Source organism: Podarcis raffonei, chromosome 7 (assembly GCF_027172205.1).
Source record: "Podarcis raffonei isolate rPodRaf1 chromosome 7, rPodRaf1.pri, whole genome shotgun sequence".
NCBI lineage: Eukaryota > Metazoa > Chordata > Lepidosauria > Squamata > Lacertidae > Podarcis > Podarcis raffonei.
In genome coordinates this window covers 90,911,652-91,152,084 of record NC_070608.1, presented here as the reverse complement: position 1 = coordinate 91,152,084, position 240,433 = coordinate 90,911,652, and the positions used below count along the sequence as shown (strand labels likewise).

The 240,433-nt window shown below is 44.2% G+C and overlaps 4 protein-coding genes, 1 long non-coding RNA gene and 1 pseudogene across 14 annotated transcripts; 4 read left to right on the top strand and 2 right to left on the bottom strand.

The window, feature by feature from the left end:
- Nucleotides 1–3,449: 3,449 nt before the first annotated feature.
- Nucleotides 3,450–6,570, top strand: CFAP90 (cilia and flagella associated protein 90). Its single transcript, XM_053397540.1, has 3 exons — nt 3,450–3,726; nt 5,007–5,123; nt 5,940–6,570. Exons 1-3 carry the CDS (start codon nt 3,541–3,543, stop codon nt 6,117–6,119), a joined length of 483 nt encoding a protein of 160 aa, XP_053253515.1. The 5' UTR covers nt 3,450–3,540; the 3' UTR covers nt 6,120–6,570.
- A 1,652-nt stretch (nt 6,571–8,222) lies between these two features.
- Nucleotides 8,223–14,189, bottom strand: FASTKD3 (FAST kinase domains 3). 2 transcript variants are annotated; one of them, XM_053397538.1, is made up of 6 exons: nt 12,690–14,189; nt 12,198–12,283; nt 11,658–11,832; nt 10,661–10,730; nt 10,124–10,238; nt 8,223–8,876 (listed from the first exon to the last, which is right to left on the bottom strand). In XM_053397538.1, the coding sequence occupies exons 1-6, from the start codon at nt 14,128–14,130 to the stop codon at nt 8,778–8,780; spliced, it is 1,986 nt and encodes a 661-aa protein (XP_053253513.1). In that variant the 5' UTR covers nt 14,131–14,189; the 3' UTR covers nt 8,223–8,777. The 2 variants fall into 2 exon arrangements, with proteins under 2 accessions (XP_053253513.1, XP_053253514.1); XM_053397539.1 differs by lacking the exon at nt 8,223–8,876 and having other exon boundaries at nt 10,126–10,233.
- A 2,364-nt stretch (nt 14,190–16,553) lies between these two features.
- On the top strand, nt 16,554–50,698 carry MTRR (5-methyltetrahydrofolate-homocysteine methyltransferase reductase). Of its 4 annotated transcripts, none has more exons than XM_053397525.1 (15): nt 16,555–16,670; nt 17,688–17,845; nt 19,160–19,313; nt 20,974–21,091; nt 22,595–22,940; nt 23,370–23,489; nt 24,463–24,616; nt 25,810–25,898; nt 28,881–29,061; nt 30,088–30,130; nt 40,502–40,667; nt 42,067–42,185; nt 48,279–48,371; nt 48,475–48,657; nt 50,511–50,698. In XM_053397525.1, exons 2-15 carry the CDS (start codon nt 17,702–17,704, stop codon nt 50,653–50,655), a joined length of 2,055 nt encoding a protein of 684 aa, XP_053253500.1. In that variant the 5' UTR covers nt 16,555–16,670; nt 17,688–17,701; the 3' UTR covers nt 50,656–50,698. The 4 variants fall into 4 exon arrangements, with proteins under 4 accessions (XP_053253503.1, XP_053253500.1, XP_053253501.1 ...); XM_053397526.1 differs by lacking the exon at nt 16,555–16,670 and adding an exon at nt 16,780–17,000; XM_053397527.1 differs by lacking the exon at nt 16,555–16,670 and adding an exon at nt 17,065–17,088.
- LOC128418089 (uncharacterized) lies at nt 44,712–46,484 on the top strand. The gene is made up of 2 exons (XR_008331659.1): nt 44,712–44,790; nt 45,284–46,484. It is a non-coding gene; the product is annotated as an uncharacterized LOC128418089 (long non-coding RNA).
- A 4,958-nt stretch (nt 50,699–55,656) lies between the features above and the next one.
- SEMA5A (semaphorin 5A) lies at nt 55,657–219,099 on the bottom strand. Of its 6 annotated transcripts, none has more exons than XM_053397505.1 (23): nt 218,775–219,096; nt 151,218–151,415; nt 142,412–142,511; nt 139,042–139,087; nt 126,289–126,351; nt 123,426–123,524; nt 120,420–120,633; nt 119,100–119,385; nt 116,780–116,915; nt 113,381–113,467; nt 112,256–112,460; nt 86,084–86,291; nt 84,728–84,845; nt 82,650–82,831; nt 82,192–82,335; nt 78,268–78,415; nt 76,278–76,503; nt 70,633–70,842; nt 69,215–69,385; nt 68,049–68,204; nt 67,578–67,625; nt 60,070–60,281; nt 55,657–59,435 (listed from the first exon to the last, which is right to left on the bottom strand). In XM_053397505.1, the coding sequence occupies exons 2-23, from the start codon at nt 151,345–151,347 to the stop codon at nt 59,316–59,318; spliced, it is 3,309 nt and encodes a 1,102-aa protein (XP_053253480.1). In that variant the 5' UTR covers nt 151,348–151,415; nt 218,775–219,096; the 3' UTR covers nt 55,657–59,315. The 6 variants fall into 6 exon arrangements, with proteins under 6 accessions (XP_053253480.1, XP_053253482.1, XP_053253481.1 ...); XM_053397507.1 differs by having other exon boundaries at nt 70,633–70,812; XM_053397506.1 differs by lacking the exon at nt 218,775–219,096 and adding an exon at nt 203,776–203,866.
- LOC128417221 (histone H3.3A-like) lies at nt 126,685–129,636 on the top strand (annotated as a pseudogene).
- Nucleotides 219,100–240,433: the final 21,334 nt, after the last annotated feature.

Genomic DNA, 240,433 nt, shown 5'->3' with positions numbered 1-240,433 from the left:
AAGCAATTCAAGTAGCATCTGAAGAAGTATCTGAAGAAGTGTGCATGCACACGAAAGCTCATACCAAGAACTAACTTAGTTGGTCTTTAAGGTGCTACTGGAAGGGAATTTTTTTTTTTTTGTTTCAAGTAGCAACTAACAGTGTTCCTCTCCTCCTCACTAATCTCCCAGTTGGGTTCAACAGGAAGCAGTAACAACAGATGACCTGCGAAAAATAAGTGTTTAATTTCAAAGGTACAAGAACCCTGAAAAGCTTTTAAGTACAGTGGTACCTTGGTTTTCGAACAGCTTAGTTCACGAACAACTTGAACCTGAACGCTACAAAACTGGAAGTATGTGTTCTGGTTTTTGAACTTTTTTTCGGAAGCCGAACATGCTCCGTTTTGAGTCCTAAGCTTCTGTTTTTACTGTTGCGCTACTAATTTGCGTCCCCTATTGTAATTCAAGCCTTCTGTTTCTGTGTTTCCTGTTGTACTGCTAATTTCCATCCCCCCATTGTAATTCAAGGCTTCCATTTCCGATTGCAGTGTTCTGAGGTGGTATTTGGAGCTTATATTTTGGTGCCTTTGTTTTTGCTATTTATTTTGCATTTTTTGTTTTTGAGGCTTTTTCGGTTAATTTGTTTTTGTGACTATGTGGAACCCAGTTCAGCTACCGATTGATTGTGACTCCAGAAATGAATAAAAGCCCCCCATCCAAACAATGATTATCATCAGTGCAAGTAAGAATTTTTTTAAAATTTTATCATCTGCAATACTGTTTTATTTTATAGTATAGTGCATTGTTTTTTGCTTTCATTTTATGGATCAATGGTCTCCTTAAATGTTCACGTTAAATTGCTGTTTTAAGGGTTGTTTTTAAAAGTCTGGAACGGATTAATCCGTTTTGCATTACTTTCTATGGGAAAGTGTGCCTTGGTTTTGGAACGCTTTGGCTTTGGAACAGACTTCCGGAACGGATTAAGTTTGAGAACCAAGGGACCACTGTAGTACTTTATACCTAGACAGGCTGGTGCTGCAGCTGAATTTAATTACAAACCTGTTGTTATAAATCACTATAAATCAGCTCTCACAGAAAACTGTGGACTGAAGGAGTTTGATAATGACTCTGTAAAACAGGAGTGGATACAGGGTGTTAATTCTAGGGCATGGAGAGGAACAATATGGAAGCAACTGCGGTTTGACTCTCTGTAACAAAGTTGCTGATATTATGTGCCAGCATCCACGCTTGCAAATTCTGCTCCAGGAAAATACCGGGTGTGAGAGCTGAGTTGTATGTTATGCAACTTATTTGTTGTTTGTTGTTATTTAGTCGTTAGTTGTGTCCGACTCTTCGTGACCCCATGGACCAGCGCACACCAGGCAGTGTCTTCCACTGCTTCCCGCAGTTTGGTCAAACTCATGCTGGTAGCTTCAAGAACATTGTCAAACCATCTCGTCCTCTGTCATCCCCTTCTCCTTGTGCCCTCCTAGCATCTTTCCCAGTATCAGTGTCTTTTCCAGGGAGTCTTCTCTTCTCATGAGGTGGCCAAAGTATTGGAGCCTCAGCTTCAGGATCCGCCCTTCCAGTGAGCACTCAGGGCTGATTTCCTTAAGAATGGATAGGTTTGATCTTCTTGCAGTCCATGGGACTCTCAAGAGTCTCCTCCAGCACCATAATTCAAAAGCATAAATTCTTCAGCGATCAGCCTTCTTTATGGTCCAGCTCTCACTTCCATACATCACTACTGGGAAAACCATAGCTTTAACTATACGGACCTTTGTCGGCAAGGTGATGTCTCTGCTTTTTAAGATGGAACCTGGAATGTAAGAACCATGGACCTTGGTAAGCTGGATGTGGTCAAAAATGAGATGGCAAGAATAAATATTGACATCCTGGGCATCAGTGAACTAAAATGGACAGGAATGGGCGAATATAGTTTGGATGACCATCATATCTACTACTGTGGGCAAGAATCCTGTAAAAGAAATGGAGTGGCCCTCATAGTCAACAAAAGAGTGGTGAAAGCTGTACTGGGATGTAATCTCAAAAATGACAGAATGATCTTGATATAAATCCAAGGCAGACCTTTTAACATCACTGTAAAGTTTATGCACCAACTACTGGTGCTGAAGAAACTGAAATTGACCAGTTCTATGAAGACTTACAACACCTTCCAGAAATGACACCAAAGAAGGATGTTCTTCTCATTATAGGAGATTGAAATGCTAAAGTAGGAGTCAAGAGATAACAGGAACTGGCAAGTTTGGCCTTGGAGTTCAAAACGAAGCAGGGCAAAGGCTGGTAGAGCTGGTCATCACAAACACGCTTTTCCAACAACACAAGAGACGACGCTACACATGAACATCACCAGATGGGCAGCATCGAAATCAGATTGATTATATTCTCTGCAGCCAAAGATGGAGAAGTTCTATACAGTCAGCAAAAACAAGACCTGGAGCTGACTGTGGCTCAGATCATCAGCTTCTTATAGCAAAATTCAAGCTTAAACTGAAGAAAGTAGGAAAAACCACTGGGCCGGTAAGATACAATCTAAATCAAATCCCGTATGAATACACAGTGGAAGTGAGGAACAGGTTTAAGGATTTAGATTTGGTGGACAGAGTGCCTGAAGAACTATGGATGGAGGCTCGTAACATTATACAGGAGGCAGCAATGAAAACCATCCCAATGAAAAGGAAATGCAAGAAAGCAAAGTGGCTGTCCAACGAGGCCTTACAAATAGCGGGGGAGAGAAGGCAAGCAAAATGCGAGGGAGATAGTGAAAGATACAGGAAATTGAATGCAGATTTCCAAAAAGTAGCAAGGAGAGACAAGAGGGCCTTCTTAAATGAGCAATGCAAAGAAATAAGAGAAAACAAGGCAGCCCAAAAGGCTAGAAGGACATGTGTGCTGCAAGCTAAACTCCATCTTGGCACAGTGTCACCATCTGGGGCAGAGAGACTGCACATGGAACTGCTGTAATGCTCTATGGTTCCGGGTGCTCTTCAATAGCAGCTGCTGCTGCTGAGGAACATCTGAGCCTCCCAGCAGCCTCTTTGTAAGCACAAATCAATAATGTCCAGTTTCTCCGCTTATTCAATCTTTAATGCCTTCCCCATTGCTTATGACCTTTGGCCCCTCTTCCAGATGGATGCATCTCCACCTCCTGGAGCCTGGCCGGCCTATCCATCATTGATGTGGGTGTCTCACATTTCGGAAGCTATACAACATCATACGGAAGACCCTGTCCAGTGAATTCATTCTTAAGCCCAGCTTTAGTAATCCTTGTCAGATCCAGGAATACTTGTGGCCTTTTGCTGCAATCTCCTCTAGACAAATTGGTTTTAAGCTCCTTTGTTCACGCAGAAGCAGCTTTTCTCAGCCTTCCAGTCTCCTTTATATGTTGTCTGACATCACAGTTAACACAGACCGTCTCTTAGTAACCAAAGAACTCAGCAGACCGGGGGGGGGGGGGCGCTGGCTGGAGAAAAAGCGGCCACTGGAGCCCTGAAGGCAGCCAGCCTGCCTCCCAGCAAAGCTTTTAGGCTTCAGTAGGGAATGCAAGTAGCCCAAAATGGGGAAGAACTGGGAACAGAAGAGGAAGAGTTGGAGGAACTGGGAGGCATCAATGAACAACTAATAAGGAAACACCAGCTGCCACTCTCAGCACAGTCAGCCTTCAGCTATGTTCCCCCCCGACGCAAAGATCCCCCTGAACTCAGCTATTTTCACCAAGAGAGCAAGGTGCGTAGAGCAGAGGGGAAGGAGCAGTCCAGTTTTGGGACTCATGAGGAAGGAATCCAGTTTTGAACTGCTGTTTCACTGAAGGAACGAAGTGGGAAGGAGGGGGAGAGAGTGAAAGGCAACTCAAAACTTTAAGCAGCTAAAAGCAGCTAATAGGGAGCCGGTGTGTGTAGTGGTTGAGAGCGGAGGACTCCACATGCAGTGCTGGATGAACTTGGGCCTGTCACACTTCTCTGAAGTCTGTCAGCCTCACTCTCCTCACAGAGTGTTTGTTGTGGGGGAGGAAGGGAAAGGAGATTGTGAGCCCCTTTGAGACTCCTTAGGGTAGTGATAAAGCGGGGTATCAAATCCAAACTCCTCCTCCTCTTCTTCTTCTTCTAGCAAATTCTCTATTAGCAGTTGTATCTGTGCTACAGGTAATTTCTCAATATTTGCACACACACAACCTTCCATTGGTGCCAGCTCTGGACTGGCCCATTTGGAAAACGACTTGTCCAGACTTCCACTTGTCCTGTGCCAAGAAAGCATGGGTCCAAGCGGTTTTCTGTTTGTCCTGCCACTTTCCCTGGGAAAACCCACCCTTTACTGTTCAATCCCTGGAACATCAATCCCTGGAAAACCTGACTGCCGTTTGTTCCGATTCAGTGGTAAAGTTCAGCTTTCCCTGGGGAAAAGTGGTGGGAGAAGTGGAAGTCTGCATGAGCCCTAAGTGAGGGTCATGTGTCTGCTTTTTCTCCCTCACAAGCAATAGTCTGTATTTGTCCTTGGAGTCATTCTGCTGGTTCTTGTTTCCTTAGACTCTTGTTTCTTCTTACTCCTTTCCTAGATCCTTCTGTTTACAGTCCCCCCTCTGGGATCTGAGCTTTTCTGTCCCTTAGGAGAGTTCTGTGTCCTGCCTCTTTGTGACAGAAGGGCAGCTCAGGAGATCACTATCGAGAGGCTTCAGTGGCCTCCATCTTCACAAAAGCTCTTTAACCTATTACATGACACATTAATTGGGAAGAAGCGTGTTGCCCCGACCTGTGTGGGACAGTTGTAGCAAAGCCAAAGGCAGTGCTCCAATCTATGCGCAGTTCTCGGCTCCAGATCGATTTTCAACATCAGGGCTGAACGTTAAAGCTATGTGGTGCTGCCGTCATGAAAAGCGCATGTGGGCATTGTGCTCACAGCAGACTCAACCAAACCTCATTATATCTGTCAGTTTTATTGGTATGATTCTTTGTAACCTGTGTCGTCTTGTCAGTTAACGGCATGGCATTTCTTCCCCCCTTTATTTTAAGCCAGGAATTGTTTCCCTGTACGACTGCATCTTTAAAAGACCCATGGGCTATGACGAAAAACTCCACCGCTGTGACAGAGAACACGCCAAAAGCAGAGGACTTCATATTAATGATGAGGTGACCAAATTGATGATCTGGGCTGCAGTTTGACGGCAATCACTATTTGCTCATCTTTCTGTTCTCCCAGTCATGAGAACTGCAGCTCCCCTCCTCCTTGGCCACTGGCCATGCCGGCTGGAGCTGGTGGGAGTGGCAGTTCATCAATAGCCAGGGAGCCACAGGCTGCCACACCTGCTGCAAAGTGCTTTACAAATGCTAAGTATCGTGTAGGTTTGAGGAGGCGACAAGAACAGCTAGTGGTCACTCTGAACCCACTTCATGGACCATAGCTGTGTCAATTTTATGAATGCTCCTCTATCCCACCAACAACAGTAATGATACTAAAGACTATAGACAGTAAAGGACACTGACAATGAAGTGCACCTAGAGGAGGGCGACCAGGAGCACCAAGAACACAAATGCAAACCCAAAGCACAGTCCCATGAAACACCCACCACCATTTATAGAACCAAAGAGTTGGAAGGGCCTCCCGGGGTCATCTAGTTCAGCCCTCTGCAATGCAGAAATCTTGGCAGTTTCCCCCATCCAAATTTAAACCAGACCAGACCCTGCTTAGCTTTGCAAATGTGCTAGCAATTTCATTGCTGCACCACTAGGAGGACACAGGCCTGTCCCTCCACCCCCACCCTGTCCCCCTCCACCCTGTTCCACCTTTGCTCTGGATGTGGATCAAAAGTGGGAAGGCACCTGACAGAATGATACCACAAGATGGGCAGGGAGCGGAGGAAAGAACATTTTGGCAGCAGCCCTGCACTAAGCACCAGTTTCACCCTCTTGCCATACTCAGAAATAACATCTAACATTTCTTAACAGGAAAAAGCAAGGCCTATGGCAGTCTTGTCCTCCTCTGAATATGGGCGACGCATAGACAAGCCCGTGGAGCAGTTGGTCCGAGACCATGTGCGCATTAAACACGTTCAGGCGGAATTCTACAGGAAAAACGGAATAGCTTGCTTGATAGAAAAATCATCCAGAAACATTGAAGCAACCTAAGGCTACTTGTTGTGATTGATAGCAGGGAAGAATTAATGTGCCTGGGTTTTGTTTCTGTATTATTTCCTGTACTGTGCTACTGGGATTTTGGGGAAATTCCAATATTGCATCATATCATCTGATGAATTCTTTGCAGGGTTGCTAAATTAAGTGAGACATGTTTTACTTGAATGTGCCTGTAACATGGCAACATTTATGCAACGAGCAGCTCACAACAGCATTCTACAAGGAGCATTAGCTCATAATACAATATTCGGGGAAGAGGGCGCAGTTGCTCCCATGACAAGGGGGTTTTCACTTTTTTCAGTGCATCCTGCTTGCTAAAGCAGCCATGTGCTTGTCTGTGAGTACTAGACTCAACCATTTCTTATGACATGCTAATAATATGCAGGTTAGAGCTTTGATTCACAAATCAATGGATGTTAGATCACAAATGAAGGCGCTGACAACATGCTTTTGCTTAATGTGTCTTTTCTCCCCTCATTCTTGGAAACAAAACCTTGTTGCATATCTCATCGTTACCATGTCTTATAGTGTTAACAGCTTAGTATAGTTCTAAAGCAAAATTCTTCATCCATGCATTCAGAATGCTCAGATAATGATAAATCTGCAAAATAAAAAAGCTTAGGAAAAGATATGCATTTATTTGACAGTACAGTATGCACATCATGATTCACAGAGCCAAAGGCAGCCCACCAAACTTGGGCTGGAGCTGTGTCCAAGTTCAGGGGTCACCAACCTCACATTCAGAGGTGTTATGGCACCTGCAAAGGCCTTCTTTGCTGCATCTGGGATGAACCATAATCCCCAGATTCATTTTTAAGCAAAGCTTATAGTATTTTAGAATCTGAGATATGAAGCAAAATATATAAGCAGCATTAATTTTTTTGTGAGAAACTAACCTGCTCCAACCCCTCTCACTTACTTCCCCACTCTGGTCTGGGGAAAAATCCTGTGGGTGCCCAGAGGAAGAGCTGCCTGAGTAGTGAGAAGGGGAGGGGGAGCATAAGTGCTTTTTGAGAGAAGGAACACAGGCATTTGTGGTCTGTGTGAGAGGCAGACAAATGGCTGTGTGCCTGCGGTCTGTATGTGTCTGCTTTGTTGAGATTCCTACATTGCAGGGGGTAGGACCAGATGACTCTACAGTTCTATCACCTGGTGGTTCTATGTGCACCTGAGTGTGAATGTGGTGTGGGCACCATGTAACTTGCCTGGTACTGGGGAATGCTCCCTGTTGCAATTAGGCAGCAACATCCTCTGTGTGTTTGTTTGAGAGAGAATCAATATTGTGCAGTCTCCACACTCAGGATCAGCAGGACATAGCAGACTTCCCATTGTAAGCCGAAGGTTATCCAGGTGTGGGAATGATGGCAATTACTAAAGTCTCCCCAATTTTCTATTATGCCACTCCTCCATGACAGCCATTTTTTGAAGGGTGTCCATGGCACTTTCTCAGAATTCAAAATGTGCCAGGCCATCCCTGCCCTAGTGCTTGAAGAAGGGAATTATTCAAATCAAGATTTACAGCCCCAAATATATATTTAAATCTCTATTTCCATACAGTATTGTTATTGTTACAGCTCTTGGCCTGTAGCTGTAAAAAGCAAGCAGACACAACCATGGCTTGAGGTGAGAAGCAATTTGGAAGAAACTTACGAGCCACTTGGACTGGCAGTGATGTTTCTTTTAGTGCCATCACAGGTATTATTGTAACTTTAAGGGGCCAGAAGCCAAAGGGCAATGTCTTAGGGGTCCAAGCAAATGTCTGGAAGTTGTGTCTGGGATGGGTTTTCCTTTAACTGCTTTAAAATGGTTCTGGAGCTCTGTCTTATAAGATGTTGCAACAAGACGGGGAAGGACTTCTTAGAGCTGAAACTAACAAGGTTGGAGCACTTTCACTGCAAATGTGGGTGTTTTTTCAGTGAATGAATTTAATCCTTTCCCCCCTGTATAGTCCAAATGGTGGAATTAGCCCTAGAAGGGGAGTTTCCATTAGCACCAATATAGCAGCTTGTGTTAGTCTTCATCAGAATTGCAGTGGGGAAGAAATAACTAACACACCTCCCTGTGATCCCTTAGTAAAACAGCCTCTCCTGCTAGCTATTAACATTAAACATCACTTTAATGTCACTGCTAGTTCAGCTCACAAATTCAGGCATCCGTGAAGAGTCAATAGCCTGAAAATAACGAATCTCTTGGCATTTCCTGTGGCAATTTGTTTTGGGCCGGGGGGGGGGGAGTGTAACAAAATATTTTTTCCCAGTTTTATTTGGGATGAATACAGTCACACTAAAAATAAATTTAGTTGTATTTTACCAGCCTTTTGGCACATTCTCTTTATGTATTGTTAGAGGACTGAGCTGTTCCACAGTGGAACGGTCTCCCTCAGGAGGTGGTGGACTCTACTTTCTTGAAGGTTTTTAAGCAGAGGTTGGATCTGTCATGGATGCTTTAGCTGAGATTCCGGTATTGCAGGGGGAAGGCCTAGATGACCCTTGGGGTTTCTTCCAGCTCTACAATTCGATAACTCAATGACTGGCCCAGAAAACAAGATTCAGTTTTTTTTAAATCACAGTAGCTTACCAAGTCCCAAATTTAAAATAATAATAATAAACCAATCTTCATAGATCTGTCAGCATCATTTGGATTCTATTTCAATCACCAGCTCAGCCTATAAGAGTTAGAAAAAATTTTCTTGTGCAGGTATTCCACTATATCACTTCTGGTCTTCAGTGACTCAAATTCAAAAAATGGAATCTGAAAGTTAAAAGGAAGGAAGAATGTATTACTGAAAGCATTTTTCAGGAAGCAAACTCAGATAATTTTTTTTCTGTGAAATTAGAGGAATTGGTCTGTTGCTTATTTTTTCTTATGTATTGTATCCTATAGTTTTTGATATAAGAAATAAAAAGAGCAATAACAATTTAATTAAAAATCAGTCCACAGCCACTATAGCACAACACAACTGATACAACAGGCAGAAAAAACATTGAGTGGTCTGCTGAGTGATCTTCAAGTGGTTCATGGGGGGCAGGAGAAGTTTGGAAACTACTTTTATAGATCTATTCCATCTTTGGGAAGAATTATATACACCTAGGGTAGAATTCTCCTAGCAATCCCATTCACCTGTGGGGAGTGAACCACCCAATAACAGTACCTCTGCCTCATCTGGAATGAGTTTCCATTTATTAACCCCAATCTAGTCCATTACTGTGACCATGAATTGTTTCAGGATGCCCATAGCCTTGCCTCAAGTCAGCGACAAAGAGAAAAAGTTGGGTGTCACCTGTATATTGGTGACACTTGACGCCAAATCTCTGGATGACCTCTTCCATCTGCTTCATGTAGATGTTCCACAGCCTGGAGCAGAGTGTGGAACCTTGTGGGGACCCCAAGCAAAGCTGCCATAGTGTCAAGCGGTGCTCCAACAGCCCCACCCTCTGGAACTGCTCCTCCAAATAAAAGCAGGACCAGTCCTAAGCAGTGCCTTCAACACTCAGCTCAGTCAGACTGTTAAGAAGGATGCCATTGTCAACAGTACTGAAAGCCGCTGAGAGGTCTGAGGAATCCAACAGAACCACGCTCCCCTGCCCTTCTCTTTCTTGGGAAAGGTCATCTCGTTATGACCAAGGCAGTTTCTCTGTGCCAAAGCCAGTTCTGAAGCCAAATCAAAATGGTTAAAAAAACCCCAAAAACAAAACAAAACCCCCAGCTTCCTCCAGAAGTATCCTAGCATTTGCCAGCTGCCACTCTCTTCAGCAACTTGCCCAGGAATAGGATATTAACCCCTGGCCTGCAATTGTTGACATTTTCCAGGCCCAGATTAAGCATTCAATGGGGGTAGGTATCAGCTCTTAAGAGCCCAAGCTTCAAGAGAGAGTCTGAGGCAGCAATATGGATTTCCAGTGCTACCTGCTGTTCACACTACCTTGCCCCGGCTACAATTTTCCATTCCACTTTGAACAGCAACCATTTGATTCACCCCAACTGCTTCAAGTATTTACCTGCACAACTTCGTAACCAGCTAGCTGTAGGTGCCTTTGCTTAATGGCCTCTTTTCCAAGAAGATTGTGACTGTTTGTGCAAAATCTTCTTTGATCATCAATGCAGAGAGCTATTCTGCCAATCAAACACAAAATAAGATTAAATATTTATCGCATTTGAATCAAACTTTTATGACATCCTGCATAGTTGTTGTTTTTTAGGATATTACACGTCTTGGGTAATACAAATACCTGACAAAACCTCCATGGTGCAATGTGGCTGCCATTTCCCTGCAGTGGGATGTCATATTGCTCTTAGCATTTGAACCACAGAATCTTGTGAAGTACCTCGACCCCAGGGGAAGATCCCACAGGAGGAGCACACCTTGCCAAGTTCTTTGAAAGTGGTCTGTCTCTCAGTGCAATTGTTTAACTGAAATGTTTCTGGAGTCTCGTGGGATGCAGCCCCAGGGAAGCAACAAGCAAAGACACAAATTGAAAGAACAGAAAATTGTACACCACTTGCACTACTCTGTTTATGTTTAGCATCTTGCTTACCTTTGGTATGCCTCTTCATGTCTATTAGCTGGTAGTACAAATCCTTCATCATTGAGTTTAATCTCGATATCTGGTGCGAGGAAGGAGCAAGAAAAAAGTTACTATGTTTCTATAGCAGGGATGGTCAACTGGTAGATTGCGAGGGCTCTGTGGTAGATTGCTGCCCTGCCCCCCCCCCCGACTCAAAAAAAGAAAAAGGAAAGGGAAAAAAGGCCCAACAATTTTGACTTCCTAAAAAAAGCTCTACAATTTTGGTAGATCACTGCCAGTTGTTTTAATAGTGGGAGTAGATCTCAGTCTCTTGAAAGTTGGACATGCCTGTTCTATAGCATATACTATATATGTTGTGCCTCTTTTTGTTTGGGCAAAACCACCCAAAATACTTGAGCATTATTCTTCTTTACCATCTGGAATGTGGAAAGCATATGTGGGCCTTTCTGCTTCTTATCTACACTTGATATGAATGCAAAGTATGAGATCTGTTAAAAGAAAACCATCTCTCATAATAGAAAAACATTAAGTATTAAAGGTAGCAAGAGGTTAAAAGTATCGTCTACATCCTATTTCCAACTCATTTAGTCTGCATGTGAATGGCGGGTGGGGGGTGGATGGGTCAAAAGAGGATTTCTATGATGGTAAGGACCGCTTTTCCTTCTGCAGAATAGTATAGTATCTGGCAGTCAACCGGATACTGACACACACAACCATGGGAATTTCCTGCAATAATATGCTGAGCAAGGAGGCATTTGGCAAGTAACTCTACTATTTAGGAGAAGCAATCATGTCAGGGATCATCTATAACTTTGTGAAGGGTTTTTTTGTTTTGTTTTGTTTTGTTTTGTTTGTTTGTTACTGCATTCATTCATGCAAAGTACAGGTCTGTTGAAGATGAATGCAGCATTACTTTACACACTGAAACAGAAATTTTCATAATTATGGGGCTGTGACCATTAACATTTGCATTCAGCAAGACACGCATTAGCAACAGCTTCCCTACCCAGAGTATAGCAGTATGGTGTCAACACGTGAGAGGCAAAATATATCCGGGCCCCCAAGAGGTCAGTGAGGCCAGCCTTTACTCTGCTGTAGAGGTGACTGTCTACCAAGGACTCCATTGAACGATCTGGCGTGAGAAAGGACTTGACAATGTACTTGGGACGGAGTTGGGGACCCTATTAAGACAGGAGAGGAAAATAAGCAGTTTCTTCCTGCAGGTAGAAATACTAATAAATATGCAAGCAGTTTGGTACAAGGACAGGAATGGGTTGCAAGGGAACACTTGGTGGCACAGAACAAGTTATTTGCAGTCTTTTTTTGGAAGGTCCTTATATAGGTACTCTGCTGAACTGAAAGCCCAACGGGCTACGCACGGAACACTAAGCTACCAGCAAAATTCAGTATGACTGCTGCTATTGACAGTTACTAATTAGCATCATTACTTAAGGCTGCTCATTTTATTATGCAACACTGTTGCCTATTCTGAATAAACATGTGCAGGATCAAAACATGCACAAAAAGGAATAGCATATTCTCATACCTCGTAGGAAGGACACTCCAGTGTAACTGTTAGAAATAGCTGGGTCAACTGAGAAAGAACAGACTTCTTCAAACCAGGTCCTTCAGCTGGGATAAAAGAATCAGAGGCATCGAGAAAGATGGTTACACAATTTATTTTCCTTTTTTTAAAAAAAGGGGGGGCTAAGAAACAGCTGCTTAAAGCTATTTCCTAAGCTTTCATTTCACAGGAAAGCTACTAGAGTCACCAAGGGGAGTGTAAAGTAAGATTTGCTACCAACTCTGCTGTACAATTAACAAAATACTGGGAGGCTGCCCCCGAGCTCCTGCCCCACTTCAATCCTACTGCAGATGTAATTTCCCAAGGTCTCTCCAAGACCCACTCCTGTTCTCCAATGCGAATTCACAACTTCCATTACTAGCCCATGTGAGTTAACAATGTTACCAGGGGCATGTCATTTATTTGAGGTGACATTTCTGAACATCCACATCCCTAGACAAGCTATATACTTACCTTGCAACTGCTGCAGAAAATAGGGACTAAAGACTTTTGCCAGGAAATTCAGGGGATAGCGTTCAACTAGGGTGCATGCATGAAGAAGGCTCAAGAATACATGGGGCTGAAACTGGGCCGATCGAGTGCTGAGTATCCTTTCAAGCTTTTGGAAAAGAGAAGGAGCACACGGAGGCAAATAGTTGAGTTTCCCAAATGGAATAATCTGCTCAGCGATTTGAGCAGTGGTGAAGTTGTCAGCATTGTAGATGAAACTTTCTGCCACTGCATTGAAGATGCTTTTAGAAAGGATGCGCTTCCTGCTGCAGAACTGCATGACTTTGGAAACTGCACAGGGATGCATGGTGAAGGCGTATTTGGCAACATGTCTTTCTAGAGCTTCAGTGAAGAACTGGTCGTTGTGTCCAAAATGAATGAAAGCCTCCAGTACCTTTTCTAGCTCATTGTCAGTCAAATATGGGACGTGCCGTACTGAATGCTTGCAAAGCTTTATCACTAGAGGAATGGCTTGGGTTTGATCAAGAACCACCAGAGCATTTAACACTGTACTTGTCATTTCGGGGCTGAACTGAGGAACCCGAGTTACAGTTAAATTGCTCATTTTGTTTAATAGGGCTTGGTACTTTCCTCTCTCCCCGACACCCAGCTGCAGCATTTTGTAGACCATAGCCATTTCATCAGCCTTCCAGTCCTCCAGGTTTGTACTTTGAACTTGGTCCATAATTTGTTCCAGAATAGCACAACTTGGACCCTCTAGATTGAACAAGGATTCTCCAAGAACACACAGATTTCTAATAGTCATCTGGCCTTTATCAAGGCGTTCTTGGCTCTCTGACACCAAACGAACCATCAAAGTACTCCAGGGATCCACACGTAATTTTATCAAAGCATTTAGTGAATTTACAAGACCAGATTCAGACAGGCTTCGTGATTCTTGTTCCAGTTGGAAGCAAAGTGACCTGAAGACTTCATCCTCCATCACCTCTTCTGGATTATTCAGCATACTGTCCTCCAGTTGAACATCACACAACCGCTGAAGGACAGCTGCCACCATGGTGTCAGATAAACTTTCCAATGTGCTTACAAATCTGAAAATGTCTTTGTATGAACAGAAACAGTTCAACTTCTTCAAAAACACCTGTTCATCTGTCCACGTGCTGCCAGATTTTACACTGTTACCAGCTTCTCCATGGAGTTGCACCATTCCCGTAACATAGCCGGGGTGATTTCCCAGTTCCATATGGTAGTTTCTACAAGCCATGCACTGAAAACCACAGACTGAACACACTGTTCGCAATGTTGAAGAACCATGGGGACATAACCTGAACTGCCTAATTTGCTGGCCAAAATGGTTCAAGGCTGTGCCTCGAGTTAGTAGCTGCCTACATGCTTGCATTCTAGAAATAGATGCCTGGATACATCTAAAATTCATGGAAGCCATTTCAGGTCTGCTTTGAACATTTCTCCCTGAAAGAAAAACAACAACTAAAAGTCAGTGTCACTATAGAGATATCCTGGTTAGCCTTCGAGAGCTTTTATTATTATTATTTATTTTTTAAAAAACAGCATGAAAAGAAAGGTCAAGAGATGGCACAATGAGGACTGTGTCCATCCCATAGCTCTACAGAAGGGGAGACTAAGTACATAACACGGTACTGTCCAATGAATCAAGTGTCTTAATAACCTCAAATTTCCATATTCATGGAGAATCACATTTCTAGCCATTATAGATGCAAAGCTATGCTTCAAAGTGTGATGGGCAGTGGCTGTTGAAATTCCAGAAGCCTAGAGTAAGGGTTGGCTTTTCTTAGTATGGAATCTGGATTTCCGCGGCATGGAATTTACATTATTAAGCATGGAATACTAACTTCTTTACAGTGAACAAGAAGTGAATAAATAAATGCACTGAGCTGAAATTACAGGCAGACTGATGATCCACTGGCCCATGGCCTAAGTATTAATCCTTTACTGGCATACACAGGTTACAAGTATAAGTCAAAGTGTAAAATTGGCATCTGTTCATGAAAGCAGATACTTTAAGATAAAACAGATAGACGTCATAAGGTTAAAAGGTGCCTCTCAAGTCTTACAGTGACATCATTTCATGGCATCTCTCAGAAATTTTGCTACATTCACCATAATGTCAGTAGAAAGGAAACCTTGGATAAATCAGGGCAATTAAACTTTTCTTTCAGCATGAGATTTAAATATTTCTTGCCGATTTCAGCATAAAAATGGACAGTAAAATAAAACATGTGCAATGGTTTCAACCTGTTTTATACCACAAGGACAATGCCTTTCTGAATATGGGATTTTCAAGAAGCTTCCTTGCAGAAGCAAGATGGAGTGAAGTTACATCTTGCAATGGGAAAAGCTCTATGTTGGTGGGGATTGTATAGGTGATGTAAATATGGAGTGATCTGGCCAAAGAAAGGTAAGATCCCTAACCCCAATCGAGAGCAAGATTTATGGGCTGTAAGGCTGAGATTTTGCAATTCAATCTCTAGAAATCTGTGCTTGTTTGAAATGCTTCTGACAGTGATCTAAGCAAATGGTACCAGTATGGGCAGCCAAGGAAATCAGTGCATGCAATTGGTCCTAAAGAATTGGAATGTTAAATCCTTGTGCACTCTCAGTCCTTGGAGGACTGCTGGCCTGTGGGGGTCATGCACCACTGCTTGCCATATCTTCCTTTGTTTATTTAAACAGATGCACATTGGTTTGCCTGCTACTGAAGGACAGCATAGAACTGGGAGAGCTGGTTAGGAGGGCAAATTTCCTTGCCCACCCCACAAGCATTTGTTAGACTTAAGAGCCTCAGTAAAAAGAAGCCATAAGACATCCAAACAAACATCAAATCAAACTGTACCACATTCTGGTACAAACATTGCAAGGTATATCTCTTGTGCTGAGCTGTGGCGAGAAGGGACTTCAGTTATGTTCTCAAGAGGACCCCTCCCCACAACACAACACCAGCTGGGTTCTACCAGAAAATGTACTCAGGCGAAATCTATCTAAACTTCAGATAGACAGGTCACTTTTAGCTAAAAGCATGGGGGGTCATTAAAGGACAAACATATGTGTGTGTTTAAAACATACAGATAATTATAACAAAAACAGCAAGGCAGCAAAGAGGGAGCCAGTTTGGCTTCCCTATGCAGGGAGGAGCCACCCCCGAGAAGGCTCTCTCCTGCGGGAGGGGCGGGCCTGAGGGAAGGGAGCTGGACCCGCAAGCGGCCCTTCGAGCGGGGCCCGGAAAGGGAGTCCTTGCCGGGAGGCGCTTCATCCCCGCCTCGCGGGGCCGGGCCTGGGGAGGCCTCCCGGCTCTGCCCTGCTTCGGAGCCGCGCCTTCTGGGGCGGAGGCAGCGCTCTGCACATGCTCAGGCGCGCGGCGTCCTGAGCCCTGAAATCCCGCGCGCCAAGGTCGGAGGCGAGGCTTCGCTTGCCCTCTTCTCCGGGCTGTGAGGGAGCCTTACCCGGAAAGAGCGGCGCTTCCCCTCCACTACCCGCCTTCCGGTTGGGGCTCGGCCTAGTTTTCCGGCAACAGGAAGCGGGGGTTCAAATGCACGACCCCGGAAGTGAAAGGGCGGGGCTTGGCCGGAGCAGGGCCTTCGAGCCGCCTGATGGAGCCGGACCACAACTCCCATCACCCCTCGCGAGGGCCCGGCGCGCAAACTCAAGACCGGAATGCTTGGCTCCCTTGGGCGGGTCAAGCTTCGCCCTCCAGCAACAACGGGAGGTCGCCCCGCGAGACACTCCGGCCTCGGCGCGTGCGCACGGGGGAGTCGCAGCGGGGAGAGGAGAGAGAGAGCGAGAGAGAGAGAGAGGAGCCCCGAAGCACCGCCTTCCCGTCCCTTCTCCAGCCTATGGTTCGAGTGCCGAGCGCCCAATCGGGCGCCTTGTCCCGCCCCCTTTTTGCTCTGACTGGCAGCTCTCCTCTTCCGCGGCTTCTTCCCAGGCGGGCGAGCGGCGGGCGAGCAGGTCTGGGCCTGGCGAGGCGCGGGGGGGGGGCGAAGCCCAAGGGGGAGGGAGGCCCCGGAGGCCATTTCGGCGGGGCGGGAGCCAAGCCTGGTCGGGGGCGTCGTCTCCTCCTCCACATGGTCCTTTCCGCGCACCTTTTTCAGGCTTTCCTAATACAGCTTCTCTTTTCTGTTGCGGGCAAGAAAATGGAACGCAGGGAAGCATTTTGCTCCGTTCACTTGTACAGAATGAGGGGGATCTGACTGCAGTCAGGAAAATAGGGCCTACTCAGTTGCTGCCCCCACTGCTGTGATTATGTTTTCCTAAGCAAGAATCAGGATGATGATCATGGTGATAATAATAATATAATAATAATTTATTACTTATACCCTGCTCATTTGGCTGGGCCTTCCCAGCCACTCTGGCCATCTTCCAACAGGTGATTAAAAACACAATAAAAGATCAAACATTTAAAACTTCCCTGAACAGGGCTGCCTTCAGATGTCTTCTGAAAGTCATATAGTTGTTTCTTTCCTTGCCATCTAATGGGAGGGCGTTCCACAGGGCGGGTGCCACCACCGAGAAGGCCCTCTTCCTGGTTCCCTGTAGCTTTGCTTCCCACAGGGAGGGAAATGCCAGAAGGCCCTCGGCGCTGGATCTCAGTGTCTGGGCTGAACAATGGGGTGGATAGAGAGGTTTTTCCTAGAGGGGTTTTCCAATTAGCCTTGAGCTCCAGGATTTCTGCTGCCCCAAGCAGTAGCCTGTACTGCCTATTTTGGTTGGGCCACCTCACTTGGGGTGGGTAAAGTATGTCCAACCTGATCCTGCACATATATTCTTGGAGGCAAGTCCCACTTTGTTCAGTAATGTGTATAGAATTTTGGCCCTGAACTTGCTTTCTGAAGGGTAATATATTTGGAAGGCTGGGGGGAGAAGAGAAGCAGGAACTGCCGTTTCTGGAAAGGATTACAGTCTCATTGTTGCATATGAAGTAACCCCTTTGCTTTTCTCTCTTTTTTCTTTTCCCATGTACTGTAGTTGATCTTTGAAAGATGTGCTGTAAAACAAACCGTAGGTTTTTGCTCCTATATGCGAGCCAGAAGGGTCAGGCAAAAGCTATAGCTGAGGAAATATACCATCAGGCCAAGGACAGTGGGCTTGAAGCAGATCTTCACTGCATCAGTGAGTCAGACAAGGTAAGATTCTTTGAACACCCGATTCAAATATACAGGAGTGGCATATTTGCAAATGACTTCCCACAACATTTCTTTGGATCATTCAGAGCTTTCCTTAGAAATCTTTCCCCTCAAAAGGTACATCTTGATTTTGTTCTCTTTTTGTTGAAGTCTTTGGGTAAAAAGGGTAATCAACGTAGATGGTAGTGACGTGTTAAAGACTGCACCTTGTACCAGGTTGCTCACACTGCAGATTTTGTCCAAGGGAAAAGAAATTGGAGAGTGGGAAAGGGAGGGTCATGGAATCATAGAAATGTAGAGTTTCAAGGGATCCCGAGGGTATAAGAAGGCAGAAATGTGAGCAAATGCACTTATGCATACTTGGGTTTCATCTTGATTACATTTGCATTTCTTCTTATGCCCCCTCATGGAAGTTATCCTGTTTTATCCTTAGGACAACCCTATGAGGTAGGTTAGGTTGAGAGAGTGATTGGTCAAAGTTACCTAGTGACGTTCATGGCTGAGCTAGGATTTGAATACAGGACTATCTTATCTAAGTTCAGTACTGCAGGAAATCTACTACACTATGCTTATATATTGCATAGATTTGTTCGTGGAGAATTAGGATGCAAGAGGTTAAATTGTGGACTGAGTACCGTATTTTTCGCTCTATAACACGCACCTGACCATAACATGCACGTAGTTTTTAGAGGAGGAAAATCCGTAGGCATGCCACCCGTAGGCATTCCCTCCATAACACGCACAGACATTTCCCCTTCCTTTTTAGGAGGAAAAAAGTGAGTGTTATGGTGCAAAAAATACGGTATATATAATTTGTGAGAGTGTGTGATTTTTGATTCCAAGCTCAACTATTGCATCTAACTTTGGATCCTTGCAACATGTAAAGACCTACCTACTGTAGAAGCTGAGGCAAGACTTGGAATTAGAACCATTATTCTGTTTCTTTCACTGGTTGTAAAACTTCCTCCCTTCTGCTGCCCCCATGCACCCCCTCCTGAAATTGGCTCAGGGGTCTGTGTCAAGAGAACTCCTGGGACAGCCCATGTGGGGGGGGGGGATTCTTCTATCTGGAAACCAAAATGCTTGCGCAGATGGAATAATCACCTTAGTGTGATACTAAATTCCTCCCCATAGCAGGCTCAGAGCTATCAAAATAGATTATAAAAAGCTAATTGAAAAACCTGATGAATTGAAACATCACAATGGCTTAACCTCACATTACTGGATGTTCAGCTCTGATTGTGTGCGTCCAAATACCACCCAGTTTTGAACGTTTCTGCATTATGCTCCGACTTTGTTTCTTTCAATTTACAGTATAACTTGAATAGTGAAAAAGACCCTGTGGTTATTGTTACTTCTACTACGGGTACAGGAGAGCCACCAGACACAGCAGTCAAGTTTGTTAAGGAAATTAACGATAAATCTCTGCCGTCGGACCACTTTTCCCATTTACGATACGGATTGCTAGGTAATTTGCTTGTAAGCTGCTATTCATATAAAGCAGGGGAGAAACCTTGTTGCAAAAAACTGCAGGCTGGATCCAATATATTTTTGATCAAATTGCTTAACTATGATCACAGTTAGTATAGCTGTGCGGCCCTCATTACGAGTATTGATGAGGCACCACACAGAATCAGGGTACAATTCAAGCCTCTCTGAAATAAGGATTTAGCTGTATTTTCTTCATTGGGAAATATGAGCTATATATTCTTAAATTTTACAATTTAATATCCTTTGTATTTTTAGACTGTGTTTTTGCTGTATCTTTCCATATTTTACAATTATGATCCACGAAATAACTCTGATCCAACAAATGTGATTCCAAAGTCGATGGCAAATTGGTATGAATTTCAATTGTATAACCAAAGGGGATTATTTCATTTATGATAATGAAATAAAAAATAGCACTATACATTTTTTTTTACTTCATGTGTGCTGTTGAATAGGAAACCAGTAAAAAAACCAGCATGACTTGGTGTCCTAACTTTACTTATTGAATTTGAACATGCCTTTCTGCTTTTAAGGTGCCATCCGCCATATATAGCCAGCTAGTCTGCTAATTAATTAATTTTGGATTTTAAAATTTGGAAGTCTGAAGAATAGGATGATGACTTAAATACAGGCATCCAAAACTTAATTGTGGAAGAGGCTTTGCCTATTGCACTTTGGAGATCATGAAAATTGCCCATAATTCATTGACTTTTTCACTGATAATTCTGGTGCCTGGCTACTTACCTTTATCAATGAGCAATTTTTATTTATTTATTTATTTATTTTTGTAATAGCGGTTGATTCCCGACCAGATTGCAGGGAGGTAATGGTTTCCTCTAGATGGCTGCTTGGAGGGATGGGTGGGAGCAGCAGACTAAGCCTCCAGTTTGCTAAAATGGTGCATGGCCCCACTTTCTGCTTTTGTGGCCCCCCTTTCTTTCTCCTTTCTGTTTCCCCTGCTGCACTGGGGAAGTGGCTGTTCCTAGAGCAGGTCTGTGTGCTTCGCAGTTACTTCCAGATAGCCTGAGAGCACTACGACACCATGTGGGGCCGCTGCCCAGCAATTGTGCCACACGTCATCCGTTTCCAGCATCACCTGGGGCAGGCAGGGAGGGCTGAAGAGTGAGAATGAGAACCATTCTCTCTGTTCCAGTCCTTATGCCAAACATTTCAAGCTGCGTAGAAGAGAAGTGCTTCTTTCTGAGTTAGTATCTTAGGGCCAGTCCAGATTGGACTGATGGTGGCGGCGGTGGCAGCAGCAAGGAGGTGCCAGTTCCCAGTTCAGAAGAAACTTACATTCTTGTTCTCCTCTTCTGAACCGCCTGAATGGTTTAGAGACTGGGACGGGTGAGAGAGCCAGCTTTGGAAAATTCCACCCTGCCTTACCAAAGCTTGGGGGGGGGACACACAGTTGGACTCTGCATGGAAGAAACCATTGTCTACTTGGCACCATCCATGTCTGCACAAGGAGGCCTGTGTTGGCAATCCTAGGAACTTGTGCTTATTGTTTTGTAGTTTGTCTTACTGCTGCATTAAAGCTGGAGGGCAGAGTTTGATTTATTCTGAAACACCTTGTCCAGGGAATTGATCTGATGCAGGTTTTCTTGGTTTGCCTTTTCCCTTACTTTTATTTGCAGGCCTGGGAGACTCAGAATACACATTTTTCTGCAATGGTGGGAAGATAATAGACAAACGATTTCAGGAACTTGGAGCACAACGCTTTTATGAGGTTGGACTCGCTGATGATGCTGTCGGGTAAGAAACCTAAATTTCTCTGATGAGGTTTTGGTTAAGTCGCCTTGTGTGGCATTTCTTCCAATCCCCACCCCACCCCATCTATTTATAGCCCCATCTGGACACCAGTTTAGAAACTGAGGAGGAGCGAAATAGGAGAGATCTGCCAGTGAAATAATTTACTTTTCCTCAAATTAAGCACAAGGGTGGAATGACTCTCCACTGCTCCTAAAAATTTAATCTCTATCCTAGATGAAGATTGCTCATACATGCATGCTTCCTTCATTCCCCCAGGAAATATTCCCAGAAGCAGGCAGTGTGTCAGCAGTAGCCATGGGCAATTGTGATGGTTCAAGTTAAGAGCATAGCTTGCTTAGCCTCAGCTGAAATGACCCCACTGAGTCTTTTTGCCCACTGGTTCTGCAGAGCTACTGGGCAGAAACATTCCCAAACTCCTGCCTTCACTCCCTCCTGCTCCATATCTCTTCTTGGAGCCTCTTGTGACTTGATCTCCCAGAAGAAGTAAGAGGAGTTGAAATTGATAGACATGGTTGAGTTTGTCCTTCTTTGCCTCATTAAGTACTGCTATTGTTTTCGTTTTTTGCAAATGCAGTGCAAAGAGCCGCACAGCACATCCCAGGAAGTAAATATCTCACTGGGGCTCTTGTGATTATATCAGCTGATAGAGGGCTCTGGTGTGCTGCTTTTAATAATGGCTTTTAAAGTGGGAGAAAGCCAATAGCCTGCACACGTAGCCAGAAGAGCGAACTTGGTTATTCAACACATCATTATTAATAAAGTTTTAACCTTAATAGTCTTTTCAAATTCATGTATCAGTGGCATTTAACACGCTACAGGATAAGCAAAATTTACAAAACACTACTATAAGATACTGGAGATCCAGAGCAATTTGAGCAAGAAACTTCATACATGTTTCCTGACCATGTGTCATTATAAAGAAAAATTCTGGAACAACATATGAAGAAAACCCAAAATGATTCTTTTGTTCGCAGTCCAAACAGAAATAGAAAACGTAGACATACAGTTAGTCACATATCTTCTGATAGGTGCAAGGCTGCGCCTTAGTCATCTCTGGAGAAACAAAAATCCACCTCCTGTATCAGAATAAAAGGAAAATATGGGGAAAGCCTTATTATTTAGATTAACATACCAAATAAGAGCAAGCATCAGAACAGTAAATAAGAAAACTTTTTTTTAAAAGATGGGCACTTCTTCTAAGTTTCTGGAATGAGAAAATTAAATATAATACCACACATTGTAACTTTTCCCCACTACTATAAAGCCTGTTAAAATATGTTAAAGTCCTGTCTAGTGAAATATGTGTGCAATGTCTCAGTTCTTGCTTTTTCTTTTGTAAACCGCTCTTTAAAAAAACCAACATAAACCTTTGAAATAACTTGTAAACTGTGTTTAAATAATCTGCAGGTGCTGTTTGGGTGCTGACATTTATCCTGATCTTTCCATACATACTTTTTAAAATTCACTTTTTTTGCTTGGTTTCAGTTTGGAATTGGTGGTTGACCCTTGGATTGCTGGACTTTGGCCTGCCCTCCACCAAGAATTTGCATCCAGAAAGAAAGAAAGAAACTACACTGAACAACCTCCATCTCTTTGTGCTGATGCAGTTTGTAACTCGTGCATAAACTCCAGAGTAGAGCGTTTGAAGCTAGAAGTTTTGGGTGTGAACAATGATCTCCTAGCAAAAGCAGTTACTAAGTCAGAACTTCCCCTTCAAGGCTCTCAGCCTTCACTTTTCCACTCGGTTCCTCCACTTTCACAGTTGGCTCTTAATGTTCCTGCTTTGCCACCAGAATACCTAGAAGTGCACTTTCAAGAAAGCTCTGAGCAGGTAGGTCTCCCACAGCGACACCATTTCTAGATGTAAAACTCTGATCTTCTGTAAGTTTGCATTTGGGAACTAAAGATGCAACATGATTTTAAAGTTACTTATTTGTGAAGAAGGGAAATGATTTTATTATTACATTTATATCCATTTTTTTCCTTCAAGGAACGCACATTGGTGCATGTGGTTCTCCTTCCCGCCATGTTATCCTCACAAGTGGGGAGAGGAAGATAAGAGATGATTGTTTTTACTGGGAAAGACCACAATGGCTTTTTTCTAAAGTTGGAGAGTTAAACATGTTCTCAGCTCTTTCATTGAAATGATATGCTTGGGGGGGCAGGATCATGTATATATTTTACTGTTATTTCATATAATGGTGTACAAATATTTATGTGCTTATTCCTTCGATCTAAATTTACGTCAGCTTGTTTTTAGGATCCCAGCCTGTGTTGCGTTTCAGAGAGCTCCGTTTTCCAGGTTCCTGTCATCAAGGCTGTTCAACTTACTAGGGATGATGCAATTAAAAGGACTTTGCTGCTAGAACTTGATATTTCTGTAAGTTGAATTAGTTTGGGTTTTTTTTATTAACTTGACAGAAATGATAATGATGATAAACCTACGGTACAAGACAACCCTTTTGAAGTCCACTGTCCCAATTTTAACACTAAACAAGTTTTATAATATGATTTTACAAGGGGAATCTGCAATACATGTTGCAATGTGAAGTGCTCCTCTTTTGTGTTCCAACCAAGCAGCTGTTCCCTTTCCCAAGACATTCTATTCGCTCTTCCCAGGTTTCTGGGTATCACCAGATATATCCAGTCCATCATTTCACGCCCGCTGAGACTTCTCAGTCCACAATGAGTTGGTTTGGGCTGCTCCTGCATTAAGTTCCTCCCTCCCAAATTCCGTAAAACCTTGGGGTTACCTGCCAGTGCCTCCTTTTGATGTGTCAGTGGTGCCATTTGGACTACCTAAGGATCCAGACATGGCCCTCAATTTGGTAAACAGAAGTGTATCAGTACATGCTGCAGTAGATGTTCAGGTTAGTATAATGAAACACTTCCTTCACGGGAGTTTATAGTTGCCAATGAGCTGCAAAGGTCTTGGAGGACAAGAAGGAGCACACATCCATTGCTTTGACAAGTGTTTATTTTCACAAATTGTGGCATTAAAAGAGTGGATTGTATCTGGCTAATATGTGGAGAAGACCACTGATTTCAATAAGTCTAAAGATTCCTGACTGACTTATTTCCTTGTATTTATAGCACACCTTATGGTGTCCATGTAGTTCTGAGGCAGTTTCCACCCAGACACAAACCTGCTTAGCTTTAGCAAGGTGGTGCGCTCATGCACCGTCAGCCCATACCTTGGGATCAAGTCTGTTGGAATCATGGGTTTCCTTGGATAGGTCTGGCTGAGATAGAATAACCCACAATGTTTGCGTGCAATGTAATAGAGGGAAGGAAATGGTGTGTGGCACGTGTCTTTCCAGTTTCACATGGACCAACTTGTATTTTAAATACAGAAAACCACATTTAGCTACCAGCCTGGGGATGCCTTTAATGTCATTTGCCCTAATTATACCAGTGAGGTGGAAGAGCTTCTTCATATCTTGGGACTGTCAGAGAAGAAAGATTACTTTGTTTGCTTGAAGGTTAAGGCAGGCACTAAAAAAAGAGGTAGGTTTTATACATTTACCATGATATTGCATGTGATACTGCCCTTCTGAGAAGAGAAGAGAAAACTCATTTTGTGTAACTGCCCCTTCATTTTGGGATCTCAGGAGTTCTGTGCAAATTGCATTTCAAGTTAAAATACCTGAGGCACTTGTTAGACAGTCTTGTCCCCAAACTTGTGCCATCTGTCTCTTAGAGCCTTGTGACGTATGAGCAGGACTTGGACTCCAAAGCTGAAATAATTTTAATCTTTTTACAGCTTCTAAATCATTGCCCTTTCTCTTCTCTTTTCTGAGATTTTGCATATGTGATCCTTTGAGCAAGTAGCAGAGTATCTAAAAATGTACTCCAGTTTGATTTTGAAAACCCCAAAGTTACAGGCAGCAGATGTACTAGCTGGATATCCTATTTGATGTCAGTGGGAAAACAGAAACAAAAATAGACATAGATGGGTTTTAAGGCATTTCAATTTCCATTAGATTTTTAAACTGAAATGTTTGGGGGACATTTTGTTCTTTCTATTCATTTTAAAACTAATGCACACCCCTAGTTCATATGCCACCAGCATATGTGTGAAGTTGGGGAGCGTTGTCTCAATGTACATGCCTTCCTTAGTCCTGAATATTTTCAAATACAAGCCTAATTTATCACAATGGAACTTAGATAAATGTAAAAATGTAACCTTACTACTATTTTGTTTGCCCACTTACCTAGTTTGTGGAGATTCTTTTGGAGTTTTTATTGGTCTCATTGGGATTTCGCCACAATGAATAATCTGGTGTCCCACTGCAAATTTGGCCACTGCTCTGTCTGCCTCTGCATTCTGATAACTTATGTACAAGTTAAATAGTCCTGGTTTAAATGATTACAGAATTTGTGGAGAGCTTGTTGTTTACTTCCCTTCTTTGTGACACTGTCAGTCTACTTTTGCTTACTTAAAAAAAATTATTGATTCTTAAGGACCTGTCATTCCATGACTGCTAGGTAACAGTCAGCTTCTTGATGTAAATGTTAAGGAATCCTTGATAAGGTTTGAAGGAAACCTAGGATTCCCTGGAATATAATTTGAAAGCTGCCACTCTACATGAGTGAGTCTTCTAGGAGGTAGCTTTTACAACTCACAAGTAATCATAAAGAAGAGTGGAACTGTTTCTCGATATGTTCCCAATTTAAATTTATTTTTTCTTCTTAAACAGGAGCAGCTGTGCCACTGTATATACCTGAAAAGAGTACTGTGAAATTTATTCTGACGTGGTGTCTGGAAATAAGAGCAGTTCTCAAAAAGGTGACTTTACTTTTTCAAATAACTGTATTATATCCATTCTTGGTACTCTCTAAGGCCTAGACTGGTTGGGTGGTTCAAGCCTGCATTGGAGGAGTTTGGACATTGGAACCATGGGCATTAGGTAGCTGACACAGGGACTTCCCATATAAATTTATTTTTGCCTGAGGTCAAGAGGAAGACATTCTCAGTTGCTCTGGTTTTAACTGTTAGTCTCTGAGCAGTGCAGAATCTTTGCAATAAGCTCTCAGAAAGTAGTTTGTCCCCTGAAGCCGTCAGCCCATTTGTGAGCTGTTGCGATGCCATGGAATGTTCATGGGGTGGAGGAGGCCGGATTCCGATCATACTGAAGCCAAGGAATGAGGCTTCCCTTGGCCAAGAGCCTCCCATGCTTAGAGCAGCTCCCATTTCCAGCTACTGCCAGACCCATCAGCAGAGAACCCCTTTCAGGTTCTCTCTCTGCACTGCCACTTGCTCGTTCACTCGCCCTTGGCTTGCTGCACCAGGCCTCTTTTTCTGGACCTGGAGCAGCAGAGAGGATTAGGAAATTTGCTGCTCACGACAGCTGCCTTGTTCCTCTCTGCTGCTCTGAGTCCAAGAAGAAGTCAAGTGCTGCTAGTGAGTGGGCAATGAAGAAATAAGTGCTGATAGGCGCTGCCTTTGCAGGGCTCAAAGTTGTGGAAGAATAGTTAACAAATACATGTTTGAACAAGCAGGCTATATTGATATCTGTGCTATCAACGCTCTTCCATTAACTAAAATAATCAGTAACTGGATACCAGCAACGATGAGCAGCCAGCCAGATGAAAGGCTTTGTAACTTGAATACAGTGGACCCTCTGGATACGAATGTAATTCGTTCCAGGGGGTCCGTATGTACCCCGAAAAATCCACAAGAAGAGGTGCCGCTTCTGTGCAAGCACGCAGCGCGATAGAGCGCATTTGTGCGCAGCGAAACCCGGAAGAATACACTTCCAGGTTTGCCACGTTCACAACCCGAAAGTTGCGTTACCTGAAGGTAACGTAACCCGAGGGTCCACTGTACATCTTCCCTTGGTGCTAGATTAAACATGTTTGTGGGTTGATTTTGGTGGGCCTTTCCCACTAGACCACTAGATGTCATCAGTAAACCACATGTAGCAGCCTCTATGAACTGCTGTACCTTCTAAACACACATTTAAAGGCTTGGAGACTGATTTCCCATGAGCAGAACTTCGGTTGCGTGGTCCTCCTGCTGAGCTGCTCTGGAGACAGTGTTGCGGAATATCTCCCTGCCCTTGCCCCCTTCCGAGCTGCTCTGGAGATTGCAGAGCAGAGGGGGAATTGTCTAAAGTCACTGCCTCTTTTCAGCAGGAACCTCTGCCTGATTTCAGGAGACCTTCCGTTCACAGAAGTCACATTTGACTCAACCCTGGGCATTCATAAATTACAGAGTTATAGGTCAGAGTGCTACCCAAAGCACTCATCCCGTGTATATGTTACTCAGCATGGTGACTAACATACTTTATGCAGTTTGCTTCTGTCAGCTGTTATTGTGGTGCTTCAGTGCGCAAACTGCTTGGGCAAGTCACTCAGTCAGCCTAAAAGATATGTAATTGGCCTCTCCTGGTTGCCTGTGCCAAGCAAAAGCTGCCTAGGTGACTAGACAGGAAAGCTTTACCCAGCTTCATCCTTCTCCTTGAGCCTTCTCCTTTTAGACCAAGAATGACAGACACACTGGGCTAGAAGGCTAATGGGAAGCTCTGTGGGCGAGTACCCTTTGCAAACTGATTTTCAAGACTTGCCTCAACAGTTTTATTACAAAGGATATTGTGAGATAACGCCATGTGTGCAACCCTGAGCTCCTTGGAGGAAAGCCATGTATCTTTTTCTTAAAGCGTTTTATTAAAAATATTGTAACAATGCAAAATACCTTTTTTCAGGTAACAAAACAAAAATTGGAACCATAAAAATATGCTACGTGTCACAATGGAGAGAAGAGTAAGGCAGTGACAGTGGTACATTTCACCAGCCATTCATCCAGACCTCTGGGGATTGCAGTCCATGCTGTCTGGATATCTGAAATAGAGCTATGGCATGTGCCACAAAATGAGTCTGAAGCCTGTTAGTTTTCTGGTTGCTTTCAGTTGGCAGGTCAGCTTTTCAGCCAAAGCAAGCATCCAGACCTGTGCACACCAAGTTTTGGATAACCATTCCCTCCAAACCTTCAAGCACCTAGCAATCTCAAGTCTTGCCATCCATAGGAGAAACACCACAAGGTCTTTATCTTGCCCTTACAAACACCCAATAAAGCTGAAACTACTATTGTCTGCCTCATTATAGGCGACACCTGCAAGAACACTCTACACCAGATGTTTTGCATTGTCAAATATGACCGGCATATGTTAAATTTTGTCCCCCATGTTGCACCCCCTCCAACATTCTGGAGTGGTGGAGCCCCTAATAAAGGAGCAAATAAATGGGAGGGGTGTGAGGTACCACCTGTGGACCAATTTCCTCATACTAGGATTGGGACCTGTATCTCCGTATTCCCCACCCACAACCTGGAGCATGGCTCTCCTGGTACAGCAGTCCCCAGGCATGTTCCCGTAACATCCTCAACCACCTGGTTTACTAGGAGCCGATTCACAGAGGGTTGTCTGTACCTGTTCTGTCTTCAAAGGCATATTATTAGCAAAGATGCCTAGGATGGTACAGCCCGACAGCCTCCCTTCCTCTCAGCTGAAGTCACTTCTTGCCTGACTAAAAGCTGGGTGTGCTAAGAGTGGGAGCAGAGATGACCATAGTTGGGAGAGTTTTTTACCACTAGGTCCAAACAACGAAAGGACATTTTAGCAAGAGGTTATTGATGTTTGTGAGGTTCTGCAGAGCCCCTGCCTTACAGGAATCCTTAGGAACACTGTTTATCACAGATGTGACAGAGGATGCGGAACATAAGTTGAGAATAATCAAACCAAATTAAAAACAGACTCTTCTCTTCCGCTAGGCATTTTTGCGCTCTCTGGTAGAATACACCACTGATGCTGGAGAAAAAAGGAGACTGCAAGAGCTGTGTAGCAAACAAGGATCCTCTGACTACAATGCTTTCATAAGGGATGTGGGTGTGTGCTTGTTGGACTTACTCCATGCTTTTCCAGCTTGCAAGCCTCCCCTAAGTCTTCTCCTGGGTGAGTAGTTGCATGGAATAGACACAGGAAGAAAAGGAAGATATTGTGACCATTGTAGCAAATGGATGTCTTGGAAATAAGGTTCACTGATTGCGGGGAAATTATAAGTCTGGGCAGAGTTACCAGAAATGCAAAGTAAGATTTTCTCTTGCAGCTATCTCCATCCTGGCAGCAGCTAAGAGAAAACAGTCTAGAATTCAGGGTAGAACCCCAGGGCCAGGGTCAAAGATAACATTTGCAATCACTGGAACCAATTGTGATATGGCATTTTTAATAAAATCAAAAGGTTGACACCTGTTTTCTGAAACTTGTACATATGGGTGTGTCTTCTTTAAAATGTTACAGGTAAATAAAGGGAAAATAATTTCAGAAGTTGCTTCGATTCTTAGGAGCAGTGGAAGATATAGAAATACATACTAGTGAAGCTTATTTTCCTGCTGAGACCATACAGGAAACGTGTGTGATTAGAATAATAGAATCATGGAGGTGGAAGGGACCCCAAGGGTCATCTAGGCCAGCCCCCTGCAATGCAGGAATCTTTTGCCCAAGGTGGGGCTCAAGCCCACAACCCTGAGATGAAGAGCTCTACCAACTGAGCTATCCCAGATGTATTTCATTTGAAAACATTAAATTTAAGATCCATGCATTGCTGTAGTTTAGAATTGCACATGTGTGAGCAAGTGCTCCTGACTTACAGCCCTTTGCCCCACACCTGTGGCCAGAAAGCTGTGAACTAGAAACTAGAAATCTTACCTCGGCCATATATTCAGTAGTTCAGCTTTGGCTAACCATCTTTCTCTGCCTCCCTTCTCCCCACTCCTTCCAATTATTGAGATAATAGTACTAGACTATCTGGCAAGGTTGTTTATAAAAATTATCGAGATAACGTATTTCGAGCTCTTTGGAATGCTTTAAAGCGTTATGTAAATGCCTGTCATTTAGTATTGGAAGTGTCTTGATGCTGTAGGTAGGTGAGAGTAGAAGGAAGGGTGAAATCTTGCATTCATTCACTTCTGTTCTTTTCAGAACATCTTCCTAAATTGCAAGCCAGACCCTACTCGGCTGCAAGGTAATGCAATATCTAAGTTTAATTTTATTTATAAATTGGGTGTCTTTCTTTCTTTCTTTCTTTCTTTGGACCTCATCCTCCTATGATGGAGAAGGCTCCTAAGGTGCTAAACCGGGCTTCTTCAACCTTGGCCCTCCAGATGTTTTGAGACTACAATTCCCATCATCCCTGACTGCTGGTCCTGCTAGCTAGGGATCATGGGAGTTGTAGGCCAAAAACATCTGGAGGGCTGAGGTTGAGGAAGCCTGTGCTAAACTGAAAATGTTTTCAATAAATAACACATTGATCCCAGGCATCTGGAGGCATTTCCCGTATGCCTCTACTTCACTAACTCTCATTGCTTCATTACTGAACAACTAGATGACTCACAGCCGAATGCATAAAAGGAATCATAAAACCCACTGACAAATACCCCTTCCTCTTGGTTCATGTGGGAACCAATGACACTGCAAGCAATAGCCTCCAGAAGATCAAAAGAGATTACGAGGCTCTGGGCAGGAAATTGAAGCAATTAAATGCACAAATTGTCATCTCATCTGTCCTCCCAGTTGAACGACGTGGCCCAGGGAGAGAGGGAAAAATAGTGGAAGTGAACAACTGGCTTCGCAAATGGTGTAAACAGGAACGGTTTGGATTCTTAGATCACGGAATGCAGTTTCTTGAAGATGGACTTCTGGCAAGCGATGGGCTGCACCTCACAACGGTTGGTAGGAACAACAACAAAACTTTATTAGCAAAGCCAACAGGCCACAGCTGTACAAGAGTTAAAAGTAAAAATAGAGATAAAAGGAGGAAAAGAACAGGCAAAAGATGGTCCGTCGGATGAACAAGTCTGTCACTCAGATGGTGGCCCTCAATTTCGCAGCTCTCTCGATGTACCTCGCGACCTTCTCTGTTATCTGACTTTCCGTATCAGATAATAGAAAATACAGTGTAATGTCTGATGAACGGCCGGGGTTGGAGAGAATGAGTGGAGTAATAATCTCATTCCTTAGGTCTTTGTAGAGGGGGCAAGAAAGAAGGACGTGAGACACTGTTTCCGTGTTACCATCTCCACATGGGCAGAGTCGTTTTTCAAATGGAGTCTTTTGGTAACGACCTTCGAGTACAGCAGAGGGAAGAACATCCCATCTAGCCAATGTAAAGGCACGTCTGTATTTCGGGATGGTTAGTTTAGACAAGTATGAAGCTGGAGAGTCAAAATGAGAAGGGGGAAAGTAGGTATACCATGGGCACAGTTTCTTTAAGATGGTCAGGTTGTTTTGTCGTTCGATGTCTTTCAGGCGCTGGCCTATTAGACTCTTTGCTTTGATGAGGCCCATTGATAATAGGGACTGTGAGTGCAGACCGCATGTAAGGAGTTTTTGATGCACGGTTTTGAACCACTTGCTTTTGTGAGAGTCTTGCATTACTAAAGGCAGTAGACCAGGTGGATTCAGATTAAGACGAAGCCAATAGTTGAATGTTCTCTGCCAAGTCCGAGTTTCCACAGATGGAAGGCAGGCCTCGAGTCTTAATGCTGCGTTGGGAACACAGGGGGGGACACCGAGAATCTGCCTTAGAAATTTAGACTGGACAGACTCAAGACTGGAGCAGTGGTTCCCCGTCCAGATTTGGGCCCCATACAGTAACTGCGCCAGAGGTTTTGCTTGATAAACTTCAAGGGCTGCTGGGATGTATCTGCCCCCCTTCGTGTAGAAGAAGCGGGACAGCATCTTGATACTTTGAGCTGCTTTTTCTTTGGCACATTTTTGATGGACATCCCAGGACCCAGTCGACTGGAAAACGATACCCAGATATTTGAAGGCTTTGACTTGTTCAATTGTCTGGTTATCCATCCTCCAGCTATACTGTCTGTGTTTCCTTGCAAAAACCATAGTTTTGGTTTTCTGATAGTTTATTGCAAGTTGCTCTCTCCTACAGTATGCTGAGAATTCACCTATGAGCCTATTTAAGCCTATTCTTGTTCGGGATAGGAGTATCGCATCGTCAGCGTACAAAAGCACTGATATTGCTTTGTCAGCCAGTTTGGGGGCGTGGAAGTCCGGAGATGACAAACAGTTAACCATATCGTTGATGTAGATGTTGAATAGAGCTGGGGCCAGGATGCAACCTTGCTTGACCCCCTTACTGACAGAAACTGGTCCTATAAGATGGCCGTTTAACGAAGTTCTTACATGCAGCACCGTGTCTTTATACAAACAGCTCATCAGAAATAATAGTCTTTTGTCTATACTTGATGTGCTCAATTTATCCCAGAGTCTTACACGTGGAATTGAATCGAAAGCAGCCTTTAGATCGATAAAGGCTGCATATAACACCCCACGGGATTTTTTGGCATATTTGTCAATTAGATAGGCTAAGATGAAGCAATGGTCTATGGTGGATCTGCCTTGCCTGAAACCCGCTTGCTCTTCCGCTAGAATGGCTTCAGTTTCCAGCCAGCTAGTTAGCTTGGTATAAAGATGTTTGGCATATAGTTTGCTCGGTATAGGCAGAAGGCTGATTGGTCTATAACTTGCCGGGTCTGTCATGGGTCCTTTTTTATAGATTGGGATAATTATTGCCTCAGACCAACCATCTGGGAGTAAACCCGTTGAGTCGATCCAAGAAAATAAAGACGCCAGCAGGGGGGCCCACCAGCCAATGTTGGACTTCAGAAGTTCAGCAGGGATGTAATCATTCCCTGGGGCCTTGTTGTTCTTTAGTTGTGCGATTAAATTCTCAACTTCCTTCGCAGTTACTGGTGGCCAATGAGGTAGGTCCTCCAACTGGATGCATAGTTTGTAATGTTGGGCTTCCTGGTCATAGAACAAAGATTGAAAATGGCGCAACCACTCCATTGGTTCCACTGTACAGATGGAATTAGTACGCTCCTGGTCCAGTAGACCAGATATGGTTCGCCAAAAACAAGTAGTATCTTTCTCGTGCGATGCCTTAACCAAACTGTGCCAAGCGGCTCTTTCAGCTTCCAATTTCTTTCTCCTTAGTAATTGTTTGTAAGACCGTCTCAGATAAATATAAGCGTTAAGTAGGGGGGCAGTCCCTGATTTCCTGTATCTCCAGTAGGCTGTTCTCGTTTGTCTCCTTGTTTGCCTGCACTCCAGGTCAAACCAGCTAGCTCCGTCCTTTGCCCTCTTTGTAGCGGAGCAATGTATCACTGTTGTTAAATGGGGTTTCAATCTTTCCAAAAGTAATTTAAAGCGTTCCATGATCGCAGCTACTGAATTGCCTGATACGATAGCGGAGCGAATACGCTTTAACTCCACTGACTGAAGAAGGAGGGTTAGATTTTCATTCAGTATTGGGGACCATTTAAGTCTTTTGGGGGCAGGTATAACCAAATTTGCAGAAGGTATATATTGTGGCTCGGCAATAGAATAGTCAAAAGGCCGACCTGCAAGCTCTAAAATTAGAGGCAGGTGATCACTCAGAATATTGTGGCCCACTTGGAACTTCCTTACAAAGCTGTGAGCAAATCTTGAGATTAAGATATAATCTATAACGCTTCCCCCAGCCTTGGAGAAATGGGTATATTCCCCGGGGCGGTCCCCCTCTATATTGCCGTTTAATATCAGCAGTTCCCTCCGTCTGGCAGCCTGCACCAAGCAGAGACCTGAGAAATTACTTCTGCTATCTTTGGACAGTCGTGTCGCGCCAATATCCGTCAGTTCTTCGGGGTCCATAAATTGGTTGAAATGAGTGTATAGACTGTTGTCATCTGTTCCTATGCGAGCGTTGAAGTCTCCGCACACAATGGTCAGGGCAGACGGGTAAGTAGATTCGAGAGGCTCTAAAAACGCCTCTAGCTCAGCCCATGTAGCCTTGACAACGGGGTTTTTTTGGCCTGGGGGAATATAGACATTGACCAGCAAGAGAGTAGTTCTCTTGAAGCTAAGTAGAGCGGCTGTTGCTACAGAATTGCAGCTAGGTAGGGCTGTTAGAGAATGCGCCAGCTCCGTGGAAATGAAGCAAGCTAAGCCACCACTAGATCTGCCGCCCCTCAGAGATGGAGAGGCAGGCAGGTAGTGGCAGTTATACCCATTAAGAAATATAGGGTCATTCTGCCATGTCTCCTGAAAGAAGATGATGTCAAATTGCTTAAGGTAACACAAAAATTGTTGGTTATTTTTCTTGGCGTGCCAACCCGCGATGTTCCAAGACAGCACTTTTAGGCCCCGGGCCCTTCGGGGAGCTGGATCTATGACACCACCATGTCCAGCAATTCTTTGGTGTCTAAAAAAACACACCCGTTGGCTCTTTTCGGGGCTGACTGCTTGGAGAGAGTGTAGTGGTCCTCTTTTCTTGGTGATTTGGGGCTAGTTTTTGGAGTTGAAGGGGAAGCTAATTCACTCGGAGACAATTTAAGATAGCTGTGCCAGGAGCTTTGAGGTTTCACACCTTGATTTGGTCTTACTTTATTGTACATCACAGGGGGCTCAGATTGTAATTCCACGTCTACACATTTAAAGGTGCCTCCCACTGTCTTCTTATCCACCAGACATTTGGGAGATATGGGTTGCACATAAGGGTCCTTCATTGTCTCACCTTGATCATCCTTTTTTTCTAGTCTGCTTCGAAGTAGATCAAGTCTTTTCAGGATCTCAGTTTGAGCTGGGGAATGCAGTGACCAAAATCGCTTTATCAGCGAAAGTTCTTCTTCCCAAGCGGAGTCCTCACTATCCCACGTGAGAGGCCCGACGCTAGTTGGATGAGAGGCTTCCTTTTTTTCATTTGGTGCTGTTTGGTGGGGATGATCCTGCTGGAGCTTATGCTTTCTATTTCGATGGTTTTGGTGGTTGGTTTTTTCCCCTTTGTGAACTTCCATTCCTATGCTCTTGGGCCCCATCAGAGAGGTTGCAGGTGCTCTATTTTCAAATATTCTTAATAGGACTATTCTTTCTTTTTTGAATAGGTTTTTAGCTCTAAAGATGAAACTGGCCAGATTATGATCTAAAAAAGTAATCAATGCTCGTACCGAGCAATCATCTTGATGTAGATACTCTATAGCGGCTATGTCAATTGCTTTTACTACCCCCGGTAGAATGCCACTTATAATGGACAAAAAGTGGTCTATACGGTCCAACCCTGCATAAAATCTATGCGGTTTAGGGTAGTTAGCAAAGACAAGCTTTTGTGGGATTAGGACTAAACTCCATTCTCTTTTGGGACACAACATCTGTCGAACTTGGGAGGAGTGGTTCCCCTCAATAGTTTGGGTCGCCTGCTCACCTCTGTCTGCAGATTCTGTGCTGGCCATAAGAGGACTCTGGGGCGGTATAACTGCAGATGGATTAGTTCCTTTGTCCCAGCTCGGTGTTGATTCTTCAAAGCTTGATTTGGATTCTTTTATGGGTGTATCTACTTTACGTGTCTCTTTGATGGCACTCGAGTTGGATTTGTTTGTTCCACTTGTGGAAAGAGATGGAAGAAGGTTAAAGAGCTTCTGCCAATATTTTTTACAGGTGCGGTGAGTTGTCTTAAGCCGCCTTGGGTTTTTCATGTTTTTGCTTTTCTTCATCTTAGGCTTGGCTTTTTTCCTCCGGGGTTTGCTGGGGAGAGGTGGATCCGGGCTGGCTAGGGGATTTGTATTCTGGTCTGAAGCGCTCACATGTTGTTTGAAATTATCCACTAGGGTCAGGAGCAGCCCGTTTGTTATCGCTAAGAAATTTTTAACGTTAAGGAGATCCTTAGAAATCTGGTATATCTGCTCCTGAGGATAATCACCCCACATTTTTGTTCCGCAGTCATTGGCTTTCAGCCAATGGGTTGAAAGATTACCTCCAAGTTCCAGCGGTGACAAATGAGGATTGGCATCAGGTGTGTTGGCTGTGTTAACCTTTGTAGCATTCTCTGCTATGGCAAGTTCTTGGGCCAGATTTGTTGGGTGGTTTGTCCTCTTGTTGTCTGTTTGCAAATCCTTTAGCTGTGTTGACCAATCCAACACTGTGAGTGGCAAAGGCATAGCAACATCTAGGATACTCTCATTCTGAGTTCTCTTGCTCGAGTCTTTTTGAGGAAAGTAGCTGGTAATTTTACTTTGTCTCCTTCGTCGCTCCATCGGGCTCTGCGGTGAATTAGGCAAAATTCCTTGGTCCTTGTATTTTTTCCTAGTGAGGACCATAGTGGGTATATGGGTATATATGGGTGTATGGTAGGGGGTGCTTGCTTAACGACGGCTTATCTCTTGTTCTAAGCTGGAGTAAACAGTAGCAGAAGTGCCGATTTGTGGAAGTTGCCTCCTAAACCTCTCCAACCTCTCCAACTTGTTAGTTTCTCCAGCAATTTACATCGGGACTTGTGAGGTATCAGTCATTTAAAATGTTAGAAAATATTACTGGTCTTAAGCTTTCACACTGTGCCTTGTTTCGTTTAAAATTCAACTAGGTCTTTCTCCCTCATTCAACAGCCTCACGGCGTGACCAATAAAGTAGCTAGGCAGTATAACGAAGCAGAAGAAAAGAAAACAAAAGTCCCTTGGAATAATTATCGGGTTGAACTTGCCTTGTGTTTCTTGGGGTTATAGCAGCTTCAATTCCTTCCTTTTTTTATAGATAAAAGCTCGGCGTCCTTCCGAAGGAGTAGCTGACCTCCCCCGTCTGCTAATTACCAGCTCCGTGAAGATAGGGCGGCTTGCTGAGCCCCTTTTGGATAAAAATAGGCCTTTGGCAGTTAATAAAAAAGAGTGATAATTTAAAACTGCTAAGCTCAGTTAAAAATTTAGAAGAGCTGATAAATACTAATAAAACTATATATCAACGCGGAGTAGTTTCTTGCGGCTTTCCTCTCTTACTTCAGACAGTTTTTTTATTATTTCTGGCCAATGGCCATTGCTTAACAAACAAATGCCTTGACTTTAAAGTTAATGCCTGATAGTTTGTTTCCCAAACCAAAATTATTTCCTCCAGTCTTGGCAGTTTGCTCCCTATGCTTCCTTTGTCTGATTAGGGCAGATTTTGCAGTATTTTGGTAGGAATGTTTTTGCAAAAAATCTCAGAAACCTCATCAGGAGGGCTTTAAACTGACTAATGTGGGGGAGGGAGACAGTGCTCCTGAAGGTAGGAGTCTATCAATTGATGAAGATGATCATCCAAATGTCATAGACCGAATGGAGCAAACAGCACGCAGACCTAGTGGTGGGAGGAAAAAATCCTTAAATAAGAGACACGGGGGAATGATTAATGGACTTCAATGTCTGTACACTAATGCGCAAAGTATGGGAAATAAACAAGATGAGCTTGAGCTCTTGGTACAGCAAACTAAATATGACATAATAGGCATCACTGAAACCTGGCGGGATAAGTCCCACGATTGGAATGTAATAATGGAGGGATACAATCTATTTCAGAGAAACAGACCAGACAAGAAAGGAGGAGGAGTGGCGTTATATGTCAGGGATGTGTATACCTGTGAAGAGATCCAAGATTTAGAACCTCAAAGCCAAAGTGAGAGCATTTGGGTCAAAATTAAGGGAGAGAAGAATAACAGTGACCTCATTGTGGGAGTTTACTATAGATCCCCAAGCCAAACGGAGGACATAGATGATGCCTTCCTGGAACAGATGGCCAAGCATGCAAAAGGAAGGGAGATAGTAGTAATGGGGGACTTCAATTACCCGGATATTTGTTGGATGTCAAACTCAGCCAAGAGCATAAGGTCAAACAGATTCCTCACTGGCCTTGCAGACAACTTCATTGTCCAGAAAGTGGGAGAAGCTACAAGAGGAACAGCCATTTTAGATCTGGTCCTAACCAATGTTGATGACCTGGTTAGTGGGGTAGAAGTGGAAGGATCATTAGGCGCGAGTGATCATGCTCTTCTGAAGTTTACTATACAGCGGAAAGGAGCAGCCAAGCATACTAGGACTCAATTTCTCGACTTTAAGAAAGCCGACTTCATAAAACTTAGGGAAGTGCTGGGTGAGATCCCATGGACAGTAATACTAAAAGGAAAGGGAGTTCATGATGGCTGGGAGTTTGTTAAGAGGGAGATAGTAAAAGCACAACTTCAGGCAATACCAATGAGACGGAAACATGGAAGGTGCCTAAAGAAGCCAGGGTGGCTATCTAAAGAACTTTTAACTGAGTTAAGATTAAAAAAGGATGTGTACAAAAAATGGAAAAGGGGGGAAACCACCAAAGAGGAATTCAAACAAATAGCCAGCACGTGTAGACACAAAGTCAGAAAAGCTAAAGCACAGAATGAACTCAGGCTTGCTAGAGAGGTTAAAAGCAACAAAAAAGGCTTTTATGGGTATGTTCGTAGCAAAAGGAAGAACAAAGAAACAGTGGGGTCACTCAGAGGAGAAGATGGTGAAATGCAAACAGGGGACACAGAAAGGGCTGAACTCCTCAATGCCTTCTTTGCCTCAGTCTTCTCCGATAAAGAAAACAATGCCCGACCTGAAGAATTTGGAGCAAATGATTCAGCAGAGGAAACACAGCCCAGAATAACTAAGGAGATAGTACAAGAATACTTGGCTAGTCTAGATGTATTCAAGTCTCCAGGGCCAGATGAACTGCATCCAAGAGTATTAAAAGAACTGGCAGGTGTGATTTCAGAACCACTGGCAGTCATCTTTGAGAATTCCTGGAGAACAGGCGAAGTCCCGGCAGACTGGAGGAGGGCAAATGTTGTCCCTATTTTCAAAAAGGGGAAAAGAGAGGACCCAAATAATTACCGCCCAGTCAGTCTGACATCAATACCAGGGAAGATTCTGGAGCAGATCATTAAGCAAACAGTCTGTGAGCACCTGGAAAGGAATGCTGTGATCACCAATAGTCAGCATGGATTTCTGAAAAATAAGTCATGTCAGACTAACCTGATCTCGTTTTTTGACAGAATTACAAGCCTGGTAGATGAAGGGAACGCAGTGGATGTAGCCTACCTTGATTTCAGCAAGGCATTTGACAAGGTGCCCCATGATATTCTTGTAAAGAAGCTGGTAAAATGCGGTCTTGACTATGCTACCACTCAGTGGATTTGTAACTGGCTGACTGACCGAACCCAAAGGGTGCTCATCAATGGTTCCTCTTCATCCTGGAGAAGAGTGACTAGTGGGGTGCCACAGGGTTCTGTCTTGGGCCCGGTCTTATTCAACATCTTTATCAACGACTTGGATGATGGACTCAAGGGCATCCTGATCAAATTTGCAGATGACACCAAACTGGGAGGGGTGGCTAACACCCCAGAGGACAGGAACACACTTCAAAACGACCTTGACAGATTAGAGAACTGGGCCAAAACAAACAAGATGAATTTTAACAGGGAGAAATGTAAAGTATTGCACTTGGGCAAAAAAAATGAGAGGCACAAATACAAGATGGGTGACACCTGGCTTGAGAGCACTACATGTGAAAAGGATCTAGGAGTCTTGGTTGACCACAAACTTGACATGAGCCAACAGTGTGACGCGGCAGCTAAAAAAGCCAATGCAATTCTGGGCTGCATCAATAGGAGTATAGCATCTAGATCAAGGGAAGTAATAGTGCCACTGTATTCTGCTCTGGTCAGACCTCACCTGGAGTACTGTGTCCAGTTCTGGGCACCACAGTTCAAGAAGGACATTGACAAACTGGAACGTGTCCAGAGGAGGGCAACCAAAATGGTCAAAGGCCTGGAAACGATGCCTTATGAGGAACGGCTAAGGGAGCTGGGCATGTTTAGCCTGGAGAAGAGGAGGTTAAGGGGTGATATGATAGCCATGTTCAAATATATAAAAGGATGTCACATAGAGGAGGGAGAAAGGTTGTTTTCTGCTGCTCCAGAGAAGCGGACACGGAGCAATGGATCCAAACTACAAGAAAGAAGATTCCACCTAAACATTAGGAAGAACTTCCTGACAGTAAGAGCTGTTCGACAGTGGAATTTGCTGCCAAGGAGTGTGGTGGAGTCTCCTTCTTTGGAGGTCTTTAAGCAGAGGCTTGACAACCATATGTCAGGAGTGCTCTGATGGTGTTTCCTGCTTGGCAGGGGGTTGGACTCGATGGCCCTTGTGGTCTCTTCCAACTCTATGATTCTATGATTCTATGATTCTATGCATGAAGGAACTTTTTGGAACCTGTTTTTTCTGAGACATTACAGAAATTCTGTGTGTGGTGCTTATTCTGTGATGGCTCATTGGTGCACGCAAGTAACAATGTGATGTTACAACAAGATCCTCAGTAAAAATCATTTTAAAGGTCTTGTATAACCATTATCAGGAGAGAAAATGATTTACTTAATTTTTTTTCCCAGATGGGGTTTTTCATACCCATTTGCAGTGTGGGGGGTGAGATGCAATATCTTCTCACCTGACCTTTCCTACACTGAGATAGTTGTTTCCTTTAACTGTCCCAAGCGTTTGATTTCCTTTTAATTGTTTCATTGCAGCTCCAGTTTATTTCAGTCTGGAAAGATGAGTTTCATCTTTAATGTTCTGGAGTTTCCCACCCATCTAGGTGAACTGCGAAGAGGGGTGTGCACCGGGTGGCTGCTTCAGCTGGTTTCCCCAATCCTTCAGTCAAGTACAAAAGCGGAGGAGCTCCTAATTCCAAAGGTATCAGAAGAAAGCTAAGTTCTTGGGCATTTCTTAGGGTACAGACAGAGCTTGTGTGTTCCTAAATAAAGGCCATCTTTTCCACTTTGTTATGATTTGGGGGCTTGGAAGCGGCAGCAGTAACCAGACTGATGTTGCAACTATTTTAGGAAATGGAGTAGGTTTTTCTTTTCTTTAGATGAATCCAGTTAATAGGATTTTCCAGTACCTGCATCTCTAACTGTGGGGCCTGGGGCTTGCAGTTGCATCCCACTTTGGAAGTAAAGGAGGGTTGCATAAGAAGTGAAAGAACCAGGAAAGGACATGTGAAAGATGGATGTATATGGTTAAAAATGAAAAGTAGGTTTTGCATGGCAAGTTTTAGATCCAGACTTGAAACTGCTGAAGTCAGTATTGTTCTAAGACAGACTGAATGGTTCAAGGAGGAATGAACATTCTAGGTTTCCTGCTGGAGTCGATGATTGTTTTTCCACCCCTCTGCACCTGATGTGTGGTTTAAAAAACACAAAAAGCTCCTTACGACTTAGTTGACAGGATGGTCCAGGATGGAGCAGCTAAGCTGCTCCTGGGGGAGACAGCTCACTCTTGCATATTTGGGTCATTTAAATTGAGAAAAAATGGGCAATTAATAAAAGAGTGCATGTTTTCTGCAAGTGTTCTGTGGAAGTCTGTCTGGGAGTTATAAGGATTTTGGCATTCATTTGAAAAATGGAAAACTTGGTTACAGGGATTGGTTTGTGGCAGTATGAGGCACTTCGTAGCCCAAAGAGAAATGGCAGCTACTCCAGCTAGTTACTTCATGGCACCCAAATACTTGCTGCTAGCAACAGCAAGTGCCTTGGGTTGTGTGTCACAGCACAGGACTTAATGTGCCTTACAGTTGGAGAAAGAGTGTTTTACATGGAAATTTGTGAAATACCCTGTTTCCCTGAAAGTAAGACGTCCCCCGAAAATAAGACCTACTTCCAGTTTTGCCTCTCACTGTAATATAAGGCCTCCCCCAAATATAAGGCCACCCCGGAATATAAGGCCCCCGAAGCTACCGTAAGGCGTTGTACAGTATACAGGTAATAAATTTCCTCTTTTTTTGTTCAACAATAAATGTGTACCGTATTCTTCTTCGTGGAAAAATAAGACATCCCATGAAAATAAGACCTAGCGCATCTTTGGGAGCAAAAATTAATATAAGACACTGTCTTATTTTCGGGGGAACAGGGTAGCTGTGCTGATTTTAGCTCATGGTGTATCTAATTCTTAGGAAAATGTGGAAGACCTTTATTTTAGTGGGTGTTGTGGCAGTGCATTTTTTAATACAAATCTTTAGAAGAAGGGTATAGTTTATAAATGTATCTGCTAGTTCTCCTCATCTACATTTTAATGATACTGAACTGCATTGTAGATTTCCATATCTTCTCGTCCAGCAAACATTTTTCACTTACCAGAGGATCCATCAATTCCCTTTATTATGGTTGGTCCAGGAACTGGAATTGCACCATTTATTGGTTTCCTGCAACATAGGTAAGCCCATGATTTATATTTTTAAAAAACCTCTCCTCCTTGCTAGCTTGTAATGTTTAGGAAAGTAATTCACAGCACCTGGAGATGCCCGTGGCAGAGGACGGGGGGAACAGAGTGAAAAATACTAGTGGGAAGCAGACAGATTCAGCAATATATATCAGCCACCACAAAGGCACAGAGTCCTTCATCCCCTGAGGCAGGGAAAGTTATCTGGTGTCTTGCATAATGTACAGAAATGGATCTTCACCCACGTAGATTGTGTGGGCTGAGGCTGGGCAGCTGAGACCCTCGTCATGTACTTCCTGGTGACAACATCCCACATGGTTATGACATGTGCATGAATACTGTAACCGCATGATTCTCCTCTCTCTCACACACACACACACGCACACCCCTCTACCTCCAGGGAAGGGGCTCCCCATCTGATGGTCTCCGTGTTTGTGAGTAGAAAGGAGCCCTGTCTTGGGAAAGGGACTCTTAACTTTGTATTGCCACAAGGGAGATCACAGTTAAGTTGGTGGGTTTTGTTTTGTTTTTTATAGTGTGACCATTCCAATTCAATGTCAAAAAAGAAGAAGAAAGGGCAACCATTTTTTATTTATTTTCCACATTTTACTTACCACTGAATTACATTAATCATTTAAGGATTTTTTTCATACTGAAGGGATGTGACTATAAAAGAAGGGGATTGTTGTTTTGCTTTTTTGTTTTACTTGTTTACATCCTGTATTTTATTCTGTGAACCATCCTGAGATCTTATGAGGAAGGGCGATATATAAATCTAATGAATTAAATAAATAATGAGGAGTCTGTTAGATTGGACCATGAAGTGCATCAGTCTCCAGTGTTATTCTCTATGGGATGTTGGAGGCCGCTGGTAATGTTCTGCTGCCTTTCCTTCAATTAATATCTCTTAGGTTTATGAATTGCTTTCTTTTTTAAAAAAGGTAGTCAACGCCACCTTATCTGACATATGCCTGGTCACGGAATGAAGGCTTGATGGGAATGTTGTACACTTTAAGCTATACATTATGACCACAGATGTATGGAAGGGCTGAAATGCAGGATTGCACATTCCAACTCTGTTTTGATTTTATCTGTTGTGTTTTCATTTAGCTCAGTAATTCTGAGCAATGCATTAAGGCTAACAGATTGTTGTTTTCCACACACCAAACACGTTTTCTTGTAGGGTGTGTAGATTTTAATTTTTTTCCCCGCACATCAACCAGGCTTGAAGATCATTGTTGTTGAAGTTAAGCTGTGCATGTACCAAATGTCCTGCCTTCAACATTTGATTCTCATCTTTGTAGTTCTGTGTTTTCCAAATTCACATTTGATTTAACATGATTTTAAAGTGTCAACTTGCTGCCTTGGTTTTTGTAATTTAGGGTAGAGAAGTAGGGAAAATAATCTAGAGACGTATCTGTATGTGGAGCATGAAATTGAATTGTTGCAAAGCCAAATGATTTCTTTTTTAAACTGGGTAATAAATTCTTGGGAAAGTGTTACATGGGACAGCCAGAAGCTGTCTTCCAGAATGAAGGGGAAACAGATTTGCTATCATTACTGCTAATAATGAGAACTCGTGATGTTTAACAAGCTGCTGTGACTAATTTATTCCATATTATTTCAATGGCTTGAGTATTTTATTGAAAGGCAGCTTGTAGCAGCTGTGAATTAAAGTGGGCTGAAACTTTGATGTAGTTAGAATAGAAAGTATTTGAGAGGTATAATGCCACTGTGAGCCCACTGTTGGTGCTGAGCGGATATCACGTAGTGCAAATGGAGAATATGATAACCTAAAGGGAGGGAGTTTGCATTCACCAGGCATTTAAATAGTCACAGACACCTTGGGCAATTTTTAATGAAAAGTTAGGGCATAAATTAATTTTATTTATTTTCATCATTTATTAAAGAAATAAATGCCCTTCATCATAAGATCTCAGAGAGTTCAGAGAGTGGTTCAGAGAGTAAAATACAGGATAAAAACATGAAAGATGAGGAAATTTCACCCCTCCCATATCCAAGAATCTCCTGATGATCTCTGCTGATTCTCCAGAGAGGAGGAGCAGTGTTCTGCTCTCTACTTATTCTGCTCCAGCACCACATCAAAGAGTCAGTCAGTCAGTGTGTTGGAGAGAGAGAGACTGAGTGTTAGAGATCATGTGTATAGATAAGGTTGCTGCTAAGAGCAGCTGCAGACACTCAGTGCAGTGCAGCATTCTTTATGCTTAGACCTCATTTAGCTCTGTATATAGTTGTATAATAGTTGTAGATAGAATAAATAAGTTATTCTACAGAGCTGCTCTCCAAGTCGTTTATACTCTGCTATACTCTGCTGTGTGACGACTGTCTACTTGTGGAAGTGAATCCGGTGCTCACAGCTCTGAGCTGTGAGTCCACGGCACTTTGACCTGTTCCTGTGCAGAAGGTGGTCTCTGGAAGTGCTACCCAGCTTGCCTGGCCCAGTCGGGGCTGAAGTGGATGAGTCCAGTTGGTGACACTGGCTCAAGGGCGATGCTGACAAAAATAAGTAAAATGAAACAACAAAACAATAAACCCCCTTCCCACAGACACATTTAAAAGACTGTAGAATATTAGCCGTGTTGGTCTGCCATAGTCAAAACAAAAAAATTTTTTCCTTCCAGTAGCACCTTAAAGACCAACTAAGTTAGTTCTTGGTATGAGCTTTCGTGTGCATGCACACTTCTTCAGATACACTGAAACAGAAGTTGCCAGATCCTTCTATATAGTGAGAAGGTGGGGAGGGGTATTACTCAGAAGGGTGGTGGGAATGGGTGATTGGCAGATAGCTGTGATGAGCCTGTTGACGACTCTTAACGACTGCAATAGGTCTTACAGGAAAAAACAAGGGGTGAGAAGGTGAAAAATGGCTTTGTCATGTATAATGACAAGATCTCAAAGTAGCTGTTTTACTACAAAGGAATTTCAGAAATAGACTGGAAAGAGAAGCTGCTGAATTGCAACTCATTACCAAACTTAAAACCATGGAGAGACCTGGTCTGAACAAAGACATTGGATTCTTATCTCATTATACAATACTGGAAGGAAAAAATTTTTTGTAGAATATTAATCAGCCCAAGGTCTGGTTGAAGAGGAACATTTTCACCTGGCACCTAAAAATATATAATGAAGATGCCTGGCGAGCCTCGCTGGGAAGAGCATCCCCCAAATGGGGAATCACTACAGAGAAGGCCCCGTTCTTGTGTTGTCCCCCTCCGGACCTCTCTAGGAGGAGGCACACAAAGAAGGGCCTCAGAGGATGAATGCAGAGTCCAATGCGGTTCATATGGGGAGAGGCGCCCCCCCCCCATTCATTTTTAACTTTAATTCAGCAGGAGCTGCATATATGATGTATGCCAGTGCCCCACATTCTGCTAGATCTCCTTCCCTCATGGATGCCCACTCAAGGGCTTCAGACTGCAACAGGTGCCACATAAGAAACCGATCTTCTAGCACCTACACTTTGGAACTCCCTTCCTATTGACACCAGGCAGGCACCTTCAGTGTACTCTTTTTTTGCACTTGCTAAAAACATTTTTGTTCAGGCAAGCCTATACAGATAAGCAAAAGTTTGACAGGTGCTTTTATCTGGTTTTTAGCGTACTGTTGATTTTAATGTTTTTTTTAATGTTTTAAACAGCTGTTTTTAACTGTCTTTTTACTGATAATTTCATTGTTTCATTCATTTTGTAAACCGCTTTGAGGGTGTGTGGTTTTTTACAATCAAGCAGTATATAAATTTTATGAACTAAATAAATAAGTGTTCTCTAAAGGTTGGAACTAGCTTCATTGTTCGTGGCAACCATTCAGCTGCTTTCGAGGAAGTTTCATGCCTTGTGTTCATTCAGGCTGGCTGGCTGGCCCAGGATTGACTGCTTTGGCTGGCAGCCGCTGCTCTCCAGGGTCAGTGACTCAGAAAGGTCCTTCCTCCTCCCCCCCTTTTTCTTTTTTGGCAGTATTTTTATTAAGTTTACTTATCATTACAGTTATTCAATTCATTATTCAAAACATCATAAGATACATAAAGAAAAACCAGAATAATTCAACATCTTTGAAAATGACTTCCCTTCACCTCATTGTGGGTCCTTCTTTTTCTTTTTAACTGTGTCCTTTTTCAAATTCAATTCATTGATCTCACATAACGTAAATTATCTGTCTGTTAACTAATTTGCGAAAATTAAAGCATATTAGAGATTTTGTTTGGGAACAGTGTTTTTCTAAGTGTACTCTGTAAAACTTCCACTCAGTTTTAAATTTTTGGTTTGTTTGATTCCTGATTGCCTCTGTCACCTTTGCTAGTTCCAAGTGTTCACATAATTTATTTTGCCATTCTTCCTTGGTTGGAATTTTCTCTCCCTTCCAATTTTTGGCAATCAAGATTCTTGCTGCTGTTGTTGCGTACAGGAAAACCCTCTTATCATTTGGAATATCATCTGTCAAAATGCCTATAAAAGGCTTCAGGTTTTTTCGCATTTGTTTGTTTTTTTAGTTTTTTATGTTGCAGTTCTGAGCCATTTAAGGCTTCATAGGTCAAAACCAGCACTTTGAATGATGCCTGGGAATTAATTGGCAGCCATTGCAATTGGGCCAGGATCGGTGTAATATTCTCAGACCGCCTTGTCCCAATGATAAATGCAAAAGATTAAATAATAAGGATGAAAAGAAAGGTGTTTCGGGCCTCATGTCTACTTCAGAAATCTTCTTTCTTTAAATTGATTTAAAGAAATGAGGACATCATTTCTAATCATTACTGAGTTCTCTTATTCCAGCCTGCAAGAGGATCTATGAATAGGTTTTTTAATGGTCATTCTGATTCTTCATGTCACTGCAACGTGCCCTCAAGTAACATGTGTAAAAGATTTTGCTGTGAACTGCCGTTAGAAAAGGCACATGGCTCCCTCTTTGACTGGCTTCATCCATATCCCTGCAAGCAGCAGAATCGTTATCATGAGGCCTAGAAACTTAGGAGGCAAAGGAAGGATGTTCACATTTTGCAGCAGTGGGCACAGTCTGGTCCAGAATCCTTCGTGCTGCTATATATGCATGTTTATACCCTGCATGTGGCCTCCATGTTTACTTTAATGGAGGTGACATCTAGATACCTACAGCTCAGCCCATTGCACACTGAATGACTTCATCTAGTGATGTGAGTGAGGAATTTTGTATGCATCTTGGATCCACTGCCCATAAGATGCCACTGAATTGAGTGGTTAGGCTCTCTCCCTCCTCCTTCCTTCCTTAGTGTTTGTCTCCCTGTGTTGCAGTATTGTAGCACAGAATATTGAATTAAGGATCTTTTCAAACAGCCGTGATCAGGAGCAAACCTACTCATAACAGTGCTCACAGATACTTGAACAGAGGAAGTGGAAACTAGATTTGAAGTGTGCCCTTAGTGCAGATAATTAAAAAAAATCAGGGCTGTATGTGCACACTCCCCATGACAAGAAAGGTAGATTGGCTAGATCATGGGTAGGCAAACTAAGGCCCGGGGGCCGGATCTGGCCCAATCACCTTCTCAATCCGGCCCATGGATGAATCAGCGTGTTTTTACATGAATAGAATGTGTCCTTTTATTTAAAATGCATCTCTGGGTTATTTGTGGGGCATAGGAATTCGTTCATTTCTCCCCCCCCCCCCAAAAAAAAAATATAGTCCGACAGTGTCTGAGGGACAGTGGACCGGCCCCCTGCTGAAAAAGTTTGCTGACCCCTGCTAGATGTTATGGACAGTGTTTGGTGAAATCTCAGACCTGATAATAGGGCTTTGTAGGATTTCAGGTAGTCAAGAGTGTTGAAGATAAACTTCTTGGCCTATCCCATGACAAGCAGAGCCAGAATGAATGATGCGAAATAAATGTAAACCAGCATAACGAGTGCAGGCTTCTATCAACTGGGGCCATCTTGAGGTTTGGCCTCCAGCTTCCATCAGCCCCAGCCGGTTGGAGAGAGCTGTAATACAGGATGCAGAACTTGGGTTTGTTTTGTGCTGCTGCTGCTGCTGCTGCTGCTGTTTTTAAGTATAGGGCATGCACAGTCTTAAGTTACAGTTTTTTTCAAAATTCTTTTTCAGACAGAAGCTCCAAGAAGATCACAAAGACTGGACATTTGGAGAGACATGGTTGTTTTTTGGCTGTCGCCACCAGGTCAAAGATTACCTGTTCCAGTAAGTTGTTGCCTTGCGCTCTCTTCCCTCTCAGCCCCCTAAGCTGCTGTGCAAGGGAATTATGTCTTTACCCTTGCAGTGATCCTTAACTTTTATCTTTCAGAGAGGAGCTCAGGTGCTTTGCTGAAAGTGGCACATTAACTCACCTGAAGGTTTCTTTCTCAAGAGACGCCCCAGCTGCAGTAGAAGCTGCCACTCCTAAATACGTGCAAGATAACCTTCGGCTTTACTGCAAAGAGGTTACCAGGATTCTGCTGCAGGAAAAAGGGTATTTTTACGTGTGCGGGTGAGTCATGCCGAATTTTATGAAACTTGGATTTGCAAGAACTTGTAGAACCGTTAACTGCTTTTAGATTAGCAAGAGCTGGGAGCAAAAGATGAGAAAACAAAATTAATGGGAGCCCAGGTGTGCTGGTGGGTTTGTTTGTCTTTTCCTGAAGAGAATACTCCCTTTAGGCACAGTTTCATGACGTCGCTGATTGTGAGAAGATGAGGATTGCAGAAAGAGCTGCCCAGAGAGCTTCTTAACAAGCTGAAAAGTGAACTGGAAGGGAGGGCAGCAAGCTTTGTATGGGGCTTGTTGAGACAAGACAATAGAGCAAGCCAGGGTGCAAGTTAAGGCAACAAGGGTGTTAGAGAGAAATAAGAAGGCCATGTTAGTACCCTAAATGCCCTGATGACACAAGCATAGTCTCCACTCATCTGGCACTAACAGAAGGACTGATTGGTGTCATTTTTACATGGACATGATCTCACCCAGTGGAGCTGCTCTTAAGTTGCATATGCTAACCTAAACTTCATGGTTATTACCATCTTGGTGGTTAGCCCCTGTTATGTCCCATTAATTTCAGTACAGTGGTACCTCAGGTTACATACGCTTCAGGTTACATATGCTGCAGGTTACAGACTCCGCTAACCCAGAAATAGTACCTCGGGTTAAGAACTTTGCTTCAGGATGAGAACAGAAATCATGCGATGGCAGCAGGAGGCCCCATTAGCTAAAGTGGTGCTTCAGGTTAAGAACAGTTTCAGGTTAAGAACGGACCTCCGGAACGAATTAAGTACTTAACCCGAGGTACCACTGTAGTGGGAATCTGAGAATGTGCATAAACTCACCTATCAGTAGAATTTAGAAGTGTTTGAACTTTGGCTGGACCGTGCCTTGTGTCTATAAAATGCATAAACCTTATTTGAGGGATCTTTGAGAAGGTTGGGTAGGCTGTTAACCTAAAGGAAAATGCAGTGGTTCAAGATTGTGGAATTCAAGGCTGTAAGAGGTGCATTCAGTTAGCATTATCAGAGTTTGTACTGAGCCATGACCTCTAATCTCATTAAAGCTTCCACCCCTCCAGTATCCTTGAGTGTAGAACTGTCAAAGTCAGCAGTTTGTGGCGTAGGGCGAGAAAACCTCCTTCAAGTGCCAAATGCTTTGCAGCATCTAATTTTCCTGCAGGTCAATAGCTATTTAGCAACTTAACCTCAAACATCTCAAGAGCCCTATTCTATCCAACTGCCCCTCTTTTAGCTTAGATGCTTGGCAGATGAAATAATGCCTAAACATTGGTCAGATCTTCTAAGTATTTATTTAGTACAAATGTAGTTAATTGAGAGACTTGTTTGAATCCTAAAGCCCTATGGGCATAATCCACTGGGTGGTTCTCCTGCACAAGCTGTATTTGGGGGGGGGGGGGATTGGAAATGTGCAAAAGTATAGCAGTACATTTGAACAACTCCCATTCATTCCAGTGGGGCAGAACCTCCCAGTCTAGCATGTAGCTTAAAGGTTACCAAGTTAAATTCTAAACCTTTGTTATAGTCCAAATTCTGGGGGAAACAGAATTTGTATTTCTACATACACAGTCTAGCAGGACTGCAGAGCAAAAACTTCTGCCTTTTCAGGTGTGCAGTTAGAAAGGGGTAGTCAACTTACAATGGCGTGATTGACTTTATACAATATGTCAGATAATACATGGCCAGTTGACCAGTCAATTGATTTTAAATGTGACCAGTTCTTTTACGCGTGCGCGCACACACATATTGTACTCTTCTCTTTCTGATAATTGTCTGAAAGTGACACCACCTCCATCAACAATACTAGTTTGTCTGCTTGACTGATGATGATTTTTCCCATTTTTTCAGAGATGCAAAGAATATGGCTAAAGATGTGAACGATGCTTTAGTAGATATCTTAACTTCTGAGAGAGGAGTTGATAAACTGGAAGCACTGAAGATGCTTGCTCTGTTAAGAGAAGAGAAGAGATATTTGCAAGACATCTGGGCCTAGGAACTAGCCACTCTCTGCTTACTCCATTTGGCATTGATGATCTGTGGGAAGAGCTTTCAATCTCTTTCAGCCATGGATAACCTTTTTATGCATATGCTGGTTGGTGGTGACAAAAGTCTTCTTGTCTGATACCTAACTGATATTATCCTACTAGCCTGCACAGTTGGAATCACTCATTTCAGAGACATTTTGCACAAGGAAATGAACTCTTCAAATATGCCATCTGTCAGTGCCTTTTAATTTGTAGGTATTTTCTCAGCAAAAGTTGTCAGATGGCGTTTATTTTCTGGCTTGGAGCATCAGATGAAGTAAATATTTAAAGCAATCCTACATATGCTGGTCTTTATCTTCTGCTGATCTGGAGATGCATTCAAGAATAAGGTAGTGTGTGCAGCCTCCACCACTTCTGCTTGGGCAATAGGGTTTTCTTATTGACTGCCTCATCAGAGATCATCCACCCAACTTTTGCACCTTAGGATGGAGGTGGAAATTGTACAGGAACCCAGTCTTTTAAATAAGGAAAACTATTTATAGTTTATTTATTAGCCTTTTAAAGTGTTGATACTTTGTATCAATTTCAAATGATTAATAGGACGATCATGAGATATCCTTACAGAAAAGAGAATAGGACTGCAGCCTTCACATGACTACATAGAAGTTAGAAACAAGATAGACTGGTTTTAGATCACTATGAGAAAAGATACTTAAACCACTAATTTAAATCATGTTTCTTGCTTTGTAATTAATGAATTACCTGATGAGTGGATACGGATTGATTGCTACAACAGACCAGTTTACAGTTATACGTTGTTTTACGAGGAATGTCCTGTGAACTCAAGCGTTTCAGCTTGCCAGGCAGACTAATCCCTCTCCTCCCCCCCCCCCCCCGCATGCTAGGTGGAGATTCTTGCAATCGCCCTCCACAAAGCCAATTGTCTTGGGGCAGGGGGAGAATGGAGGAAGCTCCATTGTGCAAGCAAAAGGACTTGCTAGGTGAATCCTGCCCAGTCTTCCTATTACCCAGGAGGATCATCCAATACCTCTGCACAGTTCGATCTGAGACAGGGGGAAACATCGGTTAATGGGCTGCTTTTTGGCCTGACGTTCAGATGGTGGAATCCTCAGCAAGATCATTGGCTTGACGATGAGGTCCACAGTCCAGTTTATTAGCTGTAATGAGTTATGGCCAAATGCCCAGGAATTCCAGTGCCAAGGTTAGTAATTAATTACTATTACTGGGCAAAGGAGAAGAAAAGTAAATTTTACATTTAGTTAAGTCACATATTTATAATTTTTTGTAATAATGCACGAGCTGTTTAACACTTGTTTCAGAAGTCAAATATTTCTCCCCATATTTTTTTTCTTGCAACCTTCAATCAGCCTTTGCTTCAATGTCTTTGACAGAAGGTTGTGAATTGAGTTTCAAGCACTAAATGGACATCTGTCCTAAATTTAGATTTCATTTCAAAATTATTTTCACAAATTATTTTCACTATAGCACTTGGATGGGCTGTCAGGATCCTGGAGTAAAGCTGCAAGTTCAACAATGGACTTGCTTTTGGGCGCAAATAATTATTCCAGTACACTAATTTTCACCTCTGAAGTTGCATCCCTGGGGTCATGTCCAGTGCTGGTGGTTCCACTTGCTCAGCAGAACCAAATTGTTCCATGTGCGTAGAACAAAGAGGCAGTGAAGCATTCCACAGTGACACTAGAATTTGGGGACATCACTAATGGTTGAACACTGGAAGGTTTAGGACAATCAAAGAAAGTATTTCTTCACATAGTGCATAGTTAAACTCTGGCAATCGCTACCACAAAAAACAGCAATAGCCACCAACTTAGATGGCTTTGAAAGAACTTTGGGGCTGCGAAGACAGGAACATGACTCATGTAATGTTGGATACAATGCATGGCTATGGTTTTAAATGCAAACAGTATAATTCCAATTGTTTTGATGGAAATTAGAGCATATGGATGATAATTATTTTAAATTGTTGGGACTTAAATGTGTTGAAATTGGATTGAAACATGCCCAGTGTTTGTGAGAAAGTGCAAACTGATTTTATTTTCAATATATATTTTAAAACTAAAGCGGTTCTGAGTTTTTCTCATCTTCTTTGAACCATTTGACTGGGTTACAAGGTTGTCCTTAGACCAGGAAGCAAACAAACAAAGCAGATTCTTCTTTTAACACCTGCTTGAAATCCACACATAACGTTCTTTGTGGCAGAACATTTTGATGTTAAAAGCAAAGGAGCAGTGCAAAAACTGGCAACTCCCTTGGATCTACCGTGATACTTTCTATAATTATTTCAAATGTGAGTAACTTCTGAAGATATTAAGGGAACAGCTCAGTCACCCCTGCAAAGAATTCTGTAGTTTCATTTCCCTTTTAGCATTACTCTTAAAATGTTGCTGACACTCAGTTTAGGTGGTTTATGGATCTCTTAATGCTAAAGCTGATGGATTTCTGATGACCTCTAGTTTTTATAGATGCTGATTACTGCATCTGTTAAGAACTCATAGAATTTTAAAAATGGAAGTGCTGTTGTGGGTTTTTTGGGCTTTCACTGGGTGATCAGTTTGTTTCCAGCTGCCACATGTTCCTTCTGTAGTTTATTGCCGTAGGTTTTCATCTTCCACCTTTGCTACTTACCAGGGTAGCACTCAGTGGAGCTATCACCATTCAAAGAATGATTTGAAAAAATGAAGCAGTGAACTCCCCACCCCAAGTTTAAAATGTGGAAGTTAACACACGCCACCCACATGTTTTCACTGGGTACCTTCCCAAGGAGAGTGTTCTCTTTTTTTTTTAAGAATATTTATTAAGATTTTCAATTTTTTATACAAACAAAAAACAAACAACAAAAAATTTAAAAAGACATATAGTTCAAAATACAATCTTTTCAATAACATATTTCTCTGACCTCCTCATACCCCCCTTCTTGTATTCCCTTTTAAATTCTTTGTTCAGCAAATCCTTACCTTAAAGCATTGCTTATAATATCACCTTATTTTCTATCAAAACCCTTTTTTTTATCCATATTCCTTTATATCATTACAGCTAGAAACCACTCAATTTCAATCCAACATCATTCAGCATTCCTTAATTTTACAATATTTCTGTAAATAGTCCTTAAATTTTTTCCAATTTTCTTCTGTCGACTCTTCTCCCTGGTCACGGATTCTGCTCGTCATTTCTGCCAAACCCATACAGTCAATCAGTTTCATCTGCCATTCTTCCAGAATGGGTAGATCTTGCGTCTTCCAATACTTTGCGATGAGTATTCTTGCTGCTGTTGTAGCATACATGAAAAAAGTTCTGTCCTTCTTTGGCACCACTTGGCCGGCCATGCCCAAGAGAAAGGCCTCTGGTTTCTTCAAGAAGGTATATTTAAATACCTTTTTCAATTCATTATATATCATTTCCCAGAAAGCCTTAATCCTGGGGCACGTCCACCAAAGGTGAAAGAATGTACCTTCATTTTCCTTACATTTCCAACATTTATTATCGGGCAAATGATAGATTTTTGCAAGCTTGACTGGGGTCATGTACCACCTGTATATCATTTTCATAATATTCTCTCTTGAGGCATTACATGCCGTAAATTTAATCCCGGTGGTCCACAACTGTTCCCAGTCAGCAAACATAATATTATGTCCAACGTCTTGTGCCCATTTAATCATTACAGATTTAACCGTCTCATCCTGGGTATTCCATTTCAGCAGCAAGTTATACATTTTTGACAAAGTCTTAGTTTTGGATTCTAACAATTCTGTTTCCAATTTAGATTTTTCCACCTGGAAACCAACTTTCTTGTCCGAATTGTAAACCTCCATTATCTGGTAATAATGAAGCCAATCTCGCACTTTATCTTTCAATTTCTCAAAACTCTGCAATTTCAGTCTGTCCCCTTCTTGTTCCAAAATTTCCCAGTATTTTGGCCATTTGGCCTCTATGTTAAGTTTTCTCTGAGCCTTAGCCTCCATTGGTGACAACCACCTTGGAGTTTTATTTTCCAGTAGATCCTTATATCTCATCCAAACATTAAACAATGCTTTCCTGACAATATGGTTTTTGAAAGCTTTATGTGCTTTAACTTTGTCGTACCACAAATATGCATGCCACCCAAATACATTGTTAAAACCTTCAAGATCCAAAATGTCTGTATTCTCAAGAAGCAGCCAGTCTTTCAACCAGCAGAATGCTGCTGACTCATAATAAAGTTTAAAGTCTGGCAGGGCAAATCCACCCCTTTCCTTTACATCAGTTAGTATCTTAAATTTTATTCTAGGCTTCTTGCCCTGCCAGACAAATTTAGAAATGTCTTTCTGCCACTTCTTGAAACAGTCCATTTTGTCCAAAATTTGCAATGTTTGAAACAAAAACAACATTCTAGGCAATACATTCATCTTTATAGCTGCAATTCGACCCAACAAGGAAAGCTTCAAATTTGACCAAATTTCTAAATCTTTTTTCACTTCAGCCCAGCATTTTTCATAATTATCTTTAAACAAATTCCCATTTTTAGCTGTCATATTAATCCCCAAATACTTCACTTTCTTAACCACAGTCAGTCCTGTTTCATTCTGAAACTTCTCTCTTTCAATCGGTGTTAAGTTTTTCTCAAGAACCTTGGTTTTTAACTTGTTCAGTTTAAACCCAGCAACCTGACCAAATTCTTGAATTAATTCTAAAACTCTTTTGGTACTAGATTCTGGCTCCTGTAATGTCAAAACTAGATCATCTGCAAATGCTCTCAATTTGAACTGTTTAGCTCCGACCTGTATGCCTTTAACCATCCGGTCCCTTCTAATCATATTCAGCAAAACCTCCAGGACCGATATAAAGAGCAGAGGGGAGATTGGGCATCCCTGTCGTGTCCCTTTTTCTATCCCCAAGGAGAGTGTTCCATAACACTGGAATGTAGTGTAGTGTTCCTTCTCCCTGTGTTAGAGAAATGTGACTTGAGAGAAAGAGGACTTAAAGACTTAGGATAACTTTGTTAATAATCTGTTTATTTACAAATGTACAAGTTGACTGTGATGGAGGCACAGCAGTCCAGAAAGGCAGTGTCACTTCCAAAGCAACCACGGGCTCCCCAGCCAGCCAGCTCTGAACAATCAAGACCAAATCAAGGTCTGCTAGGCTCTCTCCAGCGTCTCTTGTAGTTCCAGGCAAAGCAGCCTCCATCCTTGCACCATCCTGGGCATTGCTGTTGCTGTGCATGCTGTGTGCACAAGGCCAAGACAAATGTTCTAGGGGGCATTTTTACAGTAATTGGTAGTTTTATATATACACACAGACACCTGCTCCAGGAAGGAGACAGTTGTCCTTTTCGTGACAATCGAGCTGTTCACATACTTGAAGGCACTGCTCAGCTGGCTTCAAACGTCCTAGGCAAGAGGTTGTAGGAGAGACTCACCTTGCCCCCACGCTGGTTTTATCATAGAAAACATTCCAATAGAAACAACAGGAATTAAATGCTTATCTCCACACCTAGCAGCTATGTGCCAATGGGGAAGAGCACACTGGGCTGTACAAAACTCGGTGGTGCATTGATACAGAAAGGCTTCCTAATGGCAACACAATCAAACGCGCTGTTGTGTGTCCACCCTTTCACACTGCCCTGTGCCAGTCTATGAGAAGGGGCTCTTGGGAAGGAGCCTTTCCCCAGAGGGTGGCAAGAGGAACACGCTTTGTGGCTTCTGCAGGCAGTGGGTTGGTTGAGAGCTGACTTCTAAACAGAAAACAACCCTAAGCATGGGTGTAAAACATGAGTATTCCTTGATGGAGAGAAGGGAGGATGCAGTAAAGATGAAGCATGAGATGGAAGGAACAGGAAACAAGGGTGGGGAGAACTGATGAGCAGAGGAAGGTGAGGCAAGCAGAGCAAGCACTGCATTTTCAGGTAGGAGAGAGCTTCTGCCTTGTTTTTTCATCCAACAAATTTGAGGCATGTCTGTTTCTTCTTAAGGCCAGTTCTATGCCCAAAGACTTGTGGACAGTATCCAGCAAGAAAAGCGTGTCCCAGGTTAGACAATGGAAGAATTCTGTTGGCTGAAGGAAAGTTTTGTCAATTCATGGATCTGGGGAGGTTAGGTGAGCAGAAAGAGGCAGGCAACCCCTTTTGCCACAGCAGAAATGGGCTTCCAAATCCCACTGCTCTATTGACACAGTTGCATCACCACAGGAAGCACTAGCACAATCCAAGCAAGAGCGAGGAGTTTAAATACACTGAAATCCATGGCTGAAGGCACAGCTAACTCTGGCCCATAACAGGTATGACATTTCCTGTTCACTTAAAGTAAACCATGGTTAAAAGTTCAAAAATTCCCATTAACCCTGGACAGGAATGTAAAATAGATAAGATAGGAATAGAGCCTGAAAAACTCAACCAGTCTTGCTAAAAGAATGGAAAATGTTAGTAGCCTCAGATCACCAATTCCCTCAGATGGAGGGAATCAGCAAAGTCGGGATATGATGAGAACTAGGCCAGAACCATAGTCATGGTACCTGCGTTTTGTGTGAAGAAGAAAAATCTCTCTGGAATCAATACTGCAAGATGGGGAATGCCCATAAATGAATATAAGGTTAAATACTGTAAATTAAGGGGTAGAAGTGGTTCCCTGTTGCAAAAGGGTTGGGAGGTGGTGGGCAGTAAGAAGGAACCCTATAAAAACTGGCCTTGAGCTTTCAGGCTTTTTATGCAATACAAGGGGTAATTGGCTATTCTTTGACAACAAAATGGCAATGTGCATCCTAATAAACTACTTGACTCGCCAAGGCATTTCTGCATGGCTGCAGTCCTACAGCCACCCATCATGTCCCCCAGTAATCTCACCTGAGATTTTAGATGCTCTTTGCTCACCAATACAGAGGGATCCTTTGCAGCTGCAGAGGGGGTGGGAACCCCAGGGGCAGAAAAGGACAGCTGCGGGAGGGGAGCCAATTCCCAACTTGTTTTAAGAACACCATCAAGGGAAATTTTGTTACGTTTAACAAAAAAGGTGCACTGCAACTGTAAGCTCGTCTCAAGCAGTGCCGATTAAGAAACCATTTGTGCAGCTGCCTCTGTGTGTTTATTCCCTCAAACGGTTTGGCTCTTGGGGAAGAAATGTGTTCTCAGGACCAGGTATGAAAAACAGGAAGGAATCTGAGGAAAGAAACACAGTGTCTTCTACAGAGGCACAGAAAAAAATATCCACTATGCTTTGTGTTTCCACACTGTAGCTCTTGCATTTCCTCTTAAGGCCTGACTGCCGCCTTGTGAGGGTCAGTGGCCAATGGTCTCTTGCTTCAAAATAAGAGACCATTTCCATTGAGCCAATGCTCTCCGTTGCTCAAGACAAGCATGGGGTTGCTAGCTCAAGGTGAGACACTGAGCTTCAAATTTGTGTGCTTGGAGGGAGGGCAAAAGCGGTCTTATGTGTGCAGAGCTAAAGAATCAAGCGCACATCCAAAGAGCGTAGAGCCCTGGCTTGCTCTCTCCTTTTTCACTACCATGAAATGTTACATCATATTTGGTATTTACTTTAGCAAATAGAACATATACACCTGAGCTATACATGCTGTGAAACCAGCTGGCTGAAGCATTTAATGTAATAACTCTGACATTCCTTGCAACAGAATAGTAGTTTTTCTTTGAAAAAAGGCAAACCTATCATTATTGATAAAAGCAAGCAACAGCAAGAGGGCAGTGAAACAGGTACAAAATTTGGAGCCCCAATTTATTTCCTCTAGTTTGTCATCAAGCACTTCCACTATTTACATAACCAGCCATGATGAGAAATCTCACTTGGTGCATCAAAACTATTGCAATAATGCTTTGCTTAATACACTTTATGCTGTTTTTAACTTCATGAATAATAAAAAAGAGCCATTAAAAATAGAAGCATTTGTGCTTTCCATCTCTTCCTAAGGGAGGCAGGCAAAGGGTGTGATGGATCTGCAAGCCAGTCCCGGGCCATCTTTCTGCTCTGGTGGCTTTGTGAATGTCCTAATGAACAATCCAGGTGGAGTCCATGCAGATACATTGCAGGGGCCACCCATCAGGCAGAAGTAGATCCTTAGTAACATGTGAAAATAGTTTGACATGTCTCGTTTCACAGATATATCCCGGCAGATTGAAACAGACAAAGCATGCACATTTCTGATCGGTTCTATCACTCAATGGCTCCATTTCTCCAGCACCTCTTTTACCAGCTTCCCTTGTGCCAGAGGTAGCTTGTAGTCCTGCCATAAACTATTCCCAGTTTCCACAAGGTCCAAAACAAGTTCATGAGTCCCAAGTATCCAGCCAAGAAGGTGCCAATGACCCTTGAAGGTGAGAAGGACTTGCTTCCATACAAATCAGGATCATTCCATTCAATAATCTTATTTGTGGCAGGGAGGAGGCCTCCCAGTTGTATAAAAGTTTTCTCCTAGGCGGTCTCTAGCAATTAGGAGGATGGCAGCATGTTGACCAAAACAGATTAGCCAATGCAAAAGGACCCCATGATCTAATTTTACAGTACAAATATTGTACTGAAATGCAACATTTTAGAAAGGGAAACCTTTTACCCACACAAGTCAATGTTTTGTTGACGATGGCAGCAACATGATGTCTGAGGATCCAGGCCTTGGGGACGAATGTGAGTTATACAGATTTTCCCTCTTAATACTCATCATAGTGGTTCAGATCTGTAAAATAGGCATTGGAATATGCCTTTGCAGTGAGATGAGGATTAAAGTACTTGTTTTGCTCTTCTAGTATCAGGTTATTTTTGTTAAATGCCTGGGAATAAGAAAAGGGAGGGGGAGGAAGAGTTTAGAAAACACATCATTCAAACTGAAATAATAAAATGCAAAGCAGGGCAACTGATCACTAAAAGATATGCACACTTATAACATTATCTAGGAGGAGGAGGGGTAGAGATGGCAAAAGCAACACCAGAGGTTGAAATTGGAGAGAGAGCAAGAGGAAGCTATTGGAAGAAATATAGATTTAAATGGATAAGGAAGGAGGTTGAAAAAGAGAACTGAAGTAGCAAGAAGATGTTCAGGACAAGAAGACTGGGAAGAACACAAGAGGAGGAGGAAACTCGAAAGGTATGACTTTGTAAATGCGTAACACCTTTGAGGAGGCAGCAGACACTGCCATGGTCACTCTTATTCACACAAGAATGACAAGAAGGAAGTCTTCATGTGGAAATCTTTTCCTGTAGTCTCCGTGTGAGTAAAATGTGTGTGGTTTTTTGTTTTGTATTTTTGCCTCTCCCCCCCCCTCAATAAAAGTTTTGACCCATTAGAATACTGGTTCCATAAATCTGAAACATAACAGCAGCAGTCCCTTTTGGGACCACAGTAATTGCCCACAGTATCTGCACATCTAACACCTTTAAAGAGCACCAGCCCTATCCATTCCTTACCTTGATGGCTTCTAGAGAGTCGTACTTGTCCAGCTTGTTGATGTGATTAGTGATGTTGGTATTCAGAGGAGCCGGTGATACTGGGTGGATGACAGTTGCATCGTGCGACTGCTGCTGGTACCGTTGGCAGTAAGTGTAAACCAAAAGAGTCAGAAGGCACCCAAGAATGCAGCTGCTCAGCCCCACAGCAGTCATATGGAACATATTAAACTCTACAGGGTGGAAGAGGCAAAGCAGAGTTGGCAAGTTTTGCTTACATTTGATTGATTTCTAGACAACCTGCTTATGCATCGCTATGTCAGCACTTCGTATGTACCATGCAAAACAGGCACAGCAGGGGAAATACACAGAGTAAAACTACATACAGGTCTTTCTTTTTTAGTAGGCATGGCTGGGCAGTTCTCTCTCTTCATTCTTCATGCAACTTTCTGAGAATCTAGCATTCTTTTTTTAAAAACAACAACAAAAGAACAAATATGTTTCTTGTCCTCATGATTGGGAAAGGCTGTGGTGTGGGATTAGGAGTTCCTGTGGTCATAAGATGCTCTCATTGGAGAACTAGAAGAGTGTTACTATTCTTATCATTTATATACTTCAATTTATCCAAAGATCCCAGGGTGGTGTACAACATTAAGAACATAATCATAAGAACAGCCCCCCCCCCATATTTAACAGGCCATACATTATCTAATGGCTAATGGCCTGGGGAAAGAGAAATGTGTTCACCTAAAGATATGCAAGCCTCTCTGGGGAGAGCATTTCACAGTCGGGAGCCACCACAGAAAAGGCCCATTCTCATGTTGCCACCCTCCAAACCTCTCTGGGAGGGGGGACATAGAGAAGGGCCCTGTTCTGTCTTCTTGCCCGCTTTGCCTTCCCCCTGAAAAACTCTGCTGGAGAGCCTCCAGAACAACATGGGAGGGGGCACAGGTGGCTGCAGGGGGAAGGGGAACTTATTTCCTCCTGTGGGAGCCTCAGCTTGACTGCAGTGCCTTCCGCGAAGGGAAGGAGTGAAATCTCAAAGTGGTGGAGGAAATCGCTTACCTATTTTACCAGCATTTTTAAAAGTAGAGAACTAGTGCAAAAGGAGTAAAAAGCTACAGGGAAAACAGTTCCCAAGAATACTGGGAAAAAGAACAAGCCAGTATTAAACTTAAATCTACTGCTGCTTCCTCTGGAACCCCTTTATTCACTCACTTTTTACAGTATAGCTAAATGATATTGCCATCAAACTGTTGTGCTCTTGTGTTTCCCCCATGCTGCTTTGTCTCTTTGGGGACAGACATAAATCCAACTTTTTTTCTTTTTTTATAGACAAACGGAACAGCAGAGCAATCTCTGCGAGTGGAGATAGCCTTTCCGTCCCTGGTGCTTTCTAGATGTTGTGGACTCTTAATAGTCCCAAAACATCTGGAGGGCACCTGGTTGGCAAAGGCTGTCTTCATGTTACTCTTCTGTCTGCTTAGAGGGGCATTTACAGTCACATTTTGGGGTGTTTAAACCAGCCCTGAGAACCCACCTTTCCCATGATTGCCATTGTCGGAGGTCGGGGTGTTCCTTTCTTTCATTCAATTGATGATGATAAACACTGCTACAATGTAGGTTTGCTTCATTTTCTTTTTAATTATTAAAATATTCATACAATAGCACTTGAACATAATTAATCGCTCTGGAATAAGTCCACAAATTAAAACAGAAGAATGGGGAAATGGTGGTAGCTAAGGGAAAAGCAATTAAAGGAGATGGGGCCAGAGAAGACCATTTCAGGAAATGGCCAGTTAAGGAGCCGGTTGCACCGCTGCTGGGAGAAGCAGGAGCTACCGTACTTTTCTGTGTATAAGACTAGGTTTTTTAACTTTAAAATAAGGTTAAAAATATGGGGGTGTCTTATACATGGATAGTGCATATGTCCATTTTCTAAATTTGGGGTCCCCAAAAGTAGGGAGTGTCTTATACATGGGGGCGTCTTATACATGGAAAAATACGGTACTTTCAGCCACATCAGAGAAGATGCCTTCACCAACCAAAGGCTACAGTTCTAAGCACACCTTCATCCACACTTCCGCTTATCCCATCGCTTTCCCCTGGGAAAACCTGCTCTTTACCACTGAATTGGAGCAAATATCAATCTAGTTTCCCACAGATCGACGTTTGCTCTGATTCAGCGGTAAAGAGCAGGTTTTCCCAGGGGAAAGTGGTGGCGCAAATGGAAAGCCGCACAGGACAAGCAAAGTGCGGACGAGCCATTAAACAGAAGGAGCAAAGATACTTTTAGGGAACTTGCTACAAAGCTGCCCGTCCCATCTCAGTACGGCTAGTCCACTTTTGCCTTTGCTGTGGTGGCAGAGCAGCGGAAGATTTCCATGGGGATAAAGCGCTAAGGACACAAGAACAATGCTCCAGCATCACTAAAAGGCTCAGAGGAACATTCTGCAGAGAACACCTGGGGCTTCAGAGGAATCCTAGAACTGCAGAGTTGGATCTAGTACCTTTTGATGTGTTTTATTGTTTATGACTTTTGTTATGTTGGTAATTATGTAAATCTTGTCGTGTTGTAAGCCGCCTTGAGCATTGTTTTAACTATGGAAAGGCAGCATACAGATGATGATAATGATCTAGTCCAACCTCCTGCAGTGCAGGAATCTCAACTAGGTTGTCCATGACAGATTGCAAGACATCCATCCAAGCTCTGCTTAAAAACCTCCAAGGAAAGAGAGTCCACCGCCTCTTGTGGAGGTCTGTTCCACTGTCAAACAACTCTTATTCTGGTTTGCTTCACTGCTCCAGTGCCCCCAGGCAGCAGCAAGGCAGCGCTGAGAAAACAGGACAAACTGCAGCAGAATGAATCCACCACTGGTGCAGCCTTTTTGCGTTAATACCATGTTGCCAATTACACCCACAATAAAACACCAGTCCGGGGGGGTGGTTAATGTCATGCAAGAACAACAGCCTTAAAATTCTGATTTCAGGATTCTGCTTCACACGAATCTCAGTTTTCACTGTTTTTTTTTTTAAAGCATGTTTCTAACGCTGTGGGTTAAACCACGGAGCCTAGGACTTGCCGATCAGAAGGTCGGCGGTTCGAATCCCAGCAATGGGGTGAGCTCCCGTTGCTCAGTCCCAGCTCCTCCCAACCTAGCAGTTCGAAAGCATGTAAAAGTGCAAGTAGATAAATAGGTACCACTCTGGCGGGAAGGTAAACGGCGTTTCCGTGCGCTGCTCTGGTTCGCCAGAACCATTTAGTCATGCTGGCCACATGACCTGGAAGCTGTACGCCAGATCCCTTGGCCAATAAAGCGAGATGAACGCCGCAACCCCAGAGTCGGCCACAACTGGACCTAATGGTCAGGGGTCCCTTTACCTTTACCCCGGATTCTTTATACATGCTGTGAAGCCTGCGTTCCTCCAGTGAAACCTCCAGCCAGCACAAGGCGATAAGAGGTCTTCCTGTCCTTACCTTTCAGCGCCAAAAGGCAGCAGTGGAGACAGTGGGGGCTGCAGCCAACCCTTTCCAAGAGTGCAGTTGCCAAGTGGATGGCCCCATGCCAAGGTGACCATCCACTGGCATGGGGACACCATTGAGCAAAACTCCAGGAAGCCACACCCTCCCTCTCGTGTTGTGGTGTCTGGTATTCATCTGCAGCCACCAAATGTATTCTTTAAAGTGTGAAAATAATGTTTGCCAGAACCTTGGAAGTCAGTGTAGTTTCTCAGTAAGATTTGGCCCACAGAGCTCTTTGCCCTCCCCCTGACTAAGAGAAGCAGAATAAATGCTTCAAGCTAAGAAAACTCAATGTCACTGTTTTCCATAATTGACTCTTTTCACTTTGCATAACTGCTCCTGATAACATAAATCCAGCGTTCATTGGCTTTTGTAGATATAGTGCACACTTTAAATTTTAACACTGAATGCACACGATTTATAGTACAAATCTGACCCAACTTTCTCTTGAAAGGAAACTGAGTACTCTTTGAGGTATCAACGATCCTTATGGAGAAGAAAGTTGTTTTCTGCCTTACTCGTTTCAACCCATAATTTAGAAAATAGTGGTGTATGGATCTGTACATGGATTGAAAACAAACACTCTCCTTATATGGTTGAAATACCCCATTTCCTTCACTGACAATATACAGGCACCAATTCTGAGACATTGTAAATACTGTTTCAAGTCAGCAATTACAGGCCTATTTTCAGACTCTCATTTAATAACTTTCCTAGTCTCATCTGAGATGCACAAATCCCCGGGTTAAGTACTCAAAATGGGCATTGATGCTTTCTCTGATGATAAGGATGATGGCAACTTATGAGTGGGAAGACTCGTCCTTTTGGGACTCTGGAGGTGAACTGAAGATGATCTCTGGACTAGTCCTGCCTTGGAGAGTCTTCTTTTGCCATTCCTCCCCTCTTTGCTTTAAACAAATCACAGTCAAGTTGTTGTAATAGGCCACTGAAGGACCTTTCTCCTGTAAGGCTGTGTGCTCCCTGAACTTTTTTAAAAAATCCTGCTTTAAGTATAACATATGCAAGGTAAGCAGGTGTGCCTAGTTACTCTTATTTTTACTATTTTTCAAAATGTATTCTGCTTCTGTTAGTCACAAGGAGGGAAGGAGGGAGGAGATTTCAGCAGGCATTGTTTTAGGACTCCTGCATAGATTGCCACTTATTTATTTAAATTGTTTTATTTATGTGTTCCTGATTTAAATTTGTACCCTGCATTTCCAATCAAAGCAATTTATACTGATCAATCTGCAAATGTAAATAATATTATCTCAGACAAATGCCAAATAATAAAAGGTACTAGACAAGGCTGTCCCTTATCTCCGTTGTTCATTTTGACATTAGAAATATTGCAGCAGAATATAAGGAGAAACAAGGAACTCAAAGGAATAGAGGTGGGACTCAGAGCCTATAAATTAAGGCCATTTGCTGATGATGTGGTATTAACATTGGAACAGCATATGGTAAGCATTCCCAAAGCATTAGAAAGAATTAAAAGGTTTGGAGAAGTGGCGGGTTTCAAAATAAATACAGATAAAACCAAAATGTTGGTTAAAAACATGGATGAGCAGCCAAAAAAGGCCTTAGAAAAGATCTCTGGCCTAAAGAGGTTAAAAAGTAAAATATTTCAGGATTTGGCTGTTGGTGAGAAATCTCAACTTATTTATATTAAACTGTGGGAAGAGATTAAGAAAGAATTGGAGATTTGGGAAAGGATGAATAAAGTTTTCACTGTTAGGCAGAATTTCAGCCATTAAAATGAATGTGCTACCTAATATGTTGTTTTTATTCCAATCTATTCCGATTGTAAATAAGTTGCCTCAAAGAATGGAAAAAAGATGGCTTTTTCTGGCAGGGGAAAAAAGCCATGAATCAAACAAAATCTTGATAGATGTAAAGAAAGAGGAGACTTTGCCTTGCCAGACCTACAACTGTATTATGAGGCCGCCTGTTTGTGTTGGCTAAAGCAATGGATCATATTGTAAAATGCAGGCATTTTGGATTTTGGAAGGCCATGATATAAAATTTGGCTGGCATGCATGTCTTTGGTATGGGGAAGCTAAAATTTATAAGAGTTTTACAAACCACATCATTAGGAAGAATTTATATAGAGTTTGGGAGAAAAACAAAATTTTGTTGGAAAGAAAAATACCTTTGTGGTTATCCCCTATTGAAGCAATTACAATTAATAAAATTAATATGGAAAGACAATGGGCGACAAATAGGGAACGGCTGGATTTTACAGGTAGGGAACCCAGACTGAAACCTATGGAGGAATTAAGGAGCCATGTTACGGGTTGATTACAGTACCACCAGTTACTTGATACGTTTAAGATAGATTCAAAAAATGGATTCCTGGACCAAAGTTCACAATTTGAAAAACAATTATGACAGAATAAGGGCAAGCCATTATCTAAAAACTATAACTTTTTATTGGAATGGGAAACAAAATACGAGCTAGTCAAAGCTTCAATGACACATTGGGCAATAGATGTAGGACACAATATAGACTTAAACGTCTGGGAGAAACTCTGGAAAAACGATTCGAAATTTACTGCATGCTATTAACTGAAAGAGAACTTTATGAAAATGATTCATAGATGGTATTTAACTTCAAGTAAGTTGGCTAAAATGCTTAAAGCCGAATCAGATATGTGTTGGAAATGTAAAGAAATGGAGGAAACTTTCTTTCATGTGTGGTGGACATGTAAAAAGGTAAAAGAATATTGGGAAATTATTTATAACAAGTTGAAAAAAATGTTCAAAACAACTTTTTCAAAAAGACCATAGTCCTTTTTGATGGGAATAATTCAGACAGAAGTTCCTAGGTGTCAGGAAAAAAATATTTATGTACAGCATAATTATGTACAGCAGCTTGGGTTTGGTTGCTCAAAAATGGAAAGTGAGGGAGTTTCCAAGCAAAGAGGACTGGCAACTTAAGATGTTAGAATATGCATAACTTGTAGGTTTAACATATAGAATAAGAGAGCAAGAAGAACATATATTTAAAGAAGAGTGGAAAATATTTATTGAGTATATGGAAAATAACTGTACACAGCTGAAAACGCTGGCAGCATTAAGATAAAATCAACAGTGTAAGTAATTTTGAGTGTTGTAAAAGTGGAGAACTGATTAAAATGGCTAGAGTAAAATATGCAGGAACGAAAGATAAACCGAATGAACCATGGAAGGAGAAGGAGAGAAGTCGTTGGATATTTAACAGTATGTAAAATGTTTATTTTGAACTGAATAATTGAAAACTTAATTCAAAAAATGAAAAAAAAAATTGTACCCTGCATTTCCAAACAATCACTGGTGGGCGAAGGGGGGGCGGGGTGAGGGGTCTGCCCTGGGTGCCATCACAGCTGTCCCTGGGACGCGTGCCACACCCCCGCGGGTGGCGCACCACACCCCCGGGAACCTGTGCCAGCCACGCCCCCGCCTGTTCTCCGCTCCCGGGGCCAGAGCATGTAACTCCGCCACGGCATGCAATATAAAATGATCCTAAAGCAAGAAGGTAAAAAACAAAACAATGACAACTGCCAGTTTTACTGAGTTGCAGACTTAATGTCTGCACATTCAAGGCTCAAATTCTGTATCATTCTACGATTCTTCCCCCCCCTCACTTTCTTTAAAAAACCCCAAAGCAGCCTGAGCAGGTTGTGAGTCTGGGCAGAAGAAGAATGGATGGAGAAAGGTTACGTAACCCGCTCAGTGTCCTCTTCGGCTTACAATTACCCTTCCCAAACGGCTTCTTCATCTGGGGTCATCTTCCCACCCCAGGTGGAAATGCATCTTGGGGAGGTTGAACTGAACACCATCCAGGGTCTTGCCTGATTGGACTTTCTTCCATGCAGGTTTGTTGCTTTACATTTAAAAAGCAAGGAGAATGGAGGAAAGCATCACGTCCAGGGTAGCAGAAAACAGCACAGAAAGAATCAGGGAAAGAATGCAGAAAAATAACCAGGGATGGAAAGAAACCGGGGGGGGGGGGGGGAGGAACACTTACCGCCACATCGTTGTTCTTTGATGCTGCTGGTCCTTGCTACTGTTATGTCTGCAACAGCAAATAATTCAATTATGCAGAAGTCATAAAGAAAAACAGCCCAATATAATTCTTTAACATTTCTGTTCAAGTGTGAACAATATATATATCAGTCTGGTATGAATAATTCTTAACTCAGCAAGAATGCTCTTCACTATCAATCACACACTTTGCTAATTTGCTGTGGAAAAAGAAAACACGCTTCATTCTGCAAACATAGCTGCTGTGGCCCCAGTTATTTCCAGTAGATGCTAGCAGGACCCCCGTTTGTGAGACTTCATTGTGAAGCTCTACACACCTCCCCTTCCCACAAAGAGTTGGCAGAGCCCCACACACTGTAGGCAGCTTACGTTTTTGTAAAATGATTTGTAAAAATTACACACTTGCTGGATTCCAGATTAGAAGACAGGAGAAAGAGATAAGCAATACCCTTACCTGGTATGAAATTGGAATCGGAAATACATGGGTGACTCTCAGTGGTATTTCCAGAACACTGGTTACCCACAGGAAATAAAACATTGCACCGGCGGGTGCGGAACTGGATGCCGGATGTATCGCAGCCAGACCACTCTGACCAGTCCGACCAGCTATCTGTGACAGCCAAAAAATAAAGAGGCACATGAAGGGGTCAGCCCACACAGCAAATTGTTTTTAAGTGTTTTGTATACTTTTCCTATGAAATAATCCATTTTTATCGCAAAGTTGTCCTGATTCTGCAAGGAAAATCCATGCACACACAAAAAGGATTGCCTAACTTGAGGTGGTTACCATGCACAAAGGATGCTGTGAATGTTCAAGAAATGCACATCTAGATCTTGAGACTGCATGTGGGGTGTCCTCAGATGGACCAGGACTGAGTCAAAGCCAGTCACCAGCTTGGAGGGCTGGGGGCGGGGGATGAATCCAGCTATTCCCTCCTTCAACCAATAACAAGTCATCAAAGAGTACAGTGTACTGACAATTTGTACAATGAAGAGATGCTCACATCCAGCAACAAACAAGGAAGCCACTGCTATGCAGGAGGTCACAGAGTCTGAGGCCCAAATGTGCATATTCTTTTGATTCTTTCTTTGAATAAGCAAGGCAGGCAGCATCTCTTACAAATCCTGTGGCTGCATAGCTGACCTACAGCGAAACCAGGGCTGGCACCACATCTCACATTCAGTATAGGAGGGCTGCTGTCACAAAAGGTACCTCTGTGTCAAGTTCTCATCCAGAAAGAATACGACCACAGACCCTACGACCTGACATCGGCACACAAAGTTCCATGGCCACTTCTTTGCATCACTAGCAGAGGCTCAACGCATGATGTGACAACATCACAATGCAATGTAAATGAGCCCATCTCTATAGGGGGGCACTGAACCTGAGGATGCTCTTTGTGGTGGCAGCTCTTAGTGATGTGTGGGGTCGGTCTAGGACATTGCCGGTATCAAGGCAGAGATTGTTTTACAGCCTGGTGTGGAGACTTGGCACCACCACGGAGCACCTGGGCACCTCAGCCTCACCATTTTCACAGGGTTGTGGAGATAAAATGGGGGCAGGGAGCTATTTTGTTCTGCAGAAAAGCAAGAGAATTAATGAGCTGGGCTTTCCTGTACCTGGGCATTGCTGTGTATTGCAGAGTGCTTCTTCGGTGTGGAGTCCTAGGCAGATATCACCTCCGTAAGCTGGCGCTGGGTTGCTGCACGAGCGAGTCCTCATATAATGGCCACTTCCACAAGTAGTGGAGCACTTGGACCACGATGACCAGCAGGACCAACCTCCATCAACTGGGAAATGACAAAACTACATTGTTTCTTTCCTCTCAATATGGAGATAAATAGTTGAATTAAGAACACAAGAAGAGTTTGGCGGACCAGGGGCCTTTGGGAACCCCATAAGCATGAGGGCTTCAGCACTCTTCCCCCGGTAATTTCCAGCAACTGGTATTCTGTGACATGCCACCTCAGACACTGGAGGTAGTACACCAGGGGTCAGCAAACTTTTTCAGCAGGGGGCTGGTCCACTGTCCCTCAGACACTGGGGGGGGGGCATACTGTATTTTGAAAAAATAATAACAAACGAATTCCTATGCCCCACAAATAACCCAGAGATGCATTTTAAATAAAAGGACACATTCTACTCATATAAAAACACGCTGATTCCCAGACCGTCCGCGGGCCGGATTGAGAAGGCCGCATCCGGCCCCTGGGCCTTAGTTTGCCTACCCATGTAGTACAAACTCATCATGGCCAACAGCCAATTAGAATCAAGGGTCATCTAGTTCAGCCCCCTGCAATGAAGGGATCCTCTCCACAGCCACTCCTGGGTGGGCTCAAACCACCAACCTTCCAATTCACAGCCAGATGCACTGACCCACTGAATCATTTTCATTTGTATTTCATAGCCAAACCCCCCATAAGTAATGGCAAGAGTCTCCAAGCAAAGAGTTCCAGGCATTTTTCTAGATTCCAAAAATTCAATGTTTTAAAATAGCCCCTCTAGAAAGAGATCACAATATTTTTATTGATATAGGACAGAGGGACAAAAGCCCATCCCAATGGTACATTTTCCAAAGTGGAGGATGATGGGCCTAATGGCATCTGACAGAAAAATCAAGGAAATTTGAAGCCCTTTCAAAAGCAACTTTTGTGCATTCTTTCTACATTTCACTTAAAAAAAACACCCCAAAGAAACCACCACCACCAAAACCATCACAATTTAAATAATAAAGCAAAAGGAACAGTACAACAAGTCAGCAATCCAACTGTAAAAATTAATATTTACACAGTGATTAAAAGACAGCAGAGACAACAAAGATACATCTCCTAATTAAAAGTCAATTGAAATAAAATGCTAAGCAGTTAGCTTGCAGTCCTATATACGCTTAGCTTGGAGTAAGTCCCACTGAAGTCAATGAGGCTTACTCCTGCGTAGACATGCATAGGATTACACTATGTGTATAAAATCTCTACTACTGTCCTTAGAAACTTTTTTTTTTAAAGAAACCCTTTTGTTCATTTCCTTGGCCACTTACCTGGGCAAGGGAGCATGTTGCATTCCTGGTATTCCTGGGATGGTCCCAGACATGGCAGCCCCCCATACTTTGGCTCAGGGTTGTTGCAAATACGCTTGCGGTTTCGAATGCCTCTGCTGCAATCGCGGCTGCACTGAGACCAGGGAGACCAAGGGGACCAGGCACCATTAATGGTGTGAGCTGAGTGACGCCCAGAATGCAGGAATTCACCTGCAAGAAACGGATGGCACATGGTACACAAAAATGTGCCTACTAAGGAACACAATGATGGTGTTTTGTTTTTTAAAAAATACTGTTCTGATTTAATTTGAATTCTCCCACCAGTAATTTTACTGAGATATTTAAAAAGTGTACACAAAAAATATAATTTGGTATCAAATCTGACTGTAGTGCAAAGCTGACAGTGGCATAGACCCAAAGTGGCCTTGCCAAAGTCATGAAAAACAGCAATCTGGAGGCAATTAAACAGGGCAGGGCTAAATACTGAAAAAACGAACTGAAGCCCAACAAAAGCAGAATAGATATATAAAATTAAAGAGAGTTAATTTTAGTCAAATTGATTCTTTTCCAACAATCTACTGGGCGGAGTATACAACAAATATGGGGACCTGCAAGGCATATTTAATGAACCCAAAGTCCAGTCTACATTTATAATCAATTCTGTGTCCTTTTTATGAGATATTTCTGATGATTATTTTTGTGTAGCATGATTTGTGTATGACTCTTATAAAATGTGAAACAAGTTATATTTTTAAAAAGGTTATTAACTGATTGATTGACTGACTCTCTGCACAACCTACATTAGATAGGTAGGTAGGTAGATGCAGTGCTACCTCGAGTTACAAACGCTTCAGGTTACAAACTCCGCTAACTTGGAATAATTACCTTGAGTTGAGAACTTGCCCCAGGATGAGAACGGAAATCATGTGCCGGTGGCGCAGTGGCAGCAGCAAGAGGCCCATTAGCAAAAGAACGCCTCTAGTTAAGAACAGTTTCGAGTTAAGAACAGACCTCTGGAACAAATTAAGTTTGTAACTAGAGGTACCGCTGTAGATAGGAAACCATTTTTTATCACAGCCCTGTATACCTGTTTGCTTAGGGGCAAATCTCATTCCTCTCAGTAAGGTTAAAGGTAAAGGGACCCCTGACCATTAGGTCCAGTCGTGGCCGACTCTAGGGTTGTGCACTCATCTTGCTCTATAGGCCGAGGGAGCCGGCGTTTGTTCGCAGACAGCTTCTGGGTCATGTGGCCAGCATGACTAAGCCGCTTCTGGCGAACCAGAGCAGCGCATGGAAACGCCGTTTACCTTCCCGCTGGAGCAGTCCCTATTTATCTATTTGCACATGACGTGCTTTCAAACTGCTAGGTTTGCAGGAGTCATAGCTGGCAAGTGTCCCTTATTTGAAGGGACAGTCCCTTATTCTAGTGCCATGTCCCGCTGCTGTCCCTTATTGATGGATGTCCCTTAAATGTCCCTTAAAATGATGTCCCTTAAATTTCAAAGGAAGCAGCTCCTCTCCCTCCCGCCCTGCCGGCCAGGGAGGAGGGAGGCTCCAACTGTGTTGCTTGGCTGTGTTGCTCACCCAATAAGAAGTCTAAGAACGACTGGGGGGTGGAGCTTGCATGCCTTGTGTGTGGCTAGTTAATGCAAGCTGAGGGGGGTTTTGAATGCTGGACGCCATTTTGTTGCACATGCTGCTGCAAACTTTGCAGTGCAAAGCCAGGCCGGGGAGCCATCTTAAGTTGAGGCTGCATAGGCGTTGTGGTGCATGTGATTCAGATTCTATTCAGTTGAACCTCTGGTTACAAAGTTGGTTAGACCGTGTTCTCGAAGCTACCCAGCATGAATTTGACCAGACTGCAGGAGGACAGGAAGACTGGAGTGCCTGGAACAGGTGAGGCTGCAGGTCCCTTATTTTGGCTGCAGGTCCCTTATTTTCAAGGCTGCTGGTCCCTTATTTTCAAATCTGTAAGTTGACAGCTATGGCAGGAGTAAGGTTACTCCTATGTAAGTGTGCATAGAATTGCAGCCTTATGTATCAGATCAACCCACCCCCCCCGAACCTCTCTGAATGTATCTGTGGTCTGTATAGCGACATCCCTCCCTCTCATAGGAAACTCCCCCAGGACCAGACTTAGGGTAGCACAGGTGGTTCCCCCACGCAGGGCGCCAAGCTGAGGGGGTGCAAAATTGGGAAGATCCATTTGAGGGTGCCAAATTTTTGTACAGGGTGTCGTATTACGAAAGATAGTCAAAGTTCCCACATGACACTTCCCAAAACTGGGCCTCTGAGAAACAAGAGGGAGGTACTGTCTTGTTCAAGGAAACACCAAGATTTGCAAAAGTCAACGTGTTTAAAGGAAAAGGACCCTAAAGATGCAACCCAATAGTCCAGCGGGGACTGAGCTTCCTTCCTGGACAAAGAATGCTGACTGGACAAGGAGAACAAGGGCCTGGCTGGCTGACAGGAAACCTGAACAAGATCAGTCCACAGCATTAGCCTTTTGTTGCAGGCCCCAGTTGTGTGGACATTCACATATAGCAGATAAGAGATGTTCTAAGTATCTCATGAACTTTATCTCAATAATCCGTACAAAAAATCAGCATGGGAGGCCAATAGTATTTCTCCATATTGTAAATGCTGGATGAAAAGAGTAGCTAGACGGAGACCACCTAGTGAGTTAATGACAGAGGCAAGATTTGAATCTTGGGTTTCTTGGCTCAATCTCCTAACCTGCACACTGGTTCTTTTTTGCTCTCTTCCTTCAATCTTAGAACTACTTTCATTTGCAGACTCTCAACCGTTGCAATTACCAGGCCATTTTTAATTAAGAAAAAAATCAAAGTTAAGGGAGACAATGATAAAAGCCTTTGGATATTTGGGATGCTGCCAGAAAAAGGAGCGTCTGCTATTGTTGTCTCTTGGCCCAGAGTCAAGGATGAGCTGGAGTAATGGACAAGTTGTAACAACAAAAGTTTGGTGGAGCCTTAGGAAATGCTGCACAATGGCTACAATGTTGCTGCAGTGAAAGATCTGTCCTTGGGAGATTGTTTAAAAATGGGGCAGGAAGGCACCCAGATGAAGAATGTGGCAAGAAATGGCGCCACAAGCATTTCAAAGCAGCCATATTTCTGCCTTGTACTTAAGCACTAGGTGAGAAGGAATTCCATGTGGGCAAGAGGACAGACTGGAAGCGCTCTGTCTCCTCTGGGCTCAGCTAAGAAACCCAAAGGACTGTCAGAGAAGGAAAGTCCCCTTCTCTGGGCTCCTTTTGGCAACATATTTATTGAGCATTCATTCTTATTTACTTGCACAAAGCTTTTGCAGAGGTCATATTATATCAAACATTCGTTCTGATTTGTTTGCAGGGAAGTTAAGACGACAATGAGCCGCCATCCTGCACTGCTCACACGACGGTTATACATCTTCCCATTAATCATTTGTTCATTCCACACTTTTCAGTGCCTGTTTCGAGCAGCAAAAGGATGCCAGAGAGAGTGCAAACCTATATTTCCCAGAATGTGCTTGGATTCATCCCACAAAATAGTGACAGTCTTGAAGGGGCCTCTGTTTGCAAGCTGCTATACTATATTCTGAATTTTGCTTCACAGACACATCATGCATCCATTTTCACCAGAAATTCACCTGCCTACCTCTACACATATGCAAACAAGAATCAGAGAGCAAGGGAGCTCTAGCCAACACCTGCATGTGCTGTGGCAAGCTGCACTACAGCAATAAAAAACTGAGGGAAAACAGTGAGGATAGACTAAGCCCATTCACTTCACCTGTCTCAGTCTCTGGCTTTTAATAGCACAAAAAAGTACTACGGCTGTGGCTGATTTCAAAGGAGGGTTTGCTTGAGGGATAACCTGGCTGAATTGCACCTGGCAGTATTGCCACAGCTTCCAAAATGGAAACTACACATTATCTCAGGTTCCCAAACTGAAGGGGAAGCTTGAAATCAGTGGTTGGGGGGCAAAGGGTGATTATTCTTCCTCTCTCCAATCTTCCCAGCTGTTGTCCCCTCAGGCTTATTTAATATTTTGCCATCCAGCAGGAGATATGTGATTTTTAAACTCCAGGCAAGGAGCACTGGTGACTCGCCTAGAAATCTTTTTTAAAAGGTAGACTTCATGAAGCTAAGATTAGGTGGACACATGACATGCAACTGACTGACAAGCTACCAAAATACTGGACTGGAACTAGGTACCAAATGCTATTTTGCAGGGATTTGTGGTGGGTGAAGCAGCATGTGAAATAATGGGCTGCACACTCATCAAAGGAAAGGATGATATAAAAAACGGGGGAACTGCCAACTTTTTAGAGGTTAAGATACAAGTTCAAACCAATCTCAGACTTGACAGCTGGGCAGACAGTATTAAGATGAAACTATTAAGGGAAAATATAAAGTATTACTCACAGGGAGCAAAAATCAAATGCATGAGATGGGACATAACTGGAAAAACTTTTAAGTTTGCCAAGGAGGGTTTGGGATAAATAATGAATTACCAGGAGGCTGATGTTGTGGCAAAAATGGAACATGCCACTTTAACTGGGAAGCCCCATCATCTCTGAACTCTGAGAAATTTCAATACGATTCTATGAAGCACTGGCAAATTGGCACACAATGTAAAGTTCTGGGTGCCACAATAGAAAGAAGCAGAAAAAACATTGAAAAAATGAGAGCAATGAAGATGATTAAGGGGAAAAAATCTAGACTGAAAATTGTAAGAATGAAATCAGAAGCCTGGTTATATTTAGCTGCAAGGAAGGAGACTGAAAGTTGAGAGGTTTCAAATATGTAAAAGACGTCAGGAAATGAGGAAGAGCTATAGCTTTCTACCAGTTTCAATGTTAGGGAAAATGTCCCAATGATAAGAGCTGTTCAGCAATCAATCCAGCTACCTGGGAAGGTTACAGAATCTTCTGTGAGATTTTCAAGGAGAGGCTGAGCAGGCAAGAAGGCTTCCAGCGCATGATATATTGCATTACGGAAGGAGGCTGGGGAAAGGAAGGCACCAGATTCTGCCCAAAGTTCCTACCGTATATCACCACACTTTGGGACATGGTGCTCCTCCACAGCAGCAGCATTTTCTCCTTTGCCACAGAAAGGAACGGCACCCGTTGACTGTGCAGTGCGCGCGGGAGAGATGTATGTGCCACAGGAGTCAATAGCTAATTTACTTTCTTAATCAAAGAGGACAATGTCAAAGGGGAGCCACTAGAGATGGGCAAATTCTGCCACACTACTGATACTGGAATCATCAGTATCTGACAGAGGCAGTATGTTTGATCCTCACCTGAACTTTGTCCTTGAGAACAGCATGTGGTCCCTTAATCAGGATGCGCAGTAACAGATTTCCTGCAGTAGCAGGAAAGGTCTCAACTGATGACCTTTGAGGACCCTTTTATGCCTAGGGACCCAATTCAGGCTGATGGCAAAGTTGGTGACTTCTTGGGGCGGGGGAGGTTGCTCCTGGACGCACCTCATTATGATCTTCCACAAAGCGTGTCCTGCTTTTGCCCACTGTGGCAATAGGTGCTTTGCTAGTGGTTCTATCAGTACCAACAAAACCAAAGTCACCTCCAGCCATAGCAATGGCAAGAAACCTAAGTTTCTGATGCAAATGGCTGCTTACCATCTGTTGAGCATCCGGTGGTCCCGTCGCTGGAACAGTAACGCATTTCAATCCTCTGCCTTCCCACGTCTAACAAACTTGCATCAGGCAGCCGTGCCTTGCAGGTGTATCGGAATCGTTGTTCATAGTGCCCACCATTGTCAGAGATGTTCACCGGAGTCCATGGGGTCCAAGGAGTTGTCTTTTTCAACTCTGGGCAGGGGCTGGTGTTGCAGCCTTGATACTCCTGAAGGAAAGGGGTTGATTACTTCTATTTAGTGTCTAGCATGGCCCACAAACACCTTGAAACTTTGCATACACTCTCTGGGCCAAAGGGGTTTAGAAATATAATTGTTTAAACATGGAAATTAAGGTTATTTGGGTGCTCCTATACTCACAATGCCTGCATTAATAAAGCACAACCTTACTATAATATTCATTATGAGACAAACCCAAGAACTAGACTGTAGGATTCCGAGGCAGCAGCTGCTACTTTTGATGATTTTTAGTTGGTTTATTTCTTTATTGGATTTTGTTGTTGTTGTTGCTCCCAGAATAGCTTTTAGAATTTTTCTTGGCACCTGTCTGTCTCGAGGGACAATGGAGTGCATCCCCATTGTGTGTGTGTGTGTGTGTCAAATCACAGCACCTCTGTGGCTGCAGAAACTGGTAACTCATAACTGTTGCCTCCTGTGTTGTTTTTGCTGCATTACCAGCACTGAAGTGACCTCCCTGGGGTGCAAGACTGGGCAGTGTATATGAAAGTCCTGGGCTGCCCAGACGACAAGACCCTTCTCTTGGCCTCACCGATGTGGTCCAAAGGAAAGCAGAGCAATATGTTTGGCACCAGCTTGGCTGCAGGAATTGCCGGAAGGAGGCGTACAATACGCCATCCAACTGTCTTAGGGACTCCACTCTGAATTTGTGTAGGATTTACTCCTTAGTACTTTAGAATGTGTTTAGAATGCCTCTTACATAACAGAATGGCAGCGAGGCTCTGAAAGGTTGGCTGACTCTTTTCTAGATTCCCACCCCCAAAAAGAGTTGTTTTATTGGGAAACGATGGATGCCACATCTTTCGTAAGCTCAGCCTGCCCCAATCTGGTGCCCTCCAAATGTTGTGGACTACAGTTCTATCAGCTCAGGGTTCTGCTGGCTGGGACTGATGGGATTTGCAGTCCAAAACATCTGCAGGGCACCAGGTTGGCAAAGGCTGGCAAACCACTTTGTTTGAACCAGCAGCCACTGAACCACTCACATTTTACTACAAAGTCTTCTCATTTTTAGGCCCTCGGGTTAATGCTGCTCAGCACGTAATCTCTGGCTTTTCCTTCTAAATATACAGTTAGCACGAACAAGCTATAACGCAGCTTCAAACGAGAGTCATAATTACAGCAGCTAAAAAGAGAAGCATTTCCCCCCTTCTACCCTGTGCACTGCCATTGACTTTTCATGGGTAAATGCCAAATCACACCCTTCAATATAAAAAGCCACGGCAGGTCAACACAGGTCTTTGCTTGCGCTGTCTTATGACATTGCGCACTCTCTCTCTCTGACCTTTTTTTTAACCATTCGGAATTAAAGGTTCTCCAAGGAAGATCAAAGTAACCCTTTCCACTCCGAAGACTGAAAGGGCACCATTCCAGAAGCCTGAATCTGCCATTCCCAGAGGCCACTGAGAAGAAGCTTATTCAACATCTTTATCAACGACTTGGATGATGGACTCAAGGGCATCCTGATCAAATTTGCAGATGACACCAAACTGGGAGGGGTGGCTAACACCCCAGAGGACAGGATCACACTTCAAAACGACCCCTCTCGCTCTCCAGGCTTCAGGAGAGCCCCACTGCCAGCCCCGCAAGCTCGGGGGACAGCAGGTGGGGAAATGTTTTTTCCCCCTTTATTCCCCCCCCCCAAAAAAATCTAGGTGCGTCCTATGGGCTGGTGCGTCCTATAGGGCGAAAAATACGGTATGCATATTCATATTTAGAGCAATTAATGTGTGACTCACCACGCTGCAGCCGGGACAGTCAGGGCCATTCTCACAGGTTCTGTGGCGGGCCTGGATCCCGCCTCCACACTGGGATGTACAACGTTCCCAGGCTCCCCAGCCAGTCCAGAACATGTGTGGAGAGCACAGCAGGTGCTCATTGCAATACCTGTGAGAAGGGAAGCAAAAGAGAAAAGAAACAGTATACCTGGTCACAGCTATTTGCATTATTTAAGAACAGGGTTTAGTGCTTTCACTATCAAGAAGGTACACATACATTTCTGAAGACCAATGTGAAGCCGAATATGATTGTGGTCTTACCATAATATTTTGTGGTAATATATAGGACTGGTCTCTGCCTCAAAAAGGTTACATTCAGAATTTTGAAAAAAAGTGCAAGATGGAGGATGGGGAGACGAATTGTAACAATAAGAGATGCATGTGAACAAGTGTGAGTAAAAGAACCTACATACACACATGGTGGGACTGTCGTCTTTTGAGAAAACAGTGTAGTTATTTTACATATTTTATGTGCCATGACAAGGAACTTATTACCACATGTACCAGTGGTACAGTGGTACCTCGGGTTATATACGCTTCAGGTTACATACGCTTCAGGTTACAGACCCCGCTAACCCAGAAATAGTGCTTCAGGTTAAGAACTTTGCTTCAGGATAAGAACAGAAATCGCGTGGCGGTGGCAGCGGGAGGCTCCATTAGCTAAAGTGGTGCTTCAGGTTAAGAACAGTTTCAGGTTAAGAACGGACCTCTGGAACGAATTAAGTACGTAACCAGAGGTACCACTATATTCCTGTCAGGATATATTCAAGAGACCGTGACCCATCTTGATTTAGTTCAATTTTTGCTGGTAGCAGCTAAGATCTGACTTGCTAGATTTTTGAAACATGCAAATAGACCAACAATTTTAAAAGGTTGTCTGAGTTCTAGGCTATTGCAGCTATGGAAAAGAGGGAGTCTGTTCCGCTGTCAAACAGCTCTTACTGTCAGAAAGTTCTTCCTGATGTTTAGTCAGAATCTCATGTCTTGTAACTTGAATCCATTGGTTCAAGTCCTACCCTCCAAAGCATGGGAAAACAAACTTGCTCCATTGTCTATGTGACAGCCCTTGAGATATTTGAAGATGGCTATCATATCTCCTCTCAGTCTCCTCTTTACAGGCTAAACATACACAAGTCCCTCCACCGTTCCTCATAAGGCTTTGTTTCCAGAACCTTTATCATCTGGATTGCACACATTCCAGCTTGTCAAAATTGACTATGAAGGCCTTTTCAGTTGTGGATTTTTCAGCTGCCAAAGTTTTTGCTGCTGTTTTTTTCCTGCTTTTTCTATGTATTGTTGTTTGTTGTATGGCTTTTATTGTAAAGCATTGTTCTTTTCTCCTGGTGCTATGTTATGCTTTATTTTCTTATAGTTTTGTAAGTTGCTTAGATACTTTTCTGTAGCAACCAACTTATAAAAATTAATAACATGATACCTGTCAGATGCGGGTGGTGGTTGCTCGTGAGTAACCAGGCAGGACTCCAACCTGTCTTTTACAGGTTCTATTGGTGCAAACTATTTACAGTGCAGAACCAACAAGTTCATGTCCGTCTTAGTCACTTGCAGGATCTGGGAGTGGCCTCTTCTGGCTTCTCCCCAACATAAGAACTTAGTCACCCCAAATCTCCTCCTCCCCTCCTTGCGTTTCACCCCCTGCGCAGGCTGGGCGACGGAAGAGGCGTGTCTGCCTCCTGGCCAGCCAGGCTAGGTGAGGCGCTTGGGCTCTCAGCAGCATCTTCGAGCCTTCTCCTCGCTTGGCTGCCCCCTTCCCTCTCTGCTCCACTGGAGGTGTGGCTTTCCCCACCGCTGGACGAGGAGCTGCTCCTCAGAAGCCTCATAGGCTCTCTGTATTCCCCTGCCTCCCTCCCCTGTTTCGATGGCAGTCCCCTGACAATACCCAACCAAAAATTGCCCCATATCAAGCACTACACGTTCAAGGATATTGTCCCTACTGGCAGTTATGGAACTTCTCTCTCTCTCTCTCTCTCTCTCTCTCACACACACACACACACACACACACACAAGCACAGCAGACAACCCAAGCCCAGTACATGCACAGGACTCTCGACTGCAGCCAGAGAGTTTGTAAAAACTGCTTTGCTTTTAATAAAACAAAACGAGTCATGAAGCCAACTTCACATTTTCCTCCCAGTCAGAATGAGCCACGGCACACATGTTAAATTGCTGCACCAAGCAGACAAGCCCCAGAAGCCTCCAAGTCTCATTGTGGGGGTGAATCTGCTGGAACGCAGGATTTTGAGCAAAGTCTGATTAATCCTCTTTCTGGAAGCATTTCAAGCTAGCAGGAAGTGCTTTTCCCCAGCTGCTCTTCCCCTGCCTGTTAATTTCTTCTTTTCTCAGGACCCAGAGGGCTTATGTTTTGCAGCGATTCTGCAAAACAAGCAATGCAAGGGTTTTAGATCTGTGAAACTGGAGACCTCTGCACTGACCCTGCGTCTGGAAGTGATGAGGGCAGAAGTGAGAGGGTGACATGGAAAAATTGCCAGGCCAGTGACATGACCCTTGATGCATCGACTGAGGCCACAGTCAATCTCCCCAAAGATAGCAATTGCTATTTGAAGGTGTGGAGGGGGGGGAGCGGCAGATGATTAAAAACACGTACACAAGCTGGTCCCTTCCCCCCAGCGACTCCAAACTCAAGCTTGTTTCCTGGAAAAGAATTCATTGTGCTCACATAGACTTCATATTTCCCTCCATAGAATGGGAACAGATGCTCGTTCTTATGGTGACTGAGCACCTCACAAACGCAACACCAGCACACTTACAGCAATACTGGCGGTATTTGGTGATGTAGCTTAGTAATAGTTATGATGAGGCAAAAGGAATTAACTACAGCAATTATCTCCACGTGTCCCAGGGCTGGGAGAAGGCTGGCAGTGACCTGCTCCCTTGCCACACCATTTACTTGCATGAGCAGTTTTTGCTTCTTTCACAGCGGTCTGGCTAGTTGCATTCTGCTTTTCATTCCACAGAACTTAGAAGATACCATCAAAGATAAAAGCCTGCTCTTTTCCACGCAGCCTGACCCTTGGCTCCCCTCCTTGGTCATTATACCGGTGGGAAGTTTCAGACTGCGCCCAGGAAAGCCCTGGAGCTTCTGAGAACTCAGCAAGAGTGGACAGCCTCCCCAAAGGGCAGCTCTTCCTCCATTATGACAGATCTTCCCTTGCAAAGCACATCTGCAAGGACGCCTTGGGCGTGTTCTGGGTTGCTTCCCCTGAAAACATGCTCCAGAAGATTTTGCAATGCCCAGATTTTTGTTTCAGATGTGCTGGGGTCCGGAAGCAGACAGGTCAAGTTGTAAAGAGTATCCTGACAGCAGGAAATTTTAAAACCTCTGCTTTAAAGTGTGATGGAGCCTGTGTGGTGGAAGCATGAGGAACCCCAGCTCTGCCAAGCTGGAAGAGGTGAGCTTTATATAGCAATTAAAATACTTTTTAAGAATAGTCTGCTTTAATGTAACATAGATTGTTAGGCAGCTACAACCTTGCAAGCATTCTCTGGAGCTTTACAGAGCCTTAGAATACTCAGTGAAGAAATCAAAAACCAGCTGGCTAACAATCCAGTGCAGAGATCATACACTTTCCCCTGAATTGCAGGTTTCGAAGGCAGTCATGTGCCAGGCTAAAGGCACTGCAGGGAGAGGCAGAACTATGTGGCAATGCTGATTTGGGGAGATCCCAACTAAGTGAAAACTGCAACTGAATTTTTCCCCCCTCAGTAACAATAAGGATGCTACAAGCAGAAATAGCAGAAATTGGAGGAGCAAAGGCTGATTGACACAAAGGAGGAGAAATGAAAGAGGTTGATAGAATCAAGGAGACACCTAAAGGTTAAGTCAATGACGAGGAGAAAGCAGCTTACCTTTCTTCCCGGTTCTGTCCCACACACACACGGCCTCCATGCCGAGGGCTTGGGTTGGTGCAAGAGCGCTGGCGGACTTGGAAGCCTATCCCACAGGAAGTGCTGCAAGGGGACCAAGATGTCCAAGGAGTCCAGCCTCCATTTCTAGAAGAATAAGGGAGCAGAACTCTGAACCTACGTGGGAAACAGCTGTTTGGAAGGGATTGCGGAAATCTGGACTGAGGGGAAAGGACAGGCAAGGAAACAGTTAAGCACCCCTTTCTCCCACTACTCCAGTGATTTTTTCTTTAAAAAATTACATCCTATACACGTCCATAGTTGACATTTTAAGGTTTATACCTAAAAGATCCTACATTTACACCTAAAACATGTATGGAGTGGCCCAAAGTGCGACATCAATACCCATTTGCAGAAAAGTTCCCCACCCCTTCAGGTCCCCTCCTCTTTCTTTGGCTCACCTGGAGCAGTTGGCCACTTCTAGACTTGGCCCTTCACACTGCCGTCCTCCACATTTTGGAACTGGCGTGTCACACAAGCGTCTTCTGCAGAGGCAAAAGCCCACACTGGAGCCGTCCACGTGGGAGCAAGACTTCCACTCTGACCAGGCTCCAAAATGGCCATCCACAGTCAGATTCCTTACCTAGAAAGCAAAAGGCAAAAAGACAAGCTCTGGTTGCCATAGTTAAGGTAATAATCACAGCAGTCATGGAGCTCAGCTCTTGCTGAATTATACTGCTTTCATATGCCTGAATATTTCTCATTAAAAAAACAAAAAACACTTCTGCATTTCAAAAATTAGCATGCCTGGGGGAAAGGGTTTATTTCCCTGATGTGACAGCTTTCCATACGCAGGGAGTTTTTGCATATGGGGGAAATTTAAACATGGGACTTCCTCACTTTCATCATGAAGTGATACAGTCCTATGAGGACTGTACTATGATGCGATTCTGCTGGCAATGTGTGTCAATCGCTGTCATTTTACCATTTCCTCAAAATTCTAGACCAAAAGGCTTTCTCCATCTTTTCTACAAAAGGGGAAATTATCTCATTGCACACAAGACATTTTTCATTATGCATGTTGAGTATTTTTGCCTCTTCAAGACCCAGCATGTACAACTGTAGCTGCTGGATCATGGCCACAGTGTGCCCAGAACTTATTACCAGCTGTCTCACATACCAGCTGTCTCTTAGCAGAGGCAGCCAGTGTTCATCAAGCCATTCAACACCCCGAACAGCTGTGCGATATGCAGCAATCTGCAGATACTATGATTGTGTATCAAAAAGACTGGCTTCCTGCTGCCATCAACATTACCTTAGGTTCTTCGGGGAAATTGTTCAGTTCACAGTTTTGCAATTCAGTTCATACATATAGACCAGAAATAAATTGAAGTAGATACTCGGTGCATTGAGTTGAAACACAGTCTTAAAAATAAATAGGCTGAAAGTAGACAGCCATTTTAAGTGTTGTGGAAGTTGTTTCAATACACAATCTCTACCTTAAAAAACAAACACCTTGGAAGGCAGTGAATGCATGTCAGAAACTCTTCAACCACCCAACAGCATGCCTGTCTCCCTTCATCGATAGTCCACTAGCTGTAATCATTGATGATATATGATTATGTGAATGACATTGGTCACCAGTGCAACATACCTCAAGCTTAGAGAAAAGCAGCATATCCAACTAGCATTGACACAGATAAAAGGCTATCATGCAGTGCAAAGGTGTAAGAATGAAAGAAAATTAGTCTGGACTCAACAAACCCATCAGGCAGATCACCGGGAGCAAGTGTGACATTACCAAGTCCCATGAGCAAGTTAAACAAGGCTGGGAGCAACAGGCTCAAGAGTCCTCCAGCCTTCCTCCCATTTGCCTGGCCTGGCATTCCTGCCTCTCCAACCCACAGCCCTCCGGGGCCAGCTTACAGCGTCACTTGTCACTGGGGCCCCATGGGAGGCTTTCTGGCAGTCTTCCTCTTTATCAACCTCTCCTTTCACGGAGCCCCTTCTCCTCAGACTCGGGCTCGCCTACCTAACTTGCTAGATTTTGACTGCTCAGCCCCCTACTTCCTGTCTGAACTCTTCTGCCTCAAGACTCCCTTCTTCCCACTCTGCTCCAAACCTGCATTTCCCTGAGTGCCCTGCAGCACAGCCTTGGATTCCTTCCCACTTCCTGCCAACAGCACACATCTCTTGGGATATCCCAAACCCTGTGCGAGGCTTCCGCAGCCAGCCTGACGTTCCACTTCTCTGCAACAACTGCAATTGCCAGCATCCTACAGTTGCAACAGACGGATCTTCTCTTGTTATGCATGTGAGACTGTTGGTGGGTAACTTAATGACTCAGACATACAAATCATGCTGCGTAACAGCTTGCAGAGGAAAGAAGAAAGGTTCAGCCTGTAGCTCAGATCAGAGAGACAAAAAGGCTTGAACTGACATTATTTGTGCATAATCACTTCCTTGACCCAAATACTCAGACTTACTTCTGCGGGAATCACTTGGACTCAGGGAAAAGAAGAATCTGAATTGAACTTACTGGACACAATGAGATGCTTTGCTCCCACTGACTCATACTCAGGCTTTCTTCCAGTGGTGTGCACTTCTTGAGCACCAGGTCCCAGCCGCAGTAAGGATCCTGGGATCCAACACATGCGCTGGAAACACAAACCCAAAACATCAGACTGCAGTATAATCGTGTACCAGGAAGGGCTTCACGTGGGTCCACGCGCAAGAAGGCATGTGCTACAGAGGGGCACAGAGGACTTGTCAACCTGGGAAGGGAGCCCATCTAGGAGAAGGAAAACTCTGATCCTAAATCTCTGCTGCCTTGTGACTATATTCATTCATGAGAAAGGCTTTGGGAGTAGACCCTGAGGAAAAACCTGTACCACCTGCCTTGTGGGACACATTAAGGAGAAGAAAAGGCTCAGGAGTGAACCCTGCACAAATCCAGAGTGGAGTCCTGAAGGCAGCTGGGTGGCGCCTTGTACACCCCCTTCCGGCAACTCCTGCAGCCAAGCTGGGGCCAAGCCTTTTGCTCTGCTTCCGTCTGGACATCAACAAGGCTGAGAGAGGGGTCTTGTCATCTGGGCAGCCCAGGACCTTCATACATGCTGCCCAGCCTTGCACCCCCGAGGTCACTTCAGTGCTGCTAACACAGCAGTTTGACTTTACCCCCGGAGGAGCACTCCATCGTCCCTTGAGACAGATGGATACCAACAACCTGTGCTTGAGAAAGAGCTGCTGTTTCTAGCAAAAGACCTATCACACGTGACAAGTAGGGCAGAGTAGGAGGGAGAATTCTAGCCCTTCCCCAACTCTCCTCCCCATTCCAGAGAGGTCTCAGAGGTTGAATTTCCCTACAGATAATCTCCATTTGTTAGAGCAATTAATAGTTTTCTGGAGATGTTCTACTTTGTCCCAAAAGGAAAAGCACTGTAGATTATATTACTGAGATTAGATAATTATTAAACCCTTTAATTGGAACATTAAACAACTAAAGCTTCAGCTGATTAATTGATAGGAGGCTATTTTGGATGGGTGCAATGGACCTCAACTGTCCTTGAGCACATGTGCAAACCAGAGAAACTGTGGCAACCATGCACATACCACAACTACATGCACATACCACACCACTTTCTCCTCAGCTAGCAGTAAGTCTTGATTTTTTTTGTTTTGTTTCCCCCCAAAACTCTTTATTTTATGGGGGTTGATCTTCATAGATAATGCATCTTGGAGGAACCCCAACCCCCATTCAATTAATAGATTAAGTGGAAGTTGAATAATCAACTAAAATTCTTTAGGATTGGCTGGTAGCCCCAACAGTAATGCGTTTTTACAAATCCCTGATATCTTTGAATTCTGCACTTCTCACAGTCAGCCAGCCAGATACCTGTGTGTTTTGTAAAACAGACATCTCTTCAGTGGGATCTTCACCACACTTCTCTGAAGGCCCACATACAGAGCACTCTGGCTGTGTAAAATCTGCAGACTCCTGATGGGCTCCCACTGCTTCTTTGGGAATATGTCAATCTCCTCCAGCAAGCAGCTGCTCGATGTTTGATTAACTGGAGCAAGTACTTTCTTAATAGTGCCATGATCTGTAACGGCAAGAGAAGGGAGTTATTTGTGAAAACAATGATGCAAGTAGAGGATGCATGCATTCCTTGCAACTCAAAGGAGACCTACGTTGCATGAAACCAATTGACACTGAATTGGCCAAATGGCCCATCTTGCAAGGTGTTGTGTAATCTGACTGGAAACAGTTCTCCAGGATTTGGACTTTTAGGCAGATTTCACTCCCAGTTCTGCGGCTTACCGGTGCTAATTTAAGATGGATGGAGATGATGGGAGCCATAATCCAACAACATCTGGGGATCCAAGGTTGAAGAACACTGTTTCAGGTGATCTAGCAGTGAATTATTGCATCCTCACATATGCAATAATTGCTGCGCTGCGCAATTATGAACTGTGCTCCAGAGCACTGATTGGCAACTAGTTTCAACCCAGGGCCTCTTAGAAGAAGCGATGGGCAATGGCTGACCAGGGTAGTGCCCCAACTGGACAACCAGTAAATCTCACTCCTATGGCCACTATTCAATCCTTATTCTCCTCTTGCCTTAGGCTTCCAGTTGCTGATCCATGGGGTGGTGAACCTGCAGCACGGGTGCCACAAGTGATACTGGTATCATAGAATTGTAGAGTTCCAACTATAGAGTTGGAAGGGACCCCAAGGGTCATCTAGTCCAACCCTCTGCAACACAGGAATCTTTTGCCCAATGTGGGGCTCGAACCCAAGACCCTGAGATGAAGAGTCTCTTGCCCCACTGGCTGAGCTATCCCAGCTAGAGGGAGGGCTGTGACAGAATCAGACCTGCACTTCTGCCTGCCTCTCCTGATGGATGCTCTCTAGATCAACAGACTACAGGCAAAATCACCTCAAGGCATTGAAACGATTCAGTGTACACTAAAGTATGCGTTAGAATGCCGCTCTCCCACCCTTTGGACCGGCAGCACACTTGACCAAAAGGTTAATCACAACTCTTGTTTGGAGTTCCTCTGGGCAGCCAGCCACTTTCCCTTCATACAAAACAAGACCAGGAATGCAATACCATGTGCAGAGGGACCCCTGAACTGTGCAACAGACTCCTGTTTGCTCCTCCCGTGGCACAAGGGCAGCCAGCCATTCTAGGGAAGGGAGGCCTGAGAGCATCTCCTGTCCAGCGCCTCTTGTTGCCCAGTAAGGCCTGCAATTGTTGGATAAAATACCATGGGAATGATCCAGTCCAGTGAACAGGGACATAGACATAGATTAACTCCCACTCTTCTCTTTCCCAGCGCTTCCTTTGTATTGTGAGGAGGCCTAGATACCTAAGCTTAAGTCAAGGAAACATTCTGTTTGTTCTAATATCCCATTCTGTTCATTTCTGTTTCTGTAATTATTACCATAGATCATATTCTGTCTGGGGCTTGGAGGGAAAACTGCACTTTTTATGATTTTTCAATCGCTCAGATATGCTATCCTTAGAATATTACAAAGGAAAAGTTAATTTAAAATTAAATCAAAATGTAACACTGTGAAGATTAAATCTTCGTCAAGAAAATGCAACAGGTCTGGGCTGGAAGCAAAGTCATGAAGAAACACTGGAGTTCAGAGCCAGGGATTTTAGCAGCAGCCACAAAAAGGTGCAAGGTGCACGATATCTAAAAACGGAAGGCAGGATGGGAGGCATTCAGACACACACCAAAAGTGTCCAGAGTTAGAAAGCATCTTCTTGACTTTTCCTCTGTATTAAATGTCTGGTAAGCTTTTGTCAACAGACCAATGAAGGTAGATGCTGTGGGGGTTTCTAGCTCTGAAAAATGTACCTTTCTTTTTCTTCTTCTTCTTAATAATAATAATAATAATAATAATAATAATAATAATTTTTTATTTGTATCCCGCCCTCCCCTGCTGGAGCTGGGCTCAGAGCGGCTAACATCATATTAATAACACAATATACATAAAAACAAGCAATCAATTGATTAAAATGCATCCCAAAATTAATTCAAATAAATTAAAATTAAAATCAAACTAAACAAATGGCAGTCCTCAGGTTAAATTGAAAGCGGTTAATTCTCACCAGGACCAACTGTTTCCACTGATATTATAAGGACCTGTGAGCGGGCTGGGAAACCTCCTTCATGCTTGTTCTTATACAAAGAGAAAATGAGTCAGACTGAACCCTGGCCAAAGGCCTGGCAGAACGGCTCTGGACTCTTTTGAGTGAGCGTTCCACCAGGCCGGGGCCACGACTGAAAAGGCGCTGGCTCTGGTCGAGGCCAGTCTGACCACCCTGGGCCCAGGATCTTCAGGGTGTTCTTATTAGCAGACCGTAGGGTCCTCCATGGGACATACCAGGAGAGGCAGTCCCGTAGGTATGAGGGTCCTAGGCCGTATAGAGCAGGCTTCCTCAACCTCGGCCCTCCAGATGTTTTTGGCCTACAACTCCCATGAACCCTAGCTAGCAGGACCAGTGGTCAGGGATGATGGGAACTGTAGTCTCAAAACATCTGGAGGGCTGAGGTTGAGGAAGCCTGGTATAGAATCATAGAATCACAGAATCATAGAGTTGGAAGAGACCACAAGGGCCATCGAGTCCAACCCCCTGCCAAGCAGGAAACACCATCAGAGCACTCCTGACATATGGTTGTCAAGCCTCTGCTTAAAGACCTCCAAAGAAGGAGACTCCACCACACTCCTTGGCAGCAAATTCCACTGTCGAACAGCTCTTACTGTCAGGAAGTTCTTCCTAATGTTTAGGTGGAATCTTCTTTCTTGTAGTTTGGATCCATTGCCCCGTGTCCGCTTCTCTGGAGCAGCAGAAAACAACCTTTCTCCCTCCTCTATGTGACATCCTTTTATATATTTGAACATGGCTATCATATCACTCCTTAACCTCCTCTTCTCCAGGCTAAACATGCCCAGCTCCCTTAGCCGTTCCTCATAAGGCATCGTTTCCAGGCCTTTGACCATTTTGGTTGCCCTCCTCTGGACCTGTTCCAGTTTGTCAGTGTCCTTCTTGAACTGTGGTGCCCAGAACTGGACACAGTACTCCAGGTGAGGTCTGACCAGAGCAGAATACAGTGGCACTATTACTTCCCTTGATCTAGATGCTATACTCCTATTGATGCAGCCCAGAATTGCATTGGCTGTTTTAGCTGCCGCGTCACACTGTTGGCTCATGTCAAGTTTGTGGTCAACCAAGACTCCTAGATCCTTTTCACATGTACTGCTCTCAAGCCAGGTGTCACCCATCTTGTATTTGTGCCTCTCTTTTTTTTTTGCCCAAGTGCAATACTTTACATTTCTCCTTGATAAAATTCATCTTGTTTGTTTTGGCCCAGTTCTCTAATCTGTCAAGGTCGTTTTGAAGTGTGATCCTGTCCTCTGGGGTGTTAGCCACCCATCCCAGTTTGGTGTCATCTGCAAATTTGATCAGGATGCCCTTGAGTCCATCATCCAAGTCGTTGATAAAGATGTTGAATACGACCGGTCCCAAGACAGAACCCTGTGGCACCCCACTAGTCACTCTTCTCCAGGATGAAGAGGAACCGTTGATGAGCACCCTTTGGGTTTGGTCAGTCAGCCAGTTACAAATCCACTGAGTGGTAGCATAGTCAAGACCGCATTTTACCAGCTTCTTTACAAGAATATCATGGGGCACCTTGTCAAATGCCTTGCTGAAATCAAGGTAGGCTACATCCACTGCGTTCCCCTCATCTACCAGGCTTGTAATTCTGTCAAAAAATGAGATCAGGTTAGTCTGACATGACTTATTTTTCAGAAATCCATGCTGACTATTGGTGATCACAGCATTCCTTTCTAGGTGCTCACAGACTGTTTGCTTAATGATCTGCTCCAGAATCTTCCCTGGTATTGATGTCAGACTGATTGGGCAGTAATTATTTGGGTTCTCTCTTTTCCTCTTTTTGAAAATAGGGACAACATTTGCCCTCCTCCAGTCTGCCGGGACTTCGCCTGTTCTCCAGGAATTCTCAAAGATGACTGCCAGTGGTTCTGAGATCACATCTGCCAGTTCTTTTAATACTCTTGGATGCAGTTCATCTGGCCCTGGAGACTTGAATACATCTAAACTAGCCAAGTATTCTTGTACTATCTCCTTAGTTATTCTGGGCTGTGTTTCCTCTGCTGAATCATTTGCTCCAAATTCTTCAGGTTGGGCATTGTTTTCTTTATCGGAGAAGACTGAGGCAAAGAAGGCATTGAGGAGTTCAGCCCTTTCTGTGTCCCCTGTTTGCATTTCACCATCTTCTCCTCTGAGTGACCCCACTGTTTCTTTGTTCTTCCTTTTGCTACGAACATACCCATAAAAGCCTTTTTTGTTGCTTTTAACCTCTCTAGCAAGCCTGAGTTCATTCTGTGCTTTAGCTTTTCTGACTTTGTGTCTACACGTGCTGGCTATTTGTTTGAATTCCTCTTTGGTGGTTTCCCCCCTTTTCCATTTTTTGTACACATCCTTTTTTAATCTTAACTCAGTTAAAAGTTCTTTAGATAGCCACCCTGGCTTCTTTAGGCACCTTCCATGTTTCCGTCTCATTGGTATTGCCTGAAGTTGTGCTTTTACTATAGGGCTTTAAAGATTAAAACCAGCACCTTAAACCTGACCCCGTACTCCACCAGGAAACAGTGTAGCTGGTGTAGCACCAGGTGAATGTGATCCTGCAGCGAAGACCCCGTAAGGAGTCTTGCTGCAGCATTCTGCACACACTGGAGTTTCTGGGTCAGTCTCAAGGGCAGCTCCACGTAGAGCGAGTTACAATAATCCAGTCTGGAGGTGACCGTCGCGTGGATCACAGTGATGAGGTCAGGGCGAGAGAGGTAAGGAGCCAACTGCTTAGCTTGGTGGAGATGTAAAAATGCCGCCTTTGTTGCAGCTGCAATCTGCGCCTCCATGGAAAGGGAGTCATCAAAGTTGTGCCCCCGGCAAGGGATAGGAGTTGGCCCCCCCAAGCCCATACCATCTCGACCGAGCCAAAGGACCTCTGTCTTCAAAGGATTTAACTTCAACCGGATCCCATGCAGCCATTCAGCCACGGCTTCCAGTCATCTGAACAGTGCCGTCGTTGTCGTCGTCGTCGCCGCCTCCTCCTCCTCCTCCTCTTAAAACAGCTCTATGTAGCCACTTAGTATGGCCTCCACTATTGCTCTCTTTCCCCACAACACATTGTATCATAAGTGTCTGGTGTTGGTAACAGGGAAGTTTATAGAGGGAGAATGCTACAAGTCTATATATAGTCTCGGAGGCTAATCAGATATAATCTTTGTCAATTTCACTCCTGCAGCAAAGGTTCTTGCCAGTTTCACTGCTGCTCTTTTCAGCCTTTGCAATGGGACTCGATAATGTGCAGCTGGCACTGAATTATCCAGGGCTAGCAGCTAGGTACACAAGCCTTTGTTCAAGACAGCGAAGGCGGGAGACAGGCGTGTACATATTCTGTGGACAGAACTGAAAACAGCACCAAACTTCTGAGGAAACCAGGGGACAAAGTTCCCATATCTCTGCCTGGATCCAAAAAGTGATGAGTGGAAGGAAATTGTGCTCTTTTGCAAACGTGCTAAGAGAGAGGACGCCACACTAACTACCGTATTTTTCCCTCTATAACACGCAGATTTTTTCTCCTAAAAAGGAAGGGGAAATGTCTGTGCGTGTTATTGAGCGAATGTGTGGTCCCTGGAGCCAAAAAATCAGGCAAAAATCAAATCGCGAGTCACGGAGAAGGGAAACCTGAAAAGAGGAAGTGGCTGCTTTCCTGCATTCTGCCTCAGGGTCTTACTGCCCACCCTCTTCTATTTCCTTGCTGTGTTTGCTGAAACGGAACAAAGAGCAGGGAAAGCCCCTCCCCTCCAGGAAGCAGAGGGGAAAGCAGAGTGTGTTCCTTCTAATTCCTCTCTGTGCTCCGGTGCTGTTGGGGGAGAGGGAGAGAGAGGGGGGGAGGGAGAGAGATGGGGGGGAGGGAGAGAGAGGGGGGGAGAGAGAGACAGAGACAGAGAGAGAGAGAGAGAGAGAGAGAGAGAGAGAGAGAGAGAGAGAGATGGCTGGCTTGGGTGGGGGGAAACTTTTGCCTTTCTTTTCTCCCTCCTGTTAAATCCCTCTCCTGCATTCTTAGCCAGCTGCTTCTCTGCACACCCCTCTCATGTCCCTTCTTTGTTTTTCCTTCGCTCCCCACTTAAAATGTGGTTACAAAGCATAGATCCACATGGATCCTCAGGATCTTTGCATTGGGTCACCCCAAATTCACCATCAGATCACATAGCATGTCCATGGCTACAGCCTGCACCAAAAAAATCACGCACCCACTGTTGCCTGGGGCTGCAATGGTGCAAAAATGTGGTTACAAAGCATGGATCCACAGGGATTCTCAGGATCTTTGCATTGGGTCACCCCAAATTCACCGTCAGATCACATAGCATATCCATGGCTACAGCCTGCACCAAAAAAATCACGCACCCACTGTTGCCTGGGGCTGCAATGGTGCAAAAATGTGGTTACAAAGCATGGATCCACAGGGATTCTCAGGATCTTTGCATTGGGTCACCCCAAATTCACCATCAGATCACATAGCATGTCCATGGCTACAGCCTGCACCAAAAAAATCACGCACCCACTGTTGCCTGGGGCTGCAATGGTGCAAAAATGTGGTTACAAAGCATGGATCCACAGGGATTCTCAGGATCTTTGCATTGGGTCACCCCAAATTCACCATCAGATCACATAGCATGTCCAACCGACAGCAGCTTCTCGCCGTTCAACCCAGCATCTGGAGACTGGGAACCGTATGCCTCCCGTTTCACCTTCCTCCTAGAAGCCAAAGGGGTCACCGACGAAGAAGACGCCAAGAAGAGGGCGATATTCTTCAGCGTCTGCGGAGAGGAGACGTTTGAAATCGCCCGGGCTCTCCTTGCGCCTGAAGACGTCACTACTGTTCCATACAAAACAATAATGGAACAGCTGAAGGGGCACTTTTCGCCGCAGCCCTCAGTGGTGGCTCGTCGAAATGCCTTCTACGCAAAGCGGCAAGCCCCTGGGGAAACCATAACTGGGTTTGTGACCTCTCTCCGCCAAGCCGCCCGGTTCTGCAACTTCTCAGAGCTGGAGAACATGCTTCGTGACCGCCTCGTCGGTGGCCTGAAGGATGAGAAGCTGCAACGACACCTCTACGCTAAGAAGGACCTAACGTTCCAGGTCGCTCTGGAGGAGGCCCTGGCAACGGAAGCTGCCGAGAGGTCGACGCAAGAGGCACGGCAGAGCCAGCTATCCCAACCGAGGGTCCACCACGAAGACCTCACCGACGACTCAGGATCCGACAGGGAGGAGGTGCACCGAGTACAGCAGCGCACTCAAGCAGCCCACATACCACAGCTGCCTCGACGAGAAGGAGGGAACTGCGCAAGCTGTGGAGAAAGTCACGAGAGGAGGACCTGCCGTTTCCGCAACGCAGAGTGCAGGCAGTGCAGAAAATTGGGACACATCGCCCGGGTGTGTCGGGCTCGGCCCACCCGACGCCAGGCATCAGATGACCAATCCAAGAGCCCCAGGTCCCGGGGCCCAACGCACCAAGGCAAATCGACAGAGCTCACGGACTTCCAGGTATACCAGTTGCCCCACCCCAACGTAGAGAAAATTTATGTTGATGTACAGATAGAGGGGGCCCCATGCCGCATGGAGCTTGACACGGGTTCAACTCTATCCATAATCTCGGCAAGGACCTTAAGGAAACTGTGTCCTACTGGGGGTCCCAAACTCAGGCCGGCCCCATTCACCCTCCGGGACTTCAAAAACGTAAGGTCCCCACAATGGGGGTGGGGACCTTCAGTGTGCAATACCGAGGGCGGATGCGGCAACTGGACTTGCTTGTGGTCAAGGGCCCCTACATTAGCTTACTGGGATTGGCATGGTTTGGACCACTGGGGCTAGCCGTCACCGAGGTGAACCACACTAGCTTACAAGTGGACGTGGACGCCATATGCAAGGAATTTCCGGGGGTTTTCGATGGGAAATTGGGACAGTATACGGGGCCCCCCATTGCTCTACAGCTTGACCCCGCAGTACGACCGGTCAGGCTCAAGGCCCGCCGGGTCCCGTTCGCCCTGAAACCCCGTATAGACGAGGAATTGGACCGGCTCGTGGAGCAAGGAGTGCTGGAGCCGGTGCCTAATGCCCCCTGGGAAACCCCAATCGTCACGCCCGTCAAGCCTAATGGTTCAGTCCGCATCTGCGCAGACTACAAATGTACCATAAACAAGGCCCTCACGGCCCATGCATACCCAGTGCCAGTGGTCAGCCATGTTCTTGCCACCCTGGCTGGGTCGAAAATTTTTGGCAAGCTGGACTTGGCCCAAGCATATCAACAGCTGCCAGTAGATGAGGCCACAGCAGAGGCACAGACGATTGTGACGCACAGAGGAGCATTCAGGGTAAAGCGGCTGCAATTCGGTGTCAGCGTGGCACCAGGCATATTCCAGAATCTAATGGACTCTCTACTTAAAGGGATTCCTGGCGTCACCCCCTTCTTCGATGATGTGTTGATTGCTGGGCCCACACCAGAGGAGTTTGAGGACCGCCTCCGCACCGTTCTGCACCGTTTCCAGACGGCGGGTCTCAAGGTGAAGTGGGAAAAATGTCTACTAGGAGTGCCTCAGGTGGACTTTCTGGGATTTATGGTGGACGCAGAAGGGGTCCACCCGACTGGGGACAAGGTACGGGCCATTTGTGATGCCCCAGCGCCCAAGAACAAGACTGAACTTCAGGCCTTCTTGGGACTATTGAACTTTTACCATTCCTTCCTTCCCCACAAGGCGGCGGTAGCAGAGCCCCTACACAGACTCCTGGACAAGCGGGCCCCTTGGGTGTGGGGCCAGCGCCAGGAGGCCGCATTCCAGGCAGTCAAGGACTTGCTTGTCTCAAACTCGGTCTTGGCACACTTCGACGAGAGGCTGCCGGTGGTGCTAGCATGCGATGCCTCGCCCTATGGAATTGGCGCTGTCCTGGGACACCAACTCCCAGATGGAAGAGAGGTACCGGTGGCATACTTTTCCCAGACACTCAACGCAACCGAGCGGAACTACTCGCAAATCGACAAGGAGGGTCTGGCAATCGTGAAGGGAGTAAAAAAATTCCATGATTTCTTGTACGGGCGGCCCTTCACCGTGGTGACTGACCACAAGCCGTTGCTTGGCTTATTTGCCCCTGAAAAGCAGACCCCCCAAGTGCTGTCTCCTCGCATCCTCAGGTGGTCAATTTTCCTTGCCAGCTACCAGTATGCACTGATTCACCGTCCGGGGAAGGCGATGGGCCATGCGGATGCCCTCAGCAGGCTACCACTACCGGAAACAGGCCCCGACCCAGCACCTGCACAAGAGGTTATGAGCCTGGAGCTGCTTCCCAACCGCTCCATTCAGGCACAAGAAGTTGCACACCATTCCAAGAAAGATAGGGTCATCTCCCAGGTCCTGGACTGGGTGTGGAGGGGATGGCCCAGCAGCAGCCCCGGGCCAGAATTCGCCGGCTACACAACCCGCAAACATGAACTGTCGGCCCACAAGGGGTGCCTGTTATGGGGAAGCAGGGTCGTTGTTCCCCAGCCCCTCCGCAAAAGGGTCCTCACAGCCCTACACGAGACACACCCAGGGGTAGTAAGAATGAAGGCCCTTGCCAGGAGTTATGTGTGGTGGCCGGGGATCGACGGAGAGATAGAGGCCTGGGTCAAACACTGCCAGGCCTGCCAAGAATCCCGCCCAGATCCCCCAAGGGCCCCAGTCCAGTCCTGGGAGTCCGCCCGAGCACCATGGTCACGCCTGCATGTGGACTTCGCTGGCCCCTTTCAGGGGAAAACATTCTTCATAGTGGTGGACTCCTACACCAAATGGCTGGAAGTCGCACTGGTACCGTCCACTTCTACGTCCGCAGCCATCCGGGTACTACGCAGGCTGTTTGCAACCCACGGGCTCCCTGACACTCTCGTCTCAGACAACGGGACTGCATTTACGTCAGGAGAATTCCAAACCTTCACAGCGCAGAACGCCATCCGCCACATCCGTTCGGCGCCATTCCATCCTGCCACCAATGGCCAAGCAGAACGCATGGTGCGGACCACCAAGGACACCCTTCGCCGCATGACGCAAGGGGATTGGGAGTACCGCCTTGCCACATTCCTTCTAGCACAGCACAGCACCCCCAGCTCAACGACTGGCCGGAGCCCCGCTGAACTACTAATGGGTCGGCGCCTTGCAATCAGATTGGACCGCATCCACCCCGATAGAGCTCAGGATGAGGTAGTGGTGGGGGAAGGCAGGAACCCCCGGACCTTCGAGGCCCAGGACCCAGTGTACGCAAAGAATTTTGGGGCAGGCCCAGCATGGGTACCCGCCACAGTCACCAGGGTCACTGGCCCCGTGTCGTACGAGGTGCTAACAGATGGGGGGCAATGCTGGCGCCGCCACTGCGACCAGATACGGCGACGATTCCCGGGAGAAAACCAGGAGGAGGAAAGGTCAGAGGAGTCCCAAGGGAACAGAGGGGCAGTGAGGCCCATAGAGCACGAGGGGCCAGCAGGAGAGGCAGAATCAGTAAATACAGAGAGGACCTGCGAGGCCGAAAGGACACCGGAACCAGAACCACGACTGAGCGAGCCGGTTGCGCCAGACCAAATAGCCCCATCACAGCCAGCATCCTTGGAACACGAGCCAGAACCTGAACCCCGGACCAGGGAACACCCCAGGCCGCAACGCACACGTAGGCCGCCAGCGTACCTCGAGGACTATGAATGCGACCTCCCAGGCAGGACTGGAACTTAGAGGGGAGGGGTGTTATGTACTGAGTTGAAAAGGATCCAAACTGCAGCAGTCTGATTGGTCCTAGAACAATAGGATTCAGAATGCAGCAGTCTGATTGGTCCTAGAACAATGCAGCAGTATGATTGGTTGGCAGGAACTACCCAATCATGCTCCAGATAGAAGTGAATCCACAACCTGATTGGCTTACAGTAGAATTCCGGAATTAGCCAATCATGTGCAGCCCACTGTGTAAATAATGTATATAAAGCAGATACTTTGAGGGGACTTTCATTCATTCCTCCTCACCACTATGAGCTGAATAAAGAGCATGAAATCACTTTGCGACTCTGAGTATATTTCAGGTAGGCTCTATAGCAATCCTCTTGTGAAAGGAGAACATGGATTTAGTTTTCCTCTTCTCATTCAGTGCTCTGAACAGCTCTTCCACACAAGGAAGAAGGGCATTTTGGGATCCATCCCTCACTGCAGTTCCCTTGCTTGTTGCAACCTTCCATGGGTCTCCACTTGCACACATTACAAGCTGGATCTTGAACACAAACTGGTTCTGACCTGATCTTCTAAAGAGAGAATTCTGAGTCTTCTGCTATGCTGCCATAGAAATTAAATCTGATGAGAACAGGAATGTTAGCATTGCAGCTGTACTGCTGCTGTAACCAGTTAATACCGAGAGTATTTCAGATGTAGTAATAGTCCCTTAGAAAGAGCTAATATGAAATATTTCCGTTAATTTCTTTCCTTATGCAACAGCATCAGGCCAGAGAAGCTGCGGTGACGGAGGAGTAGAATTTGCAGTCTAGGAGCAGCAGTCTGGAACGGCTGTGTGCAATCCTTTAACCACCAACCGTTTCCCCTCCGCACCTCCCCAGCTCCACTTATGAAGCAAGCTTACTTGTGGGTGTCCTGGCTGGAGGGGCAAAGGTGTGGGGGAGGGAAAGTGGCTGATGAGAGAAGTAGGCAGAGAAAGATTTATGCACGTGATGATCCATTAAAAATGTGCAGATAAGTGAATTCATTTGCAAACTCCTCAGGTACATTAAAAGGCACCATCCAAAATGATAATTCGTCTTGAGGACGCCATGAGACAATCCGCTGTACATTTTCAGAATCAAGTAAGTATTTTGACAATTGCTTGTCATGCTGTCCAAATGCTTATTCTACAGCAATAGGATAATTATGGTTATCTTTTCACATCCCTCTGAATGAGACTTCTCTCATTCAGCCTTGTCCTTTTCAGACTTGTGCTTTTAATGGCTTCATCTCTACACCCGGTGATTATTCAAAAGAAAAGGCTGTGCCCTAGTCAAAACAAAGAGTTTTGATGTAGAACAAAAGAATCAGGGAACAAAAAATTCTGTTTTCCTAACCCCTCTATCATGAGACAAACCTGTTTCTGAATGGGATGTGACTGCCTGGGTTTCCTCCCCAAAATCAGGCAATGCACATGCTCATGAAACAAAACCCAGGCCAAGCACCACATCACACATACCTAAGGACACCTCCCTCTTCTGGCGTACTATATCAGGCCTCCTGGAGAAATGATCGCAACATGCCAGTCTGCACTATCAAACCTCTTGAATGGATGCAGTCCTATCACTCACTCGATCAAGACCAGGATGTCGAGTCCAATCAGCTAACAGTATCCCCAGAAAATTTACCAGCCTGGCCTAACTATAAATGAGGTCAAAAACCTCATTATGCGGATAAAAAACAATAAAGCACCAGGCATTGATCACTTGCCTCCAGAACTCTTGAAATCCAATATTGCTTGGTGGGCACCCCTGCTTGTGGTAATCTTCTCGCTTATTGACTCATCTGGTCTACTCCCAGATGCCTGGGCCACAGCGGTATATTCAAAAAGGGCCTCACATCTGATCTGGCTAGCTACAGACCAATCAGTTTGTTACCGATAACTAGTAAACTATATGCAAAGCACTTCTATAACAAACTAGCCGACTGGATAGACGATGAGGCTATTCTCACCGAAGAGCAAGCAGGAGTTAGGCAAGGCAGATCCACTCTAGATCACTGCTTTGTTCTAGCACATCTCATAGACAAGTAAGCTAAGGAACCACGTGGTGTGCTTTACGCAGTTTTCATCAATTTGAAAGCTGCATTTGACTCAATTTCGCAAATAAGACTCTGGGATAAGCTGAACTCCTCAAGTATAGACAAAAGACTACTGTACTTGATTAAATGCTTATATAAAGATACTGTGTTGAAAGTGTGCTGCTCCACAAATGAACAACTTACAGGATCTGTACCAGCCACAAAGGGAGTCAAGCAAGGGTGTATCCTAGCCCCGGCACTGTTCAACTTGTATATAAATGACATTGTCCAGTGTCTAACATCTCCATCCCTAAATTGGCCACAAAACCCATCTCAATACTATTATATGCAGATGATGCGATTCTTCTATCCCAAACAAAAGTAGGCCTAAAAAGACTAATCAGAGCATTTTCAGGATATTTCCAGAGAGAACAGCTGGCTGTGAATTATCGTATTTTTCGACCTATAAGACGCAGCGTATTTTTCACTCCATAAGTTGCACCAGACCATAAGACGCACCTAGTTTTTGGAGGAGGACAACAAGAAAAAAAATATTCTGAATCCCATAAGCCAGGACAGCAAGCGGGATCGCAGCTCAGTGATCCCGCTTGCTGTCCTGGCTTATGGGATAGCTGCGTGCAGCCTCTCCCGGGTAGCGGCATGAATTCTCCCGCTGCCCGGGAGAGGCTGCGAGCAGCTAAGGCTCCCCCAAGAGCCACGCTCCCTTTAAAGAGCGCGTGGAGCGTGTGTGCGGCTCTTTAAAGGGAGCACTAAGCAGAGCGTCCCGCCTGCATTTGCTCCATAAGATGCACACACATTTCCCCTTACTTTTTAGGAGGGGAAAAGTGCATCTTATAGAGCGAAAAATACGATACAAGAAAACAAAAGTCATGGTTTTCTGAAGAAACTATAGGGCCCATAGATGGCGCATGGACAACCAGCTAATTGAACAGGTCAAAGTTTTCAAATATCTTGGCCTTATTTTCCAGTCTACAGGGTCATGGGGAGCACACCAGAAATGTGCAAAGGAAAAAGCATCCCAAAGTGCCAAAATTCTGACACGCTTTTTCCACACAAAATGTGGGAAACATATACTCTCAGTCCTGGAAGTGTTCCAAGCTAAACCCCTAGCACAGTCGTTACTGGGGCTCAGATCTGGGCAGGCACTCACCTTGCATCTACGGAAGCTCTCCAATCAAAGTTCTTCAGGCAAATTTCCTCTGTCCCACCCTGTGCCCCAAGCACATCATTGCGCACAGAGGCTAATCTTCCCTCAGTAGAATTACGGATCTGGTCTAGGACACTTAACTCTTGGCTTCACCTAAATTCAAATCCCCCCAGTCTAATATCCCTAGTGCTGCAAGATTGTCACAAGAGCGCCTGGACTAAAATTGTCTATCAAAAACTTCACTCTTGTGGTTTATCACCACAACAGCTACTCACTTTGGGTTTTAGTAAAGCAAACAGTCTAATTTGTCAACGCCTAAATGATATCGAGCGCCAGAACAACTTGGCCTCAATAAGGAAATTTTGCCCATGGTATGCCTATTTTCCACCTTCCTTCCCATTTTGAGACTCTGGCACCCTATCTGCATAACCTAGCAATTCTAAAATATAGACACGCTTTTACTCTCACAAGATTGAATGTCTTGCCCTTGGCTTTACTTGAGAGATGATTCCAACAGATTCCACACAAAAAACGCTTCTGTCCCTGTGGAGATGGCAGTACCAAATCAGGGGCACATGCCCTTCTGGCTTGCACTCTTGATTAAGACTTGAGGAATGAGATTATCACCCCTCTTTTATTGTCCATTCTAGGTCGCTCAAGCACTGCCACAGGGTCCTTTCTCTTGGCAGATCAAGATGAGCAGGTGACAGCAAAGGTTGTAAGGTTTTTAGCTGGGGCAATCAGAATAGGATCCACTATTTGACTATTGATTCAAAACCCTAAAATGTATTTTAGATAACTGACTTTTTATTTCTATTCTTTGTATATTGTATTGTTGTTTTATTGCTATGGCCAACAGCTGACGCAAATAAAGATTCATTCATTCATAGCCCAGAAGCTTTTGCTCCTTACAGCCTTCTAAAACAGGTTGCTAGAAGCAAGCAGCCAAGTGGGGGCCCTTTCTTGATTGATTCTGTCCTTCTACAGTACTGAAGGAGAAGGCATTTTAAGACTGGTTAGGGTAAGGCAGAGGGAGCCAATGTGATACCTTCGAGACATTATTGGACTCCAGTTTCCACATCTTCCCCAGCCAGCATACTCAATGCCCAGGGAGGATGTGAGCTATGGTCCAACAATATCTGGAGGGCCCCACACTGGGGTAAGGCAAGGGGATAATGACCTCTGTGACACTGAGGTATTCCTCCAAAAGGAACCTTCTCCCTGCAAATAATGGGCTTTGGCAAGACAAGGTGCAGCCTGTTCGTCTTCTGCTGCCAACCACAGATACTGGGCCCTTTGCCCATTCCCCAAACCACATGAGAGCCACTGTCCCATGGGGCTTCCATGGGGCTGGGATAATGTTCAAGTGACCCAAACACATAGACATGAATGGGCACCATAGTGACTTTAGCTTCCTATGGAGTTTCTGAATAGTACTCACACACTGTCCAGCTATGCCATGTTTAAAACTGCTTTTAATACTTCCTTCATTTTCAAATGTGATTTGCTCAGTGGCCCAGGAGGTCTCGGGTGAGAAACACTAGACCAGAGGTTATGAGCACAAAGTGCTGTTTTGTAGCCATGCCATGTTGTGATGGGATGATGAGCTGCTTGTGCATAAAGTCCTAGTCCCTCAGAGTTTGGCTAAGTCCACAAACCTCTGTCTGTGACGGAGCTCCTTAAGCATGGCTCCATCAGTCGCTCGTAGAATCGGACAGTGGGCGTTTACGGAACTTCTTCCAGCATAAAAGTTCCTTAACGGAAACGCGTCTTCTGGACTCTCGGCGTGACAGTTTCCGGCGAGGAGTGGGTGTCCCTATGGGAGGTCCTGAAACCTCCCCGCTATTTTCGCTGGAAGTGTCTCTGAGCCCTCCCTCCGACTCACTTTCCCTTGGAGCTCTTCCTCTCCCCCTGCTGGTTCCCTCCTCAGCTGATAAGTCTCTCTCAGCCTCTGTGAGCCCTTTCACCTCCTGTTTCTCCGATGGCAGTTCCCTGACATCCACCTCCCCTCCAGGGCCCCCTTCACCACCTCCCCTTCCCTCCTCTGCGGGAGGCGAGGGAGCAAAACCCCTGAAAGAACCTCCCTCATCTTCCGAAGTTTCGAACACTTCCCTCCACCGGTTGCTGTTTCCGGTTTCTAAGTACTCCTCCTCATCGGAGTCTGTTCCTTCTTCCAACTCCGATTCCCTGAACCCTTCCAGTTCCTCCTCCTCGTCGGTGGTGCCAAAGTACTCCCTCCGGAACCTCGCTACTGGCTGAGGTTTCCTGGGGAACCTTTGGTGGAACGTTTCGATCAAGATCTCGTCACTGACCTCCTCTGCCGTCACCCAGGTGTTTTCCGACTCCGGTTCCCCTTCCCACGCGACCAAATACTCCACCTGATTACCCTTCCACCTGGAGTCGATGATCTCCGCCACATGGTTGCTGCTTTCCCTTTCTTCTAAGACTGGCCCCCGTGTGGAGACCCCTTCCTCTTCCCCCCTATATGGTGACAGTAATGACCTGTGGAATACTGGGTGCAGTTTCATGTGGTTCGGTAACCGGAGTCTGAAAGCCACTGGGTTGACCTGTTGAATGACCTCAAATGGTCCCAATCTTTTGGGTCTCAATTTCTTGCAACCCCCCTTGAACGGCAACCCTTGGGTTGACAGCCAGACCTGACTCCCCACCCTAATGGTTTCACCTTCCCTTCTGCTCTTGTCTGCCTGCCTCTTATATTCTTCTTTGGCCCTTTCTAAGTTGAGTTGGAGTTGACGATGGATCGCTTCCATTTCTTCTACAAAATGTTCGGCGGCCGGGACACTCCATCTCTCCCCTCCTCCCCCTGGAAACGCCCTGGGGTGGCACCCATAATTAGCCAAAAAGGGGCTCATCCCGGTGGACACATTCTCCGCATTATTGTAGGCAAATTCCGCTAGCGCCAACTTTTCGACCCAATCGTTCTCTCTGTCATTGACATAACACCTCAGGTATTGTTGGAGGATACCGTTTGCTCTCTCCACCTGCCCATTGGTCTCAGGGTGCCTGGCAGTCGAAAAATTGACCTCTACGTGCAGTAAGCTCATAAGTTTCCTCCAGAACCTGGACGTGAACTGTTTCCCTCTGTCGGAGACCACCCTCAAGGGGGCGCCATGCAGCCTAAAAATATGTTCTACAAACAATTTCGCTGTCTCTTCCGCCGTGACTGCATGTGAGCAAGCTACAAAGTGGCCCATCTTAGTTAACAGGTCTACTACGACCAGTATGGCGGTTTTCCCCTGGGATTTCGGCAGATCAGTCATAAAATCTATCGATACCGCCTCCCACGGTCGTTCTGGTGTGGGTAACGGTTCTAATAACCCCGCCGGCGCCCGCCTTTCTCCTTTGGCTCTCTGGCATTGGTCACACCCTCTTACATACTCCCGTACATCCTCCCTCACCTTGGGCCACCAAAATTCCCTGGTCACCAACCACATGGTCTTGTGTTGCCCAAAATGCCCCGCTGTGGGGTTGTCGTGCAGCTGTTTGAGTACTTTCCCCCTCAATTCCCCTTCGGGTATATAAAGTGCCCCTTTGTAATACAATACCCCGTTTCTTTCTTCAAAACCTCCGGGGTCTTCTCCCTCTCTCCTTAAACCTCTGAGCTTATTCTAGGCGTATTCATCATTCACCGTTCCCTCTACCAGTTCCCTTTGCCCCACCCAGGCCGCCCCACACACCCAGCGGTCCTCTGGGATGATATGTCTCTCTTCAGGTGCTCCCTCCCCCTCCAAATATTCAGGTTTGCGTGAGAGAGCGTCCGCTCTGACGTTTTCTGGACCTGGCACATAGCAAATTTCAAAATGGAATTTGGAGAACTCCTGGGCCCACCTCACTTGTCGTTGGTTGAGCACTCGTGCCGTTCTCCAATACTCCAAATTCTTGTGGTCCGTACACACTTGCACCTTATGCTGTGCACCAATTAGTAAATGTCTCCATCTCCGGAACGCTTCGTGAATGGCGAGTAGTTCTCGGTCATATACGGTGTAGTTCCTCTCGGATTTGTTTAGCTTACGCGAAAAGAAGGCACACGGTCTCCACTCCGACTTATTCTTCCCCGGCTGAAGAAGCACCGCCCCCACCGCCCGGTCTGATGCATCAGTTTCCACTCTCATTGGTTTTTGTAAATCCACATGCAGGAGCTGTTCTTCCGAAGCGAATGCCCTTTTCAATTCCTCAAATGCTTGCTCCGCCTCCGCCGTCCAAACAAATTTCTTCTTGCTGCTGAGACAGTCCGTGATGGGAGCCGTTAAGTGGGCAAAGTTCTTGATGAACTTACGGTAAAAGTTCCCAAACCCTAAGAACCTTTGCACATCCTTTTTCGTTTTCGGTGTCTTCCATTCCAGCACCGCCTGGACCTTGCCTGGATCCATGGCTAATCCCTTGTCTGACAAGCGGTACCCCAGGAATTCCACCTCCTTGGTGTGAAACTGACACTTCTCCAATTTCACCCACAGCTGGTTTGCTTGCAGTTGGCTCAGCACTTCCCTGACATCCTTTACATGCTGCTCCTCATTCTCTGAATATATCAACACGTCATCTAGGAAGGCCACGCAATTCTTGTAGAGCAGAGGTCCCAGGACGTGGTTCATGAACGATTGAAAACATGCTGAGCCTCCTTGTAATCCGAAGGGCATAACTAAATATTCAAAAGCCCCCAAAGGGGTGAACATGGTGGTTTTCCATTCATCCCCTTTCCTTATCCGTATCAGGTTGTATGCCCCTCTCAGGTCCAGTTTAGTGAATATCTTTCCCTTCCTCACCCTGGTCAAAATGTCATCAATTCTGGGCATGGGGAAAGCCACTGGTTCTGACACTGCATTTAAGGCTCTAAAGTCCACTACAAGTCTGGGTTTATCCGTGTGTTTTTTGTCCACAAAAAACACTGGGCTGCCCCCCCCCACCGCTCTGGACTCTCTGATGAAGCCTCTCTTCAGGTTTTTATCAATAAACTCCCTTAACTCCTGCATTTCCCTGTCTGACATGGCGTACAGCTTGCCCACTGGGAGCTGGGCTCCAGGGACCAGGTTGATTTGGCAGTCAAAGGCTCTATGCGGTGGTAGTTTATCTGCTTCCCTTTCGCTGAAGACCTTGCTCAGGTCAGCGTATTGTTTGGGCACCTTCCCTTTGTCCGTTACTTCTGTCCCTGCTAGAAAGGCTTTTGCCCCTTCCGGCGCCTTTCCCTCTTTGCAGTGTTCCAGGCAATGTGCTGACCCAAAGGAGACCACTCTCTGATGCCAGCCCACTAGCGGATCATGCAACGCTAGCCAGCTCATTCCCAAAATAACGGGAGCCCCTCCCAGGGTGGCCACATTGAACGCTATCCTTTCGGTGTGCCTGGCCACCCTCATAACCATTGGGACGGTCTGTAGGCTAACTTCTCCTCCCAACAGCTCCCTCCCATCGATCATGGTCACCTGCAGGGGTTTACTTAAAGGGAGTATCTGTATCTGGTGTTCAGCTGCAAACTCCTTACTCATAAAATTACAGGAGCTGCCTGAGTCCAATAGCGCCTTTGTCTTTAGTGGGTGTCCGTTTGCCAGCTCTAGCAACACCTCTATCACTAGGGCTGGTCTTGGAGGTTCCGGCGTGGGCACTTTTACTGCTCCTTGGCCTGGCTGCTGTGCCCTGACGGTGGCAGCCAGGCGTTGGCTTTTACTTGCTCCTGGACTCCCTCCTCCTTTCCCCCAACAGCTCCCGCCATCCCTTGCCATTCCTTTCTTTGCGGGCAGACTCTGGCAAAGTGACCTGGCTGCTGGCAGAGATAACATTTCTTGGTGCTCTTCCCCTCCTTCTTCCGCCCTTCACTGGGATTTGAAACTGCGCGCGCGCGCGCTGTTCCAATTTCCATCGGCTCTCCTGGCGGGAAATTTTGCTCCGGAATCTCTGGAATGCGGAAATCCCTCCAACGCTCTCCTTTCCCTTCCCGCTTCTCCAAGGCTCTCGCCTCCTGGCGCGCTCCAATGGTCAGCGCTGATTTGGTCAGCTGGTCCATAGACTCCGCCCTGGGCGCCCGGGAAAGTTCGTCTTTCACCGCCGAAGAAAGCCCCTCTTCGAAAAGCATTTGAATGGGTTCCGCCGATAGGTCCCACCCCAATTTATGTATCAGCATGGTAAACTCAGTCCAGTACTCACGAACCGATCGGCTCCCCTGTTTACAAGCCATCAACTGTCTGCGCACCACTCCCTGCTCAATCTCACTGGAAAACATCAAATCCATGGCGCGAAAAAACTTCCTCGTGTCCTTCAGCATTTCACTATTCCCTGCCATCAGGGGTCTAACCCAGTCTCTCGCCCCCCCTTCGAGATGGCCAACCACAAACGCCACTCGCGATGCCTCGTCAGGAAAGTCGTCAAACTGCAGATTGAGAGCATACTGCATCTCTGTCCTAAAGGCTTGATAGTTCCTGGGGTCCCCCCCAAACTTCTGCACCAATCCTGGCATCTTTCTTGCTAGTGGGGCGCCTTTTGCCTTTTCTGCATCCTGCGCCCTCCTTTCCTCTAGCCTCGCCGTTTGCAGTGCTAGCTGGACCTCCAACACCCGGTACCTTTCTTCCAGGCTTGGACCCTCTCCAGCTCCTCCTGCTCCCCCGGTTCCGGCTGGGTTGCTCATGATGCCTCTCTGCACAAGCTGCTTTCAGGGACTGTCCGATTGCTGTGATGGGATGATGAGCTGCTTGTGCATAAAGTCCTAGTCCCTCAGAGTTTGGCTAAGTCCACAAACCTCTGTCTGTGACGGAGCTCCTTAAGCATGGCTCCATCAGTCGCTCGTAGAATCGGACAGTGGGCGTTTACGGAACTTCTTCCAGCATAAAAGTTCCTTAACGGAAACGCGTCTTCTGGACTCTCGGCGTGACAGTTTCCGGCGAGGAGTGGGTGTCCCTATTTTTTTTTTTTAAATTAAATATTTATTGGCATTTTCAAAAAACACACAACAAACAAAAACAAGAAATAAACAAAAAAACACAAAAACACAAAAATACATAATATTCACAACTAAACAAAAAACAATAGAAAAAACACATAAAGTTTCTGATACTTATTATTCTTAACCTTATTTCTCAGACCTCCTCGCACCTCCCCTTCCTGTATTCCAATTTAAATTGTCAGTTCAGCAAGTCCTTAACTTATTTCTTAACCTTAACTAAACATTTGTTCTAACATACTATCATTTTACTTTATTTCTTTTTTCCATTTCCTCAATTTATTTTTGACAGCCTTATTTTCAATTAATTTAAAAAGAAAAAACCAATTTTACCTTATTAAAATCACACATCAATACTTATACCTCATTAATTATTCTTAAACCTTTTTCCTAAAGTCGACCAAAATTTCCCTTCCACGATTTACCCAGTTTCCTTACCACTAACAAAATATAAAAAGCAAATTATCCTTATGTACCCTTTAGATTCCCAACCTCCACCCACCCTTTTCCCGGTTCCAGTCCCCAACCAGTATCCATCAGTCTTTATGTTATTTATTTAGCCTGGAGATCTCACGTCCGAGGCCCTTATATCTCTCTCAGTTCCTTTCTGCCGGTCTCTTTGATAGTCCTTGATGTTAAGCCCCAAGTCTCGGAGGGGCTCCGGCCCAACAGAATCCATGTTGCTTCCAGCCAGTCCTCCAAACTTAAAAGCAAAGCCTATGGGGAGGTCCAACTCTTGTTTCAAATTTCTTTTAAATCCAGATGTCCCCAAAGCTCCAGCTTTCACCTTCAACAAATTTGTAATCCTCAGGTCTTCAGATCTCCTCCAAAGGGGATCTCTCCATTTTCCAGACTCCCATTCAGACCAGGCTTTCCACATCCAATTTTTATTGTCCTTTTTTATCATCATGTCAGGCCTCATATTGTAACTCTCCTTTGACTCCTGCAAATCTCCTGCTCCTCCTTCATTTTCTTCAACAATAACATATTGCTCCATCATATCTACACTTTCAGTTTCATTTACTTGTTCAGTTGCATAGGCTTCCTGTTTCAAGTCCTTATCAGGCTCAAAACTGTTGTTTACTGTCCAGTGTAGTAGTGATACCTCTGTAGACAAAGCATTGTATTCATCTTGCAAGTTTCCCAAGAGAACGAGTGCTCTGTCCAATTCTGCTTGGATTTTACATACTCCAGCCATTTTTATGATGTAATGTCCCTATTACCCCTCTAGGGGGATTTTAGTTCCTTAGTGTTCCTTTCAGCTCAAAACCAAAAGTCCAGTTATTTTGTATCAGCCCTCCTTATTTTCAACAAATTATACCAAATAAGCCAGCAAAAACAGCAGAAACAATGTTCTCTTTTTTCCAGCTGACAACTAGCTGACTAGCAGCTCACTTGACAGCTGTCAAAATCTTCAATGCAACAGGCTTTCTCATAGGACGTTCCCGGGTCTCGGGGGGGGGGTGAAATTTCAGCTCCCAAAATTCTTTTTATCCTCCAGTAAGTCTTCTTATAGTGTCAAAACCGTGAAGTCAGGATCTTTCGTTAAAAACCAAGAAACAGATTCTCTCGACCTTAGCTGCCCAGTCCTTTGCTTTAAATTGTTTACAAAGAGGGGGGGGTAGACTTCCTTTTTAGCCCCTTCCCGCTCGTTCCAAATCCAAAATTAAAGGTTTTTTAAGGTTCCAATCTCCGTATTACTCACGGGTTTATGTTTTAGAGTCCAATCGGTCTTGGAAGAAGTTGGCGCTCTCTGTCAATGGCTTGTGGCTTCACTCCGTAGGCGAGGGAGTACTCTCAGCACCACGCCTCACCCTGCCTCCGTTCCGAAGCCTTTAAAAAGGCTCCGTCGCGGATTGGGGGGGCGCAAATGGTGCCCGCCGAGTCTCTGTGTTCACAGGCATCCGCGCCTGTGATTTTAAGGGTCTCCGCTTCGCCGCAGCGGCCAAACCCAGACGCTACGGAGCCGATTCCCTCCGGAGCTCGGAGGGAATCCGCCATTAAACAATGGCGCCAACCCGGAAGTCCAGGAGTGGGTGTCCCTATGGGAGGTCCTGAAACCTCCCCGCTATTTTCGCTGGAAGTGTCTCTGAGCCCTCCCTCCGACTCACTTTCCCTTGGAGCTCTTCCTCTCCCCCTGCTGGTTCCCTCCTCAGCTGATAAGTCTCTCTCAGCCTCTGTGAGCCCTTTCACCTCCTGTTTCTCCGATGGCAGTTCCCTGACACATGTATACTGAAGCAGAAAGAAAGAGGGTGCAACTCCACAAAGGGCTGATGCAGGAATATATACTGATGCTGCAAAAGTAATTACTATGCACCTTTATGGAAAACTGGAGACTACAGGATAAATCTCTACAAGAAAATGTGATACTTAATTTTCTTATTTTAAAAAATCCTACGAGACTGTATTTGAGCACTTGGAAGGAGAGGGAGAGAGCGAGTGAGGAACAAGGCAAGACAGATAGAAATAGAGAAACCGCTAGTAGTGGCTCTTTCAAGATTTTTGTCAGCTCAAAGGTTCACTTCTGGTTCCTGACCTGAGACCACACACAGACTAGAAACATCCCTGATCCACATATCCAGACTTGCACATGAACTTATGGTAAGTATGCACAGTCCAAGCACAGAGAGATTTATTCTGCTGGGCTGCATGATAAATTGCTAATGGGCCAAGGCACAGATTTATATAGCATAGCAAACAAGTACAGTGGTACCTCTGGTTACGTATTTAATTTGTTCCGGAGGTCCGTTCTTAACGTGAAACTGTTCTTAACCTGAAGCACCACTTTAGCTAATGGGGCCTCCCGCTGCTGCCGCGTGATTTCTGTTCTCATCCTGAAGCAAAGTTCTTAACCCGAGGTACTACTTCCAGGTTAGCGGAGACTGTAACCTGAAGTGTTTGTAACCTAAAGCATCTGTAACCCGAGGTACCACTGTATATGTATTTGTGGCTGCAGAGGTGAACAATGGGAACCTGTCTCATTTTACCTAAGTCTGGCACTAACACCTTCCAAGCTTACCTCTTCAGGGTTAATTTCTCTTTTTCTGCTGCAACTCCCAGCCCCCCCCCGACCATTAGCCATGCTGGCTGGGGCTGATAATGGGAGCCACAGTCCAACAACAACTGGAGAGTAAGGTGTTGGCTACAGAGGCAGTTTTATCTCAACAACTTTGGGTCTATCCAGAGTGTAAATGACACACCACTGTGTCTCCAGTTACTATGGGCAAGGACACTGTGGTTCTCCTGAACAAAAAACATACCCGTATACGAGGGTCAGGGAACATTCCTATATGATACAATGGATGAACATTCTTGAGCTCTGTCTGCAATTAACAGCAGCCAAGTTGAAAGAAATCCACATAATTACAACCTTGCTGCTAAAAAGACTTCTGCTACAGACACACTTTCCCAGCTAAACACTTGCTGTGCAGCTCACTGTTGTTAGTTATAAATAAAAATGAATGGAGGGAGAAGTTTTGATCACTACAGTGGTACCTCGGGTTACATATGCTTCAGGTTACAGACTCCGCTAACCCAGAAATAGTACCTCGGGTTAAGAACTTTGCTTCAGGATGAGAACAGAAATCGTGCTCCGGCGGCACGGCAGCAGCAGGAGGCCCCATTAGCGAAAGTGGTGCTTCAGGTTAAGAACGGACCTCTGGAACAAATTAAGTACATGACCAGAGGTACCACTGTATTAGTGTTTTTAAAATCTTCAGAACTCAAAAGACATACAAAAGATCATCAGTTGCATCTGAGTAATTTCTGTCTCTTAGCTTTTTCCTGGCTCCTACTGCATCCCTTGGCCCTGTTTCACTTGCTTCCTTTGCTTCCCATACTATTTAATGTTTCGAGGAAAACATGCAATATGCAGATCCAAGGCTCTCCACTGTAAGTCCTGCCTCCATTAGTGCTGCCAGGTAGGAGGGTAAATATCTGCAACATTACACTGTCTGAAAGTGAAGAACTCTGCAGGGTAAAATCTGGTTTAAAACTACTAAGCTGTAAATTATATATGACATTGTATTTTTAAAGCCCTGTTTTATGTATGCACACAAAGTGTGATGCATCTACAGTTATGTACTCATCATTTTTATGAATGTTATTTTATGAGTCATTTAGTGTGCATTTTGAACAGCTGGTTTTAAATTGTTGTGTTTTTATCATTTCATAAGCGATGTTGAAGGAGGGGGGTTGTATATCCTATGAAGAAGAATTTAAATGGGAAATAAATAAGTAACATAAGATAAGGTACCATGTGGTTGCTTTGAATGAAGCACTTCAAAATTGTAAAAATATAAAAGCTGCAGCACACAGATAAACATGTAAAATTTGAAATAATATGTGATCCACATCTACCTGTCACGAGCAATGCCATGAAATTCCTATGGGGGTTTTGAGATGGATAATGAAATCAAGGAGACTGCAGTAATGGAAGACTTCAATTACTCCAATATAGGCTGGGTACAATATAGGAATTACTCCAATATAGGCTGGGTACATATGTGTTCTAGTCACAACACAGAGATTTTTTTATTTTTAAGATACCCTAAATGATTGTACCCAGAACTTTTGGTGATGGAACTGGCCAAGTAGGTGCACGTGTGTCAGGGTGGAGCACACAATCCTGGACTTAAGTGGTGTCCGGAACCTGGTGTGAGATTTAAGCGTTGTTGTACCAACTGGGAACAGTGACTATGCGCTATCAAATGCAATATGTATGAAAGTGGACATTTGCTGGGAAGGTCAAACATGGTCACAAGTGATTTGAAAAGAGGAACTTTGTAAAAAGGACATTGAAAGGCAAAAACAAGGGAGTGAAGTTTCTCCAAAAAGCTTGGGGGTTATTTAAAACCATGGTAATAGAAGCTCCATTAACATGTATTCCACAACAGATCAGAAAAGGTACACTGGGGCCAAGAAGATTAACAAGCAGAGTCAGACTGGTTAATGAGCAGTCCCTCCCATCAAACACCTCCACCACCTCTCCCCCCCCCAAAAAAAATATCCAAAGCAGGGGATTTCCCAGTGCTGTTAACAAAGCATTTACCTGTGGCCAAATAGATGATGTGAAAAAGCATGTCCTTGCCTTGAACCACATCCACCACCACGTGGGAAAAACGGCTGTTGTCTTCCATGAAGTAAGGAAAGGGTGAGATGGGCTGGATCACTTCATGCATCAAAATAAATTTCTGGGCATCTTGGAGATTCCTCTCTGTCAGATTCAAATATGCACCCTGGTCCATGGTGCCACACTGAAAAGGCATAGGTTTTCTACTATTGTCATAATAAAAGATTTAGCGAATGAAGACAAACCCTTCATGTCCCTAGATAAGAGAATCCCCAAGCTAGTTCTTACATAAATTTGTGCAGTAATGACTGGTCATTGAGCTACACAATGTACTTCAAAGAAAAATGTTTTTCCACACTGGCAAGTCATTCATACTTCCTCTGCAAATATATGACAAAATAAATATAGCAAATAATACAATTAAGGGCAATGAAAGAAAAAAGGCAGGAGGAGGTTTTTTTGGTGGCCATATACATGTATCCCAAATATATGGGAAGAGAATGTAGGGTTTTGACAGATGCCTCCTCCTGCAGCTGCAGCAGCAACTCTTCAAGGGCCCTCTTCTCTGCCATGGGGCCTCGCCTGAGACAAAAGCCAGGGTGGAGCAGGAAATTCCTTGCCAAGCTCCATCTTGCCAGACCGAAGAGAGCTGGCCGGAGGCAGACCGTCTTGCTGTGTTCTCTCAGGCTGATTGGGAAGAGGATGACCTACATATCCTCAAATTCCAAAGGGTCTAAAATCATGCTCAGGTTGAGGGTAGATTTGTCTACATGTTTCCACACCACCTTTCTCCTGCCTGTACAAAGTTGCCTCCTTCCTTTCCACACAAGAGGCATGCAGAGGAGGATAACAAGCAGAAATAATTGTTTTTCCCCTCCTGTTGAGCAACCGCAAGGTTTCCCTGCCTTCATGTTGCCTCTGGCACTTGTACTTAACAGCCAATAAGTCACTGATGACTCTGATGGCTCAGATAGGACATCTTCCTTTTTTATTTTTCAAAACTGTTACTGGTGAGTTAGTTTAAAGTTATTTTTTTAAGAATAAAATGCTGCATGTGGTTACATTTAAGCAATCTTTTCTTTTTTAAAAAAACCAACAACCTACTTTAAAGAACAAAATCAAGTTGTGAGGTTGGTCTGAGGAGGGGTGGGGTTCATGATGTCCTAAGGCAGGAGCCAACCCACAGTTTGTCTGAAACAAGACAACTGTTTCATAAAATAAAGTCTTTAAGCTCTCTTTGGCTTTTAATACTCAATCATTTTCTTCTTTAAATGAGGACTGGGTGTCTTGTTCGACATCTGAAGGGGAGAAATTATCCAGTTCTGTATCCACTTGTGACTTCACTTGTGTTTGGACAGAATAATTTTGTCTCCATAGAGATGAAGTTGGGGAGAACTTGCTAAAGCCTCCATAATAAAAATGGGCATTCTGCGTTTGCACACTGCCTACTCAGATTCAATGATATTTTTCTAAGGACGTTCAAAGAGTACCATGTCCTTTCAAAGTTTTTCCTGCATTCCTGAGTGGGGGCTGGGAGACACTTGCAGAGAAAGAGTTGTACTACTGGTCTCATCAAGCCTCATTCTATTGCTCTTAACCTTCCTTAGAGGCTTCTCCATAGCAGGGATTTCCAAGATTACCGTATTTTTCGCACCATAGGGCGCACCGGACCATAGGGCGCACCCAGTTTTTTGGGGGGGAAATAAAGGGGGGAAAATTATTTCCCCCCCAGGCGCGGGGCTGGGGCGGGGGAAGCTGGAGCTTCCCCCGACCCCAGCCCCCAAACAGACAGCTCTCTGCAAGCCGTGGGAGCGCTCCCACAGCTTGCTGAGAGGTCTGCGAAGCCTGGGCGCGCTGATCTCAGTGCGCGCAAGCTTCGGCATGCTGGCAACTCTCCGCAAGCAGCGGGAGCGCTCCCGCTGCTTGCGGAGAGGTCCGCGAAGCCTGGGCACGCTGATCTCAGCGCGCGCAGGCTTCGGCATGCTGGCAACTCTCCGCAAGTAGCGGGAGCACTGCCGCTGCTTGCGGAGAGGTCCGCGAAGCCTGGGCACGCTGATCTCAGCGCGCGCAAGCTTCGGCATGCTGGCAACTCTCCGCAAGCAGCGGGAGCGCTCCTGCTGCTTGCGGAGAGGTCCGCAAAGCCTGGGCGCGCTGAGCTCAGCGTGTGCAGGCTTCGGCATGCTGGCAACTCTCCGCAAGCAGCGGGAGCGCTCCCGCTGCTTGCGGAGAGGTCCGCGAAGCCTGGGCGCGCTGAGCTCAGCGCGCGCAGGCCTGAGCATGCAGGCAACTCTCTGCAAGCAGCGGGAGCCCAGCGCTGGGCTCCCGCTGCTTGCAGAGAGGTGTGCGAAGCCTGGAGAGCGTGAGGGGTCGGTGCGCACCGACCCCTCTCACTCTCCAGGCTTCAGCGAAAGCCTGCATTCGCACCATAGGACGCACACACATTTCCCCTTCATTTTTGGAGGGGGAAAAGTGCGTCCTATGGTGCGAAAAATACGGTACCTCATGATTTTAGGTGACTTTTGATGGCAATTCTAACCCCAGGTCTTACCAACTTTGGCCACTGTTTTACCAGTCCAAGACTTCCCAACCGGACACCCAGTGTATATAAGAAGCAGATCCTGAAAGGGCCACCGGTAGGCAAACTAAGGCCCGCGGTCCAGATCCGGCGCAATTGCCTTCTCAATCTGGCCCACAGACGGTCCAGGAATCAGCGTGTTTTTACATGAGTACAATGTGTACTTTTATTTAAAATGCATCTCTGGGTTATTTGAGAGGCATTGGAATTAGTTCATTTTTTCCCCCACAATATAGTCCAATCCCCCACAAGGTCTGAGGGACAGTGGACCGGCCCCCTGCTGAAAAAGTCTGCTGACCCTGTGCTAGGCAGTGCTTTTCTCAGGGGGTACTCAAGTGTACACAGTCCTGGCACCTCTTTTTTGTTGTCAAAAAGTGTGGCACTTAGTGTAGCAACTTCATGGTGAGTGAAGTTTTACTAGAAAAAAGCACTGCTGATAGAGCTATGCCACAACTTGACCCATGTAAACCTTTGGGGTCTAAAATAGTGCTTTTGGTGAGACAGAGCTTTTTTCTTCAGTTGTGAGCATGTTCACCCCTTCCCAACCCATTAACTATAATTGTTTCTCTGATTTTCTGTTACTTTGGATTGATTTTTTATTTAAACGTGTTTTCTTCCTGAGGACTGTTTTGAGGCTCTTAAATATACATATATTGTTTTATTGGCTTCAAAGCTTAGCTCTAAAGAGAACTACACAACATTGCAACTTTTCAAACAGATTCTATTGAAAATTAATGGATTTGGTTCCTGACCTCAACTCAGGATAGGTATGAGAAACAAGAACATGGCAAGTACACTGATGGAGAACAGTGGCTCCTCTTTTTAGGGCCATTTGTATGCACCCACACGGATGTCAATGTGTGACACATGTCACTCAAAATACCCAAATGAAGCTGTTTTTAGCAGCATGTTATCATTAGAGGTGTACATCAATGCATGGTAAGGACAGAGATCACAACTGCAGTTGGACAGAAATATTTCCCTGTAGTCATAATGAGTACAGGGCTATCTCCACTCTTGCAAAACAACTAATCCCGTTTTAAATATCGTTTTTATAAATTTATTCCCCCTTATTTTTGATCTCTGGAGTACACTATAGTTCAGAGTTAAAACTGGATGCACATTTTCCAATTTAATGAAAAGATTTACTTGCAGGGTATTAAGGGTAATTAATATAACTAATGAATAAACTGAAGTGATGCAAACCAGTAGTTTTTCCTGCTCTAATCTTGCTCCCCTGATCACATACTCCATAATGCCCAAGTTGAAACATGGCAAAATCACCAACCCTTGGGGTGGTCACCTGCCATGTGTGATGTGCTGCTTTGGATGTGCTTCCTTCTTAGTGCAGAAATGCCCTCAGTGATCTCTGAGGATGGGAAATTCTAGAGCTTGTTTGTATCAGGTGACAACATATCATTCATTCAACCAATGTAGAGGCACGGAAGACCTCAGAGGATGCTGCTTGGAAGGCCATTTGCTTAGAGCCTCACAGAATATTCATCCATTTATCACTGTACACTAACACACACTCTCAAGTCACATTAGTGGGAATGATGGTTCAATTTGCTCATGTTTTATTCAGTCCATAGCCACATTGCCCATGACAATGGTCTGCTTTATTCCCTGGTCTAGATTAATGTCACCCATTACCAAGTGGCTGCTTAGGAAGATTTCTGCCCATTGGCTCAAAGTGAGGCTGGGCACACCACCTTCTGGTGAACCCTCACAGGGGCATTTCCTATAGCAATTTAGAGAGAGCTTCTTCCTAATCATCCCGTCATGACAAGGAAACTGGAAGTATGCTGGGCTGACACACAACAATCCGCCCATCATCTCAGCTACTTTTTAAAATGCAATAGCAGTTTAAAGACGATTCATATGATTCAGTACCTCCCCCCTGCCCCCACCCATTTCCCTCCAAGTACCTGAAAGTTGGGGTTAGGGTTGGGGTAAGGCAGCCAAGCAGAGCGGGAGTTCTCTTGGAACTTAAATGGCCCACTGAAGACCTGAGTTATTGCAGTCATGTTGAATACACAAACGGCTGAAACTGCTATGCTGTTCCTTAAAAAAGAAGAAGAAACACACACAAGCAACACCACACACAAACAAAAGATGAAGTACTTCAAGCAGACTGAAATACAACTCTTTCCCTTCATAGCTATAAAAGGGCACTGCTAGCATGTTAACAAGGAGGTGGGAAACCCAAGGTCCTCCTCGTGCTGCTGGACTACAGCTCCTGATCAACAGCTGGTTGGCAGATGCTGATGTGAGATGGAGTCCAACGATATCTGAAGGGCCACAGGCCACCCCTGTGCTAATAGCCACATGTAATTCATCTGTGAAAGAAAGAGGCAAGAATGGTGTGGTTTGCTCATTGTCAATTATGGGATTGGCAGGGAGAAAAGGCATGCTTGCAGGTGCAACATCTTACTTCATTTGTTTGTCCAAACCCCTCAATATTCTGGATCTAAGGAGGGCTGAAAGCTCTCTCTACTTATCCAGGATTTTTTTAAACAACTATCACCCACTAACATAAATTGAAATAACGAAATCTGCCACTCTGAAGCTAATAAAAAACTGTCTAGGTGGTGTGTTGTTCGATAAGAGATTGAGTGTTTTGGGGGGGGGAGGCTCATTTAATTTCATTTTACACAGGTTGTACAATGACAATAAAGGTGTTGTTGTTGTTGTTGTTGTTGTTGTTGTTGTTGTTGTTGTTGTTGTTAGCTTCCATTTAGTTCCAGCGTCACTGCAGAACAGCATCTCTATGCTTCTTGACTGACTAGCCTGTGTGTATCTTAAAACACATTAAACATTTGTTTAAGACCATCATTGACCTGGGTCGGCTAATTACCCAAAGGTTCTGCCCTCCAGGGAAAGAGATGGCACAATGTAGAGCTCCTAAGTAGGAGCGCTTTCAGTTGAGTGGCTCAGATACAGGAGCAAATTACAAGCTGGTGCTGTCAGAAAAGCACAAGGAAAACTAGCTCAGCAGAACAGCAGATTGAATTGGAAGTTTTAAGAATATTGATAAAAAGTTTAGCTGAAGCAAGATAAAAGATCTTCAGTGCTGAGTGGAAGCAGATATGGAAGTACTTCAACTAAATAATTCATGGGGTAAAACACCAGCATTATATTTCTTTCTAAGAAAAGATGTAGACAGGAGTTGGTAGACTTTTACACAAAACATTCTGTTTAAGTGAAACTGTTAGAGCAATCCTACTCCCTAAAAAAAGTATTCCACTACCAACACTGGGGCTACCACAACTATCAGAAAGAAGTTGATTTATATAAATTGCATTGGCTTCCAATTCAATTCAACATGTTGTTCATTGCCTTTAAAGACCCTCCCCCCAACCCCCAACTTAGGACCAAACTTATTTAAAGGACTGCCTTCTCCTGCGTGACCTTGCCTGGACACTCAGATCTTGGAGGACGGTCCTGTTATTACAGAAAAGGTCCTGTGCTGCATTCTCAGCAGGTGAAGCTCAGCTGGTGGGAACAGAGGACCAAGGTCTTCTCCTCTGCAGGCTCTGGAACTTTGCACCCTGCCTTGAGAGGCCCTCATGGGTCCTCCTTGGTGACATCTGAACAGTATTGCTCTTTAGGGCCTTTGGCCTATTATCAACTGCTCTCCCACCCTACATGATATTGATGCTGCGCTGTGGTGACTATAGGTGTTTCCTTGCCTGCTTGTTTTTATGCTTCTTTTGTTTTTTAAAAAGGATCTCATGATTGTTTTTAATGGACTTGTTAGTAGCACTGAAGATTCTTGATGAAGCCGAAAGCACAGGAGACAAATATTTCAATTAATACATAACTGCTCCCTTAGACATATAATCACAGACTCATAGAATTGCAGAGTTGGAAGGGACCCCTGCGGTCATCTAGTCCAACCCTGCAATGAGGGGATCTCAACTAGATCATACATGACAGGTGGCCATCCAATCTCTGCTTAAAACTCCTTTCAAGGAAGGAAGTTTCCATTTAGTTGTGTTAAACTAAAAACTCCATCAACAAAAGTTTTCTGGTTTGAGAAGTTTGCCTGCCCTCAGGTCCTGCACTTCTATAAGCAATGGATGGGTGTATTTCCGTCAACACTTCCTATTCCGTTCCTCTAAGAGCCCTTGTCTCATAATTTTTTTCAGTATCAATTCTATTTCCCAGGAGGAGCAGGCAGCACAACTCTTTTCTCTAATTCATTCTGAATATTCTAGAAATAAAAATATTTCATAAACTACATACATATTAGTGGTAAAGATCCCGTAGATTAAGTCCAGTTCTGGCAGGAAGAACGTACTCTGTAATTCATTGTAGTAAAATGGGATTTCTCCAGGGCGGGAGCAGTTCAAACGAGCTTTCATGAAGGTGGTCCAGGTGTCCTCCAGCAGGAACCTGCCTCCAATGTCATTCTTGCAAACTCGAGCAGCTCGGGAAAAGACTATTTTGCCACAGTCATACTCCACTGCGTTCTCTCGGAAGAAGAAATAGACGAAGTTCCCAATGTCATAAGACGACACAAAATTTGGTTCTGAAATGCATCAATAGACAAAATATCAGAAAACAACTATTTTCAAAAGGAGAAACAAATGTTACACTGGACTGCTGTTGCTGTTTAAAAGCCACATCTACTTGTGATTGTGACAGTACCTATCTGTACATTTAAATTGTTGATGCTTTATTTATTATTTTATCCCTGTTTAGGGAAGCTTTTAATGTTCAATGCATTATTGTATTTTAATATTTTGTTGGAAGCCGCCCAGAGTGGTTGGGGAAGCCCAGCCAGATGGGCGGGGTATAAATAAATTATTGTTATTGCTGTTGTTGTTGCTGTTGTTATATCCTGCCCTTCCTCCTAAAGAAGCCTAGGGCATGACTTGAGAATATTCCAGCCTGGTGGTGCTTACTCCTCCACGCTCAGCTGCCTTACAGACACCTGCTCTTTTAACTGGTTCCATCCATTCACTCTTCAGGTCCTTCCTTTGGAAAGGTCTTCTGCTGAGTCTTTTAGTCCTCATCCCCAATTGTAATCAAGCTGAAGCACAGCTGACGCATTTGTGCACATTCGTCCCTTGCCATCTTTGTCTCCCTCACCATGTTGTATTCCTCCATTTCCAGTTCCTTGGGGATCAAAGCCTGTCTTTTGTGCTTTTGCTCACTCATCTCTGTAAATTGCCATGTGCATTAAAATAATAGCAATGAATTTAATGATGCAGTCCAAAGACTGAGAAGGAGTCCATGTGCCAAGGATCTTTATAGCTGACAGTGCAGGAGACTGAACCCATGACCTTCTGCTCACAAAGCAAGCCCTCTGCGACTGAGCTGTGGACGTGTCCCTGCCTCTTCTTACACTCTCTCACCTCCTCTCTATGTTTTCCTCTCCTTTTCCTCCCCACTCACCCCCTCCTTCCATGCTGAACTGCCAACTTTAAACCATCAGTGGTTGAAGACTTTCCCAGAGTCCGGAGAAACAGGCAACAACCTTTTCAAAAGCACCAAGAAAGGACTTGTGCTCCTTCAGAACAATATTTACTCACGTAAACAACCAGTTGTCTCTGCGCTCACCATTAAGCCACTTAGAGTTGTACTGTGCAGTCCGGAGAGGAGGAAACACCCCCAAGCTGCGATAAATTGCAGGATCCCTTCCTGGGAAGTCCATGACTGTTGCTGCATATAGCTCACCAGTGCTTGCAAGCAGAGCGGTGGAGTTGTGCTGGGGGCTGTATGGACAGCGAGCCATGCCGCTGATCTGATCATGCGTCTCTTCCAGGTTATTTAGCTGCAGCGGAGGGAATTAAAACCATATTACTGAGCAGGAAACCATAAATCAATCTACAACATTACGTGCCACAACAGAGCGTGCATCTCTCTGTCCTCTCACACAGAGCAACAACCACTTTCTAGCTCTGTAGTGAGTATCTGAAAACAGAAGGCGGCACTCCCACTTGCACACTTTGCAATTAAAAGAAATCTAATAGAAAATCACTAGCATTAACTCTAATTGCATTGCATGGTCTCCCTGTTCATGATACCATCTGTGCATCAAATTCAAACAGTAAGAATGCAAAGAAAGGTGTTCTAAAAGGAACCTGCCCCATTAACTGGAGTACACTAATCTCAGCAGCATTGTGGGACTAGCCTGTTTCCAGAGTTAACCCAGCAGAGATATGATGGGATATGGTTCTCTTTTGCTAGAATTCTTTTGCTTTCATTACCAGCCTCAAGCCTTCGGGATACAAGCAGCTTATAAATGAATACATAAATGAGCACAAAAATAAATAATTTCTAGCAGAAAATAAAACCAGGGACAGAGTGATAGATCTCTTGGTGTAGGAGGCTCTGCCATCAAACATGCATCCAGAATCTATGTTCTGCTATGTTATTTTTCTTCCCAAGTTCTAGACGTTGCTCAAAGCGAGAGGCACAGTAGTGTAGGAAGCCCCCAAAGGACTTTTTTTAAAGCTCCAAAAAAGTTACATGTTGCATTTAATATGGGATTTCTAGTGGATCCAGGGACTAGCAAATCATCACAGGTACTGAAGGTATGAGAGGAGATGCTATACTGGGCCATCCTTAGAGTACTTATTTTTCTACACTTGCTTCATTCCTGTCAATTTTCTGACTTCTGCAACATATTCAGACAAAATATGACTATTTATGCACTTTTCAACCTGATACCTAAAAACATTTGCCTTGTTAACTGCCAGTCCTGTACAGACATTCTGGATACTTACAACATGGTTGTTGGATCAACTAACTGCTCTTACTTAATATCCTCACAGGTACATAGAAAGAACCGCACATAATTCTGCTCCTTGTCTCTGAGCGGGTATAATTCTGCAAGGCATACGCACATCATGACCAAAAGGTTTATATTGTGCTTCTAGATAGCATAAAGACTCCATTTGGTTGCAAGCCAAAATGACTTAATTGTGATAGAAACCAACTATAAATACAGGAACTTCAAAAAGGGGAAATCTTAATTTAAATTGGCCTTATTTCTCGATTATTATTTTAAAATAATCTAAATTTGCTTAATTTAAATTAACTAATTCTGACAACAATCAAATCAAGGTCCTTCTCACCATCCCAACAGAACAAAATTTCAGTCCCTTTCCCTTTACATAACTTACTCCTCCCCACGACTCATGAAACTCAGTGCTGGCTTGCAGGCTGAGGCTTAAGTGGGGCTGTAACCAACTGCACGACCAGAGAAGGGGTTGATAATAATAAAAATGAAATTGCATGAATAGTATTCAGGTTAGCCCCAATATTAAAGCAAGCTCTCCCACAGATTTCATCTAATTTCAACCTATGAATTGCCATGAACAGCATCAGCTAAGCAACCTCCAGATATTTCCAGTTACCTCTGCATCTTTCCTCCAGCTGGCAGCAATAATCATGACTGCTTACCTACTTTATTTGTTTCTATTTATTATATTTTATTCTATTTCTATAGAAGCAACGCCTCCCTTTTTATGGATGCACATGTTGCAGCTACAGCAAAGCGGCATTTTTCCACCTCTGGCGTGTTAAGCAGCTGGTACCTTACCTTTCCCTCCCCGACCTGGCCACAGTGATCCATGTGACGGTCACCTCCAGGCTTGATTATTGTAACTCGCTCTACGTGGGGCTGCCCTTGAAGCTGACCCAGAAACTCCAGTGGGTGCAGAACGCTGCAGCGAGGCTCCTTATGGGGCTCTCGCCGCGGGATCACATTCATTCAGTGTTTTACCAGCTGCACTGGCTCCTGGTAGAGTACAGGGTTGGGTTTAAAGTGCTGGTTTTAACCTTTAAAGCCCTATACGGCCTAGGACCCTCATACTTACGGGACCGCCTCTCCTGGTATGTCCCACAGAGGACCTATACGGTCCACAAAGAATAACATCTTGGAGGTCCCGGGTCTCAAGGAGGTTAGTCCAGGGCCAGAGCCTTTTCAGCTGTGGCCCCAGCCTGGTGGAATGCTCTGTCACAAGAGACATCTTTCCGCAGGGCCTGCAAGACGGAGCTGTTCCGCCGAGCCTTTGGTCTGGGCCCAGTCTGACCCCCTTCTTTCTATGGCACCCTGTATGTAAGTGGCCTCCTTGGCTCTTTCTATAGGCCCATATGGGACCAGCACGGGTGGCTGGGCCTGGTGAACTTTTAATGTTATTTTGATTTTAAATGTGATTTCAAATTGTATTTTAACTAATCATTTGATTTTGTGTTTTTAATGTATTAATGTATTTGGTGTTAGCCACCATGAGCCCGGTCTTGGCCAGGGAGGGCGGGGTATTAATAATAATAATAATAATAATATTTCAAACTAACTTTTGTATTGTCGCCATGCACTCCTCCTATCTTGGTGGTACATGCGCTGAAAATCTTCTCTTAACTTGCCAACAGGACCAGAGTCTAGCATGTAAAGAACTGCAAAAAGGGCCTCAGGTGGATCTCCCCAGAAAGGGCGTTCTCCCAGGCAGCCCTAGCACCCTCCACCCCACACAATCCCAGTATCCAGGGCTCCCTGAGAAGAAGGAATGAGTTCTGATCCAGTTTAATTCTGTAGTGTGGATTTGTCCATATTCTTACCGTCCGATTAGTGCAAATGGGCGTAAACGCATTAGTTCCACATGCAAAGAGTCTGTCCCCACCAATGAGAAGGACACGGATATAATTCTGGCACTCTTCCTAACATCAAAAAAGAAAGAGAAAACAGGATCATCAATGTCCCATAAGCAGTGTCCCATAAGCAAAACCTGACCTGCTCTTCAGTATCCTATGGTATGAAACTATGTATGAAAAAAAACAGATAAACTATACCTGAAGGTGTGTGCAGATTATATTTACAATCAATTCCTAATTACAAGAAACCCATTGATCCTTTTGAGAAGCTCTGCTGCATCACTTTCTCTATGCTTTGTTGTAGCAGCTGACTCAACTGTGGCAAGGGCCACTAAAAAACTTAATGCCAGTAATTGAGGCTCTTTTTTCCTCCAACAAACAATGCAGTACTCCATTCTTTGCTGTATTGCACATTGAATTTTCTAATACTAAAATGTCACAATGGTCCTCTCTAATTCTACGATTCCTTTTTTTACATGCGCTCACATTGTGCACCCTGTAACTCTTCCAGGCATTTTGGATTTGGTATAACTCTTTGGGGCCATACTATCTCAGGTTCATAAAGGAAGCTGTATGAAGCCCGCCCTTCCCCGTGAAAGGGGGAGAGGGGGGGAGGGAGAAAGGGAGTATTGGGGCAAACTCAGTTATTGATATGTGGGGGTAATTTCAGAGGAACAGACACTCCTTGGAGCAGGCACTGCACCCTCCACACCTGGCGATGCAGAAACTGTCAAACATTCATAGAGTTGGTCAAAGGAATCAATCAATCTCCAAGTTTTTCTGCCTCTTTCAAAAGTATGATTCAAGGGTGCCTTGGCTGTGACTGTGCTCATAATTTTGTAGCTGGACATTTTTGTGGAGGTCAGCTTGTCCATACAAGAACTGTGTGCGTTGTGGGCGATGCCAAGGCAACCCTTTGTGGTCTATATATGCAGCTACCATTATATGTGGCATGAAACAGACCAACTGCAGTCACAGAATGCATTCAGCCCATAGCTTTGGGGTATGCAGAACAAAGAGTATTCAGACTTCTACCTTGAAGTACTATCTCAAGGGGAATTATGGATTTTATAAGATTTGTAAACGCCAAATAATCTCTGGTGTCTGTACTATATGTTGTCATGCAAGCAGGAAACAAATTTGGTAAGGCTTGTTTCTATTTTCATAGTCCTAGTGTTTTAAAATTGCATCTGCAGATTTTTAAACCTCCAGCCTGACTTTTTCCGGAAGTAAGAATGCATTATGATTGGTTGTTATAACTGCTAAGATATGCTTCCTGCTTTTATCACTCTACCCCCCTCAAAGGTCTATTTGCTGTACCATTCAGGTGCTTCCAGCACCCCAGAAAGTCTGCAGACAAGGCTGAGTGAAATTCAGTCTGGTTACCGACTTTGTTGTTTTTTTTTAAAGATATTTATTAAAATTTTCAATTTTTATACAAACAAAAAACAAACAAAAAAATTAAAAAGACATATAGTTCGTAATACTTAATTTTCAATAACATATTTCTCTGACCTCCTCATACCTCCCCTTCTTGTAGTCCAATTCAAATTATTTGTTCAGCAAATCCTTATCTCAAAGCATTACAACTTATAAAAACACCTTATTTTCTATCCAACATCTTAAGTTATTATAACCTTAAATTTTTACTTATAAAGAACCATTTTTTCGTATTCCTTTATACCATTACAGCTAGAAACCACTTAATTTCAATCCAGCATCATTCAACATTCCTTAATTTTACAATATTTCTGTAAGTAGTCCTTAAATTTTTTCCAATCTTCTTCTGCCGACTCTTCTCCCTGGTCACGGATTCTGCCAGTCATTTCTGCCAATCCCATACAGTCAATCAGCTTCATCTGCCATTCTTCCAGAGTGGGTAAATCTTGCGTCTTCCAATACTTTGCGATGAGTATTCTTGCTGCTGTTGTGGCATACATAAAAAACGTTCTATCCTTCTTTGACACCAATTGGCCGACCATGCCCAGGAGAAAGGCCTCTGGTTTCTTCAAGAAGGCATATTTAAATACCTTTTTCATTTCATTATATATCATCTCCCAGAAAGCCTTAATCCTTGGGCACATCCACCAAAGGTGAAAGAATGTGCCTTCATTATCTTTACATTTCCAACATTTATTATCGGGCAAATGATAGATTTTTGCAAGCTTGACTGGGGGCATGTACCACCTATACATCATTTTCATAATGTTCTCTCTTAAGGCATTGCATGCCGTAAATTTAATCCCAGTGGTCCACAACTGTTCCCAGTCAGCAAACATAATATTATGTCCACTGGTTACCGACTTTGTCCCAGGACCAAAGAACAAAGCCTAAGGAGTTCACTGTAACTCAAAAACATGCACCCAACATGGTAAACACTAGCAGGTTCCCATAATAATATAGCTCCAACTGTTCTGCTGTGGTGTGAGAGCAACCACAGTACAAAGACTTTTGAGTGGGACTTTAAGCACGCATGCACAAAGGTGAACCCTCCAGTTCCTAAGCCTGCCAAGTGTCCATGCACTGGATGCAATATCTGCATGAGGTCTGTGTGTGTGGGTCCAAACTGGAGTTAACTCACATAGGACACTGCACAAATGTGCAATCCAGTAAGCAGATCCCAACAGGTCTTTAGGCAGGAAAGATGCACACACTGAGCAGTGTGGTCTTGTTCCTTCACTATGTACAGATGCTAACTTGATTAGAACCTTGCTTGAATGAGTCTGCAATCCTGTGAACATTTTCAAGTAAACATGCATAGGCACAAGTGGACAGATGAACTTTCTCACTCGGATCTAGGAAATTAATTATTTAAGAAGGAGCTACTCACCTTTGATTTGCCTTTACTGTAACAAGCCTTTGTAGTAGCTTCATCACAAGACCACTCCACTCCCTAGCACACAGAAAGAAATAAAGATTAGATGCAGAAAACAACAAGCAAAATGCCCAGGAGCAAGCTTAGAGATCGTGTGTTTCCACTGAAATAAACAACAATGATTTAAAATTGCATGGGAGAGAAAATATAATGGCTGTATTTGGGCGTCACGGTAAACCATAAATCATGGCTTGCTGGGCACGAGTGAATCATGACTGTTTCGCTTCTCCACGCTAGCAAAGGGAGCAAGCAAACCGCAAGCCCTGGCTCAGCATTGCTTCTGAACCAGAAGTCGTGGGTTGTTTTGCTCCAGATGATAGTAACTTACAGTTTGCTTTTGGCTTAGCAATCATGGTGTGCTTCTTCTGCACGCAAGAGGCAAGGAGTGAAGCAAGTAAATTCATTCACACACAGGATGACGAAAGACCAAAATATAACTATCGAGAAATTAATTCAGGGCCACACGTAGCCACATTTGTTCACCTGTTTCCCTTGTTCATGTATGAGGTGTGGCTGGGGTGGGTGTGGGGTTCAGGGTCTTGTTTCAACATCAAAACCCTTAATGTGCTGAACAAGCACATTAAGAAATAAACATGTTTTTTATTATTTAGAATGGCCAAAATGTTTACGTGTTTATTTAAAAAATCTGTATGCTGCCATTCACCAAATGATTTCAAGACAGTCCAGGACAGCATACTAAAAACCATGAAATACTATAAATAACAAATAAACACCATAAAGGATTAAAACAAAACATGAGGATGCAGGATGGATAAAGATGCACATTAAAATCAAAGACATGTTAAAGACCCAGGTGGAAAAAAGCAGTACCTTGAAAGCCATGGAGATGACCGCAATTTAGGTCCCAGGCTACGTAGGGCATTGCTGGGTCATTTCCCCCAAACCACGTCCCCCTGCTCTACATCTGACATCATATAAGGTAAGGCTCCCTGTTGAAAGCAGAATTTGCAGGAGCCTCTGATCAGCTGATGCCTGCAAATCTTTGTATCTTTGCCTGTGCAGTATATTGATTTCTGCAGTACTGCTGTTGAAGTCACAGAGTAGGCCATTTACCTCCCTGTTCTATGGTCAACCTTTGAACATTCATTCCCTTCGTTCCTTGCAACCAAGTCAGTGTTCATGTGAACCTAACCAGTGTGGTGTCATAGTTAGAGCACCAAACAAGGACTGAGGAGAACGGTGTTCAATTCTCTCTCTCCTGAACCATGAAGCTCACTGAGTACCTTTGGAGCAGCCAGCAACACTCACCCCACTTCACTGGGTTGTGAGGATAAGATAGGGAGAAGATAGTATGTGTTGCCTGGAGGATATAAATATTATATTTATATTTATATATTTATTTTCAGGGTTTCATTTTCCTCTCTAAAAAACCTTACACTATTCAGTCAGATATTAAAAGTACATAAAATTAGTATATTATTAATTATTTATCAATAACGCATTATTAATGTATCATTCTATATGATTAGAACTTCCAAATTATACTAAAGATTATTATACTAATAATCCAAATTATACTAAATCCATATGTGGGACTGATATACCACTGTACTGCTCCAAAGGGTGCCTCCCTTGAGAAAGGGGAGAGTTGAAGGAAGAGTTGAAGTCATCAATTCTTTGTCTGCTGAGGGACCACTTTCCATGGAGACACAGCCGTCAGCTGAGACAGACTGGAAGAGGGAGGGAGACCCACAAGATGCTTTTCCTTTCCAGGCATGGGCTGGAAATCTGTAGAACCTTTGCAAGTTTTCACTTGACTTGGCTAGTGCAATTGCCTCTACCTGACTTCAGCAACCCTACAATTGGCACAGAAACTAGAGCTGTGACTTCTTGATTCTTGTTTAAATAAATTCCCAAAGCCAATAATCAGCACTTGGCACGTAGCATCATGCAAGCAGCTTTTCTTGGAACCTGTACTGAGTTTGCTGTGAAATAATAGGCGGGGGGGGGGGGGGAGTATTTAACAGCAGGGTAATAGCTCAAAGATAATGTGATTTTCCAAACTTTCTACTGTCAAGGAACCTTGTTCACATTGACTCGCATGCAAAGTAATCAAGCTGTGATTGTCCCATGTGTTGGAGAAACCGCCCCATAATATTCCACATTTCAGAAGGAATTGGTCCTGATTTATGACTGCATCTGAAAGAAACTCATTGATGTGCTTCATTGTAAGTCGGGGAAAGTGTTTCCTGTGGTTTGGAGAGGGCTCGCCCTGAAATGTCAGCGCATCATTTTTAAAAAGTCTCCTTGAATCAGGGAGGGGAACAACAAATTCTGGAAGCATATTAAAAGCAGACTTTCAGATAAAAGTCAACAAATTCACGGTTGCGGGTTTGTCGGGGAAGGAGTAGGACGTGTACCTTGCGGCTGATAGGAGCGGAATTGTTTTTAAAGGCTCCATTCCTGAAAGTGTAAAAAAGTAAAGGGAAATGGCCAAGCATACTAAGCAGCATAGCTGTCAAGCGTCCCTTATTTGGCGGGGCAGTCCCTTATCCCAGCGCCATGTCCCGCTGCTGTCCCTTATTGATGATGTCCCTTAAATAAGCTACTGAAGGTAATGGGGCCCTTTCTATGTCCAGCTGTGCTTTGTCAACAACAAATTGTTGCTGTTTTTGTGTGTTGAATATATGCTATATGGTAATTTATGGACCTAATGGGTATCTAAAGCCATTTGCATGCAACAAAATATGTATTTTATCAAAGTAATTGTTGATCCCTTATTTTGGCTGCTGATCCCTTATTTTCAAATCTGTAAGTTGACAGCTATGCCAAGCAGACTGCCCATACGTCCACTGGTGGCAAAGCTCCACGTAAACAGCTGGCTACCAAAGCTGCTCGGAAAAGCGCTCCCTCTACTGGTGGAGTCAAGAAACCTCATCGCTACAAGCCTGGTACTGTGGCGCTGTGAGAGATTCGTCGTTACCAAAAGTCCACGGAACTTTTGATGCGCAAGCTTCCGTTCCAGAGGCTGGTAAGGGAGATGGCTCAAGACTTCAAGACAGACTTGAGGTTCCAGAGTGTAGCCATTGGTGCTCTGCAAGAGGCTAGCGAAGCATATCTGGTGGGTCTCTTTGAAGACACGAACTTGTGTGCCATCCATGCCAAGAGAGTCACCATCATGCCCAAAGACATCCAATTGGCTCGTAGGATATGGGGGGAGAGGGCTTAAGAGGAGGAGGTTTTTATGGTGTTTTGTAGTAAATTCTGTAAAATACTTTGGTTTCAATTTGTGACTTTTTTTTGTATGAAATTGTTTATAATATGTTACATTTGTACTTAAATCATTCCATCTTTCACCCAGGATGAATGCTAAAAGTGACTGTTCACATAAAAACAGTGATGTGAGCTTTGTTGCTCAACAGTGACAAGTTGCTAATATGCAGACGGGATGGGTGATCTTTCTTGCTTTTCATGCATGTTTCTGTATGTTAATGACTTGTTGGGTAGCTAAAATTGTAAGGTACTAGAATTGATATAAATGTGTACAGGGTCTTTTTGCAATAAAACTGGTTATAAGGTAAAGGGACCCCTGACCATTAGGTCCAGTTGTGACCGACTCTGGGGTTGGGGCGCTCATCTCGCTCTATAGGCAGAGGGAGCCAGCTTCCGGGTCATGTGGCCAGCATAACTAAGCCGCTTCTGGCAAACCAGAGCAGCACCTGGAAACGCCGTTTACCTTCCCGCCGGAGCGGTACCTATTTATCTACTTGCACTTTGACTTGCTTTCGAACTGCTAGGTTGGCAGGAGCAGGGACTGAGCAACGGGAGCTCACCCTGTCGCGGGGATTCGAACCACTGACCTTCTGATCGGCAAGTCCTAGGCTCTGTGGTTTAACCCACAGTGCCACCCGCGTCCCTAAAACTGGTTACAACTTGATCCCCCCCCCCAAAGGCAACAAATTCTTAATTCAGGGCAAGCATACAAATAACCAGATTTAAACAATTATTTAATTCTGGTTCTTTTATTTTCTTGATTTTGATTACTGGATTATTTATACAGTGGTACCTCATATTACAGACGCTTCAGGTTCCAGACGCTTCAAGTTCCAGACTCCGCTAACCCAGAAATACTATCTCAGGTTGAGAACTTTGCTTCAGGATGAGAACAGAAATCATGCTCCGGCGGCGCAGCAGCAGCAGGAGGCCCCATTAGCTAAAGTGCTGCTTCAGGTTAAGAACAGTTTCAGGTTAAGAATGGACTACTGGAACGAATTAAGTTCTTAACCCGAGGTACCACTCCACTGTACAGTCAAACCTTGGTTGTCAAATGTAATCTGTTCCGGAAGACCTTTCAACTTCCGAAACGTTTGACAACCGAGGCGCGGCTTCCGATTGGTTGCCAGAGCTTCTTGCACTCAAGCAGCGAAAAACATGTGTGTGGGAGGCAGACCCCAGAGGCAGCTCTTGAGGTTTGTTACAGTCTTCAACTGGCCTTTGTCTTTGCTTTGATCTGCAGCAATTAGCAGGTGATAGCATGTATCTCCATGCTATGAAAATGTTCACCTGCTAATTGCTGAAGATCAAACACTTTTAAAAGACACAGGAACCAGGGCTGGTTGAAAAGTTGACAACTGTGCCCTGTTCTGTTTCAGGACTTCTGATCTTCACTGTTCCACATGGTTAGGACTAGAAATCAGAGAGATCGGCTTTTTCCTGCTTAACCTGCTTCCCAATTCAGTGAATGGTTCTATTGCCTTGAAATGCCAGATTTCAACATGAAAAGTTTGGTCCAGCTCTAGTATAAATTCTTGCCTTCTGTCTCCTGCTTTTCCCCAAACCCCTGCCTGCTCTAAGCACCAAATTCAGTTAACAGCAAGCCTGGTTTGTTTCTTTGTTTTTTGGTTTTTTTACCACCAGAAAAATACACATTTTACAGAGTAACATAAAGAAAAGGAGGGGGGAAAGACAGAAGCAGATCTCTGTCCCAAGGAGCTTACAATCTCAGTTTAGACAGAGGAGAAACGAAGGAAGGAAAGAAAAAGGTAACTGGATGAATGGAAGAATATAACTGAAGGCAGTTCAGTGGGTGGAGTCCAGCAAGTGGAGTCTATTTATTTATTTTTATTTAATATTTACAATACACTTATACTGAAGTATACAACACCACCACACTTAACCTTATAAGTATTGTTTAGGCACCCGCTTAGGAGAAACATCAGTCATGTCAAAGGTCCGCTGACGCCGCATAGCAGCTCAATACAACACGTAACACAATATTTGAATGTAAGAGTTAATTTCGTGTGCATAGCGCCGTTGAGTCTGACAAGCCCCACTGTTGTGAATGACAAGCGCTGCCGCTGGCGCGGCGTGTCTTTGGTAAATGACCGCAGAAAGACGAAAGTCTTTTGGTGAAACAGTAGGTATACATTTCAGTAATACCTAGGTATATATGTATTTTGTTTTTCTAGCTTAATCAAAATTATTTATTACTTCATAACAGGTAGATAGTTAAGAGCGGTGGGCGTTCCCCCGGAATTCAGCGCCCGGGTGCCCCGCACCCCTTGCACCCCGGGTAAAGACAGCCCTGCCCATAGGAGCTTTGGAGGAAGAACAAGGAGGAGTTTGTGTATGAATGAAGTATTGCGCTGTTACACCCATTATGACGCACACCAGACAGATACAGCAACAACATCTACCATCGCAACCACTTCATACCAACAGAAATACATCTCTTTTGAGCCCCTTCCAACTCCACAATTCTGTGATTCTATGAACTTCTATAAACTAAAAACAGAAAACAAACAGAAAAGAACAAAACAAAATTCCAGACAGATGGCAGAGCATGCCTTAGGCAGATGGCTCTGGTAATTAGACACTGGCAAAATATATTATTTCCAAAGGTGGTTGGATTACACCGCCTCAGAAAACAGCTACATAATTTCATAATTCCATTTAGTTGCGTTTTTACTATTGTTATCTGTTTGCCTTCACATCTTATGCCATGTATTCAAACACCATGTTTTTCAAAGGTGCAATGCAACCAAGAATATAATTTGACAGAACAAAATGACAGTAATCAGTGGAGGCTTCAGGTTTGCAGGGCTGGTGAAGGGGGCTCTGGCAAAAACCGTCATCCTCCACCCCAGGAGTTTGCTAGCTGATCAGGGAGAGAGAGGCAGTGGGGAAGCAGCTTCTCCCTCTCTGCCGTTGCTACTCACTTGCTCCCCCTCCAGGCCTGGGTTTGGTGAGCACATGGGCAATGACAGCCAAAGGAGGAGAAGCATCAGGGGCAGAAGGTCCTTGGCAGAGAGCCTCTGCCAACCTCTGACAGACACAGATTGACCGTACCCATGCGACAATGGAACAGCATCACTGTGCATCGTTCCAAGATGTGTTAGTTATTGTAGCTACTGACTCATAGTCAGGGAACGGAGTTTATTGCTTACTGAAGGAACTGGGGCGTTTTACCCATAGAGGCTAGTGGCGTGGGGCACCAGGGCGCCAAGTTCTGGAGGGCGCCAGGGAAGAGGCGGAGGCTGGACGCGGCGCCTCCCAGCATCAGCTCGCCGCCGAAGCAGTGCCGCGCCCGGCACCTTCTGCCGTGGCCACCACAGCACAAAGCGGCCAGTTGAGCCGGGAGGCACCGTGTCCAGCCTCTTCCCTGGTGCCCTCCAGAACTTGGCGCCCTGGTGCCGCCCTCCAGCCGCTGCCTGCCACCTCCAGCCCCACCGGCAGCGCCATTCTCCCTAAACGGGGGGAGGGGAGCGGGCGCCGGAGGGAGTTTTGCACCATGGCGCCGGATATGCTTAAGACAGCCCTGGAAGGAACACACGTGAACATGAGAACTGCCTTGCTAGATCAACTCCAGTCATTTCTCCAATAACTGCAAGAGAAGACAGCTCTGGAAACTTACAAGCAGAGCACAAGGGTTATGGCCAAGCCGAGGTTTAATTTAGCAGTAGTAGTTAACAGCAGTAACAGCCTCATCCTCCATTTAAAGCCATTCTGCTGCCTCCTGTGGTGTCTCTCATGGGGACAGAAGATTCTTCAATCCAGTGGAGGTTTTACTCAGTGGAAAGAGGTGAGTTTTGTCAATTGGTTCTTTTTTTTAAAAAAAAAATGATATTTATTAAGAGTTTCAAAAGTACAAAAAATAGAAGAAAAAAAGAGGAAAAAAGAGAAAGAATACATAAAATACATAAAAACCAATACAACAACACAACAACAACAACAACAACAAATACAACTCCCATATTACATATCTTCATCTTTCATTTGCTTATTTCCTTGACCTCCTCACACCTCCCTTTTTGTATTCTAGCTTAATTAGTTGTTTCAGCAAATTCTTTCCATCTTTCTCACTTTTTATTAAATAATTTATCTCAACAGTCTAACCTATTAATTAACTCAGTAAATCCTTTCCATCTTTCACCATATTCTGCGGTTCCATTTGCCTTAATTTGTTTAACCTTATCTTACCATAAAATACCTTAAAACTTAAAACTTAATACTTATTTATACATAACTCCTTATATCATTTCTACTAAAGCCAAATAGTTTCTTTTTATTCCAACATTTTCCCTAATATACATTAATTTTACACTAATTCCCAAAATAAAGATTTTCCTTTATAGACTCTTCCGATTTTCATCCAACGTCCCTTCTTCCTGGTCTCGGGTTATGTCAGTCCTTACTATCCATTCCATCTAGTCCATCAACCTGGTAGTCTGATATCCGAGGCTCTTAAATCACTTCCATGCCCCTTCTGCAGATCTTTTTCTTCTTGTTTATACTTGCACTTTTCCTTGTCTTTTGTTGGTCTCTTTCTTAGTTTCTTTCCTTTCTCCTTGAGGAGTAGGTCTCCAGGGAATTTCCACCCATACTTATCTCCATCTCCCCACATCAGACCAACCCATTCCCCACAGTCCCACTCCCCACAATCATCAAAATAATCCAAAAGATCTTTAACAGCATATTTCAAAATCTCTCCAAAGTTGAGAGCCTCCTCAGCTCCAGACTCCCTCTGGCCCATTTCAAATTCATTCTTCCAAAACAGCGACTTATGCTCCTGCAGGGCCTCGGGTCTCTCCATTTGTGTTGCTTGAGGTAGCCCCGTGACTTCCTCCATTATTATCTGCCCTTGCATTTGCCCAGTCAAACCAGTTTCCTGGATTGGTCCCTGTATGATTTCTATGTCAAGTCCACATTCCCTGATTCCAACAGTCATCAAATCCAACTTCTCGTTCATCAAATCCACCTTCTCATGCATCTGCTCCAACAAAGCACTTGTCTTGCAAAAAACAAGCACCAGGACTTCTTCCAAACACATTTTTGTTCAAGGTCACAGTCTAGTCCCACGATGTTAATCTCACAGCTGTGGAATCCCCAAGTGAACTGCAGCAACAATTTGACAAGCTCCCTCTAGAGGATACAATTTCTATTTGTGTCCATCTTTTTAAAGCATATTCAACAAAAGAAAGTTACTTTCAATTTTCAAATATTTTGTTTCTTTAAAATGCAGCAGGCAACATTGGAATCAATTTGTTTCTCTTTTTTCTTGCTATCTGTCAAAATGTTCCTTTCACAGTCAATGGACGTCTCCGATAATTTCTGTCTCTGACACCCCGTTCCCAGGTTTGAGACGGTGGAAACTTATTTTCTTTTACTCCCTCTCCTGCAGGCTTGAACAGTTTAATTTCCCCCCCTTTTCTCCTGCTTCCAAGGGGGTTTTAATAGTTATAAATGAAGGAAATTTCGACCTTTATAAAACGACTTTCCAGGCTATTAGCCTACAAGATTTTTGCTTCAGATTATTTACAAAAAGCGGAAGGCGGACTTCCTGTTTTGAGCCTTCCCGCTTCGGTGCCAAATTAAGTTATTTCTTAATCCAATTTTCCGTTTCTACTCACGGGTACTTATTTAGAGTCCAATTGTCGACAGGAAAAAGTCAGCGCTCTCCGGCAATGGCAATGCGGCTTCCCTCCGTGAAAGTAGCAGTCAGTTCGCAGCACCGCGCCGATCACCCTACTTCGCTCCGGAGCCCCAAAATGGGGTTCCCCGCGAGTAGGGGAGGCGCTCCTGGTGCTCTGCCGAACCCCACGTTCCCAGGCTTCTTCCACCTGGGATTTCTAGCGGGTCCCCACCTTCGCCGCGGCGGGTAGACCCAGTTTCCACAGAGACAGTTCCTCCGATCGGAGGAACTCCGCCATTTCGCCGATGGCGCTAACCCGGAAGTCATCAATTGGTTCTCTCCTCTGCAGGTCCCCCTTCCCTCTGAATCTTATGTGCTGTTCTGAAGGGTCCCCCATTCAGGAATAGATGGGGGCTGCAGTGAGGACAAACTGGAGAAAATCTCCTCCTTCCCGGTTCTGCTAAAGCCTCTGCTGGATCAAAGTGTCTTCTGTCAGCAGACGGTCACCACTGGATGCAACCCATTTAGCTAGTGGTGACTGTCACATCTAGCCAGACCCCCAAAAGGAGTTATGCACTTGAGACTGGTGAGACTTTGCAAAATTAGGGTGGCATGAGCAAGTTCTTTTTACCAGTTCAAAATACTCTCCCTAAGACTTGTTGCACCTGGAAGAAGTGCTGCTTTCTCTGTCGCAACAGCTCATGAGGAAGAAAGGGAAATATCACAGCCCACATTCAGAGAACCTGCGACGTTCTCTAGCTGCATGGTAATCTCAGAGGGAGAGAAGCCACTGCCTGAGGAGTCATCACCTCCCCCTCCTCCCAGCCTACCCAGGCCACAGGATGCACTATTGTCAGACTCCATCAGATCCTCCAAGTGTCCCTCGTTTACAGGGACAGTTCCGGATTTACAGAAACTGTCCCGGTTTCTGATTTGATCCCGGAATGTCCCCCTTTTCCTTAGGACATCCCTATTTTCATTGGAGTAATGTTGGAGGGTATGGAGTTATCTGACCCCCGAGCCATCTGAAGGGAAGTTTTTTAATGTCTGGAATTTTTTTAACGTTTAATGTTTTATTATGTTTTTATATATGTTGGAAGCCACCGTGAGTGGCTAGGGCAACCCAGTCAGATGGGTGGGATATAAATAGTAAAGTTGCTGTTGTTGTTATGGACGTCTCTATTTTTGTCACAGAAATGTTGGAGGGTTGTCAGCTCAGGACACTCCTCACTTCCTCCAGCCTGCAGGAGGCAGCTTTTACAGAATAGGGCGGTGGCCCTTTAAAAGAACAAACCATTCTCCTGAAGGGGTAGAGCAAATGCAGGTGGCTCAGGCCAGCCAATCAGCTTTTATATGACTTCAGGATGCTCTTGAGGTAGCAGTTCTCCTGTCTAAGACTTAGTCAAGATGACTGAGACCAGGATAGGCAACATGGCAGCCTGCAGGTATTTTGGACTACAACTCCCATTATCCCCGATCATTAGTCATGCTGGCTGGGGCTGGAGGGCACCATGTTGAGAACCCCTGACTTGACTCTGTAGGACATTCTGAGTTCTGCCTGGATATGCCATTACTGGAACTTTTGTATGCAGTGCATGTGCTCTGCCAGCCAGCAATGGTCCTTCCTCTTTCTCATTCCTAATAATAATTCACATGGTGGTTGTCTTTAAAAAAACCCCACAAAAAACAGTACTGCACATATTTTCATGGAGCAGCCCCCTCAGAAGCCAGCATCCCTCCCAGCTCCTCTGAGCAGCCTGCATTTTAAGTTACTTTTTCAAACAGTTATGGTACCAACACATGGCAGCTGAGGGCATCTTAGAGATGCAATGAGCATTATTCAAAACACTATTGAGAAGCAATTATGAGAAAATTCTTCAAGCTGTGTCAAAATGCGCTCAAACAAATTTGGCATTTATTTCCAGCCCTACCCTTTAGCAATGCTTGGCAGGATTTTTGGAATAATGCTGTCGAACTGGTAACATGTACTGTGGTCTTCTGTCAGACAAATTCTGTAATCAAACTGAGGCAGAACTGAAAGGATAGTGGTACATGCTTTAAAATAAAAGCTGATAAAAGCCAGAGTGTGTATGATATCAATAGCTGAAGAATCTATATGGATGGCTGTAGAGAAAGGTTAGTGAAATATATAATGTGTTGTGCTATGCAAGCAGTCTTGCAGGGAACCTGGCATTACAGCAGATAAATAACTGTCAGGCCAAAAATCCTATGAATTGTAGTTTCTACATTTCTGTTTATTACAATTATAATTCCAACCTCTTTGAACTTCAGTCCTTGGTGAAGTAGCACATAGCTGCTTTTTTTCTTACCTGTGCACACATTTAAAAGACATGTGGACATGCATGAATATTACCCATAGATTTATAACTCAGTCCTGTGCATGCCTAATCTCCAGTAATACCCATTAATTTCACTCATCTCTCTCCTAGGCAAGTATCTATGGGAAGCTCTGGTAACCACACAACAAAAATATTTGCCTGGCAAATATATGCTAGTATTTCAACTTTACTCACCATTAACCTCATTAATGCAGGGAGTAAAACACCTGCACGGCTATAGTGCATGACCGTATGCCTCCTTCTCCCCCTTTCTAAAAAAAATTGTAGGTGGTTAATTTGGACACATTGTGCCCCAAGAGCACAGTGAAAATGGCCCTGAGTAGGTAGACAGACCAAGTTCCTCTTGTAGCAGGGTGGCTTCTAATATAAAGGCCTTTGGCTGCCAAGGCAAGCAGGTGTTTTGTATGTTTTTTAAAGGCATCTTTACAAGATGGAATATAAAGGCAATTCAGTAACAGCTGAAACCCTCTGTGCAATAGGAATACAAAATATAAAATGCAGACTCAGGTAGGGATCATACGCACAATTAGTTTCCATGATTATGCTTAGCTTATGGGGAATTTCTGTTCCCCACAAGCAAAGAGTTGAATGCCATCCACGTCATGGCTTCACAAATTAAGAGCCAATTTATATGTTAGATTTTGAAGATAATTCACACATTTTTAGGTTAAGAGGAACATGTTTGGGAAAGTATTAGACACAAGGGCGTATTAGCAAAGAACCAGGATTGGCTATAGTTCTCTCTGACATACTTGGTTGCCAGCCCAGGTTTTCTGTCAAATAATGTGTGGCAGAGGTGCTAAGTTGTGCCTAACATGGGGGGGGGGAGAGGAACGCAATACAGGTGCGCTGGGCTCCTCAAAGAGTTGCACGCACACACACACACCTTACCTGGCTGCATAACATATGCAGCTAAGACATAACTAAACCTTATCTATCTATAAGAAATGTAAATACAAACCATCAGCAGTAGCAACCATATTGAGCATGTACAAGTCATGGTAGATACATTTGTATATAGATCACTGTAGGTTGTACCCACTTCAGACTGCATGTGGGAATTCACTTAATGAAATGCCCTTCCGTACCAGAGAGAGAGAGAGAAAACCCTCTGCATAGAAAACTAGGTATCAAGGACAGAAGGCAGCAGAACCACATGCTCATGGTCCCTGAAATGCTAATTGCTAGAAGAAAGATGTATTAAAATAAGCCTACACAACTTGTCCCAAAAAGCTGTTCTGAGATTTATTTTAAAATACTGTATAGTGAGAAATAAAATATACAAGAGAAGCCAACTGTGCAGATAAAATTCAATAAAAATGCTTTAAAGGGGATAAAAGAAGGGGGAAACAAAACAAAAGTCAGTTGCACCATTTGACATCCTGAAGCTTTTTCACATCTTCACTGAAAACGTTTTAATGTCCATTTGTTTTGCTTCTTTTTTAAAAGAGGGAGGGGTAAAAGTTAACTGCTTACCTGGATGAGAGAAAGATCCTCACTATGTAGCCTGAAGAGGTAGTTTCTAAAAGAGGGAAAGGAGAAATGACATCAGTTATGCAGGTGAACCAGGAGACCATGGCTCTTGGATATTCTTGATTTAGAAGCTTAAAAGCCTTTGTCACAGTAAACCTGGATTTGCCACTGACAGTGCACTTGACAAATAGCTGCAGCCACCCCTAGCTCTTCAATAAGGAGTAAACCTATATAATGTATCTGTTAACTACACATTGTGTTTAGCTTAGCAGAACCAGAAGTTTGGAAGATTTCCTATTGAAATCAAACAAGCCCCTGCAATTTTGGAAATCTACTGCCTGCTGAAAACGTTTCTATTTTGCGAAGAAGTGTTGGCCACTTGTTCTGTATTTCATTATTTTATAGTTTTATGATGTTTCATTATTTTATTGTACACTGCCATGGTATTTTTCAATGAGTTGTCAATTTAGAAATACTCTGACAGAGAAATAAAATGTTTCAAAACTTGTTTGTCTTGTTAGGCGTTTCTAAGTGTACACTGAAGGTTGTCGAAAGCAGAGAGATGTTTGATAATTTTACTGTAGGTATCTTACCTTAAGCAACTTAGGATGAGATCTACACTGGCATTTTGAGTGACTAGGAGGAGGAGATACAAATATCTGTGTGTCTGTTATATATCAAATATTTAACTCTATAGACTCTTGACATGTGGAGCATAGACAGAGAGGAAGTCCCAGAGCCCAGGGTTGTATTCAAGTAGCACTAAGTAGGAATGACCTAGGCTTGTACAATGTGACTCTCCTCCCCTACATCTTCCCCTTCAGGAGCAGTTTTGGGGACAGTGGGGGGTGCAGGGAGAGAAGGGGGAGGGAAGGGGAAGTCCCATTGCACAAGCAGAAGTCACTCTGTGCAATTATTTGGTTGAATACTGCAAAGGTCCTTTAAGGACCTTCCTTCTTTTCTTTCTTAATCTACAGGAGCTCATCTTTTCATACATTTTACATGAATATTTCTGTAGACTTTCCTGCAGCAAGCACAAAAATAAAATATTCCTCTAGTCAGCAACTAGATTTGCAGGAGAAGCTTGATAAAGATGGGGTGAAAGTTGTTGGAGCAGCTTCCTCTCTCCAAAGTGGACTGTCAGTGACTATCGGCTCAACCTTACATATCTTGTTTCTGAGTTGGCCAGATAATAGCCCTCAGAGAAGGGCAGTTTGGCCTATGGGCCTTCAGCTGCGTATCCCTAATTTATGCAGAATGGAAACCCCGTTTTAGGAATTGCAAGGCTGAAGGTTTTTTTCAGTTGGACAGCCTCTCTCAGATTGCCTTCCTGTAGCAGCAGTGCATCTGCTGTTTTCTATTTGAGAAAAATGAAGAGCCAGCCAGGAAGAAACAACCTTCCTTTCCTACAGTAGCTCATTGTCAAAAACCTCTTTGAAATTTTCACCCTCACTACTGTGGTCTCCATTACTAAAACTCCTATTTCTCTCTCTCACACACATTTCCTCTGACAGCATCAAATCCGCAATGTGTAAAGACAGGACATCTCTAATGCAGCCATGAAGACCTTCTTATACAGGCATCCATATTCCAGTGGCACTTTGGATCTCCCATTTCCAACTCTCACTCGCTCTTGGTTACAAACTTTAATGAAACATCATAAAAATAAATGTACTGTTGTGGCTGCTGGCTAACCATTATTTTTGTTAGGTGGTTGCTGGGTAACAGCCCAAGATAATCTGTTAGTTTCATTAATTAACATGAATATCAGAAGGTGGTCTTTGATGCAGTCCAGTCATATAGATATTTCTAAAATCTGTAATAGGTGTTAGGGAGGTTTTTTCTGACTTTGAAAACAATTCAAATTCAGGTTTGGCCATCATCTTGAACAACTGTGGCAATGATTAATGAGAGGAATTATTGCTATCTCAGTACCTATGAAACCAAATTTGAATTCATAAATTATTTTTAAGAGGCATTGCAATAACCTAAAAAATTCCTTCACCTTTTGATGAGCAGCTGTTCCATTGTTTGAAGCCATAAGGATTTAGAAACAAAAAACCAAAGCAACCTGCTTCAGCCCAGATCTGAAAAACCATATTTTTCTTCTCTGCAGAACCAAACCACCACCACCTCCACAGATCTCTTTTGGTTGTTTTTACAGCCAGGGCATGGGTGGTAGAGCTATATCAAAGGCAAACCAGGAGAGTACAAGCTGGGTAGGATTCATGGAGTATCAGGGCAGAGCAGGCGGAAAAATCAGCAAGCAGGTTCATGGCACATTCCAGGAGTTCCAAGTGAGAGCTTTGCAGCAGCCTGCTAACATTCTCTTCCTACTTCCTTCTAGAGGGGCTGGTAGGAGCATAGCTGTCAACTTTCCCCTTTTCTTCCCTTTTCTTTTCTTTTCTTATTCGGAATAAGGGAATTTCCCTTTAAAAAAGGGAAACGTTGACAGCTATGGGTAGGAAGCTCAAATGAACTGGCATTGAAAGGCAGGACTGGGCTAAGGAGCAATGGTCACCAATTTGATCAGAACTGAATTTTAACAAACGTAAGAAAGAACTTTCATCCATGCACACTGCAGGTGGTGACATGACATGTTTTATTTAAGTTGCATTGCTTCATCAAAACAAAAACAACACTTTGGGGGTTAGCTGTTTAATTTTTTTGGGCAACTAATAAAACAAACCACCAGTCATCATCTAAGCCACTTCCTTAAAGCAGTATTATTATAGCTCAGTCTGACCCCAGAAACCCAGGACAGTCAACATCTGTAGATAGCTGGAATCAAAAGCAGGATAATAAAAAGGGCAAAAATATTGCATGCTTAGGGCCACAACAGTTGTATCCCAATTAAGATATTGCTGGGCAAGTTTAAGTACGTCTGACTCTTAACTGTTTGCAAGATTTGTTCGTTGGGCTGATTTGAAACTGGTAAAAGTCTAGGCTCATAGCAGAGTGTCAAGATGCACTCTACTGCTAAAAAAACCCACTCTTGACAGAAATACAAAGAGCAGTAACAGACAGTGCTTTAACCTGTTGTGAGTCAGCTTCACAATTTGCATGAAAGGGAGAAACACCCACAAATCAAATGCTAATTCAGCCACTCCCTTCCTTACTGTGACAGTCTAACCAGAACTGTATAATATGATTCTCTTGGCTGCATCACTGAGCTTCAAGTCCTAAACACTGCAAGGACTGCAGAATCTAGTTTTCTTAAAAAAGTGGTTACCAAATATCACAGCTAATTTTGAAGTCCATAGCTTGTTGGCATGTTACATGGATATAAATGATGTATTTTAATCAAATATGCATTCAAACAAGTAAAATTAACCATCTGATAAGAGAGAATTTTTAGAAAGCATTGTCTCACCTTGCTCCAACAACAAGTTCTTTTTGTCTTGGATCAAATGTTATCGGAGAGAAGTCGACAGCATTTTCTGCTCTGAATACATGTAACCAAGGAGCAATCTCTATACAAACATAAATTTGATAAATACATAAAATCAGATTATTAGCATTAAAAATATTTAGCATTTACATAGATTTTTCAATGCTATCAAGGAACTCTGCCTATCTTATTTCATGAATCCTTACAACAGCCTTGTAAGCTGCTGTTTCTTTAGCATAGTGCTAGCCTAAGGCAGTCCTCTGACTGAGAGGTTTCCAGGCACAGACTCATGTGCTTCTTTCTGTCCATTTCTCCTCAGAAGAACTGGAGGTGGTTTCAAGATTCACACATTTCCTGGTTTTGCATGAACCTGGTCCCCTTATATAAAGGTAAAGGTAAAGGTACCCCTGCCCGTACGGGCCAGTCTTGACAGACTCTGGGGTTGTGCGCCCATCTCACTCAAGAGGCTGGGGGCCAGCGCTGTCCACAGACACTTCCGGGTCACGTGGCCAGCGTGACATCGCTGCTCTGGCGAGCCAGAGCCGCACACGGAAACGCCGTTTACCTTCCCGCTGGTAAGCGGTCCCTATTTATCTACTTGCACCTGGGGGTGCTTTCGAACTGCTAGGTTGGCAGGCGCTGGGACCAAGCAGCGGGAGCGCACCCCGCCGCGGGGATTCGAACCGCCGACCTTTCGATCGGCAAGCCCTAGGCGCTGAGGCTTTTACCCACAGCGCCACCCCTTATATAGCTACCTGTAAAAGCAACTTCAAGCTATGGTTGTCAACTGTATGGTTTAGGGTGGATTTATGGTTCATGTAGGTGCACATGCATCGTGAAAATGTGGTGTCATGTTTAAGGTTATCAGATGTCCCCGTTTCCCGGGGATAGTTCCCAGATTTACAAATCTGTCCCCAGTCAAAATCCATCCCCGGATTTCATTTAATGTCCCTGGATTTATATTTTAAGTGTTGCAGATTTATTAGTAGGGAATGAATGTTGCGTGATTGGTTCAACGGCACAAGACACATCATATGGGGACTTCTGGCAAGGCAAAATGGCGGGCACCACGGCAACAAGCAGCTCCAGAAGCCAGCCAGAGCCGAATGCGCTACCCCTGCTGCCGCCACTGCCAAGCGGGAACTGGGGACGCCGGGCACATCAACTGGGGGAGCCACTGACCCCCCCCATGACCCAAATCAAGCTGGGAGCGAGAGCACCCGGCCAACTGTCCAGAGGCGCTCCGGGGCCAGGAAAACCATGGAGCCGACGCAGGGAGAAGGGGGAAAGGAGAAGGAGGAGAGATAAAGAGGAAGGAGAAAGAAGAGGGGAGCCCTGACCTTGCCGCGCCACCGCCGCTGCTGAGGAAGAGAGGTAGGAGAGAGCACCGGGAGGGCAAGGGCACGTGACCAAGCCCAGACCCCAACCAGGCAGGGGCCCCGAGGGAGGCCATGCAACAGAGGAGAAATATTACATTTTTATAATGTTAACGAAGAAGCCATTTGCGTTCATGTAAATGCAATACAGTCCAGAGTTAACACAGATTGGTGTTCCTGCTTTCCTTCAATATTCCAAGGCAATAGTTGCTTCTGTCGTTCTTATTATGTGTTTTGTATTCCAACTGAAGTTGAAAAGTGTCCCCGGATTCACTGGAAAAAAATCTGGTAACCTTAATCATGGTTCTCACACACCCTTTAGGCAATTCAAATGGAAAGGCCAACCATGTAACAATCAGAGGAGAGAATAAGAACAGACAAAACCCCCTGTAATTTAGCAAGAGGACATGGTTTGTAAAATTACAGTGAGCAGGTTTTGGAGGGGTGTAAACAATAAAAACAACACTAGTAGAGATGAAACAGAAGTTGCAGCTGAAGACTGTGACCAGTCAAGACATTCAATAAATTTAGATGAAAGAGAGGGGAAGATAGCAAAAATGAAAGGATCAATGAAAACAGGGAATATTGGAGTTTGCTTACAGTTAAAAGGCACCCAAACAGACAAAAAGAGAAAAGGTTAAAATATAAGAGGAGAGCAGCAGGGTCAACTGACACCAAAAAAATCAATAGGATTCAGAACATAGGAAGAGCCCTGCTAGATCTGACCGGGCACATCCTGCCCATTCTTCGCTTCTCACAGTGGCCAGTCCCTGGAATGCCTCAAGAGAACAAGGAATGAGCTGACCATTACTTTTAAGAAAGGAAAGAGGAGGAGACATCAATGGAAGGTGAGTGGTGGGGGTGATAAGGGAGGCAAGAAGATGAGACACATGAAGATGATGAAGAAGAAGAAACAAGAGATGAGTCAAGAGTGTGGTAGACATCATTGCTACCTTCCTGCACCCAGCTACATTCCTAGGTTATTCAACTGAGTTTTTTCTGTTTTGCTTTTGTTTCTTTGCTGGGCCTGCTGTTTTTTTTCTGTCTTTCATGAAACTAAAAACAAATATTTTTTAAAAAAAAGAAAGGAAGGAAGGAAACTTTATGCATAAAATAGTCAGCAGACAGTGGGAGAAAATTACATGGAAGAAGAAGGGCTGGGAAAGGAGATGAGAATTAATGTGGGGGGGGCGGGAATACAAGAAAGAGGAAAGGATTGATGAAGGAGGGGGGAAGAGTGAAAGAAAAAAATGCAGATGAGGGAAACGCAGAGATTAAAAATGAAGAAAAAGCAAATGAGAACGAGGTTTCTGCCAAAGATGCTCAAAGCTGCAAGAGATGACAATGGGTCAGGCAGTCATGAGCAGAACCTTGAACTGTGCTCTGCAGGATGCATTTATTCAGTGCATTGACAAAATAGTTAAGACACGCCCCCCCCCCAGGAGATGAGCTGGTGATGCTCTGCCCCAGCTGAAGCTTCTAAGCAATCTTTGAGGCATGTGGTACTTGAAGAGTATGTGGACGCAATCTTCTCAATCTGCTGTTTCCCCCTCTAATTTTCTTGTGGCATCCATTTATATTCCACTCCTGCTTTATCTGTTATTGTTGTTATTGTGTTTTTTGGTTGTTTTTAAAATAAAGCTGGAAATTGAGCGCGGATGTTCTGTAACACCAAGAAACTGAAGTGAAGTGAAGTGGAAAGCTAATGCTTGGCACTCAGAGGATATGCCAACCCCCTTCCAATATAACAGAATGTTCTGCAACTACAACATGAAGAGTCTAATTTATCATCTTCGTTAAGTCTATGTGCTCAATCAAAAATTCTGTTTCAAATGGGCAATGAAACAAGACACACACAACCGCATTTCAAGCTACTCTCCCTTTCCATATGTCACCAGGGCAATTCCAGGAGGCTTGTAAAAGTTTTGCTACATTTGTTCTGCCTTCTGTTGCCGGAGATGCTCATTCAATTAATCTTCATTTATGACAGACTGCAATCAGCCCATTTGTTGTGGACTTCATAAGGATCGGAGGCCTGAGAGAATCTTTTCCCCCAAAAGGCCTTCTGTTTCTGCAAACTAGGATAATGCAAGTTGATTTACAGCTCAAAGAGGAGTCTAAAAGGGCTTCCTCAAGGTAAGTGTGCACAAGATTGTAGCCTGTCCGGTTTAAAGGGAGATGATGGAATGATATCAAACTCTGAATGAAAACTTCAAATTATAAATTCAAGGTGACTAAATGGGAAATCATTCTTTTAGGATTCTGGCCACAGCCCCTGATCCTGTGTTGGAAGCTGCACCGGAGGTTGTTCTGGTCCAAAGAGTAGCTTTGGGAGAAAAATATGGGAAGATGCTGAAGGGAGGAAGAGCCAAAACAGGTCCTGGTGCATGCAGAAGCAGCCTTGCGGTTCTCCAGATCCTAGCCAGAACCTGCCCTTCAGAAAATATTGTTCTTGTGCTGAATTTCAGATGGCACAATCAGTGGCTCCATTGCTCTTCCACAAACCCTTTTTTAACCCTTGCCTGGCCTGTGCCCTCCACTGAATTTCACAGAGCTGATTTCAGCAACTAGAATTGCCAAGTAAGTAAATGAATCTATTTCAGCAGATCGTCATTACAGTTGCAGCAAGCAAGGGAACTCAGCTGTGTGTAGCAGTTACTTGCATCAGATTGTTAGATTGTTGTGGTTTAATTCCTTGGGGTGTATGCTAGTAAGCAAAAAAAAAAAAAATACTGCAAGAAGAAATTGGTGCATTATTTATTTGTTCGCCCTGATGACTTCCTATCGTCCCACTGAGTAATCACTGTTTACTTTTAACAGCATCTGTGCTGGTTAGTCCCCTCATTCATACTTTCTAGTATGCCCCTTCTCCCATCTGTAGCACCATTGCTAACTTTCGTAGCTGCTCAAATTGCCAATATGTTCACTGCTGGTACCCTGAAAGAACACTGGCAATTATGGCAGTCCCTGTGGAGAAAAGGAGGCTGATTAGCAGCAAAACCCACAAAGACATCTTTAAGTCTGGTCATTAAGCAGCCGTACGTCTGATCAGAATCAATCAGAAAGAAGAACAAGGAGTCTCAAGTACGAAGAATAAGGCCTCACACCTGAAAGCAGCTTACAACCACAAGTAAACACCACCTTTAAGTTAATGCAATGTTCTTTCTCTAGCTCCCTTTCATCAGGATTTAAAAGAGGTTATGGAATCATTTTCAGCTCCCTGCAAATGGTGGGAATGCAAAAAGCAATATGGTTGTCATGAGGAGCAGTAGCTGAGTGGGCTGATGAATGCCAGCATTATTCTCCCTTGGTTTTGCCCTATTTTTGCTTCCCTGAGCCCCTGCCTCATCCTACTCTCTGTCCCTTAGGATCAGATCTCTGTCTGCTTCCCCATGTTCCTCTGGCACTATCACTTAGTTGCATTTCCAGAAAGCAGTTGTGCTGTTTCTTGCTTTCATAGCCCTGCCTTAAACCTCAACATTTGGCTTCTAAGTCTGTTAAGTATGGCAGTCTGCCCCAGCATGAAGTGGGCTGGTTGCTAGGCATGCAAATAGGTGTGAAACGGAGGGGGGGTGAGGATCAGAGTAATGGCTGCTGATGTCACAAAGTAAAAGTGCTATTCCCATATGCAATCCCTTTTTAAAAAATCCTTTGACATCTCAAATGAAAGCTTGCTAGTTTCTCACATACAAGTCTATCATCTTCTGCTTCCTCCTAAATTTCAAATGGTCTTGGGTCTTTCCTGACCACACCAGCAAAGAGGTTCAGGAAGAAAATGCAGTTAGGTTCATAAAGGTGTGAAATGCTATGAGTGTGTGTCATTTTCTTGGCCTAACAGAACGTTAGTGATTTCTGGCTACTGCTAAACTTAAATAGAACTATCATAATTAAACACAGTAATTTTGTAAAAGGTGAAAGATTTATACGATCTGAAGAGAAACCAGAGTTGGGACTTCCGGGTTGGCGCCATCGTTTAATGGTGGATTCCCTCCGAGCTCCGGAGGGAATCGGCTCCGTAGAGTTTGGGTCTGGCCGCTGCGGCGAAGCGGGGACCCCTAAAATCACAGGCGCGAAAGCCTGTGAACACAGAGACTCGGCGGGCACCATTTGCGCCCCCCCAATCCGTGAAGGAGCCTTTTTAAAGGCTTCGGAACGGGGACGGGGTGAGGCGCGGTGCTGAGAGTACTCCTTTGTCTACGGAGTGAAGCCGCAAGCCATTGACGGAGAGCGCTGACTTTTTCCTTGGATTAATTGGACTTTAAAACATCAACCTGTGAGTAATACGGAGATTGGGACCTTAAAATTTCTTTTTTGGATTAGGAACGAGCGGGGAAGGGTCTAAAAAGGAAGTCCACCCCCCCCTCTTTGTACACAATCTAAAGCAAAGGACCGGTTAGCTAAGGTCGAGAGAATTTGTCTTTGCTTTTTAGCATAAGTTTTTAACTTCACGGTTTTGACATTATAAGATTTACTGGAGGATAAAAGATAAATTTTGGGAGATGAAATTTCACCCTCCCCTAGACCCGGGAGCGTCCCGCGAGAAAGCCTGCTGATGAAACACTGAAGAGTTTGACAGCTGTCAAGCTAGCTGTCAGACAGTTAGCTGTCAGCCAGAAAAAGAGAACTTTGTTTCTATTGCCTCTGCTGGTTTATTTGTTATAACTTGCTGAAAATAAGGAAGGGCTGATACAAAATAACTGGACTTTTGGTTTTGAGCTGAAAGGAATATTAAGGAACTAAAATCCCCCTAGAGGGGTTTTAGTGACATTACATTACAAGAATGGCTGGAGGACGGAAAATCCAAGCAGAGTTGGACAGAGCATTTGTTCTCTTGGGAAAGTTACAAGATCAATTCAATGTTTTGGCTACAGAGGTTTCAGTACTATGCTTGACAGTGAATAACAGTGTTGAACCTGATAAGGACTTGAAACAGGAAGCCCATTCAACTGAACAAATAGATGAAACTGAAAGTTTGGACAAGATGGAGCAATATGTTGCTTTAGAAGAAAATGAAGGAGGAGCTGGAATTCTGCAGAAGCCAAAGAAGAGTTGCAATTTGAGGCCTGACATGATGACATAAAAGGAAAATAAAAATTTGACGTGGAAAGCCCGGCCTGAATTGGAGACTGAAAAATGGAGAGATCTCATTTGCTGGAGATCTGAAGACCTGAGGATTACAAATTTGCTGAAGGTGAAAGTTGGAGCTTTGGGGACATTTGGATTTGAAAGGAGTATGAAACAAGAGTTGGAGTACCCCACAGGCTTTGTTTTTAAGTATGGAGGTCTGGCTGGAAGCAACATGGATCCTGTTGGGCCGGAGCCTCTCCGAGATTTGGGGTTTAATACCAAAGACTATCAAAAAGACAGGCAGAAAGGAACTGAGAGAGATATAAGGGCCTCGGACGTGAGATCTCCAGGCTAATTAACATAAAGACTGATGGATATTGGTTGGGGACTGGGACCGGGAAAAGGGTGGGTGGAGTTTGGGAATCCAAAGGGTATACAAATATAATCTGCCTTGCTTTTATATTTTTGCTAGTTGTATGGAAATTGGGAAAATCGTGGAAGGGAAATTTTGGTCGACTTTAGGAAAAAGGTTTAAGAATAATTAATGAGGTATAAGTATTGATGTGTAAATTTGGATAAGGTAAAATTGGTTTTTAAAATAAATAGAAATAAGGTTTGTAAAAATAAATTGAGGAAATGGAAGAAAGAAGAAAAGTAAAATAACAGCATGTTAGAACAAATTTTTAAGTTAAAGTGGAGAAATAAGTTAAGGATTTGCTGAACTGACAATTTAAATTGGAATACAAGAAGGGGAGGTGAGAGGAGGTCTGAGAAATAAGGTTAAGGAAAATAAGTAATTGAAACTTTATGTGTTTTTAATTGTTGTTAATTTTTGAATTTTTTGTATTTTTGTGTTGTTTTTACTTTGTTTACTTTTGTTTTTGATGTATGCTGAAAATACTAATAAATATTTATTAAAAAAAATAATAAACACAGTAATTTTGAAAATGTAATGTAGTAGTGTTTCCTTTTTATAGCATTATGGGTTAAATTCAAATGTAGTACTCCAAAATTTCCACTCTCTGTTGACTCCCCTTCTTTGTGGAGTAAAAACAGGCTGTAGCTTGGCCTATGAATATATATTTGCATAACTTTTATTGCAATATCTTTGGGGAGAAGCAGCTTCAGGACAAACAGATAGAGCTTTCTTTCCTGGTGCAGCAAAGCTCTGGTGCTTGGCTGTCAAAACCTGCTGGCATTTGGTCTTTTGCCTTCATTGCTCATTCCATAGGTGCCCCCTTTCCACCCAACTGAGCAAAAGGGCTGCAGAACGACAGGTAAGATTCAACGTAAGGGAATGAAAAGTGATGGTTACTGAAGCAAAGAGTCCTAACTCCACATATATACTAAAGTCAAAATTGGCTATAGCTCCACAGGAGATGGAGGTCTTGGGATCATATACAGATACAGATATAGGCACAGGCACACGCGCACACGCGCACACGCACACACACACACACACACACCACACCAGGAAATAATGAAATCATTCAATTCAAACCCGGAAATGGTGAGAGAGAAATGGAGAGTTCTTGTGGCTCGTGAGGAGACCCTCCCTGGAGCCCGAAGAGGACGTCAGTTTTGCCTGACCTTGTTCATCTGAACTTACCCTCTGCTGGGTTTGACCTTGCCTCACCGGAACCTAACCCATGCTTGACATGGCTCTGCTTCTTGGGAATGGAAAGGATGCTAGCAGTATGTGATCTAGAGTCCCTGGACTCTGTGCTTGGGATAGGTCTCCCTTTGGCTAGAACCCCATTTGCTAGCTGGGGCTACTGCCCCGGACAAAACAACAGCAGCCTTTTAACAATGCTGGCTTGAGAGATAATGACTGTTCTTGGGGAAATAGTGCGCCGAACATTTTGTGGACTCACAGCAGTCGTTGCCCCCCCCCCTTGGTGAGCATTTATGAACTAGCCCACTGATTCAAAGGAGTGAAAATTAAAATGCAGGTCAATTATGAGCAGAGATTTCCAACCAATCTGTTGCAATCTCAGATTTTCTTAATACAGACAGAGGTCTATAAGGAAACTAGCCAAAGAACAACAAATCAGTGCCAATTTTGCTATTCTTTGCCAGCGTGGTGTAGTGGTTAAGAGCGGTGGACTCATAATCTGGTGAACTGGGTTCGCGTCTCCGCTCCTCCATATGCAGCTGCTGGGTGACCTTGGGCTCGTCACACTTCTCTGAAGTCTCTCAGCCCCACTCACCTCACAGAGTGTTTGTTGTGGGGGAGGAAGGGAAAGGAGAATGTTAGCTGCTTTGAGATTCCTGAAGGGGAATGAAATGTGGGGTATCAAGTCCAAACTCCTCTTCTTCTCTTCTTCTTTATCTCAATCACTTACCTTCACTTGTAACAACAGGATGCTCCACCCGCTGGCACTGGGAATCCTCTGTGGACACTGTTCCGAAGTATATCATCCCCAGACCTGTGACCAGTATCACCATCCAAATGCCATCCTGCACGTTAGCCATGTTTTCCTGTGCACTGGTCACATCTCTCTTAGCCGGGAACTCTTCTTGTCTTCAGATGCAAAAAGGCCCTAGAGAATGTCACAACATAATCACAACTAAACCAACAATGGCCAATCTTCAGTGACAGTTGACTCTTGAGATGTTGGCCCAAGGACCCAAAGTGTCTTTTGCCACTTGACCCAACCTCTTCAAGGGTGATCACCTGACACCTCCAAGTGTTAAGTGGTCCCTAATTTAGGATACTCAAAGACAGGACAATTTATCTTCCCCTCTTATAGGAACTAATTATTCTTATTTTAAGAGATTTATAGTCTGCTTTTTTAGGAGAAAGTCCTCCCAAAAGTGGTTTACTACATGCATGAAATACAAATCCAACTCATAAAATGTTCTTAAAATATACTATCAACAGTGACAGCAGAATCAAACACAACAAAGTAGCAACAATAAAACTTAGCCATGACCACTATTTATGACCTTGTGGAGAAGAAATCAGCATAAGGCCCGCTTTAAAAATGTGAGGGGTGGGGCATGCCTGATCTCTGTAGACTGACCGCTCTCCCCATCAACCGGAGGGCGCCCTTTGCGTGGCCACGCGCAGCACCCCCAATCCTTTGAGACTCCCGGCAGAACGCTCCTGGTCCACCTCCCCACGTCACAGCCCTTGAGGTTCCCGCCAAACCTCAGTTCAGAATGAACCCACTGTGACGGGGAGGCGGAGCCAGGAGAGCGGACCAAGAAGGGGTAGCCGTCACTCCTTTGCATATGAAGGGGGTGGAGCCTACTTGGGAGCCCCCAGTCAGCTCCAGAGCTTCACTCGCCCTACTCTCCCTTTGTTTATGCTCTTTATTTCAGGTTAACCTCTTTACAGGTATGTGGGCGCTGCTATGGTTGTTCGATGGTTGCTGTTAAAGGACTGGGAAGGGATTTCCCCCGCATTGGCAGGTTTCGCCTTCCCCGTAGCAAAATGTCACAGCTTTGGTGGTTTTAGGCCTTGGGTGGAATCCTTTAGTCTATCTTCCCTAAGTGCGTGCGTGTGTGTGTGTGAGAGAGAGAGAGAGAGAAGTGGTGACACATGCCTCCCCCCCCCACAGTGGTGATCCCACGGTTCCCTGTTAAAGGGGCTGTGTTGATGGGAGTCACTGGCCATATGCTGAAAGGTTGTCAGTGGACTCCCCCGTGTTGTGGTGAAATGGGGGTGGGCTCTGTGCTTAAATCCGCAGACAGATCTGTTAACCCTGATGTGCCCCAGATCCCCGGCTGGGGACTGGGAGCGATGAATGCCCAATGCCAAGGTCTAAGCTAGCTCTCAGAGTATGGGCTGGAAACATGGGTGCAGTCCTTTGAGTAAACTGGTCCCAAACATATAAAAATGTAATTATATTAGTTAAGTTTCTATTTTCATCATGTAGCCTTAAGGTAAGAGCACAGCGAATAATGCTGCCTGCAGTGGGAGAACCAGAAGAGGAAGGAAACATCCATCCAGCTTTTTTCTCCAAGAAACAAGTTATGGAAGCAGTAGCGAAAAAAAGTGTTGCATTTATACAAGTATCACTCTTCTTTAAAAATAGTCTATAGAGGTCCTTCAGAATGCATGTGTTCCAGGGCAGTGCATCTCTGCTATGAATATTCTATGAATCCGTGCTCAGAGTTTCCATGTGAGGGCTTTGTTTCATACATCTCTGTTATATATGTAGCAATGTTGTCATCCTTTTTATATAGATTGCCCAAGAGGAATATAAGAATAAATGAGACCTATTAGAGAATGCTGGTATTTGCACCAAGGCAAAGCTCCGTTTTATCTCTTAGCAGGAAATGATTCAATGTACTTTTCGTTTTTCTTTTTTGCTTAGCCACAAAAGGTGGCAATTGTTATGACACTGGCTTTGGAGCAGCGTCCTGGGAACCCTGGAATTGAGTGGAAGGCAAGCTTCTCCAAAAGACACAATCCCTTACAATGTGCAGGTGCACAAGGAACAATGGTGGGCCCCCCTCACCATGAGGGGCATGCATCCCTGCTGCTTCCCAAGGGGGGGGCGCTGAGTGCCAGGACTGAGGTGCCAGTGCAGTGCCAGGAGCAGTGGCTTGGCTCTGATGCTTGCTCCCACGCTTTGTCCCTTCTCCTGTCAGTAAGCGGCAACAGAGCCTGCCACTGGGAATCCATGGCCAGTATTGTCCAAAGGCTTCATGGAAAGGGGCATTCACTGCCCTCCATGGAGGGGCCAAGAAATGACCCTGGACACAAAGCAGACACTCTACTGCCAAACTACAGCCTTGCTCAAGAAATATGAAAAATGACTCCGGAGCAAATCCCATTAAATTCAGTGGAACTGATGTGCTCAGGAATGAAGCCATACAACCTAATGCTAACCAAGACTTCCCACACCAGCCCACAAATATTTGTTTGTTTGTTTGTTTTTGCTTGTTTGATGGAGCACAATAAAGGCCATACCAAAAACATACCATCTTTGTGGCAGCATCAAAGGCAAATACTTTGCTCCAAATATAAAGGACCGGTGTGTAAAGTTTCCTTCACACATTGTGGTTTGTTTTTAGGTTTACACTTTTGCACCTAAAACCTTGTCTAACTGAGATAAGCAGAGGCTTCAGGAATAATTTTCAGATTGCATCAGCTGTTCTGACAGCAGACAGACTAGATGATCACCTATAAACAAGCAGTAGGAATGCATTTCATATACTGCCAAGGAGTTGGCTGACCTCTGAGGTCTTTTCCAACTCTATGATTCTGTGACTGAGTTAACTGTCAGCCTTCACTGGTATATATATATATATATATATATCACCAAATGTCAGTGAGATTTGTTTTACCCTATACATATCAAACCTGCCTCCATCACCCAGCCCCAAAGAAAAAGCCTCTATCCCCATGGCTTCAATATTTCTGGGAATTTTGTATCTCTGCAAGACTATTCTCGGTTTGGCAATTATATAACATTCCAGCTTTACATGATACGGACACAACAGTCACTGCACTGAACTGAAGATGACTTAACAGCCAGCAAGTTGTTTCACCCACACATCCAGGGTAGCCTCTGCTTGGAAATAAAAGGCTACTCAGACTGATAAACAGAACAGGGCAATCCCATAAGGCAGCATGGAAAAAGTCACGAGGCAAATAATGCTTTCAACAAATGCTGATCACCAAACATAATTGTTTTATCAAGCAGCAGTCAAGGAAAGATTAATTGCTGTGGTCTTCCTAGAACTGATGTGCTAAACTCATAAAGTCTTCATCCCCCCCCAAAAAAAGGTTAAATCAGATAAAATATATTGGCTGAGAGGTGGGGGGGGGAAGGGGAGAGGGAGGGAGGGAGGGAGGGAGGGAGGGAGAGCACTAATAGCCTTGGAAAGCTATTTCCAAGATGTCAACTTATTCTTTAATTATGCAGAATAGGTTGACAGCCTGAGGAAACATTATGAGTTGCCTGTGAGAGCCTTATGACGGAAAGTTTACTTCTGGGAAAACTCCACTGACTTCTTCCTAAGCCTTCCACAGTGCTCAAAAAGTGCAGGGCCATCTAAGAGAGACCAGTCCTCTCCCTGAATTACGACAACTCTCTTAATGTGAAGAACTGGCACCTGAGTTTATTTGCTTTCCTCTTTCCTCTTCATCCCTTTTTTCCCTTTTGTGTAACATATTTTATTTTATAAGCCTGAGAGCAGGGACCATTTTGGGGTTGGGTTTTTTTATCTGTAAGCTGCTCTGGGAGTCCTGTCTGCTGAAGGAGGAGATAAAATACTTTCAGTAATTTATGTGCGCAGAGAACTGCAATTTGACTGTCTCCGTTCCACCAAGTATTACATTAAAAACAGAAGGTCTGACGACACCGTTCCCGAGAGTCTGCCTTCCTCTGAATGCCACATACACCAGTCCCTGGGAATCACGTGTCCGGTTACAGTCTGGTTCTGCTTGCAGGCTCTCCATGTGAGAACCAGGTGCTGGAGCAGACAGGGCTCATCTTTTGCTATGTTCTCAAAGCAACCTTTGAGACCAGGTATTTGTTCTAGAGCAGCTAATAGGAACAGGAGTCCACAAACGCAGCTGCCCAGCCACCAGTGGCAACCACAAGATGAATTCTGCCAACGGCTAATACTGAATGTCCACGCACAGACAACATACCCCTTCCAAAGGAGCTTCACCAAAATTTGGGGCAAAGTGGGGAAACGTGGAAAAGGTGTTAGAAATTAGCCAGGTGCCAGGCGCATTTTGCACACGCATCTCCTTTCCCAGGGCAGGAGCAATAAAACACAATACCAAAATGTGTGGATTTCTGAATAGGCAAGACTTCTGATAGCTCTGAGATATAAACTGGAGGAGGGGGGCTCCAAAAGTTTGTTTTAGGGTGAAGAGACCATCAAATGTTTATTTTCTATTCAGTTATTTCATAAACCACTTAACAGACGGTATCTCTAAACATTGCATATATCCTCAGCATCTACATATTGAACCAAGAGTTTGGAACTGGAGACTGATTTCAGCCATGCTTTTGACTTCTGGGGGGTTTTACTTCTCTGTGTCACGCAGGGTTCAAATGGGACCCTCCAGGTCTCTCTCTCTGCCCAGGGCACACACCTTCCTCAACTGCTTTTGTGTGGCTGGAATGTATCAGAAAACTACAAAATAATGCCTCTTGCTTGCCAGGATGGAAAGACGTGCAAAGATTGTGTGGCCTCTCGCTTCTGTGGGGCTGGACTGCAGCCTAGTGCACAAATGAAAGAGCTGCACCTGTTGCTCTCCCCACTTTTGTCCATGGCTCCACCCACCGGGGGCATGCGGCCCCCAGGTAGTTTGCCCATGAATCCTGGCCAGTGGCTACTAAATATATAGGCTGTGGAAAAGTCAGCGAATTTCCCTCTTGCATTGGACAAACATGCACTACAGTTCCATGCACGTACGGCACCAAAATAATTCCACCTCTGCTCCCCCCAGCCTCTACTATCTGTGCACATTTGGCGTCAAGATGGAGTGCAGTCATAGCAAGCAGGGCTGGCTCCCTCTAACCTCCACTCCCCGTTTGTCTGTTTCCACTGTCTTTCCAGTTGATTTTGTACTCCTTCCAGCTGGAATTAATCCTCCATATAAGACACGATTAGATAGTTTACAGTTTATGCTATGAAAACTGAACAGGGAATATGAGCAACCTCAGGCAAATCAGTCATTATCATCTATTAATCTGGAAGGCCACACAGAATGACTAAATCAATGAAGAGGCATTGAATGGTTATTTAGCTCCTTCTATTCTCTTTAACAGCATTTCACCCTCTTCTGAGTATGAATCACCCCTCCTGGTCAACAATTAATCACGAGATCGGTAAAGAACATATTTGTAACCCTAATGTGCAGAAGAGGTTCACAAAACAAGAGGCACTCAAGCTTTGACTAGGGAAATTGGTTTCTAAAAAGCTTTCTCATTTGCATTCTCTCTGCCTGCACTCCTCTCTGGATTATGTTGATGGTAGATGGCGAGATGCAGTAGTTAGCAAAGCCTGGCCACACAACCTTAATTAGTCATTCCTTATGCACAATTTCCCTAATCTCTTGAGAGACAGGTCAAAGTTATACTTCTAAAAATTTATAATCCATCAATTTGTGCACAGATTTTAACTCTGGCCACAACTGATAACTCACTGTAGAGCAGTCCCATTAAAATGGAAAATTCTGGAGAAAGTTGTGAATTTATCCTCTGCTGTTGCAAGCATTTGATGTCTTGTTTTTATTCACAAAATCATTTGCTCTCCACCTTTCTGGTTCAAAATGAACCACCAAAGGCCACTAAAGAATAAGATAAATGCACGAGAATAATACAACTGAAAACACAAATGGCAGACCTGGCTTTTCATTGAGAGCAAAACCACATCTAATATAGGCGGCAGCCCTATTGCTGAAGCAAAAGTTTTCCTGACTGAAAGCATTTCAGCCTTGTTTAGAATGTGTATTTGGTAATCTATGTTGCACTCCAGGAAGGACTGGAGGCCCCAGGGAAACAATGGCCCCAATCTCCATTCTTGTCAGGTGATCTAAAAGAAAGTCATAGTCAATGGTTCCAGTTACAGATAGGTAGCCGTGTTGGTCTGCCATAGTCAAAACAAAAAAATTTTTTCCTTCCAGTAGCACCTTAAAGACCAACTAAGTTAGTTCTTGGTATGAGCTTTCGTGTGCATGCACACTTCTTCAGATAGTCTTCAGATAGACTTCAGATAGTCAATGGTGTTAAAGCCACTGAGAGAGAAAGCTGAACAGAAGCACACTTCTCCTGCCCAGCTCCCAGGGCACATCATAAGCCAGGACAACCAAAGTTGTCCCAGTCCCAAACCTAGGAAAGAAACCAGACTGAAACAGAACTAGCTAATCAGTATCATCCAGAAATACCTGAAAACTGGGTCACCAGCCCTCACTTTAACTCCTTGCCCCGTGTTGGAATACTGGCGACTGGGTGGTAATTATCCAATAGAGCACCATCAAGAAAGGTCTTTTTAAAGCAACTATCTTACTCTTGCTTCTCTGCTGCCTTCATAAACAGAAATGTACAATTGCTCTTTCAGTTATATAGTAACAGGAGACATGCACACCCATGCTTCAGATCTGCATAATGAACAATCAAAACAAAAGCCAAGCAAAGATGGAAAGATTTAAAGGAATTTTGTCCTAACAAATCAGTTCAAGCAAACCAGCAGAAATCAAAATCCGGCTATCTACTGCATTTTTGTTGAGATGTTATTATCACTCTTTTAAAAAACAAAACAAAAAACCCCAATAAAAATAGGAAGGGGTAATGTCAGATTCTTTCATTTAACCCATTTGTATGAACGATTGTTAAAAAGCAATATGAATTCCACACACACTGAAACATGTTTAGCCCCATAAAGTATAATGACATTTACCACACTAATATCATTCACATCAATGGATGGCCCATAAATTCCACAACTCCCCCTGCCCATTTTGACAACCTTCTCCAAGCAAGCTCATAAAAGAAGCTGATTGTTCTCTCCCCCAGCCCTTTCCAGTATCACTTAATAGGTCTCTAAGGACTTTTACAGTCTTATTAAAGGACCATCTAGGCTTTACCATAACCGAGATGTAACCTGTGATTGATTAAGAACCCAGAATGTGGAAAGCCCTTTCTTTCTGCAGTGTAGTACAACTTCTGATCTCCAAGAGAAAAAATACATAACATTTTTTTTAAATCATCTAAAAATACAGTAAATTAATTTTGTGTTTCAACACAGGAGCATTTAAGCAACATAAAGAGCCCATCAGACAATCCAATCCAGGGTTTAACAGCCAAATACTTATTCCTCTGGAATTTTCCCCTCACACACATAATATAATATATTTAAAGCAGCTCTATCCATGCTACAATTAAGAGGTGAGACAGCTACAGTGATGCCAAAGGTTGCAGGCAGCTTTACCTGCAGCAATTGCATGTTGATTGCCCTCTTAGAAGACAAAGTCCAGCAACTGGAGGAACGTGCAGCTAGCTCCAAAGAATTAGAGAGCTGGAGCTCTTCTTGGAAGCAACAGAGCACACCGTCTCCACCAAGGAGGAGACAGGGGACTCCCCTGAGAAGGAGGCTAGTTCACCAACACAGGAGCCAGATATATGGAGAAACGTGACTCAAAGAAGTAGGAGGCCCAGGGTTCGCTCTGATTGTTTAGAAATACACAATCGCTTTGAGGTCCTCTCCCCTAGCATGGAAGACGAAGAGCAGACTCCATTTGAGGATCTCTCCCTCATTACAGTCGATCAGGTATATGAAGACGAGCAGCAAAGTCAGTCCTCAGGGAATGTGCAGGCGACCTTGGAACGGACAACTCACGGAAGAACCCAAACCTAAGAGGAGGCGTGTAGTGGTGATAGGGGATTCCCTACTGAGGGGAACAGAAGCAGTGATCTGTGGGCCTGACAAGATGTCTCGGGAAGTGTGCTGTCTCCCCGGGGCTAAGATCCAAGATGTAACTGAACGACTCCAAGGAATCATAAAACCCACTGACAAATACCCCTTCCTCTTGGTTCATGTGGGAACCAATGACACTGCAAGCAATAGCCTCCAGAAGATCAAAAGAGACTACGAAGCTCTGGGCAGGAAATTGAAGCAATTAAATGCACAAACTGTCATCTCATCTGTCCTCCCAGTTGAACAACGTGGCCCAGGGAGAGAGGGGAAAATAGTGGAAGTGAACAACTGGCTTCGCAAATGGTGTAAACAGGAACGGTTTGGATTCTTAGATCACGGACTGCAGTTTCTTGAAGATGGACTTCTGGCAAGCGATGGGCTGCACCTCACAACGGTTGGGAGGAATGTTTTTGCCAAAAATCTCAGAAACCTCATCAGGAGGGCTTTAAACTGACTAATGTGGGGGAGGGAGACAGTGCTCCTGAAGGTAGGAGTCTATCAATTGATGAAGATGATCATCCAAATGTCATAGACCAAATGGAGCAAACAGCATGCAGACCTAGTGGTGGGAGGAAAAAATCCTTAAATAAGAGACACGGGGGAATGATTAATGGACTTCAATGTCTGTACACTAATGCGCAAAGCATGGGAAATAAACAAGATGAGCTTGAGCTCTTGGTACAGCAAACTAAATATGACATAATAGGCATCACTGAAACCTGGTGGGGTAAGTCCCACGATTGGAATGTAATAATGGAGGGATACAATCTATTTCAGAGAAATAGACCAGACAAGAAAGTAGGAAGAGTGGCGTTATATGTCAGGGATGTGTATACCTGTGAAGAGATCCAAGATTTAGAACCTCAAAGCCAAAGTGAGAGCATTTGGGTCAAAATTAAGGGAGAGAAGAATAACAGTGACCTCATTGTGGGAGTTTACTATAGATCCCCAAGCCAAACGGAGGACATAGATGATGCCTTCCTGGAACAGATGGCCAAGCATGCAAAAGGAAGGGAGATAGTAGTAATGGGGGACTTCAATTACCCGGATATTTGTTGGATGTCAAACTCAGCCAAGAGCATAAGGTCAAACAGATTCCTCACTGGCCTTGCAGACAACTTCATTGTCCAGAAAGTGGGAGAAGCTACAAGAGGAACAGCCATTTTAGATCTGGTCCTAACCAATGTTGATGACCTGGTTAGTGGGGTAGAAGTGGAAGGATCATTAGGCGCGAGTGATCATGCTCTTCTGAAGTTTACTATACAGCGGAAAGGAGCAGCCAAGCATACTAGGACTCAATTTCTTGACTTTAAGAAAGCCGACTTCATAAAACTTAGGGAAGTGCTGGGTGAGATCCCGTGGACAGTAATACTAAAAGGAAAGGGAGTTCATGATGGCTGGGAGTTTGTTAAGAGGGAGATAGTAAAAGCACAACTTCAGGCAATACCAATGAGACGGAAACATGGAAGATGCCTAAAGAAGCCAGGGTGGCTATCTAAAGAACTTTTAACTAAGATTAAAAAAGGATGTGTACAAAAAATGGAAAAGGGGGGAAACCACCAAAGAGGAATTCAAACAAATAGCCAGCACGTGTAGACACAAAGTCAGAAAAGCTAAAGCACAGAATGAACTCAGGCTTGCTAGAGAGGTTAAAAGCAACAAAAAAGGCTTTTATGGGTATGTTCGTAGCAAAAGGAAGAACAAAGAAACAGTGGGGTCACTCAGAGGAGAAGATGGTGAAATGCAAACAGGGGACACAGAAAGGGCTGAACTCCTCAATGCCTTCTTTGCCTCAGTCTTCTCCGATAAAGAAAACAATGCCCGACCTGAAGAATTTGGAGCAAATGATTCAGCAGAGGAAACACAGCCCAGAATAACTAAGGAGATAGTACAAGAATACTTGGCTAGTCTAGATGTATTCAAGTCTCCAGGGCCAGATGAACTGCATCCAAGAGTATTAAGAGAACTGGCAGATGTGATCTCAGAACCACTGGCAGTCATCTTTGAGAATTCCTGGAGAACAGGCGAAGTCCCGGCAGACTGGAGGAGGGCAAATGTTGTCCCTATTTTCAAAAAGTGGAAAAGAGAGAACCCAAATAATTACCGCCCAATCAGTCTGACATCAATACCAGGGAAGATTCTGGAGAACATCATTAAGCAAACAGTCTGTGAGCACCTAGAAAGGAATGCTGTGATCACCAATAGTCAGCATGGATTTCTGAAAAATAAGTCATGTCAGACTAACCTGATCTCATTTTTTGACAGAATTACAAGCCTGGTAGATGAAGGGAATGCAGTGGATGTAGCCTACCTTGATTTCAGCAAGGCATTTGACAAGGTGCCCCATGATATTCTTGTAAAGAAGCTGGTAAAATGCGGTCTTGACTATGCTACCACTCAGTGGATTTGTAACTGGCTGACTGACCGAACCCAAAGGGTGCTCATCAATGGTTCCTCTTCATCCTGGAGAAGAGTGACTAGTGGGGTGCCACAGGGTTCTGTCTTGGGCCCGGTCTTATTCAACATCTTTATCTTCTTCTTTTTTATAAGATATTTATTAAGATTTTTTATAATATTTGTTGTTGTTTAGTCGTTTAGTCGTGTCCGACTCTTCGTGACCCCATGGACCAGAGCACGCCAGGCACCTCTGTCCTCCACTACCTCCCGCAGTTTGGTCAGACTCATGTTTGTGGCTTCGAGAACACTATCCAACCATCTCATCCTCTGTCGCCCCCTTCTCCTTGTGCCCTCCATCTTTCCCAGCATCAGTGTCTTCTCCAGGGAGTCTTGTCTTCTCATGAGGTGGCCAAAGTACTGGAGCCTCAGCTTCACGATCTGTCCTTCCAGTGAGCGCTCAGGGCTGATTTCATTAAGAATGGATAGGTTTGATCTTCTTGCAGTCCATGGGACTCTCAAGAGTCTTCTCCAGCACCATAATTCAAAAGCATCAATTCTTCGGCGATCAGCCTTCTTTATGGTCCAGCTCTCACTTCCATACATCACTACTGGGAAAACCATGGCTTTAACTATACGGACCTTTGTTGGCAAGGTGACGTCTCTGCTTTTTAAGATGCTGTCTAGGTTTGTCATTGCTTTTCTCCCAAGAAGCAGGCGTCTTTTAATTTCGTGGCTGCTGTCACCATCTGCAGTGATCATGGAGCCCAAGAAAGTAAAATCTCTCACTGCCTCCATTTCTTCCCCTTCTATTTGCCAGGAGGTGATGGGACCAGTGGCCATGATCTTCGTTTTTTTGATGTTGAGCCTCAGACCATATTTTGCGCTCTCCTCTTTCACCCTCATTAAAAGGTTCTTTAATTCCTCCTCACTTTCTGCCATCAAGGTTGTGTCATCTGCATATCTGAGGTTGTTGATATTTCTTCCGGCAATCTTAATTCCAGCTTGGGATTCATCCAGCCCAGCCTTTCGCATGATGTATTCTGCATATAAATTAAATAAGCAGGGAGACAAAATACAGCCTTGTCGTACGCCTTTCCCAATTTTGAACCAATCAGTTGTTCCATATCCAGTTCTAACTGTAGCTTCTTGTCCCACATAGAGATTTCTCAGGAGACAGATGAGGTGATCAGGCACTCCCATTTCTTTAAGAACTTGCCATAGTTTGCTGTGGTCGACACAGTCAAAGGCTTTTGCATAGTCAATGAAGCAGAAGTAGATGTCTTTCTGGAACTCTCTAGCTTTCTCCATAATCCAGCGCATATAATATTATAATATTACAATAAAATAAAAAAAGAAAAAACAGAATAACAAAAATACAGAATAAAGAAACTTTTTTTAAAAAAGAAAAAAAACACATACATTTTCTTCTTTAAAAAATATATTAATTAAGATTTTTGAATTTAATACAATAAAAAAACAAAAAGTCAAAAAGAAAAAAAGAGAAACAAAAAGCAAAAAAAATTAAAAACACATAAAGTTCACAAAATCTATTTTTCAATAACATATTTCCCTAACCTCCTCATACCCCCCTTCCTTGTATTCCAATTCAAATTGTTAATTCAGCAAATCCTTATCTATAATTTTTAACCTATTTCTATGCTTAATTTAACATATTATTATTTTACTTTTTCTCTTTCATCCATTTCCTCAATTTATTTTTCAGCTCCTTATTTTCCTTTAATTTAGTCCGTTTTAAAACAAACCAATTTTACCTTCTCCAAACTTCAACATCAACACTTGTACCTCAGTACACATTCTTAAAACATTCTTTCTAAAGTCGACCCAGATTCCCTTCCACGAATTTCCCAAATTTCATACACATTACCAAAACAAAATGAAAACAAAAACACATTATAATTATGTACCCTTTGGATTCCCAAGCCCCACACCCCCCTTTCCCGGTTTCAGTCCCCCACAAATATCCACCAGTCTTAATCTAGTATTAGCCTGGAGATCTCACATCCGAGGCTCTTAATTCTCTCTCAATTCCTCTCTGCTGGTTTTTCTGATAGTCCTTAAAATTAAACACCAAATCTCGGAGAAGCTCTGGCCCTTCAGGATCCATATTTCTTCCAACCAGTCCTCCATACTTAAAGGTGGGGCCCAAATCTTGTTTCTTACTCCTTTCAAAACCAAATGTCCCCAAGGCTCCAACCTCCACCTTAAGCAAATTTGTAATCCTTAGGTCTTCAGATCTCCACATAAGGAGATATCTCCTTTTTTCCATCTCCAATTCAGGCCAGATTTTCCACATCAAGTTCTTATTTTCCTTCATTGCCATCATGTCAAACCTCAAGTCCTCTTTCATCATCTGCAGAATTACAGCTCCTCCTTCCTTTTCTTCAGGGACAACATATGTCTCCTTCTCCAAGTTCTCAATGTTGTCAAGTTTCTCTTTCTGTTCAGTTGGATAAACTTCCTGATTCAAATCCTTATCAGGTTCCATGATATTGTTTACAATTGCGTCCAGAGTTGTAACATTTATAGCCAAAACATCAATTTGGCCTTGTAACTTTCCCAAGAGAACAAAGACTCTGTCCAATTCAGCCTGAACTCTCCCTCCTCCAGCCATTCTTGTAATGTCCCAAAAACCCCTCTAGAGGGATTTTGGTTTCTTAATGTTCATTCCAGTTCAAATCCAAAAATCCAGTTAGTTTGTATTGGTTCTTCCTTGTTTTCAACAAATTGTAACAAAAATTGTAACAGATATAACCAGCAGAAGCAGCAGAAACAAAGTTCTCTTTTTCTGTCTTGACAGCTAATTTGACAGCTGTCAAGCTCTTTAGTACCTCATCAACAGGCTCTCTCGCGGAACACTCCCGGGTCCGGGAGGGTGACACTTCAGCTCCCAAAATTAGCTCTTTTATCCTCCAGCAAGATTTCTTATACTGCCAAACCGTGAAATTAAAGTCTTTTACCAAAGAAGGAAAAAAGAGGTTCTCTTGACCTTAGTTAGCAGGTCTTTGCTTTAACTTGTTTACAAGACAGGGAGGCAGACTTCCTTTTTACACCTTCCCCGATCGTGCCTAATTCTTTAAAAAAAAATATTTCTTTACGATACCAATTTCCGTAGTACTCACGGGTTGTTACTTTTAGAGTCCAATTGTTCCAAAGAAGAAGTCAGCACTCTCCGACCATGGCAATGCGGCTTCACTCTGCAAGAGAAGCAGTCGACTCTCAGCACTGCGCCGCTCACCCCGTCCCCCGTTCCGAAGCCTTTAAAAAGGCTCTTCACAGGTCGGGGGGCGCAAATGGTGCCCGCCGAGTCACCAGGTTCACAGGCTTCACCGCCTGTGATTTTTAAGGGTCCCCACGTCACCGCAGCGGCAAGACCCGATCCTACAGAGCCGATTCCCTCCGGAGCTCGGAGGGAATCCGCCATTAGCCGATGGCGCTAACCCGGAAGTCTCAACACACATACATTTTCAATTACTTGTTTTCTTTTAACTTGTTTCCCGGACCTCCTCATACCTCCCTTTTTTGTATTCCACCCCAAATTGTTAGTTCAGCAAATCCTTACCATTATATTGTTACCTATTTATGATCCTTTTTTTTTTTCATATTCTCTTAAAGCATTACAGCTGGAAACCACTTAATTTCAATCCAACATCATTCTAACACTCATTAATTTTACAATATTTCTGTAGATAATCTTTAAATTTCTTCCAATCTTCTTCCACCGACTCTTCTCCCTGGTCTCGGATTCTGCCAGTCATTTCTGCCAATCCCATATAGTCCATCACCTTCATCTGCCATTCTTCCAAAGTGGGTAGTTCTTGTGTCTTCCAATACTTTGCAATAAGTATTCTTGCTGCTGTTGTAGCATACATAAAAAACGGGACTTCCGGGTTGGCGCCATTGTTTAATGGCGGATTCCCTCCGAGCTCCGGAGGGAATCGGCTCCGTAGCGTCTGGGTCTGGCCGCTGCGGCGAAGTGGAGACCCTTAAAATCACAGGCGCGGATGCCTGTGAACACAGAGACTCGGCGGGCACCATTCGCGCCCCCCCAATCCGCGACGGAGCCTTTTTAAAGGCTTCGGAACGGAGGCAGGGTGAGGCGTGGTGCTGAGAGTACTCCCTCGTCTACGGAGTGAAGCCGCAAGCCATTGACAGAGAGCGCCAACTTCTTCTAAGATCGATTGGACTCTAAAACATCAACCCGTGAGTAATACGGAGATTGGAACCTTAAAAAAAAAAAAATTATTTTGGATCTGGAACGAGCGGGAAGGGGCTAAAAAGGAAGTCCACCCCCCCCTCTTTGTAAACAATTTAAAGCAAAGGACCGGGCAGCTAAGGTCGAGAGAATCTGTTTCTTGTTTTTTAATAAAAGATCTTGATTTCACGGTTTTGACATTATAAGAAGATTTACTGGAGGATAAAAAGAATTTTGGGAGCTGAAATTTCACCCCCCCCCCTAGACCCGGGAACGTCCTATGAGAAAGCCTGTTGCATTGAAGAGTTTGACAGCTGTCAAGTGAGCTGTCAGTCAGCTAGTTGTCAGCTGGAAAAAGAGAACATTGTTTCTGCTGGTTTTGCTGGTTTACTCGGTATAACTTGTTGAAAATAAGGAGGGCTGATACAAAATAACTGGACTTTTGGTTTTGAGCTGAAAGGAATATTAAGGAACTAAAATCCCCCTAGAGGGGTAATAGGGACACTACATCATAAAAATGGCTGGAGCATGTAAAATTCAAGCAGAATTGGACAGAGCACTTGTTCTCTTGGGAAACTTACAAGATGAATACAATGCTTTGTCTACAGAGGTTTCACTACTACACTGGACAGTAAATAACAGTTTTGAGCCTGATAAGGACTTGAAACAGGAAGCCCATTCAACTGAACAAATAAATGAAACTGAAAGAGTAGATACGATGGAGCAATATGTTGTTTTTGAAGAAAATGAAGGAGGAGCTGGAGGTTTGCAGGAGTCAAAGGAGAGTTGCAATATGAGGCCTGACATGATGATAAAAAAGGACAATAAAAATTGGATGCGGAAAGCCTGGTCTGAATGGGAGTCTGGAAAATGGAGAGATCCCCTTTGGAGGAGATCTGAAGACCTGAGGATTACAAATTTGTTGAAGGTGAAAGTTGGAGCTTTGGGGACATCTGGATTTGAAAGAAATTTGAAACAAGAGTTGGAGTACCCCATAGGCTTTGCTTTTAAGTATGGAGGACTGGCTGGAAGCAACATGGATCCTGTTGGGCCGGAGCCTCTCCGAGACTTGGGGCTTAACATCAAGGACTATCAAAGAGACCGGCAGAAAGGAACTGAGAGAGATATAAGGGCCTCGGACGTGAGATCTCCAGGCTAAATAAATAACATAAAGACTGATGGATATTGGTTGGGGACTGGAACCGGGAAAAGGGTGGGTGGAGGTTGGGAATCCAAAGGGTACATAAGTATAATTTGCTTTGTCTTTTTTTATATTTTGTTAGTGGTATGGAAATTGGGCAAATCATGGAAGGGAAATTTTGGTCGACTTTAGGAAAAAGGTTTAAGAATTAATGAGGTATAAGTATTGATGTGTAATTTGGATAAGGCAAAATTGGTTTTTTTTTAGATTAATTGAAAATAAGGCTGTTAAAAATAAATTGAGGAAATGGAAAAAAGAAGTAAAGTAAAATAATAGTATGTTAGAACAAATGTTAAAGCTAAGGTGAAGAAATAAGTTAAGGACTTGCTGAATTGACAATTTAAATTAGAATACAAGAAGGGGAGGTGTGAGGAGGTCTGAGAAATAAGGTTAAGGAAAATAAGTATTTGAAACTTTATGTGTTTTTTTTTCTTTTTCTTTTTTCTGTTAAGTTTTGAATTTTATGTATTTTTGTGTGGTTTTTATTTTGTTTATTTTTCTGTTTTTTTTTATTGTTATAAAATACCAATAAATATTTAATAAAAAAAAAAAGCATACATAAAAAACGTTCTGTCCTTCTTTGGCACCAATTGGCCGACAATGCCCAGAAGGAAGGCCTCTGGTTTCTTCAGAAAAGTATATTTAAATACCTTTTTCATTTCATTGTAGATCATTTCCCAGAAAGCCTTAATTCTTGGGCACGTCCACCAAAGGTGAAAGAATGTACCTTCAGTTTCTTTACATTTCCAACATTTATTGTCGGGCAAATGATATATTTTTGCAAGCTTGACTGGGGTCATGTACCACCTGTATATCATTTTCATAATATTCTCTCTTAAGGCATTGCATGCCGTGAATTTCATACCTGTGGTCTTATTCAACATCTTTATCAACGACTTGGATGATGGACTCAAGGGCATCCTGATCAAATTTGCAGATGACACCAAACTGGGAGGGGTGGCTAACACCCCAGAGGACAGGATCACACTTCAAAACGACCTTGACAGATTAGAGAACTGGGCCAAAACAAACAAGATGAATTTTAACAGGGAGAAATGTAAAGTATTGCACTTGGGCAAAAAAAATGAGAGGCACAAATACAAGATGGGTGACACCTGGCTTGAGAGCACTACATGTGAAAAGGATCTAGGAGTCTTGGTTGACCACAAACTTGACATGAGCCAACAGTGTGACACGGCAGCTAAAAAAGCCAATGCAATTCTGGGCTGCACCAATAGGAGTATAGCATCTAGATCATCTCGCCCTTATCTCTCTCGCCCTGACCTAGCCACTGTGATCCATGCGACGGTCACCTCCAGACTGGATTATTGTAACTCGCTCTACGTGGGGCTGCCCTTGAGACTGACCCAGAAACTCCAGCAGGTGCAGAATGCCGCGGCGAGACTCCTTATGGGGTCTTCGCTGCGAGACCACATTCATCCGGTGCTATATCAGCTGCACTGGCTCCCGGTGGAGTACAGGATCAGGTTTAAGGTGCTGGTTTTAACCTTTAAAGCCCTATATGGCCTAGGACCCTCGTACCTACGGGACCGCCTCTCCTGGTATGCCCCACAAAGAAACCTACGGTCTGCAAATAAAAACATCCTGAAGGTCCCAGGCCTCAGAGAGGTTAGGCTGGCCTCAACTAGAGCCAGGGCCTTCTCGGCTGCGGCTCCAATCTGGTGGAACGCTCTGTCACAAGAGACTAGGGCCCTGCGGGACCTGACATCTTTCCGCAGGGCCTGCAAGACAGAGTTGTTCCACCAGGCCTTTGGTCAGGGCGCAGCCTGACTCCCTCCTCTGGCAACCTGCACAGAGTTTTGCTTAATGGTTGCCATCAACTTGATTTTAATTAATTTTTATAATGAAATATTTTTAGAATGTTGGTTTATTTGATTGTTTGATTATTTGATTGTTGTTAGCCGCCCTGAGCCCGGCTTCGGCTGGGGAGGGCGGGATATAAATAAAATTTTTATTATTATTATTATTATTATTATTATTATTATTATTATTATTATCAAGGGAAGTAATAGTGCCACTGTATTCTGCTCTGGTCAGACCTCACCTGGAGTACTGTGTCCAGTTCTGGGCACCACAGTTCAAGAAGGACACTGACAAACTGGAACGTGTCCAGAGGAGGGCAACCAAAATGGTCAAAGGCCTGGAAACGATGCCTTATGAGGAACGGCTAAGGGAGCTGGGCATGTTTAGCCTGGAGAAGAGGAGGTTAAGGGGTGATATGATAGCCATGTTCAAATATATAAAAGGATGTCACACAGAGGAGGGAGAAAGGTTGTTTTCTGCTGCTCCAGAGAAGTGGACACGGAGCAATGGATCCAAACTACAAGAAAGAAGATTCCACCTAAACATTAGGAAGAACTTCCTGACAGTAAGAGCTGTTCGACAGTGGAATTTGCTGCCAAGGAGTGTGGTGGAGTCTCCTTCTTTGGAGGTCTTTAAGCAGAGGCTTGACAACCATATGTCAGGAGTGCTCTGATGGTGTTTCCTGCTTGGCAGGGGGTTGGACTCGATGGCCCTTGTGGTCTCTTCCAACTCTATGATTCTATGATTCTATGGTCTAGTTGAGATTCCTGCATTGCCCCAGGGGGTTGGCTTGATGACCCTCAGGGGTCCCTTGCCACTCTACAATTCTTGGTGCAGGCTTGTGCAGAGTTTTAGGTACAAGTTGGATGCAAAGGGTGCATAGGATTAAAGCCCATCTTATGCACCGTCGGCTCAGGAATGATGAGACTAGATTGCTGTTGTGCAGTCCTGTTTTTTAAATAAATGTTTTCCTTTTCAGATAATACACAGCACAGTGAAATCACAATAAATAAACCTCCCCATCAGTAGTTTCAAGCACTACCTCAGGTTCCACATAATATCTGTACTGCATTGTTTACTGTGACAGAACCAGCACTTTGGAACTCCCCGCCTATTGCAACAAAGCACATGCCTTTGCTAGACTCTTTTTGGGCACCTGCTAAAAGCATTCTTCCTTGGGCAAGCACACCTAGATGCTTTGGAAGTTGAAGTAATTTTAATTTTAATATTTTAGCTTTTGTATGTTTTAAGGTAGGATTGTTAATTTTTCTTGATTTTACTGCTGTGGGTTTTTGTTTTGTTTTTTGTTTTGGTAAACCACTTTGCAGGTTTTTAAAATTAATTTTATTAAATACATAAACAATAAATATAAATAAAATAACACAAGCCAAAACACAATCCATCCTGTAGATTTAAGTATCTGTCCATAGTCGCCTGCTTGTTATCAGAGGCCCAGATTCCACATTCCTTTGTAAGAAAATATGAAATAACGTAAAACCGTTTTTGCAGGCAAAAATAAAATAAAAATCAATGTGGGGGGGGGGAGAAATTTTCCGCACCGGGTCCCACCTGGCCTTCCTACGCCTCTGCCCACAACCCTCCTCAGTGGCAGCTCCCAAGCAGGATGCCCAGGAAGAGCCGGGAGGCAGCGACCGCTCCGCTTGGGACTCTGATAAGAAGTAGGCGAAGAAGGGGGTGAGCGGGGGGGGGGCAGGGAGGGCGTCGGAGGGGGAAGAGGGGGGAAAGGAAAGAAGGGCAAGGAGAGGCAGCTGCTCTCGATCCAATGTTGAGCCAGCGGGGCTTCAGGAGGCGAGCCAGTCGCCAGCATGCAGCCCGGGGGGGGAGAAAGGGGGGACGGCAGCAGGAGGGACAGCCTCAGCCTGCCCAAGCCAAAATCCCAGACATATGCTTAAATATTAAAAAAAATTCCCCTGGATGCCCGTGTTCTGTGTACAAGATGACCCCCAATTTTTTACTAATTTTTTTTAGCAAAAAAACCTTGTCTTATACATGGGAAAATACGGTATATCCTTGATATACAGACTCATTTGGCATTATGCCAAGCCATACACAATCTTAACAATGGCTTGGCATGGGTCTGAACTGAAAAAGCAGTAGTTAAGATTGTTCTTTCTCCCAAGGATGTTGCACTATAAAAATCAGAGCTGACTTAGGAAGCTAAACACTGCAAGGATGAAAAACAAGCTGAGAAGCTGCTGTAAGCCAAGGTTTGCCCATTGTGCATTTGGAAACTCAAACCATGATGTGGTTCTAAGCAAAAACAACCAACCCCATAATTTAGCATGGCAATTGTCTGAAATGCACCAGTGCCGCTATCAGAATGACTTGGGCTGATGTCAACCATACAGATCTTTCAGAAAAGTCTCTTTTCTATTGTTTGTATATGTAGGAGCACAAGTTCATATTCTAGCCATAGTTGGCATAATTGTACAGACTGACTGGAGCAATGGAATCAAGCCTTGTATTGCACTGGCAGTATCCTTAGTGATTTTGGGATACGTTTTTAAAGTTCAAAGACTAGGAAATTGGAGGGTGTGTTTTCAATGTGGTAACACAGTACTTAAAATAGAAGGGCTGCACAAACACCCAAGATAATTGCTCTCTGAAATAACAGTGGCAGAAAACAACAGCTGCTGTTTGGACACATCAATGTTCAGTTTTTCTAGGATGTCCTCAATCTATGAAATGTTCAAATCAGCATTGCCCCTTCCCAACAACATAAAAAATAATCAACTTTTTCTTGTCCTGTGATCAACAGCCATCTCTGCCTTGGTTTTCAATTGAAAAACTTTTAAGATGAATAATGCATTATAGAGCTAAAAGCAAACATATTTTAATATGGGGAAAATGTCATGAAAATGAATCTACATTTTTTGAATTGAGTAGAATTAAAGGAATTTCCCACTTAAAAAAAAAAATCAGAATTCCACACCTGTATTCATGAAACTATTTTCCTTTGAAATGAAGTACATTAAATGGAAGGTATTTTTGTTGTGCCAAGTGAAGAGAAAACCACTCTAGATGCTGTACAGCTAATAACTAAAGATATTCATTTTAACCCCCCCCCATCAATAGGAAAACTGACTGCAGCAATGTGGAATTGAGATCAAATGCAAAATACCGGGTGGAAGCTATTAGGCATGACTCCACTTGCAAGAAATCATCCCTTTGCTGAGTGAGACCTTCTCTTTTTCCAGTAGAGCAAAAAGTCAACAAGGTCAGCACAACCCCACAACAGAAAACCTACTAGTTGTTAAGATTTTAAGAAAGGCATGACCATTATTGTGCATATAGCCAAAGTTTAACAAGGCAATAATGATGTGAATGACTGGTAACTGCTTAGATTCAGTAGGTTGGTCTGACACAGTCAAAACATATATAAAAAATAAAAAATTGTCCAGTAGCACCTTAGAGACCAACAAAGTTTGTTATTGGTACAGTGGTACGTCGGGTTAAGTACTTAATTCATTCTGGAGGTCTGTTCTTAACCTGAAACTGTTCTTAACCTGAAGCACCACTTTAGCTAATGGGGCCTCCTGCTGCCGCCGCTGCACAATTTCTGTTCTCATCCTGAAGCAAAGTTCTTAACCTGAGGTACTATTTCTGGGTTAGCGGAGTCTGTAACCTGAAGTGTCTGTAACCTGAGGTACCGCTGTATAAGCTTTCGTGTGCATGCATACTTCTTCAGATACCAATGGTAACTGCTTAGTTTGTAAGCCCACAGGCAGAGACAGCTTTGTTTTAATTGACTGTATACAAGTCACCCTGGGAGCAGGATATGAACAAACGCCAAACAAATCTCACACTAACTACTTGTGCAGCTTATGCACAATCACTGTGCAGAACAGGCAAAGCAGTTACATGAAGCACAACACTGCTGTGATTTTCCACCTTTGTGTTAACCACAGAGAACACACAGTCCCCTTTTCTTGGTGTTATATTTTTGGTCATTACTGTGTTATGTATTTTTGTGTTTTTATATTGCAAGCTGCCCTGTAATCCTCGGATGAAGGGTGGTGTAGAAATTTAACAATAATTTTAAAACCTAACATTTCCAAGACTGCCTCTCTTGGTGTTCCAGACAAGCTGGCTAAGTGTCCAGACTCAACCCAGGGTCTGATCAACTCGATACCCAGGTCACCTAGGAAGAAACATTCTTGGGCGCACATTGTAGACAGTTCAGCTGGGCATCTAAGCAGGCAATGCCCACCACATTTGGGGTGGGGGGACACAATTCATCAATATTTGACAATGAGTTTGGAAATGTGTCCAAGATCTTGAAAACCAAAAAATGCTGCAGCCCACACTTCTGGGTTTGTGGGCAAGGAACTCGGGGAGGGGGGTTCTGATTGTTGTTTCAATGTTAACAATCACAGTCTGATTTTTCTAACTAATTTCCTGGCAAAAGAGTTATCAGGCGTTATATTCCATCCAGCAAACGTGCTGTTGTTTTCTCAATGTCCAGATTCTGAGCACATTTTGGCAGCGCAAGTTAGCTAAATATGCACTAGAATCATAGAACTGTAGAGTCCTTAGGGTCATCTAGTCCAACCCCCTGAAATGCAGGAATCTAAACTAAATCATGCATGACAGATGACCATACAAGCTCTGCTAAAAAAAAACCCAGTTAGAAATTCAACAACATGTTAGAATTACTTCTGCTTATCTAACGCTCCCTCGTCCAGCAGGTATATAAATCCCATTGATTTATGTAGTGCCACTAGCACATGACATTTTACAGAGTCTTAAACAAAAGGAAGTCTGGTCTCTGCCCATGAAGCTTACAATCCAAACTAAATTTCAGTAAAATACCAATATACTCAGAAACAGGTTGTAGGATCCGTTGTATATTGCATTACACTTCACTGCTCACCAATTATATAAGACATCTTACTAGTTACCTATTCATTAAATGTCTTCTGGGTCAGGGGGATAATGAGGAAAATGTCACAGGAAGAAAAGTGAGTTCCTCCTCCCCCCCCCTTGAAAGGCACAAACGTAATTCCCAGAACAAATTGCCCGCACAGGATGGAACAGGATAGCATAGGATGCTCTGTACTTGCAAACAGCAATCTGTTATTCACATTTTAATATCTTCAGTGTCACCCTCCAGCATAACATGTACAATTAAGAAGAAATAGAAAGATAATTTCCCCCCTATGCAAACGTTAAGATGCACACAGCACCAGAAGAAATTGCGTCAACCACTCAACCAACTTTAAACATTTTCATTAATCTTCAACACCTTCCGTCACTATTCAAATGCTAATTATGTGCAGTCTTTGTTTTCCCCAGCTAGCAGCAATTTCATCTGGAAATAGAAATGGAGTAATTATGAGAAGGGTAGCTCAGAAATGTGAGACTTGATACTTCTTGAGGACATGCACAGACCCCAAGACTGAAACACAAAGTCCAACCCCACCTGCAACATATCTCTGTGTGTCTATCTCAATCAACTTTCTTTTTCAACACACAACACCCACCCAGGGACTTCAATCTTGAGTGGGGAAAGAGTCAATTTGATGCTCAAAGTCTCTACTCCCCAAAGCTGCTTTTTGACTAACAGGAGGAAAGATGAAAATACCCAAATCTTTTTTTAAAAAACAACCACTCTCAAAGAGAAGCCGAGAGCAAACCAAAAAAGGGGGGCTCTGAATGGGAAAGCAGCCAGAGTACAAAGGGTTAAGGAGTGCCCCTGCATTCTCCTCCTCAAGACTGCAGCCTCCTATGGTTGCTTTCAAAGTCAGGGAAGCATAGGTGGAATCCACACACATATAAAAAAATGCTGTGAAAATTATTTTTTAAAAAAGTTTTGGAAAATATATTGAATTTGCCATAGCTCACCATTGCCATCTAATGTCACATTTGTATATTATACTTTACAACACACTTAAAACATTTTATTCGCAGCTGTATAGCTGAGTCCATAGTTTCAACCTGAGAGGCTGTACTAAAATGGATCTTTTTAAATCACTGTTCATGGACGGAATCAGCAAAGCCTAAAGGATCCGAAAATTATTCCGTCCAATCCACACCCTAAAGCCGACCCCATCAAATATCGATCAGTATTTGCTCCTCACTAAGCCCATTACAGATTATAATCAGGGTGATTTGGGGGTAAAGAGTGCCTAGATTGGACAAGGCATCCAGCTGCCTCAGGTTCCTAAAGGGATGTTGTTCTCAAGAGACAATGAAGTGCACCTCTGGGGATGAAGTCAAACGTCTGGAGAATCGCAGCGCCTGCTGTGGCTGCAGAGACTGGTAACTCGTAACTGCTGCCTCCTGTGTTGTTCTTGCTGTGTTAGAATCATAGAATCATAGAATTGGAAGAGACCACAAGGGCCATTGAGTCCAACCCCCTGCCAAGCAGGAAACACCATCAGAGCACTCCTGACATTTGGTTGTCAAGCCTCTGCTTAAAGACCTCCAAAGAAGGAGACTCCACCACACTCCTTGGCAGCAAATTCCACTGTCAAACAGCTCTTACTGTCAGGAAGTTCTTCCTAATGTTTAGGTGGAATCTTCTTTCTTGTAGTTTGGATCCATTGCTCCGTGTCCGCTTCTCTGGAGCAGCAGAAAACAACCTTTCTCCCTCCTCTACGTGACATCCTTTTATATATTTGAACATGGCTATCATATCACCCCTTAACCTCCTCTTCTCCAGGCTAAATATGCCCAGCTCCCTTAGCCGTTCCTCATAAGGCATCGTTTCCAGGCCTTTGACCATTTTGGTTGCCCTCCTCTGGACACGTTCCAGTTTGTCAGTGTCCTTCTTGAACTGTGGTGCCCAGAACTGGACACAGTACTCCAGGTGAGGTCTGACCAGAGCAGAATACAGTGGCACTATTACTTCCCTTGATCTAGATGCTATACTCCTATTGATGCAGCCCAGAATTGCATTGGCTTTTTTAGCTGCCGCGTCATACTGTTGGCTCATGTCAAGTTTGTGGTCAACCAAGACTCCTAGATCCTTTTCACATGTACTGCTCTCAAGCCAGGTGTCACCCATCTTGTATTTGTGCCTCTCATTTTTTTTGCCCAAGTGCAATACTTTACATTTCTCCCTGTTAAAATTCATCTTGTTTGTTTTGGCCCAGTTCTCTAATCTGTCAAGGTCGTTTTGAAGTGTGATCCTGTCCTCTGGGGTATTAGCCATCCCTCCCAGTTTGGTGTCATCTACAAATTTGATCAGGATGCCCTTGAGTCCATCATCCAAGTCGTTGATAAAGATGTTGAATAAGACCGGGCCCAAGACAGAACCCTGTGGCACCCCACTAGTCACTCTTCTCCAGGATGAAGAGGAACCGTTGATGAGCACCCTTTGGGTTTGGTCAGTCAGCCAGTTACAAATCCACTGAGTGGTAGCATAGTCAAGACCGCATTTTACCAGCTTCTTTACAAGAATATCATGGGGCACCTTGTCAAATGCCTTGCTGAAATCAAGGTAGGCTACATCCACTGCGTTCCCTTCATCTACCAGGCTTGTAACTCTGTCAAAAAACGAGATCAGGTTAGTCTGACATGACTTATTTTTCAGAAATCCATGCTGACTATTGGTGATCACAGCATTCCTTTCTAGGTGCTCACAGACTGTTTGCTTAATGATCTGCTCCAGAATCTTCCCTGGTATTGATGTCAGACTGACTGGGCGGTAATTATTTGGGTCCTCTCTTTTCCCCTTTTTGAAAATAGGGACAACATTTGCCCTCCTCCAGTCTGCCGGGACTTCGCCTGTTCTCCAGGAATTCTCAAAGATGACTGCCAGTGGTTCTGAAATCACATCTGCCAGTTCTTTTAATACTCTTGGATGCAGTTCATCTGGCCCTGGAGACTTGAATACATCTAAACTAGCCAAGTATTCTTGTACTATCTCCTTAGTTATTCTGGGCTGTGTTTCCTCTGCTGAATCATTTGCTCCAAATTCTTCAGGTCGGGCACTGTTTTCTTTATCGGAGAAGACTGAGGCAAAGAAGGCATTGAGTGTTAGCAGCACCAAAGTGGCCTCCCGGGCACGCAAGCCTGGGCAGTGTGTAAGGAGGTCCTGGGCTGCCCCCTTGCTGCACTGATGTGCTTGGCTGCAGGGGTTGCCAGAAGGAGGCGGACAAAACACCTCTCCAAATTTGTGTTGGGCTTACTCCTTCGCTTTTTCTTCTCCCAAAGATGTCCCACAAGGCAGTGGGTGATCTATCCTATGGGGATAGTGTAGGAAAATAAACATGGCAGGCAAGTGACACGCAGCGTGTGCACCATGGGATGTAATCCATTGGTGCAGTCAAATGCCACATTCCTTATTTCCCTCGCGTGGGCACAGGCAGGCGGACATCCAGTCAGGGTAAAGTCCTCCTCCACTGGTCTGGAGCATCCTCCCCCTGCATGTGACCTGGGAGGTGCGCCTGGCTCTGGCTGACTCCACAAAAGAGCCGAGTCACGCAGCCATTTTCTCACTCGCAGTTTTGTCTTGTCTTGTTCTCTCTTTTGAGCCATGCTGCTTTCCTGCAGCCACTTTGTATTCTTAATATAATTTTTCTGTCTGCTGGCTCTTAGCCAGCAGCACATGAGTTCAGTCTCCATACAGTGGCAGAGCAAGGGGATGCAGTGGGGGTGGAAAGCCCCAAATGTCATCCCTAAGAGGGGTGGCATTTGGCGTGCCGTGCGCCCGCTGCACAAGCCGCCAGAGGAAGGGGGGAGCTGCGCCGCTTTGCCAGCGGCCTTCTTGGCAGTTCGGGAGGCGGGGAAGGTTTGGGAGTCGCGGGTGGGATGCGTGTGGCCCTCTCGGCTGGAGGAGGCAGGCAGGCAGGGGAGAGGATGGGAAGGAGGCAGGTGAGTGGGAAAGGGAGAGGAAGGAAGCGGGGTCGGTGGGTGTGCCTTTCATTCTGCCTGGAAGCCGGCGTGGTGAGTCCAGAATTGGGGAGGGGGCGTCATGGGAAACGGACCCCCCAGAAGAATCCAAAATGGGGGGCGTAGGGTTGACCCAGCACTTTCTCCCCTCCCTGCCCATCACTGCTGCCCTCCTGGGGCCCCCTCCCGTCCCGCTTTGCAGAGAGGAAGAGGGGCTGCTCCTGCTGCCCCCCTCCAGATGCAGAAGCTGGGCTGGGGGCGGGAGGTGTTTCTGTGGTCGCTGGAAGCATCAGAAACCATTTCGTGTATTGCAATGCGGATGGTGTCCTTCTTAGTTTATTTATTATAATTAATTAAAATTGTATCCCGCCCTATACCTGTAGGTCTTAGGGCGGCTTGCAACACAAAATTGCAGCATTTACTTCATTTACTGCACGTTCATTCCCACCATTTCCCACTAGGAGCTCGAGATGGTGTGCTGTCTATGGTTCTCCCTCTCTTCATTTCACCCCCACAGCAACCCTGTGAGGGAGGCCAGGCTGAGGGGGGGGGCTGGCCAGGGACACCCAGGGAGCCTCAAGGCCCAGGGGGGATTTGAACCCGGGACACAGTCCAACACTGAACTGCATTAGAGTGGGGGGCTGCAAGGGGAGAATAGGCAGCCTTTCAGGGGGAGGAAAGAGAGCGTATTTCAAACAAAAACCCTGAGCATTTTTAAAGTACAAAATGATGTTATTTGGACATCACTCAATTTTTAATTGTGGCATCTTAGCATGTTTTTTCCTTGCACACCTGACATGGATTCAGGTAGGGCTGCCATACGTTCGGGTTTTCCTGGACATGTGGGGGGGGACTTCAGGGAATATGGCAACCCTAATTAAGCGTCAGAAAATTAACCGCACAATCTCCAAATCAAATACATACAGGATTAAATAATAATTATTATAAAAACGGTCCATTTCCTTCCCACCCACTCATTGCTATTTTCAGCTACCAGGCTCCCCTCCAGCTCCCCCACACCCCCGTTCTCCAGGGATCATTTGTAAATCAAAAGTATATTGAAAGGAAAGTTACTATAATCACTGGGGGGTGGGGGTTGTGGATTTGCACAACATCTGCTCTATATAATACACAAATTGTTGTGCTGTTTTTCAGTTGGAGTGAAGGGCCCAAAAATAAATTGGTTCTCTCTCTCTCTCTCTCTCTCTCACTCACACACACACACACACACACACACACAAATGCCTGAAAGGTGAAGCTTTCCCAATGTGAACAGGTGAAGCTTTCCCCATAATTGCATTTCCATGGGAGAAAAGGGCTTAACCTGTTGAATTTCTGCCTGCCACACAGTTCTAATAGGCACAAGAACCTCAGCTGTTTTTGTGCAACTCCCACCATCCCTAGCGAGCAGGACCAGTGGTCAGGGAGGATGGGAATTATAGTCCAAAAATAATTTCCAGGGGGGGCCGGTTGACAAGAAATTTTCTGCACCAGGTACCACCTGACCTTGCTACGCCACTGTCTCCATATGAGATGAACTCACAGTTTATTGCTTAACTACTAAGAAAAGCCTGCCTTTCAGGGATCGAATTGTGAACTGAAATGTGAGTAAACTTTTGTTACTTTACTCAGACTCTTGTGCCTTTATTCTTTTAAGAGGAATTAAAGGGGACACCAGGAAATAATCTTAACTAAGAGATTCAAACAAATCTGCAAACCAGCTTCCAGCTATATGGAGGGGAATTTGCTCTGCTACTTCACTTCACTAGCATGAGTGAAAGAAGGATAATACTTATTCAATATATCCTTTCCTACTATCTTTAACATTCCCACATGCACACTGTTACTAGCCAATCAGACAATGATAACTTTCCAAAACAGTTCATTAAAGAAAAGGCACAAGGTTGGTTTCTTTATCAAGCACATCTGTATCTCACCTTTCCTTGTCAATGTAGTTGACATTATTCCCTATTTAAATAGCCAGAGTAGACCAAGGCCCTGGGTCCAACATCAATATTCTGCCAAGGACCCTGGGGCCTGTACTAGCGATCTTGGCCTCCAAGGCGGAGGACGCAGCCTACTAAGCCCTCCGAGATGGATGCCAAGTGCTCTTCAAGCACATGTGCCGCCAGTTTCTCCGAGTGGTGGCCAGGCTGAAGCTTCTCGGCTGGCCTGCCTCTTGCCTTTGGACATTCTGCCTGCTGCATTTCAGCACCCAGGAACTGACCTCTCAGGGACCCTGGTCTGGAAGCCAGATGCATCCACACCAAGTCTGGATTCAAGTACCACTGCCAGTGATGCAGATATGTATTTTAGGCTCTGGGTGCAGCAGTTTTGCTTGGGGTGTATGTGAACTCTTTAGATGGCAATGTGTACTGCTTATCTCACTTTGAGAGATAGTGTGGTGCAGTGGTTAGAGTGTCTGACCAGGACCTGGGAAACCAGAGTTCAACTCCCAACTCAATTGTGAAGCTCACTGGGCAATCTTCGGCCACCTTCATGGGATTGTCTGAGGGTAATATGTGGGGGGACAGAACTACATATGCCAGCTTGAGCTCCTTGAAGGAAAGGTGGGATACCAAAGTAATTAGACAGACAGACAGATATTTTATTTATTCAGACTCTTTTAATGGCGAGAGAGAGAGGTGGGGGGGGTTAACATTTTGCTGAGTGGGGCCCAGGACCCCAAAGCTCTTCCCTCATGGCACCAGTGACCACTGTCCTGCTCCTACTCCATCATTCCTCTCCTCCTCCTCCTCCTTTTCTAGTTGAAGCCTGGCTTGAAATGTATTCTTGCCCATCATTTCCCAGCCCACTCTCATGCCAAGCAATCAAATGTCAGTCTAGGCCAGTCCAGGCAGTAGGCAGATCTACAGAGAACACTTGCCAAACAAAGCACAGTCTCAAAGGGCGGGCAAGCAAGCATAACTAGGTGGCAGGCAATTTCGCCTCCTTCCAGGCTGGACCCTGAATACAAAGACAGCCACCTCAGGTGTGCTGAATTCATAATAAAATGCACTAATGAGACGGATTTCAGAACCCTCGGTAGGGTTACGTTCCCCGAGAAAAAGAAGAGCAGAAAGAGGCATGAGTAGAAAAGGGAAACTGAAGGGCACAGAAACGTCCTTTAGCAATTATAATGATCTCAGAAATTAAACAGAATGCTTTTCATCACAGAAATCAGTATGTAGATGGACGTGTGACCCCAGAGCTCTGTGGGTGCTTCTCTCCACTGACTGCAGGAGGTGGGGAGAACAAAGACTAGACGCAATCGTTTAATTCAGATGTGTAAGAACGATACCAGCCAACAAAAAGAGAAAATCAATCCACCACAATTTCCCCAATTATTCCTGGTTTTAAAGGTCTTTGGATAGCACACCTCAAATTACTACGATGCCTTCGGCTTTTCACTGCTGTCTCCACAGTTAGCCAGAAATGTTACACGTGTATCGGAGCTATGTAAAGACATTACTAGAATTTTACTGCTGTATCTGGTAATTTCTGTGCCTGGACCAGGCTCTTAATTGCACCAGCCATTGGGAACTGTCCAAAACGCTGGTAGACCAGAAATCCCAATTTCTTGCTGCTCAGCAGCTTTAGAACAGTGTGGTGGGTGTTGTAGTTCAAAACATCTGGAGGGCACCAGGTTGGAGAATGGTGTGCAGAACATCTGTAAGGTTTTGAATCCAGCTGTTCTGTTAGGTTGCAGCCACCACACCAATGAAAGAGGGCAACTGTGCCACTCTTGCCTTCCATGCTGCTCTCACTGTGCCTCTAAGTTGACAATGGATTTTTCACCCAACATCTTGAAGACAATCATTCCACACTCTAGATAAAACATCACACAGCATAGTGTACCCTTGTCCAGTTTTCAGCCAGAGGAGGTGGCCCTTTTATCCTGGCCTAATTAGGTAAATTTTCATATTTTTTTGTACAATTACAGGAATTTTAGATGACAAAGCTCTACATTCGGGCTATGGAAGTCATGGCCCTCCAGATGTGGTTGAAGCACAATTCACAATTCCTTCACCCTTGGGCCAGGCTGACTCAACAACACAGGTTCCTCACCCCTGCTCTACATCACCTTAAATTCCTTTCTAACGCTGTTTTTACACACTTGTCACTCCTTGCATATCAAGCGTTTCTTGCTGGAATTTTCTTAAGTGTTGATCTTATTTAAGTAGATAAAATACCTTGGTGTATTTCAGACTCCAAGCAGTACCAGTAATCTCATTTCTTGCTGCCAAAGCCTGGTTCTTAATTAAAATAAAATCCTCTTAGGTTTCAAGTTGAAACTTTAAGAGCCATTTCACTGGTCTCCGTGTTCCAATTAAAATATCTTCTCTGCTGCCTGCTATTCTGCTTTTTCAACTGTGTCTAACAGAACAGTATATAAGTAAAAGCAAGTAATTATTCCATGGGCTCCCTAGAAATGTGGAATGTTGTTGTATGAAGTACTCAGCAATTCTCAACCACATTCCAAATGTTTACTCTGCCTATCCAGATCTCTTCAAGTACGGCCACTCGAACAATTACACCAGACTGTGCTAACAAACACTTACGATAAATAGTTGACTATACTGGTGGTTGGTTACTGGGGGGTTTTCAAACGAGTTTCTCGGAAAACAGAGAATATGCTCCAACTTTGGGTCACTTTTCTGTAGCTGCGCTCCTCAGGCACTGGAGTCTTCCAACTCATGCTAATAAAGCTAAAAGATTTGTCTTTCCAATTTGTTTTATTGAGCTGGCAACAGATAGACCTCCAATCGGGAAGTCCCTGGTTAGAATCTGGCCTCTGCCATGAAAGCACTAGGTGGCATGAGGCAAGCTACTCAGCCTGTGCTCTTCTACAGTCTGAAGGTGTCTCACCTGGCAGAGTTGTTGTAGTCCCTGGCTTGCACTAGGGATTGAAAACGCCAGTGTTTGTGTGTCTGCAGGAACAAGTGGTCAGTTCATTTTTTTTTTTTATTAAATATTTATTAGCATTTTCAAGAATTAAACAAAAGCAAAAAATAAACAAAACAAAAGAAAGATACAAAAATACATAACAAAATTAAACAACAAAAAAAGAAAAAATAGAAAAGAAACACATAAAATTATTCATACTTATTGTTCTTAACCTTATTTCTCAGACCTCCTCACACCTCCCCTTCTTGTATTCCAATTTAAATTATCAGTTCAGCAAGTCCTTAACTTATTTCTTTACCTTAATTTATACATTTATTCTAACATACCATTATTTTACTTTGCTTCTTTTTTCCATTTCCTCCATTTATTTTTTACAATCTTATTTTCAATTAATTTAAAAAAGAAGAAACCAATTTTACCTTATTAAAAACACACATCAATACTTATACCTCATTAATTGTTCTTAAACCTTTTTCCTAAAGTCGACCAAAATTTCCCTTCCACGATTTACCCAATTTCCTTACCACTAATTAAAAATGAAAAGAAAAACAAATTATCCTTATGTACCCTTTGGATTCCCAACCTCCACCCGCCCTTTTTCCCGGTTCCAGTCCCCAACCAATGTCCATCAGTCTTTATGTTATTTATTTAGCCTGGAGACCTCACGTCCGAGGCCCTTTTATCTCTCTCAGTTCCTTTCTGCCGGTCTCTTTGATGGTCCTTAATGTTAAACCCCAAGTCTCGGAGGGGCTCCGGCCCAGCAGAATCCTTGTTGCTTCCAGCCAGTCTTCCATACTTGAACGCAAAGCCTATGGGGGGCTCCAACTCTTGTTTCAAATTTCTTACAGATCCAGATGTCCCCAAGGCTCCAGCTTTCACCTTCCGCAGATTTATAATCTCCCATTCAGACCAGGCTTTCCACATCCAATTTTTATTGTCCTTTTTTATCATCATGTCAGGCCTCATATTGTAACTCTCCTTTAACTCCTGCACATCTCCTGCTTCTCCTTCATTTTCTTCAAAGACAGCACCTTGCTCCATCATTTCTGCACTTTCAGTTTCATTTACTTGTTCAGTTAAGTAGGCTTCCTGTTTCAAGTCCTTATCAGGCTCACAAGTGGTCAGTTCAAACATGGTTCCAGCTCACTCGCTTACAATTCAGATCAAGGCAAACCAAACTGAGATCATAAATGCAGCCCTGAAGCACCACAAAAGACAAAAGCCCACAACAATTTTTACTAGCTTACTTATCTGTCAGTCAGTCATACATGTCACTGATAGCCCCAAAGAACCACAATTCTCCCGGTTTACAAAAAAGTTCCCTTTCAGTTTGTTTGGAGGCAATTGTTAGTCATACCAGCAAAGAGGTGAATCTCTATTTAATAGTCTGTACAGCAGACTCTGGCTCCCTGTAAACATTACCTTGATGTATTTTCATGGAAAAAACTGGGGGCTTTTAAACTTTCTGATTAAGACAGCCAATTGGCAAAAGGAGATCAGAACGCACACATTCACTGTCAAATGTGTCCAACTCAGTCATGGCACCCTGCTAAGAAGCCAGCCATGGAGCGGAATAAATGGCTATTCTTTCAGAAGTCAGTTTCCAGAACTACCAGTGTTCAAAGAAGTCACAGTATGGGTGGCGATGTAAGTTTCCTTGGGCCCTTGCAAACTCTCTTGACGCCCTGCATTTACATGGCTGGAAAAAGACCAGTTTCTGCTGTATAAACAACATCACCTCTTTTTTTAAATTATGTGTCCATGCATCAGTTACGAGGACAAGGGCAGCTTTGTGCAAGACCCCCTCGGCCAAACACGGTTTTACCTGTATCCACAGCAACCATGAAATCTGCACACAACTTTAATTTCAATAGGAGCCAAAGGCCAGGCAAACATTCATTTAACACATCTGAGAATGGAGCAGGGGGTCTCTTTGGTTTGTTTCTCTTTGCTGGGAAACAAGTAACTCTCTGGCACATTTCACAAACAATGCAGAAATTAATTTGTTTTCCAACCAGGAAACAAAATTATCTGCAATTTATTTATTTATTTTGCAACTTTTGTATTAGTCACGGGAAGACTGCAATAGGTGTCAGAGGCCCTTCTGCAGCCCCTTGCAAGCAGCAGCCACATTAGGTGTGATGGCATGCTGGGGGGGGGGAGAGGGAGGGAAATCAGTATTTTCTAAGCAACACCATGACACTGTTTAAGGGAGCCATCCCACCCACTGGGATGAGCAAACTAGGATCCAGCGGATCTGCTATTCTGTCTTAATTTAAGCACATAGTTTAACCATAGTAGGAGCAGGTTGGTTTTTTTTGAAAATTTACCCTACATACCTTAACAACTAAGTTCCCAGCCTAGGAACACTCTTCAAGCTATGCCAGCTTAACTCCCTCACCCTCTGCTCAGGAAGATGCTCTGGTGTATCTCCTCTATCCTGCAAGCCTGTGTGTCTGCAGGCTCCAGCCTGTCCACGGGGCAGACTGAAGTTGTCGCCTCAAGCGGCAGAATCCCATGAAGCAGGGACATCCCATCTGCCTCTGCCACTGCTGGATTGGCACAGTGGTGGCTTCCGGCAAGATCTCACAAAAGATCTGAGAGATCTCTCAAAATCTCACCAGAAACGGCCACCTCACAGGCACCTTCTCATTTCAGAGTTGGAAGGGACCCTAAGGATCATCTAGTCCAACCCCCTGTAATGCAGGAATATGCAGCTGTCTTATATGGGGTTGAACCCACAACCTTAGCACTATAGAACAACACTCTAACCAACTGATCTAGTGCAACTTTGCTCCAGCTTACCTGACATTGGTTTGCTTAATGCCAGCTTATTGTGTATAGGACTGCTCCCTTTGTGTAGGTAAAATGCAGCAGTCCCTAGAACAGAAGGCACCTGAGCATTCCACAACAAATGTGCATTTGCTGCATTAAGGAAATGGTCACACTGCAAAGGTGTAGTGTCCAGAAAGAAAGAGAAAAGAGAAAAGTCTAAACCACAGAGCCTAGGACTTGCCAATCAGAAGGTCGGCGGTTCGAATCCCTGCGACGGGGTGAGCTCCCGTTGTTCGGTCCCAGCTCCTGCCAACCTAGCAGTTCAAAAGCACGTCAAAGTGCAAGTATATAAATAGGTACTGCTCCGGCAGGAAGGTAAACGGCGTTTCCGTGCGCTGCTCTGGTTCGCCAGAAGTGGCTTAGTCATGCTGGCCACATGACCCGGAAGCTGTCTGCAGCAAAACACCGGTTCCCTCAGCCAGTAAAGTGAGATGAGCTTTACCCCAGAGTCATCCACGACTGGACCCAACGGTCAGGGGTCCCTTTACCTTTATGCTCTCAGAATATCAAAGGAAATGGTCTGCACTAATATAAACATGTGATCCATATACATTATCTCAGTCATTTTTAATACAGTACTGCCTTACTCTTTCACAGTTCTTGTCATGTGCCCATACTGCTGTGGAAGGCTGACAGCATAAAATATGTACACACACAAACACACACACACACACACACACACACACAAACACACACACACACACGTTCCATGTGGTTCAATGGGGCTCACTCCCAGGGAAGCAGGTACAAGAATGCAGCCTGAGAGACAGAGGCTTCTGTAAAAATGGCTGACAATATCATTGCTGAAATGAGATTTTAACCTAAGACTCCCCAGCTCACATTTTATTTAAATAATGCTATCAGCGTTCTAAACTCTGTGGGGAAACAGTAGCGGGAGCCAGGAACATACAATAGTACAAGGGAATAATATGGGCAAATATGTTTACATATGCTTAAAGCTTGATTGACAATAAGGATTTATAGGAAACGTGACATCACATTCACAGCTGGGGTGCCTGGTGCAGAGGAGAATAGGGGCCCTTGCACTTCTGATTGTGGTACAGAAGAGGGAGTTTCAGCAGAGGCAGCTTGTAATGAGGGGCTTGAAAGTGAGGTTCTCTTGGCAGTTCTTAGAATCACAGAATTGTAGAGCTGGAAGGGACCCAAGGACATAGCTGCCAACTTTCAGATTTGAAAATAAGGGATCAGCAGCCTCCCCTGTCCCGGAGACAGTCTACGGGATATCTAACAATCTGGGATAGCAGTGGGAAGCAGCGCTGGAATAAGGGAATTTCCAGCAAAAAAAAAGGGAAGGTTGACAGCTATGCCCAAGGATCATCTCGTCCAACCCCCTGCAATGCAAAGCATCCATGACAGATGGTGCTCAGTGCAGGGCCCCGTGAAAAAGCCTTTTGAGTGTTGGCCCCACCACTATGAAGTGACTTGCCTCTACATTTTGGTGACAGTTGCAGACACACCTCTTTCATCAGGCTTTTTATTGGTGGAGAGTTGTGATTAGTGAAGTCAGTTTTCAGTACAATGCTGTTACTCTGTTAGTTATGTAGCAGTTTTGTACAAATTGACTTAAATTGGCTGTATTATGTTTTGTTGTATTTTATTTTGCTATACATTGCCCTTTCTCTGACTGTTACGGAGAAGTGCACTATAAAACTAAGTAACTACACAAATTAATGGAAATAATTCCTTCTTTTTATTGGACTCCCCCCCCCCCGGCAAAATGTACAATAGGATGCAGTTATTCCTACAAGCAGCTATAGTAATGAAATCTGCACTGCGTGGTGTAGTTGGCAGAAAGGCATATATATTTGCACAGGACTCAAAAAGTTAGCTTGCAGTCACAAAATCATTCTTTTCAACCAACAAAACAAAAGTTGCATAGTTCAAAAATCATCCACAACAGCTTCTTTAAAGAAACTGAATGCTTAGTGGGTGGGTTTCTAGAGCCATAAATTCCAGTCTTGTCCCGAAACAGTAAACAACAACCTGACAGTGTGTTTCATCAAAACTACATCCATTATTAAGCAAGGGGGAGCACTCTCCTGCCCTGCTCTTCCATGAGCCCCTCTCCTCTCAGATGGCTCAGCTACGTTCTAGAAGAATAGCAGAGCAAAATCAATATGGAATGGATGCACCTGCCCCAATCTGCTTCAAATTTGCCATTATCCCTCTCTAGTTATAATTAATTTTGTGCAGCCCCTTTTTGAGACTTTAATCTTTGCAAGGGAAAGGGGACAGGGAAGATAATTTGCTTCCACTGAACATGCATTTTTCATACCCCAGAGGCATATTTTAAAAAATCATCTCAATAAGTTCTGAAAACTTACAGGGAGGTTGCAAGATTGCTAAAATTCAAACCAAAAGAATATCCTCTAAGGTTAGGCGATACTCAGTGACTATGATAAAAGTTTCCGAGTCAGGCTTGCTTGCTGGCACTTTTGGACTGTTGCTATTTGGGGGTGGGATTCAATCACATACCAGCAAATTCAGCTCACCCAGTTAAGTGGATTTTGAGCTCTTGCACAACAAATCCTCTTCCCTCCTAAAATTAGACTTTCTGTGACAAGGGAAGTAATAAATCGAAGCAACAAGTAATTTTAGAACTACTTGGCTCTAGCTGGCCACTGCTGAACTAGAATGTAAAAATCACAAAATCATACCAAAATAAATAACTCTTGCTGGTAGATTTCTGTGGCTGAGCTCTAATGGGCTTCAGGCCACTTCAGAAGCAGCGGGGGAAGGAGAAAGGCACCAACTTCAGGCCACCAATAACATCAGTGAAAAGATATTTTTAATGCTTCTGCGGCTTTTGATCCCATTGGCCATGGAATCCCTCTGGAGTAGGTCAAGGAGGAGGTGCTTGTCATAGGGGATCATACTATTAATAGTGTTGACATCTTTTAGGAGGGAAAGAAATTGAGAGTCCCAATTAAGTCCACATTGAACAGAATCAAATTTTCTAATGTTTTAGCAGAGCGATGTCAAACTGGGTTCCCTCTCTGAAGTCTTCTTGCTGAATCATTCAGATCAGCAGCAGAATATTCTGGGAGACTCAAATGTTTCTCACTAACAAAAAAAACCACAACTCACCCTCCAAAAGACACCTTGAATAATTTGGAATAATTGAATAATTAAGTCATCTGAAATCATAAGGTATTTTCTAAAGATATAAATCAATAGAATTAATGTAGCGTTGCTAATGCAATAGACAAGCTTACACATTCTGCTGCATGCTTCTTTTGCTTTCTGTTTTGCAAAACAGTTTTCCTCCAGGAAAACAGATCAATATATTTTTATTATCTTGATTTCACTGCTCCCTTTTCTTGGGCCAATAGGATTTTTATATGCCTTCTCTGAAATTCAGATAAGGCTAGTTTCTAAAATGTTTTACTGATGCACTTTAATTTGCCCCATTCACTATATATTCAATTTTATAGAACAGACAACAAGGTCTAAATATCAATTTAATAGAAGTCATTACAAAATACCTGTGTTGCAGGTATCTGTTCATGAGAAACAGATGAGCAAGCACCAACGCAAACCCTCGGCAGGACATTGTGACTTATTTGCAAAACCCTGCCAATAAAATAGCTCACATCCCTTCCAACTTAGATCACATACTGGATAAAGGTCAATTGCAGGAGGTTTCCTTAGACACTGTTGTCATCATTTTATGGGAGAGGTTCAGTTATTGCAGCCTGAAGATATGGGCAGGATATGGTCCAAAATTTGCCCTTCTTGGCTAATAGTGTCTAGCAAAGGAGGAGTGCCCAGCTGGGTTCAGCGAGGGGTTAATGACCTAGCAACTTGTAGGTCCCAGTTGGATCCAGTTTTGCTTCCTGACTCAGATGGAGCATCTTTTAGAAAATAGTTCCACTGTTCTATAAGCAGTGGGCCACATACATCAATACTTTAAGTTACTAACATAAGTCAGCGTTATTTTGCCCACTTCTATTAATACGCCAGTAACAGCCTCTCCTGGATAACAATAGTCCTGCCACAGTTATCCTTTGGAAACATCCAAGTACTGTAACTTGTTGGCACTGGAACAGCCCATGAAAGCACTGGAAGGCAGGAGCCAAATTTTTAACTGGGAGTCATGAAATCATAGCGCTAGAAAGGACCTTAAAAGGCATGAAACCCGCCCACCAACAAGTGATGCAGCAAATGTGTCGCTACATCATCCAAAATGGGAGGCCATCGAGACTCTGCTTAAAAACCTCTAACAAAGGGGATTCCTTCCTGGTCGAGGCAGTCTATTTCATTATCCAACAGCTGCGCCATCAGGAAGACCTTCCTAACATTTATTTGAAAACCACTTCTTTGCAATTCACTGTGTGGAATATTTCACCAAGACAGAAATAAATCCTCACTGGCTTGCAGCTTGTTTCCAAGCACAATTAATTGGCAGGCCTGCTTTCAACCCACAAAGCCCTAAATGACCTGGGATCCAAGTATCTGTAGGACCATCCTTCCCCATATCTGTCTGCTGTGCATGGAGAGAATGGTCAGGGCCCTGTGGCATTCTGCCGAGGGAAGCCACCCCCCACCTCCAGATGCACTCGCCTACTTCACCTTCCTTTAGGCATTGGCTGGAAAGGGTGTCATTCATGATTTCCGTTTTCATTTTCTACTTTTGCAGGAACAGCGCTGAGCTGAAAGCAGCTCAACAACAATAATATTCAAATTTAGTAAACGTTAAAAGTAGGTAAACATTACCATCACTAAAAGCATATCAAAAACACAACAGCAAATAAAGCAAACAACCCCAAACGAATTCATCAAGCAATTAATACAATTCAATACAAGCTCATTGTGATTCAAAATATCATAAATGGATGCTGAGCACCAACCCTGTGCTAGCTGACATCTTTCTCTCTGGAAAGAGGATTCTCTCAAGCTTTTGGCACCGTTTCATTTGGAGCTGCCCTAATACTGGGGTGTTCTGTAGTCAATTTATATTGTTTGTTTTGATCTATGTGATGCTATTTATGCAAAGTTGCAAGTCAACCTAGAGGCCACTGGGGTTCAGGGGGTTAAATGTCTTTAAAAATAAACACTACTACGAATCCTGATACACAAATTCCAAAAGCAATTCACTGTTAAAAGATCAAGAAGCAAATGAAGAGATAAACCCACACCATGTTGCCAGAAAAAGAAAAGAAAAAGTTTTATAGCAAACAGTTTGCCTGAAGTATGGGAGAGGTCTACAGCTGAGCCAAGATTCAGTTTGCTCATATGCATTTCTGATATTTCAGTTGCAAAACTGGGCCCTCTCCACAACTCAGGAACATGCGGAATACACTCAGGCACAAGCTTTATAGTGATGAGCACAAGCAGCAGTAGCCAGGGTCTGGGAGATCAGGGTTCAAATCCTGATTCAGTCATGAAGCTCACTGGGCGCACAGGGTTGTTGTGAGGAGAACTTTGGAAAGGAATCATGCATGTTGTACTGAGCTCTTTGAAGGAACAGCATGAAAAAGCTATCATCTACTATATGTCTTTCTGTCTGCCCATCTGTTCTCTATTGGTTTGGCACCTCTTGAGGTGGCACAAAATGTTCCCAAGGTGGAGGTAGTGGTCTTTGTTGACATTTGGGTGCCAGTTGCCATTTTGAATCAAGATAGTGGATTGAAATGTGCTTTTGGTATGGCTTTGTCTCCTTTCCTGGCACAGGCTAGATACCATCGCCAAACTTAGCAGGAGGATTTCCAAAGGCGGGTGGCCCTCTTCTTTGATGTTTGGATGCCAGGAACCATTTTGAATCAGGATGGTGGACTAAAGGATGACTTTGGTATGATGGGTCCGAATTCACAAATCACAGTATTTGGGGGTTTCTACAAATTCCTGGGCAGCATCGAGAACTCCCCGCCAGCACACAAATAATGATTTTGGCAGCAGTGTTGTTAACGGAAGTGTGCTTGCAACATCCTGTTAACTACAGTATTGTCAGGATTTAAAGTTTAAGGGGGGGTGGAGATCACATTGTAAAGATGCTGAGTTAACAAAATAGAAGGGTTATCAAATGCCAATAACTGTTACAGAAACTCTCAAGACTATAAAATGTATACAAGCTGACATTATATAGGGCACGCACTATCCAGGCAAATGTAAGCCGTTTTCAGGTCCCACTGATTGCTCCGGAACAGAATTAAGCTGCTGTTTAATTCTCCTCCTGAAATGCATAGAGGAGAAAAGTGCTCAATATTGGCTGCATCATTTCCATAGCGTATACATTAGTCCATTTATGCAAGGCTTTTACTTCATCCTGCCCCACAAGCTTTCCTCTTCCTCTCTTTTAACATTCCCTGATATTTCCTCATTTTAATGATGCCATTTATATAACCCATGGTTTCTTTCTCCGCAGATATCATTAGTGGAAGCCACCCAAAGTTCCAAAACTCTTAAAATCCCACAGCTTTAAGTGGGGGGGGGGGATTTAAGCACGTTTTCCCACTGAAATCATGAAAGCATTTAACTTAGACATGCATCACATGTTTTGTGTAGTAAGTTTTATTTAAGGAATAATAATTAAAAAATAATAATTAAAAAAAACATCCCAATGAAAAGGAAATGCAAGAAAGCAAAGTGGCTGTCCAACGAGGCCTTACAAATAGTGGAGGAGAGAAGGCAAGCAAAATGCGAGGGAGATAGTGAAAGATACAGGAAATTGAATGCAGATTTCCAAAGAATAGCAAGGAGAGACAAGAAGGCCTTCTTAAACGAGCAATGCAAACAAATAGAGGAAAACAACAGAATGGGAAGAACCAGAGATCTGTTCAAGAAAATTGGAGATATGAAAGGAACATTTCGTACAAAGATTACCATAATAAAGGACAAAAGTGGTAAGGACCTAACAGAAGCAGAAGACATCAAGAAGAGGTGGCAAGAATACACAGAGGAATTATACCAGAAAGATATGGATGTCTCGTACACCCCAGGTAGTGTGGTTGCTGACCTTGAGCCAGACATCCTGGAAAGTGAAGTCAAATGGGCCTTAGACAGCACTGCAAATAACAAGGCCAGTGGAAGTGATGGTATTCCAGCTGAACTATTTAAAATTTTAAAAGATGATGCTGTTAAGGTGCTACACTCAATATGCCAGCAAATTTGGAAAACTCAGCAGTGGCCAGAAGATTGGAGAAGATCAGTCTACATCCCAATCCCAAAGAAGGGCAGTGCCAAAGAATGCTCCAACTACCGCACAATTGCACTCATTTCACATGCTAGCAAGGTTATGCTTAAAATTCTACAAGGAAGGCTCAAACAGTATGTGGATCGAGAACTCCCAGAAGTGCAAGCTGGATTTAGAAGAGGCAGAGGAACCAGAGACCAAATTGCAAACATGCGCTGGATTATGGAGAAAGCTAGAGAGTTCCAGAAAGACATCTACTTCTGCTTCATTGACTATGCAAAAGCCTTTGACTGTGTCGACCACAGCAAACTATGGCAAGTTCTTAAAGAAATGGGAGTGCCTGATCACCTCATCTGTCTCCTGAGAAATCTCTATGTGGGACAAGAAGCTACAGTTAGAACTGGATATGGAACAACTGATTGGTTCAAAATTGGGAAAGGAGTACGACAAGGCTGTATTTTATCTCCCTGCTTATTTAATTTATATGCAGAATACATCATGCGAAAGGCTGGGCTGGATGAATCCCAAGCTGGAATTAAGATTGCCGGAAGAAATATCAACAACCTCAGATATGCAGATGACACAACCTTGATGGCAGAAAGTGAGGAGGAATTAAAGAACCTTTTAATGAGGGTGAAAGAGGAGAGCGCAAAATATGGTCTGAGGCTCAACATCAAAAAAACGAAGATCATGGCCACTGGTCCCATCACCTCCTGGCAAATAGAAGGGGAAGAAATGGAGGCAGTGAGAGATTTTACTTTCTTGGGCTCCATGATCACTGCAGATGGTGACAGCAGCCACGAAATTAAAAGACGCCTGCTTCTTGGGAGAAGGGCAATGACAGGCCTAGACAGCATCTTGAGAAGTAGAGACGTCACCTTGCCAACAAAGGTCCGTATAGTTAAAGCCATGGTTTTCCCAGTAGTGATGTATGGAAGTGAGAGCTGGACCATAAAGAAGGCTGATCGCCGAACAATTGATGCTTTTGAATTATGGTGCTGGAGAAGACTCTTGAGAGTCCCATGGACTACAAGAAGATCAAACGCATCCATTCTTAATGAAATCAGCCCTGAGTGCTCACTGGAAGGACAGATCGTGAAGCTGAGGCTCCAGTACTTTGGCCACCTCATGAGAAGAGAAGACTCCCTGGAGAAGACACTGATGCTGGGAAAGATGGAGGGCACAAGGAGAAGGGGACGACAGAGGACGAGATGGTTGGATAGTGTTTTCGAGGTTACCAGCATGAGTTTGACCAAACTGCGGGAGGTAGTGGAGGACAGAGGTGCCTGGCGTGCTCTGGTCCATGGGGTCACGAAGAGTCGGACACGACTAAACGACTAAACAACAACAACAATTAAAAAAAGCATAGGAAGAGCCCTGCTGGATCCGACCCAAGGCCCATCGGCCCCAGCATTCTCTTCTCCCGGTGGCCAACCAGTTCGCTATGGAAAGACCAAAACAGGACCTGAGGGCAACTGCTCTCCCCTCACTTTTGATTTCCAGCCCCTGGGTACAGATGGGCACACTGCCTCTGACAAGGAGAACACAGCCATCCTGGCTAGTAGCCTCTGACAGCCCTGAAAATAGTTTTTAAAAACCAACAAGCCACCTCCTTTCAGTGCAGTATTTGCGATTCGTTTATCTTGCTCAGCCAATAGCCTTCTTTTAATTGCCATTAATTTGAGCTGAAGTGGCTGAGTCCAGCTTGGAAAAGCATTTCCAATTCCTAAGTGCCCACTCACTTTTTTGGGGGGGGGAGGATTACAAGCTGGAGAATAAGCAGATTTTTTTTTTTAATGCACAAGCTGCAAATTTTGGGGTGCCAGGGAGACCAGGCGCTCGGGTTTTCCTCCAGCCTGAGATCTTAAGCCATCCTACATTTCCAAATTCCATTAAGCTGTTTGATGCCAGCCTGTCTTCAAATGTTAAAATGCATGTAACAGGTTGCGGTCTCAACTTACCGCCCTGCCCTGTTTCATGTTACCACAATATTAAAAATAACACACATGTAGAAGAATGCTTTTGTATACGGAAGTGTTAAAACCATTCCCAGCATAGATTCATTATTGGTTCAGACATACGACTGCAAAAAGTTAACCTTTGTGGAGCTTTACGCTGAAAAAGAGGCATGGTGATTTCACTGCTTTTCTAATGTTACTGACAGATATATATCCCCTAGATCAGGGGTGTCAAACTCAAATTCATCAGGGGCCGCATCAGCAGTTTGGTCACCCTCAAAGGGCCGGTTGTATCTGTAGGACTATGTAAAGGACATGTAAAGTGGAGGTTTCCTGTGTAGAACGGCCGGCGCCGCTACAGGGCAGACGTTCTCTGGCTTGTAGGCTGCCACGCATACGCTGAAGAGGCGGCTTTCTTGTGTAAAAAAAAAAAAGCGAGAATAAAAGGTGAAGGCTGGCGGCCGGCGGCGGCTACATGGGCCACATGACGAGGTCTGGCGGGCCGGATTCGGCCCGCGGGCCTTGTGTTTGACACCCGTGCCCTAGATTATCCCAACAAATAACTCTACTTACTGCACTGTACTGTGTATATACACATTGCTTCATATGACAATAAGCTCAGGAGAAATGAACTGTATCATTCATTTCCTGATGAATTCAGGAGTCCTGAGAATAATTAAAGACTTGGTAGAAGTAAAACAAAAGTCCCCAACACCAAATCTAATTCTTAGCATTTGGGTGCACTAACTGTAACACTTCATCTGTCTCCTGAGAAATCTCTGTGTGGGACAAGTAGCTACAGTTAGAACTGGATAGGGAACAACTGATTGGTTCAAAATTGGGAAAGGAGTACGACAAGGCTGTATATTGTCTCCCTGCTTATTTAACTTATATGCAGAATTCATCAGGCGAAAGGCTGGACTGGATGAATCCCAAACTGGAATTAAGATTGCCGGAAGAAATATCAACCACCTCAGATATGCAGGTGACACAACCTTGATGGCAGAAAGTGAGGAGGAATTAAAGAACCTTTTAATGAGGGTGAAAGAGGAGAGCGCAAAATATGGTCTGAAGCTCAACATCAAAAAAACGAAGATCATGGCCACTGGGCCCATCACCTCCTGGCAAATAGAAGGGGAAGAAATGGAGGCAGTGAGAGATTTTACTTTCTTGGGCTCCATGATCACTGCAGATGGTGACAGCAGCCACGAAATTAAAAGACGCCTGCTTCTTGGGAGAAAAGCAATGACAAACCTAGACAGCATCTTAAAAAGCAGAGACATCACCTTGCCGACAAAGGTCCGTATAGTTAAAAGTATGGTTTTCCCAGTAGTGATGTATGGAAGTGAGAGCTGGACCATAAAGAAGGCTGATCGCCGAACAATTGATGCTTTTGAATTATGGTGCTGGAGGAGACTCTTGAGGTTCCCTTGGACTGCAAGAAGATCAAACCTATCCATTCTTAAGGAAATCAGCCCTGAGTGCTCACTGGAAGGACAGATCGTCAAGCTGAGGCTCCAATACTTTGGCCACCTCATGAGAAGAGAAGACTCCCTGGAAAAGACCCTGATGTTGGGAAAGATGGAGGGCACAAGGAGAAGGGGACGACAGAGAACGAGATGGTTGGGCAGTGTTCTCGAAGCCACAAACATGAGTCTGACCAAACTGCGGGAGGCAGTGGAAGACAGGAGTGCCTGGCGTGCTCTGGTCCATCGGGTCATGAAGAATCGGACACGACTAAACAACAACAAACTGTAGAACAGATATGGGATTGTTATTGAGAGCTAAAAATTAACTCTGAAACAAAATAATGGGGATTGTAGGCCACATTGGAGGAGCAGAATGCAAGCTCACAGAGCATACTACCTTTCCTTCTCCCCTCTTGCTGCTGCAGGGATAGTCCTCCAGAAAACTCCCTTGCAGGATTCCTTGTGCTCTGGGATAACATGGCGTGAAAAGGTTCTGAGACGAGACACATAAACCCAGCTGTATATGGATAGGGAGGGTAGCAATGCACCAGAACAATCTATCCTACTTCTGATCAAATACTCATACAAGAAGCAAGCAGTTCTAGAAGATGTGGTTATCTTTTTTAAAATAATATTTTTATTAATTTTCACAATAAATAAAATCATCACATTAAAGAAAAACATAAGACATAAGATAAAACATTTAAAACAACTGTGTACACACTTAATATTAAATCCACATTATGGGATTATTTGAAGAAGAAAAAACCCCCGATTTCCCTCCCCTGGTTCCTTTGTATTATCTTCATTTATGCATGTCAATAAAGTCTTTATTTCTAATTACCTCCAAATTGAAACATTATCCATAACATTACAAGTGTTTTAAAAATCCTGCTAATGCATTCACTTCCTTGCAATGCTTTTATAAATATGCAATAAACATTTCCCATTCTTTTTTATATTTGTTATTGTCTTGATTTCTTAGTTTCCCAGTTAGTTTAGCCACATATTCCATTAACTTCCTCATATTCCATTAACTTAATTTGGCAATCTTCCTTAGTGGGGACTTTGTCTTCTTTCCAGTGTTGGGCTAGCAATATTTGAGCAGCCGTTGTTGCATACATGAACAAATTATTGTACTCTTAAGGTAGATCCATTCCTGTAATTCCTAATAGAAAAGTTTCTGGTTTTTTTAACAAAGATTATTTTAAACCTTTTTTCCCCAGTTTGTTATATTTCATTTCCAATTTTTTTAGATAACCTTACATTGCCACCACATATGACAAAACTTATCTTCCACTTCTTTACATTTCCAACACTTATTTTCCCTTGTTTTGTACATTTTTGCCAATTTAACCGGTGTTAAATACCACCTATACATCATTTTCATAAAATTCTCCTTAAGTAAAGCACAGGCTGTAAATTTTATATCGTTCTTCCATAGTCTTTCCCAATCTGCCATTTGAATATTATGTCCCACATCTATTGCCCGCTTTATCATAACACACGTGACCTCTTCATCCTTAGTTTCCCATTCCAACAATACATCATACATTTCTGATAATAATTTATTATCATTTTCTATTATTTCTCACTGGAAATTTGAAATTTCATAGGGGAATCCTTTCTTTTTAACATTTTTAAATACTTCATTTAACTGAAAAAATTGTAACCAATCTGTTACCTTCCCTTGTATTTCTTGAAATTCCTTCAATTTTAGTTGATTATCAATTTCCGTTAACAGCTCTCTATATGTTGCCCAATTAGTTTTCATATTTAATTTTTTCATGGATATCGCTTACTATTAAATGTTCAATTCTGTTCCTTTTTCTTTTATTGTTTAATCCATTTACATTCCAGTTTAATATCCTCAAGTCAGCCATATTTAGTTTAGTTATTACAGTCTTGTCTTTTCTTTTTACCTTTTTTCTTTTTCTTTTTCTTTTTCTTTTTACTCCCTTTCTCTTCTTCTTCTGTGCTATTATCTGATATTTCTTACTCCTGCCCTCCTACTGCTCCCTCTAATAAAGGTTCAACTCCTCCTAATTCTTTGTTATATCTCCTCCAAAATTTATCAGCTTCAACTGCGTCTCTAAATCTGAACTTTTCCTCTTTATATGTAGAGTCCTTCTGGAAACTCCCATCTGTACCGTGTGTTATTTCTTCTTAAAGCATCAGTTAGGATTTTATAATGAATGCATTTCTTGAGAAGGCAAGCAGGAATGTATTTATGAAAAATGATATTTTGGCCTTCAATCTGAAGTCTCTTACTATAATTGGTCTGAAAAATTCTGTCTTTAATGGATCCAGAATTTTAAAATACCAGGCAATCCCCTGGCATCTTCTTTGCCAATTTAGATCTAATTCTAAAAATCCTGTCCATTGAATTGCCCAGGATTTCTTTGTCAATTTCCAACCAGGTTGCTAAATCCTCAATTAAATATTCTTTTAAATCCTGCTTACCTTCTTCTGGTACTCCTCTCAGACGGCTCACCTGTTCTTTCTGTTTCACCTCAACCACCAAAGTATCCCACGCCAATCCCTGAGATGTGGAGACTCTGTCCACATCTACCTTTAGTTTTTCCTGTTTTCTTTTCACACCTTTCACCTCTTCCTGCATTCGTTTAGTTTTCTCTTCTACCCTTTTTAGCACAGTTTAAACTTTCGTAGTTCTCACATTTAATTCCTTCATTTGTCCCATCACCTCTAGGACCGTCTTTGGTTTTTTTCAATTTAGGTAGCTAATGCGCCTACAGTTTCTTTTAAAGCCTTGCCTATTTCATTTTAAATTCTGAAAAAAAAGATCAGCAAGTTCAGATCTAGTATCTTCTTGCAAGTAGGCTTTTCTGCTTGGTGTTGGCGTTAGGACTTTCTTTGCTGCCATTCCTACTCTTAAATTCTACACCAATAATTTCTCAAACTTTACCACTTCCTTTCAATTTCCTATTCTCCCTTAACAGTAAGTTTCAAAACAAATAGCCTCTACCACCAAGTGCCAAGCTGTTTGGCCTTATCAACACTTTGTCAAGGTGTTTCCATGGAGGCTGGAAAACTACTGTACAGCTTTTTGCTAGTTTCTCTTTGTTCTAGCCCCTTTACCAACCCCAGGTTCTTAGCCCGAGTACTATAAATGATTTACAAATCAAAATTTAAAAGAAATAAAAGCTTTACATACATATATACTTTGTCTTATTTTAAAGATATAAGGAATAAAGTAATATGAAAGTATGATATGTAGAGAGAATAAATCAAGAAGAGGAAGAGATGCGTAAGTAGCAGTCTTTTCACACAGAGCTATTTAGTACAGTGGTACCTCTGGATGCGAACGGGATCCGTTCCGGAGCCCCGTTCGCATCCTGAGTAGAATGCAACCCGCGACTGCGCATGCCACGATTCGCCGCTTCCGCGCATGCGCGTAACGTCATTTTGAGCGCCTGCACATGCACAAGTGGCGAAACCCGGAAGTAACGTGTTCCGTTACTTCCGGGTCGCCGCGGAGCATAACCTGAAAACGCTCAACCTAAAGCATATTTAACCCAAGGTATGACTGTGTATAAAATAATGTAATCCAACAGTAGAGTTTATCTCAATTCCAGTTGATTTAAAAAATAAAATAAAAAATAAACCAAGGAGTTAGTTCCACTTGTTGTTGCTTCAATGTCCAGTAGAAATAAATTTAGGTATTTCAATATAGTTTTAATTCTATAATAATCCAAAGTAATTTTGCCAGAATATAGCTATGTTCCACTTTTTTATTCTTGAAACTTGACACAATGTTTAGTCTCAGTTGTTTTCTCCAATATCTCAAGCTTCTTTGAATATGAAAGTATTAATAACTTCCCAAATTAATCAGAGTCAATTAATTCCACCAGGTTTGTTCTAAAAATCAAATATATATGTCCAAGTTCAATACTGGTGTAACTATAATCACAGGTCAAGGTCAAGTTTAAATACAGCCTCAAGTTCAGGTCAAATTTAATTCAAGTTAAAAGTTTTAAAAATCCATAAAATATCCAGATTGGTATTTTAAAAGCTATGTAGATTCCTTGTCCATTAGCTGGCTTTAACTCCAAAAATTAATCCACAGTTTTTTCCACTTGTAAAGGTTCTCATGTGATATAAAATACCCACAGACAGGAGTAGACTTCCTTTTTAGCCTCCTGTTTTTTGCTGGATTAATTAAATTAAAAGTATTATTGAGAGATTGTTCTCCTCACCTTTGTAATTTGGCTTGGCGTTATTTGGAATGATAGTCTGCTGCTGGCGGTTCAGAGGCTTCGCTCTGCAGAGTCGCGCTGGTGCCTAAACCACTGGCTTTTTGCTCGGCTCCCCCCCCCCTTCCCACACCTTTTGGTACAGGGGCAGAGACCAGAGCTACCGAGCTGCCGTTTGCGGTCTGCAGGATCCCTTGACACCTCAAACACCTTTTTGAGGCTTTTGGGGGGATACACTTTGCCTCAGAGCTTCCCCCGATCCTCTGCAGAGTCCGAGTTTGACAGAGCTGTCAAATTCGCGGTCCATCCACCATTTCACAGCTATCTGGAAGTCTAGAAGATATGATTATCAATGTTCCCCGTCCTGGGGCCCTCCAGATGTTTTGCACTGCAGCTCAGATTCTGAACCACAGGCAATGCTGAAAGGGGCTAATAAAAGTGATAGTCCAAAACATCTGGAAGGTGCCAGGTTGGGGAATGCAGATCTAAATGCCCCTTCACCATATACAAAAATGTGTGAGTGCAGTAAGCAAATGTAGCAGAATATGTAAACACATGGAAAGCACTATTAATGTTTGGGTCTGATTAAAATAGTGACTGCACTAATAAATTCAGCACTTGTGATGCATCAATTAAATGGGAATTAAAAACATGTATGCATGATAATTTGTTTAAAACTAATTATACTGGTTGCCAAGTTTGTACTGAAATTAATAAAGCATAATGGGAAGGGGATGCTTACTTGATAAAGGGTGCATAGACCATTATCTTTGCCTGCGTATAAAAGGACTCATCTGTCCTTAAATATGGCCATGATGAAACCAGAAATCAAACCAAAGTAGCCACAGGGAGGCATATACGGAAGATGGCTCCTGCCTGGGCCTCAGAGTGCGGGGCCAGCAGAAAAGCCAGTGCTGGGCGACCCATTTATCATATGTGTAGAAAGGTAAATGTCATAAAATGGAAGCGGCCGTCTCCCAAGAAAACAGCTTTACACTGCTTATTAATGGCTCTCAGGAATTCATTCACGTGTGGTTAATTAAATCCTGACACCAACAAGCTTTTTAAAGAAATGAATGGATTCAGTATAAACACAGATAGTTTAGCACCACAGGGATCTCTAACATTCATCTTCCATGAAAAAGATGTGCTAATTGCTCCCTTAATCATCAGGTTCTTAATGATATTTTGACACAAGGAAAATCAGTGTGTCTTCACAAAGACATCTGCAGTAAAAAGAATAGTCAATGAAGAAACTGAAAGCCTATAGAAGACACTTTCCAATTGCCTCTTATGCTGCAGCACAGCAGAGCACACCTGGCCCCATCGAGGTCCCACAAACCCCGCCAGTCAAGGCCTTAGCATCGCCTGAGGACCCCTCTCTCCCAGCTGGAGAGATGTGGAACAGGCTGACACAGTGCAAGACTAAGGGCAATGCTCAGGCATTCTGGACACACTTCCGCGGGAAGTAAACCCCAATGAAGTCATAGAACTGCACTGTAAAGCAGTATCTTCAGCAGGTGTATCTCCAAACAACCCTCTTCATCTGCAAAAGAGCACTGGGTTGCCCTAAGGCGAACAAATCACAGATTCCCTCTCTTCTATTAGCTACATTCACACTATTTAACCATTTTTTCCAGCCTCCAACCTGTCATTCTCAGCTGGCCACTAGTGCCCTTCCGCACTGCAATCAAGCTACACAAAAGCCTAGAGAGATGAAAATCTCTTCCCTTGAAGCAACACAATAGCATTCAGAATAATGTAACAACCTAGTACTCTAGTGCAGCCCTGCAATGAGGGAGTGAGACCAAAGAAACCTCAACTCAGGAAGCCATTTAAAGACACGAGGGGGACAAGAGACCAAAAGGAGCAGACGCAATTAGCAAGATAAGGAGGACTTTGGAATCTTTCTCCACTTCAGTTACTATGAATTGTTGCTTTTTCCTTCTTCAAACATCACCACCACAACTCTGCTTCCTGCAGGTGAAGACACTCCCTCGCCTCCCTTGGCAGTTCAGCTGCCTGAGGCTAGAACTGTAGGCAACGCCGTCAGAGAATCATAAAACTGTAGAGTTAGAAGGGACCCCCAAGGTTCATCTAGCAGGATGGATTTGATTTAAATCAAATTGATTTAAATCACTAGTCAGTAAGACTTGATTTAAATCATTTTTTTACAGGAATCTTTTGCCCAACATGGGGCCCAAAGACCCTGAGATAGAAGTCTCAATCTGACAATGTTTAACTCTTCCCCTTTGGGATTCAACATGAACACACAAATAGTCAAGTGAAGCAGAAATTTTGTCCATTTCACCAGTGTAGATTCTCACCCTCTCCGACATTCTCTCTCTCTCTCTCTGCTGGCACCATTCTTCAAAAGGGCGGGTGTCTGCACTGGTGCACATGCTAACGTTTTGATGAAGAATGACACAGGGGAAATTGACCTTAAAAGTTTCACCCTGTGGAGACCAGAAAGAGGGAAAGTAGAGAAAGTGGCCTTGCTGTAAATGCTCATGGGAGAAAGGGCATGAAAGGGAGCAATGCTGAGTCAAGAGGCCTTTAGACCAAGGAGGCATTTCTATACAGGAAGAAGAGTTTAAAATGTGAAAAGAACTTCCCCAAATCTGTCAAACTCTAACTTACAAACCTGATTTAAGCATATTTAAAACTGTATTTTAAATGTGGCAGGTGTGAAATTGGTGGCAGCACACTGTTCACGCAGCCCTGATGCCATTGCATTGTATCGCTGGGATCTACCAATCAGGGGTGGGGGGGGGGCATACAGACTTTCTTCATCTCTAGGAGTGGTGGTGTAAGCCCACCCTGAAAGAGCTGGACATGGATCTCAGAATTCCCCGAGTCATTGCTATGTATTTTTAGCTATCTGGTGCCTTAAGCTCTGGTTTCAAACCAAGTTGCTCTAACTTGAAGAAGAAGAAGAAGAAGAAGAAGAAGAAGAAGAAGAAGAAGAAGAGGAGGAGGAGGAGGAGGAAGAAGAGCAGCAGCAGCAGCCAGGAAAAGCGACTTGGTGAGCAGGTCTACCACTCCGTGGGCCAGGGGAGGATGCTCCCCTACTTTCCTTGGGGACCCATTTGCCTTATATCGGGTGTTGGAGGGACCAGAAGGAGATCCTCTGAAATGGAACGGGGAACCTGGGAGATGCATCCCCATCGCTAACCATTTCAGAGGTATGTACTGTAAGTGGAAGAACTCTTTGGATCAAGGTCAATTTTTCTCAGGCAATGTTGTAGCACAGCATTTTGAGATTCCCGTTTTGCAGGGGATTGGACTAGATAATTCTCAGGGTCTCTTCCAACTCCACAATTCTATGAATCTATGTAAAACAGCTCTCCTGTGAGTGGAAGTTGCCTTCCACACACACAAGGATGGCTTTGGACAAAAGTCTGCTTCCAATTTCACATTCCATTTCGTTCTCTCCCCCCACCCCATAAACACACACTTGCAGAATCGAAGCATACTCACAGCCTGAAATATATCTTTTCTCTGCACTGCAGGCAATACTGAGATCGCTTCCCTCTGGGGTCCCCTGTTTGTGCTGTTTCTAACATTACGCATGTCTAGAAATGACAAAAGCGCAGGCACCAAAACGCCACAGAAGCGAGTCGCAACAACGACTCTATTCCATGGAGATCATAACTCTTGGTGTGTGCGTGAGCCTCGGCTGCATAAATTAGCCTTCTCAATGCAACTTTGTTTTTTTCTCCCACTCCGACTTGTCTAATCAGATTCCAATCATACAAAGAAAATTACACAGCTGCTTAACATTCCTGCTTTCATTGACTTCAATGCAGACAAGGCGTCCGCTGGCTAAATATCTTCCCTGTTGGTTTATGTAGGATCAGGGCATTAGGTCAGTGTCAGCCTCTCTGAAAGAAAGGGGACTATCAGCTCTCTGCGTGTGCACAATGGACAAATCCATGCTGATAGAGATCCTGGCATAAGCAACCAGACACTGAGACCGCCTTTAATTCCTGCCATTGTTACATAGGTGTCACTGACAGATATTAAAGCTGACGGGAAAGGTCACAAAACCTCCTCAAAGCTGGCTGCATTTGCAAGAACTAAAGGGGCCTGCAGTCTAGGCACACCAACTTCTAGTTTAGGAGCTCACATCTGCCTTTTCATTTTTCTTCCATTTGGGCCAGGCATGTTCAGAATCCAAGAAGTCTCTTACATGGACACAAGTTGAAGCACCCCACTTGTGGGCAAGCCTTAACCATGCCGAAATAGACTCTACCCTGAAAAGTCACGTAACCAGGGCTTTTTCCAGCTGGAACTCAGTTCTGGCACTTCTCATGTGGGCGCCATTGTCTTTATAAGACAATAATATCCTGCAATCGGATATTATTATTAAACTTTTCTTGGTTTACAAAGGTATGCGCAATGTCTCTTTTTCAAGCTAGGAACCTCTTTTCTCTCTCTAGAAAAATAGCACTGTGTGTAACCAGAGACCATCCTCTGCTGTGAAGTGACACATTTGTTTGTGGAATTTGTATCTTACATTTCCACCATAAGACGATCAAGGCAGCTTACAAATATAACAAAACGGAAGTGAAAAACCAAACAAGCAAAACATAAATGTAATCAAACAAAGCCATCCAGAATTGTCCCTGGAAAGTCACTTTTCTTCTTTAAGTTTTCAAAGTTTTTAACCCAGCTCAAGGTTGTCACCTGAACTAGCCAGATGTTTAACTGATAATCAATCTGAGTCAGTTCATCATTTGAAAAATTAGACTTTAGAGCCGTCTTGCCCCAAAATGGCAACTAGACATTCTGCTTTGCCAACTGTAACCTTGGTTTAAGGAACCATTTGGCCCCTTGCTTATATGAGTTTCTAACTCTGTGCATCAACCTTTTTATATATGCTTCTTGCAAATTTATCTTATTAAACATTTGTTTGGGGTCTTAAAAATTTTTTTGGGTCATGTTCGGATGTCACAAAGGCACTCCAATCTGTGCTGAGCCAAGCTACCTTCTGTTGGAAATGAGCTGCATTGTTTTTTTCCTAAGCCAAGTCCTGCAGGAATCATTGTGGGCTTGGCCAAAGCAAATTGAGTGCAGCTCCACAGCAACCTGACTGCTGTCCCTGTGTATGTCTTTATACGCCCCCAGTTTTCAACAGAACAATTCCAGCCCATGAATGCATTTGCAAACAAAGACGTTGAGTCCTACACAGTTAATATTAGGACTTTAAAATACTTTGGAAACTGATAAGCCGATAACAGTGTTTACAACAGATAGCACTGTAATTTTTGCAATTAAAATGAATACTTCTGTTCTATTGTGTCCTTTCACAAAGAACGTTTCTGTATATAGAGTGATATCTTCTGCACTGGCTTGCCTACCATCAGACAGGGTCTGTTCTTAAATACAAAATAACCCAATAACTTTAACAGCTGCTGATGTTATCACAGTACTGGATAGGTCTTATCTTGATTTCATGTCTGCTTAAATTTTAACAATTCTTCTGGAGCAACTAGGGGGACAAATATTGGCACATTTATGTGAAATTTCAGAAACCTGCTTCTGGATCCAGCCCTCTCATTTTGAAATATACTATTATTGGCAAGTTCACCTCTGGGCAGATCCCCCAGGGACAACAGAACTGTGGCAGGCGTCCTCCCTTCAGAGGCTGCCCAAAGAATTCCAAAAGAAGGTGTAACCTCTTGCCAATAAATAGGTGCAGCAGTTTTGAAGCATTTTAGGATTAGCCAGGACTTGAACTGGGAGCCTCCTGATCTATGCCCTGGTGTCCCTTGGGATGAATGAGTGACCTCCCAAGTCTCTGTGTGGCTCCCACCCCGCCTGCCCAGTCAAGCTAATAGTTGGACAAATCTATCCATTTGGGTTTCTCTCAGATTATCACTTCTCCGATCTCAAATTCAATTTGTCACATTTCCACATCAATTTGCCATTTTTTAAAAAAAGTTTGCATGAAAATTTGCATGCTAAAATGCATTTTGGTATGTTATTTTAACTAATTATACATTTGTGTATGAGCTTTCCCCTATTATTATAAAAACATTAACTGATAGAATTCTACAGGATGTGGTATTAGTGTGTGAAAACAGTCCCAATCTGATGATTCCCCAGAAGCTGGAGATATCAGGTGCCATCCTGGCGCCCAGGCATCTTCGCTTGGTCACAGGTGCCTAATGCTCCGGGCGCCTGGCTAATTTCGACACTGGCTGCACAGCAGCAATACATGTTCACAGTTAAACATAAAGCGCCAATGAAAACAGTAGAAAATAATCATTCAAGTGGCAGGCTGCAACAGCTGCAAAGGCCTCTTGGCCTAAAAAAGTCTTCCAGAGACACCTGAAAGTCGAAAGGGGAAGTGCCTGCCATTTCTCTGCTGAAAGAGTGTTCCACAGCATGGGATCAGTGGTGATAAATGCCTGGTTTCTTGCTGAGCCAAATTGGGCCTCTGTAACTTTGAGATGACTAACAGCTCTCCTCTGGATGATCTCCAGGATCTGGCTGGGATGTCAGAGCTGGGATCCAAACCCCAAAATCTTGGCACTAGAACTCCCGGCGAGGTTTGGAGCTTTGCCTCTGGCCTTACCTAGGTGCCACATAACCCAGCTTCATTAGGGGGATGAAATGCCCCATACTGGCATTTCCAGAGGAAGGTCTCCTTTAAAACCCCCACTAAATTTGGCATAACATTGAAGGGGGAAAAGAAGGAAAATGGAGAGCGGGGATTCCTCATACCCCAACAGCTTATAGTCAGTGTCCTGAAGTGGTACTGCAATGAGGCTGGGGTGGGGCAGGAACCCTTCCCTGCATTGAATGGGGAACGTTCAAGAGGGAGGAAAGTAACAAGGAAACATTTCCCCCTTCTACTCTCCACAAACCTCCTCTACCCATAATGTGTTATTCACATTACTATCCAAACACAGCAGGGAGAGGGGATGTGGGGAAAGTGATTTTCCTCTCTGTCCACATACCTCGCTTCTCCTGAGCACCAAAACCAGGGTGGCGTAATGGTTGGAGTGTCTGATGAGGACCTGAGAGAGCAGCGTTGGAATCCCCACTCAGCCACGGAGCCCACGGGGGAACCTCGGGCCAGGCACCACCTCTCAGCCTAACCTACCTCAAGGGGTTGTTGGGAGGAGGAAATGGGGAGGAGGAGAACCATGTACACCACCTCAAACTCCTCGGAAGATAAAGGCGGTACGTCTATAGATGGAACAAGCCCTACTGAAAGCCTCATGTTCCAGACTAACTGGGTCCTTGAGGAGGAACACTCCTGTTTTTTGAATGGATGGGGAACCTTTTTCATTCCCATCTGCACTACCTGCCAGGGGTGTGGCCAGGGCAAAAGAGGGTGGAGCAATGAAGGTAAATCCCACCTTTGTTTCTACACACATCCTCCAGGCAGATAAGCAAGGGGCATCATCATCCAGCAAAGAAATGAAACAAAACAAACTCAGGCTGAGGGCCAGTTAGGGAGGCTTGGAGGGCCACATCCAGCATTAGGTTGCCCACTTCTGTGTTAGGGATAGGAGTACACTGCAAAACATTGTCAGAGGTCAGCACCTTTAGCTTAAAATAACCACAGATACAGGTGCTCCTGAGAAACAAAACCACATGTCACCTGCATTATTTGCACACATTATTTTGCAACAGAAATAAGAGGTATAGCACATTAAAAAAAGAAACATATTGATAAATTCCACAGGAAAAAGACAAAAGAATAGTGCACAAGTTCATCACATTTCAACCACAAGCATTATCATTCCTATTTCAACTATGTCGCTAAAGTTCCATCAACTATTATATGCAGAGGCTGGGATCAATGAAACCACAAGAAGAAATCCATACTCATCTCTGCCCACAAAAAAATGGTGTCCAAACAAGATTTGCCCTCCCCGTCCGCTTGCCTGCTTGAGTGTTGGTGGCCTGGAGGCAGCCTAGATCAGCCTTTCTCATCCTGCTGCCCCTCCAGATGTTTTGAACTACAACTCCCATCAGCCCAAGCTGGAGGGCACCAGGTTGAGGAAAGGCCAGTAGTAAAGGCCAGCTTGTCTGCCAAGGAAACTCTATTGTGGCTGCAGAGGCATCTGATACATCCAGGGGCAGTTGTTCCCAAGCTTTCCCCCCTCATGGACCCCTCTGAAAATTGCTGATTGTCTTTGGGGGGGCACTTAATTCTTTTTCTGCCTGTTGCAGCAATTCTAATGTGCTGTGCTAGATGCTGTATGATTTTTAATTGTATTTTTATTGCTTCTCTGTTATCTATTGTATTTTATTGCATTACAATCAATGCAACGTGATTCATGAAATAAAAGCAGCAATAAAAATACAATTCAAATCAATATGAATATTGGATGCAATGGATGTGCCACCCCGTCTTCAGCTACAAATCCCCAGACATGCTGTGCACCACCTGAATGAAGTTCACAGAACCAACACCCTGTGTGAAATGAGAATGCCCCAACCGAGAGCAAACCTCACACTTCTCTGAACTGCAGCTAAACGCTAGAGAAGGAAAACTGGTGAGCAAACCATTTTCCCAGGAAATTTGTCTGCTGTTACTGATCTTCCAATCCATAACCTTGCAGATGAGCAATGGCGCAGTCAGGTAATTTTAGCCTCTGGAACCAATGGTCTCATGACAGGAGGGAATGCATATTACCACACTTACTTCAAAATGTGGTCAGCCACCCCTGCTGCATTTTGAGAACTCTCCTGTTGGTTCTGCCAGGACCCCGGCCCCAAAGACCTGCTCCGATGGAGTCACTGTGGATCAGTCTCCAAACAGCCCTGGCATTTACCAGAGCAGTTTGAAAGCGGCTGAAGTAAACAAAGTTCACAGCTGAGAAGTATCAAGAGCATGGGCTTAGTCGTAAGAGCATAAAGGGACAGAGCAACCGCCCACAAGCAATTTTCAAGGGCCACGTCTGAACCAAAACTCCTCTGTCGCCTCCCTCACTCCATGGCAACCACCTGATCCCACTGCTACCCTCCAGTTTTCTTCTCATATCCATAACTAATCTCATTTCCCCACATTTTATTCACCCTTCCCTCAGGCTACCAGGACCTTTTGTCTGCCTTTGCTTTTTAAAAGGTGTGGGGGTTTTCCTAGCTGTAATTATAAAACAATTAAGATATTATATTACTTTTGAATAAACAACATGAGACCAGCTGCCTTTTGCTCTGTCAGCTAGCAGCAGCTTCCTGAACTATCCCATCCTAGCTAGTCATTATAAGAACTGTAACTTGAAGAGTTGGTGGCCAAGTTTCTTTTTTTCTTTCTCCACCGCCATTCCCCTTTCCTTTTGTGCTATGTATTTTAGATTGCAAGCCAGGAACACTCTTGGTTTTTATTGATCTGTGAATGTGAGAAAGCTTTAAATAAATCATAAACAACTATAAAGGCACAATAATCAAGATGCAATTAACATTGCCAATTAGGAGAAAGGCATGCATTTATAAGTTACATGGACCACTGGAAATTGCAGAATGCCCAAAAAAGTATACATTTCCTACGACAGAGACACAAAACTTTTGACCAAAGAGAGACCCAAATGTACGGAAATCCCCATCTGCCTGCATAGCTTCACACCTAATTTTTACAAAGAACTACCGTTATTTTTCAGCAGGAATTGAGGATATTTTTAAACAAATGCATGTCTTTTTTTCTGTTTCCCTGGAGCATTTGGGCCTTCCTTCGCCACTTGCTTTTCAAGAACAGCAAAAGCCCATCTGCCCAGGAAGTGTATCAGCAGCTCCTGCAGTCAAGGATTCCTTGGGGCAGCTTTCCAAAGCTGTATAGGGCTGTTTGCTGAGGGGCACAAGAGAATGAGCTTATCAGGCAGGGTGGGGAACTTGGCGAAAAGCTGTGTCTTCAGTACCTAATTTTACCTGCAAAGGCCTGTTTGGGCTCCAAGATTCCTCAGATTTTTGGAGGGATTCAGAAGAGCAGACTGCCACCTGTTCTTGGCTGGTCAATCCTGCAACGCTCCAGGCTAGATGTTTAAAACTAGTCTACCATGAACAGCTGGCAAAAACTATATGTCACAGAGAGGTCAGTTTGAAATATGTTTTGGCACGCCTGATAGAACACTCATTCTTTCAAGTCAGCAATACTTTGCAGAGACAAATTGGAAAAGACAAAACCCATGTGCCTTGTGTTTTATAGCCGATTTCACAAGAGAATGCAAAGGAGAGTAGCATGGAAGAGAAAAAGCCAATTGATTCTCTCTAGCGTATTTTTATCTTATTATCATTATTTGTTAAATTAGTTTGTGACTTTATCTTGCCCAATGCCATATTAAAGAAATACAAATACACATACTGAGGCATTTGAGAGTGTGGGAGGATAAGAATCATGACTCTTCTTTAGCAATTAAAATATTTTAATGCCTTGCTCATGCGACAATACAACAAGCGCTCATAATGTTGATCAGACACTCAGCTTAACTGTTAGACTTTGTCAAGACCTGCCAGGACTCAAATCCTGGTCTATTGGCCGATGCTGCCTGCTGAGCTGGTCCTGGAAAATCCTGAGGTCTGCAGTTCCAGAATGGGGGTTGTCCTCTGTGACGGAAGAGGCACTGCTCGGACGCTGAGACAGAATGAAAGACGGAGGGCAAATAAGGCTACACTGCAGACTGTAGCATGGGATCATTCACAAAAAGCCACAGGGTCTCCCTAAGTTGGTTTGGAGATAAAAGCTCGTGGAAATGGCTTTCTGGCCTGAGAAACGGGCTACCTTTGTCTCTCGCCCACCTGGCTCACTGTCTCCTTGCGCTGCCTCCAGCCTGCTTGCTCCACTGCCCATCCCTACAACCTCCCTTCATCCTACTCAGCTCAGACCAAACTGTGTCTTCTACCTCTGCCAGTGCATGGCTTGGCTTCTGGGCACCCCTTTCCATGAGAAGCCTTGAGCTTCTCCTATGGGATGCCTCCTATGGGATGCTTCTGCCATGGTTGCCTGCGGTGGGAGTGAGGAACCTTCAGACCGCAAGTCCAATTCTCTGGTGCTGTCAGCAGATGGCCAGGAGCACAGGGTTACATCCTGCCTTGGCTGCACACATCTTTTTCCATGATGGAACAGGCTTGCTCAGCCAAGGTGGCAGGATTTAATTCCTGCTCATCGAATGTTTTGATCTCATCTCATCAGTAGCAGGTTTTTGGAGGCTCGGGAGGGGGGAGCTGTCTGAAAGCCCTTGGCTCTGAGCCTTCCTCCTCTGGGGTTTCCCTTGGGGGCTCCTCAGCTGGTACCTCCCACCACTCCTCTCCATCCAACCAGTGCATGACAGCTGAGCCCACCCACCTGTCGAATTTGGCCTGCCAGGGGCTGGGAGATAATAATCTGGCCCACAGACCATGAAAGTTTATCCACCCAGGGAATGAGTCTTTGGACCAAGGTAGCAGCATGCAAGTGCTTGACCAGCTAATGCAGTCTTACAAAGAAGCACAGCATCCTGATCATGGAAAGTAAGTCATCACTCGATGCTGCAGTCACATAGATACATCAGTGCATGTGTGATCTGGCCCTTAACCCTACTCAGAAATTACTGGTATATGACGTTACAAGAGCCAGAATCTAGTACTAAAAGAGTTTTAGAACTAATTCAAGAATTTGGTCAGGTGGCAGGATTCAAATTGAACAAGTCAAAAACTAAGGTTTTAGAGAAAAACTTAACATTGACTGAAAGAGAGAAGTTTCAGAGTGAAACAGATTTAACTGTGGTTAAGAAAGTGAAATACCTGGGGATTAACATGACAGCTAAAAATGGGAATTTGTTTAAAGATAACTATGAAAAATGCTGGATGGAAGTGAAAAAAGATTTAGAAATTTGGTCAAACTTGAAGCTTTCCTTGTTGGGTCGAATTGCAGCTATAAAGATGAATGTTTTGCCTAGAATGTTGTTTTTGTTCCAAACATTGCTAATTGTGGACAAGATGGACTGTTTCAAGAAGTGACAGAAAGACATTTCTAAATTTGTCTGGCAGGGCAAGAAGCCCAGAATAAAATTTAAGATATTAACTGATGCAAAGGAAAGGGGTGGATTTGCCCTGCCAGACTTTAAACTTTACTATGAATCAGCAGCATTCTGCTGGCTGAAAGACTGGCTGCTTCTTGAGAACACAGACATTTTGGATTTAGAAGGTTTAAACAATGTCTTTGGGTGGCATGCATATTTGTGGTATAACAAGGTTAAAGCACATAAAGCATTAAAAAACCATATTGTTAGGAAAGCATTGTTTAATGTTTGGATTAGATATAAAGATTTATTGGAAAATAAAACCCCAAGGTGGTTGTCACCAATGGAAGCGAAAGCTCAGAAAAAGCTCAATATGGAGGCCAGATGGCCGAAGTATTGGGAAATTTTGGAACAAGAAGGAGATAGACTGAAACTGCAGAGTTTTGAGAAACTAAAAAACAAAGTGCAAGACTGGCTTCATTATTATCAGATAATGGAGGCTTACAATTTGGATAAGAAAGTTGGATTCCAGGTGGAAAAATCTAAATTGGAAACAGAACTGTTAGAACCCAAAACTAAGATTTTGTCAAAAATGTATAACTTGCTGCTGAAATGGAACACTCAGGATGAGACTGTCAAATCAGTTATGATTAAATGGGCACAAGATGTTGGACATAACATTATGTTTGCTGACTGGGAACAGTTGTGGACCACTGGGATGAAATTTACGGCATGTAATGCCTTAAGGGAAAATATTATGAAAATGATATACAGGTGGTACATGACCCCAGTCAAGCTTGCAAAAATTTACCATTTGCCCGATAATAAATGTTGGAAATGTAAAGAAAATGAAGGTACATTTTTTCACCTTTGGTGGACGTGCCCCAAGATCAAGGCTTTCTGGGAAATGATTTATAACGAATTGAAAAAGGTATTTAAATATACCTTCTTGAAGAAACCAGAAGCTTTCCTCTTGGGCATGGTCGGCCAGTTGGTGTTAAAAAAGGATAGAATTTTCTTTATGTATGCTACAACAGCAGCAAGAATACTCATTGCAAAGTATTGGAAGATGCAAGATTTACCCACTTTGGAAGAATGGCAGATGAAGTTGATTGACTGTATGGGATTGGCAGAAATGACTGGCAGAATCCGTGACCAGGGAGAAGAGTCGGCAGAAGAAGATTGGAAAAAATGTAAGGACTATTTACAGAAATATTGTAAAATTAAGGAATGTTGAATGATGTTGGATTGAAATTAAGTGGTTTTTAGCTGTAATGGTATAAAGGAATATGAAAAAATGGTTTTTTATAAGTAAAAATTTAAGGTTATAATAACCTAAGATGTTGGATAGAAAATAAGGTGTTTTTATAAGCTGTAATGCTTTGAGATAAGGATTTGCTGAACAAATAATTTGAATTGGACTACAAGAAGGGGAGGTATGAGGAGGTCAGGGAAATATGTCATTGAAAACTAAGTATTGTGAACTATATGTGTTTTTAAACTTTTTTGTTTGTTTTTTTGTTTGTATAAAAATTGGAAATTTTAATAAATATCTTTTTTTTAAAAAAAAGAAATTACCGGTATATGTCTGACCAAGCCCATGCGAAAAACAAAGTGCTGCTTGCTTGTTGGTTATTTATTTACTTACTTGAAACATTTCTGCCCCACTGTTTGAGTAAAAGCCTCCCATAGCAGTTAACATAATTGCACACTTAAAATAACAACAACTCCCTCCAAAAGCAAACTTGAGTGCAGAGTGCCTGCAGTTTTGTGGTGAACAGTACTGAGGAACAAGAGGAAGGTATCAGAATGTTCAGAGTAACTCCAATGTCTACAGGAGATTAAAAAAAATATTTAGGAGGGAAAAACTAAGGGGGCAAAGAACTTGCTCAAGAGCTCAGTTGCTTAGAACATGGTGTTGATAATGTCAAGGTTTCAGGTTCAATCCCAGTAAGGGGCAGCTGCAAATTCCTGCATTGCAAGGGGCTGGACTAGATGATCCTCAGGGTCCCTTCCAATTCTACGATTCTAAAAAAGAAAAGAAAAGAAACCACCCATCCCAAATAGCCGAATGAGGCCTGAGTACACTCAGTGACCACGAAATAGTGAGACTCTGTTGGGGAAACAAGAAAGAAAACTGGAAGAGATAGAGAATATGATGCAGTGCCCTGAAGGAAAGTGTTGCTTTCTTCCAGAAATCCTAAAATGGAATGCTTCACACTGCAACAGTTTGTTGCAGCTCCCACTTGTAGTTATATAAAAGGGATGTAAAACAGAAGTAGCAGAGGGATCTGACAAAACCATGGGTGGCAGTCAACTATGTCTTACTCAGAGTAGACCTATTGAAATTAATGGCCCCAACCGAGTCATGTTCCCTTCAGTGGGTCTGCTCTGAATAAAACATAATTGAATACGACCTACAGAAAATTCAGCATTTTAGAAAAATCCCCACTCTGCTCAAGTAACAGAATAAAAGGTGACACTGTTTATTTGTAAAACAAATTTGTCCCATTTGTAATCTTTGAGGAGATCCTGCTGAACATGCACACAGTTTGTACTTTGCATTTCTGAGGTGCTTCAGAGAAAGAAGGAGCACACATAATACAGTGCTTTTCTCATCAGCTAATTCAAAAAACTGCAAGAATATATGCCCAGAAGGAGGGAAATTATAAAATTTAAATTACCACCTATGCAAAAACTCAAGCACCATCTCCAAATGCGTGAGCCTCATGTTTCATGGAACTTACTAATAAGCTGTTTGAATTATACAGCTTGACATTTTAAAAAATAAAAATCATTCTGCCCCAAGCATGTATGCTTTAATAGAATGCTATTTAAATCTGAACAATTCAGAAATATGTGGTTCTTATAACCACCCCTTAAAAAAACCAGAACCACTTGTTTCTTAAAGGTTCAATTATTTGCTTCTAGAAAACGTTAGGATATTGGCTAGATATAAACTTATAAATCTAGCTAATCAATTTGTTTTCTGAGATATGCGAACCAGCACATTTTCTGTCAATTAAAATGCCATAAGGATTCTTTTCTGTTTAAATTTAGCATTTACACTTGGCAACAAACTGATACTCATTTATCAGTTCAGTACTCGGCACAATAAGGACCATTTGCACAATACGTCTGGTTATTCTCTGAAGATTTAAAGGCCAATAAATCAAAACAGTCTCTGGGGCCTCTTACACAAAGAGATACCTACAGTATTTTATGAGCAAGCAGAACCCAACTGGTATTCTGGCTTCAGATGGTGTATAATAAAAGTTATTTCCCACATTACACAGAAACAAAATTGTGCGCTGGTAGTAAGTATTTATTCAAACAAAGTCCTGCATGCAGACACAACTCCATGACAAGAGTTCACAAGCAGTTGTTTGTCAAAGCCACACATGGACAATATCTATATGGGCATCTTCATCCTTCAACAACTGAACCCACCGAGGGAGAATACAGGAATCAAGCGTAAAGCCAGCCACTGGGATGCATGCATGCGCTAAAACATGTGCTTGGTGACACAAGATACATAGGCTTGAAACTCCACAGCATAATATGCAAGCAGTAATTCACTATTATAATATTAGTAATAATTTATCATTTATACCCCGCCCATCTGGCTGAGTTTCCCCAACCTCTCTGGGCGGCTCCCAATCGAGTGTTAAAAACAATACAGCATTAACTATTAAAAACGTCCCTAAACAGAGCTGCCTTCAGATGTCTTTTGCTCGAGGGTCGCATAACTAGTTAGCATGTATATTAAACTTCAGAATACATGTAGACAATGAAGCATGGCTTTTAAAATGCCAGTACTCAAATCCCATCTAGTCCACCCAAGCAGTGTTTGAAATTAGCCAGGTGCCGGGTGCATTTTGCCCTGGCTCTTAGCCGCCTGCAACCAAGCGAAGATGCCTGGGCGCCAGGAAGGCACCTGACATCTGGAGGTGCCTGCCTGGGGATCCTTGGATCTGGACTGTTTACACACACTAAGACCACATTCTGTAGAATTCTCTCGGTTATATTTTATCTGCACAATCAGAATGAATTTCAGGAAACAAAATGCTTCTTCTGTGCAGCCTGAACAGAAGCACTGAACGACGTTATAGTTAATTGTTGTCACTTGTCTTCACTTACCCTGCTCACAGTTGTGAAGAATATTTATACATTATGAAAGGTCTGTATCAACGTTAAGAAAAAGAGGTCAGAATAGGCCAATATATATGTGGACTGTCCCTGGATCAAGTGACTTTTCTTCTTTGAGTTCTCAAAGCTCTTAACTGAGCTCAAGGTTGTCATCTGAACTAGTGAGATGTTTAACTGAGAATCAATCACAGTCAGTCCATCATTTGAAAAATAAGACTTTAGAGCCGCCATGCCCCAAAAGAGCAACTAGACATTCCATTTTGGAGACTTGTAACCTTGGTTTGAGGAGCCATTTATTGCCTAGCTCATATATCTTGGTTTCTAACCCTGCATCCAAGACCAAAAAAATGCAGCCAGGAAAGGCCTGCCTGAGTCTTTGCCTGTTGACTGATCAAAAGTATGCTGCTTTATAAAGCCTTTAAGGATAAATGGACTCTTGATAAAAGGATTCTTCTTTTTAGAGTTATTAATTTCATGCTACTGTGATAGTTTTTCATAAACAGTAATGTCTTCTTATTTAATGTTTGATGCAAGTTCCCCAATGAATCATTTTAGTTAAAAGGAAAAACACAGGTGTGGCGAAATCAGGTGTAACTAACCTATTGCGTTTTTAATATTCAGTTGGGAGCCACCCAGGGTGGCTGGGGAATAAACAATAAATTTATTAATTATTATTATTATTATTACTACACTCCAGATTACAGCTCCTACAACCCCTGACAATTGGCTTACCTGGAGGTCCTCTGTGCTACGCCTGTTTTAAAGAAAGGACTATCAAATAGGCCAGAGTCAACCTGCAAACGGAAAGGGCTTTGAATTTTATGGAATTGTTATAATAGCAACATATGTCCTCTGATTCCTCTAGAGCAGGAAGGGCCAGAGCTCAGTGCATCTGCTTTGCATGTCAAGGGCCCCAGGTTCAAACTCCCAGACAGGTAGTGGATTCCAGGTAAGAGAAGGCTGGAAAAGGCTCCCTGTCTGAAACTAGGGACAGCTGCTGCCAGCCTGTGTAGACGCCACTCCGCTACATGGGCCAGTGATGGGACTTGCTCTAAGGCACTTTGCTCTGCCAGACTGAAGTAAATAGGACAGGATTTTAGGTGCTGGTTCTCTTAGACTGCAACGCTAGGAATAAGCCCCAAAGAGCCTAAGCTTACTAACTTCTTTTAAGCTGTCTTGTAGGTGGGTTCACAAAAGTTACTAGGCTGAAAAATAAAAACTTCCAGAGAAAAGAAGCCCCATCACCTGCGGTCAGCATAGAAACATAGGCTAGTAAAAAGAAAATAAATTTGCCTTCTCCCAAGTGGATCCCTCAGTTGCCTGCAAGGAATTCCTGGCCAATTGCTAAATGCAAGGCACAGGTTTCTATCCTTTTGCTTAATGAGCGCAGCATCATAGAAGCCAAGTCAGAAATTTAACTTGATTCTTCAAAGGCAATTTAGCCAGCCAAAATCTCCCTTCTCCCTTCCTCAAAGATCAGAAGTGCCAGATAACATCAAGGACGGTTCTGCATAATGGAGAACATCTGCGCAAACCCTTTGGCTTTTGGCTCCACCACCTTCCCTCTCAAATCGATCTGGTTTTTTGGCGTGTGTTTCCCCCCCAACAAGGTGCCCAAAGAACCTTTTCTGGAGCCTTCCTTGTGGCGCCCCCTGCCGGTCGGGGCGCAGACTCCCACAGCGGGAGTCCAGAATGTGCAGGAAATGGTAAAGTTAAAAGAACACCGACGGCGCGACCTCCGAAGCCTCAGCGGAGTGCAGGGCGCAAACACGCCGCCTCGCCGCCTCCCCTTTCTCCTCCCCATCGCGAGCAGCTCCCCTCTGCTCCGACGTGCTCTCCCGCAAAGAGGAACCGGCCGCACAAGGGCTCCTCGTCACCGCGCAACATCCGCGGCCAGAGATCGCTCCTCGCGCAACGCCCCCGCCCTCCCGACGGCTTTTCGTCCACAGACGCCCCTTGCTTCCCGCACCTCCTTCCTCCGCCCCGTCGAGGGCAGGTGTGCACTGGGAACGCCAAGTTTCCTTTCCACACGAGAGCCCCCCGCCCCGCCCAGCGCGCTCCTTCACCTGGCAACGACATCCAAGCTTGCAAGCCCAGCGAACTCCGTGGGGCTTCTCGGAGCGCGAACACTCGCACGATCAAGCGAGCCTCGGTAGGGCTACTCACGAGTAAACCCCGCGGAAATCTACCGGGCTTGCCTTGCGAGCAATCAAGGAAGGTAACTGAAATGATCCGACGCCGCTTCCCGCGAAGAAGACCCAGGCCCCCGGGAAATTGCCTGCATTGCAGAGGGTTGGACTAGATGACCCCCGGGAACCCTTCCCACTCTACCATTCTCTAATCCCAAGGATGTACTGAGACGGGGGTACTTACCCCAGGGGAAGCACCATAGCGGGGCCCGCGCCGCGAGGTTGTCGCCGAAGGGCAGATCCGACGGCAGCTGCGGAGAGCTCCCGGGGGCAGCCCCGGCAGCGGCAGCAAGGGCGGCGCTTGCCGGACCTCCGCGCTCATAAAGCGCCCGGCGGGGATCCTGGCGAGGCTCGGCGGGTGGAAGGGTCGAGGGGGCGGGAGGCGCCGTCCGGAGCGGGATCCGCGGGGCGCGAGCGGCAGCGCAGAACCAGGCGCGCCCGCAGCAGGTCCCGGCGGAGGCGGCAGGGAGGCTGAGGCTGCTGCTGCTGCTGCTGCTGCTGCTGCCGCCGTTGCCGCTCCTCCTCCTCCTCCCCCGAGGGGGAAACTGGAGCCGGCGGAGCCCCTTCCCGCCCCTCCCTCGGGCTCGCCCACAGGGGCGGCCCGGCCCGCCCTCTGCTCCGCCTCCGCGTCCGAGGTCCGCGCAGCGCGCTGCTTAGAGACCTCCCTCTCTCCGGCTAGGAGCCAGTGACGTCTGCCTTTTGTGCCCGTCGCGGCTGCCGCCTGCTTCCTCGGGAGACCAGGCGTCTCTCCCACGTGCAGCGCGCCCGCGGGCTTCAGACGTGCTGCGGGTTGCGGAGTAGGGTTGCCCCGTTTCAGGGCCTGAAGGAAACTTTCGCGGGGAGGGGTAGCCTTCTCCCCAGAGAAGGGGACAGACGGCGGACTTGTGGGGAGGGGAGACAAGACCACCAACACATCCAGATACTTAGCTGTCATTTAAAAAGAAAGTCAATCAGACATTTCGGAAGAAAGTTAGAGCACAATCCGTGGAGAGAGAACGCTAGGGCTTTGGCGCTGGCCAGAGGGCGCCGTTGCTAAGGACACTTGATCGCGGTTGCTAGGCAATCGGAGGATGGGATGCTGACACTCCTACCTGGAGTCCCTCCCAGAGCACCAGGAGAAGCTGGATGGAGAGAGGGGGGAAACATGTTTGTTAAAGTGTTGGTGCTGACCTTTAAAGCCCTAAACGGCCTCAGTCCAGTATACCTGAAGGAGCGTCTCCACCCCCATCATTCTGCCCGGACGCTGAGGTCCAGCGCCGAGGGCCTTCTGGCGGTTCCCTCATTGCGAGAAGCAAAGCTACAGGGAACCAGGCAGAGGGCCTTCTCAGTAGTGGCGCCCGCCCTGTGGAACGCCCTTCCAGCAGATGTCAAAGCGATAAACAACTACCTGACATTCAGAAGACATCTTAAGGCAGCTCTGTTCAGGGAAGTTTTTAACGTGTGATATTTTACTGTATTTTTGGTTTTTATGGAAGCCGCCCAGAGTGGCTGGGGAGGCCCAGCCAGATGGGCAGGGTATAAATAATAAATTATTATTATTATTATTATTATTATTATTATTATTATTATTATAGCACTGTCCTTGTGTCAGCATGATTTAATTCACTCCCAAGTGTGCTTCTTTCTTTACAGAATGAAGCACAGTTGACTGTTTTACTTTTCCAAAGTAACTCCCTGGAAATAAATGGTTTCCTTCTTACTGGCATTGCCTCTGGTTTTCCATAACAGATTGGCTGTCTGTCGTGGATGCTTTAGTTGAGATTCCAGCATTGCAGGGGGTTGGGCTAGATGACCCTTGAGGTCCCTTACCTCTCCACAACCACTACTGGCCTGCTTGGCATCAGTGGGCTGTTATTTATTTATATATATACAGAGAGAGGTGTGTATACTTAGGAGGGTGGGTAAGAATAATGCAAAATGAATTGGCAAATGCACCTATAAAATAATGAAATACCTTACAGCTGCAGCAAGTTAACATTCCTAAAAGCTGTACTTTAATACAATGGGTTTTTGTTTTGTTTTTTGAGGTGGACAAAATGTTTTGCGTGTTTTGCTGAGAGTTGTGAAACTGCACAAATTTGTTGCAACTTGCTGTATATTCTTGATTTTCTTGATTTCCCACCCAGCTTGCTTGCTTGTGTTTCCCCCCACTCCCCACTCTTATATTTGCAACAGCCCTGTGAGGTAGGCTGGGTTCAGTTAATATATGCACATAAGCAGCAGGTCTCATCACTCAGTAGACTGTGGGATGTGGGGATGCAGGCAGCCCAATCCATAGGTAGTGCAGCCGGCCCAGGAAATCCAGCTGATGTCCCTGGGAAGCAGTCTGTTTCCCCCTGTCTTATGTGGCAGGTGGGTAGCTCAGCTGGTAGAGCACAAGACTCTTAATCTGGGGGGTGTGAGTTCGAGCCCCGTGTTGGGTGAACTATTCCTGCATTGAAAGGGGTTGGAGTGGATAATCCTTGTGGCCCCTTCCAACCCTATGATTCTGCGTATGGTGGTGGGAACTCTTAGGTCTTGCCCCACTCCACCAGGTTGCAGCCCCTGCCAGGTGCCCCCTTTCAGCTCCAGACTCCAGCCAGCATCTCAGGCTCTGGGGCTCAGGAGAGGGAGCAGTCATACCTCCTCTCTCCCGGCAGTCACATCCCCTCTTGCCCAGGGCCCTGAGATGGAGCCCAGGCACCAATTTAGCGGCAAATCATCCAGGAAGGAGAATAAACTGACTTTTTTGTCTGCTTCCACCAGGAAAATATAATGTGAATGACATGGATGAAGGTAAATGCCCTTCATTTCCCAAGATTGGGAATCTTGTGAAATCTTCCATCTTGTTTCACCCAGTTATTCAGCTTTTTGTTCACTTGTTAGATAAAGTACTGTATCTGTTTCCCAGCTTCCCTGCAGGTCCCATGGATATTAATTTCTGTCAACAAGGAGAGCTGTTCCCAATTATTTTGTTACTTGATTGTTTGGATGGCAATGCCTACGCAGTCCAGTCAATTGTAGGCATTACTTGGCCCTATTTTACGCTTTTAAAAATACCAGCCATCTAACAGCTCTAAATCTTACATTGGTACTGATCACTCTGGAATATAGCTGTTATGGAGAAAATCACACATTATTTTGAGATTTCATAGAATCGTAGAATCGTTGAACTGTAGAGTTGGAAGGGACCCCCAATGGTCATCTAGTCCAACTACCTGCAATGCAGGAATCTCAATTAAAGCATTCATGGGAGATGGACAAGGACCTCCAGACACTTTTTATATGACTTTGGCATCATTTCCAAGACAACCCCCGTCACAAGGCTGGCAAATCTGGAGCTAGACTTGAGGATCTGATAATGTCTTTACTTTTCTTTACTTAGACTTTGTTAAAATATGTGCAACTACTCATTCTATGTGCCTATTTTATAGTTTTGTTTTTCATCTTTCATTTTTTGTCTGTTATAATTGTTCTCTCTGTTTTATATACATTATAAAATGAAATAATAATAAAAACCTTCGCCAAAAAACCATCTGTCTCAGGATATCCATGGGTGGAATGAGGGTTGGTGGAATCAATTAAGAACCTGGTGGATGCTGACTGAGTTTACTGGTTTTTTAGATATCAGTAATAGTTATCTGATGAAAGATAACTTTATTGGTCAGACAATGTATTTGAATTCAATAAATCTGAATGAGCTTTTGCAAGTCAGAATGTCTTTAATCTGACACCATTATGCTTAAGGGGCCTTGCAAGGAAAAAGAATCAGATTGGTGCAGTTTTATTATTCTGATACTATCATGACAGAGTTTCCCACATTTGGGTCTCCAGCTGTTTTTGGACTACAACTCCCATCCTCCCTAGCCAGCAAGGACCAGTAGTCAGGGATGATGGGAATTGTAGTCCAAAAACAGCTGCTGTATGTTATTGTCTTTTACTCTCTACAGAGGACGGACAGAGAGAGAGAGAGAGATTGTAAACAAAGCTTTCCCTGAAGATCTTTGTCAGTGAAGAGGGGGCTAAACCATTCTTCTTAAACAAGATTGATGCATTTTATGTGCGGACTCTGCAGTACAACACAACTACCAGGAGTCCAAAGCATTTCTTTGTCCCACCTTGAAACTTCTTGCATAATACAACCAAGAATTCCGTTCAAACTTTGTGCAGCTAACTGAATCACAATAGCTTCTTCTACCCATTGTATACTCACTATGCTACACTCACACTTGTTATATTTGACCAGCATACTCTACTTTTAGTGAAACTGTGAAGACCTACATCTGTTAGCTTTATTTTGGAAAAAACGTAGTATGAAAACTAGAGCTCATAAAACATTAGAAGTTTGGGAGTGGAATTCAAACCATGCAATTTTTCCTTAAATTTACACATTTGAATGTTAGAAATTGGTATATAACATCATAATTCATAATTCATCAGACCTGGTTTTTCCATCTATATTCAATGAGATGTTTCCTGGTTGGTTGAATGAAATATGAAGCTGGTTGTTTTGCAAGGCAGCTGTCGGACACTGCCAAATGCGAGAGGAATGCAAGTTTCCCAGATGACTTGTTGCCCTGAAGAGCATCAGCAGGCTTGGAAATTGTTATAGGTAGAAGGCAACGGTTGAAGGTCTCATCCAGAGAAGCTTCTGCTTGTTGCCTTAAAGAGCCTGTTATGTACTGAAGTTCTCACCCTGGGCCAGCAGGGGGATACTGTAGATAGTTATGCAAATGAAGGATCGAAAAATGACGTTCAGTGATTGGATAGTTTTGTATGCAAATGAAGGATCGAAAAGTGACGTTCAGTGATTGGATAGTTTTAGAAAATGGCAACAGTTACATTGTTCTGGAGCTCTATATAAGCAGGCTGACTGAGCTCCTCAGTTTAGTTATGTTCCAGCTTACAAAATAAAGAGCTGTTTGGAGAAATCGCTGTGTCGTCTGCTATGTCAACCCACAACTTAACACTGGCGACGAGGATGGGATCGATGGACATCAGAGCACAGCCAGATGCGGTCATCCTCTGAACTGAGCTGAATTACTAAGCTGAATCACAGAGCGAAATCACTGAGCGAAATCACTGGACAGAACCAATTCAGAGCTGACTGTTCTGGCTAGAGCACGGTGTTTCATCCATCGCCCTCCACGCCGGCATCGGAATCATGGCTTCACTTGTGCCTCTACCGCCATTTGCGCCAGCCTCTGAACCATAGGACTCCTACCTCGCTCGGTTCGACTGCTACCTCCAAGCCAACGAGCTGACAGCAGTATCAAAGGAACGGAAACGGGGCCTATTCCTCAGCCTCTGTGGGCCTGAGGTGTTTGAGACGGCCCGAGCATTGGTTGCGCCTGAAGCAGTCCAGGCAACACTATGGGACACGATCCAAGAGAAGCTCCGCAACCACTACGCGCCAAAGCCGTCCAAGATTGCTGCCCGCCATACGTTTTACCACCGGAACCAGGCAGAAGGAGAGTCAATCAACAACTACACCACTGCCCTCAGACAGGCTGCAATGCACTGCGAGTTCCGAGACTTAGACGATGCCCTGATGGATCGAATTGTCTGCGGGGTCCGGGACATCCATCTGCAACGGCGTCTCCTCGCCAAGCCAGACCTCACGCTGCAGAAAGCCATTGAGGAGGCTGTGGCCTCGGAAGCTGCCCAGGAGATCCGCAAGGCCAGCAGCCTGCGTCTTGCTAGGAAGCCAGTTCCAGTGCATCACGAAGAGGCCAGCAGTGATGAGGCATCCTCCAGTGAAGACGATGACGTGCACCAGACGAAGCGGAAGCGCAGGAAGTTCCAACAGAAGTCCAAGGGCCAACCGGAATGTGCCGGCTGCGGAGGCAACCATTCCCGTGCCAAGTGTCGATTCAGAGACGCCATCTGTCGGACGTGTTCCAGAAGGGGCCACATCGCTAAGGTCTGCCGATCGGCTCCGTCTGACACCCCCCCTTCACCGACTCGCAAGTCCAAGTCTTCACTCCAGTCTGCCAAGGAAAGCTGTTTCGCTCTCACCAACTGCCACTGCCCATCTGGAAGCACGATTGGCCAAACTGACTCACCTACATGACGCAAGCTGAACGTCACGGTGCTCATTGAAGGAGCTCCATGTGACATGGAGATCGACACCGGGTCTGCCCTGTCCATCGTGTCTTGGAGCACCATCAAAAGACTGGTACCCAGAGTGTCCAAAAGGCAACTCGACTCTCACCGCGTACACCTGAGAGACTACCAGGGAAACGACATTCCCGTGGTAGGCGTTGGCCGGTTCTGGATCGCCTTCAAGGATTTTTCGGGCCTGCTCCGGCTGGTGGTGGTCGAAGGTCAGCGGCCAAGCCTCCTAGGGCTAGACTGGTTTGATGCCCTTGGCCTGGAAGTCACCGGCATCAACTGCATCTCTTTTTTTTTTTTTAAATAAATTTTTATTAATTTTCCATACATTCCAATCATTTATCCAAATCTTACCACATTTTAACAAAATTCATATTTTGAACTTCCTTCAGCTTCCCTGACAATCATCCATTTTTACCCTTTAGTGCGCATTTCTTTAAATGCATTGCCATTTGTCTTCCCTCCTTTATTTTATTTACATTCAGCAATACCTCTTAAAAAGTTTTTACAGTGCTTCTTGAAACCCCACTAGCGTTGTTTGCACCTCACACACATTTTTCAGATAATCAACAAATTTTTCCCAATCTTCGATGAACTTTTGGTTTCGAACATATCTTATTTTCCCAGTCAATTTATCCAGTTCCGCATAGTCAGTCAGTTTCATTCTGCATCAACTGCATCTCTAACGCAGAGACTGAGGGTCTGGTCAAAGACTTTGCCAAGGTTTTTGACGGCACTTTGGGGCAATATACAGGTACGCTCATCTCCTTTAGCCTTGATCCACAAGTCGCCCCCATCAAGCTAAAGCCACTCCGGGTTCCCTTTGCTCTCAAAGCTAAGGTGGACGAACAACTGGACAAGCTGATCGCCCAAGGAGTTTTGGAGCCGGTTGACCACGCCAAGTGGGAAACCCCCATCGTCACACCTGTCAAGCCAGACGGGTCAGTGAGAATCTGCGCCGACTACAAGTGCACGATCAACAAGGCACTTCAGCAGCACGCTTATCTGGTTCCTGTTGTCCAACACCTGCTGCATTTCCTGGGTGAGGGTAAGGTCTTCGCTAAGCTGGACCTTGCCCAAGCCTGTCAACAACTGCCCGTCGATGATGCCACTGCTGAAGCCCAGATGATCGTCACCCACCGAGGGGCATTCCGTTGCCGCCGGTTGCAGTTCGGGGTGAGTGTGGCTCCTGGCATCTTCCAAAGCCTTATGGAGCGTCTCCTGCAAGGGCTTCCGGGCGTGGTACCGTATTTTGATGACGTCTTGGTGTCCGCAGACTCACACCAGCAGCTGTTTGAGCGCCTCCATGCCATGCTGACCAGGTTCCAGGAGGCCGGACTCAAGGTAAAGAAGGAGAAGTGCCAGATCGCCGTTCCACAGGTGGAGTTCTTGGGCTATCTTATCGACGCCTCCGGCCTTCACCCGACCACATCCAAGATCCGCGCTATCCAGCAGGCCCCCATCCCAAAGAACAAGACGGAGTTGCAGGCGTTCCTGGGGCTGCTGAACTTTTATAACATGTTCATGCCCCACAAAGCCACAGTGGTTGAGCCTCTTCACCGACTCCTCAGCACAAAGACGCCTTGGTCCTGGGGTCATCGGGAGACAGCCACCTTCAACGCGGTCAAGGCTCTCCTTTCATCGGGCAGTGTGCTGGTACAGTACAGTGAAGCCAGGCCGCTGGTCCTTGCCTGCGACGCCTCACCTTTTGGCATCGGCGCTGTCCTTAGTCACCGTTTTCAAGACGGAAGAGAAGCACCACTCACCTACTTTTCCAGGACGCTATCTCTGACTGAATGGAATTACAGCCAGCTCGACAAGGAGGCACTGGCACTTGTGGCTGGAGTGAAGAGGTTCCATGAATACCTCTATGGCAAGACTTTTGACCTCATCACTGACCACAAGCCACTCCTGGGCCTCCTCGCCGGTGATCGTCCAACTCCACCGGTCCTCTCACCGCGCATGCTGTGATGGACTGTTTTCCTGGCTGCCTACCACTACCGGCTTGTCCATCGCCCGGGGAAATCGATGGGCCATGCCGACGCCCTCAGCCGTTGCCCTCTTCCAGCATTTGTGGAAGACCCAGCTCCAGCTTCATCGCTCCTCCTGATTGAGGATCTTCCGGCAGCACCTGTATCGGCTGCCACTGTGGCCTCCGCATCTGCCCAGGATCGCACCATCAGCCGTGTGCTCAACTGGGTGTGGAGGGGGTGGCCACAAGGGCCTTTTGCATCGGAGTTCCAGCCCTTTGCAACCAGACAACATGCACTCTCGGCTCATCGCGGCTGTCTGCTGTGGGGAGACCGCGTCGTGATTCCCCAAAGACTCCGTCAACGCGTCCTGGAGGCTCGGCACGTTGGCCACCCGGGAATTGTCAAAATGAAGGCGTTGGCTCGGTGTTACGTCTGGTGGCCTAACATGGACGATGCCATCACTGCCTGGGTTTCCGCCTGTCAAGCGTGCCAAGAATCGAGGCCTGCACCACCACCAGCTAAGGGACACACCTGGGAGATGCCAAAGACACCCTGGTCGAGGGTGCACATCAATCTGGCCGGCCCCTTTCACGGCCAGACCTTTATGGTAGTGGTGGACGCCTATTCCAAATGGCTGGAGGTGGCCCTGATGCCCTCCACCACTACCGAGGCCGTCATCCGGGTGCTGCGAGGCCTGTTTGCGACGCATGGGTGTCCTGATGTCCTTGTCTCTGACAACAGACCACAGTTCACGTCAGGCACTTTTGAGTGGTATCTTTTGGGACTGGGCATCCGCCATGCCCTAACGGCACCATTTCATCCATCCAGCAACGGGCAAGCGGAGAGAATGGTGCGCTCGGCAAAAGAGGCACTGGCGCGCCTGGACCAGGGAGACTAGCACGAGCGGGTCGCTGAATACTTGTTCGTGCAACACATCACCCCTCATGCGGCCACAGGGCGGAGTCCTGCTGAACTGCTTATGGGCCGCCGCCTCAGGCCCCCGCTCGACTGGCTGCACCCGGACTTTGCCGTGGCCGAACCCCCAGGCTGTGCCAACGCGCCATGGTCATTTGTTCCAGGAAACCAGGTCTTTGCCCGGAACTATGTGGGGGACATTCCTTGGGTGCCAGCCACAGTAGTGGGAGTCACTGGACCTCGCTCGTATCAGGTGGCACTCGAAGACGGACGCTTGTGGCGCCGGCACATAGACCAGCTTAGGCACAGGGTTGGGGACTTGGACACTACCGTGGTGCCCCCAACTGTGCTCGTGGCTCCAGAAGAGACACTTACAGATGGCGAGGCTCCACCTACACCTCCCTCGCAAACTGCCAGCGTGGAGCCGAACCAAGCCGCTTCAGAGGGTCTGCCAGGCTTACCACAGGCTCAGACCACTCCACTTGTGGAGGCTCCACCCACAGCAACGGATCCAGGGGATTTGGTTTCAACACCACCTAGGGTCGCACCACAGCCTCAGCAAGAATTGTGTGGCCCCCCGGACTTGGCTACCAATCCCCGGCGGTCTGGTAGAGTTTCCAAGCGCCCAACTTATTTAAAGGACTATGTTGTTGGACATGTATCACTGTTGGTCTAAGTATGGGAAATGTAACCGATATGCCTTTGTGCCTAATTGAACCATTACGTGTAGTGCTGTATATAAGGGAACCATTACGATTGTAACTAACGCCTTATCTTGGTGGGGAGGGGTGTTATGTACTGAAGTTCTCACCCTGGGCCAGCAGGGGGATACTGTAGATAGTTATGCAAATGAAGGATCGAAAAGTGACGTTCAGTGATTGGATAGTTTTGTATGCAAATGAAGGATCGAAAAGTGATGTTCAGTGATTGGATAGTTTTAGAAAATGGCAACAGTTACATTGTTCTGGAGCTCTATATAAACAGGCTGACTGAGCTCCTCAGTTTAGTTCTGTTCCAGCTTACAAAATAAAGAGCTGCTTTGGAGAAATCGCTGTGTCGTCTGCTATGTCAGCCCACAACTTAACAGAGCCCCCCATTTTCCCCATCCTGAAAGCACAGTGGTAAAGGAGGATGGTTGACTCCTGGGATAGCTCAGTCAGAAGAACACTAATTTCAGGGTCCTGGGTTCAAGTCCCACTTTGAGCAAAAAAATCCTGCATTTCTGACCCTTGTGATCCCTCCCAACACTAGGATTCCTCCTGCTCTTCCAGGGTTTTCTTGCTGCAGTTAATGGTGAGGGAGGACCATCCTCTGGGTACCAGGATATTAATATTATCCTGCTGTCTTGATATTCTCTCTCCTCTTGGCAAAGTAGGAAAAGTCAAGAGCATCTTTAAAGCCACTTCAGTGAATGGAATTTAATATGTATGCAAAGCATTTATGTCTCCCCCACCAGTTCATTGTTAGCTCTTAAAATACTAAACCTATGCCAATACAGATACACGCTCTTCAGATTAATACATTAATAAGCACTTCCCTGTCATCAGAGCTGTCAGCTGTTTCTGACATGTTGCTGCAGGGCTATCTAGTTTATGTCAGAAAACTAACTGATGCACTCTAGGTGAAGCAGATGCAATATTCCCCTCAGGAAAGCATAAAGACATAAACAAAGTAATCCTATACTTTGGTGGTGGGGGCCAGAGATACACCACTGCTAAAGGCAACGAGAGCTCAGCCCATGGCAGAAAAGGAAAATGTGGCAGAAATATTTTTTTCAAAGATGCTGCTAAAATACCAGTCACACCTCCTTGACATCCACACAGTACCCAGACATGGAGAGACCCAGCCCATTTGGATAATCTGTGGGAGTGGCCACAACACCCACAGTGCCCCCATCAAAGGAGTCCTAGTGCTGCCCTAGTATTGTAGGCAACACACACACAGCTCCCAAGCGACCCCAGGAAGAGGTCCAAGACCCCAACTGCCATACCTCACCCTCATGCAGAAGGATCCAGCCTCAAGGGCCAATCAGCTCCCCCCTGGCAATCCTCACCCACCCCACAGCCACTGGGCTTCTTTTCCTCCTAGCAGTCCAGCCCTCTACAGGGCTGTAGAACACAGGCCAGTTCCAGGCATTTTGACTGATAACACTTCAGTGCTGCATATCAAGAAGTATGGATTTCCAAACGGGAACCAGTGACTGAAAAATTAAGAATTTCACATGATTCTGTGAGGATTATCCCTAAACTTTAAGCCAGTAGAGGCTTAATGAAGAAGGCTCTGTCAGCAGGATGAGGTCCACGGCCAGCCATACAAGTGCATAAAGCAAACACATTAGCAGTTGAATCAAACAAAATATTCGGGTTCTCTTTGGAGCTCAATATTCAAAATTTGCAGGCCTACACTTCTCATTCTTTAATTTGCAATATTTGCCTTTGGTATCATTTTTCACATCTGCTTTCCACACAAGAAGCACATAGGAGCAAGAGATCAGTTGTCCAAAGCAAAACCTGCAATACAGAACTTCTGTCCGTAGTGCTGGGTCTATAGAGGGTCCTTGGCAACTCGGGTATGTTGCCACTTGCTGCATCAATTGTCAAATGATGAACAAAGACATGTGTACTACTGACCCCGAGTGTTGAGTAACCGTGCAATGAGAACCCAAAGAATGCATTTGCTTATAGGCCAGACTTAGGCAACTCACCCAAGGTGGGGAACCTTCTGTGTAACCTTGGGAGTGCCATACCTTGTTTTCTGGCACTGCATTGGTGTAACCAGAATGGCACCTCTACCTAAGTACCTGTGTGTTTGTTGTGGAAGTTTCAGGGTTGTGTCAGGCGTTCTACTACCAGGATCAGTTTCCATGAAAGTTTGAGCCACTTTTCTGTGCTGCCTTCCTGGTCTGCTTGCTGGAGGCTTCCTGATGGGGGGCTCCCCATGGACATCAGGTGGGCCCCTGTGAGAACTGGATGCTGGACCAGATGGGTCCCTGGTCTGGTCCAGCTGGACTCTTCTTGCATTCTTAAGGAACCTGCTCATGCCTGTTGGCCCTTGGTTGGATCCAGCAAGGCTCTTCTGGTTTTCTTAGTTAATCTAACAACTCAACCCTAGTATATATATTTTTTAAACACCTAATAAAAGCTAAGGAGTGTGAATAAAGCAAAAAGTGAGCATATTTCTATAAAACCTACTCTATTGGACAGAAAGAATACCATCCAGTAGATATATGAATGGTAAATTCCGTTACATTTTTCTCACATCCTCAATCAAAATGATTAATGAATTAATAAACTAATTATTGTTACATCTCTCTCTCACGTCCTCAGGCTCCCTCCCTTATGACATACCTCTTGGCTGTAAACTTGTGTGGTTTCGTAATCTCTTATTTAACCATAACTCTTATTTTTGAAAGCAAATGAATAGCTATAAGTATATGTTCATAAATAAGCCCAGTTCAATTCAGTGGGACTTATTGCCACCTAAACAGGTACAGGAGTCATAGCTAAGGCTACCTATTGCATGCACACCTACCTAGGAACAAGGCACTGTGAACTCAAAAGAACTTATTTATAAACAGGCAGCTGCAAAATTACACAGTAAGTGAATTTTATAGGTGGTCTCAAGTGAAGCTATACTCGGAGTAGACTAACTGAAATCAAAGGACTAAAGTCATGACTTACTGTACTTAAATCTATTGATTTCAACGGATCTATTCTGAGTATGACTTAATACGACCAATTGTTTCATGTCCTTTGCCAATTGCAACTCCAGACTCTAAACTATTTCAGACTCCTTATCATACTGGCAATTCATAACATGCTGCTCTTAATTTCCTGCAATGATACGGCATTGATCTGGCTTAAACATGGGGAACAAATGGACTCTGAAATATTAAGATTCCTTTGAGATAGCTGAACACTTTATTCACTGCATTTTCCACACTCCACTCAATCACTGCAGATAATTCGTCACTACCCAGGGTCAGAAGTAACTCCAAAGGGAATGTACAACTTGCTGCTGAAATGGAATACACAGGATGAAATGGTTAAATCAGCTATGATTAAATGGGCACAGGACATTGGTCATGACATTATGTTTGCTGACTGGGAACAGTTATGGACCACCGGTATAAAATTTACGGCATGTAATGCCTTAAGAGAGAATATTATGAAAATGATTTTTAGGTGGTACATGACCCCAGTCAAACTTGCAAAAATTTACCATTTGCCCAATAATAAATGCTGGAAATGTAATGAAACTGAAGGTACTTTCTATCACCTTTGGTGGACGTGCCCAAGGATTAAGGCCTTCTGGGAAATGATATATAATGAAATTAAGAAGGTGCTTAAGTGTACCTTCCACAAAAAACCAGAGGCTTTTCTCCTGGGCATGGTAGGCCAATTGGTGTCAAAGAAAGATAGGATGTTTTTTATGTATGCTACAACAGCAGCGAGAATTCTACTAGCAAAGTATTGGAAGACACAAGAACTACCCACACTGGAAGAGTGGCAGACGAAGGTGATCGAGTATATGGGACTAGCAGAGATGACGAGCAGAATCCGTGACCAAGGGAAAGAGACGGCGGAAGAAGAGTGGAAGAAATTTAAACTTTATCTTAAAAATTTCTGTAAAATTACTGAGTGTTAAAATGTCCTGGGTAAAGCATAACAGATTTGCAGCGATAAATGATTGGATAAGAGGAAAGAAAGGGGTTAAAGAAAGGAATTAAGTACTTTGGACCAGGGGTTGCTGGAAAAAAAGTTTAAAATAGGGATGCAGAAAAGGGGGGCATGGGGAAGTCGCTGAAATTGGGTACATGAAAAAATTTATGAAATTATACATGTTTATATGTTTGTTTGTTTGTGTTTGTCTTTTGTATTGTTTTATACTGTATGTTGAAAAACCAATAAAAATTTTATAAAAAAAAAAAAAAGAAGTAACTCCAAAGGCACCCACTTTATCTACTAGCAGGGCCAGCCTGATAAGGAATAAAGAGCAGCCGGGGACGGGGATCTGCATTGGGGACAAGGGGGGGAGGAGACCAGCAGCGCCTCCTATTTGCCAAGAGGTTGCTTTGAGGTGGCATGGGGGGCGCTGCTGAGGCGGAGGCAGGTCCAGCCTTCAGGGGGCAATGCATTCCTTGGAGACAGGATCTGCTGCCCTTGTGAATCCTGCCTCCTTAGGGTAATCTCCTTTAGTATTGCTGTCCATGGGATCTGACCCAGCACTTCCCTAAGTTTTATGAAGTCGGCTTTCTTAAAGTCAAGAAATTGAGTCCTAGTATGCTTGGCTGCTCCTTTCCGCTGTATAGTAAACTTCAGAAGAGCATGATCACTCGCGCCTAATGATCCTTCCACTTCTACCCCACTAACCAGGTCATCAACATTGGTTAGGACCAGATCTAAAATGGCTGTTCCTCTTGTTGCTTCTCCCACTTTCTGGACAATGAAGTTGTCTGCAAGGCCAGTGAGGAATCTGTTTGACCTCATGCTCTTGGCTGAGTTTGACATCCAACAAATATCCGGGTAATTGAAGTCCCCCATTACTACTATCTCCCTTCCTTTTGCATGCTTGGCCATCTGTTCCAGGAAGGCATCATCTATGTCCTCCGTTTGGCTTGGGGATCTATAGTAAACTCCCACAATGAGGTCACTGTTATTCTTCTCTCCCTTAATTCTGACCCAAATGCTCTCACTTTGGCTTTGAGGTTCTAAATCTTGGATCTCTTCACAGGTATACACATCCCTGACATATAACGCCACTCCTCCTCCTTTCTTGTCTGGTCTGTTTCTCTGAAATAGATTGTATCCCTCCATTATTACATTCCAATCGTGGGACTTATCCCACCAGGTTTCAGTGATGCCTATTATGTCATATTTAGTTTGCTGTACCAAGAGCTCAAGCTCATCTTGTTTATTTCCCATGCTTTGTGCATTAGTGTACAGACATTGAAGTCCATTAATCATTCCCCCGTGTCTCTTATTTAAGGATTTTTTCCTCCCACCACTAGGTCTGCGTGCTGTTTGCTCCATTTGGTCTATGACATTTGGATGATCATCTTCATCAATTGATAGACTCCTACCTTCAGGAGCACTGTCTCCCTCCCCCACATTAGTCAGTTTAAAGCCCTCCTGATGAGGTTTCTGAGATTTTTGGCAAAAACATTCCTCCCAACCGTTGTGAGGTGCAACCCATCGCTTGCCAGAAGTCCATCTTCAAGAAACTGCAGTCCGTGATCTAAGAATCCAAACCGTTCCTGTTTACACCATTTGCGAAGCCAGTTGTTCACTTCCACTATTTTTCCCTCTCTCCCTGGGCCACGTCGTTCAACTGGGAGGACAGATGAGATGACAATTTGTGCATTTAATTGCTTCAATTTCCTGCCCAGAGCCTCGTAATCTCTTTTGATCTTCTGGAGGCTATTGCTTGCAGTGTCATTGGTTCCCACATGAACCAAGAGGAAGGGGTATTTGTCAGTGGGTTTTATGATTCCTTGCAGTCGTTCAGTTACATCTTGGATCTTAGCCCCGGGGAGACAGCACACTTCCCGAGACATCTTGTCAGGCCCACAGATCACTGCTTCTGTTCCCCTCAGTAGGGAATCCCCTATCACCACTACACGCCTCCTCTTAGGTCTGGTCGGGGTTCTTCCGTGAGCTGTCCGTTCCAAGGTCGCCTGCACATTCCCTGAGGACTGACTTTGCTGCTCGTCTTCATATACCTGATCGACTGTAATGAGGGAGAGATCCTCAAATGGAGTCTGCTCTTTGTCTTCCATGCTAGGGGAGAGGACCTCAAAGCGATTGTGTATTTCTAAACAATCAGAGCGAACCCTGGGCCTCCTACTTCTTTGAGTCACGTTTCTCCATATATCTGGCTCCTGTGTTGGTGAACTAGCCTCCTTCTCAGGGGAGTCCCCTGTCTCCTCCTTGGTGGAGACGGTGTGCTCTGTTGCTTCCAAGAAGAGCTCCAGCTCTCTAATTCTTTGGAGCGTAGCTACACGTTCTTCCAGTTGCTGGACTTTGTCTTTTAAGAGGGCAATCAACATGCAATTGCTGCAGGTAAAGCTGCCTGCAACCTTTGGCAAGATGGCAAACATTGCGCAGGAACCACAGGCGACTGCAGCTGTTCCCTCACCCTCCATCTTGAGAACGTGTCGTTGGGGGTGACTACAGCGGTCCTCCATCATAAAAAGCGTGAAGACAGGACAAATAAACCTAGGTCTCCCCAAACAAACGTTTGAGACTAGCTCCCCTAAATCTAAAAGATGGATCAAACTGCAAGCTCTGATAAGCTCCTCCCTCTGACCTTTGCACAGAGAGAGCAGCTAATCAGCCACAAGAAACACACACAAGAAAACCCTTTTTGTTCCTTCTTTGTCCACACAGTCAAAGGCTTTTGCATAGTCAATGAAGCAGAAGTAGATGTCTTTCTGGAACTCTCTAGCTTTCTCCATAATCCAGTGCATGTTTGCAATTTGGTCTCTGGTTCCTCTGCCTCTTCTAAATCCAGCTTACACTTCTGGGAGTTCTCGGTCCACATACTGCTTGAGCCTACCTTGTAGAATTTTAAGCATAACCTTGCTAGCGTGTGAAATGAGTGCAATTGTGCGGTAGTTGGAGCATTCTTTAGCACTGCCCTTCTTTGGGATTGGGATGTAGACTGATCTTCTCCAATCCTCTGGCCACTGCTGAGTTTTCCAAACTTGCTGGCATATTGAGTGTAACACGTTAACAGCAGCATCTTTTAAAATTTTAAATAGTTCAGCTGGAATACCATCACTTCCACTGGCCTTGTTATTTGCAGTACTTTCTAAGGCCCATTTGACTTCACTCTCCAGGATGCCTGGCTCAAGGTCAGCAACCACACTACCTGGGGTGTACAAGCCATCCATATCTTTCTGGTATAATTCCTCTGTGTATTCTTGCCACCTCTTCTTGATGTCTTCTGCTTCTGTTAGGTCCTTACCACTTTTGTCCTTTATTATTAGTACTAATAAATATGCTGCCATGCTGAAATTCTATACCCACATGAAACTACTCATTAAAAAAGCAATTATTTTTGAAAGATTTCTGGAGCACTTTAGCACCTGCTAATGAACATGGTTACATAGGTGGAGTGTGCTTTCCGCCAACAGTAAATATAATCCTTTTCTAAGAAAAGTACAGAAGGAAGTATAGATTAGGTGTGTGTAGAAAAAGCTTAACAATATAAGATGGGCCATGCCTACAACTTTTTAGTCAAATTATACATACACCCTCACAAATTTTTTATGTCACCCATCTTATTCACATGCACACAAATGCTCACATTAAAAAACAACACCCTGAGTTTTGAAAGGGGCCAAAAAGCTTATTCCCTCCCCAATCTTTCTTTCTTTATGCTGGTTCACAGCCCCAGAACAAGGCTGCTTTAGGACACTGCTCTGCTTTAGGACTTTTTTGCTGTGGGTGATCCATACCAATCAGGGTTCATTTGGTTCATATTACGTTTGGTTCCTGACAATGTTGCTATGACCAAATAAAGCTCTCACATGCGGGGAGGGGAAATGGTCCTTGTTGCCAAGGCAACCGCAAGATGCTCCCCATCTTGTTGTGTTCGCAGATCCATTGCCTGCCCATGCTGCACAGCAAGACTCTTGCCCGAATTCCACTCTAGCTACATGCAGTTCTGCATGACTAGATGTAGCAGAATATGATTGGGAATGTGTTGCTGGATGATTATCCCTGACACTGACATATGAATAACATTATATAGCAACTCATTAACAATCTGTGATTAGGTTGTATGCAAAGTCGCCCAATGTCCACTCTTTTACAAACTCTTTTGTACCCTTTCACAGATATGGAAAATAAAAAAGGAGGGACTATCTCAGGACAGGGAAGGACTCAGGAAAAGCAAAAAACACCTACAGTGGTGCCTTGGGTTAAGTACTTAATTCGTTCCGGAGGTCCGTTCTTAACCTGAAACTGTTCTTAATCCGAAGCATCACTTTAGCTAATGGGGCCTCCTGCTGCTGCTGTGCCGCCGGAGCACGATTTCTGTTCTCATCCTGAAGCAAAGTTCTTAACCTGAAGCACTATTTCTGGGTTAGCGGAGTCTGTAATCTGAAGCGTATGCAACCTGAGGTACCACTGTATTTGGGTTTAACACTAATGCTTCTGGGGAAGAATCAAACTTAGTACTGCCTATAAATTCTAATGAAAAGCCTACAGGTTGGTTTCTTCAAAGCTCCAATTTCTTGGCTCTTATTGCTTCTCTGTACTCTTTTCTCTTCTATCCTTGAACTTCCCTAGTTTTTTTAATTTCTTCTGAGACTTTATCATCCACAGAGCTTACTTACTTTAATTTATTTACGGCTATTAGCCCATAAAATATGTACAAACATAAAAACACAGAGACATAAAAACCGATATATCCGACAACAGAAGGTAAACACCACGATGCAAGGGTGGGTCATTGAGCAGAGCCAAATGACAGCTTGGGGCCAGGAGAGCTCCAAGGGACGGATCACAGAAAAAGGAAAACTGAAGACGAAATCCGACATGCACTCTCATCATAACAGTCCGATTAGTTTTGATGTTGTTGTTGTTTTCTGGTGGTTTTTGAGTGTGAGATAACCGCGTTCAGGAATCTCGCCACCTGCAGAGTTACAGAAGGATCTGTATCCTGCAAAAGCAGTGCGGCGTGTGACTCAACAGGCCTGCCAACCAAGCGCAGTAAAGCAGGACCCAGGAATTTAGTCCTGGCTATGCTATGTAGGGGACAGTTGAACATTATATGTGGAAGAGATTCAACAGTTTCCCCGTCACACACGCATAGCGGAGACACCAAACCCTTGGAAAATCTGTGGCTCAGCTGGTTCGATGGAAGGACATTGAACCTTGCACGAATAAATGCAAGTCGGTGTGGTACTGATGAAAGAGATGACATGTATGATGGAAGGCCAAGTGGTGGGGTTATTCCGTGATACCTGGGGGAGCAGACACCCCCACCCCTGGCGAGGTTGTGTTGATTTTCAATGTCCGCTAATCTTTGCTCAATAAGGCTTTTGGCTGAGCGTAAGTTCATCTTTAAGGAGTCCGCTGGGGAAATTCCGATGCTCAGAAGTTTGGCATGGATTTTTCCTACCCACGGGTTGACAAAGACGTCCCGCCAGAGGCACTGAAAAAGGTAATGGTCGGGAAGCCTATGCCAGCTGGACAGCCAATAGCCAAAGACTCGCTTCCAGATGACAGTCTCCAATGATGCAATCCTTAACTCCAGACGTATGGCTGCGTTGCTCACACACATGGGGAGTTTCAGAAGGCGACGGAGAAACTGATTCTGCAATGTCCCCAGCGATGTTAAATTGGACTCTGGGGCTCAGAGCGGGGCAGCATAACAGAGGGTGGAGACCACTTTTGCGTGGTATACCTTCAATGCAGAAGGGATGTGAGAGGCTCCGTCGGCCGCAAAAAATTGGAGTAGAGTATAAAGTATTGTTTTCCCTTTGTTTAGTAAATACTGTATCTGTGGCTTCCAGCTTAGATTGTAATGAAAAAAGACTCCCAGGTATTTAAATTTGAAAACCTGTTCTAATTGGACTCCATCTAACTTCCAGCTGTAAGTTTTCCGAGACCTGGAAAAGACCAGGACTTTAGATTTCCCATGATTAATTGTCAGATGGTTAAGTTTGCAATAAGCCGCAAAAATCTTTAGAGCTCTGCATAAACCAACTCTAGAGTAGGAAAGGATCGCTGCATCATCGGCATATAGGAGCAGAGGGCAGCGAAAATCAGCTAGGCGGGGGGCATGAATGTTGGCTTGAGACTCATTCAGAAAGAGCTTCATATCGCTAATAAACAAGTTGAAGAGGAGTGGGGCCAAAATGCAGCCTTGGCGCACACCTCTATTTATTGGGACCTCGTTGGATAGGTTTCCCGCCGGTGTGAGTCTCACTCTAGCCGACGACCCATGGTGTAATTGGGTTATAAGCCATAACAGCCTTCTATCTATGCCCCATCTCTCTAATTTCTTCCATAGGCAGTTTCTTGGGATACTGTCGAAGGCAGCCTTTAGGTCTATAAAAGCAACACATAGGCGTCCCCGACTCGGGGCAGAATATTTTCTGGCAAGATGATACATGATTACCATATGGTCAGAGGTCGAATAATTGTTCCTAAAGCCCGCTTGCTCATAGCCAATCAAATTTGAGTCGTTTGCCCAATGGGACAGCTTAGACAGCAAAAATTTTGCATAGATTTTCCCGATGATAGACAAAAGGCTGATGTTCCGATAGTTCTCCGGGTCAGCAGGGGGACCCTTTTTATGGACTGGCACGATCACGGCCTCCTTCCATGACCTAGGGATAAGCCCCGTAGAATTAATTGCATCAAAGACTTTGGCCAGAATTTCAGCCCACCACCTCGGTTGCGCAACAATAGCCTCAGCAGGGACTAGATCCGGCCCGGGGGCTTTGCCCGTTTTCAGATCTAATATCAAGTCCATTATCAGGTCTGGGTCGGTGGAGGGCCACAAAGGTAGATGGTCGGCTCGGAATTCCGTGGGCGAGTTGGATTCCTCTGCCAAGGAGAAATATTTACTCAAGAATTGTTCCCATGTGGGTGCAGGGATAATCGTCAGTGGGTACTTCCTTCCTCTTTTGTTTATCAGAGCCCAAAATTCCTGTGGTCTGCGGGATCTCGAGGTCGCAATCAAGGCTCGCCAACGCTTTTGATGCCACTCGCGTTTGGCCAGCTTTAAAGTCTGTTTGTATGCTCTTTTGGCTTGTAAATAGGAGGATGGTAGAGCCTGGGCATTAGAGTTTTTGTATTCATTATAGATGGAACGAAGAAGGGATCTTGCTTGTTTGCAAGAGGTGTTAAACCAAGGGGCCCCAGCACTGCAATACGCCACTTTCGCCTTTTGAGGAGGTGATGTAAAAAAAGTGGTAAGGTTTGTTATAAGAAGGTTAAAAAGTTTCAAAACCGAATTGGAATCTTGTAAATCAGTAGTTATTTGAGGTAAGTAGGCAGTGATTTCCCTATGGAAAAAAACCTGGTATTTTTTTATCATCCACAAAGTTACTTCTGTCCCAAGAGCCTGTGTGAAGTTGTATTCCCAGCAACAAATCTGACAACATTCCCTTCCATCACAGAAGTTATAGCACAAACTTTCTGACAGCTTTGCTCCAGGGCAGTTGTGATGGTCATGAATATTTTGTGCCATACCACCAGCTTAGCCAACTGTGTTAAAAGGTTCGCAAACACAATAAGACAAGAGGGAAACTTTGAAGGGGAGGAGCTATGCCTGGTTTATAAGAGAGCCAGCGTAATTGATAGCAGTGCTGGCTTCAGGTTCCATGCGATCTGCGTATTTCTCCATTTGCTGAAGAAGTATGAAATGAGGTTCAATCCTGGAGATCTCATCCTGCTTCATCTGAGAGTTATGTTATTGTTTATATGTGCAATGAGACTGGGATGACCTACAAGCACTTGGCAGTTCTCTGTATTATCATTACGCTGCCTTTTGTCAAAACCATTTAATCAATTGCATCATCTTCATTTCAACATACAGTGGTGCCTCGCAAGACGAAATTAATTTGTTCCGCGAATTTTTTCCTCTAGCGAATTTTTCGTCTTGCGAAGCACGAAATCCCATAGGAATGCATTGAAAATCAATTAATGCGTTCCTATGGTCAAAAAAAGTCCAAACAAAGCCAAATTTGGTACAACAAGAGTTTATTAAGTGCTCTTTAAAGTCACACATACTGTAAAGAGCAGTTCAAAATTCAAACCCAGAAATTTTTTTAAAAAACAGCAGAGTGGCCCAATGGTCACAGAAAATCATAAAAATGCAGGAAAAAAAACCACAAGCTTCC

Coding starts and splice junctions, on each gene's coding strand:
- FASTKD3 (XM_053397538.1), bottom strand. CDS start 14,130: ATGGCTTCCATGAATTTTAGATGTATCCAGGCATCTATTTCTAGAATG. Junction 11,833..12,197: donor TGGAGTGTCCTTCCTACGAG/GTATGAGAATAT, acceptor CTGTCTTAATAG/GGTCCCCAACTCCGTCCCAA. Junction 10,239..10,660: donor CATGAAGAGGCATACCAAAG/GTAAGCAAGATG, acceptor TTTGATTGGCAG/AATAGCTCTCTGCATTGATG.
- SEMA5A (XM_053397505.1), bottom strand. CDS start 151,347: ATGGCTAACGTGCAGGATGGCATTTGGATGGTGATACTGGTCACAGGT. Junction 86,292..112,255: donor CATCATCTATTTGGCCACAG/GTAAATGCTTTG, acceptor TTGCCGTTACAG/ATCATGGCACTATTAAGAAA. Junction 82,336..82,649: donor GAAGTGGCCAACTGCTCCAG/GTGAGCCAAAGA, acceptor TTATTCTTCTAG/AAATGGAGGCTGGACTCCTT.
- CFAP90 (XM_053397540.1), top strand. CDS start 3,541: ATGCAAGTAGCCCAAAATGGGGAAGAACTGGGAACAGAAGAGGAAGAG. Junction 3,727..5,006: donor ATTTTCACCAAGAGAGCAAG/GTGCGTAGAGCA, acceptor CTTTATTTTAAG/CCAGGAATTGTTTCCCTGTA. Junction 5,124..5,939: donor GACTTCATATTAATGATGAG/GTGACCAAATTG, acceptor ATTTCTTAACAG/GAAAAAGCAAGGCCTATGGC.
- MTRR (XM_053397525.1), top strand. CDS start 17,702: ATGTGCTGTAAAACAAACCGTAGGTTTTTGCTCCTATATGCGAGCCAG. Junction 29,062..30,087: donor TCCCCTAAGTCTTCTCCTGG/GTGAGTAGTTGC, acceptor TGTTCTTTTCAG/AACATCTTCCTAAATTGCAA. Junction 40,668..42,066: donor AGGAGCTCCTAATTCCAAAG/GTATCAGAAGAA, acceptor ACTGCATTGTAG/ATTTCCATATCTTCTCGTCC.